General features: G+C 41.9%; 4 protein-coding genes and 1 pseudogene across 24 annotated transcripts in view; 3 read left to right on the top strand and 2 right to left on the bottom strand.

Moving 5' to 3' along the window:
- Nucleotides 1-45,493: 45,493 nt before the first annotated feature.
- On the top strand, nt 45,494-113,392 carry GALNTL5 (polypeptide N-acetylgalactosaminyltransferase like 5; the record flags this gene model as incomplete). Its single annotated transcript, XM_082662401.1, has 8 exons — nt 45,494-45,791; nt 53,009-53,129; nt 60,159-60,325; nt 63,209-63,331; nt 85,561-85,810; nt 91,215-91,332; nt 109,199-109,348; nt 113,100-113,392. The coding sequence occupies 8 exons, from the start codon at nt 45,494-45,496 to the stop codon at nt 113,241-113,243; spliced, it is 1,371 nt and encodes a 456-aa protein (XP_082518527.1). The 3' UTR covers nt 113,244-113,392.
- On the bottom strand, nt 94,639-95,154 carry LOC309827663 (tRNA-splicing endonuclease subunit Sen15-like; annotated as a pseudogene). The gene has a single exon. The product of its transcript is annotated as a tRNA-splicing endonuclease subunit Sen15-like (transcript).
- Nucleotides 113,393-116,867: 3,475 nt separating the features above from the next.
- GALNT11 (polypeptide N-acetylgalactosaminyltransferase 11) lies at nt 116,868-171,620 on the top strand. Of its 5 annotated transcripts, none has more exons than XM_082661967.1 (12): nt 116,868-117,038; nt 138,707-139,039; nt 142,168-142,291; nt 143,979-144,145; nt 146,050-146,175; nt 148,611-148,860; nt 163,517-163,634; nt 164,972-165,124; nt 165,553-165,771; nt 167,177-167,281; nt 170,562-170,699; nt 170,927-171,620. In XM_082661967.1, the coding sequence occupies exons 2-12, from the start codon at nt 138,745-138,747 to the stop codon at nt 171,056-171,058; spliced, it is 1,827 nt and encodes a 608-aa protein (XP_082518093.1). In that variant the 5' UTR covers nt 116,868-117,038; nt 138,707-138,744; the 3' UTR covers nt 171,059-171,620. The 5 variants fall into 5 exon arrangements, 4 of the variants coding, with proteins under 4 accessions (XP_082518093.1, XP_082518095.1, XP_082518096.1 ...); XM_082661968.1 differs by lacking the exon at nt 116,868-117,038 and adding an exon at nt 117,502-117,570; XM_082661969.1 differs by lacking the exon at nt 165,553-165,771.
- A 15,768-nt stretch (nt 171,621-187,388) lies between these two features.
- KMT2C (lysine methyltransferase 2C) overlaps nt 187,389-283,461 on the bottom strand; it is a 294,524-nt gene continuing 198,451 nt past the window's right edge. For 5 of the 16 annotated variants that reach the window (XM_082662534.1, XM_082662548.1, XM_082662541.1 and 2 more), the window contains 45 exons: nt 277,953-278,054; nt 277,301-277,405; nt 272,453-272,634; nt 272,032-272,196; nt 271,139-271,248; nt 268,724-268,789; nt 267,527-267,739; nt 260,820-260,948; nt 259,320-259,439; nt 256,362-256,492; nt 252,542-252,722; nt 248,702-248,806; nt 248,194-248,241; nt 247,057-247,194; nt 246,843-246,875; nt 246,628-246,744; nt 241,228-241,360; nt 240,779-240,993; nt 239,069-239,142; nt 237,740-237,922; nt 235,100-237,028; nt 234,357-234,649; nt 226,564-228,386; nt 225,353-225,464; nt 220,696-220,774; nt 219,073-219,136; nt 217,062-217,294; nt 212,690-214,411; nt 207,913-208,125; nt 207,055-207,219; nt 205,469-205,610; nt 205,186-205,333; nt 203,492-203,670; nt 203,269-203,405; nt 202,156-202,405; nt 200,837-200,976; nt 200,302-200,409; nt 197,832-198,951; nt 196,752-196,888; nt 195,816-195,958; nt 195,411-195,579; nt 191,938-192,054; nt 191,515-191,588; nt 191,007-191,115; nt 187,389-189,347 (listed from right to left, as the gene is read on the bottom strand). In XM_082662534.1, the coding sequence (XP_082518660.1) occupies nt 189,255-189,347; nt 191,007-191,115; nt 191,515-191,588; nt 191,938-192,054; nt 195,411-195,579; nt 195,816-195,958; nt 196,752-196,888; nt 197,832-198,951; nt 200,302-200,409; nt 200,837-200,976; nt 202,156-202,405; nt 203,269-203,405; nt 203,492-203,670; nt 205,186-205,333; nt 205,469-205,610; nt 207,055-207,219; nt 207,913-208,125; nt 212,690-214,411; nt 217,062-217,294; nt 219,073-219,136; nt 220,696-220,774; nt 225,353-225,464; nt 226,564-228,386; nt 234,357-234,649; nt 235,100-237,028; nt 237,740-237,922; nt 239,069-239,142; nt 240,779-240,993; nt 241,228-241,360; nt 246,628-246,744; nt 246,843-246,875; nt 247,057-247,194; nt 248,194-248,241; nt 248,702-248,806; nt 252,542-252,722; nt 256,362-256,492; nt 259,320-259,439; nt 260,820-260,948; nt 267,527-267,739; nt 268,724-268,789; nt 271,139-271,248; nt 272,032-272,196; nt 272,453-272,634; nt 277,301-277,405; nt 277,953-278,054 (12,249 nt within the window). In that variant the 3' untranslated portion in view covers nt 187,389-189,254. Of the gene's footprint in view, nt 189,348-191,006; nt 191,116-191,514; nt 191,589-191,937; nt 192,055-195,410; nt 195,580-195,815; nt 195,959-196,751; nt 196,889-197,831; nt 198,952-200,301; nt 200,410-200,836; nt 200,977-202,155; nt 202,406-203,268; nt 203,406-203,491; nt 203,671-203,762; nt 204,019-205,185; nt 205,334-205,468; nt 205,611-207,054; nt 207,220-207,912; nt 208,126-212,689; nt 214,412-217,061; nt 217,295-219,072; nt 219,137-220,695; nt 220,775-225,352; nt 225,465-226,563; nt 228,387-234,356; nt 234,650-235,099; nt 237,029-237,739; nt 237,923-239,068; nt 239,143-240,778; nt 240,994-241,227; nt 241,361-246,627; nt 246,745-246,842; nt 246,876-247,056; nt 247,195-248,193; nt 248,242-248,701; nt 248,807-252,541; nt 252,723-256,361; nt 256,493-259,319; nt 259,440-260,819; nt 260,949-267,526; nt 267,740-268,723; nt 268,790-271,138; nt 271,249-272,031; nt 272,197-272,452; nt 272,635-277,300; nt 277,406-277,952; nt 278,055-283,461 lie in introns of those variants that run through there. The other 11 variants (XM_082662543.1, XM_082662546.1, XM_082662542.1 and 8 more) reach the window with 11 other exon arrangements.
- On the top strand, nt 244,944-245,195 carry LOC309827522 (small ribosomal subunit protein eS27-like; the record flags this gene model as incomplete). The annotated part of the gene is made up of 1 exon (XM_082662211.1): nt 244,944-245,195. One exon carries the CDS (start codon nt 244,944-244,946, stop codon nt 245,193-245,195), a length of 252 nt encoding a protein of 83 aa, XP_082518337.1.

The following is a 283,461-nucleotide window of genomic DNA, read 5'->3' as shown; positions in this document are numbered from 1 at the left end:
GGGGAAAGCGTGGCCTCGGGACAAACGCAGTGGAGACCCCGAGGTGGGGGGGTCTGGAGCTGTCCATCAGGGGTGCCTCTGGCCCAGGTCCTTTGGAAGGAGAGTTGGGTGTCACCTCCATGGCCACTGCATCCCGCCTTGTACCGCACAAGCTCACCTCTCTGCGCTTGTTTGGGGAGCAGCTGCCCCGTGGTTCCTTGGGCCTCTTGTCTTAGGGAGATGAAGAAGAGGGAGGGTGGGATGACTGTAAGTGCCCCTTGCTACAGCTGGTCTTGGGCCACAGTGGGTTCTTCTTATGGGCTCTGTGACCATAAGCAGGCTGTGTGGGTTGAATTGTGGCCCCAGAGAGACATGTTGGAGCCCTATCGCTCAACCCAGGCCCTCACTTATGGGCTGTGCCACGCCCCTTAGCACTTAATGATAAACCCTTGTTGGATGCACTTGTATATCTTACCTTGCTCCATAAAAATAGTTTAGGCAGGGCTTCCCTGGTGGCGCAGTGGTTGAGAGTCCGCCTGCCGATGCAGGGGACACGGGTTCGTGCCCCGGTCCGGGAAGATCCCACATGCTGCGGAACGGCTGGGCCCGTGAGCCATGGCCGCTGAGCCTGCGCGTCCGGAGCCTGTGCTCCGCGACGGGAGAGGCCACAACAGTGAGAGGCCCACGTACCGCAAAAAAAAAAAAAAGATTTTAGGCAACTGCTGCTTCCTGTTGTTTGCCGAAAGGTTTATCTGTTGTATTTTTTCAAGACTGACTTAATTTTTTTGGAGTCAACCTCCAACTTCAGAGTCGAGCACACAGCAGGCCTCAACACGCGGTCTTTAGGGCCTGCCTGGAACGGCAGCCAGACCTCCGGGGTGCAGGCCTCGTACAAAACCAGCTGTCTGGGACCCAACTGCATCCATCTCCCAACTCTAGACGGACAGCAACTTTGCCGCGTTCTGTCGTGAATGTCGGGAGTCTCTCTGTCTCAAAGGCCTTGACCGTCTGTGATTTGACCAGCCGGACTAAAGCAAAAACTACAAGAAGACAGTCAGTTGGGGATTTGAGCAGAATTTACACCCACCCAAGCCTCAAGCTCCCCCAGTCCTTTAGCAGCTCTCAGCAGAAAAAGAAAATTAGATTCCAGACCTTGCCACGTGAAAGTTAATGCAGGGAAAAGAGACAGGGGGGACCCGTTCCACATGTAAATTTGCATCAGACGTTACCACAGCTGCATTTATACCCATAAGCTTCCACTTTAATGAGGGCTCAATGTGGCTCATCTCCAGTTGAGGCCACAGAACTAGCGGCCCTCGTGCCACACCGTGAAACCTGGCAGGTCGCGGGGAGAGCTGTGCCCTCGTGGCGCCTGATGGCTGCACGGTGCCTCCCCGAGAACTCATCCCGACCTGTGACGTGTGAGCTGAGTGTGTAAGAATAATCCTTGTCACAGGATCCCGGGGCGTCAGAACCCGGGGGACTCGGAGGACCTCTACTCTAATCACCCCTTTCCAGTGAGGAAGATGCTGAGCCTGCGAGCCCTGGCCCCCTCCGCTGCCGGCCGGCTGTTGACACACTGCCTCGACCCCTCCCCGGAGCAAGCTGGGTCCTGGATTTGAGGCCCCCTGTCCACCCCCACCCTGCTGGCACCGTGGGCCGCCCCTGCCTCAGCTTCCTCGCCCGGACAGTGGGCGTGTGCCCCACCTGGCCCGTTATTCTGAGACCTGAAGGAGGAAGTACATGTAACAGCAGTTTGTAGGGCATGAAGCCCTCTACTAATATGAGCATCTTATCATCACTGTTAGGTCCCACGCACAGAGAAGCCCGTGGGAGGAAGGACCCACATTCTTGCACGACGATGTCACGCTTTGCTTCTTTGTGCTGCTGGAATGGACATGTCAGGGGCCCGTGGGCAGCAGCAAAGGCCCACGAGCTGACAGCGTGGGAGCAGGTGGGGGGCTCAGCCCGGGGTCCCTGACCCTCTGATCACAGAATCTGCGGCGGACATGGCATCCCGTTGAATGGTGCCAGGCTGGCCTCTCCCCGTACGTCTTTGCGGCTCCTCACCAGGGACAGCCCTACGCTTCAGGCAGACCTGGAAGCTGGCTGGCAGGGCCCCTGATACCTGCCTGACCTTCACCTCCTTCCTACCCTTCGGCAATAGGGTAGTCAGCACCCCTTTCCCATGAGGCCACTGCTTATTAGCCCAGGAATAGGGGGCCCCCAGCCGTCTCTGTTTCACCATTAGTGGGCTTTGGGGGCAGAGAGTGAAAGCACCCGGGCTCTTGTGCTGTCACCAGCGACCACCTCCCAGCCCAGAGGAAGCTGTGTCTTAAAGGGCTCTGAAAACGTGCCATTTTCTGAAACACAGAGAAAAAAAATCATTTCAGCCAGATGAAGATAACCACCTGCAGAATCGGGAGTGCTGTCTTCAAACAGGCGCACTTGCTCAACCTCAGGAAGCCCAGCGTGAAGACGCGTGGCTCCCCGTGGGGTCTCTGGTCTGTCCCCTGTCAGGTTGTCCAGTCACGTTTCTCATCCTTCTTTTAATGGCCGTGTTATATGTGTGCTTTTGTTGTACGTGAACTGATGTTTTTCTTGTAAGTAGAAGACGTGTGGACCATGCATTTTATTTATAACTTTGCAGAGGTGATCAGAATCCCAGTAGTTAAATGGGGAGGGTCGTAGAGGAGAGAATACAGGCATACCTTGCTTTCATGTGCTCTGGAACCCACCCTGCAGTATCTCCGAGGTCTGCCTGGGCTGGGGAAACAGACTGTACCTGCACCTTGCTTTTACCGTCTTCTTACTTTCAGTGATCTCAGAGCTTATACCGTGACGAATGCTCACGAAGTAGTTAATTTTTCTGCCAAGGGCATTTATTGACCGAGTGATTTCCATGTGGCCGGCACATAACATGTTCTCTGATGGACACGGAGGAGAAAGCACAGGCCCCACCGTCCAAAGAGGAGATCAGCCAGGCTCTTTGGAGAGGCTGCAGCCCGTCCGGAAGTAATTGGCCATTACAGCAGGAGCTGACGTTTATGACGACGATGTGCCTAAGGGGGACCAGGTGCTTGCAATGACCTCTCACCTCTAACACATTCCTCGGCGAAAGGTCCTGTCACTATTTCACAGCAAAGGAATGAAGACTGCGGGACATTAAATAAGACGGCCACACAGCACCACGTGGCAGAGCCAGGACTTCAGTCGGGTCTGCTGGCCCCAGAGCAGGTGCCCAGACCGTGGCGCTGCAGGGAGAGGGTCACCAGGCTGAGTGGTCGCACTTTCAGTTACTGACCACAAGCTTAAGAGGCCCTTAAAGGTGCTGCCTGGGACCACGGGACACTTCCCGGTGCCTTCTCTCTCCTTTCACCCTCCTCGAGCCTCCAACTGTCCCCTCCGCTCTCACTCCCCCTGATAACCTCTCACCTCTTTCTCCGAAAAAGGGACACTCAGAAGGGAACTCCCACCACGCTCCCCCCGGCGATGACACCCACAGAGGCACACCAGGCCCACTCCCCCCCGTGAAAGACACTCTCTTCTTTTCACCAGACGCCCCGTCCTCTACTCAAGCAATGACTCCCTCCCTTTCCCACTCCGTCAACGTTTCTAGTGCGTTGTTTCTTAACCTTGGCTACAGGTTGCAATCACCTGACAAGCTTTTGAAAAAAGAACAAGGGGCCCCCAAGATGCTGACCTCATCGGCCTGGAGTCCTACCCAGGCATCGGGAGACCTGAAGCTCCTGGGAATCTGCAGCCCCGCCAGGAATGTGCTTTCCCGGCCGCTCTCACTACCGCCACCTTCCCACCAGGTCCCCCTCCAGCTGCCCGCTTGTCTAACGCCCTTTCCAACCAAGACCCTCCAAAAAGCTGGCTAGCCTTATTGTCCCCCCTTTTCCCCTGATTTTCCTCTTCAGACCCTCCTGCAATTGGCTTTGGAGCCAACACTGCCCTGAAGCTCTGGGCTGCCATGTTTCTGAATCACCTCGGTCCCCAGCCTCATCTTCTTCAGCTCCCGGCAGCACTGACTGTCTCCCTCTTCCTCAAAGCACTTCCTTCCCCTGCTGACATCACGCTGTGGCTTTCCTTCTACCTCCATGGCTATTTTTCCTGGTCTCCGTGACTGTCCCTCCTGATCTACTCATGCTGGTGGCCCAAGGCTCCATCCTGGGACCTCCTCTCCCTTGTGTGCTCATCCTGTCTTGTGGCTTTAGAAATCATCGGTTCCCTAATGAGTCCCATGACGATGCCTCTGGTCTGGACCTCTTTCTGTGAACTCCAGACGCACAGATCCGAACGCCTGCCTGACGTCTCCTCTGTGGGTCTCATAGATGCAGGTCTCAAACTGAACACCCCCGAGTGTAAGTCCCCCTCCTCCCGCTCGCTAAGCTGTTCTTCCTCACCGTCTTCCCTTCTCACCACAGCCTTGCCAGCCTTCCTGTTACTCAAGCCAGAAACCGAGCTGTCTCTGCCTGTTTTCTCCATACACACTTCCGATCCCATCAGCAAATCCAGGTGGTCCTACCGTCAGAGCACAGCCAGAACACCCCCTTCTCACCACCTCCTTAGTGTCAGTCTGCTCCAAACTGGATCATCTGTCACCTGGTAATTGGTTTCTACTTCCACCCCCAGCCCCTGTGATCTATTCTCAAAACATCAGTTAGAGTGACCCTCTGCCCCAAACCCCCAAAGTCTCCAGTCTCACACACACAAAAGCCCGTGGACCCACAGTGACCTACAAGACCTCCATTCCTGTCTGGCCTCATCTCCCACCACTTACTCCCTCCTGACCTCGGTCCAGCCGGCTGTGCGCCCAGCTGTGCTCAACAGGCCAGACGCCCTTGTGCCTCAGGGCCTTTGCACTGGCTACTGTCTGCCTGCAATGTCATTTTTCTTGAAATCCCAGTGATCTAGTTTCCCCTTTCTTCTGGCTCTCCGCTCTAATGCACTCAGTGAGCGCCTCCTAGGCCACCTTTTTTACACTGAAATCCACTTGCTGGGCATTCCACGTCTCCCTTCTTTGCTCATTTTTCTCCTTGGCGTATGTTCCCTTCCTAATACACTGCGTAGTTTACTTACGTATTGTGTTTATTGTATGCAAACAGACGTTTATTCTGTTCAGTGTCCAGAACCTAGTACAGTGCCTGGCACTTTGTAGATGGTCAATAAGTGTTTGTTGAATGAGTAAATGTGATACAGACCAAGAGCTCTGGGGGAAAAGGAAGGGAGGAAGAAGACCTGGGTTAGGGTCCACAAGTAGTATTACTAACTTTTAGTGCGGGGAGTGCTTCCTGAAAACTGGAGCTGAGCCTTGAAGGAAGGGTAATAATAGTAATAATAATGATAGTCTTATCATTAATGATAATAATAGTATGGTTGGGATAAACGATAAGACTTGTGAAATTGTGGGAACTGTTTTTTCAGAGCTCTACTCTCAGGTAGAGTGAGGACAGACCCTGGAGAAGCCAGGCCTGAGGTAGCATCAGGAAGTTGGGAGGTGAAGTGGGAATATCAGTGACTGGGATTTGAAATTGAGCCACGGGGCAGGGGCACGGGCTCCTGGGGGGTAAATTGTTAGGCCCCTGTCATAAGCCACCTTTGGTAGCAAATTCTCCCCATTTCTTCCCTTGGCCCCAGCAGAGAAGATAGATTTATGCTGGGGGTTCTGACTCTCGTCAGCCTGAAGTGGTTTCTCATGTGTGGACCTGTCTTGAAGGGAAATGTTTCGTAGGGGAAGAAACAAAAGATGTGCAGATCGATGGTCAGTGACTGGGCGGTTATTCCCACTCTCAGTAGCGCCATGGTAATGATGCGTCGCCATGACAACGGCTCTGTGCCAGGCTAAGCCCGGTTTAAGTCCATGAGATGCAGGCCTGCTGTATGCACTTTTCAGCCTCAGCCTGAAATGCTGAAACCACAGGTTTTGGTGTCCTGATCCCAAGTAGAAAGCCACAGCGCCCCCTTCAGGAACGGGAGGGCACGGGGGTGTATTCCCACCCCGTCTCAAAAACCTAAATACAGCTTGGATTGCTTCACGTCATCCCTTGCTTCCACCCTCCTGTCTACTCTCCGTACTCTCGCACGTCCACACCACTTGCTTTTGCCAAACTCGCTTACTCATAATTCTCAAAATGCAACAGGGAGAACAGTGTGTAGGCAAAAAAACAGGAAGGAAACAGCATGGAATGTTCTGGAAACTGCAACAAGTTTGGTTTGGCCTGGAGCACGTGGAGACCTCAGGGTGCAGGTTGTGGACGAAGGACTTCGGGTCCTGCAGACACTGCTGACGTAACTCTCCCTCCCACCGGCTGAGGTTTGGGGCACGTTTCTTAACCATCTAAGCTTGCTTTCCTCATCTGTACGTAGAGGCAATAAATAAATAAATAATAAATAAATAAATCTGTTCTGGGAACCAAGGAAGGTCGAGTGTGTGCACCTGTCTTGCCCAGAAGCAGACAGCGGGTGCTCCAGACACAGCGGAGACGGGGAGGGGGGCTCCCTGGGCTGCACACCGAGGCATTGGGTTTTGTCTGGAGGTGAGGAGTCAGGGAGATCTGAAGCTGGGGAAGAGTTGGTGCTACTATTAATCCCATTTTACAGGTGACAAAACTAAGGCACAGAGAGGTTAAGTAATTTGCCCAAGGCTACACAGTTAGTGGGTGGCAGACCTGGATTTAAACCCAAGCTCTTACCCACTATAGTGGTTATTCTTCCTCTAGCTGAACAGAGAGGAAGAGGAACGGCCTGCAAAGGCGATGTCAGGGACCATGGAGAGGAATTGATTGACATCCAGAGAAAAACTGGACTTGGCTTTGCTTCCACTGTCGTGGTTAAGCTGCTGGCAAGAAAAACTTAAGGGATCAGCACATCATCAGGACGACTTTTGTAACAAGGAGAGCCCATCGCCTTTTCCAAAGCCCGGGCCGCTCCCTGTGCCAAGTGCTTTGTGAAAAGGCCCATCTAAAGCCTGGCCGGGCACCCGGCAGGCTGCGGAGCTTGGAGGAGGGAGGATGGGTTCACAGCTGTTGTTCCGAGCCCTCTGGTGTAGAGAAGCGGGTAGATCTGGAAAGGAGCAGTCCTGGTGTTGGGACTCAAGACTGCCTGCCCGCTCACACCTGGATAACAGAGAAGTGTGCACAGAAGCCAGCCGCAGAGGTCAGGGACCCAGGCTGGAGGCCGAGAGCTCCCAAGAGCCACACAGACCGGGGTGACCAGCTTAGTCAGGGCCCACTACCCGGCTTTCAGCCAGAGGGAATTTTTTTGTTTTAGGAAGAGCCACTTTATTTTTCATTTTATTTGTTTATTTTTGGCCATGCTGCACGGCATGTGAGATCTCAGTTCCCCAACCAGGGGTCGAACCTGCGCCCCCTGCATTGGAAGCACGGAGTCCTAACCACTGGACCTCCAGGGAAGTCCCTTAGCCAGAGAGAATTTAATATAGAGCATCAAAACCAGCACGGTACCCCGCACACCTGCACGGCCGGAACGCCCGCGAAGCCCACCCTGACTCCCTGACTGCTGCCGCCCTTAGGGCTAGCCTCCAATGGAAGGAGAGGTGGTTTGAGGTGATTCTACCAAAATCCCCCAAACCAGGGCCATCTGACTGTCGCTTGACCATCAAAGGAGGGCTGTTCAGTGAGAGTGGAGCCAATAAGGCCATGCAGCTTCTTCCAGGGTCACCCCAGGAGGCAGAGAATGAGGGGGAGAAACACTCTGGCCTCCCTTTGCCTCTGGCCTCTCCTCCTCCTCCAGGGCCTCCGTTGGCCAGGCCAGTGCGGAGTTAGGGCTCAAGGGAACCTGGGAAATGTGGTCACCACAACTAGGCTTGCACAGAGAGGGCAGGGACGGGCGTGAGCGGTGGTTGAGGGGCATGCCATTCATCCCACCTGGAATAGTCCAGGGTCACCTGGAATAATCTAATTTACATACGCTCTCCTATTGATGCCACAAACGGTTGCAATTTCCTGGAAGTTTAAATGTCAGTCCTTCTTATGCACTGATAGGTTTGTCTTTCTGACGCACAGCATTTTGTGTTCCACGTGCTCAATGGGACCTGACACCAAAGTCTGGCTACAGAGTCTTCATCTGAACAAAATCCAGAATAATTCTCGGAATAAAGAAAATCCATAGTAAAACAATAATCAAACGTCGCTTCACTTTTATTATGTTCTTTTCCTTAACATAATAAAACATCCCTAACCAAATCACTGAAACAAGAGAAGTATTCTCATTCAATTCTGAATGAACCAAGCATTATAAATCTTGAAAAGGAGACAGGAATTTGTTTGATAATATAATCAGCAACCGAGAAAACAAATTAAAATCGACTGAAAATGCTTAGAACTAGTAACGGGATCCCATGAAGTGAGTGACTGGAAAATACTCAAAACTTAGTGCTTTTCTTAACATCATAGGAAACCAGCTGGAAAACTAAAGGGAAGGAAGACGTGATTTATAAAAATCAATGTGCAGCTCCTGCATAAAGGAAGTGACAGAACCTCAGTGAGACTTGAAGACATCTCCAGAGCATGGCGGTCACATTGGTGGAAAGGGAGATGCACTGTCATAAAGCCACCGTCACCTCCCGAAGTCCTATATAAAGTGAATAGAATCTAATCATCACCCCTCACAGGATTTTCAGAAATTGGAATGAGTCCTTTTAAAGTTCCTCCAGAAGAATAAATACAGGAGAAAAGCCATTGATGGTCTGGGGGGATAGAATGTGTAATGAGGGGAGACTTTCTTTAGCAGACAGTAGATAATTACACAGTGTAATAATAAAAACAATGTACTCATGGGTCAATAGGAAGCAAGCAGGTCAATGGAACCCCAAATAATCATGTAGGAGATGATGATTGTGACATAGTCAATCCTGGATGATGATTTATATAATTTATACAACAACGTGGTTGGCAAGGTGCTCTTGTTAAATGACTTCCACAGGCTAGCTCTGCTTCTCCAGTTCCTTCCAAAGTGAGTTACGGGATTGGGAAGGGAGGAGAGAACAGGAAACCTCCGGATCCCAGGAAGATGAAATAGACATCCTGGTGGGAACCCATGCACTTCTCTTTCATTAAAATTAATCTGTGGAAGGACTGCTGGAAAGTCATTATCAGCTCTGCGGGAACAGGGTTCCTGCCTCCTAGAGGGGTCTGCATTTTAATGAACCTGAACCTGCAATGTGGAGAGTCAGTGTTAAAGGATACAGCACACTTTGCAGGGAGGGTCTCTGCCCCTGTGCTCCAGGCTATCCTCTTTGCTTTGCAGTAGTATTTTGAAGACTGTCTCCCAGGGGTATTCCCAGGCCAGATACTGCAAATACTACCACAAGTGATATTATAAATATGAAAAAAAAAGCAACATTTTCAGAAAGAATTTTAAATACACATTTCCGGTAAATTGCCTTGAATATTTCAGGTCTGCTCCGGGGAAACCTGCTGTGAAAGCTTTGAGTAATGAAGGGCCGTCATTTAGATGATTGTTGAGTGCTTTGCTACTATGAGCTCACTGGCCTCCACGTTTAGCGCTTTAAAAACTGTGGCACCAGGTCCTTCTTTCTTTCAACAGTCATTGAATATCCAACCTTGGGAATTGGATCAGTTATAAAAGTGGGGCATCTTAACTTTGAAAAGCCTACAGAGATACGTGATATGCAGGCAAATACCTAAGAATCAGGTAAAAAACAATTTTAAGTAGTTGCTGTCTCGAGGAAGTTGGGAGCATTGTTTTTTTTTTAATGTCTGTGTCCAATGACTTTGTAACCGATTTGACCCTTGAAGTTATATTTGCATATAACCATGGTAAAAATAAAAGCTAAGTAAACAGCCCACAGTGCCTCATTTTTCCACTCTGGCCTCCCACCTCCCAGTTTTCGGTTGCCTTATGGGCACTGTCACCAGAGCAGTCCCTGGCTCTTCACTCTTCTGTCCTGAATTGCCTCCTGACAACAGTGTCCCAGGGACTGAAGGCTGAAGAAAGAGCTCCAGGCTGTTCATCCAAGGACGGAAGACTGCTCCCTGTTCGGCTCCTCCCTGTTCCGCCAGTGGGCTCAGTGAAAAAACTATATTGCATCACTAACATGACGAGTAAAAACGGGAACAGGAAGCAGACCTTTAAAGAATTCTAATGCTGGAGTTCGGCATTAGCCCTGTGGGTAGGTGAGGAGGTTTTTTAAAGCTGAGCCTTCTCCAAGCTCCTGCAGGTTCATCACATGGGCAGTGATGGCCCCATTTCCCAACCTGGAGACTGTGGGTAAGGATCGGGCTCCTGGAATCTCCATCCCGTTTAGCTTCCTGTCTCATATTTAGCCAGTAAGAGCCACCTGGTTGTGAGTCCTGACGACAGCAAATCTACGTCAATACCTAACCTCTGGGACTTCCCTGACGGTGCAGTGGTTAAGAATCCGCCTGCCAATGCAGGGGACATGGGTTCGAGCCCTGGTCCGGGAAGATCCCACGTGCCGCGGAGCAACTAAGCCCGTGTGCCAGAACTACTGAGCCTGCGCTCTAGAGCCCGCAAGCCACAACTACTGAGCCCACGTGCCACAACTACTGAAGCCCGCGCGCCTAGAGCCCGTGCTCTGCGACAAGAGAAGCCGTCTCAATGAGAAGCCCGCGCACCGCAAGAAGATGGTAATGAAACGCACAGGCTTTGAAGCCAAACTCCCAGAGCCTGGGCTTGGATCTTAGCTCAACCATTTAACTACTCATATGACCGTGAGCAAGTTTCCTGGTATCTTATTCATAAAGCAGAGATAGTAATAGTGCCTACCTCATAGGGCTGTGGTGAGGAATGAATGAGTTCATTGATGTAAAGCATTTGCAACAGTATCTGGTAAGCACCCAAAAATGTTAGTTATGATTATTAGTACTAGTCTGTAGCAGGATGAAAGGAAGAGGTGTGTGTGTGGGGGGGGAGGGAGGCGGGGAAGGAGGAGGAGGCAGGCTGTACCAGGCATGGCTTCTGTTGCCTAGCAACCCCACCCAGCATCAGTGTGTTCCTGTTCCTGTTTCCACATTTTGGAAAGTCTGGTTGTTGCTTCACCTCCTCTGGGAAGGGCAAGATGGTGAATAGAGAAAATCTAAGACCTACCTTTTACCTGGGCACCTACAGGATGGAGAAGGGAACAGGCTTATTTTGTGGTGTTCCAGGGGTTGAAACAGGCCAGTGGGGGAAATATTTGTTCTCAGCAGGATGATGAACTGTCGTAAGGTTTAAGTTGTTCTTGAGGAATGGTGGGTGGTCCCATTCAGTGCTCCCCCACAGCTGCCCCTACCTGCTGGGAAATCAAGTCCTGGCCTGATCTCGACATTTTCTCCCACTCCTGAGAAACAGAATACGGGAAGCAAGGCAGAGAGAAGCCCATGCTACATATAGCCACCAGACTGTTTTTTGTAAATAACATTTTATAACGTACATTGACAGTGAACTTGTTCCATGTGGTAGGAGGCACTGTGTGTTATCTGATGGTCACATCAGCCAGGTGATGCAGGTGTTGTCTGTTAGGGAGGCTCATCTCCTTCTCAAATATGTTACTCTCGTTGTAGAAAGCGTCGCTGCTGAAAAGCCATATAACTCAGTATTCTTGATAAGTCACTTTGTCTTTTTTATCTAGATACTCCAGGTCTATTCCTTCTTTTTCCTGGAAGTCTGTAATTTTACTAGAATATGCTTTGGTGTTGATCTTTATGGGTCAGTATTCCCAGGTACATTGTGTTCTCTTTCAATACATAATTTTAAATCTTTCTTTAGAAGCATTTTCTTGAATTATAGTTTTTAGTATTTGTTCTGATCCCTTGCTCTGTTTTTCTTCTTCAGGGACTCCTGTTAGTCATGTGCTGGATCTTCGTTGTCTATCTTCAATACTGTCACAATCTCAAATCTTTATCCTTTTTTGATTTTTAAATCTTCCCTCCTTTCCCTTCTGTCTTTATTTTTTTTCATTGTCTGTTGCCTTTATTTATTCTTGTGTTTCTTCAAGTTTAGTCTTCATTTCTAAGATGTTTTTTTCTTCTATTTCTAGTTTTTTTTTATTTCTGTCAACTCATTTCTGAGATTTTCCAGTTTTGATTTATGTTGTTTTTCATCTTGTATCATTTTCTTAGCATCTTTTAGCTTTTTTAGAATTACCTTTAAAGCTAGCCCCCAAGAGCCCAGCCACATGGTGTGCATGTCATGTATAATCCCCTTCCCTTGAGTGTGGCAGGACCTGGGACTAGGAAGTGATATAAATCCCCGTGATTAGGTTGCATTCCATGGCAAAGATGAGAGTGTTTTTCAGATATAATTAAGATTCCTCATCAGGTGGCTTTAAGTTAATCAAGAGAGAGTATACTAGGTGGGCCTGACCTAAATCAGGAGACTATTTAAATGAGAATCTAGAGGTCAGAGAAATTCAAAGCGGCAGAGACACTCTCCTATTGGGCTTGAGAAAGCAAACCTCCATGTTTTGGAGAGAGCTGTGTAGCTGGGAACAGCAGGCGGGACTCTAGAAGCCAGAGATCTTAGCTTTACAACCACAAGGAATTGAATCCTCCCGACAACCAGTGAGCTTGGAGAAGGACCCTGAGCCTCAGATTTCAGACCACAGCCCCAGCCAACACCTTGATTCCAGCCTCAGGAGATGCTGAGCGGAGGACTGGCTGTCCTGTGCTTGGGCTCCTGGCCCATGGAAAATGCAGAGTAACCAATATGTTCTAAGCGGCTCATTGTGTGGTGAGTGGCTCTGCACCAATAGGAAACGAGCACCATGCTTTGCAGCGCTGCCCCGTTCCATGAGCACGTTTTTTCCTGTGCACTGTTTGTATGGATGTTACTCTACTCCTCTTCTTTTTCTAAATAGTATCTTTGTATGAGTAGATTTGACCTTGATATTTTTCTGCTGTTAATTTTTATATGAAGTTAGTTTTCCTGAACTTTTATGAGAAGGCTTAGTGCTAATAGCTTCTTTTTTTTTTTTTAACATAACAGAGATCCTTCTGTTGTTTTCATGGGGCAACCTGCTGAGGACATGTACTGGCTCGGCTCTCAATTATCTGGACGTTCTCTCTTCTTCACTTCTGTTATCACCGTGCTGCTCTATCTTGATTTTACTCCAAGCTGTTTCTCCTCATCGTGGGACCCTATCTGGGAAAGGAGCCCTGGTGGGCCGGTTTCAAGAGTTCACAGAGTTGGACGGATCCAGCCCTTTGAGGTTTTACTGCACGAGCCTCACATTCTCTATTAAAATGGGCTGAACCTCTCCCAGTTTCAGCCACTGTCTGCAGATCGGTCTGCCGGCTTCTACCTGTTGTTGTTACTTCGCTGCATCCTCCCACGCAGATGCTAATACCGTGCAGGCCTTGTGGCGCTCGTGGTTTGTTGCAGCTGCTTGTATTTTGGAGTTTGTGGAGACACCCTGGCACCTAATCAGCTGGTAAATGTCATGCAAAGGGTTTTGTTTTTTATATCCTGTTGTTCTGCCTGTTGTTACTTGGGGATTTGGGAAGATCCAAAACTGTATTGAAAAACATGTCTCTCCCGGGACTTTTCCTGCAATCTCCTTCCTATAGCCCGAGAAAACCTAACTCCCAGAGCGGTTAACCAATTTCCTTAAAGGCCCACAGCTGGTGAGTGGGGAGGCCAGCATGTGAACCTGGTGCTAACTTCAGAGCACTTCTTTCTTTCCACTACATTTTGTTTAAAAACTGCTTTTACTATAGCAGTTCCCAGCTTTAAAACCTAACTTGGTTTCCCAGCACCTAAAGCAACCCGTCTAGAGACCTCCAGCATTTGAGGCTCTGCCCTGCCCGTCCAGCCTCATCACCTCTGCTCCCTGAAGCTCAGCCCCACCTCTGGCCCCCAAAGCCCTCTCCACCCCCTCCCTGACGTGTTACTCTTTTATTCACCTTTTGCCTCTTCAAAGTCCAGATCGAGTGCCCCTCTAATCAGCTGCTCGTGACTCTAGTAGTTTCTGGTCTTTTGTTCATGATTTGGGGGCAGGGGCAGTATTTGGAGGCATTCACCTCTAAACCTGTCTGAATTTGTGTTCTGAGGCTGCCACAAACTGGCTGGCTTATAACAACAGACATTTATTGTCCCATAGCTGTGAAGCCTAGAAGTCCAAGATCAACACGTCAGCAGGGCTGTGCTCCCTCTGCAGCCTGTCAGGGAATCCTTCCTGGCCTCTTCCCCGCTCCTGGGGCTTTGCCAGCACCCTCTGGCATCCCTCGGCTTGTAGGTGCATCACCCCAATCCTCCACCTTCGCGTGGCTTTCTCACTGTGCGTCTGCATCTTTACGCGGCCATCTTCTTATAAGGACACCAGTCACATTGGATCAGGAGCCGGCCCTGTTCCAGGGTGACCAGGGTGACCTCATCTTAGCTAATTACATCTGCAATGACCCTATATCCAAATAAGGCCACATTCTTTTTTTTTTTTTTTTTTTTGTGATACGCGGGCCTCTCACTGCTGTGGCCTCTCCTGTTGCAGAGCACAGGCTCTGGACACGCAGGCTCAGCGGCCATGGCCCACGGGCCCAGCCGCTCCACGGCATGTGGGATCTTCCCGGACTGGGGCACGAACCCGCATCCCCTGCATCGGCAGGCGGACTCTCGACCACTGCGCCACCAGGGAAGCCCCAAATAAGGCCACATTCTGAGCTAGGGGACTGGGACTTGGACACGTCTTTGTGGGGGGACACCATTAACCCACAACATTCTCCTTCCCCCTTTCCTTTCTCCCACTTAGGGAGGTAATCTGTCTTTTTACTTTTTGCTTCAGGGGTTGGAATGGGACAGAGTGGGAAGAGAAAGCTAAAGTCCGTTGGGCTGTGGACATGATGTCGTGGCCAAAAGTAGAGGCACACAGGGCTTCCCTCCAGGTTGGAAAGGGTGTTTCCCTGAGCAGCAGGGCCGGGGAGGCAGCAAGATCCCAGAAAGGGAGGGGCCGTGTGGTGCGTGCCTGTGGTCAGGGCGACTCTGGACCCAAACGTAGCCAGGAAGCCACAGAGAGCCCAGGGTCTGAAGACCATGCCCAGCAGCCGGAGAGCACATCTCAGTCCTTTTTTGTGCCTCTGTGTCCCCAGAACAATGTATGGAGCCTAGTATGTTCATGGGAAAAAGCAAGGAATCTGAAGGGGTCTGGATGCCAGGGTACAGGGCCTGTTTCCATCATGCAAGCCAGGCTTATGGACCTCAGCATCCTCCTCTAAACCATGGAGATCAGAAGCATCAAAATCGCTTGCTGTGAAAACGAAGTGAGGTTCCCAATGTGCCCAGAACCGGGAGGGGTTCGTAAACCGTATTGCCTTTCTCCTCTGCTCCGTCTCTGAGCCTCAGTTTCTGAATCTGTAAAATGGAGATAACAAAATCTTACCGTAAAGTGTTCTTTTAAAATTCAAAAGAAAACAGTGGACGTGAAGATATCTGTAAATTATAAAGTACTATGAATAATAGCTGTTACTGTTCAAAGAATTGCTCAAGTAACTTTCACCACTGGCAGCACCTACTAAAGACCTCATTAAGTAGGACAGGTGCACTGCGTCAGGTAGCTCAGGGATACCTGGCGGGGCACGGAGCATCCTCCCTCCGCACAGATGATGGTCCAACACACATCCCCCAGCAGAGGACGTTTCCTCCTTAGGCCTGTTTCTCTCCTAAACCTTCCATCACCGAGTCCCCTTTTATGACAATAGCAATCCATTTAATGGCTTCTTGTGTATTAGAATGGGGCTTTGTTAACCAACCCTGAAGCGTGGAGCCACGTGCTGCGTCTTGCTAACACGCTCCTCTGGCCTCCCTGGACCGAGGTGAATCTGGATGACTTTGGCCTGTCTCCCAGGGGGACTCCTCGGGCAGCATCGCAGCTGCATCCAATCTGTTGTCCTGCCTGGTTGACATGACCCACTGGGGTGTCCCCATCCTTCTGTGACTCCCTCCATGGCAGGTGCCTGGTCTGAGTACGTGCGCGCCTGAGCCGCAGCCCCCAATCCCTGCTCCCTTTGGCTGTCATTTGTGTTTCTGGTTTGAAGCATTGGCGCTTTGTAGAGGCCGGTGTGGCTCTCACGTATCCAGAACCTGTGCCTGCGCCGGTCACCTGAAGGTACACCCACTCATCAAGCAAACCAGTAAGACTTGTAAAAATCACCCTCTGTGTGCAAGACCCATGCTAGGAGCTGCAGGGAATCAAAAGAAGCACTGAACCCAAGACACAGTGTGTTGCCTGGCAGACCACTGTTTTATTTACCGTCGAGAAAGAAATGCCCCTGGCAGTTAAACTAGGACACGTGTCGACTGTCACATGTATCCTGATTTCACAGTTGTTAAAATGCCAAAAGAGATGTGCCTGAGAATCGATGAAATACTGTATAATGCGCCATGTCTCCTTTTAAAGAGCTATAATCTTTCTGGGGGGGAAACACACACACACTCATAACAGGAGGTGCTGCCTGCTTGACTCTCAGAGGAGTTGCAGGTGCTTGAGAGGCGAGAAGTGGTTGTTATTGGCTGGATCTTGAAGTACAAGTTGGACCAGTACCATCTGGGTGGAGTTAAGGAGGGCCATTGAGAAGAGAGGAGAGAGAGAAACATAGGCAGAGCAGGTGCGTAAAGGCAGAAGGCTGTCCAAGATGGAGAAATAGGATAAAGTAGGAAAGGCAATCTCACTTCCAGATTATGGTCATTTGTAAAGAGTCTGGAGTTTATTCTTTAAGTGATGGGGAGCCATAGAAAGTTTTAGAGCAGGGAAGGAGCACACCAAGCAGTATTTTGGGAATATTCATTTGGTGGTAACGGGCAGGATATATAGAAGCAATAGGTTGCAGGCAGGGAACCCATTACTTCCATATATCCTGTTTCAGAGACCTCAGACGTCCAGGAATGCAGCAAAGAGAAGAGAATAGCCATATGTGGAATGAAAAGGAAGCGACAAAGGGAGACTCCTACAGAAAAATAAACAAGCAGGGCTTGTTCAGGAAGAGGGATGCATCGTGACTATATCCCCAAATTTGGGTGTGGACGGCTGAAGATGCATTGCCAGAGTAAGGGACTCCTGAGGTCCTATTTACTGCCACCAGCCTTCTTGATCAGTACAAAGCCCTGCACTACCTACCTGCTGACGGGGTGCCCACGGCCACTCCTGCCTGAGATCATATTATGGTTGCCACAGTTTCCTCTCCTATAAAGTGGTTTTAGTGATACTGACATCTTTGGTGATACTATAGGGGAGACTAAAAGTACATCCTGTGATTGTAAATATCTAAGACATTTCAGGAACAGCCTCCTTAGGTTTTGCAACCTCCCTGTAAAGCAAGGGCAAGCTTTACTCCAGGTGCATTGAGAAATCAAGTGACCTTTATAAAAAAAAATCACAAAAGTCAGAAGCCAACCTGGGAATAAATCCAGGTTTCTTGATTCAACGTCTGTATCTAAGTGTGTATGTTTGCTGTAGACCTCGCAGCTGTCCATAAAATGGAACAGAGTACTATGTACACATTGAGAACCCTGTAAATTCCAGGTAGTGACCCAGGAGAGAGAGTTTAATTCATGGAGGAGGAGCCCCCTTGTTGAGAGATTCTACACCCGTCCCTGGCGCTGTGGGCGAGGTGTGGGCTGCACGCGCTGGCCACCAGACGTGGCAGTCATGCCCTTGACTGTGTACAGCTCTGGGTTTTATCTTGTTGGTTTTGGAGGCTCTCAGAGGAAGCACTTCTTCTTGAGGTCAAAGTCCAGGGAAAGCACTGTACAAGCAGAGATTTTTTTCCTTCTGTTCTTCAGATGGAACTATGTATTCAGAGATAAGTCTGGTTCCATACTGTCTGTTCATAATGGACTTCATCCATCAGTGAACAAATAAATGTGGAGAACCTTCTATCCAACAGACCCCAGGCCCTGGTCTAGTGGGTGGAGATGCCACAGAAACAAAGCTGAGTCTCTGACCTTAAGAAGCATCATTCCAGCAGAGGGAGAATGGCTGAAGTAAGTAAACAAGTAAAGATCATTTCAGACGTGCCCAGGGTCTATGAAGACGCCATAGCAACGTGGCATCAAGGGGCAGCTTCAGCTGCTGGGGTCAGGCAGCGTGAAGACACCTGAGCAGTGAGGAGGAAGAAGCCAGCAATGCCCTGGGGGAGCAGAACAGGGACAAATCCCCGGGCCCCAAGGGTGGAATGAGCTTAGGCTAGTCAGCAGACAGAGAAAAGACCAGGGGAGGGCAGGAGGTGGCAGCACGGGGCCTGTGGTCCTTCATAAAGGGTTTGCCTTTTACTGCAAGGGTATTGAGAGTGGCCAAATCTGACTTTCTCTGCAGAACGATCACCCCCACAGCTGTATGGGGATGTCCTGTACATGCAGGGTAAGAGCAGAAGCTGGGACACAGGAAGTGGTCCAGGGGAGGGATGACGGTTCACTTGAGTGAAAATGGTTCACCTGAGGGATAATGGTGGCCTGGATTAAGGTTTTTCCATTAAAGATGGTAGAGCTAAAGATACAAGAAAACAGTGAGATAGGGCTGAGAAACTGCATGGGTTTCATTTACGAAATAGGGGGACTCTTGGGGAGCAGATTTAGGGGTATTCAGTAATTCTCTTTTAACCATGTTAAGTTTGAGGTGCCTTTTGACATCCAGGAGGCGACTCAAGCAGATGGTCAGGTAATAGTCCTGTATGGGACTCTGATACCAGGTTTGGACTGGAGTTAGATGTTTCAGAATCAGCCGGGCAGAGATGGTGGATGGAGTCACGGGACTGGCTAGGACTGCTGAATTGGTTTCCTGTGGCTGCCGTAACCAAGTACCACAAGCTGCACGGCTCAAAGCAACAGAAATGTATTCACGTACAGTTCTGGAAGCCAGAAATCTGAAATCAAGGTGTCAGCACAGCCGTGCTCCCTCTGAAAGCTACAAGGGAGGGCCCTTCCTGGCTCTTCGAGCTCCTGGTCAGTTGTTTGCATCATGGGTGTTCCTTGGCTGGCAGCATCACTCCCAACTCCTGCCCTCTCATCACTGGGCATCCTCCCTTGTGTCTGTGTCCAAATCTCCCTCTCCTTATAGGGACACTAGTCATTGGGTTAGGGCCACCCTCCTCCAGCGTGACCTCATCTGAACTTGAGGACATCTCCAAAGACCCTATTTCCAAATAAGGCCACATTCACAGGTTCCGGGAGGATGGGAATTTTTGCGGGGACGCTTTTCAACCCAGGACAGTTAGCCAGGGAAAGGGTGCAGACAGAGGAGAAACCTGATGGGTACAGAACTTTGGGTCCTGACGCCGCGAGGACGGAGAGGAGAAGGGGCTGCCTGGTGAGGAGGGCGGAGTAGAGCACGGCCAGGGCTGTCCCACGAGTCAGGGGAGGCTCTGTTCCAGGAAAGGAGTGGAGTGATCAACCCCGCCGCGCACTGCTCACAGATGGTGGACCGTTTGGCTTTGGAAACATGGAAATAATGGGCAACTTTAAAAGACTCTTTTCAGTGAAATGGTAGGGCAGAAGCACAATTAGATTGGGTTGAAGGCGGCGTGGGGACGGAGCAAGAAGATGGGAATTCCCTGGCAGTCCAGTGGTTAGGACTCAGCGCTTTCACTGCCTTGGGCCCGGGTTCAGTCCCCGGTTGGGGAACTAAGATCCCCATCCCGAAAGCTGCACAGCATGGCCAAACAAAACAAAACAAAACAAACAAAACAAAAAACAGCAAGTAGAGACATCTTTTTTCTGAGACTTGGAAGTGGGGTGCAGAGATGGCGTCAGGGGAGGCTGAAAGGATGTGTGAGGTTGCGTGCAGATGTTTGTGTGAAGATGGGGGGCAGCCGGGTTCACCTGAGGGGGGAGTTGGCAACGCAGGAGGGAAGGGGTGCCGTCAGGAGTGGGGTCCGTGAGCTCATGAGGGCCCAGCATCCCGTACACTTGGGGAGGGGGGCTTCAGAGGAGCAGGACGGGCCGATCATTGTGACAGGAGGGACCTTTGGGATGTTTTTGGTGCAGGTGCAGAGGGACCTCATGGGACTGGTGTTGGGAAGATGACAAGTTCCCATCTGATGGCCTGTATTTCATCTATCGATTTTGGTGAGAGTGGGGAAGTGGGGGGAGGATAGGGCAGATTTTAGGAGGCACAGCTGTGAAGTGTGACTTAAAAGAGAGGGAAGTGGACACACCAGCAGCGTCCAGCAGTGAGGGTCAGGCTGGTCCAGGGCCCACTGGCAATCGACGTGGAAGGAGTGTGCTCAGCAGTCCCTCCGGTGATGACAGGCAGCGGATGTAGGTGAGGGGTGGCTGGGTTTGATCCTAGTTGGGCTTCAGCAGAAGGAGAAATGAGCAAGGGGGTTGGAGGTTCCCAAAGGAGCAGTTATGGTGAAATCTAGGCCCCTCGAAGCAGGGAAGTAGGAGGATGGGGGTGCCAGGAAGCGGAGAGAGGAGGGCTGCGGACTAGAGGACTCATCTGGGGGGACAGTTGTTGACACAGGAGTACAGGCGAGTGGGCTGTGATAGAAGGTGGTGGCCAGGGGACTTCCCTGGCGTTCCAGTGGTTAGGACTCCGTGCGTTCACTGCCGAGGGCCCGGGTTCAATCCCTGGTGGGGGAACTAAAATCCCAGATCACGCAAGCCAAAAAAAAAAGGTGATGCTCGGTGTGTGTCTGAGATTGACGTTTCAGAAGCGGTAGTGTTTGGCCGTGTGATGGGGTGGCCGACCTGGGGAGGAGCTGAGGGCCGAAGGAACCCGGAGGCCAGGGCAGCCGGCGGGAATCCAGTGGAATCGCGTGAGTGCAAGAAAAATAGGGCTTCCTTGATCTTATTTCCCCCTAAATGGTAGGAAATAAAAGGCAAAGGAAAGGAAGCCCATTGCCAGGACCTGAGGGGCAGAGAACCCAGAGAAAGGGGGTCTGTAGGGAAGTGAGCCTGACATTCAATTCCGCCTTCCTGGCTTCAGGGCGTTTGTAAATCCTGACTGCCCGCTAGAGGCCCAGAAACCAAGCAGAGAACAGCTGCACAGGGCCGAGCAGACTTGCAAGCAGCTTCACAGAACTGGGAGAGAAAGCTAGTGTCCTGTGACTGCCCTGCAGGACGGCCAGGAAGCCCCCAGGCTCACTTGGAGGACGGGCCAGCGGAAATAGAACATCTCTCTGAAAGTGTGAAATGCAATTTGAGATGAGAATGAGATTAGCCTTGAAGGAGTCAGACTTTAACAGAAGGGAATGGTTAACAGAAACAAGGGTCCCATAATCCATTAACTGTCCTAATATAACCAGTGAGAATTTGCTCCCAGCTTAAAATTTCGGACTCCCGGCCAGCTCTTAATTTGAAGCTGGGAGCAAATTTTCCCTTGTTTTATCTGATCATGAAGCTTGCAATATGAAAACATGTCACAGGATAAAATCTCCTCAGGTGGACCCAGTTAATGCTGGTAGAGCCTAGCTCTGTGGGAGATCCAGGATACCTCGTTAATCCTCACATCGTTTCATTCAGCCTTCAGAACACCCTGCGGGCTTGTTTTTCTCCTCTCTTCTTAGGAACCAGGCCATAGTCTCAGAGGGTGGGTGTGGTTTGGTCCCATTAGAGCAGCTGGTCGGGGTAGAGCTTGGCAAACCCCAGGTCTTCTGACTCAAAGTCTGATGTGTCATGCAGCCTCCGTCAGGCTGGCGTGTGTTCTGCCCTTCATGGTTTGAAGACCGTGGTCCCTGAAAGGATAGAAGCCAGATAAGACTTCAGCGGCTCTGTGTTTTCATCTGTTACATTTCACCATCTGTCCCAGGCAGGGGGCCTCCCACTCCTTCCTGTTTCTCTGAGCACAACTAAAATCTGTTTTAAAAGTGGACCCAGCATCGGCTGTGAGCCTCAGTGCAGGATGGCCTGAGCTCTCTGGACACTGGTTTAGCCTCCGCCCCTCTCTTCTTAGGTCCTGGGTTACGACCAGCCTGGCAGTCATTGAGAACGTGGGTTTGAAGTTAGGCTGACCTGAGTTTGGAACTTGAATCTTGGCAAGGATACCAGCTGTCACCAGCTGTGAGCACCAGGGACTCCCCTTCTCCGCGCTCCAGTCTCCGCCCACCCCCCGTTTTCCACACCCCGTGTCGCCCTGCCCGTGCCACACCTGGGCTGCTCCTGTGACTTAGTAGCAATGATGCTGTGTGTTCCAGCGCTGGGCCGTAGCAGACCTGGGCCTCCTCTCTTGTGCTCCCAGGACCTCTGGGCCATCATGGGATAAGTCTGCTGCCCATAAGCAAACCCATGTGAAGAAGCCACGTGGAGAGGCCTAGAGAAGAGCCACCCAGAATCCTGGCTCCGCCCGCCCTCCCGAAGGCCCACCGGCCGCTGCCTTGACGGAGGCCGCGTGGAAGTGGACGCCCGGCCGAGTCTAGGCAACCTGCAGGATCACACCAGCTAATTGAACGGCTGTTGTTTCAAGCCTCTGAGAGTTGGATGGTTTGTACACAGCAAAGATCCTTGAACTACTGTTAACTGGGGCAGTGGGAGGGGACTTACATAAGTCTAGTGTTCCGGGAGCTTCTTGCTGGCTCTGAGCCGCCGGGAAGGCGACCCTCTCTTGTTGGACGGGCAGTCCTTCTGCACGGGACCCTGGGAAGGCACACATGGCCTTACCTGTGCTGGGGGGCTGCGGAGGAGGCTCTGCACTGTTCGGCCTGTCCCTGTGCCTCACAGACATGTCTCCCTGCATCGGGACGTTAATTCTCCCACGTCCTGCAGATCTGGGCAAGGGAGGTGGTGACGGGGACGCCTGATCCGGCTCAGCCGGGGCCACTCGAGGAGCAGGGACAGGAGAAGACTGCCCTCGGCTGCTCTGGGCAGATCCACTCTGGGGGGCTTGTAAACGCCAGATGTCTACTTCTTGCAGCTCTGGAGGCTGTGGTGCCCCAGATCGAGGTGCCGGCAGATTTGGTGTCTGGTGAGAGCCCACTTCCTGGCTCACAGACCGCTGTCTTCTCCCGTTGTCCTCACGTGGCAGAGAGGGAGGGGGAGCTCTCTGGGGTCTCTTTACAAGGGCACCGATCCCATGCCTGAGGCTCCACCCTCATGACCTAGTCACCTCCCAAAGCCCCCCCCACCCCGCAATATCATCACAGTGGGGATAAAGTTAGTACCAGGCAGTGTTGGAATCTCCGTCCAAAAAGTGTCTAATTTACTACTGCAAGACTCGGTTTCCGCTTATGAATTTGGGGGGGACACAAATGAAGCAGAGCAGGACCCTAGGGTCCTCCCCTGCTCATGCTGTCCACCTGCTTTTTGTCTGTGGAAAAACTTTAGCCGAGGAACAGGTTTAATCAGAGAAGTGAGAAGATACAGAAGCAAAGGAAAACAAATAGGACAAAACAATAATAGTTTAGTCAGTAAGCAAAGTCAAGGACCTTCAGTTCCTCCTCAAGGGCTACAGATAATATTCTGAGCCCTGTCCTGTGAGCTGTCTTGTAGATACGGAAACCCCCACCAGGTGGAAGAAATTAACGTGATGACCAGCCTGTAGCCATGACATAAGCTGCCACAGTTCCGAGAAAACTGGCCTCAAGGAAATGGGAACAAACCGACCCTGGAACTGAAGATTAACTGTACTTAAAACAACCAAGATGACCCTGATCAGACCACCGCAGGGCCAATTGCAAGATGCCTGTCAGAGCCGCCTGTGCTATTTCTGCACGTAGCCCCCTCCTTCTGCCTATAAAAGCTCTTGCCCCCTGGTTGTCAGTGGGGGCGAGTCGGCCTTTGGACAGGCGTCTGTCCTCCCTGTCCCTGGGTGCCAGTATCCAAAATTCACTTCCCTTACCACCAACCTTGTCTCTTCATTGGCTTTTGAGCGGCGAGCAGCCGGACCCCACTGTCGGTAACACAGTCTACGGCACACCCCAAGGAGGACATTGGGGTGCTGTTCTCCACGGGGGGACATTGGATAAGATTTGATTAGAAGCCTGTGTCCTGCCCCTGAAATTGTCCCCCAACACACAGGACTTGGGGTAAATCATATTGTCGGCATCTTAAATTATTTTATAATTGGTATGCTAAAACTCTTGCCGTGATACTTTGCAGTCGAAAGCCGTTTTCATACGAAAAGGGTCACTTTCTTGACTGATGAATCCACTGAAACTTTGATGCCCATGGTGGAGGGAAGGGCTCCTGAGAAAAGGGCCGCAGGAGTCTTAACGGGTAGATAAAGCTTTGCAGCAAGTGAAGCCCAGTGAGGAGCTGCGTCTCTGAGCAAAACGAGGTTTCCTCTCAGTTTGGATACTTTGACCTGAAGACAAAGCGAACGCAACAGTAAGAAACTTCGAGTTATGGCCAGACCGTTCTTGAACTTACACGAATACTTCACTTCCAGCCTTCGCCGCTTTCCTTCAACAACCTGTGCCCACAATACAACTGTCTTTTTCTTTCTGTGGGCATTAATAACCAGTTTTAGTGATTAGTTCCTGTTCCTGATTCCTACAATATTAAATGAGATACCTCTTGAAGGTACAATTCAATATAGCCTCGTGCTAACTCTATTGTTATATGAGCAACAGTTTTACGGTTTGTAATAACATCCCATTTAAATTCTGCCTGGCAGAATTTGGTTAAATACGAGGTCTGACAATCCTGAACCAGCTCTCAAAGGCTTTCAGTTAATAGTGACATTTTGTGCAATATACTGATACAAGAAAAGCATCCTCCACATTAGTATTAGAGCCAGAAATACTAAAGCAGGTTAAACATTAAACCATACCTAAAGCTGCTTTTTTTTTTTTTTTTTTTTTGCTATTAAACATTAGAGGTCTGGTTTAGCCAAAGAGCATCGTCCCTCACATCAAATTAACGTGGCTTTATATTGTTTTGAGCTTTAGTTTGTAAAGTTGTTTCTCTAATGGAGAAAGTACAGGAGTTCAAACTTCTGTAAACTTAGAGCCCTTTATGTCTGTGTATTCAAAGTGCTGTTATAATGAAGATCATTTGATTCTGTGCTAGAGGTTCTTGGGTGCCTTTGCCCCTTGAATGGAGGCTGTGCACTTCTGAGCTACAGCACCACGAGGGGGTCGGTGTAGGGAAATGCAGACGGTGATGCCCCAGCCCCATGAGCCTGCACCTCTGAACAGCTCTCTCTTCAAGGGCTGAAGGGAGAATGTTTGTGCCACCCGGGCCCATCAGATGCAGGGAGCCGTTTGGACACCGAGATGCCTGGGATTCTTCTGGACGAGGCTTGGATCCAAAGGTCTGGTTGCTGGGCTTGTTGTAATCACCCTCACATCCTGCAGCGTCCTTCCTCAGACTGGTCTGGGAGCTGGGGAAGCGTGTGTCACACGAGAGGACTCAAAGGAGCAAATCCCGCTGAAATTCAAGGCACAAAGCACTGCTTTTGCCTAAAGAACAAATACGGGGATAGACAGGAAGAACTGGACCACCTCTCCTATTTCCAGTTCTCCTGGCTACCAGGTGTATCATGCAAACGTGATGCTCATAACACAATGATCTTTTCTCGGGTTCCTGATCGAAGAATCTAACTCCTTCGGTTCTCATTCATTCATTGGTTCATTCGGCAAGATTCACTGAGCCGCCAGGCTCTCAGCTCCATGGTCCCTGAGGTGAAGGAACACCAGAGCTTTCCCGGGAAGCCGTGGTCCATCGCGGGGTGGGGGGGGGGCGGGGGGGACTGACAGGAAAAGGCAAACAGAAGCCCGGGAAGGTAGCTGCTGGTGCAGCAACTACAAAAAACACGCCAGCAGCAACAGAGGCCAGAAAGCAAACTCTGGAAGTTGGGGAGGCATTACCAAGAAGTATCATTTGACCTAAATCTCCAAGGAGGCGTCAAGACTGGGGGGCGGTCACGGCAGTGGCTGTTCCTGGTTTCTGGTTGCTTATGTCTCGGGTGGAGACCCTGGACCCCCCCAGTATGAAGCCCATACTTCCAAAGGCAGCCAGACAGGTCCCCCTCTCTTTCTGGGCATGTTTTAGAAAACCTCAGTCTGTCTCCTCTGTCCCACCACACTCACAGTGCTTCCGACCCCAGACACGTAGGGGTTTTTCCGCCGAGCAATTCTCTGCCACACCAGCTGGGTGTCCTACAGTTTAGCTCAGTTCTGATACTAGCCACCCGGAGATAGCGTCAGATCCCACAGCTTCAGGGCCCGGTCCCACAGGATCGTCCCTACCTCAGACAACAGTCTAGGTTCTCACCTGTGTTTCTGGCCCATCAGTGATTCCTATGACCCCTCCACTTTGGGTGCAATTAACTTGCTAGAGCAGCTCACAGAACTCAGAGAAACATTCTGCTTACTAGGTTACCGATTTATGGTGAAAGGACACAGCTCGGGAACAGCCATATGGAAGAGACGCAAAGGGCAAGGTTTATGGGAAGGGATGCAGGGCTGCTGAGCCCTCCGCCACGTGTTCACCAACCTGGAGGCTCTTCAGATGCCACACTTTGGAGATTTTTATGGAGGCTTCATCCCAGAGGCATGATGGATCATTAACTGCATTTCCAGCCTGTCTGCCCTCTCAGGAGGGTGCTCTCAGGGGAGCCGGGGCTGAATATTCCCAACTTCTAATCACTGCTATCACCCAGGGAATTCCAAGGGTTTTAGGAGCTTTGTGTCGGGAACCCAGGGCAGAGACCAATATATACGCATATTTTCTCTTACCTCATAGGGCAACAGCCTGACGCGTGGGATAAAAGCCAGCTCTCGGGTCATAGTTATTCCATGATTGTGTAATAAAAACCCTTTCCCAGTGGATTGGGCAGGTGGCCGCCTTTTTCTGAGAATTCTGGAGGACTGTGATTTCTCCCTGTGATAAACTTCCCTTTGAGGACGCTTTGTTCTGCGTCCTAGAAGCTAGGACCTGGCTCAGGGGCGACATCCAAGTCACGGAAGCATGGGTTGCAGAAGCCAGCTTCTGTCTCTTAAGATGAAGATGTGCTAGGTTTTCACTCTTCCTGCAGATGTTCTTTGTTTCTTTTTCTTGTCTCCTCCCTGTTACCCATTCTTCCTCAGGTGTGACCAGTGATTCTGTGCCGCTGGGAACCTTGCCAGGGAAGGTTTGGGCGGCGGGAAGAAAGTTACAATACGCGCTTCGGCACAAAGCCCTTTCTGTCCTTCCCTCTCTACCCTTCGGGCTGCTTGGCGGTTTCTGTGACCCCGCTCACTTGTGACACTTCAACTCGCGAGGTGGTTTCTTGCATCTCTCCCTTGGTTTCTGCTGGTCTCCTCTCCTCTTGGTGTTCAGCTGAACGATGACCCCTGGGGGCTGTGTTTGGGGGAAGCAGGACCCGTGTGCTTCACCCTGAGCCAGACTCAGGTTCCTGAGTTTGGGGGGAGGGGTGGGGTGAGAGCTCCAGACCGTCCCCTCCTCCCTCCGGAAGGACCCCCTGAGGAGGCGATACACCCCAAATCACACTGCTTTGCAGATCCCACCATGGGGCCACGATGACCCACTGATCTAGTTTAGAACCACCCAGAGCCTTTCCACCCTAAACAGAGGGAATTTCACCCTCTCCAATGTCCCTTCTATTGCATTAATTTTCTTTCCTTATTTTTTTTAAGTTGTGGTAAAATATACATAACATGAAATTGACCATTTTAACCATATTTAAGTGTGCAGTTCAGTAGCTTTCGGTATATTCACAAGGTTGTACAACCATCACCATCATCATCTGCAGAACGTTTTCATCTCCCTAAACTGAAATTCTGTCCCCATTAAACACTGACTCCCCATTCCTCCTCCACTTCCCACCCAGGCCTTGACACCCTCCATTCTACTTCCTGTCTCTATGAATTTGATGACTCTAGTATCTCATAGAAGTGGAATGACACAGTATTTGTCTTTTTGTGCCTTGCTTATTTCATGCCCTCAGTTTCATCCATGTTGTAGCAGGTACCAGGAATACCCTCCTTTCGGAGGCTGAAAAATATTCCATTTATGCATAGACCGCATTTTGCTTATCCATCATCTATCGATGGACACTTGGCTATAGATTAATTTAACAAACATGTTTTGAGTGCCAATGATGTAGCAGGCAGACCGTTTGCTGCTGGAGATAAGATTGCTATTGAGGTAACTAGGGAGTCCCTGCCCTCCCAGAGGTGAAGAGGCACTAACTAGTAACGGCTAGAAGTAATGGTTTACCAAGATCCCAGTGAAGAGACTATCAATGTATGTATCCTCCACAATGTTTACTAAAACCCTTGGGCACCTAATTGCAAATGAATAAAGTAAGTAGCAGAAATATGAATGGAAAAAACTGCAAGTCATCATACATAGTTTAAATCTTAAAGGGGGTCCTCATAATGGTAAATTTAAATTACAGCTATAGGACAGCCATGCTTATCACTAGCTGTATTGTTTCTAGCTGCTGTGGTAGAAACAGGTAGATGAGCAGTTCTCCTGTGTTCCCTGGGTAAGCGGCAGGAGTTTCTGGTTTTCTGTGCTGTTCCAGGGGAGCAGACCCCGAGCACCTGGCCACAGGCTCCAGAGGACACTGTGGGCCCCCACGTTTGCCTGCACTGTTATTCCAGTTTCCTCTTGCTGTCGCATGCTCTTCGCTCTGCAAACATCTCGTTAAATTGTGTTTTTTAAAAACGCCGTTCGCTTTAGGACCGCATCCTGCAATGTGTCTTCTTTACCATGAGTGGTTGCTCTGCAGATTTTTCTTTTTTTTTTTTTTTTGCGGTACGCGGGCCTCTCACTGTTGCGGCCTCTCCCGTTGCGGAGCACAGGCTCCGGACGCGCAGGCTCAGCGGCCATGGCTCACGGCCCCAGCCGCTCCGCGGCACGTGGGATCTTCCCGGACCGGGGCACGAACCTGCGCCCCCTGCATCGGCAGGCGGACTCTCAACCACTGCGCCACCAGGGAAGACCTCTGCAGGTTTCTGAATGTGTCTGTCCTGCCTTAGACAGAGGCCAGACAGAGCCTCGACAGACCCTGGTTTCCGCGGGGTTCCGGCCACGCTCCCCAAGATGCCAGTTGTCTTTATATACATTTCTCATCTGGTCCCTGAATCGTTCTAGGTCTCCCTCTTGTGGGCCATCAATGAAATAAAACAGCAATTGTTTTTAATAGATATGACGAAGAATCTTACGGATTATAAGGAATCGATTTCTGTGAATCCTATGACTTGAATAGGACCTTTCACTGGTTTTATTACAAAATATTACAAACTTATAAAAAGTGTATAGAGAATAATATAAAAATACCCATGCACCCACACACTAGCTTTATCAAATCTTACCATTTTGCCCCATATTTACTTTAGATCTTTTAAGAAATAAGGTAGATACAGTTGAGGACCCCTCTGTACATCCCTCTCTACATACACACAGAATAAGGTAACCATTATTCTGAATTTGTATTTATTACTCCTGTACATACTTTTATACTTCTCTGCATTATATGTGTATCAATACAATACAAACAACCAACAAGGACCTACTGTATAGCACAGGGGACTATACTCAATATTTTGTAATAACCTACAAGGGAAAAGAGTCTGAAAAAGAATAGATATATATGTATGTATAACTGAATCACTTTGCCGTATACCTGAAACTAACACAACATTGTAAATCCACAATTACCTCCATAAAAAAATGAAATTAACTTAAAAAAATACAATACAAATTATTATTTTACTTTTTTTTAGCTTTATGAGGACGTTATGATGCTGGTGGTTTTCTTTTGCAATCTGCTTTTCTCCTATTACGCTGTTGAAGTTTATCTTTGTGGCTCCAAGTCAGTCATTCTCTTCTGTAGTCTGTCGCTTGTATGAATACCACCATATGTTTACCAATTCTCTTATTCTGAAGTATTCAGATTGTTTGGCGCTTTCCTCACAGCAAACAGTACTGTACCAGAGAATCTTCTACTTGCCTCCTGTATACGTGTGAACCTCTCTTGGGCGCACTGCTGGCTCGTTGTGTTTGGTTTACTTCAGCTTCTCTGCATGTTGCCAAATCGTTCACAAAAGGATTGTACTACTTTTTCTTTTTACCTTTAAAAAAATTTTTTATTGAAATATAAATATATATATATATTCCTTTCAGATTCTTTTCCATTATAGGCTATTACAAGATATTGAATATAGTTCCCTGTGCTATACAGTAGGTCCTTGTTGGTTATCTATTTTATATATAGCAATGTGTGTATTTTAATCCCAAACTTCTAATTTATGCCTCCCCCTCCTCTTCCCCTTTGGTAACCGTTAAGTTGGTTTTCTATGTCTATGAGTCTGTTTCTGTTTTGTAAATAAGTTCATTTGTATCATTTTTTTAGATTCCACCTGTAAGCGATATCGTATGTTTGTCTTTCTCTGTCTGACTTACTTCACTTAGTATGATGATCTGTAGGTCCAACCATGTTACTGCAAATGGCATTTTTTCATTCTTTCTTCTTTATCCACTCATCTGTCGATGGACACATTTAGGTTGCTTCCATGTCTTAGCTATTGTAAATAGTGCTGCAGTGAACATTGGGGTGCATGTATCTTTTCGAATTAGAGTTTTTGTGTTTTCTGGATATATGCCCAGGAATGGGACTGCTGGATCATATGGTAGCTCTGTTTTTAGTTTTTTAAGGAACCTCTATACTATTCTCCATAATGGTTGTACCAGTTTACATTCCCACCAACAACGTAGGAGGGTTCGTTTTTCCCGTGCTATAGATTTCAATAATGATGTTCAAGATGCCAGGTAGCCCTCTTCCGCGTTTTGATTCCCAACTGGGATTTTTTTTTTAAATTGAAGTATGGTTGATTCATAATGTTTCAGGTGTACAGCAAAGTGATTCAGTTATATATATATACTGAATATATATATTCAGTTATATATATATATAATATATATATTATATATATTCAGTTATATATATATATATATATACATACACACATATATGTATGTGAAAGTCATCATACATACAAAAGAGTCTATTTACATTAAGGGATAAATAGGGAAAAACAATAAAATGAACAGGTAGTAAGAAGGGAGTGAGAAAAACAAAAATGAAAGGCATCTAGATCCCTAAGACTTCACTGTTAGAAGATGGTATTGGAAAACTTTATTTTTAAAATCACGTATTAGTTTTCCTTTCAATTACTAGGAACCAGTGATCATTTTAGGTCATTGCAGAAAGCCATCTCTGTCTCACCCTCCTCCTGGAGCAGCTGACCTGCATGTCAGTGCGAGAAGGTGGTGCCTGTATCTGACTGGAACCAAGAGAATATAAGAGTCGGGTGGAAGAAAAGAGGAAGGAGGAAACGTATTCTACAGCTCTTCTCTGTTCAGCCCCCAAAGGAGCGATGAATTGCTTCTGTGCTCCTGTGGAGCTGTGTGCACCCTGTAGGTTTGACCTAGTCCTTTGGGGCACATGGCTCTGTGTATTTTCTAATAAAACTTCCCCCTTTTATTCTTAAGTGAGAGAGGGAGTAAAGTAATCCAAAAATCACCAGAGCCTGACATATCTCATACGGGACATCTACTTGAATTAAAGGGAAACAAGTGCTATGGTGTTTTCTTGCTTTTGTTTTTACTAAGTCAAAAATATGGATTAGAGTGGTTAATGTTTACTTAAAAAGAAAATGACATCCAAAATAGAGCAGTCAAAGCAAACCCGAAGTGAAAGTTAACAAGTGTTACAGGACGTCGACAGGAAGCAGAAAGTGCGGTGTGGAAATGAAACCACTTTTTAAAAAGCACATAAGGAGCACAGTGGATGAGGGTGATGTTTTCTTAGCAGGAGTCAAAGGATATCAATCACCTTAAGGTACTTTTTCTCCTCAATTTTATTTGTGGTAAAATGCACATAAAAATTTTCCTCTTAGCCGCTTTTAAGTATACAGTTCAGGGGTATAAAATACTATTATCGTGTGGTACCACCATCAGCACGTCCATCTCTATAACTCTTGTCATCTTGTAAAACTCAACAATTCATTTCCCACTCCCCTCCTCCTTCCCCAGCCCCTGGCAAGCATTCTGCTTTCTCTCTCTATGATTTTGACTATGATTTTGACTATGATTTTGACTCTCTCTATGATATTGATTTTGACTATGATTTTGACTCTCTCTATGATTTTGACTCTCTCTATGATATTGACAGAATGTCCTTCCTTTTCAAGGCTGAATAATATTCCATTGGATGGACATGTCACATTTTGCTTATCCCCTTATCCATCGATGGGCACTTGGGTTACTTCCATGTTTTAGCTATTGTGAATAATGCTGTTTAAAAGTTTATTATTTGGCACGTGAACCAAGCTACCAACATCAAAAGGCTTCAAATAGACTGTTTCTATTAAATAATCAATATTTTGAATAATTGACCTAAGGCCCTAGAGTTTATGTAATTCTCATTTTTAGAGCATCTTTGTCAGGCAGATGTTTTGGGCATCCCAGAACCAAAGTTTTATGTTTTTTGAGTAATTGAAGACAAAACTGATCATTTCACCAAGAGGCCAATGATTAACGTCTACCAAAAGCAATTTTGGTATTACTTATCCAGGGGAACTAGCTTCATTTGGCTAGAGTTGATTTACAGGGTTATGTTCATTTCTGCTGTACAGCAGTGTTTTAAATTTATTTTTTCTATTGAAGTAGAGTTGATTTACAGGGTTATGTTAATTCCTGGTGTACAGCAATTTTTAAATTTATTTTTTCCATTGAAGTAGGGTTGATTTACAGGGTTGTGTTAATTTCTGCTCTACAGCGGTTTTTTAATTTATTTTTTCTATTGAAGTGGAGTTGATTCACAGTGTTTTACACCCTGGATTCTTTTTTATTTTTATAAATTTATTTATATTTATTTTTGGCCACGTCGGGTCTGTGTTGCCGCACGCAGGCTTTCTCTAGTTGTGGCGAGCGGGGGCTACTCTTCGTTGCGGTGCACGGGCTGCTCATTGTGGTCGCTTCTCTTCTTGCAGAGCACGGGCTCTAGGCACACGGCCTTCAGTATTTGTGGCACTTGGGCTCAGTAGTTGTGGCTCACGAACTCTAGAGCGCAGGCTCAGTAGTTGTGGCACACAGGCTTAGTTGCTCCGTGACATGCGGGATCTTCCTGGACCAGGGCTCAAACCCATGTCCCCTGCATCGGCAGGTGGATTCTTAACCACCACACCACCAGGGAAGTCCTGCACCTTGGCTTCTTTAGCATCCTTTCCCTGCAGGTGTAGAAGTGGGCGCCCTCCACTTCACATCACACTGCTGTTTCCCAGATTCAGGGCAGGATTCCCAGCTGTGTGCTGGAGTCCAAGATTAATAAGAAATAACCTCTCCACTCCTGGAGCTCACAGGCTGGTAGGAAAGCACCATCGGCAGCTACTACTGGTTTTGCAATAAATGGACAGCAAGCATCCCCGTGATAATAGCTCAACCAAACTTTATGTCAGACCTTTACCCAGTTTCCCTGGAAAGACCGTCCTTCAGTGTTATTACACGGCCCTTCCCTGATTGTTCGCCGGTTCCCCTCTTGTGGATTTTCTTCTAATTACAATGTGCCTAAAAACTCCTCTAGATACTTCACCTACACAGCCACCCTAGGCGGTCAACACTACTCTCCCCGCTTAGAGATCAGACAGCTGAGGCTCAGAGAGGTTATATTGGCATTTTTCAAACTGAACGGAATCTCCCGTTGCAGAGCAACAGGCTCCGGACGCGCAGGCTCAGCGGCCATGGCTCACGGGCCCAGCCACTCCGCGGCATGTGGGATCCTCCCGGACCGGGGCACGAACCCGTGTCCCCTGCATCGGCAGGCGGACTCTCCACCACTGCGCCACCAGGGAAGCCCCGGAATCATGTAATTGTTCACTGGCTCTGCAGATGGCTTCTTAGATGAGGAATTTTTTTTTCCCTCAAATGAAGCCTTAAGTGGAAGCTAATCAGATAAAGGCAGAGATGTTCTGGTTGAAGGAGGAATACTTTCCAGCCTATGACTCACACCCACTCCGAGGATCCAGAAGCACCCAGGAGAAGCCCCGAGGGACCTAGAGGAGGTCAGAATGTAACCGCTAGCTGGGTGGCCATGGGCTAAGCAAAGACTATTATAGCTTAGAAGTTTCATTTTAATTGGATTTGTTAAGTTTGAGATGCTTAGACAGTTGGATAAATATTAGGACTCGGTGGAGAGGTAGGACATGGGGGTATGAATTGGGGTGTCAGTGCACACAAATGGTATTTCCTCTCTAAGGATCACTGAGGTCATCTGGGACAAAGTGCAAATAAATGGTAATAGAGGATCCAGGACTGAACCCCACAGCGCTCCGATTTTAGAGGCTGAGAAAAAGAAGAAACTCCAGCGAAGAAGAACCAAAGGAGAGTATGCTCAGGCAAGCCAAGTTTAGAGACTGTTTCAAAAAGGAGGAAGTGACCAACCCTGCGGTATCTGCTGAGAGGCCAGTAGATGAGGACATAACAGTGACTACTGGATTTGGCCGGTGTTCGTTGGTGACTTGGATGAGAGTGTTCTAACGAAGTGGTAGGGATAGGAGACTGAGCAGGTCGATTTGGAGAGTGTATAGTTAAGAGTATTATTAGATTAGGCAGGGATAACAGAGCACCCTTGAAGTCTCAGGGGCTTAACCCAAATGTTCATATGTTGCTTAAATTAGGCCTCCTGTGCATCCGGTATCTTGTAACTATACCTTGTGGTATCTACACCCTCCATCTTGTAGCTATGCCATCTAGCAGACTTCAAAGGTCGCTCTTCAGGAAAAGAGCTGGTGGGGGGGGACCTCTTACTTACTCTTAAATCCCCTGGACCACAGCCGTCTGGCCAGAACAAGGAGCATGGCCCCTCTAAACTGCTAAGGGCTATAAGTCTTCCTGCTTGCCCAGGAATGAGAGGAGAGCCAGCCTGGAGACCTCATGTAACTTTTACTGCAGGGAGTAATGGATGTGAGGGATGGAGAGAGTGCCCATGGAGACCTCTTCCAAGATTTTCCAAGAGAACAGTGGCTGGAAGGGGACAAAGGGTCAAGGAAGGGTATTTGTAAGTTAAAAAAATAAAATTTATACACTTTTAAAGGTTATTCTTCATTTACAGTTATTACAAAATATTGGCTCTAATACCCATGTTGTACAATACATCCTTGAACCTATCTTATTACACCCAGTAGTTTGTACCTCCCACTCCCCCACCCCTATATTGCCCCTCCCACCCCCCACTGGTTACCACTAGTTTGTTCTCTATATCCGTGAGTCTGCTTCTTTTTGGTTATATTCACTAGTTTGCTGTATTTTTTAGATTCCACATATAAGTGATTTCATATAGTATTTGTCTTTCCCCGTATGACTTGTTTCACTTAGCATAATGCCCTCCAAGTCCATCCATGTTGCTACAAATGGCAATATTGCATTCTTTTTTATGGCTGAGTAGTATTCCATTGTGTGTGTGTGTGTGTGTGTGTGTGTGTGTGTGTGTGTGTGTGTACACACCCATATACCACATCTTCTTTATCCGTTCATCTGTCAATGGACACTTAGGTTGCTTCCAAGTCTTGGCAGTTGTAAATGATGCTGCCGTGAACATTGGGGTGCATGTGTCTTTTTGCATTTCCCACCAACAGCACATAAAGGTCCCCTTTTCTCCGCATCCTCACCAACATTTGTTATTTGTGTTCTTTTTGGTGACAGTCTAAAAGATTCATTGGAGAGGGAGAAACTGGTGATGCAGGAAGATGAGACAAACGTAAGTCTGAGGTTAGCCCTTGAGAAGGCAAGAGGATGGGATTCTGAGCATAACAGTGGGTTTGCCTCCAGGGAGAGCAGGGACATTTTTCCTTTTCTAACAGAGAAAAGGCAGAGAGTATATATACAAATATTGGTGGTTGGTGGAATAGGTGGTAGGGAAAGAAAATGAGGTGTTGAGTTAGCCAAAAAATTCTTTTGGTTTTTCTGTAACATCTTACGGAAAAACCATGAACTTTTTGGCCAACCCAATAGTTCTCATCTGAGTGCTTCTCTGTTCTCTGCCATCACCAGCTGAGAATGAGGGTAGGAGGGAGGGGAGGCTGGAGATTTGAGAAGAAAAGTGAAGGTTGGCTTGCTCATTTCTGCCTACTCCCGGTTTATGTGACACAATTCCTAACAGCCTCCTGTATGGGGCGCCTCTTCTGCCTCATTCCTTATACTCTTGCCCTCACCACTGTGGAGGTGACTGGTTCTGTGATGATGCCCGACTGATTCATGCTGGTGCATGTGGAAGAGCTCATCTTTGGTCCCTTTTGTCCCCCTTGTCCCCTTAGTTCTGTGAATACCCAACTCAGAATCATGGCGGAGCGAACAAACCTTCACCCACTAGAAACAGGAGGTGGTGGAGAAATACGTCCCCTTTTTCTACTCCTATGGACAATCCTGATGTATGGTTTATAGGTGTTTATTTAATATTTTCTCTCATTTTGTGGGTTGCATTTTCACTCTTAATTGTGTCCTTTGGTACATAAGTTTTTAATTTTGAGGTAGTTCGATTTATCTTTCTTTCATTGCCTGTACTTTGGTGTCATATCCAAGAAATTATCACCAAATCCAATGTCATGAAGCTTTTACCCTGTTCTAAGAGTTTCTATAGTTTTATCTCTCTCTCTCTTTTTTTTTTTTTTTTGGCCATACCGTGTGCCATGTGGGATCTTAGTTCCCCGACAGGGATCGAACCCGTGGCCCCCTGCAGTGGAAGCGCAACATCTTGACCACTGGACTGCCAGGGAAGTCCTATAGTTTTATCTCTTAACACTTAGGTCTTTGATCCATTCTGAGTGGAAACAACCCAGATGTTTATCAACTGATGACTGGATAAACAAAATGTGGTATTTTCATACAATGGATTATTATTTGAGCATAAAAAGGAATGGAGTACTGACATGTGCTGCAGTGTGGGCGAACCTTGAAAATACAATGCTCAGTGAAAGAAGCCAGATGCGAGAACCACGTGCTGTGTGATTCTGTTTATATGAAAGGTCCAGGATAAGTAAATTCTCAGAGACAGAAAGTAGATAGGTGGTTGATGGAGGATGGAGAGAAGGGGAAATGGGTGTGACTGCCAGGTGTTATGGGGTTTCTTTGAGCTGAGGAAAATGTTCTGAAATTAAATAGTGGTGATGGTCCCACACCTTTGTGAACATACTAAAAAACCTCTGAACTGTTATATTTTAAAAGGGTGAATTCTGTGTTATGTGAATTATATCTTAATAAAAAAATAAAAATAAAATAAAATTCTAACTATTGTATGTGCACCTTTCTCAGAAGGAAAGATTTGACTTTATTACAACAAACCAACCATGCAATGCTTGCAAAACTCCTGTGATAAATTTGTCCAAAACTGGGGCCAACTCACTTTTTTTTCCTTCAGGCTGTGAGGCTATAACATGCACACAGTGGAGGGCACAATGTTCAGTGAACAGCCCAGTGACTGCATATGTAGGCTCTGTGAGGCTTTCACTCAGATCAAGAAGATACGGCGTGTCCGGCCCTATAAAAGGCTCACCCTGGGCCTCTCTCAGAAGCAGGCATTCCCGCCCCCTCCCAGAGGTAATCACCACTCTGACCACCATCACTCTGGATTAGTTTTGCCTCTTCTAGAGCCTCATAGAATTAGGGTTATAGGCTGTGTCTGGCTTCTATCAGTGTCACGTCTGGGCGTTCATCCTGTTGTGTGGCTGTGTGGCTCAGTCATTTCAGTGCTGCTTTGCGTTCTGTTACCTGTAGAAGCACAATTTATCCATTCTCCTGTTGATGGCATTAGGGTTGTTTCCAGTTGGGGGCTACTATGAATAAAAACTTACCTTTTAATATTATTATAAAAGTACAAAAAAGCACCTTCCCTTAGAGCCTGTCTGAAGGAGATTGGAAGTCATGCTTGGAGGTTTATAACTGGCTGTCGTATCTGCCCCAGGAGAGGTGTCAAAACCGCAGCCCACTCCCTTCCTCTCACATACCAGCAGATGGCTGGTCCCAGGCAAAACACTGAGTCAGCCCCTTTCATGGGGGGAGGGTCGGATCTGCTCAGACACGTTAAGAAAGAAGAAATTTTGCGAGCCTTTGGCTGAATTCAGGTACTAATATCTAAAGTTGAGTAATACAGGGTAAGAAATAAAAAGGCAGCCAGTAACTCTTTGGCTTATCTCTGTCTCTTGAGGTATTCTGAAAACTTCTTTGTTTTCTTAAGTTTATTTCAGAAGAGGCAAAAACAAGGCTTGCCCTAGAGAAGGCTAGGATTTTGACTTGCCCAATGCTAGGTTTTTCCTATTTCCTCAGCTGAGGAGAGAGAATTCTAAGACTTTCTGGAAAGACCCTTTGAACTTTGGAATTCCTGGATCCTGCCCGCTGATTGGAGCTCCCGGGCAGGGGCCTCTGGGGCTGGTGAGGAGCTGTGTGATGTCACAGGGCTTTGTGAGTTAGCCTGGGGCCGCCTGTGTTTTGAGCCCTGCCATGCGGGGCAGGGTACCCAGCACAGTCAAGTTATTTGCTCAGAACGCATTCAGGAAAAAATTCCATCTTCCAGATCATTCAGTGTAGACTCCTGCCTAATTCCGCCTATGACTCAGCTTGGAGAATACAACTAGAGAGCAGCCAGTGGTTTTCTCAGTGGTATGTGGCTGGACTCAGTCTGCTGAAAAGTGGGAACAAAGATGGGGGGGCTGTCCTTCCACCTAGAATCAGTGGGAGCAGCGCATCAAATCACGGAATCTTGAATGGGATGCTGGCTCTGGGGATTAGGATTAAGAAGATCAGATTTTTCGGGCTGGGTTATGCCACCTTAGAGGCTTACTGGGCATCGTAATAACTTTAGTTCTTGAAAATCAGGGCCAATTCTCAGTGTATACCACAAACATACACCCTTTGTACTTCTTAGGATTTATACAAAGAGAACGTATTACTTATTCAAAAAGCGAAATAGAAAAAAAAACTCTTGGTAGTATCAGAAAGTCAGAGATCTTGTATGGAGATCGGTATTAAGATTGTTCTTGGAAAGCAAGGGATTACAAATACTGATTATTTGCAGAAAAATTAGTTGTGACATTATCTAAAGCATGGTCATGTTTTCCTGGCTCTAAAAACGAACACTTTAAAACTCAGTGACTGTAAATCCAGATTTATTTTAGGGCTTTGGTTTCTCGGTGTGCGTGTGCACGTGTTAGTGACTACCGGCAGCGTTCTTTTTTGCTTTACTGGATTCTTTTCATTAACTCTCAGGTTTTTTTTTTTTTTGAATGCATTTAAAATTTTGTTTGCTATACATACAAATCATCACTGAAATATTTTTTAACAACTTAATTCTGTATTTTTCTAGCATATGAGTTTTAGTGAAGGAAATAATTGAACATGGTTTCCTTCTGAGAATACAGAGTCGAAGAGCCAATCACAGAGCTGCGGGATCTATCTCTGGGTAGGAGAGGTTTTCTGCGTTTTGTGGGAGTGTGGGGAGGGTGTTGGGGGCGGGAGGGGGAGAGATGAGGTGCATATTCCAGAGAACTAATAGGAGCTCTGCTTTAAGAAAATGCAAAATAAGACAACTGATATTAGTAAAATAAGAAATTTGGGGGGGAGGGATATTTTTATAAGTGTTCATATCTAAAGAAAATTTTCCCCCAATTTTCTTTTTTTTTTAATTTGTAAGAAAATTTTTATTTTATAATGGAGTAGAGTTGATTTACGGTGTTGTATTAGTTTCAGGTGTGCAGCAAAGTGATTCAGTTAGACATATGCATGTATCTATTCTTTCCCAAATTTTCTTAGTATGGTAGAATCTTTCTAGAGTATGGATTTATTTTATTTTTCAGTAATAATTCTATCATACGAATTCATGTGTATGTTTTGTATAGTAAACTTGGTGGCCTCCCCTCACCTATTTTCTTCTTTCACTAGTTTCTAATTGCTTTTGGGTTTTGGAGAAAATCAAAACAGATGTCTCTCAAAATTTAGACACTAATAGGAAGATGTGGTGGTAATATGTTAAAACAGCTTCATTCTCTTTTCAGTTCTTTTACTCCATCCATTTCCCCTAGTTAGAACTTATCTTCTTCTCTTACACATTCGATACATTTTCTTTGCATAATTAAATATTTCGTTTTTAGAGTGTTATTCATTCAGTCAATGAGCCTTTATTGTGCAACCAGGATCTTTGTCAGGACGTTAGATCCTGTGTCCTAGGGGAACGCTCCCATACTGATAAACTCTCCCGAATCCAGCTTTATGTCCCCTCCCTTTACCGAGCATCCTCAGGACTCAGCCCAGGCACAGGCCCCTGACTCCAGTGGGTGGTGACGCCTGGGCCCTGCAGTTCTGGGAGAACAGAGGGGGCCTCACACATTCCCGGCCAAGCTATGTTATGACTTTGTCCTCGTTACTAACCTGGTGGCCAGGAGCGGACTTGAGAGGTGACCCTGAGGGAGGGCAGGTGTTGCCTTTTGAAACGGAGGCCGCTGTGTTATTTTCAAGGAGAGGAGGAGAGCTAGCCTTTCGTGGAGAGGAGGGGCCATTGCTGTGGGTCCAGAGTGTCCGGTGGGTCTGGGGTTTCCGGCGTGTCTCCACCCATACACTCCCATCCCGAGGCTCGGTCTCCCTCCTTTCCTGGGTTGACACTAGCCAAGGTGAGAATCAACCTTCCCTTCCCTGCAGCTCAGCTGCCCTCATCAAGCCCTGCTTTCTTGCCCTTTGGTTGTAGGGATGAGTCTTTTTATACCCTGCTAAGGAGGCCCTCGGACTCAGATATTTTGCCTTAAATGGGGGACGAATAACCCTCAGCTTTCCATTACTTTTCTCAGTTGCGTCCACAGCCTCAACTACAACCATCCTGATTCCGTGGTACTTGTGGTGACCAGTCCCTGCCCTCATCTCTCAAATGTGCCAACCAGAACACTCCTTTCCACCAGGATTCCACCCCAGGTCACCACAGCAAAGTTTTAGTGAGGAAACTGCTTCATTAAGGGGCTATCAGAATGCTGCCTTTCCACCAGCAGTGGGTCCTCAGGGAAGTCAGCTAAGGGTGACCCAGCCCCTAAACCCCATTTTAGACCGTTTCCCAGGACCACTCCTACTACCAACTCTTGTAGTTCGAGTTCCCCAGAAAACGGACTCTGAGATTTGCATGGAAGCACTTTATTGACGTGGGTTTGGCTTTCCAAAGTGAGGGAAATGGGTCAAGCAGAGGAAGAGGTTGGAGTGTGATGTGGTTGAGGGGCCCCTGCCAGTCCCGTGGGCAACTCTGGGCCGGAGGGGCCTTCAGAGTCATCCCAAAGTGAGACAAGAGGCTTCCACCCATCGACCAGTCTTTAAGCGTGAGTTCCCTCAAGGAGGGGGAACCTTGGGCAAAGCAGCTTACCTCAGCCAGAGGTCATTCTGGGGCATGGACTTGGCTGTGAGCCTTTGGCAGTAGGGGGAACAGGTGCCCACCACTGCCTAAGGCATTGTGCCCAGGTGTGTTCAGGTCTCTTTCTGGTGGTTTGAGGCCGTGGAGCCGTTATGGCCACTGGGTTCTGTTGAGCAGTATGGGTTTCCTACATGAACAAGAGCAGTAAGAACCACAGTGGATGTGCAAGCTTGTTCCTAGGGAAGGGCCAAGGTCAAAACTGTAGAAGCCAGATTCTTCCCTCGAGTCCGAGAAAGGGTAAAAGTGGGAGATGATGCTAAATGTTCCAGTGCCAGGAAGTCACTTGGGAAGAATTGGAGCATGAGAAGGAAAACCCATGCCAGAGGGACCTGGACCCAGGAGGGACCTGGAGAGCATGAGACTCGTTTCACTGATTACTTTTCCCAGGAGTCAGGACATCAGGGGACTTAAAGGGACAGGGATGGGAGCATCTATGTTCACGTGTTTGCCAGTATTGATGCTGTTTGATTTATTTTCACATTTTGTTTTCATTTTCAATCTTTTTTTAAAATCTTTGCTTCAAAAACGTTTATCAAAGTAATACATATGTATAAAAAATAAAATAAAAACAAAATCTTAAAAGAAAGTCAGCAGGCCCTTCCCAATTCCCACACTGACCCCAACCCCAGTTCAACTCCCTAAAAACAAGAGACTCTTTAATCTGTTTCTTATGACGGTTACCTTCACATTTTAAATAATATTCTCAGACTTCTCTTTCTTGGTTTATCTATTTTATACACCGACTTCATTTTTCTTACATGGCTTCTATGTTTTTTAGCTTATTTTCCAATAAATCTATGTGACTTTTTTTTTTTTTTGGTTAATACAGTTATCAGTGGTTACATCTTCATCACTCTATCAATATTGTTCCTTAGTTTTTACCATCATAGAGATCATCTACCTGCACTTCCCCACCCCCAAATAATTCATCAAATCTGATATCCTTTGGACCCATCTCCTTTGTGGGGTAGGGGTGCAGCGCCCGGAGCTCAACACCAGCTTCTGTTCCAATCTCTGCTGGTTGCACCCTAAGCCCACTTCACACCTGCCCTCCGAGACTGCTCTGCGTCTCTCCTGGGTTGAATCCACTACCCTGGGTCCTTGTGCTCTTTGTTTATTCTTTGTCTTGTTGGCACTTACAATCCACACATAGTTTCCCAAAAAGGAAGGCAAGGAGTGTAATTTGTTTTTGAAAACATCTTTATTCTACTCTCAAGCTTTATTAAATTTTGACTAGATATAGAAATCTAGCTGGAATATCATTTAACAGAATTTTGAAGCCATTTCTCTGCAGTTTTTCAGAACCCAACAGTGCTGTTGAGAAATTTGATCTCATTCTGCTTCTCCTTCTCGTATATGTCACCTGTTTCTCCTGCCTCTGGAAGTTTTTAGGATCTTTTTGCATCGACCACATTGGCCATCCTATGGGCCCTTTTAGTTCTGGGGGAAATGTTTGTATTATTTATTTGATGCTTTTCTCCTCTTTTCTCTGATCACCTTTTGGAACCCTTTGCACTAGTTGGATGTTATATCGATACTTCGTAGAATGAAATATCACATCTCTCATTTTTTTCCCCTCTTTCTCATTTATTTGTGCTTCCAGAGTATTCCTTTCATGCTATTTAACAACCTTCTGATGATTTTTAATTTTAGCGATCATGCCTTAAGTTTCAGCAGCCTCTTTTTGTTCTCTAAGTGTTCCTTTTTCAAGCCTGCTTCTCTGGTTTCATAAATGTAATGTCTTCTTAGCTCTCTCTGAACAATCAAAATCAGTGTTTTGATGTTTCGAAAGCTCTCATTTGCTGTTCCCCTTTTCTGGTTCAATTTGTATTTTCTTTCTTTCTGAAGGCTTCCCTCAAGCACCTCAGCCAGTCCTTGGCGTCTGTACTAGTTTACTAGGGCAACCGCAACGAAGTCCCTTAGACTGGGTGGCTTGAACGATAGACGTTTATTTTCTCACAATTCTGGAACCCAGAAGTACGAGGTCAAGGTGTCAGCAGGGTTGGTGTCTTCTGAAGCCTCTCTCCTTGGCTTGCAGACGGCCAGCTTCTCACTGTGTCCTCAAATGACCTTTCCTCTGTGCCTGCACCCTTGGTGTTTCTTCCCCTTCTTATAAGGACACCAGTCCTATTGGATCAGGGCCCACCCTAATGACTTCATTTAAACTTCATTACTAAAGACCCCATCTCCAAATACCGTCACGTTGGGAGTTAGGACTTCAACACATGAATTTAGGGAGACACAATTCAGTCCATAACAGCATTCCATTCCAGCGGAAAAGTGAGACTGTAACACGCTGTCGGGAACCTCTGGGTGTTGGGCTCACCCCCTCCCACAGGTGTCCTGTCTTCACAGTGACACGTGGGGGGTCGGCTGCTTTCTTGAGCACCCCTTACGCTTCACTGTGAGGGGGGCTTTTCTCTGGGGCCTGTCTTCTCATCACAGAATAATTCTCCCCTCTCCTACCTCAGGTTGAGCAGCCTGGCTGCTGGGATCCTGTGCGTGAAGCGGGAAAGAGAGCCAGGTGACTCCCCTGACCTCAGCCTCAAGCTTCCTTCTGTGGAGGCTGAGCCTCTACAGTCCCATTTCTCCAGAGAAGAAATTGCCAGACTCTTGTCTGACTTTTCTGTGCAGGGAGGGGTGTCCAGAGCCGACTGTTCTGCATGGAAGCATGTGACCTTTTCCAAAGCCTCCCCTCCTGCCCCCGGACAAGCCTGGGCCTCCAAACCCTGAGCTGCCCTGGGGTCTGCTAGACGCGAATCTGTCTCAGAGTCCTCGCTCCGCCCACCCGTGACTCCCTCTGTCCTTCCAAGTCATGGTCACACGGCCAATAGTGTGTCTTCCAAACCTGTACTGACATCGCCGTGCATTTTTCTCTCTACCACTCTTTTCCCAGGAGAGCTTTCAGCTTCATTTTTGTTCACAGTTGAGTCAGGAGGGAGAGGACACAGACACACATATTCAATCTATCAACTTTAAAGGAAGCCTCTCAAGACTTTCTTTTTGGATAAATTATGAAATATTTCAAACATAGGAGAAATACAGAGAGGAATGTCAGGAACACTCTGTGTGCACGTCATCAAGCTTTATCAAACCTCCTCATTTTGCCATATTTGCTTCAGAACTTTTAAAAAGTAAGCATTAAGGGGAATTCCCTGGCGGTCCAGTGGTTACTACTCCTCACTTTCACTGCCGAGGGCCCAGGTTCAATCCCTGGTCGGGGAACTAAGATCCCACAACCCACGACCAAAATAAAAAGCATTAAGGACACAGTCCGAGCTCTTTATCCTCCTCCTGACGCCCTCCCACACAGAGGTTATCACTATCCTGTATTTTTCCTATATTTGTGTAGACCGTGCACACGCATGGTATTTTCCCCTAACATTTGCTACCCTCAAGCGTACGCATAAACAATTGCACTGCTTTTCGTGTTTTCCAAATTTATATAGGTAACATCATACCCTACTTGTCTTTTGTGCAACATTATGTTTTTTAGATTTTACGATATTAATCCGTGTCGCTCCAGTAGGTTCATTTCCAATGCTGAATGAACAGCCTCAGTTTATCAGTTCTTCTGTTGAGGGAAACTAGAGTTGTATCTACTTTCTACCACAAACATGACTCCAGTAAATGTTCTTGTACATGTCTCCTGGCGAGAGTCTCTTTGGGGTGTATTTCTAGGGAGGGAACTACTTCCACATTCCCTATGTATAGATTCAACCTGCAGAGATTGCAGAGTGGCTGTACCATTTCACAGTCCCATCAGGGGGGTCCGCACTTCTCACTGCCCACTTTCTTTCCACCATGGGATAGTGCATGTTTTTACATTTCTAACAGTCTGATTAGTGTCAAATCAGCTTTTTAAAACAGAGACCTGTGCCATCACTCCTAGATGCGTCGAGAAGGTGGAAGGGATGAGAAACCCTTCTTTCACGTTGTTTGCTTTAGTTTGATCTCAGGAGTCTGGGTCAATGACTTTAAGTGATAGTGTATGTTTTATAAGCACGTTATACATTTTCATGTTAAGAAATTTGATGAATATCAGTTTTAAGAGTTTTTTTAAAGGATACACTTTCTCGTATCAAAGTATATGATAAGCGCTGATATCAAAATAATCCTGTTTTTAAAGCACTGTAAATTGAATTTAAGCCAAGTCGATGATCTCTAAACCATCAAAATAGCTAATACAGCTTCTCTTAAATCCTTCTGGTTTAGGAAATGTTAAAATGGACCTTCAAAAATGCTAGGTTTACAATGAGGAATGTTATAATTCAATGTTTACTCTATGGATCCTTGACACTTGGGATCTGGACAGCCATCTTTAGTATTTATTTTCACCGTAATCCTGTGAAGAATGAGGAGAAGAAGATCCAGGAGAAAGGAAAGCCATTAATTTGGTCCCTTGGGAAGAAATTGCAAACTACACATGGCTCAGTGCAAATACCAAGACCTTATGTAAGAGTCAAAAGGCCTAATGAAGATGAAACTACAGAACAGAAGTCATTTTTAAAATTAGGTAAGTATTTTGATTTCCTCTGCTATCCATTTTAAGGGGAAAATATACCATAAATTTAATAACTGGGAAGAGTGAGAGAATGTCCTTTTTTAGAGCAATTCAATTTTAAATTATGAAATATTTCTCAGATATATTCATATATATTCATACACACACACACACACACACACAGAGAGAAAATAATAAAACAGGCTTGTATGTATTTACCACCTAAATTTAACAATTTTTATGTAGTTTGCTGTATCTGTTTCAGATAGCTTTCTGTGTTTCAAAGAAATAAATTTTAATAGGTACAGTAAAAACTTCACCCCAATTCTTCCTCCTCCTTAGAGATCTTCCTCATTTCTTTTATGTATTTTCTTTAAGAAAAATACAGTATGTCTTTTTAAACATAAATTTATTTATTTATTTAGGCTGCGTTGGGTCTTTGTTGCTTGTTGCTGTGCACGGGCTTTCTCTAGTTGTGGCGAGTGGGGGCTACTCTTCATTGTGGTGCGCAGGCTTCTCATTGCGGTGGCTTCTCTTGTTGCAGAGCACGAGCTCTAGGCACGCGGGCTTCAGTAGTTGTGCCACGTGGGCTCAGTAGTTGTGCCACGTGGGCTCAGTAGTTGTGCCACATGGGCTGCAGTAGTTGTGGCTCACAGGCTCTAGAGTGCAGGCTCAGTAGTTGTGGCACACGGGCTTAGTTGCTCCGCGGCATGTGGGATCTTCCCGGACCAGGGCTTGAACCCGTGTCCCCTGCATTGGCAGGTGGATTCTTCACCACTGCGCCACCAGGGAAGACCCATAGTATGTATTTTTAATATATTTGTAACTATTCTGGAATGAATTGCAATGCCACTATGGGTATTAACATGTAAGTCTTTGTATAAGCATATTTTGTTTCTCTCAGGTAAATACCTAGGTATGGGATGGATGGGTCATATGGTAGCTGTATGCTTAACTGTAAAGAAAATGACAAACCGGTTTCCAAAGGAAGGGTGCCATTTTATATTTCCTTCAGCAGTGGATGAGAATTGCATTTTCTCCAGGTTTGGCCAACACTTGACATGGTCAGATTTTTAGATTTTAACCATTCTAATGGGTGAGTAATGGTATCATTGTGGCCTTAATGTGCATTTCCCCACAACTAAGGATTTTGAACACCTTTTCATGTGCTTAATGGCCCCACGTACATCTCCTTTTGTTAAGTGTCTCTCCAAGTCTTCTGTCCCTTTTTAAATTGGGATGTCTGTCTTCTGATTTCTAAGACTTTTAAAATATATTCTGGTATCAAATCCTTTGATTTGTGAGTTGCAAATATTTTGCACAAGTCTGTGCCTTGTCTTTTCATTCTCTCTTTTTTTTAATTGAGATATAATTGATAGATATCATTGTATTCATTTTAGGTGTACAACACAATGATTTTTATATATGTATATATTGCAAAATGGTTACCACAATAAATTTAATTAATATACGTTATCACACATAGTTACCATTTTTTTTCTTGTGATGATAACTTTTTTCTTGTTTTTCTTTTTTTACTGTTAATATACAATTTATTCTTATATTCCAAGAGGAGAATGTTTTCTAATTTCTACAGTTGAAAACAAGATTATTTATAATCACATAATTCACCATTATTATTCATTACATTTTCTTTGGAAAGGATAAAAGTTATCTCAGTACTTCAAGAGGTAACTTAAGGTATACTCTCTTAGCAACTTGCAAGTATATAAAACAGTGTGCTGACTAGAGTCACCATGCCGGGCATCTTCATTCTCCTCTGAGTGGTTTCATTCAAGAAGCAAGATTTTAAATTTCTGTGGTCAATTTATCACATTTTCTTGTGTGGTTTATGTTTTTTATGTTTTATCTAAGAAATCTTTGCCTACCTCAAGTTCACAAATATTTCCTTCTATCGTCTTTTTTTTATAGAAATTTTAAAATTTTAGGTTTTACATTAACTCCGTTTTGAATTAATTTCTGTGATGCTGTGAGGTAAGGATCATAGTTCATTTTTCCATATGGATCCAACACCATTTGTTGGAAAACTTTCCTTTTGCCATCTTGGTTCCTTTATCAAAAATAAATTGGCCAGGGCTTCCCTGGTGGCACACTGGTTAAGAATCCGCCTGCCAGTGCAGGGGACATACATTCGAACCCTGGTCCGGGAAGATCCCACATGCTGCGGAGCAATTAAGCCGTGTGCCACGGCTACTGCGCCTGCACTCTAGAGCCCGTGAGCCACAACTACTGCGCCTGCGTGCCACAACTACTGAAGCCCGTGCGCCTAGAGCCCATGCTCCGCAAAGAGAGAAGCCACCGCAATGAGAAGTCCGCGCACCGCAACCAAGAGTAGCCCCCACTCACCCCAACTAGAGAAAGCCCACGCACAGCAAAGAAGACCCAATGCAGCCTAAAATAAATATATTTATTTTTAAAAAATCAATTGGCCATTTTTGTTGGATCTGTTTCTGAACGCTATTCTCATTCTTTTTAGAAATTGTTTTGGTTACTCTAGGTCTTTTGCTTGTCCGTATATATTTTAGAAACAGCTTGTCAATTTCTACAAAAAAGCCTGCTGGTATTTTGAATGGAATTGAATTGAGTCTATAGATCAGTCTGGGGAGAATTAATATCTTAATAATATTGCTTTACCTGCATCCCACATATTTTAATATGTTGAATTTTCATTTTCATTCCATTCTATGTATTTTTATATTCCCTTTGAGACTTTCTTCTTGGATTATTTGGAAATAGACTGTTTAATTTCCAAGTGTTTTGAATAATGTTCTGTCTTTCTATAATTGACATCCAGTTTGATTCCGCCGTAGTCACAAAATATACGCTATGATTCCGATTCTTTTAGGGTTTTTTGGGGGTTTGTTTTATGATCCAGGATATGGCCTATCTTGGTGAATGCTCCATGGATACTTTGAAAAAAAATGTGTATTCCAGTATTGTTAGGGGAAGTGTTTTATGTATATGTAATCTCAGTCATATCCGGTTGATTGGTTGTATTGTTCAATTCTTATGTATCCTTGCTGAGTTTTTGGCTAGTAGTTCTGACAACTGCTAAGAGTGGGTGTTGAAGAGCTCAATTATAATCATGGGTCTGTCTGTTTCTCCTTTCAACCCTATGCGTTTTTGTTTCATGTATTTTGAGACTCTTTTTTGGTATGTTTCTATTTAGGATCATCATATATTACTGGTAGGCTGATCTTTTATCAGTATATACTGTCTCTCTTTGTCTCTAGTAATTTTCTTTGTTCTAAAGTCTATTTTATCTGACATTAATGTAGTTAGTCCTGCTTTTAAAATTATTTGCAAGATGTATCTTTTTCTATCCTTTTACTTTCAATCCACCTACATCACATCGAGGGGAGTTTCTTGTAGACAGCATATTGTTAGAATATATTTTTTTTTTTTTTGCGGTACATGGGCCTCTCACTGTTGTGGCCTCTCTGGTTGCGGAGCACAGGCTCCGGACACGCAGGCTCAGCGGCCATGGCTCACGGGCCCAGCCGCTTCACGGCATGTGGGATCTTCCCAGACCGGGGCACGAACCCGTGTCCCCCGCATTGGCAGGCGGACTCTCAACCACTGCGCCACCAGCGAAGCCCAGAGCATATTTTTTAATGCACTCTGACAGTCTATGTCTTTAACTGATATATTTAGATCATTTGCATTTAATATAATTTTTCATACGTTAAGGTTTAAGTCAGCCATTTTATTATTTTTTTGTTTGCTTCTTCCATTTCTCATTCTTCTGTTCTCTTTTCTTACCTTATTGTGAGTTACCTGAACATGTGTCAGAATCCCGTCTTGATTTACTTCCAGTATTCTTTTAATGTATTGCTTCGTGTAGCTCTGTTCGTGGTTGCTCTAGGTATTAACATGATACGTATGTAACTCACTGAGGTCTCCTTGAATCAATGTTTTGCCACTTCCAGTAAAGCGTAAAAAGCAAAGTCCATTAGCATCCTCCATTTTAAAATACGATTGTCTTCAGCATTTCCTCCGTGTACATGGATCACCACATCAGATGGTGTTGTAGTGTCTGCTCCAATCACTGAATGAGACTTAAGAAACTCACGAGCACAGGCTAGTATATTTTTTACCCTTTTGGATGTTCTTTTTTCTTTTCTGAGGTTGCAACCCTTCATCTGCTATGATTTTCCTTTTTTGGTTTACAGAACTTTCTTTTTCGATTCTTTGAGGGTGGGTTTGCTAGTCACAAATTCTTAGTGTTTCTTCATCTGAACGTATCTTTATTTTTCTCATGATTCCCGAAGGATATTTTTGCTGACCTAGGCTTTGCTGATGATAGTTCTTTCTGTTCAGCACTCGAAAATGTTTTCTCACTTCCTTCTGTCCTCCACGATTCAGACGAGAAATCCACAGACATTCAGATCTCTCCTCTGTGAGTACTGCCTCCTTTCCGTCTGCAGCTTTTGAGGGTTTTCTTTCGTCTGGAGTTTTCAGAAGCTTAATTATGATGTGGCATGGATTTCTTTGGTGTATCCTACTTGGGAGTTTCCTCAGCCTCTTGAAGCTGTAGATGTCCATCTTTCACCAAATTCGTGAACTTTTCTACTATTATTTTTTTTTTTTTATTTTTTTTTTTTTTGTGGTACACGGGCCTCTCACTGTTGTGGCCTCTCCCGTTGCGGAGCACAGGCTCCGGACGCACAGGCTCAGCGGCCATGGCTCACGGGCCCAGCCGCTCCGCTGCATGTGGGATCTTCCCAGACCGGGGCATGAACCCGTGTCCCCTGCATTGGCAGGCGGACTCTCAACCACTGCGCCACCAGGGAAGCCCTCTACTATTATTTTTTAAGAGTACTTTTTCATTCCTCACTCTCCTATCCTTCTGAGACTCCAATAATACGAATATTAGCTCTTTTGTTGTTAGTTCACAGGTCCCTGAGACTCTCTTCATTTTTTTTTTTAGTCTATTTTCTCCATTGCTCAGAGTAGGTGGATTCTGTTACCACTATTCTACTTAATATTAAGCCCATCTAGCGAGTTTTTATTAGGTTATTTTTAGTTCTATAATTTCCATTTGGTTCTTTTTTATAACTTCTATTTCTTTGCTGAGATTTCCCCTTTTTCTGTTTCTGAGCATTTTTATGATGGCTGCTTTAGGATCTGAGATCATTCTGACCTCTGATTCATCTTGGTATTGACATCTGTCAATTGTCTTTTCCTATTCAATTTGAGATCTCCCTGGTTCTTTGTACGAGAGATTTTTGATTGTATCCTGGACATTTTGGAGATTATGAAACTCTGGGTCCTGTTTAAGCTTCTTTGTTAGGCCGACCTCTGTTAAGATGCAGCACAAGGACCAGGGGGGTGGGTGTGTTTGCTTCCTTCTGGGCCTGCCGACTCCACCCTGGCAACCGTGGAGCGTGGGCACTGCCACGCTGTGGATGGTGGAGGGGACGTTCAGCAGCCCCATTGGGGAAATGGGCGCTGATTTGCATGACATTGTTGTCTCTGAGTTCAGCTCCCCAGTGGGCCTCCCTGATGCCAGGGTCAGGAGATGGGGTAAGCAGAGTATCAACTATCCTGCTTTGCACAACCTGCTGCCATTGAGGGTGGAGGTTCAGCTCTCCCCGGGCCCCCATGGATATGAGGGGCAGTGGGTACATGGCGTAGTGACTAGCCTCACCTTGCACCATGTCGTTAAGCCTTGCTGCTGCCAGGTGGGACTGGAGGCTCAGCACGCCACTGACAAGACACTACCTTAGGGAGAATCAGAGCACCACCTGCTTCTACCAGGCAGGCTTCTGGAAGACCAGCTCCCTGCTCAGCCCACCCACACCATCCAGACAGGTAATCAGAACACTGCCTTCTTCTGCCAGGAAGGGGGATGGAAGGCTAGGTTATGCTGAGGGGAGAGGAGCACGGCCCCTTGTTCCCTTGGAGTAGAGGTGGATGCGCTCCTTGCTCTCCCCACTGGAGCCAACAGGGGCCGGTGTGGTTCTCCCGTTGGTGCTTGATTGGACTAGAGTGGGTGCTGCCAGAGGGTTTCTGTGGTTAGTTGTCCTTTTTCCTGGCCCTGTGGCTGGAGGAACAGGCTTATCCTGGCGCTTGTTTTGTCTGTGCCCATTAGTGGTTCCACCTGCAGCCTTTGACAGCCCCCTGTCTGGGATTTACGGGAGGCAACAAAGAAATCAGGAGCCCACCATGTCCTTGCCCCTGTCCTGGGGCTCCCAGGCAACCTGCCTCCTTACACTCGCCTTTCAGAGCCAAGGAGTTTTTAGGTGTAAGAAAGAAGACCGAGGGGAAATGGGGTCACTTTTTGATGGGAATCCTCTTTATATCCAGTATAGAATTTATACCAGTTTTGGAAAACACCCTTCGGGCATTGGAAAAGAAAGTTTATTCTCTCAAAAACAAAGCACAACCTAAAATCTACTAAGGAAACTTAACTAATTACGTTATTCAAGTTTCTAACTTTTTGTCTGATTCAGAGTTGTTCTGAAAAACTTCCATTACCGTTCGTTTGTGGCAACATATATTGATATTTCGAACAATTTTTCTTTAAGTATTTTGTTGCAGCATTATTTGATGTCTACAAGCTCTTTACTATTAAACCTTTACTGTGACTTATTGTGAGTATAAATGACCTGGATTGTCCTTCCCGTGAATTCTGTGCTTTAAAAATGATTTTGACTCCTGTAGTCTTTGACCGTTCTCTCGCTTTTAACCATGTTAGTTCATCTTATTTATCGTTTATGGTTACATTTCGTTTTTTATTACCATCTAAGAGTTTTTTATCTTTTAACAGGAAATCTATGCCAACTTCATTTATTGCTATGACTGATAGGTTTGGGTTATCCTCTGTCATCTTGTATTATTCTCTCAAACGGAGTTTTGGGAGAGGGGCTTCAGCTCCCATTCTCCCACCTTCCCTAGATCCCTCAGTTAATATAATTTCACACGACAGTTGCAAATCATGATGGGACCAAGGAGGCTGAGCACTTCCTTCTCTGGAGAAACTGAATGACTCTAGAGTAGCTTGTTGTTCATACTTTGCTAAGGAATCTGCTTTGATTTCTGTGAATACTTTGATTTTAACCTTGTCATCTGGGAGTAGTTTCGGTTCCAGGGAAACTACTCTGACATGTTATAAAAGGAGTGAATTCAGGATATGGTTGTTATTGTCCTTTATCAACGTGATGGTAGTAAACCTATACTTATGTGACTAATACCTTTTCTTGCAGGTAAGGATTTTAAGTATTTGGACCCAGAACTTATTCATGGATATTCAAAATATGGATTTAATTCCATTATCAGTAAAAACTTGGGCAACTACAGAGATGTGCCAGACACCAGGAATAAAATGTATGTTCCTCCTTATATATTTTTTTACATATCACATAGTTTCAGATATACAACATAATGATTTGATATTTGTATATGTTGCAAAATGATCATTACAGTAAGTCTAGTTAACATCGGTCCCTATACATAGATACAAAAAAGATTTTTTTCTTGTGATGAGAACTTTTAAGATCTTTCTTAGTAACTTTCAAATATGCAATACAGTATTATTAACTACAGTCACCATGCTATACATTACATCCCTGTGACATTTATTTTATAACTGGAAGTTTGTACGTTTTGACCTCCTTCACCCATTTCACCCGCCCCCTGCCTCTGGTGACCACCAATCTGTTCTCTGTATCTTGAGCTTGTTTTTTTTTTGGGGGGGGGGGGGGAGGCGGGTTGTGTTTTGTTTGTTTGAGATTCTACATGTGAGAGCATATGGTATTTGTCTTTCTCTGACTTGTTTCACTAGCATAATGCCCTCAAGATCCATTCATGTTATTGCAAATGGCAAGATTTCCTCCTTTTTTATGGCTGAATTATATATATAGATATAGATGTAGATATATAACATATAGTATACCTATATAGATATATATTACCTTTTCTTTATTCATCCACCCATGGACACTTAGGTTGCTCCCATGTCTTGGCTTGTAAATAATGCTGTAATGTGAACATGGGGGGTGCATGTATCTTTTTGAGTTAGTGCTTTTGTTTTCTTCAGGTAAATACCCAGAATTGGAATTGCTGGGTCATATGGCAGTTCTATTTTTAATTTTTTGAGGAACTTCCATACTGGTTTTCCATAGTGGCTGCACCAATTTACATTCCTACCAAAGGCACACAAGGGTTCCCTTTTCTCCACATCCTCACCAACTCTTGTTACTTCTTGTCTTTTTGATAAGAGCCATTCAAACAGGTGTGAATTGATATCTTATTGTGGGTTTGATTTGCATTTCCCTGATGATTAGTGATGCTGAGCATCTTTTCATGTGCCTGTTGCCCATCTGTATGTCATCTTTGGAAAAGATGTCTATTCAGATCCTCTGCCCATTTTTTAATCAGATTGGTTTGTTTTTTTCAATATTGAGTTGTATGAGTTCTTTACATATGTTAGGTATTAACCCCTTATCAGATATATGATTTGCAAATATTTTCTCCCATTCAGTAGGTTGACTTTTCATTTTGTTGAAGGTTTCCTTTGCTGTGCAGAAGCTTTATAGTTTGATGTAGTCCCACTTATTTATTTTTGCTTTTGTTGCCTTTGCTTTTGGTGTCAGATCCAAATAAATCAAGACTGATGTTAAGGAGCTTACTGCCTATCTTTTCTTCCAGGAGTTTTATGGTTTTAGGTCTTATATTTGTTTAATTCATTTCTAGTTAAGTTGAGGGTATGGTGTAAGATAGAGGTCCAGTTTCATTTTTTTGCATGCAGCTGTTCAGTTTTTCCAACACCATTTATTAAAGAGACTGTTATTTCCCCATCATATATTCTTGGCTCCTGTGTCGTAAATTAATTGACCATATATGTGTGGGTTTATTTCTGGGCTTTCTACTCTGCTCCATTGATCTATGTGTCTTTTTATGCCAGTACCATACTGTTTTTATTACAATAGCTTTGTAATATAGTTTGAAATCAGGGAGTGTGAGTCCTCCAGCTTTGTTCTTCTTTCTCAAGATTGCTTTGACTATTTGGGGTCTTTCGTAATTCCACACAAATTCTAGTATTGTTTGTTCTATTTCTGTGAAAAATGCCGTTGTAATTTTGATAGGGATTGCATTGAACCTATAGATTGCTTTAGGAAATATGGACTTTTTTTTTTTTTTTTTTTGCGGTACACGGGCCTCTCACTGTTGTGGTCTCTCCCGTTGCGGAGCACAGGCTCCGGACGCGCAGGCTCAGCGACCATGGCTCATGGGCCCAGCTGCTCCGCGGCATGTGGGATCCTCCCAGACTGGTGCACGAACCTGTGCTCCCTGCATCAGCAGGCGGACTCTCAACCACTGTGTCACCAGGGAAGCCCTCCATTTCAGCTTTGCCTTACTTTAAAATTCATATTATTATTTTCACTGAACTAGAGAAATACTTGATACAAATCTTTGAAGAATAGATTTTTTGTTGATTGGTTTTCCAATTACATTTATTTCTCAACTTTTAAATTTTGAAATAATTTCAGACTTACAAAATTGTTGCAAAAATATTTCATAGAATTCCTGCCTAGCATTTTCTTAGATTCCCCAAATGTTAACATCGTCCATACCCTCAGAACCAGAACAATAAACAAAACCAGCAAATTAACAATACAATACCATTAGCGAATGTACAGACGGTATTCAAGTTTTTACACTTAACCCACTAGCATCCTCTTTCTGGAAGGATCTAACCCAGGACTACAGACTGTGTGCAGGGTTCCTGTCCCCTGAGTTTCCTTTCATCTGAAACTGTTCCTAAGTCTTTATCTTCCACGACTGTGACAGTTGTAGAGATCTAACCATTTATTTTGTAGAATGCTCCTCAATTTGAGTTTGATGTTTCCTTGTGATCAAATCCGGGTCATGCATTTTTGATAGGAATACCATGGAAGGAATGTCATATCCTTCTCAGCACATTGTATTAAAAGGCACACGATGTCTCTTTGTCCCATTACTGGTGAAGTGACATGTGGTGAAGTTAATTTGATCACTTGATTAAAACGACTGTCAGATTTTCTGCACAGTAAAATTACCATTTATCCTCTTGTAATTAATAAAGGTGCAGATTTCTTTTAAATGTTAATTGTGAAAAACCTGGAAAATATAAAAAAGCATAAAAAGGGAAACTAAAAACACACATGATCCTAGGGATTTTTCTTCTGTCTTAATGCATAAGGTGTCACCTAACTATTTTCCCCCCACTTGACACAGAGAGATCATCACTGTCAGGATATTAGTGTATATCCTTCCAGAATTTATAGACACATACACATATTTATAAGTAGACAGTAAGCATACAATATAATCATATCATTTTAGTGAAAATGGGCTTTACTTTTTATATTTTATAATGTGTTTTTTTTTAACTTAACAACATATCGTGGAGAACTTTTTCAAAGCATTACACATAAAATTTGCCTCATTCATTTTAACACTTGAGAGCAGTTATCCATTGTATAAATATACAGTTTCCCCATTAATAGAAATCCTGGTTGTTTTTAATTTTTCAACTTTTCAAAAATGATGTAATAAACACTCTTGTACACATATTTTCATGCCCTCATGTTAGTATATATGGAGTAAAGATTTCTGGAATGAGATTGCTCAGCTATAGGCTCATTTTTCTTCTCTAGAATTTTATATAAATAAAATTTATGCAGCATAATTATTTTGAAATTTAGCCATGTTGTCGCAAGGAGCTCCTTTTTATTGCTGAGTAGCGCTCTACTGTACGGATGTGCTACAATTTGTTTATCCATTCATCTGTTGATAGGACAGATTGTTTCCGGTTTTTGTCTATTACAAATAAAGTTGGTGTGAATATTCTTAAGACAAGTTTTGCATAACAGATGTTCTTTTTTCTCTTATGTAAATATTTTGCAAGTGGAATGGCTAGATCTTAGGGTGTATGTTTAATTTTTAAAGAAACTGCCGTTTCCCTAAAGTAGTTGTATTATCTTACATTCCCATCAGCAATGAATGAGATTTCCAATTCCTCCACATCTTTGTCAACACTTGGTATGGCCAGTATTTTGAATTTTAGCCATTCTAATAGATGTGTAGTCGGATCTCATTGTGGTTTAATTGGCATTTTCGTGATGTCTAATGATGTTGAGATCTATTTATGTGTTTATTTGCTATCTGTGTATCTTCTTTATTGAAGTTAAATTTTGCCCATTTTAAAATTGGATTGTTTTCTTATTACTGAGTTTTGAGAATTTTTTAGTATATTTTGGTATAAGATCTTTATCATATTGATGATTACATGTATTTTTTCCTAGTCTATGGCTTGTTTTTTCATTCTTTTAACAGTGCCTTTGGAAAAGCAGAAGTTTTTAATTTTGATAGAGTTCAATTGTTTAATTTTATTCTTTTTTTTTTTTTTGCGGTACGTGGGCCTCTCACTGCTGTGGCCTCTCCCGTTGCGGAGCACAGGCTCTGGACGCGCAGGCTCAGTGGCCATGGCTCACGGGCCCAGCCGCTCTGTGGTATGTGGGATCTTCCAGGACCGGGGCCCGAACCCGTGTCCCCTGCATCGGCAGGCGGACTCTCAACCACTGCGCCACCAGGGAAGCCCTATTCTATTTTTAAATTTACTTTTGCCTAGCCCAAGATCACAAAGATTTCTCTGTTGGATTTTCTATGTAGATGGGCATGACCTATGCACTTTTACTTCTTCCTTTCTAGTCTGCGTGCTTTTCTTTTTCTTATTGCACTGGCTAAAACCTCTAATATAACATTGAACAGAAGAGGTGAAATTGGGCAGCCTTGCTGTGCTCTTGCTCTTAACACTCAGCTTTTCATCAGTGAGTATGATGTTATCTTTAGGCTTTTCATAGATGTTCTTTTTCAGGTTTAGGAAGTTCCCTTCTATTCCTAGTTTGCTGAGAATTGTTTCACCAGGCGGCTGTTGAATTGTGTCACATCCTTTTCTGTGTATTGAGATGTGTGTATCTTTAGTTTGTGAAGATGGTAAATTACGTTGATTTTCTAGTGTTAAACAGAGGTTATATTTATGGGCTATTCCCCACTTGGTCATGATGCATTATCCTTTTTATATATTATTGAATTTGATTTGCTGAAATTTTGTTTGGAATTTTATATCAGTGTTCGTGAGGGCTATGAATTTGTATTTGTCCTGACTGTCCTTGTCTGGTTTTGTTTTAGAGTAATGTTGGCCTCGTAGAATGAATTGTGAATTATTCTTTTAGCATTTAATTTTTTTTATTTTTGGCTTCATTGGGTCTTCGTTGCTGCACGTGGGCTTTCTCTAGTTGCGGTGAGCGGGGGCTACTCTTCGTTGCGGTGCGCAGCCTTCTCATTGCTGTGGCTTCTTTTGTTGCGGAGCACGGGCTCTAGGTGTGCGGGCTTCAGTAGTTGTGGCCCGCGGGCTCAGTAGTTGTGGCTCACAGGCTCTAGAGCACAGGCTTGGTAGTTGTGGCGTGCGGGCTTAGTTGCTCTGCGGCATGTGGGATCTTCCCAGACCAGGGCTTGAGCCCATGTCCCCTGCATTGGCAGGCAGATTCTCAACCACTGTGCCACCAGGGAAGCCCCTATCAATTAATTTTAGAGAAACCCATACACATGAGGCTTCTCTTAGGGGTGTAACCACGTCTGACGTGGTTTCAGCCTCCTTCAATATCATTGTCCTGTTCCTCCGAAGGGACTCAGTTTATAGCTTTCTGAAAATGATATACCCAGGACTGAATGTAATCCTAGAGATTGATCTGAGTAGCCTGAGTTCACCCTGGACCACCGTCTCTCTCTAGTTGGAGGCATCCTCTCTGTCTCTGTGTCTCATCTACTTGCTCTTTGGTCACACAGTGATCCTCCTGGAATGCAAGCCTTTTAATCCTATCTGTTTCTGTGAGGCGACATTTTCCCACCTGACGTTTTAGGTCACGGGCAGCCCACAGCACTCGCCCCCTTTTCCCATCCTCTCAGGTCTTTTCTTGGTTCTGTCATCTCATATTCTCATTCCTTGAAGCACGAGTCCATTTCCACCCGGTAAGCATGCCTTCTATATCTTCATCTACTCTTGGATAAAAAGTTAACCAGCACAAGGTCTTCTTCTTCCAAGGTGACATCAATCCATAAATATCCTGAAAGTCTGTCCAGGATCCCTGTGGGACTGCCTGCCCAGCACGTCCTTCCCTGGGGTTTCCTACCCACTGCGCCCTTTGCACACGGCGGCAGTGCGTGGAGTGACTTTCTATTTTGACCCCACTATCTGGCCATGATGGGCACCTAAGCCAAACTGAGCCAGTGAATCCTGTCCTGTGAATTTTGGGGAAGGGGGAAGTCTTAGCAGTTTCTCCTTGGATGCTGGACTGTAGGACACACTGGCGTCAGCCGCATTTCCCACTCTGTGGAGTAAAGGAGGGAAAACAAGCCAGGTTGCAGAGAGAGAATAAGAGTCATGTAATGAGCCTTGTAGAATACTGACTGCAAGGCACTGACCTGAGCATTTTACATATATTAATTCATTGAAACTTCACAACCTATGAGGTAGGTTGATGTAGTTATTGTTATCATTGTAATTATTCCCAGATGTAAAGACAAGAACAGAAATGGAGCATGTCCAGGTGGCTTTCAAGCCTCTGGTTAGAATTGCTCTTGGAGGCTCCAGGTTCCTGCCTGTTGGCTAGGTCCTGTGGGACATTTGGGTCCTTTTACAGTGAATCTCTTTCTTACGCTTAAGCTAGTTCCAGTGGGTTTGTCATTTACAACCAAAATATTTCAAAACACAACCAAATAATATAGCAATCCAAACAATACTTAACAGCTAAAAACGAATATTACTAGAATTCAGGGTCTATTCTCTCAAGTGCACAAAAAAATAGTAAAACATTTTTTGTCAAAGCCTTGGAAGAAATCTAATTACACCATATCCGTTACATTTCTTTGTTGTAATAGACTACACAAATGTAAGAACAGCACATAGGTTTTCTTTGAAGATAGAACAGTAAAGTTAATTTGAAACTTTCAGTGCGTATAAGCTTATTAATTCGTTTTTATGATAGAAACCAAAATATAGGAATAATTTGTGTTTATACTATGTTCAAAACAGAACTAATATTATCAAAGCAGAGTCTCAGGAAAAAGCAATTATTACTGGCATTAAGAAGGGAGGAATGATTTAGAAAATATTAGAACAACATAAAAAGTTTAAAGAAATTTTTGTATCTTAATTTTTGTATTTTAAATGTACTGTCACCTTACTATCATAATCATTGATTAAAGGAATAAAGAGGAAAAAATATGAATAAAGAAAGGTGTTTGAATGAGTCCTCAAAACATCTAAGGCTTTTAGATGAATCGTTTTCTTCCTCTTGCTTATGCCTGCAGGTGTCATAAAAAACGGTACCCATCCAACCTACCTACTGCCAGCATTGTCATTTGTTTCCACAATGAAGAATTTAATGCCTTGTTTCGGACAGTGTCCAGTATCATGACTCTCACTCCACAGCATATCCTTGAAGAAATTATTTTGGTAGATGACATGAGTGAATTTGGTAAGACAGGACGCTAATCATCTATCTAACCTACTTTGAAGGCAGCGCTATCTCTGTGGCACTTGAGTTATTTTATACAAAGAACATTTTCCGGTGGGTTCTGAGGCAGGCATTTTGGTGCACTCATGGCGATGTGAGAGCCGGTCCCGGTCCTTATGGAGTTGGGCTAATGGAATGGTTAGTGCTTCCATGAGACAAATGTAGGGGCAAGCTGGTCTTTAAAGGTCACGCATGATGTTCAAGAAGTGATATCTAGCAAACTTTTACATATAGGACAGATAAACAACAAGGTCCTACCGTATAGCACAGAAAACTATGTTCAATATCCTGTGATAAATCCTAATGGAAAAGAATATGTATACGTATAACTGAATCACTTTGCTGTACAGTAGAAATTAACACAACATTGTAAATCAACTATACTTCAATAAAGTAATTTTTTTTAAAAAAGTGCTCTCTGAACTGAGGTCTGAAGGCTGAGTTGGGCTTATATCGATGGAGAGGAAGGAAAAAGTATTTTAGGCAGAGGAAATGGCATTATAAAGGCCCAGAGGCAAGAGAAAACATAGTGAGTTTGGAATAGTTGTGTATTTGATGTAGATTATGTGTGAGTATAGTGTTAGGAGGGAGGGGGTAGGCCTGAAACCAGAAACGTAAAAAGGCAGCCCCTCTTGAAGGCATTGTTTGAATTTTATTTGGAGAAAATGGGGAACGATTCCAAGGCTTAATGCAGGGAAATGACACAATCTAGGTACTTTACATGAAAGAATTCTAATCACGCCAACTACACTTAATGGCTTATTCCTCCATGTTCACTGGTTTTAAGGAACTGTGACACTAGAAGAAAATCTGATTAACTCCATTTAGCATCTGAGATTAGCTGTCTAGTTTACAACTTAGTTACAAACCTCAGGCAAGCCAGGAGGGCCCAGATTAAGGATAAGCTCTTTGAAGTCTGCAGGTTCCCTGTGAGGTGCATTTCTCATGGAAGCAATGTATCTGTATTGGATAAGTTTTCTACCTAACAGTTTACCTAATCCACCATGAATCTGACCCACTATGGGCCGGGACAGAAAAAGAGGAGGAGAAACAGGAGGAAGAGGAACAGGCAGAGGAAGGAAAGAAGGTGTCCCGGGAGGTTCACCTCGGAGAAATAACTAGATGCGTCAACTCAAAAGTGAAAGGGAACTCAAGCTAATGTCAGCTACATTTAGGAGTTCCACTCATTGGCCAGGCACTATCACGTATGACATTATTTGTGTGAGAGCCACACAGATCAGAGGGGTCCAGTACTGTTTATTTCTGGTCTTGTGCCTAGGAGGGGATGTGGAGGGACAGCCAGCTTCCTTATCTGACCGGTACCCTGAGCAACACATCTGGCCATGTGTGGGGCAGGAAGGCCCCAGTAAAGCCATGAGCAGGGAGCTGGGTGGGATCTTTGCTGGACTGTGGAGTTCTAACTTCTCACCCAGAAGGACAAGGATCCTGCCATGGAGATGCAATTCCAGGATGACCAAGGAACCTCCCACAGCCTTTCAGATCTATGTCAGGAGTTCAGAGACATACCTGGTTCCTCAGATGTTCTTTAGGCATCAGAGGACTCACTGCTCATGGCTGAGGGATGGTTGGACTGCTGGACCGGACACTCTGCTTCTCCTCCTGGATCCACGGTCACCTGGTTGGTGGTCATTTCACCCACCCCACCAAGGAGCTTAGTCTTGGACCCACACAGAACCTCAAACAGGAAATGGGGTGTTCTGTGTCCTGATGAAGCTCAGGATTGATGTACCCCTGCTTTACTCCACAACGATTTCATGTGGGCCTTAGGAGAACTTTCTTCAACTGTAGCTAGTCTTTTCTAGCTCATAGCAGTTGGTACTGCTGATGGAGTTCCTCAGCTTGGGATAGCAGGGGTCAGGGGCCCAGACACCTGCCCCCATTGAGTTACACGAGAGGCATGTCCAGAGCTGACCTGCTACTGTCCACCTTTCTCATAGTCCTGGTACCTCTCGACTACAAGCCAACGACATGACCATCTTCTGAAGGACCCAAACCCTCCACTTCATGTCAGCAATGACCACTGCCAGCACGGCCTTATTTACTCCTAGGTCTGCCGCACAGAGTTCCTCTGGGTCCCGGATGTTGGGAGGGGTTTGCAGACATCTGAGCTGAGACACTGCCCCTACCCTGCAAGCAGAGCTGTGCTGCCTGCAGTCTGCCTCTGAGCAGGGCCCTGGCACTCTTCTTAAAGACAAGGAAAGAGATCCCTCCTTCTGACGAGACTGCAGTGAACCTGCTTCTGTTGCGCCCCAGCCTCCTGATCCAGATTCCTAGGACTTAGGAGTTTAAACCTCTGAGGCATCTGTATCCATCTCACCAGAGACTTCATATTAACCTCCAAGTATTGAGTGACCGTTAGGTACCAGGCTCTGTGCTGGGTCGTGGATTTCTTCCTCTCACTGCAGACCTGCAAGGAATATGGTACGTCTGCCTTCTCACAGATGAGGAAACTGAGACTCGAGTGGTGTGATAACCTCCCTGGGAATTATTACAGAGTTAAGAGCACGATTATTAATAATAAAGTCAAATTGCCCCAAAGAGTCATAACTCATGCTTTTTCTATTAAAATTTTAATAGTGATTTATTAAAATAGAGGTATTTCACTAGAAACACAGAAGGATGTCTGCAGTTGATTTCGATGCTGAATCCCTTTTTGTTCACGTTTTGTTCACATTTTATGCATGTTCGTCTGATAAAATTTTCTTTTAAGGTTAGAACATTTATGGAATAGCATAGTTTTTAGGAATCAATGAAAATTGTGGGAAATTGGTTTAATTTCTGTACTTATAGTTTACAATTGTCAAGTGTTGACTTTTTTTCCAGATGATTTGAAAGAGAAACTGGACTATCACCTGGAAATTTTTCGGGGAAAGATTAAATTAATAAGAAACAAAAAGAGAGAGGGACTGATTCGAGCAAGGCTGATTGGAGCATCACGTGCTTCAGGTATGAACATGTCGTTGGGAACATGACCCTGTGTCTGCATCACAGAGATCTTCCTGTCTGTATGGAAATCATCCTCGTGGAGACCCTCCACGTCTCCATATATTTCAGCCATATGAGTCTTTAATCTTCTTTTGACTCTGAAAAGATTCTGCTTCAAAACGTTAATTCGTTATTTCAAATAGAGGATATTCTTTTGCAGGGGTCATAATGTCAGCCTCCTGTCGCAGGATGAGTTCCCCCAGGTACAAACTCTGGGATGGAGTTTTAAATACATGCAGGGAACCCACTGGGGCGCTCTTGGGAACCACATAAGGGGAGCGGAAAGCAAGACTTTATGGGGAGAGTGGGGCTGTGATGCAGCTGCCGACCTATGGGGAACTCTGAAGCTAGGAGGGTGTCAGTTCAGGGCCTCTGGCAGGCAGAGGCCAAGACGAAATGGGAGGCGTGTTTACGGAGAAATGTCTGTGAAGGATAAAGGGGAGAGGGAAAAGCGTGGACCAGAAGCTTCTGGCCTGACACCTGTGGAAAGAGGCAGGGAAAGAAAGGAAGGTTGCAAGCCCTTCAGTCTGCTGCGTGGCTCCCAGAAAGGCTCCCAGGGGCTGGTGGGGAGCCCCAGGGCAAAGACCGCCCATTGGAGGAGTCCTGCATGGGTGCCCCAGTGGCCCAGCTCTTGTTCATCCCCCGCCTGCCCCCCCCCCGCAGTGTGCTTAGTGATTGGCTGGGAGCCCTGGGAGGGCATGGCCTTGGTGTGTATACTGCAGAAGATCCCAAAGCCTTGGAAGCTGTCAGCCCCACTCCCCCTGGCAGGTTCTCTTGAAGGGAGGTCTGAGCAGCACACTCAGGAGCGGTGCAGAGAGGTCCCACCTGGCCCAGGTAAGGGGACCAGACAGGGACGAGGACACCCTCTGCCCCCCAGGGAGGGGGCGTCGCTTTGGACCAGGCAGCCACATCCTCGCCAAGGGCAGTTCCTGGGGAGTGGACTGAGTCCCGAGGGGAATCCGAGCATTCTGACTTTCAAGCTTCCTGGAAACCCGAATGATCAGAGGGTTGTTTGCAGAATATTACACTAGGACAAAAGACGATGGGTAATGTTTAAGCGTCTTTCCTCAGGCCATGTGGCAATCTGAGGAAATGTCTCTGTTCTTTAGCAAGGCTATTTCCTTATTGAGTAGAAGGCCAAATAAAAGCAAGATCTGATTCTTTTTTTCTATGTTGGCCTGATTGAGACCTTCTCTCATTTAACTACACAGATAATACGTATTAATTGTCCAAAACGCAACATAAACCACTAAAACTGCATGGCATGTATCTTTTCAGAACTTTGGTTTTATGCATTAATATACATATGTGTGTATGTATGTACACACGTGCACACATACACACATGCACACATAGATGTGAGGATTTTTAAATATATGGAATCGTCCTATCTCTCTTGTTCTGAGACTTACTCTTTTAATTTCAATTTAATGTTTTGGAACTTTTCCCATGACGATACTTGAGACTTACCTCAATTTTTCTTTTACTGCATTGTATGGTATTCTATATGGATTCCATAACGGATTGCCATAATTTGTTTAGCCATTTGTCATTTGGTGATCTTTACTTTTTACTATTGCTCAAAAGAAAAGTTGTACGGGCAATTCTTGTACATATACCTTTGTGGGAATGAATGCTTATGCCTCTGGGATAAATTGCTAAAAGTGGAACTGCTGGGCAAAAGGGAATTCTTACTTTTTTTTTTTTTTTATTTTTTTTATTTTTTGCGATACGCGGGCCTCTCACCGCTGCGGCCTCTCCCCTTGCGGAGCACAGGCTCCGGACACGCAGGCTCAGCGGCCATGGCTCACGGGCCCAGCCGCTCCGCGGCATGTGGGATCTTTCCGGACCGGGGCACGAACCCGTGTCCCCTGCATCGGCAGGCGGACTCGCAACCACTGCGCCACCAGGGAAGCCCGGAATTCTTACTTTAAATTCTGATGGATGCTGCCAAATTGTCCTTCAAAAGACGGTACCAGTTCACAGTTCCATCCCAGGGTGTAAGAGGGCCCTCTCCCTGAGCCTAGCCGACACTGGATTATTTGTTACCAATCATTCTAGTGTTTGCCAAATTTGGTCAAAAAACGGTATCCTTTATTTTCTTGGCATTTCCTCGATTACTAGCAGCGTGGAGTGTTTTTTCATATTTTTGTAGATTTTTTTATAGATTTTTCTGTGAATTGGGTCTCTTCCTATCCTTTGTCAATTGTTCGATTGGGTTGTCCGTTTGTTACTGATTCGGAGGTGCCTTTATGATAACGAATCCTGTATTATATACACCGAGAATATCACTCCCCAGTCTGTGGCTGACCTTCCCATCTTTGTGGATAGTGTCTTATGTTGAACGGAAGTTCACCAAAAAACCCACTTCCTCTTGGTGGACACAGAGCTACCCTGGGCTTTCCTGACTTCCTTTCAGTAGGAATGGCCTTGTGACTATATTTCAACCACATTTCCCGACCAAGGCTTGTAGGAAGTTGGTTTATCTGCCTCCACACTTTATTCCCCCTTCTGGCTGACTAGGGTGCAGCTGACTGCAGTGACTTTGAAGGGCATGGGTTGAAGATGGAAGAGATCCCATCAGCTTGTGTTCCTGAGTGACCCCGTGGAGGAGAGCTTCCCCTCAATCAGGAGCCTGCCTTGGACTACTAAATGAGTAGAAATAAACTTTGACTGCATTTGAGCCATTACAAATTTTGGAGTTTTATTATACTAGCAACTAGCTTTAACTTAATAAAACCATCAGGACTTCGCTGGTGGCACAGTGGTTAAGAATCCGCCTGCCAATGCAGCGAACACAGGTTCGAGCCCTGGTCCAGGAAGATACCACATTCCACGGAGCAACTAAGCCCATGCGCCACAACTACTGAAGCCCACGTGCCTAGAGCCCGTGCTCCACAACAAGAGAAGGCACTGCAGTGAGGCCCGGACACCTCAATGAAGAGTAGCCCCCGCTCGCCGCAACTAGAGAAAGCCCTCGTGCAGCAACGAAGACACAATGCAGGCAAAAAAAAAAATCAGATTTATCAATATTTTTCTTTATGATTTTTGTGTCTTGTTTAAGAGATTCTTCCTTATTCCATGATCATGACGATATTCTACATTTTTTTAAATTTTGCTTTTTTACGTTATATTATTAATCTACCTAGAATTGATTGTTCTGGGAACGGTGTAAGGTAAGAATCTAACGTCATTTATCCTTTATGGCTAACCAGTTATCTCCATGCCATTCACTAAATAGTGCAGTCTTTCTTCATAGATTACAGTGCTACTTCTATCACTTACATCTGTATATTCCTGCATTAATTCTGGCTTCTCTCTTCTCTCTATTATTGTATTTGTGTATTTCTAAGGCTAATCACACCCTCTCTTGATTAGGATAGCTTGATAAGACGTTTTTATAACTTGTAGGTCAAATATTTCCATGTCATGCTGCAAAATCGTCTTAACTGAGGATCATCCCATTAAGTTCCACAAAAAATCTATTGAGATTTTCACTGGAATTGCGTGGAGTTTATAGATTAAAATGGGAGAGAATTTATATCTTTTTGATGATGTCTTCCCATTCATGGACATTTATTCAGATCTACTTTTACATTCTTTCAATAATGTTTTGTCATTTTCTCCATAGATACCATGTGCAAAGATTTATTCCTGTTTATCTTGGTTTCTTGTGTTTTTTAAATTGTGATTTGGGATCTTCCTGTTGCATTTTCTAATTACTGGTATATAGGAATGAGATACTTAAAAAAAATTTTTTTTTTTAATATTTGGCTGCAATGGGTCTTCGTTGCTGCACGCAGGCTTTCTCTAGCTGCAGCGAGCGGGGGCTATTCTTCATTGCGGTGCGCAGGCTTCTCATCGCGGTGGCTTCTCTTGTTCCTGAGCACGGCCTCTAGGTGTGTGGGCTTCAGTAGTTGTGGCACGCAGGCTCAGTAGTTGTGGCACACGGGCTTAGTTGCTCCTCGGCATGTGGGATCTTCCTGGACCAGGGCTCAAACCCGTGTCCCCTGCATTGGCAGGTGGATTCTTAACCACTGCACCACCAGGGAAGTCCCTCTCTTGAATTTTCTGTCAACTGAAAATAGACAATTTTCCCTCTTCCTCTCTAACATTGAATTGAAGTGGAGATAGTAGGTCATCCTTTCCTTATTCCTAACTTTAATGGGAACAATTCTAAATTTTCACTTAAATATTGTATTTACCGATATTAGTTTCCTGGGGCTGCCATAACAAAGTACCACAAACCAGCTGGTTTAAAATAAGAGAAATTTACTGCCTTGCAATTCTTGAGGCCAGAAGTCCAAAATCAAGGTGTCAGCAGGGCCGTGGTCTCTCTGAAAGCTGTAGGGGAGGGTCCTTCCTTGTTTCTCCCAGCTTTCGGTGGTGGCTGTCAGTCGCTGGCTTGCAGCAGCATCCCTCCAGTCCCTGTCCCCTTGGCCACATGGCCCTTCTCCCTGTGTGACTAAGGACACCAGTCATACTGGATTAAGCACCCACCCTACTCTAGTAGTACCTCATCTTAACTAATTACATCTGCAACCCCCTATTTCTAAATAAAATCACATTCTGAGACACTAGGGGTTCAGACTTGAATATGTCTTTTGGGGAGGACATAATTCAACCCGTAACACTGCCATAGAGTTGTGTTTTTTTAAGGAGAAGAAGTCTTATTAATTTTTTAGTTTAGAAATTTTCAAACCCACAGAGCACTTCTATACCCTCATCTAGATTCATTAGATGTTAATATCTTACAACACCCACTCCTTTTATACATAATCTCACTTCCTCTCCATCCCTTCCCCCCCCCCCCACACACAGCATCTATGTTCAAAATTAAGAGAGGCTTAGAATTTTCTTTTTTTTTTTTGGTACTGTTTTCTTACATTGATACTTTGCTTTATTAGACTCATAGAATGAACTGTATGGTTTTTCCTCTTTTTCCTTTTTCTGAATATCTACATAAGACAGATTATGTAGATATTTGGAAAATTACATAAAATTGGCCTAATAAACTATCCAGGCACTGGTATCATTTTTGGTTTCCTCTGTAATCCAGGTTTTTTTTTAAGTGAATTTTAAAGTTTCCAAACGTAAGGGATTTTTAAAAAAACATTTATTTTATTTATTTGTTTATTTGGCTGCATCGGGTCTTAGTTGCAGCACGCAGGATCTTCGTTGTGCATGTGGGGTTTTTAGTTGCGGCATGTGGGATCTCTTTTAGTTGCAGCATGTGGGATCTAGTTCCCTGACCAGGGGTCAAACCCGGGCCCCCTGCATTGGGAGCGCAGAGTCTTAGCCACTGGACTACGAGGAAGTCCCCAAACATAAGGGATTTTTCTAAATTGTCTTTTAATTGCTGATTACTAGCTTAAGTGTATCATGGTTAGAATTTCTGGTCTGTTGTTTTGTTGCGATCTCCTTTGTGTCTTAAAGCTGGGTCAGAGTTTCAAAACATCTATGTGTATTTGAAAAGAATAAATTTTCTCTTTTTGGCTGTAGGTTTTATATATATCTAATTTTGTTGGTCAGATACACTGTATTCTTATTCATCTAATTTGACTTGACATAAATAGTAATTTTGTCAGTGCTTGCTATATCTATCAGTCTATATTTGCTGCCCCCCACCCCCTGCCCTGTGATGTAGGCTGCCTAGGCTAGGCTTTGCGCCCGGATTAGAAACTGTGCGATCCTGGGATGTGGGCAGGTCAGGCAAGAGCTGGTGACCCCTCATTAATTATTCATGTATGCACTCCTCCAATCAAGGATTTATCTAGCGCCTCCTATGTGCTGTCCATGAACATTTATTCCTTTTTAAAATTTTTTATCAACTCTATTGAGATACAATTTACATAAAATAAAGTGTACCCATTGAACATGGGTAATCGGTTTTCATACGATGCTAACGTGTACTTGCAGGTTTAGAGTTGTGTTAGCCTCCCGAGGAGCTGATAGTCGCATTCTCATGACGTCACTCTATCGCTTGTAGAGGCTTCAGATTCGTTCCCCGCTATTGCTCTGACCTCATCACTTATTCACCTCCCCTTCGCTCTACCCCAGCGGCACTGACCTTCTTGCTGCTCCTCAAACATACCGACTATACTTCTATCTCAGCGGCTTTGCATGTGATTCTCCCCCGCTGGAATGTTGTTCTTCCGGACACCTGCTTGACCTGTTACTTCACTTCGTTCAGTTCTCTGTAAACACATGTCGCCTTATCAGAGAGGCCTTGAGAAATCACCCTGTACAAAACAGCAAGCCCCGGGCTTCCCTGGTGGCGCAGTGGTTGAGAGTGCGCCTGCCGACGCAGGGGACGCGGGTTCGTGCCCCGGTCCGCGAAGATCCCACGTGCCGCGGAGCGGCTGGGCCCGTGAGCCATGGCTGCTGAGCCTGCGTGTCCGGAGCCTGTGCTCCGCAACGGGAGAGGCCACGGCAGTGAGAGGCCCGCGTACCGCAAAAAAAAAAAAAAAAATACAGCAAGCCCCTATTCCTCTCTGTCATCCTTCCTCTGATGGATTTTTTTTTGTAATATTCATGGCTACGTGTCTACTCAACTGTGTGGGTGCTGCTGCCCACGTGATGACTGAAGTTGCCCTTAAATTGCAGTAGCTGAGACTTCCCTGGCGGTCCAGTGGTTAAGACTCCACGCTTCCACTGCAAGGGGCACGGGTTTGATCCCTGGTCGGGGAACTAAGATCCCACAAGCCATGGGGCAGCATAAACAAATAAGTAAATAAATAAATTGCAGTAGCTGAGACAGCTGTGATGAGCCGTGTGCTGTGCCCTCGGGCAGGAAGGAAAATGACAGCAACTGGGGGCATAATTCCATCAGGGAGAATTAGAAGGTGAGGGTTTTGCAAAGTGGAGACAAGGTGAGAAAGAGAATCTATAATCAGATGGCCTGAATCTAAAGGAAAGGGGACTTTGTTTTTTTGCGTGGGAGCAGAAATGTTATGGTTCAGAGGCAGCCATAAGTAGCTGGGAAATGCCGATGTTGCCGTGGACCCAAGGATTCATGCAGTCAGGGAGGAAAAGGAGGAACTTTCTACCAGGAATGTTGCTGGGGAAATAGCATCTTCTAGGGAGAGTCCGGGCTTACATAAGGCAGGAAGATCTGTAGGAGAATTTTGTGGAAAAAAAACTTAGTGTAGGGAAATTCACTTTAAATAAGAGAACTGTGGAAAGGGTAAAAGGGTAGTCCACAGTGGAAGAAGAAGTTTGGGGGAATAAATACAGGGCAATCTGGGGGTGAGAATGGAGTATCTTCTACTGAATTGGCCTGGATGGTCAGCAAGCCGCCAAGATGGCAGAGATGGGGTGTAGATTTCACCTGCGGTCCTAAAAGCAAAAGGTTAACAAAATCTAACACGCCGTTGAGAGCTCGCATTGTTGCTTGACATTCACACAGAATGAGATGATTTTGTTGCCTAAATACGGTAGACGGAATAATGCCCTTCCCCAAAGAAGGCGTCCTAATCCCCCAAACCTGTTAATATGTTACCTTATGTGATTAAAGTTAAGGGTCTTGGGATGGGGAATGAGCCTGGATTATCCAGGTGGGCTCACTCTAATCACATGAGCCCTTAAGACTGGAAGACCCTCCAGGCTGTGGGCAGAGGGTCAGAGAGATGTGCGTGATGACTCCATCCACTGTAGTTGGCTTTGAAGATGGATGAAAGGGAACAAGGAATGTGCGTAGTTTCTAGAAGCTGGAAAAGGCTTCTCCCCTAGAGCCTCCGGAAAGGAGGCCAACCCCTTGATTTTTTAGCCCAGGGAGACCTATGTTGGATACCTGACCTACAGAACTGTAAGAGAATATATTTTTGTTGTTTTATGCCACTAAGTTTATGTAAAGAACACTAATATATCTAGAAAGAGACCCCTCTGCAGGTGCTTGACCTTGAGTTGGAGGGTGGTAGTTATCTGACTTCCTGACAGTTCAGCTGCTTCTGGAATTGCAGCTGTTCAGGCTGACCGGGAAGCTTTGCAGGTGGGAGCAGAGGGGCCACATGGTTTTGGGTAGAGGGGCCCTTGAGCAGCTTCTCCAAAGGCAGCCGTGCAGAGGGCAGTGTCTGACTCTCCGCCACAAACATCCAAGGGAGGTGACACAGAGCAATACAAAGAGCACTGGTTTTCGAACCAGAGCCATGGTTTCAAGTTTGGTAGGTGCCACTTACCAGCTACGGGATCTTGGGCAAGCCACTTCTCCGAGCCTCAGCTTCCCAATCCATGATATGGGAACAAAGATATCTAACTAATGTAATTGTTGGAATGATTGAATGAGGTAATTATGAACACTTTTTTTTTTAAGCATTAAGTATTAAACAAATGCTTATTAGAAAGTGATCAGTATAAATAATTAAAACATAAATATTTAATTTACATGCTTCAAAATGGTAAAATACATAATATAAAACTAGGAGAAATACAGAGCAAAAGTAATGAAAATATAGATCATTCCCAGTGGAAAGTCTCTTGGAGATTTTAGAACTCACCAGCCTTATTTCCCAGTTAGAGAAGCTAATCTCCCTAACAGATCAGAGACTTGTCCCAGGTTACATAATTCAGGACTCAAACCCACAAATTCTGGTTTCCATTGCAGTAAACAGTATCATCACACTACCGGGTCATGGAAACATAGCAAGCACGCAAAAAAAAAAAAAAGAGAGAAATTCAAATAGCATAGTCACTTAATTGCTTTTTACAAAATCCAAATGGCTATGTTTAACAGATTTATAGTGTGAATGAAATGGAAATGTTTGGATATTGTACAAAAACTGATCAAACACTTAAGCACAAAGAGATTCTCTGCAAATTCCCCCAAACTAGATTTTGCACACCACATTCTTAAACATCAATACAAAAAAAAAAAAAGAGAGAGAGCAGTAACATAATATGTAGGTTAATAAAAGTGAAAATATGTAAGACCTTAAAAATGATTGCTTTAGAGACCAAACTGAGAATATTTAAAATAAATATAATGAGTTATGTTTAAATGTAAAAATGTAGAAACTAAAGAAAAGCAGAAAATAAAATGAAATAAGAGGAGAAAAAGACCGAAAATATTGAGTGAGATTGATACAGCATTTGTTGTTTTTTAAAAATAGGGTAACAAACCTTGCAAAACCACAATCCCTAGAGAAATTGTGCAAATAGATTGCTACAGGAAAGCAGAAAGGAAGCTTCCACTCAGGGAAAGATGAAGAATATATCTCCCAACTTTTAACTTCAGTGAGTAATTCAGTTTTGAACATTCCACAAATATTTTTTTGGAAGGAAGTATGGGAAAGTTCCTTTATCAGCCAGATTGAACCTCATGCCCTTCAGTTATTTCAGATCCTAAGGAGAGAAGTTGGTTTAATCTGGGAAGACGGGGTTTTAGATAAGATACAGATGATTGTATGTAGGTTCTCTCTATAAACAATAAATAGAGCAATCCTTTCTATAACTCCGGAGGCCAACAGAAGTCAAACAACTGCTCCACTTCCTGGCAATAAACTTAAATAAATATTTTGACATTCCCACAAAATATTCTTGTAAGTGTGGGAAGCAGCCAGGAGGGACCCCAGTACCCCTTTGCTCTCATTAAAGCGTGTAAGTTTCCCCCAGAAAATGCCTTAGGATGAGTGAAAAATAATCAAGTTTCATTGAAATGTAGGGGCTAGGTAGCTTGTTCCCACATGCTTTGTAATTTAATTAGTACTCAGAAAAACTCAATATTACTTTACATGTAGTATAATTTTTAATTATTTTGCAATTTATAATACTATATTTGTGGTCTTCCTGGGTCATTCAAATTGTCAAAGTTGAAAATATTTAAATCTTTAAATGCCAAGTGTATGTACGCTATATATGATAAAGAGGACACCGCAAGTTAGTATGGGAGAAAGGCATTTTTGGGGGTTTTGTTGTGGTTCTTTTTTAATGGCCCTCAAACAATTAGTTATTTGAGAAAAATTTTCATCTTCATTTTATACGAGACACCAAATGAATTCTAGCTGGATTAATAATTTTATTTTTAAAAGTCAAACCATTAAGTTGTTATAAGAGAAATTTTTAAACAGAAAAAGAAAACAGATTAATACTTACCCGTTCTACAAAGAAGAAATTTCAAAGCTTAAAACGAATGGACTTGGGGCTTCCCTGGTGGCGCAGTGGTTGAGAGTCCATCTGCCAATGCAGGGGATGCGGGTTCATGCCCCGGTCCGGGAAGATCCCACATGCCGCGGAGCAGCTAGGCCCGTGAGCCATGGCTGCTGAGCCTGCGTGTCCAGAGCCTGTGCTCCGCAACGGGAGTGGCCACAACAGTGAGAGGCCCGCGTAAAGCAAACAAACAAACAAACAAAACCCAATGGACTTACAAGTTCTCATCACAAGAAAAAAAAATTTTTTGTAACTATATATAGTGACAGATTTTAACTAGACTTACTGTGGTGATCATTTTGAAATATATATACAAGTATCAAATCATTACATTGTACAACTGAAATTAATATGTCAATTATACCTTTAAAAAAAAAGGTAAAAACAGCTTACTACACAAAATGAAAAACTGTAAAAAATGATAAATAACAATAGGCTGGGGAAATAGTATAACTAAGACAGATAAAAAGTTAATATTCTTACAATGTAAAATGTACATACCAAACCATTAAAAAAAAAACAAACCATGACTCCCATACCTAAATGGTCAAAAGATATAAACATTTCATTTGCAAATGGCTAATCACCTGAAAAAAAGTTCAACCTCACCAGTAAATTTTTAAAAATTAACCAGATATTATTTGTTTATTGAGGTGAGATATATACTTAACATAAGATTGAAATGAACGATTCAGGGATGTTTAGCATAGTCACAATGTTGTCCAACCAGCACCCCATGCAGTTCTGTAATATTTTCATCACCCCAGAAGGAAACCCCACACCCATTAAGCAGTTTCTTCCCATTTCCCCATATCCCAGCCCCTGGCAACCCACAATCTGCATCCTGCCTCTGGGTTTACTTTTCTGGATATTTCATATTAACGGAATCGTACCTTTTATGTCTGGCTCTTTCACTAGCATAATGTTTTTGAGATCCATCTACATGCGTCAGCACTTCATTTTTTTATGTCTGGATAATATGCCATTGTATGCATATATACAGTTTGTTTCTCCGTTCATCTGTTGGTAGACATTTGGGCTGTTTCCTTCTTTGGGCTATTGTAAGGAGTACTGCTGTGGACATGCGTATACATGTATACATTTCAATTCTTTCTATTTTTATTTTATTTATTTAGTTTTTGGCTGCGTTGGGTCTTTGTTGCTGCGCATGGGCTTTCTCTAGTTGCGGCGAGTGGGGGCAACTTTTTTTTTTTAACGTTTTTATTGGAGTATAATTGCTTTACAATTGTGTGTTAGTTTCTGCTTTATAAGAAAGTGAATCAGTTATACATATACATATGTCCCCATATCTCTTCCCTCTTGCGACTACCTCCCTCCCACTGTCCCTATCCCACCCTTCTAGCTGGTCACAAAGCACAGAGCTGATCTCCCTGTGCTATGTGACTGCTTCCCACTAGCTATCTATTTTACATTTGGTAGTGTTTGTATGTCCATATATACACTACCACTCTCTCACTTTGAGCCAGCTTACCCTTCCCCCTCCCCACGTCCTCAGGTCTATTCTCTGGTAGGTCTGCATTGTTATTCCCGTCTTGCCCCTAGGTTCTTCATGATCATTTTTTTTTTTTTTTTAGATTCCATATATATGTGTTAGCATACGGTATTTGTTTTTCTCTTTTTGACTTACTTCACTCTGTATGACAGACTCTAGGTCCACCCACCTCACTACAAATAACCCAATTGCGTTTCTTTTTATGGCTGAGTAATATTCCATATCTTCTTTATCCATTCATCTGTCGATGGACACTTAGGATGCTTCCATCTCCTGGCTATTGTAAATAGAGCTGCAGTGAACATTGTGGTACATGACTCTTTTTTTTTTTTTTTTTTTTGTGGTACGCGGGCCTCTCACTGCTGTGGCCTCTCCTGTCGTGGAGCAACAGGCTCCAGACGCACAGGCTCAGTGGCCATGGCCCACGGGCGCAGCCACTCCACAGCATGTGGGATCTTCCCAGACCGGGGCACAAACCCGTGCCCCCTGCATCGGCAGGCGGACTCCCAACCCCTGCGCACCAGGGAAACCCTGCGCCACCAGGGAAGCCCTCTTTTTGAATTATGGTTTTCTCAGGGTATATGCCAGTAGTGGGATTGCTGGGTCATATGGTAGTTCTATTTTTAGTTTTTTAAGGAACTTCCATACTGTTCTCCATAGTGGCTGTATCAATTTACATTCCCACCAACAGTGCAAGAGGGTTCCCTTTTCTCCACATCCTCTACAGCATTTATTGTTTGTAGATTTTTTTTTTTTTTTTTTTTGCAGTATGCGGGCCTCTCACTGTTGTGGCCTCTCCCGTTGCGGAGCACAGGCTCCGGACGCGCAGGCTCAGCGGCCATGGCTCACGGGCCCAGCCACTCCGCGGAATGTGGGATCTTCCCAGACCGGGTAAAAAACCCGTGTCCCCTGCGTCAGCAGGCGGACTCTCAACCACTGCGCCACCAGGGAAACCCATGTTTGTAGATTTTTTGATGATGGCCATTCTGACTGGTGTGAGATGATACCGCACTGTAGTTTTGATTTGCATTTCTCTAATGATTAATGATGTTGAGCAGCTTTTCATGTGCTTCTTGGCCATCTGTATGTCTTCTTTGGAGAAATGTCTATTTAGGTCTTCTGCCCATTTTTGGGTTGGGTTGTTTGTTTTTTTGATATTGTGCTCCATGAGCTACTAGTAAATTTTGGAGATTCATCCTTTGTCAGTTGCTTCATTTGCAAATATTTTCTCCCATTCTGAGGGTTGTCTTTTCATCTTGTTTATGGTTTCCTTTTCTGTGCAAAAGCTTTGAAGTTTCATTAGGTCCCATTTGTTTATTTTCGTTTTTATTTCCATTTCTCTAGGAGGTGGGTCAAAAAGGATCTTGCTGTGATTTCTGGCATAGAGTGTTCTGCATATGTTTTGATAGTGTCTGGCCTTACGTTTAGGTCTTTAATCCATTTTGAGTTTATTTTTGTGTATGGTGTTAGGAAGTGTTCTAATTTCATTCTTTTACATGTAGCTATCCAGTTTTCCCAGCACCACTTATTGAAGAGGCTGTCTTTTCTCCATTGTATATTCTTGTCTCCTTTATCAAAGATAAGGTGACCATAGGTGTTTGGGGTTATCTCTGGACTTTCTATCCTGATCCATTGATCTATATTTCTGTTTTTGTGCCAGTACCATACTGTCTTGATTACTGTAGCTTTGTAGTATAGTCTGAAATCTGAGAGCCTGATTCCTCCAGCTCCATTTTTCGTTCTCAAGATTGCTTTGGCTATTCGGGGTCTTTTGTGTTTCCATACAAATTGTGAAATTTTTCGTTCTAGTTCTGTGAAAAATGCCATTGGTAGTTTGATAGGGATTGCATTGAATCTGTAGGTTGCTTTGGGTAGTATAGTCATTTTCACAATGTTGATTCTTCCAATCCAAGAACATGGTGTATCTCTCCATCTATTTGTATCATCTTTAATTTCTTTCATCAGTGTTCTATAGTTTTCTGCATACAGGTCTTTTGTCTCCCTAGGTAGGTTTATTCCTAGATATTTTATTCTTTTTGTTGCAATGGTAAATGGGAGTGTTTTCTTAATTTCACTTTCAGATTTTTCATCATTAGTGTATAGGAATGCAAGAGATTTCTGTGCATTAATTTTGTATCCTGCTACTTTACCAAATTAATTGATTAGCTCTAGTAGTTTTCTGGTAGCATCTTTAAGTTTCTCTATGTATAGTATCATGTCATCCACAAACAATGACAGTTTTACTTCTTCTTTTCCAATTTGGATTCCTTTTATTTCCTTTTCTTCTCTGATGGCTGTGGCTAAAACTTCCAAAACTGTGTTGAATAATAGTAGTGAGAGTGGGCAACCTTGTCTTGCTCCTGATCTTAGTGGAAATGCTTTCAGTTTTTCACCATTGAGAATAATGTTGGCTGTGGGTTTGTCATATATGGCCTTTATTATGTTGAGGTAAGTTCCCTCTATGCCTACTTTCTGGAGGGTTTTTATCATAAATCGGTGTTGAACTTTGTCGAAAGCTTTCTCTGCATCTATTGAGATGATCATATGGTTTTTCTCCTTCAATTTGTTAATATGGTGTATCACATTGATTGACTTGCGTATATTGAAGAATCCTTGCATTCCTGGGATAAACCCCACTTAACCATGGTGTGTGATCCTTTTAATGTGCTGCTGGATTCTGTTTGCTAGTCTTTTGTTGAGGATTTTTGCATCTATGTTCATCAGTGATATTGGTCTGTAGTTTTCTTTTTTTCTGATATCTTTGTCTGGTTTTGGTATCAGGGTGATGGTGGCCTCGTAGAATGAGTTTGGGAGTGTTCCTCCCTCTGCTATATTTTGGAAGAGTTTGAGAAGGATAGGTGTTAGCTCTTCTCTAAATGTTTGATAGAATTCGCCTGTGAAGCCATCTGGTCCTGGGCTTTTGTTTGTTGGAAGATTTTTAATCAGAGTTTCAATTTCAGTGCTTGTGATTGGTCTGTTCATATTTTCTATTTCTTCCTGGTTCCGTCTTGGAAGGTTATGCATTTCTAAGAATTTTTCCATTTCTTCCAGGGTGTTCATTTTATTGGCATATAGTTGCTTGTAGTAATCTCTCATGATCCTTTGTATTTCTGCAGTGTCAGTTGTTACTTCCCCTTTTTCATTTCTAATTCTATTGATTTGAGTCTTCTCCCTTTTTTTCTTGATGAGTCTGGCTAATGGTTTATCAATTTTGTTTATCTTCTCAAAGAACCAGCTTTTAGTTTTATTGATCTTTACTATCATTTCCTTCATTTCTTTTTCATTTATTTCTGATCTGATCTTTATGATTTCTTTCCTTCTGCTAACTTTGGGTTGTTTTTGTTCTTCTTTCTCTATTTGCTTTAGGTGTAGGGTTAGGTTGTTTCTTTGAGATGTTTCTTCTTTCTTAAGGTAGGATTGTATTGCTATAAACTTCCCTCTTAGAACTGCTTTTGCTGCATCCTATAGGTTTTGGGTCGTCGTGTTATCATTGTCATTTGTTTCTAGGTATTTTTTGATTTCCTCTTTGATTTCTTCAGTGATCTCTTGGTTATTAAGTAGTGTATTGTTTAGCTTCCATGTGTTTGTATTTTTCACAGATTTTTTTCCTGCAATTGATATCTAGTCTCATAGCCTTGTGGTCAGAAAAGATACTTGATACGATTTCAATTTTCTTAAATTTACCAAGGCTTGACTTGTGACCCAAGATATGATCTATCCTGGAGAATGTTCCATGAGCACTTGAGAAGAAAATGTATTCTGTTGTTTTTGGATGGAATGTCCTATAAATATCAATTAAGTCCATCTTGTTTAATGTATCATTTAAAGCTTGCGTTTCCTTATTTATTTTCATTTTGGATGATCTGTCCGTTGGTTAAAGTGGGGTGTTAAAGTCCCCCACTATGACTGTGTTACTGTCGATTTCCCCTTTTATGGCTGTTAGCATTTGCCTTATGTATTGAGATGCTCCTATGTTGGGTTCGTAAATATTTACAATTGTTATGTCTTCTTCCTGGATTGATCCCTTGATCATTCTGTAGTGTCCTTCTTTGTCTCTTATAATAGTCTTTATTTTAAAGTCTATTTTATCTGATATGAGAATTGCTACTCCAGCTTTCTTTTGAGTTCTATTTGCATGGAATATCTTTTTCCATCTCTTCACTTTCAGTCTGTATGTGTCCCTAGGTCTGAAGTGGGTCTCTTGTAGACAGCATATATACAGGTCTTGTTTATGTATCCATCCAGCCAGTCTATGTCTTTTGGTTGGAGCACTTAATCCATTTACATTTAAGGGAATTATCAATATGTATGTTCCTATTACCATTTTCTTAATTGTTTTCGGTTTGTTATTGTAGGTCTTTTCCTTCTCTTGTGTTTCCTGCCTAGAGAAGTTCCTTTAGCATTTGTTGTAAAACTGGTTTGGTGGTGCTGAATTCTCTTAGCTTTTGATTGTCTGTAAAGCTTTTAATTTCTCTGTCAAATCTGAATGAGATCCTTGCTGGGTAGAGTAATCTTGGTTGTAGGTTTTTCTCTTTCATCACTTTAAATATGTCCTGCCACTCCCTTCTGGCTTGCAGAGTTTCTGCTGAAAGATCAGCTGTTAACCTTATGGGGATTCCCTTTTATGTTACTTGTTGTTTTTCCCTTGCTGCTTTTAATATTTTTTCTGTGTATTTAATTTTTGATAGTTTCATTAATATGTGTCTTGGCGTATTTCTCCTTGGTTTTATCCTGTATGGGACTCTCTGTGCTTCCGGGACTTGATTAACTATTTCCTTACTCATATTAGGGAAGTTTTCAACTATAATCTCTTCAAATATTTTCTCAGTCCCTCTGTTTTTCTCCTCTTCTTCTGGGACCCCTATAATTTGAATGGTGGTTCAGCATTTAATATTGTCCCAGAGGTCTCTAAGACTGTCCTCAATTCTTTTCATTCTTTTTTCTTTATTCTGCTCTGCAGTAGTCATTTCTACTATTTTATCTTCCAGGTCACTTATCCATTCTTCTGCCTCAGTTATTCTGCTATTGATTCCTTCTAGAGAATTTTTAATTTCATTTATTGTGTTGTTCATCATTGTTTGTTTGCTCTTTAGTTCTTCTAGGTCCTTGTTAAATGTTTCTTGCATTTTCTCTATTCTATTTCCAAGATTTTGGATCACCTTTACTATCATTATTCTGAATTGTTTTTCCAGTAGACTGCCTATTTCCTCTTCATTTGTTAGGTCTGGTGGTTTTTACCTTGTTCCTTCATCTGCTGTGTGTTTCTTTGTCTTCTCATTTTGCTTAACTTACTGTGTTTGGGGTCTCTTTTTCACAGCCTGCAGGTTCGTATTTCCCGTTGTTTTTGGTGTCTGCCCCCAGTGGCTAAGGTTGGTTCAGTGGCTTGTGTAGGCTTCCTGGTGGAGGGGACTAGTGCCTGTGTTCTGGTGGATGAGGCTGGAAATTGTCTTTCTGGTGGGCAGGTCCACGTCTGGTGGTGTGTTTTGGGGTGTCTGTGAACTTATTATGATTTTAGGCAGCCTCTCTGCTAATGGGTGGGGTTGTGTTCCTGTCTTGCTAGTTGTTTGGCATAGGGTGTCCAGCACTATAGCTTGCTGGTCGTTGAGTGGAGCTGGGTCTTGGCATTGAGATGGAGATCTCTGGGAGATTTTTGCCGTTTGATATTACGTGGAGCTGGGAGGTCTCTGGTGAACCAATGTCCTGAACTTGGCTCTCCCACCTCAGAGGCACAGCTCTGACGCCTGGTTGGAGCACCAAGAGCCTTTCATCCACACGGCTCAGAATAAAAGGGAGAACAAAAGAAAGAAAGAAAAAGATTTAAAAAAAAAAAAAAGTTATTAAAATAAAAAACAATAATTAGTAAAAAAATTTTTTCAAGTAATTAAAAAGAAAGAAAGAAAAACCAAACCAAAAAACAAATCCACCAATGATAACAAGCGCTGAAAACTATACTAAAAAAAGAAAACGGACAGACAGAACCCTAGGACAAATGGTAAAAGCAAAGCTATACAGACAAAATCTCACACAGAAGCATACACATACACACTCACAAAAAGAGGAAAAGGGGAAAAAATAATATTTCTTGCTCCCAAAGTCCACCCCCTCAATTTGGGATGATTCGTTGTCTATTCATGTATTCCACAGATGCAGGTACATCAAGTTGATTGTGGAGCTTTAATCCGCTGCCCCTGAGGCTGCTGGGAGAGATTTCCCTTTCTCTTCTTTGTTCTCACGGCTCCCGGGGCTCAGCTTTGGATTTGGCCCCGCCTCTGCATGTAGGTCGCTGGAGGGCGTCTGTTCTTCGCTCAGACAGGACGGGGTTAAAGGAGCCGCTGATTCGGGGGCTCTGGCTCACTCAGGCCGCGGGGAGGGAAGGGCACGGCGTGCGGGGCGGGCCTGCGGCTGCAGAGGCCGGCGTGACGTTGCACCAGCCTGAGGCCCGCCGTGCGTTCTCCCGGGGAAGTTGTCCCTGGATCCCGGGACCCTGGCAGCGGCGGCCTGCACAGGCTCCCCGGAAGAGGGGTGTGGAGAGTGACCTGTGCTCGCACACAGGCTTCTTGGTGGCGGCAGCAGCCTTAGCGTCTCATGCCCGCCTCTGGGGTCCGCGCTTTTAGCCGCGGCTCGCGCCCATCTCTGGAGCTCCTTTAAGCAGCGCTCTTAATACCCTCTCCTCGCACACCAGGAAACAAAGAAGGAAGATAAAGTCTCTTGCCTCTTCGGCAGGTCCAGACCTTTCCCCGGACTCCCTCCGGGCTAGCCGTGGTGCACCAACCCTCCGCAGGCCGCATTCACGCCGCCAACCCCAGCCCTTTCCCTGGGATCCGACAGAAGCCGGCACCTGAGCAGACAAGCCTCTCGGGCTGGTGAGTGCTGGTCGGCACCGATCCTCTGTGCGGGAATCTCTCCGCTTTGCCCTCTGCACCCCTGTCGCTACACTCTCCTCTGTGGCTCCGAACCTTACGCGGGGGCTACTCTTCATTGTGGTGCGTGGGCTTCTCATCGTGGTGGCTTCTTTTGTTGCGGAGCGCAGGCTCTAGGCACGCGGGCTGCAGGCTCAGTAGTTGTGGCGCATGGGCTTAGTTGCTCTGTGGCATGTGTGATCTTCCTGGACCAGGGCTCAAACCCGTGTCCCCTGCATTGTCAGGCGGATTCTTAACCACTGTTCCACCAGGGAAGTCCCTGAATTCTTTTTAATATGTTCCTATTAGTGGAATTTCTGTGTCACATGGTACTTCTTCTTAACTTTTTGAGGAGCTGCCAAACTGTTTTCCGCAGCAGCTGAACCATTTACATTCCCACCAGCAACGTATGAGAGTTCCAATTTTTCCACATCCTCACCAACACTTGTTATTTTCTGTCTTTTTTGTCTTGTTTTAATTCTAGCCATCCTGGTAGATATGAAGTGGTACCTCACTGTGTTTTTAATTTGCATTTCCTTAATGACCAATGATGTTGAGCATCTTTTCTTGTGCTTGTTGGCCATTTATATATCTTCTTTGGAGAAACAGATGGTATTTTTCACCTATCAAATTAGCCGACATGATTTTAAAATGTTTGTGTTATGTAATATTATAGAAGCTATTTTAAGTGAAAAATGCAAAGTGTTAATTGAACAGTGTGTGTGCTGCCAACAGTAAAAAAAAAAAAAAAACTATATATGTTTAAAAATGGGGCTCTTTTTAGCTCAGTTTTGATTGAGGCATGAAGACAACAGATGTTATATTCCAAAGTGAGTTGTCGGACACAGTACCATAAAGAAATTTCAAAATAGATATCTGAGAAGCAAACTCAGCTACACTGAATCAGATCGTTAGAGTTAGAGATGATTTTTAGAGAAAGCTGCTTGCTAAATCCTGGTTAGAGGAACTTGATGTGAATTTCCTGTGTTGGGGGCTCAGCACATCCTCAGACATCAGTACAACAAAACCAGAAACCTGTTGGGGGTGAAGAGAAATGAATGGTTGTTGGCTTCTCACCTGAGAATCAAAAGGGCAGAAGAAGGGCTGTGGCTAGCTACGGAACGAAGGACATTTGCTTCAGTGTTAGTATCTGTTCTGATGGCAGAGTTTGCTCAGGCAATGGATGTTTGGGTAAGAGAGCAATAAAGATCATCTTAGATCATGTCCAATGGGGCTATCTAGAAGGATGGACAGATCTCAGCAGAGGAGAAGCTAGAGGTCGAACACAGGACCCTAAGTTGCTGAGGTGGGAGTCTAGACCACCCGGATAGAATGCATTTGCCCAGTTTATGGGAACTGCAGATAAGAGACTACCAGGGATGGGAAGGGGGGTGGTCCTCAAAATCACCATGCAGCCACACCGTAATAGAAGGAGTCAGCTCAGAGCACCCTGCTCTCTCACCAAGAAAGAACTTCCCTGCCCCATTCACTTGTCTCTTACTCTCCTTTGGCTTTAGTGAGGTCTGAAACCACAGAGGGTAAGCTGGGGAAGGAGACCAGTAAGGAAGAGCTAAGAAGATTTAATGCAAAGGCAAGTGACCCTCCCACAGGGCCACCTGGTTGGGGGGTGGGTTCTGCATGCAGGCAGGGAAGCTTGGATTGTAACAGGGGCCTGAAAATTCTAATTGCTGAATTGAGACTGTTTTCAACTTCCGCTGTCTAATAAGACTTCCAGTTAACCTAAGAGAGCAGAGAAGTCTTGGGGCCTGCTCTGTTTTTTTTTTTTTTTTTTTTTTTAAACTTTTTTTTTTTTTTGCGGTACGCGGGCCTCTCACTGCTGTGGCCTCCCGTTGCGGAGCACAGGCTCCGGACGCGCAGGCTCAGTGGCCATGGCTCACGGGCCTAGCCGCTCCGCGGCATGTGGGGTCTTCCCAGACCGGGGCACGAACCCGTGTCTCCTGCATCGGCAGGCGGACTCTCAACAACTGCGCCACGAGGGAAACCCGGGGCCTGCTCTGTTTTGTAACCAATGGCAGGGAATGGACCAGTCCTCCCTATAGATTTATTTATTTACTTATTTATTTTTGGCTGAGTTGGGTCTTCGTTGCTGTGTGTGGGCTTTTTTCTAGTTGTGGTGAGAGGGGGCTACTCTTCGTTGCAGTACGCAGGCTTCTCATTGCAGTGGCTTCTCTTGTTGCAGAGCGCAGGCTCTAGGCATGCGGGCTTCAGTAGTTGTGGCTCGTGGGCTCTAGAGCTCAGGCTCAGTAGTTGTGGTGCACTGGCTTAGGTGCTCCACGGCATGTGGGATCTTCCCGGACCGGGGCACAAACCCATGTCCGCTGCATCGGCAGGTGGACTTTCAACCACTGCGCCACCAGGGAAGCCCTTCATGGTATCTATTTAACCACAAAAGTTTTTAGTTTTGATGAAGTCCAGTTTACCTGTTTGTTTGTTTTTTCTTCTGTTGCTTGTATTTTTGGTGTCATACCTAAGAAACCATTACCTAACTCAAGGGTCGTAAAATGTATGCCTGTTTTCTTCTAAGAGTTTTATAGTTTTAGCTCTTACCTTTTGAGGTCTGTTATCCATTTGACTTAATATTTGTGTTTGGTATGAGTTAGGGGGTCCAACTTCATTCTTTTCATGCAGATATCCAGTTGTCTCAGGATATTTATTGAAAAAAATGATTCTTTCCCAACTGAGTTGTCTTGGTACCCTTTTCAGAAATCAATTGACAATAGATGCTTCGTTTATTTGGGCACCATTAATTCTATACCTTTGGTCTATAAGTGTCTTATGCCAATATTATATTGTTTTGATTATTGTAGCCTTTTAGTAAGTTTTGACAGCAGGAAATCCTTCAACTTTGTCCTTCTTTATCAAGATTGTTTTAGCTAATTTGGATCCCTTGCCTTTCCATATGAATTTTAGGATCAATTTCTGTAAAAAGAACCAGTGGGATTTTGATAAGGATTGAATTGCATCTGTAGATTGATTTGGGAGATTATAAAACATTTTAATAATACTAAGTCTTCTGATCTAAACATAGGATGTTTTCATACGTTCCTATGATTTTATGTTGGCTACAAGAAAAAGTCTAACCTCTGCACCTGAGTTTTGAGGTCCCTTCTAATTTGAGACCACCTAATATATTTTAACACACATATTCTTTATTTTGGCCATACCAGGTTTTCCCATGTTCTCAAAGCAGAATAGACCCTCACTAAAGCTTGAATTCAAGAGGAAAAATAATTATGCATCTTTGCATCTCAAGCACCAAACTAAGTACCAAGGAAGGTTTCCTTGCAGTAAACATTTGCGACATTGGGTTGATCAATCAAGGCTGAGATAAAATGACATTTTAAAATTGAAGGTCAGCTCAGTTCCATCCGCTTCTTTAGAATTTTCCCCAGACTCCTCTCTACCCACAGTTCACCAGCTTCTTCTGTGTATCTGTGGCACATGATGTCCTGCATTTTTGGTACAATATAAAATATGTGTTTCTTGTCTCCTGCCAGTGAAGCTGAAAGCACCTTAATAGCCAAACACATAGTAAATGCTGGACAAATGCTTGTCGCCTTGATTCGGGTGTTTCCTACACATGCACTAACACTCGCCTGTTCTTGCCTCCCCAGGGGATGTTCTGGTGTTCCTGGATAGCCACTGCGAAGTGAATAAAGTATGGCTGGAGCCCTTGCTGAATGCCATTGCCAAGGACCCCCGAATGGTGGTGTGTCCACTGATAGATGTCATTGATTATGTGACCCTGGAATACCAGCCCTCTCCTGTTGTCAGGGGAGCTTTCAACTGGTATCTGCAATTTAAATGGGATCATGTTTTCTCTTATGAGATGGATGGACCAGAAGGGCCTACTAGACCTATCCGGTGAGATTTCTTCTGGTAATGGAAAAATAGCACGTAGGTGTTGGGAGCAGGGGGAAGCTTTCAGAGATTATGACTTTGATTTCATGAGCTTAATGAAGAGAAATATTTTATTATTTATCTTGTTTCTAAAAGTCTGTAATAATAGAATGTGGTAGGTTTTGTTTCTTTAAGTTTCGCTCACTGGGAATGAGCATCTCACCCCAGTTCGGAATACCACCATGGTTAGTATGCCTTTGATTTCAGAGGTCCAGCTTTAAAATGTGGACTTGGTTCTCAGGAACAAGTTGAATGTTTATCAATGATCAAAATACTAGCACTGGGCTTCCCTGGTGGCGCAGTGGTTGAGAGTCCGCCTGCCGATGCAGGGGACACGGGTTCGTGCCCCGGTCGGGGAGGATCCCACATGCCACGGAGCGGCTGGGCCCGTGAGGCTATGGCCCCTGAGCCTGCGCGTCCGGAGCCTGTGCTCCGCAACGGGAGAGGCCACAACAGTGAGAGGCCTGCGTACCGCAAAAAAAAAAACAAAAAAAAACTAGCACTGTGGATAGCCCAGAAAAAGTCGATGTCTTTGCCAAATTCATGTATAAAATATTTATCCAAGTGCTTCCATCTGTAATTTTATAGGTTGAGATGAATGTGATTTTCCTGGAATATCAGTCTTGGAAAATATATTTCTAAATGTGAGAATAATTTGAATGTTATGACTTCTAACTGCACTTATGAGGTTATTTCTCAAGAGACTTCCTCCAGATCACTCCCCACATTTACTGATAACTTTTGACACCAGGCTCACTTCTCCTTTAATGTTAACCTCTTTGTTTTACAAACCACATGAGTCAATTTTCTAACACCATAGCCTAGCAAGTCCTTGATCTTTGCCTCTATTTTAATTTAGCTAGAGCTGTGTGATCTTGAATGAGTTGCTTAACCTCTCTGCACCTTATTTCTTTATCTGTAAGTCTGGAGAATAACAGTATTTCACAGGGCTCTTATGAGAATTAAATGACATATATCAAAGCTTAGAACAGTATCTGTCCATAATAAGTACTGTATAAATGTTAGATATTTAATATTATTCCTACAGCCATACCCTGGATCTTCACCTTCTAAATTACCACTTATCCCTCTCCTTGGCCACAACCCAGGACCCTCCTGGCTTTTTCCTCCTCTGTTCCCCCCACGCCCACCCTTGGACATCATCAAGATGTCCAGTTCTTTGATTTCTCTTTTTACCCCTCACAGTTTTCTTTCTGCTTCTGTGGTCTAGACTTTCTGATCTATAAATTCTCTCCTCTTCTGCCACATCCCCCTGCACTTCTGCCACGATAGCCCTGCAAAGCTCCAACCCTGGTTCAGTTCCACCATCTATTTCCGTTGTTCCTTTACGAGATGTGAATTGATTCTTTTGCATATTGATGGTCTCCAGCCCCATGCTGCCTTGCAATCCTTTTATCCACTCATTCCCAGGAGTGGGTATTCCCATTCCACTTTAGTATTTCCCTTAATCCCAATAGCTGCCCCTGCCCTGAACCCCTACTCTTAGTAAGCAAACTGACCTCTTAAATCAAGGATGAAATAAAGACTATCTAAGAATTGGGAGGAATGATTGGGAAATCATATAGTATCAATACTTTATGCCAGAACTGTAATGGATTATGCAGCCATTAAGCATGACCACATATGAACTCCGTATAGCCATCTTCCAGATCTCCCATTGCCTTCTCTAATCCAGTGATTAACCAGCTCCAGGAGACCCGTCCTTTGTGATGATTCTCATATCACATCTGTCCATCTCTCTGACAGTCCTCATGGCCCAAGCCATCACTGCTCCAGGCTTAGACTCTACACCCTAAGGGACAGTCTGGCCTACAGCTCCTCCTCTTCATTCCCATCTCTCTGTTGCTACGTTAATTTTCTTGAAACCCCACTTTGCACATGTCACCCGTCTTGCTTATTGTCTTTCCACTGCCTTTAGGATAACGTGCAGATTCCTTCGTATAACTTCGAATGACTCTTCGTATGACTCATAACTTTGTATGACTCTGATATTCCTCTGCCCCAGCCATCACTTGTTAGATGTTTAGGGCTGCCATGTACAGCTGCACAGGCTGTGCACTGCATATTTCCAGAAGGCACTGTTCACAAAGACTATAGGTAATTAGCATAGCTGGAGTTGTGAATTAAGGCAGCCGTTAGGGGACTTCCCTGGTGATCCAGCGGTTAAGATGCTGCGCTTCCACGGCAGGGGGCACAGGTTTGATTCCTGGTCGGGGAACTAAGATCCCAGATGCCACAAGGTGCGACCAAAAAAAAAAAGGCAGCCCTTAGCTGGACCAGTTACCTCTCTCAGCTTCAGTATCTTCATCTGTAAAATGATGATGATAATAATAATACCTACCTCTCTGGATTACTGAGGGCCTTAAATGAGCCAATACTTGTAAAGCACATAACTAAAGGCCTGACACAGAGGAAGGGATCAGTATAAATGGTAGCTATTGTTAATGTTACAGACTTCAGGATGAAAAAGAACAAAGTTATACTTCATTTAAATAAAACTTAATATGTAAAAATCATGATTTACTAAAAACTTAAAAAATAAAACATCAATCTTTTGAGTTCATCTCAAAGTAATCTAAAATGAAGTTACTTTTAGTAAGAAGTAGCTGAAATATTCCATTTACCAAAAAATTGACTTATAATTTTTGTAATATTTCTGTATCTCACATTTTAAGTATTTTCTAGGCTGTAAAAATTCAATTTGGAAATTGGATTTCTAAGAGTCAGTTGCTGAAAAGTAACATTTTGGAGCTCTAATACACTGTTAGTATATATACATTTGTAAATGCTTTTTGAAAATTTGGCAATATAAATTAAAAATTTTATAAATATTCTTATTCTTTAATGCAATAATTCTACTTCTTACAATTTATCTTCAAGGAGTTGAGAGATAGGTCCAGAAATATATATTGTATCAATATTTATTTTAGTAAGAAAATCAAAACAACATAAATGTTCAATATTGAAATGGTTAAAAAAGTATATTCATATTTTATAGAATATTATAGAGTTAAAATTTTTGAAGGCTAGTTAACTAAAAAGGAAACTTCTCACAATATGTTAAATTTAAAAAAATCAGGCCATAAAAAACTTACGTCAGTATAATGTGGAATCTAAAATATGATACAAATGAACTTATTTACAAAACAGAAACAGACTCACAGACTCACAGACATAGAAAACAAACTTATGGTTACCAAAGGGGAAAAGTGGGAGAGGAATAAATCAGGAGTTTGGGATTAACATATATACACTACCTTATATAAAACAAATAATCAACAAGGACCTACTGTATAGCACAGGGAACTATATTCAGTATCTTGTAATAACCTATAATGGAAAAGAATTTGAAAACTAATATATATATATGTCTATTTGAATCACTTTGCTGTACACCAGAAACTAACACAAAATTGTAAATCAACTATACTTCAATTAAAAACAATCAGTATAATACCAATTGTGTGATTATATATGTATATATTACATATGGAATATATATTATACATATGATATGTTATAATACAATTATAATGTATAATAATATATGTAAGAAAAAAATAGGTTGTTTTAAAGAGTTAAAGGAAAAAAATTAATTTTAGGTATTAGCCATGAATTAGCATTCATATCTGAAGATATATTTTTTCCCCTACTTACAATAGTTCTAATGACAAAAATAAAAGGTGGGTGAAACTTAGAACAAGCAAGGAAAATCATGGCCTTAAGCTTCCACCAACGGCACTCGTGGCCCCCAGGGAGAGGGACATGCAGGGACCAGCTTCGTCCAGTTACCAGATAGGATGACTCCTAGCAGACTACAGGCATGCTGTTCTCTCTCACAATTAAAAAAATAAAATGATTTTATCAGCCATTTCCCCTTTCCTTTTCTCTCCTTTGTATTAAACCACCTAGAAAGAGTCGTCGGTATCACTCTCTCCAGTTCTGTTAAACAGTTCACTCGACTTTAAGCTCACTGCAGTCAGGCTTTGCCCTCCCCACTAGCTTCACACTGTCGTGTCCAGTCCTCAGTCCTAGTCTTACGTGGCCTGTCAGCCGTGTCCATGCTGCTGGCCTCTCCCTCCTCTTTGACGGGCACTCTTCCCATGGCCTCCAGACCACCAGAGCCCCCAGCTCTCGCTCCTACTTCACCGCTGGTTTATTCCATGCCCTTTGCTGATTCCTCCTCTTCTCCCCGACCTCTCACTGCTGAGGTGCCCAGGGCTCTGTCCTCTTCACCTCCCCTCGCTCACCCATTGCTTCTCATCCACCTTATACTGGTGACTCTCAGGCTCCGACCTCTCTCAGAACACCAGACTCCCCTATCCAGCTGCCTACTGGCATCTCCACTTTCATGCTGAACAGACACCTCAGATATGTCCAAAACTGAATCTTCCCACCAAAAACTTCGTTCCACCGTAGCATTCCCCGTCTCAGTGCATGGTAACTCTAGGGGCTTCCCTGGCGGTCCAGCGGTTAGGACTCCACGCTTCCACTGTAGGGGGCACGGGTTCCATCCCTGGTTGGGGAACTAAGATCCCACATGCTGCAATGTGGTCAAAACAGACAAACAAACAAACAAATCAGTGCATGGTAACGCTATCTTCCAGGTTATCCAGGCCAAACTTCCTCCAACCCTGCACATCCCACCCATAGCAAGTCTGCTGGCTCCATCTTCAAAACCTATACAGAATTCAGCCACATCTCATCTCCTTCATTGCTATACCCTTATCCAAGAGGCCATCATCTTCCCCTGGGACCATCACAACAACCTCTAACTAGTCTCCCTACTTCCACCTTTGCTTGTTGATTAACTAATTTATCCCTAACACATCATAGTGGCTTTACATAGACTTTTTGGAACAATGAATGAATGGATCTGTAATTATTTTCAAACTACATAGTTTGGTATTATTGGGCTCTGCTGTTGGCCCACCAAAAAAGATGCTATGTAACATTATGGTTTTCCCAGAAGTAAATATGGCAATTCACTTAATGCCTTTAGAAAGGGAGATCTCTAAATTCCCACTACCCAATTCAATCATCATCGCTGTGGGAAGCTCACATACTAAAGAAAATTTTCCCTGTCACCGAGACAACGTTTTAGAATAGATTGCTTACAGAATTTGACGAGAGCTAAGTTAAAGCTATTGTTGCCTGTTTTGTGGTAGTTGTGACTTTACCTTAGTAATTTTACATACTTCAGTGTATATTAAGATAATTTTGGTGTTAGTTAGTATGGGTGTTTTCTAGTTTTTAACTGTTATCACTAATATTTAATATGGCTTTGGCCAAAATCCATAATGACTGAATTTATGGAATAAATTTAATATTTGTGTGTCCTTTTTAGGTCACCTGCAATGGCTGGAGGAATTTTTGCTATAAATAGGCATTATTTTAATGAAATCGGACAGTACGACAAGGGCATGAATCTCTGGGGAGGAGAAAATTTGGAACTTTCACTAAGGGTAATTAAGACTTTTTGTTTTAAATAGTTACCTTTGTACATAGAAAGTAAAATCTGACTTCAAGTCCTGTAACATGCTGTGGCCACGACACCCTGTTTCCCTGCACAAGCATCTGGCGCCATTCAGGTGTCGCGTGAAGTAAATGATTTACGGGATTCCTCACAGAAATGGAAAACCTTTAACAAGATACCAGATTTTCTTACCTATGCTTTCTCTAATATATGGTATGTCAGATTAATGTGATATTTTTATCTGTTTGTGGAATCTCTTTTTTATTATTCTGATTGTCTTGGTATTAGTAGTGTGTTGAAAAAACACAGGATTAGGAGGTAGGGGACTTGGGTGTCACTGAATTTATGGGGTATGTTAAGTCTCAGTTTCTCCATCTGTAAAGTGAGAGGATTTGGTAGAAGATGTCTAATAAGTTTTCTCCTAACTCTTAAATCCTGAGATACCTGCTACAACAGGGATGAAACTTGAAAACACGGTAAGTAAAAGAAGCCAGACATAAAAGGCCATATATTTATGAGTCCATTTGTGTGAAATGTCCAGACGAAGCAAATCCATAGAAATAGAAAATAAATTAGTGGTTGCCAGGGGCTGGGGGAGGAGAGTGACTGCTAACAGGTACCAGTTTTCTTTGTGGGGCAGTAAAGTATTCCAGAGCTAGATGGTGGTGATGATTGTACAACCTTGTGAAAATACTGAAAATCACCGAGTTGTAGCCTTTGAAACGTGGATTTCTGGTGGTGTATAAATTATGTCTCAATAAAAATAATAGATTTAATTTTTTAAAAAATCCTATGATATTGAAACACTAGACCTTAGGGTGAGGCTCAGCCCTACCACTCACTTGCTATATGATCCTTGGCAGGTCATTCATTTTTCTAGTTCTCGGTTTCCTCATCTGTTAAACAGGAATAAGTAAAAATGCCATTCTCAGAATTTTATAAAGATTTAATGTGGGAATTCCCTGGTGATCCAGTGGTTAGGACTCCCTGCTTTCACAGCTGAGGGCCCGGGTTCAGTCCCTGCTAGGGGAACTAAGATCCCGCAAGCCGCATGGTGTGGCCAAAAAAAAAAGAAATTTAATGAAGTAATGGGGGTGGAGAATAAGGTACAAAGTAGATATTCCTGGAGAGTCTGAAGAAAATACTAAGCTATTCAAACGTTTATCATATGTTAATCATAGGTAATTTTTTGTATTTGACTGAATTCTAATAGATTTTTACAATGATCATTTTGAACTGTGCATAAAAGTCTGGGCTGTGAGCTCGCCATCATTGCCCTTCGCATCTTTTTCTCCCTTTTCTCTGCTTTGTCTCTTTTCCCAACAGAGACAACTGGGTGTAGAGAAAACAGCTTCATTTACGGCTAAATTCCTATTCTCTCTGAGCTTTGGTTTCCTTACAAGTAAAATGAAGAAAAAAATTCTCTCTATTACAGGGTTGTTGTAAAGATAAGAGTTTATCGGCGCTGCTAAGTGGCAGCCATTATTGTTCCGCTTTAATTTTGCTAACTGCTCTTTATACTCTCTGAAATCATCTGCAGCGATTATACTTTGAACTGCGTTTCTCTTAGCATGTATTAAGATGTTCACCAGATTTGCTTTTTGTGTTTTTCCAATTTTTTTCTGCTTTGGATTTTATCTCCCTCTTCCTTCTTTTGGCTGGCTACTTTCTACATTTTTTTAAAGTTAGTCTAAGCACAGTCTTCTCTCATAATGCTTCAGATACCTTACTTTGAATATAGGAATATCTAGAGCAATATATTTTTCCTTCAAGTCCCTATTTGGCAGTATCCTGTAAGTTTGTTATTTTCATTGCTTTTTTTTCCCTACTCATTTGTTCCCTTCTGATCCAGGCATTATTTTTATTTATTTATTTATTTATTTTAAAACATTTTTTTATTTTAAAATTTATTTATTTTAAAACATTTTTATTATAAAAACATTTTATTATAAAAATAAAACATTTTTATTATAAAATTTATTTTTATTATAAAAACATTTTTATTATAATACAAATAGAGAAAAACTAAAATATTGAAGAAAGACAAAGTCATGCATTTCCTGCCCTGCCATCCTGTTATAACCAGTTAGTAATTTATTTTGTCATCTTTTTATTATATACTTGGTGTGTTATTTATAGCCATAATCGTATGCATTCATACACTTTTGTATCTTGCTTTTTGTTACTAAATATTTTCTCATGTTTTTCAGTATATTCATTATTAATTTTTAATGGATACATAACATACCATTCATTAGCTATATATGTTTATTGACTATTTCCCCAGACCAGGGATTGGCAAACTATGGCCCTGCATTTGCAAATAAGTTTTATTGGAATACAGCCATATCCATTCACTTAGATACTGTCTATGGTTATTTTTGTCCTACAAACAGCAGAGCTGAGAAGTTGTGAGAAAGCCTATATGACCTGAAAAGCCTAAAATATTTCCTTTCTGGCCCTTTCCAGAAAAATTTTGCTCAGCCTTGCCTTAAATTTTTAAGTCATTTATAATTTGGACTATTATATTCCCCAAAATGTCACTTGAAATATCTTTTCCATATAATTGTTTATACTTTAGGCAACTTAATTGGGAGGTATTAACAAAGGTGGAAAACCTGGGTCTACTTAAGAAAGATGTTTTTAAGGTTAACACTGTCCCCTACTATCTCCCTTATAATATTCTAGCTATGATACAGTACAGGTGGTGGTAATAAGAATGGAAAAAAAGACCCAGTACTCATGTAGGTAGCAATTCTCTGGTCCCTATTAATCTAGACATTGAATTTTACACTCTGGAGAAGGATATTTTTAGTTTTGATTTAAAGTCAACCAAAGAGGGAAGTAACAGTAATTGCAACATGAAAAAAAGCAGTTGAAAGAATACTTTCTATTGGGGATGAAAAAGCAGACAAAGGAAACTCTCCGGGTGTCAAAGTGTGCATGAAATGCCACTCCAGGCTAGCTGTAGCGACCAAATGGCACTGAGAGGGTTGAGTAATGGAAAGAGGTAGCAGCCTCAGCAATGTTCTACCCTTCTGAGCACACCCTAGGCATAAACTTGTATACAACTATAATTAAACTGTCTCCAGATGAGAAAGTTCTAGAGCAACTAGCCTATATTTTTCAATAAAATTAATTCCTCTATCTGGGAAAGTTTTATTCTTGAAAAGAAAACTTATGGAATGGGCCCAGCTAAGTCAACCCTGACTAGGTCTGAGATAAAAGATGAATCAGGCTGAGGGGTCTCAATCCAATCTTGTGTGAATAAAGCAAGCATCAGGAAGTATAGGTGTCATCTTCTAAGGGAAATATTCTGAGGATCTGGCAGCATAAATCCATCAGTAGGTTTGTAACAGACTATTGTGGAGTCAGACTCCACTATGGTGGAAGTAAAAGACATCGGCAAATCTGGATCACCTTGCAATTTTCGAGATGCCTTCAAGATCTCCCTTATCCTGTTATGGCTGAGGGAAGCACTGACGGGTGTAGGCACCACTGTCTGTAACCCTTGTCCTTCTCAGTACCAAGAAGGCAGGTGAGCTGGAGATCTGATAATCCCACACAGTTTACTTCATGTGCGAACTTTTACTCTCCATGAGGTCCAGGTAAACCAATATGCTATATAAACTTGGGTGGCATCTCCTATATCTAATTCCATCATTTCTAAATACTTAGAGTGTGTGCCCATCCAGGCGTCCTTGGGGGCCCATGAGGGGGCGCCGCATGAGGGGGCGCCGCAGCTGTGATCATCGCCCGGGCGCACATTGCTGCAGCCCGCGGTCAGCTGGGACTCACCGCACTCCTCCATACCCTGCCGTCCCAGGCATTATTTTTGTAACAGCCATGCCTCTGGTGCTTTTTATTGATCGGTTGATTATTTCTCATTTTATTGCATTGCTCTCTGAGAATGAAGCATATGAAATAGTCCCCCTTTCAGGACCTCGTAATTTAATAAGCACATTCTTGTGTCTGAGAATAGAATCGATTTTGTGAATGATACATATTTAAAAAGTGAGTGTAGAAACGTACACAAGCCTCTTAGATAGCCTCATCCACCAGAGGGCAGACAGCAGAAGCAAGAAGAACTACAATCCTGCAGCCTGTGGAACAAAAACCACATTCACAGAAAGACAGACAAGATGAAAAGGCAGAGGGCTATGTACCAGATGAAGGAACAAGATAAAACCCCAGAAAAACAACTAAATGAAGTGGAGATAGGCAACCTTCCAGAAAAAGAATTCAGAATAATTATAGTGAAGATGATCCGGGACCTTGGAAAAACAATGGAGGCAAAGATCAAGAAGATGCAAGAAATGTTTAACAAAGACCTAGAAGAATTAAAGAACAAACAAACGGAGATGAACAATACAATAACTGAAATGAAAACTACACTAGAAGAAATCAATAGCAGAATAACTGAGGCAGAAGAACAGATACGTGACCTGAAAGACAGAATGGTGGAATTCACTGCTGCAGAACAGAATAAAGAAAAAAGAATGAAAAGAAATGAAGACAGCCTATGAGACCTCTGGGACAACATTAAACGCAATAACATTCACATTATAGGGGTCCCAGAAGGAGAAGAGAGAGAGAAAGGACCAGAGAAAATATTTGAAGAGATTATAGTCGAAAACTTCCCTAAAATGGGAGAGGAAATAGCCACCCAAGTCCAGGAGGCGCAGCGAGTCCCATACAGGATAAACCCAAGGAGAAACACACCGAGACACATAGTAATCAAATTGGTAAAAATTAAAGACAAAGAAAAATTATTGAAAGCAGCAAGGGAAAAACAACAAATAACATACAAGGGAACTCCCATAAGGTTAACAGCTGATTTCTCAGCAGAAACTCTACAAGCCAGAAGGGAGGGGCGTGATATACTTAAAGTGATGAAAGGGAAGAACCTACAACCAAGATTACTCTATCTGGCAAGGGTCTCATTCAGATTTGATGGAGAAATCAAAAGCTTTACAGACAAGCAAAAGCTAAGAGAATTCAGCACCACCAAACCAGCTCTACAACAAATGCTAAAGGAACTTCTCTAAGTGGGAAACACAAGAGAAAGAAAGGACCTACAAAAACAAACCCAAAACAATTAAGAAAATGGTCAAAGGAGCATACATATCTATAATTACCTTAAACGTGAATGGATTAAATGCTCCAACCAAAAGACACGGGCTTGCTGAATGGATACAAAAACAAGACCCATACATATGCTGTCTACAAGAGACCCGCTTCAGATCTAGGGACACATACAGACTGAAAGTGAGGGGATGGAAAAAGATATTCCATGCAAATGGGAATCAAAAGAAAGCTGGAGAGCAATACTCATATCAGATAAAATAGACTTTAATATAAAGAATGTTAAAAGAGACAAGGAAGGACACCACATAATGATCAAGGGATCAATCCAAGAAGAAGATACAACAAGTATAAATATATATGCACCCAACATAGGAGCACCTCAATACATAAGGCAACTGCTAACAGCTATAAAAGAGGAAATCGACAGTAACACAATAATAGTGGGGGACTTTAACACCTCACTTACACCAATGGACAGATCATCCAAAATGAAAATAAATAAGGAGACAGAAGCTTTAAATGACACAATAGAAAAGATAGATTTAATTGATATTTATAGGACATTCCATCCAAAAACAGCAGATTACACTCTCTTCTCAAGTGTGCATGGAACATTCTCCAGGATAGATCACATCTTGGGTCACAAATCAAGCCTCAGTAAATTTAAGAAAATTGAAATCATATCAAGCATCTTTTCTGACCACAGTACTATGAGAGTAGAAATCAATGACAGGGAAAAAAATGTAAAAAACGCAAACACATGGAGGCTAAACAATACGTTACTAAATAACCAAGAGATCACTGAAGAAATCAAAGAGGAAATCAAAAAATACCTAGAGACAAATGACAAAGAAAACACGACAATCCAAAACCTATGGGATGCAGCAAAAGCAGTTCTAAGAGGGAAGTTTATAACTATACAAGCCTACCTCAAGAAACAAGAAAAATCTCAAATAAACAATCTAACCTTACACCTAAAGGAACTAGAGAAAGAAGAACAAACAAAACCCAAAGTTAGCAGAAGGAAAGAAATCATAAAGATCAGAGCAGAAATAAATGAAATAGAAACAAAGAAAACGATAGCAAAGATCAATAAAACTAAAAGCTGGTTCTTTGAGAAGATAAACAAAATTGATAAACCATTAGCCAGACTCATCAAGAAAAAGAGGGAGAGGATTCAAATCAATAAAATTAGAAATGAAAAAGGAGAAGTTACAACAGACACTGCAGAAATACAAAGCATCCTAAGAGACTACTACAAGCAACTCTATGCCAATAAAATGGACAACCTGGAAGAAATGGACAAATTATTAGAAAGTTATAACCTTCCAAGACTGAACCAGGAAGAAACAGAAAATATGAACAGACCAATCACAAGTAATGAAATTGAAACCGTGATTAAAAATCTTCCAACAAACAAAAGTCCAGGACTGGATGGCTTCACAGGTGAATTCCATCAAACATTTACAGAAGAGCTAACACCCATCCTTCTCAAACTCTTCCAAAAAATTGCAGAGGAAGGAACACTCCCAAACTCATTCTATGGAGGCCACCATCACCCTGATACCAAAACCAGACAAAGATACTACAAAAAAAGAAAATTACAGACCAATATCACTGATGAATATAGATTCAAAAATCCTCAACAAGGGCTTCCCTGGTGGTGCAGTGATTGAGAGTCCACCTGCTGATGCAGGGGACACGGGTTCGTGCCACAGTCCGGGAAGATCCCACATGCCACGGAGCGGCTGGGCCTGTGAGCCATGGCCGCTGAGCCTGTGCGTCCGGAGCCTGTGCCCACAACGGGAGAGGCCACAACAGTGAGAGGCCCACATACCGCAAAAAAAAAAAAAATCCTCAACAAAATACTAGCAAACACAATTCAACAATACATTAAAAGGATCATACACCATGATCAAGTGGGATTTATTCCAGGGATGCAAGGATTCTTCAATATACACAAATCAATCAATGTGATACACCATATTAACAAATTGAAGAATATGATCATCTCAATAGATGTAGAAAAAGCTTTTGACAAAATTCAACACCCATTTATGATAAAAACTCTCCAGAAAGTGGGCATAGAGGGAACCTACCTCAACATAATAAAGGCCATATATGACAAACCCACAGCAAACATCATTCTCAATGGTGAAAAACTGAAAGCATTCCCTCTAAGATCAGGAACAAGACAAGGATGTCCACGCTTACCACTGTTATTCAACATAGTTTTGCAAGTCCCAGCGACGGCAATCAGAGAAGAAAAAGAAATAAAAGGAATACAAGTTGGAAAAGAAGAAGTAAAACTGTCACTGTTTGCAGATGACATGATACTATACATAGAGAATCCTAAAAATGCCACCAGAAAACTACAAGAGCTAATCAATGAATTTGCTAAAGTTGCGGGATACAAAATTAATGCACAGAAATCTCTTGCATTCCTATACACTAATGATGAAAAATCTGAAAGAGAAATTAAGGAAACACTCCCATTCACCATTGCAACAAAAATAAATACCTAGGAATAAACCTATCTAGGAAGACCAAAGACCTGTATGCAAAAAACTATAAGACACTGATGAAAGAAATTAAAGATGATACAAATAGATGGAGAGATATACCATGTTCTTGGATTGGAAGAATCAATATTGTGAAAATGACTATACTACCCAAAGCAATCTATAGATTCAATGCAATCCCTATCAAATTACCAATGGCATTTTTTACGGAACTAGAACAAAAAATCTTAAAATTTGTATGGAGACACAAAAGACCCCAAATAGCCAAAGCAGTCTTGAGGGAAAAAAACGGAGCTGTAGGAATCAGACTCCCTAACTTCAGACTATACTACAAGGCTACAGTAATCAAGAAAATATGGTACTGGCACAAAAACAGAAACATAGATCAATGGAACAAGATAGAAAGCCCAGAGATAAACCCACGCACCTATGGTCAACTAATCTATGACAAAGGAGGCAAGGATATACAATGGAGAAAAGACAGCCTCTTCAATAAGTGGTGCTGGGAAAACTGGACAGCTACATGTAAAAGAATTAAATTAGAACACTCCGTAACACCATACACAAAAATAAACTCAAAATGATTCGAGACCTAAATGTAAGACCAGACACTATAAAACTCTTAGAGGAAAACATAGGAAGAATACTCTTTGACATAAATCACAGCAAGATCTTTTTTGATCCACCTCCTAGAGTAATGGAAATAAAAACAAAAATAAACAAATGAGACCTAATGAAACTTAAAAGCTTTTGCACAGCAAAGGAAACTACAAACAAGACCAAAAGGCAACCCTCACAATGGGAGAAAATATTTGCAAATAAATCAACGGACAAAGGATTAATATCCAGAATATATAAACAGCTCATGCAGGTCAATATTAAAGAAACAAACAACCCAATCCAAAAATATGCAGAAGACCTAATAGACATTTCTCCAAAGAAGACATACAGATGGCCAAGAGGCACATGAAAAGCTGCTCAACATCACTAATTATTAGAGAAATGCAAATCAAAACTACAATGAGGTATCACCTCACACCAGTTAGAATGGGCATCATCAGAAAATCTACAAACAACAAATGCTGGAGAGGGTGTGGAGAAAAGGGAACCCTCATGCACTGTTGGTGGGAATGTAAATTGATACAGTCACTCTGGAAAACAGTATGGAGGTTCCTTAAAAAACAAAAATTACCATATGATCCAGTAATCTCACTACTGGGCATATACCCAGAGAAAACCACAATTCAAAAAGACACATGCACCCCAATGTTCATTGCAGCACTATTTACAATAGCCAGGTCATGAAAGCAACCTAAATGCCCATCAACAGACGAGTGGATAAAGAAGATGTGGTACATATATACAATGGAATATTACTCAGCCATAAAAAGGAACGAAATTGGGTCATTTGTTGAGACGTGGATGGATCTAGAGACTGTCATAGAGAGTGAAATAAGTCAGAAAGAGAAAAAGAAATATCGTATATTAACGCATGTATGTGGAACCTAGAAAAATGGTACAGATGAACTGGTTTGCAGGGCAGAAGTTGAGACACAGGTGTAGAGAACAAACATATGGACACCAAGGGGGGAAAGCCGCGGGGGGTGGGGGTGGGGGTGGGATGAATTGGGGGATTGGGATTGACATGTATACACGGATGTGTATGAAATGGATGACTAATAGGTACCTGCTGTATAAAAAAATAAATAAAATTAAATTTAAAAATTTAAAAATTAAATAAAATTTAAAAAAAGAAAATACTAGGTGAATAAACAAAACCAGAAATGCTGAAGTGACAATATTAACATAAAATTGGCGTTTAAGATTAAAAGCAATAAACAGAAAATAGATATTATATAATGGTAAAAGGCTAAATACTAAAAGCTTTTAAACAAGTAAAATATTTGCTTTAAGTTTGCTTTTTAACTTTTATAATTCTCAAATCCAATCATTTTTTATATAATTTTTTTCTGATAGTTTTATGACATCATTATTTATATTTAATTCTCTACTACATTTAGACTTTGGTGCATGATAGGAGTTAAAGTTCTGCATTTTTTTCAAGTTGTTAATCAAGTGACAATTATGAAGAGAAAGAAACGGGCATGACACATTTAACAAATTAAATAATCATATATACTTAGGTCTTTCTGTGTTCAACTGATCCATTTGCTAGTTATTGAGCCAATCACGTGCACTGATATTTTCTGTAGCTTTACGATAAAGTCTATTAATTGGTAGAGTGAGTCCCTTGTTACTCTTCATTTTCAGAATTTTCTAAGTGTAATTTGTTCTTCTCAATCACTTCAGCAATTTCAAAATCAATCCCTAAGGTTTTGAATGGTGTTGCATTATATACATAAATGAATTTTAAGACTTTTAAAGGAAATACTAATGAACAATAAATATTTCAGAAAAATACTGACTTCTAATCAAAGAAACAAAATCTTGGGGTTTCAAAATTCCACCATTAAAAAAAATTTTTTTTTTAATTGAAGTATAGTTGATTGACAATATTGTATTAGTTTGGGGGGTAGAGCATAGTGATTCAGTTTTTCTTTTTCAGATTATATTCCGTTATAGGTTACTACAAGGTATTTAATATAATTCCTTGTGCTATACAGTAAATCCTTGTTGCTTATCTATTTTATATATAGTATAATAGTTCGCATATGTTAGTCGCACACTCCTAATCTGTCCCTCCCCCACTCCTTCTCTCCTTTGGTAACCATAGGTTTGTTTTCTGTCTGTGAATCTGTTTCTGTTTTGCATATACATTCATTTGTATTATTGTTTAGATTCCACATTACAAGTGATATCATACAGTAAAAAAAAAAAAAAAAAGTGAGTGTGTTCCTTATCTTGGCTTTACCTTCCCTCCAGACAGCAAATAACAGCAAACTTATTACTCAAGTGCACTCATTATCTTTGCTTCAATATTTTCAGTTACTTGATTCCAAATGGCCCCTTCATACGTTTTAAGTATGCTTGGCTCTCTCTTTTCATAAACAAACATGTAAATTAATAAATAGCTAGGCACTCTCTTGACACCAGCAGCCCTCTCTACCCAAGTAACCTGGTTTTTCCTAAGGGAAGATCAGCTACACCTGCATCTACTTCATTTCTCACTCTTCGTTCCAGTAAATCGGATCCTGGAGGCCCTCAGCATCCTTCCTCTGACATCATTTACGGCACTGTCATCAGTTTCATATTCGTGTCCCTAATGGATGGCTTTTGGTCTTCCGTGTGCTTGAGGTTACTGTAGCATTTGACATGGTACACCAGTCTTTTCCAGAAGTTTTCTTGGGTTTTAGGGCAAAATCCAAGGAAAAAACAAAAAAAAAAACAAAAACAAAACAAAACAACAACAAAAAAAAAACCTTGTATCGCTCAGCTGTTCTCAATCTCCTTTACAGGAATTTCTCCTGTGTGTCTCTTAAACATGGGTGCTCCCAAGACTGCTTCCCTTGTCAACCCTCTCTTCTTACCCCACGTGCTCTTCAGGGCTCAGGGCTGAATGTAGCCGCTCTGCACCTGTGAAGCCATGCTTGTTGTTAACTTAGTGCACTCTTTCCTTATCTGATGGGAAAGAACCTCTACTCTGAGCCAGCCAAATACCTCCCACCTGCCGCCCATCACGCCTCCCTTCTCCGCATCTCAGCCTTCCCATGGCCCAGAAACAAAAGTGGTAGCACCCGGCAGGGCAGGGCCACCAGGACCTGTGGCGGCTCCTCTGTTCTCTTCGGCCAGCGTCTGTGCTGTCCCCTTGTTAATACTTTTCATAATATACCTACATCAACTCCCATGGCTGTGACTAACACCTGTGTGGTGGTCAGACCCAAATCTCGTTTCAGTTTAGGGCTCTCTTGAGTGTTCTAGTTAAGTTCAGTGTTCAACACAGCCATCGTTTAAGGAGCACCTCCTGCATCAGGCTGTGCCACATGCTGGACATTCAGAAGACACAATCCTCATTCATTCATTCATTCACTCCTTCAGCAGTATTTATTGAGAACCTGTCACATGCCAAGCACCGTGTTGGGTGCTAAAACACAGTAGCACTCAAAGCAAAAGTGGTTTCGAATGACATAAAGCTTCCATTCTATCAATATCTGGGGTAGAGTGAGATGAGTAGTTATTTAGTTTTATTTCTGATAAATGCAATGAAGGGGAAATACAGAGTACTGTGAGATCATATAAAAGGTGAACCTAGCCTTGTCTTAGGGGAGGTGTGTGTCTGCCTCGGCAGAAATGGCATTTAAGTTGAGATGTAAAGGATAAAAATGTATTTCATTTTCAAGTTCTTATTATGTGTGACATGCACTGCTCTGAAATATTACAGATGTTAACTCATTTAATCCTCATAATAAACCTGTGAGGTAGGTACCAGCATCATCTCCTGTTTATAACGGGGAAACCGAGGCACAGAGAGGTAGTGTGACTTGCCCAAACTCACAGCAATCATAAGTAGTGTGCTCCAAACCTATGGCTTCCTGCCTTGTATGATCTACTCAACTTCAGATCTTAAGCCCCCCCCCGCCCCCCAGCTCGGGTTTACCCTGTTTCTAAGTCACTTCTCTCTAAGGCTGGCCATATATTGGAAGCCTCCAATGCCCTGAATTTGTTTTAGTTGACCTGAGCTCAGTGTTGCCATTGCTCGTGGAACATGATGACTCGCTGGGTGCCCACGGAGCTGCAGCTTCACTCCCAACCTCGGAATAGGCCTCGTAACCAGGCTCCAGATTAGCATTTCTGTTTCCCTGAGAGAGCAGACAACCTGCGCTGTGTCTGGCCACACTGCCCCAGGGTTCCATCCTGGTGTCCCCCAAGGGGCAAGATACACTCCTGCAGGAACCGGGGCCCTGCCCTACCTCACCCTCCAGACTGAGCCTCTTAGACACGGGTGCCAGCTCGGATTCGGCCCAAGGTTGCTGCATCCCTTGGATGCTGGGATTTGAGAGCAAACCACACGCCTGCAGTAGAGAAAGGCTGAAGGCAATTGTCCTGTGTTGACACAGTAGAGGATTCGGCAAGTTGCTCAGCACCCAGCCCCCTGCTCGGACCGTGGCTCCCCACTGCCTCCCTGGGTTACTTTTCTTGGCCCATCTGCACGGAATTTCCACCCCTAAGGGGTTTCCCCAAGCCCCTCTTTCTCTGTTCTCTCCACCTTCTCCATAACCTCATCCACATCACATTCCCATGATTAACGGATGCTGATGACACTAATTCTCGCTCCTTCCCAGTTCCTTCTCCTGAGTCATAAGCTCGTGTGGCCTATCGCCTACAAGTTACCATGGCAGGGGTGTCCCACAGGTATGCTAAACCCACATTCCTCCTCCCATATTCCCTCTACGAGTGGATGACATGCTACCTCTCCCCCACCCCACCAGTTATCTGCACACACGTCCCCCATGGAGAGCCTCCCTGGACTCCACACTCCCTCTCCTGCCCCACGTTGACCTCACCTTATCTGGGCAGTTCTACCTCTAAATCATCACCTGCCTCTGTTCACTTTCCTCTTTCCCCACCGCCGTAATCCATAGCTACAGCTTTGATGTAATTTCTTCGGGAAGACTTTCTTGACCTTATCTTCCTTACCTGCCCCCCGCACATAGACACACACACCCAAGTCTGGGATCCATTCCCCTCCTATGCATGCTTCCCCCATGACAGCACTTATTGTGCTGTGTCACAGTTGTCTCCTGTCTGTGTGTGCAGGGCAGGCTGTGTAGACAGGCAGCCTGGGTGGTGGCACATGGTACCATGTTTAGAAGAACCCCACACTTGGCTTAAGGCTCTGCTGTTGCCATCTTGAAACTTCGAATACTTTTTGATCCTGAGACCCCATTTTTATTCTGTGCTGGGCCCTGCCAGTTGTGTGTTCCCACCAGCTGTAAGCTCCACGAGGGCAGGGAAAGATCTGACTTGTTCAACATGCGTTCTCAGCACCTGGTACTTTGACTATGTAAAAAGTGGTTGAGAAATATTTGCTGAGTAGTTGAACCACTCAGGAGTCTAAAAGGCCCCACGTGTAAACGATCAGAATAATAGACACCTTGCAGTGGTACCGTGTACATTCACCGCAGCGATGGGCATAAGGCATCTAACACAGCTTCTGCCACCTAAAGTGCTCCCAGTCAATGTTCGTTCCTCTCCTTTTATGCTACAGCTCTCCCAGAGTTCTAATTTAAAATGGTATCTGGGCAGCAACCTCTCCTAACTTTCTACTAAGATATGTATTGAGACTGGAAAAGATGAGATCCCACTAGAAATTAAAATGAATAGTCAGCCTGAATCTGGGAGGCACCCCCATAACTGTGAGGCCAGCAAGACTGACTGAGAAACTCGTACCCTGGCTTTGTCGCATGATGCACCCCTGCTTCCCCTCACAAATGCAGATTACAGACAAAGAGTAAGAAGAGACTCAGTAGTGCCCCAGTTTCTGCCCACTGACTTGGAAAGCGGACAGCCTTCCAACCCATATGTGTCAGTGGAGAAGGCCAGTGAGGCTGGACCAGAATGAGTGAGGAGAGAACAGCAAGATGAAGCGGGAGAGGGAGGCAGGGGCAGGACTCTGCAGGACCCTGTAAGGATTTAGATGTGTCTTACGTGCAATGAAATGCCACTGGTATGTTTTAAGCAGGGCAGTGACAGTGGCTGTGGAGGCTTTCATAGTGGAGGATAAGCAGGCAGACCAGGAGGTTCTTACAATAACCTGGACAAAGGGTGACAATGGATGGAACCAGAGCAGTAGCAACGGCAACAGAAAGAACTGGACAGATTCCGGGCATATTTACAAGTAGAATGGACAGAACCCAGAGACTGACCAGCTACGTGGTTATCGAGAGAAAGGGGTGTCATGGACAACCCAATGATCAGTCAGCTAATGCCACGATGATGCTTGCTACAAACGAGCTCAAAACTGGTTGGCTTAGAGCAAGAAGCCTCTGCTTTTTTCTTTCCTGTGTCTCTGTGTTGGCCAGCATGGCTCTGCCTCGGAATTTACACTGGCAGGGCTGGGCTCTGGGCTCTGAGTTTGGTCAGCTCTGCTCATCATTCTAGTAGCAACTCTGGGCATATTCTTCCCATGTTGATAAGCAAGAATGCAAAAGTCAAGCCAAACCACACAGCGTATTTAAAGCCTCCACAGGCATCGTGTCTGCTCACATTCCACGGGTCAAAGCATGTCAAATGGACAAGCCCAAAGTCAGTGTGTCAGAGAAATATACTCCACCCCTTAGTGAGGGGTGGAGAGTGAGATAATATTGCCGAACAGTATTTCCATCTATCACACCAAGTTTCTGGAATGAGCAACTCAGTGGATGGAGGTCCTATTTACTTAATGAGTAAAACTGGTTAAGAGAAATATGTTCCCTCATGTATCAGTCAGCTTATGCTGTATAACAAACTGTCCTAAAATACAGTGGCTTAAAACAACAATCAGTTGTAAGTCCTCAAAATTCATTGTATTGCTAAAGTGGTTATTTTGGTCCTAGCCAGGATGGCTGGTTTCTACTGGTATTGCTTACACATCTCTGCTCATCGGGAGGCTCAGCTAGTGCTGGCTCATAGGGGATGGCCTCCTTTACATATGTGGACATTGGCCCAAGAATAGGTGGAACAGTGGCAATGACCAGGTCATATGTCTCTCATTGTCAGGCAGGCTAGAGAGGCTCATTCGCAGTGAAGTGGTCACAAGGTTCCCAAGAGCAGCAAGAGAAGGCAAGTCCCAAAGCGCTACAAACACTTTTCAGGCATTTGTTCGCATCACGTTTGTTAATGTCCTGTTGACCAATGCAAATCATGCGGCCAAGACCAGATTCAAGAGATGGAGAAATAAACCTCACGTCCTGATGGAATGAAGTACAGTTACATTGCAGTTAAGTATGCATGTAAGAATGAAAAGCATTTGTGACCACACTTGCAGTCTACCACACTTCACTACAACAGAGATACACTCTCATTTACAAAACACGAACTCTAAGCACTCTACAAGTATCAGATTTTCTAATGCTCATAACAATCCCATGACGCAGGTACTGTTATTATTCTCATTTTATAGGTGAGGAAACTGAGACACAAATAGGTTGAGTAACTTCAGTAACTTGCCCCAGATCACACAGCTCTTAGGGGATTTGAACCACACTGAGTGGCCCTAGAGTTTGTGCTGTGTACCACTACACTATATTAACTCTTAATGGGATACTCTGCCTTCTTGTCATCCTCTTCCTCCTCCAATAATAATAATAATAATAGAAACTGGGAGCTGGACAGACTACTTCCAGCAGTATATCTGAGAAAGAAAGCTGACCATCACCTAAAGAACAGAGCAAAAGGCACGTCCAGATGGATCATGTTTCCCTTTGAGAATGAATCAAGAAGAAAAGAACAACTTTGTGGGTCCTATGAACACTGGGCTACATTGCAATAGCTTCCCTCAATTTGATTTTTGAGAAAGTTTTTAAATACATTTTTTACTTATATTCCTCCTTTATCACTTTGGTTACTTGACTTTTGTTTTCTATTCTATACTCATAGCCAGATTTCTTTTTTTAATACAGAAACATTTCAAACATGTAAGAATGTACCAATAATAATAGATACTTCTGTATCCATTCTAATTATTAAACAGATATTAATGATTTTCCAAATTTCTTTAAGTTCTCACTTTAAAAAAAGAAAATAAGACATTATAGGTGGCTAGTATCAGTTAGCTTTTGCTGCATAACAAAGCACCCCCAAGTGGTAGCTTAAATGAGCAACTATTTAGTTCTCAATTCCAGATGAAAATGAGAGTCAGAGAGGATACGTCTGATCATAAGCATGTGGCAGAGATGATAAAAGAACCTAATTCTTTGGACTTTTGGTCTCAGGGTTTTTCTACTGAGCCATCCATTTTAGAGAAGGAATTCAATGGATATTTTTCTAGACATTCTGTGGGGATGTTTCTGGGTATTTCTAAAGAACTCTAGAGGTTGGCTGCACCAGTCAGTAGGTCTCATGTTATGTCAGAAGTTCTGCTTTTCCATTTTCTTTAACATAATCCTTTCTGACTATCTGAGTGATATATTTCACCATAATACTTCTGAGTATTGTTTTCAATGAGTCTTATTCTCCTACTGCTGTTCCCTAAATGATTAGGTGAATCCACCTAAGAAAATATCTATAAAACTGGGATATATTACCTTGATCAATTAGAACAGTGGTTCTCAAACTTTAGTGTGCATCAGAATCACCTAAAGAGCTGGTTAAAATACAGGTTACTGTGCCCCCAGACCCAGACTTCCTAGTTCTGTAGCTCTGGGTGGGCCCAAGGATTTGCATTTCTAAGTTCCTTAGTGATGCTGATGCTGCTGGTCTGGAGACCATGCAAGAATCACTGAATTAAAGTAAAGAGAAGAGTCATGCAAGTGTACTATACATAAGATTTGTGTTACAAGCACATTTTTTGTGGTATTATCTATAATAATAAAAATCAAAGACTACCAAAATGTCCAACAATACAAGACTTTTTTTTTTCAATACAAGACTTTTAAAGTAACTTCACATAATATCAAATGAAGAAAAGCAGGTTATCTTAATGTTGTGTATCTATGTATGTACACATACATACTTGGATTAATATTGACTGACAAAGTGTTAAAACAAAAAGTTATTTTTACCTTTTTCTGTGTGCTTTTCTACATTTCTTAGTTTTTCAATGGTCATATTTTGCTTTTGTGTAATAAAAAGTTATTAAAAATAAGCGTTTTAAAGTGTTTTAAGTACAAAAAAGATGAATAACTGAATTCAGCCATGATTGCTATTTCTCTTATTACTTGCTTATATCCAGCAATACTTAATCACCTCAGAAAATGTTACTCTCAGAATATTGTTTGAGAATATCCTAAGATAAAATATCTTGTCAGTCTTCATACATAATCAGTATCAGAACTGGTCATGTATAAGCGAGGCAGGATCACTTGGTATTCAGCGCACTGACTCTAGGGCCAGATTTCCTGAGTTTGAACCTTGTGCTCTGCCACTATATCACTGGGCAAGCTTCTTAACCAATGTATGTGTTAGTTTCTTCATCTGTAAAATAGGGATGATCACAGTACCTACACGACAGGGTTGTTGCGAGGATCAAATGAAATAAGAAACTTAATAAATGTTAGCTATTGTTATTTTTGTTTTAGTCCAGCAGTTGCCTATTACTAGCAAACACTCATTAATCATTAATATGTTTTCTATTTTTCTTATGTCTAGATCTGGATGTGTGGAGGCCAACTCTTTATACTCCCCTGCTCTCGAGTAGGACATATTGATAAGCAACACGTTGCAAACCACACTGGAATTGCAAAAGCCTTGGTGTATAATAATCTCAGACTGGTGCACGTTTGGCTAGATGAATACAAGGTGAAGGATGTGTCCCTGGTTTGGAAAGATGAGTGAGAGTACAGAGAGGGACTGGCTCTAAAGAAGCCTTCTGCTGCTTTCTAGATACCAATTTTTGTACTTTTCCTTAAATTAGGGCAACCCTTCAGCTGTTCACCCACCCATTTTCAGATGCTATTCTTAATTTGTTCATTTTAAGCTGCTGCACTTGCACCTTACTCTTTTTTTTTGTTTTTAAAATCTCTAAGGAAACTCAAGTTTCTCAGAAGTAAATCAACCAACACGAGAAGGCTTTTTTTACTCCCTAGATCTGTTTTCCTCCCCCAAAGATTGCCCATCTGCGGCAAATACCTCTCTCTGCCCCCATTCCCATGGGCGAATTTTGGATTCTCTTCCTCCACTACCAAGCTCCCAAGTGATGCGGCTGCAGCTGGTCTGGGGACCACACAAGAACCTCTGCTCCTTTTTTCTCTAACAGTCAAAGATTTTTTTTTTTGCAGTACGCGGGCCTCTCAATGCTGTGGCCTCTCCCGTTGCAGAGCACAGGCTCCGGCCTCCCGGACTGGGGCACGAACCCATGTCCCCTGCATCGGCAGGTGGACTCTCAACCACTGCGCCACCAGGGAAGCCCAACAGTCAAAGATTTTTACATCAAAGCCAGGCCCCTTCATTTGTGCATCTCCCCATGGTTTAAGCCCCTTGCCGGGACCTTTAGAATGCACATACAGAGAACATATAGATGCAGCTTCATTTTAATTTGAAAGTTCAAACAAATTTGGACAGTAACAACAAGACCTCCTTTCAGATACATGGGTAGAAATATGTAAGAATCTCTCTGTGATATTATATGTCCTGGTCTTGATCTAATATTTCTTTATTATTTTAAATTATAAAAGTAATAATACTCAATTTCTTGAGTAATCAGGGCAATATGAATTAAAACCTCAATGAGATATTTCTACATATTTCTACATACATGGCAAAACATTTTTAAAGTCTGATAGGACCATGTGTTGGCAAGCACAGGAAGTCTCAGACACTGGGTGGGAGTGTTAATTGTTACAAACTCACTTTGGAAAACAGTTTGGCAATATCAAGTAATAAAAGACATGAATATCCCATGATCCAGCAATTCCATCCTGTATATACACTACAGAAAGCATGCTTTTGTGCACCAGAACACATGAACAAGAATGTTTATAAACAGCATTGTTTGTGTTAGCCAAAACTGAATACAACCCAAATATTCATCAGGGGTGGAATGAATAAATATGATATGTTTAATGATATAATTCTATATAGCAATGAAAATTAATCAACTTTAAATATACATACAACAGTATAGGTAAATCCTAAAGATATAATGGTGGACAAAAGCAGCCAAACACAATAGAATATATACTGTATTTTTCCATTTCTATAAAGTTAAAAACAGGTAAAAATCAAACCGTGTAATCTATGTGTGGATAATTAGATATCGATACTAGAAAGAAAAGCAAAGAAATGAATACATAATCAGGATAGCACTTCAAACTAAGAGAAAGGGGCTTCCCTGGTGGCGCTAGTGGTTGAGAGTCCGCCTGCCGATGCAGTGGACATGGGTTTGTGCCCCGGTCCAGGAAGATCCCACATGCCGCAGAGCGGCTGGGCCCGTGAGCCATGGCCGCTGAGCCTGCGCGTCCGGAGCCTGTGCTCCATCAACGGGAGAGGCCACAACAGTGAGAGGCCCGCGTACCGCAAAAAAAAAAAAACAAAAGAAAAAAAACTAAGAGAAAGGATTATGATCAGGAAAGGAAAGGCAAGGGCCTCTGAGATGCTGATTATGTTCTATTTCTTGACTTAGGGTTTCTGGGGTTGATTTTTCAACAATTCACTAAGGTGCACATTTATATTCTATGTGCTTTTTTCGGTATGTTTATTATATTTCCTGATTTTTAAAAAAAAGTTTTTAAAAAGGTAACGCATACACATTTTTGTCTTACAGTATTGAAAAGCATGAAGTGAAAAGTAAACTTTCTAAGCCCGTAGTTTCACCCCTCAGAAGCCACCACTAAATTACTGTCTGTAGTTTCCTGTTAACATGCACATACACACGAGTATATATCCTTTTCTTTTACCTAACTCGATTTGAGCAGCAATATTTTGTTGTAATTTTTCCATTTATTAGTATAATTTAAAAACATACTTTCAAAGTCTTTTAAAATCAGAGCAGATAAACATGTCGTCCTTTTAAATATTTCCTTTGAATGGATCTCTTAAAATTGATTCCATTCAGAAATAGCCCCCAGAGATAAACATTCTGATCATCTTGGCTTTTTGTTACTCCTTAACAGTGCCAAAATGAACATCCTTTACATGTATCTCTTTGCACATTTGTGCAGCTATATCTTGAATAAATCTGAAGACATGAACTTGTGGACCATGAGTTAGTGCATCTTAAATCTTGATGAATAATGTCCAAATGGTCCTCAACTATTCCACCCCTAGTTTTAATTAAACTTTGTATTTCTTCTAATCTGATAGGTTAAAAATGATATCTCATTGTTTAATATTGCATTTCTTTAGTTATGAGAGATTTTAAGCTTTTTTTTTTTTTTTTCTGTGACCAGAGGTCACATTTAAATGGTTGACTTGAACACAGTTAGGACTGAGTAGTTTACTGAATTTCATGGGGGATATAGTTACCAAAAGTTCCATCTGATATAAAAAGCATGTAATGTTTGGCATAAAATCAATGGATTGTATGACACAGCATGTTGGGAAGTTGAGTGAATGTCATTGGGCAAAACAGGCTTTGGACAGGGAGATGTTGGCTAAGGTCTTCTCTGCCTTCACTCCAAAACGAGGACACCCTCCCTCAGGCCCATTCTCTGCACCAATCCCCCCTGGGGAACTAGGAGTGGCAAGACATGATGGCAAAGACCTAAAGATCCCTGGGGAGAATCCAACATGGCATGCCCATACTATGCTAATTTGGGTAAGCAAGCTCTCTCATTCAACAATATTACTATGCTATATACCAGGCACTGGGAATACACAGATGAAAATACAAAGGTTCTGCTTTCAAGGAGGCTTTGGTCTACTTAGAATACCTCTTTTAACATGGCAGAGCTTGAGTCCATTAGACACTCATACTTGGTGCTTCCTTAAATCAAGAACGCAGAAAAGACTAACCAGGTGTGGTGATAATAATGGCCGACACTGACATGACACCTACTCTGTGCCAGCCTTAGTCTCCTAAGAGCTTTGCACGTATGAAAGTGTTCAGTCCTCACCACAGTCTCATGAGGGTGGCAGCCAAGGTCACATAGCTAATAAATAGCAGAGCCAGAAATTGAAGCCAGGTTGTCTTCCTCCAGAGTCAATTTGCCCTTAGCCGTCACCAACCCCCATTTCTGAAACCATGGAGGTGTTGATAGGGATTGGGGAGTGAGGGCTTTTGTCCTTGAGTATCATTGAGAGAGTAGGAGAAAGGGGAAACACTACAATAGGTGGCTATGATTCTAGAACTCTTGAGAAGCAGGACTTAGACTTGCTGAGTCCCTCTACGCTACTTTCATCGTGGTCTGTCACAGCACATCCGGTGAATATATGTGGGGTGAGTGAGTCCCAGCTCCTATGTGTGTCTCTGCCCTCCCCATTACAGAGGGAAGGCTTTCTGTTGTTGTTTTGTTTTGTTTTAGTTCAGATGAAAATACATACTGCTATGTTAGATATCATGATTTGATTACCAAAAATTTGTCTGGTTTAATGACTCTCTCTTTCCATTTAGGAGCAGGTATTTTTACGAAGACCTAATCTGAAATATCTTGCCTATGGAGATATTAGTGAGCGTGTTGAATTAAGGAAACGATTGGGTTGCAAGTCATTTCAGTGGTATTTGGATACTGTCTTCCCGGAACTGGAGACCTCTTAAGAGAGCCTCATGAAAGGAAAACCAATCATTTTCATGAATAAAGCGTTAAAAATTCCCCTAGTCCTTCAACATGGAGAAGAGAACATGTTTGGAACATCATGAAATTATGTGAACTACAGTAAGAAGTACAACCAGAATGGTCTACAACAGAAGTGCCTTTTCTGCCACTAAATTTCTGGGGTGGCAAGACCTTAAGCATTAGAAATGCATGCTGTCACACCCTTAAGGCTGTCATAAAATCGATTGAGATAAAGTGTGTTATCTCCAGTTATTTGCCAAGCTCACTTCGTCCTGGTAGACCGTAAGGACTGCTCAACTCTTGGTCAACTCAATTCCTACTCCAGATAGGTGACCTGGGCTGGTGACCTCCCCAGAAAGACATTCTCAGAGAGCCTTGGTTGGTCCATTCAACTGTATTGAGCTCCTTTCTTGCTGCCAGTGTAGATTCTGGCCTTGACACATTGCTTGGTTGGGTTCCTGAGTTTCTGATGTCCAGTCACTTGCCTGGGTGTCCTGGTCCAGCTCTCCAGGCCAGCCTCCCTGTTTGTTTCTGTTGGCCCTTCAGTTAACTGGAGACATTCCCTCTTCCCTACTTCTGGTTTTGCCTTTTTCACGTGTGTTCCCTCCTATGGCTCTGGCCTTCAGCTCTCCTGACACTTCTTGGCTTGTGTGCCTTGTTGATAATCTGTGTTCGACATGACTCAAGAAAACTGTTTAGCTGGGATTGGGGAAGAGGTAACTAGGTTCAATATCCATCCTGTGTGGACACACTCCCAGGTGTCTAAAGTACTTCTATCAGGTTAGAGGGATGGCTGTTGCATTCACCCTGGTGAAGGCAGCTAGAAAAGTGAAAAATATATTTAATTCACAAAACGAAGAGAATGAGAAAATGAGGGAAGGAATACATTGAAAGGAGTAAAAAGGAGGAGGCTTAGGATAGAATCACTAAATCATAGCTTCTGCTGGAGAAAATATAAACTAGTTTTTTACAGCAGAAAACGACTTGACTCATCTATTATGCTCATTTAATCAACAACTGAATGGTCATCTCAGGCCAGGTGTCCTTCTAGGTGCTGGGATGCAGCTGACAATGGGGCAGGTAAACATCCCTCCCTTCATGGAGCTTGTGTTCTTTGAAATAATATATACAATGTAAAGAAAAAAGAACCAGTTTATAATGTCATTATACCCATGTATTTGGCAAAGTACTCTATAAAATCTGTTGCTGGAAAGATATGGGAAAAACCTGTGCCCAAATATTACAGATGGCCAGGGTAACTTGATTGAGCTTTTAAAAGGTCAATCTGGCAGCACAAAGTAATTGCCACGTGATTAGTATATTCTGGGCCCATGTTTATACCTTAGCTGCTCTAGAAAGTAATAAAAAATTGATTGTAATAAACCTATGAATCCATTAAAATTAGAGTAAAATACAAAATAAAATTTCTGCAGCCGAAGGAGAAAAGAGAATTGTAGTATAAATTCAGAGAATCTTCTTGTTTGGTAAGCATAAAGAAGGATGTAAATATCAGCTTTGCCAAAAGAAAAATGTTCTTTTTCTTAGAGCCATGGGCCTAATATTCAGTCTTAGTTTTTTAATGTAATTTAGTTCAGGTCCTAAATAGCATGAATAAGTCTTAGAAGCGATGTAGAATGTTGCTTAAACAATCTCCTCTAGAATATTGTTTCAGCTGACTCTGGAATAGAAAACAAATCAGAATCAACATCCAAGTACTTGGTGTGATTGAAAGGAAACCCTTACTTGCCCGTAGGTGGCAATTACGGTTTTGTATAGAAATTTTAAAATCTGATTTGTATCCTGGAGCTATTTGAGAAAGTATCTGCTCACCTGCTCAAGGCTTTTCACACAACAGTTTTGGGTATGACCAAACACTTGGACAAGCCTTACATTAGCCAGAGAATTCTGTAAGGAAAGCATACTTTCAGGAATTTATCCTAAGACACACCGAGATGAAATAAAAATAAGAGCTAACAATTACTGAGCTCTCACTATGTTTCATACCCCCTGGTAGGTACTCTGCATAGATTATCTCATGTCATCCACACAACTTTACAAGATAGTTCCTATTGTTATTACCATATCATAAAACAGAAAACTAAGTTTAAAACTTGTCCAGGGTTAGCGTTGCCAGATTTAGCAAATAAAAGTACAGCATGCCCTGGTAAACTTGAATTTTGGATAAACAATAATATCTTAGTAAAGTATATTCCACATATTCTATGGGACATGCTAGTGAATTTTTTTTTATCTGAAATTCAAATTTTAAGCCTCCTATATTTCCTCTGGCAACTGTATCTAGGGATAGATGAACACAGCCCATAGACTAGCCTATGCCCAGCCTCAAAGACCCCGGGTTTAGATGCTACACTGCAAAAAGCATATTCATGTCATTCTTTCTAATGGTAAAAAATTGGAGCTAACCCAAAGCTTCAATTTCTGGAATGGTACGACTGTACATTAATTTGGTGGGACAGTATGAACCCATTTAAAATAACAGCTAGAAACAGATCTCCACACCCATCAGAATGGCAAATAAAATGTCTGACACAGACAAGGGTCGGGTGAAGGTGGAGCAATGGCCGGTCTCCTGCACTGACTGCACCTTAGGACACTGATTTCAGACTTTGATGTGTACATAAATCACCTGGCCACGGCGGTAAAACGCATATTTTGATTACTTAAGTACGTCTGGCATGGGGCCTGCCGACTGAAAAAAAATGCATAACCTAAACGTTGAGAATTCTGTTTTATTTGGCAGACAAAACCGAGGATTCAAGCCTGGGACACAGCCTCTCAGGTAGCTCTGCGGGACTGCTCTGAAGAGGTGAGGTGGGGGAGACAGGATAGATAGGAGTTTTCGCAACGAAGATCGGATAGTCTGAACATCAAAGGTTACTGTTAAAGAAAATCAATCAAACGCAAGTTAAGGAATTTAGTGCTTTCCTATACATGGGAATTGCAAGAGCCAGGGCGTACTGAGATCATTTCTTTGCTATGCACCCTAACCAACCAGAGCCAGGATCCTGTTCTTCCCCATCCTGAGTGCACCATTTGGGGGTGGCCACAGTGGCTGGGGGCTTGGCAGCGGACAGCCCGTTTCCACCCTGAGTTACCTCCGGGCGGGCGGGCGGGGGCTGTAATGGTCATGGCCTGATGGCTGCAACATCCTTTGCTTACTGATAGGTGGCTGAAGAGTCAGGATTTCTAGCAAGCCCCCCGTGACCCCATGTGCCTTCCTGCGGCTGCTCTGCGGGCGCGCTGTACTTTCCCACCCTTACCACCAACCCGTGAGGTTTTATCACAGTTTCTGCCAAGCCTTGACATTTTAACCTACAGTTCTTTTATCATAAGCGGGGTCGCACATCTTTCAATATGTTTAAGGAATTTGTCTTCAATGAGCCCATTTATGTAAGAGTTAAAAACGCGAAGGCCGCCCGCGACCGACCCCCGAGCCCACCCGCAGGCGCTGGGCCTCGGGAACGTGTGGAGCCCGGGGGCCGCGACGCGCCCGCAGCGGGCGGTGACGTCACGCGCGGGGCCGGGGCCGCCCGTCACGTGGCCCCGGCGGGCGCGCGCTCGGGCCGAGGCCGCGGCGCGGGCACTGGGCAAGCGTTGGGAGCGCTGGTGTGCCCGCTGCTGCGCCCGCTGCTGCGTTTGCTTGCCGGCAGCTCCGCCCGCTGCGGCGAATGCGGCTCGGACCCGGGCCGTGGCGGGAGCGAAGATGCCACAGCCCGAGTCCCGAAAGGCCGGGGTCCTGCGCTGCCGGCGTCGGGGTGAGTAGCGGATGGCCCGGCGGCGGCGTGTGAGCCTGCGCGGCCTCCGTCCGTCCCCTCAGCGCCTCAGGCGAGCGGCCGCGGCCCGAGCGCCCGGAGAGTCGGAGGCTTCGCCCCGGCCCGCCGCCCTCAGCGGGGTCTCTGGCCGCTGGCCCGGCGTCCGGGAGTGTGTGGGGCGTTGGCAGAGCCGACGCGGCCCTGGAGGCCGGGGGTGGGCCGTGGAGGCGCCTGGCTCGCGGGGGACGGCCGCGGGCGGCGTGAGAAAGACCCGCTCCCCCGCCCCACGGCGCTTTTTGCTAAAATGCCCCAGAAAATGGTTGCAGAAATTTTCGAAACGTATAGAAACTAGAGCGAAAACTTCGCTGGTATCCTGCCCTCAGTTTCCACGGTATTCGGGCAGTGTTCACATTTCCTTAAAGGAATTTTTTTTTAATTGTTCTTTTAGTGGTTGGTTTGTGCCGCTCAGGATTTGAGCGGGTCCTTGCGTGGCGTTCGGTGGACGAGCATCTTCAGTTTCCCTTTTCTTTGCAAGGTATTTGTTGAAGAAATTGGGTTATTTGTCTTGCACAATTTCCCAGCCTCTTAAAGTACGTGCCGTTTGGATAAATATAAAAATATCAAGTCTCCACCCTCCATTACTGGTAGATTTCACCGTTTGAGTGATATTAATATGCCCATGATGGAAGAGCTGTGTGTGTTTTTATCATCGAAGAAGATTTGGTCCAGCATTCCTTTTTACTTCGTGCTAGGAAAGCTGTTGGTTGGTTGGTTTTCCAAATGTAAGATGAAATTATAACTTTGAAATGCTTCTCATACTGCTGTGCGCCAATAAAATATTGTGATGCTACTCTCGTCCCCCAAATAAGAGTTTTAGGCCAGACTTTTTTTTTTTAACGACACTCAATTCTTAGCTGTTACCTAGATATCCTAGATATATACCGTATGTTAAGGTCTACTCTGCCTTGAGAAAGATCTAAACCAGAAAACCTCTCTCTACCCTTAATGTTATCAGTAGAGCTTTTCAAATTAAACGTCATGAAACAGTAGTCCACACCGCTCCTGCCTCCTCTTGACAATTTCTGTGCTGTTCTTTGCAATTTGAGTTCTATCTTCACTTTTCTTTTTTTTTTTACTCTTTTATTATGGTGGTAAAATACACATACCGTGAAGTTGATTGTTCTAAGCATTTTTAAGTGTACAGCTCAGAGGTACTAAGTACATTCACAGTATTGTGTCACCATCACCGCTATTTCCAAAAGTTTCTCCCTTACCCTAAACACAAACTCTGAAACCATTAAGCATTAACTCCCCATTTCCCCTCCTCCCAGCCCTTTCTGTCTCCGAATTTGCTTATTCTAGAGGCCTCACAGAATTGGAATCGTACAGTATTTGCCCTTTTGTGTTTGGCTTATTTCATCTAATGTGTTCAAGGTTCATCCATGCCGTAGTGTCTCTCAGACTTCATTCTTGGGTATGGCTGGCTACTACTCTGCCGAGTGGCTGTAGCACAGTTTGTTTATCCATTCATCCGTTGATGGACACTAGGTTGTTGCTGTGTTTTGGCTGCTGTGAATAACACTGCTGTGGACATGTGTTTACATGTGTCTGGGTGAGTCTAACTGGCCTCCCTGGCTCTAGATTTTTTTTTTTTTCCTCTGTCCCAAACCATTTTACACACTGTTCCTAGAATTTTCTTCCTAAGGTGTATTTGCTTAAAGACGTGAGTTAGCTTCCTTTTGCATGCAGAACAAGTTAATTCTCATCCTCAGGGTCATAGCCCCAGCCTGTCCTCATAGAATTAATCACCTTCCACTAGCCTTAACCAGCTGTGTGTATTCATTATAGCCAACCTTCCTACTTGGTATTCTGTTTGGAAAACTAAAAACAAATGTTGCAGTTTCTCAGGACTTCAGCTCTCCGCTTGAGATATTTCAGTTTTTGGCCATTGAAGTCTTAAAGTCAAACTTAAATCTTAACTTCTATAAGGCATTTCCTTCAAGTTTTTCATATGAAATTAATTTGGCCTTTGTACTTATTTGTATATACTGTGGTTTATTTATATCTTTATTATGGAATTTTTTAGAGTTTGCTTTAGGATATACCCAGTTTTTCACTTGATTTATTATTTCTTTAGGATTTTTATTCTTAGAGAAAGTGGGATTACTGACCAAAGTGTATAAAGGTTTTTAAGGCTCCTATGCCATTGTTAAACTGCTTTTTAAAAAGGCCCTGCAATTTATGACTTTCATCACGGATAACTGTATCATTTAACTACATGTACTTCAGTGAGTACTGAAAATGTTGCTAATTTGAGTTAGAAAATAGTACCTTATTTTTATTTGCATATCTTTACTAATTATTGAGACTGAAGACTTTTTCCTGTGTATTTCCAAGTTCATCCAGGTTGTTTCATTGATCCATACAGCTGACCTCGAACAACACAGATTTGAACTGCACAGGTCCATTTATACGCAGATTTTTTGGTCAACAGTAAATACTATGGTACAACAAGATCTGCGATTGGTCAGATCCTCTGATATGGAAGGCCTACTGTATAAGCAGATTTCAACTGCGTGGAGGGTTGTTGTTCCTCCCTGCCGTATCGTTCAAGGGTCAGCTGTAGTTGGAAAAATGCTATATGTAGAGTCCCAGCCCCAGCATTACAGAACAGAACAGTTTCTCAAACTTGGCATTGTTGACATTTTGAGCCGGATAATTCTTCATTGCTGGGGACTGTCCTCTGCATTGTAGGAGGTTTAGCAGCATCCCTGGCCTCTACCCACCACATGTTAGTAGGATCCCCCAATCTGTGACAACCCAAAATATTTCTGGACATTCCCAAAAGACCCCGGTGGTGTCCCGGTTTTCCCAGACATTGCCAAATATCTCAGGCTCTGGCTGAGAGCCACTGGAGTATAGAGAGTGGACTTAGAGCTAGGAGACTAACTTCACTGGTACAATTCACCCTTCTGATACTCTGCATCTATACACAGCCTACAACGTGCATTTCCATGTGAACATTCTGTTATCTACAGACTAAATTTTTAAGTTGATCTCCTATGAATCTTCTGTTAAAATAATAAGGAGGAAGCAGAAGTGAGGAGAAAATACTTAATATATACAAATACACACAAAACTCATAAGGACAGACTACTAGAATCTGTGTCCATGGACCAAAATTAGTGGAGAATTTAGTCGTGTAAGCACATTATAACCCCTAGAAACCAACATACATACAGAACCCAAAACGGTAGTGTAAAGGTCAAAGGAGCGTTTGTTGGGTTATAGCTACACACACACACACACACACACATATATATACACACACACCCATTTATATATAAACACATTTATATATATACACTTATATATATTTAAAAGGTTTACTATGGAAAATTTCAGACATGAAGAAAATTAATAGATTTTAAATAACCTATTAATGCTCAATCTTTTTCCATCTGTAATCCCTATCACTATGAACTCATGGATATTTATCTTATACTTTGGGTTATAATGCAATACCACTTTATTTTTTGCTCAAATTGTTTTAGCTATGGCCATTGTAAGCTCCTTCAGTTGGTTCCACCTGTTCCTCTGACATACCCCCATCATTGTGGGTTTCTTCTTGTTTTTTTTGTGGTACTTCCTTACTTTCTGGCACTACAAGGTACTTCAGGCTCATCTGGTATATTTCCTTTCCCCGTCCTAGCGTCAGTTATTTCTTCAAGGAGCTTTGGTTCTTTTTATTGGAGAATGCTGTTAGAAACCAAGATTTGGGGGACATCACTGGTGGTGCAGTGATTAAGAATCCGCCTGCCAATTCAGGGGACATGGGTTCGAGCCCTGGTCCGGGAAGATCCCACATGCTGTGGAGCAACTAAGCCCATGTGGCACAACTACTGATCCTACGCTCTAGGGCCGGTGAGCCACAACTACTGAGCCCACATGCCACAACTACCAAAGCCTGTGCACCTAGAGCCCATGCTCTGCAACAAGAGAAGCCACTGTGATGAGAAGCCCGTGCACCACAAAGAAGAGTAAACCCTGCTTGCTGCAACTAGAGAAAGCCCACACCCAGCAACGAAGACCCAACACAGCCAAAAATAAATAAATAAATAAAATTTATTAAAAAATACCCCCCCCAAAAAAAATACCCCAAGATTTGGGCACTAGGTATGCTTGTTGTCACTTGGGGTGTCATTCTTCTAGGCCCTCTCATCTGACAAGCAAGGAAATATATATATATACATATATGGAAATACATGTGTAACCATCTGTATCTAAAGCTAACATGTTAAGCTAAAAATGGGTTCATACTCATGTCTTGAACTCGAATCCATTTTAATGCTATAAATTTCCTTCTAATCACTACTTTTGCTGCATCCCACAAATTTTAATAAGCTGTATTTTCATTTTCATTTAGTTCAAAATATTTTAAAATTTCTCTTGAGACTTTAATTTCCAGATATCTGGGGTTTTTTTTTTTTTTTAACCTTTCTGTTACTGATTTCTAGTTTAATTCCACTGTGTCTAAGAACATACTTTGTATGGTTTCTGTTCCTTTAAACCTGTTAAAGTGTGTTTTATGGCCCAGAATATGGTCTACATTGGTGAATGTGGGCTAGAGAAGAATATGTTTTCAGCTGTTGTTGGATGGAGTTTTCTTTAAATGTCAGATCAAGTTGATTGATGTGCTGCTCAGGTCATCTATTTCCTTATTGATTTTCTGTCTGCTCGATCTGTCAGTTACTGACAGTGTTGTTGAAGTCTTTTAACTATAATAGTGGATTTATCTCTTCTTTTCATTTTTCTCAGGTTTTGCTTCATGTGTTTTGATACCCTCTCATTCGTTAGGTGTAAACAAGTACAAGATTGTTATGTCTTCTTGGAGAATTGACCTCTTTATTATCACATAATGACCCTCTTTATCCCTAATTACCCAACAAAGTCTGCTTTGTCTGAAGTTAATATAGTTACTTCAGCTTTCTTTTGGTTAGTGTTAGCATGGTATAGCTTTCCATCCTTTACTTTTAACATATATAAATTTTTATATTTAAAGTTTGTTGCTTGTAGACAACTTATAGTTGGATCTTGTTTTGTCCACTGTGACTCTCTCTCTTTTGATATTGTATTTTTTAGACCATTCACATTTGAAGTGATTATTGATATAGTTGAGTAACTATCTTCCATGTTTGTAACTATTTTGTATTCATTGCTTTTTTCTGTTTCCTTTTAATTGGGCATTCTATATGATTCAACTCTATCTTCTCTCTTAGAATGTATTAGTTTTCTGTTGCTGCTGTAACAAAAGAACACAAACTCAGTGGTGTAAAACAACACAATTTCTTTTACAGTTCTGTAGGTCAGAGGTTTGAAATGGGTCTCAGTGGGCTAAGCTCAAGGTGTGGGCAAGGCTATGTTACTTTCTGGAGGCTCTAAGGGAGAATCAATTTCCTTGCCCTTTTAAATTTCTAGAAGCCACCCACAGTCCTTGACTCGAGGCCTTCTTCCTCTATCTTTGAAGCCAGCGGTAGTGGGCCCAGTAGATTGCATCATTCTTATCTCCTCTTTTGTCTCCCTCTTCCATACTTAAGGACTCTGTGATTACATCCGGCCCACCCGCATAATCCCGAATAATCTCTGTATTTTAAGGTCAGGTGATTAGCAACCTTATTCTGTCTGCTGCCTTAATCTGAGGATTAGAACGTGGATATTCCTGGGGGGCTACTATTCTGCCTACCACATAGCATATCAATTATATGTATTTAAAAATTTTTTTGGTGATTGCCCTCGAGTTTACAGTATGCATTTTAAATTAACCTGAATCTGCCTTAAAGTTACACCATATTGCTTGATGTGTCATATAGATACCTTGTTAATAGCATAATCCCAATTTGTGCTTCCCACCGCTGTGACCTTGCTGTCACTCATTCACTTACCAGTGTGCTATGATCATCTAATACATTGTTACTATTATTACTTTAAACAAATGGTTGTTTTTTAGGTCAGTTAAGAATAAAAAAATAAAGGATTTTATCTTCATTTTATTTATTCCTTCTCTGATGCTCTTCTTTATGTAGATCCAGGTTTCTGACCTGTATCATTTTCCTTCTGCTTGAAGAATTTTTTTTTTTTTTTAACATTTCTTGCAGGACAGGTCTACTGGCGATGAATCCCTCAGTTTTTTTGGTCTGAAAAAGCCTTCATTTCTCCTTCACTTTTGAATTATAATATCGAGGGATATGGAATTCTAAAGTGGTGGTGGGACTTCTTCCTTATTTTAAATATTTCACTCTGCTCTCTTCTTGCTTGCATGATTTCTGATGAGAAGTCCACTGTAATTCTTACTCTTTCCTCTGTAGTTAAGGTGTTTTTCACTCTCTGTAACTTCTTTGAAGATTTTTTGTCTTTTGATTTTCTGAATATGGTATACCTACATGAGGGTTTTTGAGGGTATTTAATCTGTTTGGTGTTCTCTCAGCTTCCTGGGGTCTGTCATTAATTTTGGAAAGTTCTTGGCCATTATTATTTAAAATATTTCTTCTATTTACTTTTCTTTTTCTTCTCCTTCTGATATTCTAATAATGGGTATATGTTATACTTTCTGAAATTGTCCCACAGTTTTTGGATGTCCTGCTTTTTCCATTCTTTTTCCTCTTTGCATTTCAGTTTGCAGAGTGTCTGTTGACCTATATTCAAGCTCACTGCTTCTTTCTTTGGCTGTATGGAGTTTCTGATGAGGCTGTGGAAAGGGCTTTTACAATGCTCTTGGTTTTTAGCATTTCCTTTTGATTGTTTCTTACAGTTTCCATCTGTTTACATTATCCTTCTGAAAGCGTGCATCTCAGATTGGGACTGGAACCCACATGCTGGGACCTGAATCCAGACTGGGACTTGAACCCACGTGGCCGGGACTTGAACCCAGCCAAAACCCACAGTCTTCCAACTGAGATCACACACCTGGTTTCAGGACTTAATGAAGCTCAGGTTATTGATGTCTCATCGCAGAAAGAATTCAGTGAGAGACAAAGTGATAAGTAAGAAGTGGGTTTATTTAGAGAGAAACACACTCCATAGAGTGTGGGCCATCTCAGAAGGTGAGAAAGGCACCAGGGTATGGGAGTGGGTAATTTCATAGGCTAATGAGGGGGAGGAGCATTCCAGCTATTTTAGGAAGAGGTGGGGATTTTCAGGAACTGGGCCACTGCCCACTTTTTGATCCTTATGGTCAGTCTTGGAACTGTCATGGCGCCTGTGGGTGTGTCATTTAGCTTGCTGATGTGAGCATATACTGAGGCTCAAGGTCTAGTGGAAAAAGTCGACTTGTTTGCCATCTTGGACCCATTTGGTTCTAATCAGTTTATGTCATGTCCTTAGGTTATGTCATTCTTTCAGAGGTTGTGCCCTGCCTCCTTCCTGCCTGTTTCACTTCTGTTCTTTGCATGTTGTCTTTTTCCATTAGAGCCCTTAATATATTAATTACAGATATTTCAAAATCTGTCTGATAATCCCCAAATCTGTGTCATCTGAGTCTGGTTCTAATGATTGCTTTGTCTTGTCAGACTGTTTTTTATTATGCCTTGCATTTTTTAGTTGTTTTTGCTTTTGAAAGACTGACATGTATCAGGTAATAGGAACTAATAGGGGTTTGGCAGTGTTCAATGTTTGCTGTAGCTACAGGTGCCAGAGGCTTCAAATTCTTCTAGTGCCCTTGTTTATATCTGCCCTCTTGACTTTGGGGTTTTCTAAGCACTGTTCCCCAGAGAGAGTCTGTGTCTTGCATCTCTTTCAGCTGTAACCCACCGGTATTTGGAGCCCTGCTGGTGTGATGGTAAAAAGTGTCAGGGAGGGTAAGAGTTCTGCAATCTTCCAATTAAATCTCAGCCTATGTCTGTGACCTTCACAAGTGTTCTCCATTGTTGTAGCTTTTTTCCTCCCTGTAACGTACTCCCTTCCGTAGCTGCAGAGTTCCCAGTCTATTTTCTGGAAGCCTTCACCATTGTTGACTACGTTTCCCCCCTTAGGTTTGGCTGGAAGGCTTGGAGGGGCTGGAGTGGGAGGAATGCTCTTTCCTTCTTTCTTTTTTTTTTTATAACCAGGTTCTTTATTTTGAATTTCAAAGGTTTAATATTCCATTTATACCCCATTTCTCTTTAATTTCCTTAACTTGCCACACGCCCTTTCCCGTTTTGACATTCTAAATAATTCAAGCTATTTTGTAGAATATGGATAGCACATCTCAAATGCCTTTGATTGGAAGACGTTCAGTTCAGCCAACACTTACTCATCACCTGGGTGCCAAGCCCTGTGTGAGGCACCTGGTCTGCGTAGTTCTTCCCTTTATTTTCAGTTGTCAAAGGAGTCACTTCATCTGTGGTGCTTCGATAGGCTAAAGTCAGCATTTGAGGGAAACAGGCAAAGATCAGAGTTTCAAGTCCTTTGAATGAAGTTGTGAGCAGCTGCCATGTAGCAAGTGCTGGCTAGATGCAGAATCTTCCCTCCAGGAACTTCATTCAACTGCCACTTAAAGCACCTTTAACTTTTCAGAGTAAAATGCTGAGGAATGCCTTTTCTTAATCTGGAGAACGCTCTGGCAGTCTTTTCCCCTGGAGCATATGATTTTGTTAGGAAGGAAACTCTGGGCTTGTTTCATGTTTTGCAGTGATTACTCTTCCCCTCCCTGCTGTGGTCACGAGGTCTTCACCTTCACAGTGCAGACATGGTGGGATTCCTGGAGGTAAAGCCCACAAAAGTGTGGACCCCCCCCCCACCAAAAAAAAAACCCAAAACCAATCTGCATCCCTGCAGTTTTTCACTTTCACGCCAGTTCGCTCCTAGTCTCCAGCACCAGTTTACAGCTCCTGCAGCTTCTGCTCCAGGTAAGCAGATCTCAGCTGTGTCTCCAGGTTTTGGTTGGTAGTTTGTCCCCTAACCTTAGTTCTCTGATGGGTTCAAAAGTGTCATTGATTTTCAGTTTGTTCTTGTAAGGATGGAAGTGATGCCTTCTAAGCCCTTTTCATGCTGGAGCTGAACGCGTGCTTTTTAACTTAGACTTTATGACTTGTTATCATCTTGAGTGAACTACATACATACATAGGTTCAGGACAGCTGGTGTTGTATCTAGAGTTGATTATGTAGGCTAAATCTGATACTTCGTAGTTATCAGCTGATTAACAATGATTTCAAGCTACATTTCCTGATAGCTTTTGATTTCCTTAGAAAAGCTTATCACTTTGAAATGTTCTTTTTTTGCAAGTATAAAAATATCTTGCAACTCTTCAGAGAAGCTTTTTGTATGCATTATTTTGTACTTTATAGTCAACAAAAGCTATAGAAGCTCAGTCTTTATTAAATTTTCTATTTGGAAATAAAAAATTAGTACATGTAAGAATTTGTCAAATTGTCCCTTATCTGCAGAAACCTGATTTTGTTAGTTTGAGTTCCTCCTGAAGCAAATCCTGAGATATAAATTCAAATCCAAATTGTTTGTGAGTAATCCCAGGACACACCAGTATGGGAATGAGGAAGCAAGAGGGAGGAAAGTCAGCCAGTAAAGGGCATGTTTTTAAACCAGTTTCCGCTGTGGGCAGTTAAAGCTTAATCATGCTGGGGGAACACTGGGAGCTCATGTAGAATTGCAGGTGGAGAGTTATCTGATGGGGAGAGTGGGAAGGAGCTGGCCTGTTTTACCAGTCCGCTGTTGAGGGCTGCCCTTTGGGAGGGACACATTGCCCCATGTTTGTGGGCCCACCCTGCAGGTGGGCAGATGGGCTCCAGAGGCTGGAGCTGCAGGTGCTGGTAGTTGGAAGTCAGACCTACCTGTGCAGGTTGGTAAGGCTCGAGAGGATGGGCAAATGACTTTGTCTGCTGTACTGATTTCCTACAGCGTGATTCAACAGGATGAGCTAGGGTGGAAATTGGTTGTTTGCCAGTTAGAGTTGTTAGCCTTCTAAACCTCTTGAGGTGGTAGATTGCATTCAGAAATGAGTTTTCTGAAAAAGGCCGAAGATTCTGTCACATTATGATTTGCTGACGGTGTCTTTTTGGTAGTACCTAGCCTGTTCACTTTGAAATACAAAAGCAGGGAATTCCCTGGGAGGTCCATTGGTTAGGACTCCATGCTTTCACTGCTGAGGGCCCGGGTTCAGTTGCTGGTTGGGGACCTAAGATCCCATAAGCTGCGTGGTGTGGCCAAAAGAAAATAATTGAAAAAAAATTGAAAAAAAACCCCAAAAGCAACAGTTTAGAACATAACCCTTGTGCTTGTGCTTCTGGTAATGGCAGACTGGGTAACTTCATTCAAGCTAGTTGATGCTCCTGAAAAGTCTGAGAATTTACAAAATAGTAAAGAATTACTGGGCCAAGATTTTAGGAGATGATAGAAATCCAGAGAGGTGAACTTCTTGCTTGGGAGGAGAATTACTGATATCTTGAATCTTGTGGGAAACATAAATTTATGTTAAAAAAATCACTGGATGATGTATTTTTTAAAGAGTGGCAAATAGGAAATCACTGGTCTGTTCCTTGCCAGGTGGTATTACAGAGTGATTAAGGACACAGGGCAGACATCAGATCACCGGGATTCAAATCCAGTTTCTCCCCTTAACTAGCTCTGTATGCTTAAAGCACGTTACTTAATTTCTCTAAAATCAAGAGGGAGAAAGATAAGCATTGTTCTTTCCCTATCTGTTATATTTTACACCGTGGACTAGTATTTTGCTCTATTTTTGTTAGTCTTAATTTGCATATTTGACTAATGTACATAAACCACTTTGTTGGCACTGTATACCCCAAGAGGCTCGTGACGTGCTAGCAGAATAAAACACTCAATAGCCATGGTTTAAGGATAGTCAGCTCCGCTAGTATGTCTTTGGACCCTAGGACAAAGCTGGCTGTAGGAGGCCATGTTGACCATGGATGTATGTATGCTGTCTGTATTGTGTGTGTTTGGATATTTCAGAACACTTATTTCTAGCAACCATTTTTTTTCTTGTTCATTTATTTCATCTTTATCTGATGTACTTTTGGTTTAATCCCCCTTTTTATGGGCAGAAAGGGAACAAGAAATAACAGTTTTATAGTTTGGGGGGTTGTGTTTATGTACTCTTCATTTTATGCCCCTCTGTCAGAAGTTGCAGTCTGGAGGCTGGTCAACAGCTTTTGCGGTTTTTGAGTTTGAATTGCTTCAGGTGGGGGACATGCCTCGCCACTTGCCACCACGCTTATGTTTTTTCTCTCTTGCTTCTTTTATCTACTTGGCTTCTGACTACAGATGTACATGTTTTTGCGGAGGCCCTTATGAGGCTGTGGTCACTTTCTCCTTATTTTCTGCCACAGGTCTTAACCAGGGAGAGCTGCTACTTTCTACTTATAGTCAGCCTCTACCAGCCCACATTCACTGACCAAACAGGTGTCCTGAGTTTGGATATTTTAAGTACTTTGTCATATTGTCTATCCTTTTAGTTTTCTTTTCTTTAGTGTTTAATTAAATTTGCTTCTACCTCCAGTCAGTATTACCATGTGGTTTTCATCTGCATTTGAGGTATAATATATAGACAGTTACATGTATTTATGCTTCTTGATTTTCTTATAGAGAGGAGATTCATAAATATCAGAGGTCAAAGGATTGTTCTCAGGGAGCATATGATGTCTGGAATTTGCTCTGAACCTTTCCTAATTCAGTAATCGCCTTATTTATAATTATGAACTATATTTCCTTCTAGTCTTCAGAGTAGATAAGGAATGAGAAAGAATCATGTGTACTTTTGTGTTGTCATCACCTGGTAATTTCACAGGGTATGTAGGAAGGGCAGTGTTGTAAATCAGTATTTGTCCTTACATGACTACAGCTGAGTTAAAATATGAACGTGTCTCTCTGAAGGAAAAAGCTAACAAATGTTTGCTGTTTGACCCTTTGGAATATAGAGTATACTGATCAGAAAGTAGCTAGAAACTACTGAAAGGTAAATACTTCACATTTAAAGAGAGACATTTTAAACTTCATTAAATGTTATGAAAATTGTTTTGTACGGCAGGAAAATGGGGGCTGTCCCATTCAGTTAAACTGAATTGTCTCATTAGCCTTGTAGTAAAAAATAAAAAAGATGGATATTCAAAGAGGCATGCTAATTTCAGACTAGATAATGTTTTATAGAGAAAAACCAGTTTTTCAAATCATGCTGTTAGAATATTTGTTTAGTGTCCAAATTTTATTCTCAAATTTTTGACAAATTAATGGAATTAAAATATTTCTTTCTTTAAGTATGCTAAAATCCCTTTGCTTCTGAGGTTAAAAGAAAAGGCCATATGTTTTGTTTGAAGCCTTCTACTATTTAATCCTCTCCAAATTTGTTCTTATACTTTTAAGTTAGGAAAGGCAATTTTTTCCTAAGAAAATTTTTACCCTGATTATTAAAAAAATACATATTCTTTGTATTTCTTTTTAAATGAAGAAAAATAGAACATTATCCATAATGCTGCTAATCATAATCTATTAAATTTATTTTTCAGTAACTGCAAATAGCAGTATAACATTTTATGGCTAGTGTAGAAAGATTAAAAACAGCTAGCAGAATTTACAGCAAAACAATAGTGGTGAGATTTCAGGGGTTTTTTAATTTTTAACTTTTGGCTCATCTGCACTGTGATGAGAAAAACAACTTTTGAGGAAAACAACTTGTTTTTCTGAGTTGCTGCGTAGGCATTTTACACTATGATAACTCTACTCACACCCGGAGTTTAGACATTCAGATCAGGGCTTGAGTTTAGGGTGCCTGTCCTACGTTCCCACTTAGCCTTTCCCCAGGGCATCTTTTTATTTTTTTTTTGGCTGCGTTGGGTCTTTGTTGCTGTGCACTGGCTTCTCCTTATGCTGGCTTCTCTTGTTGTGGAGCACGGGCTCTAGGCGTGCGGGCTTCAGTAGTTGTGGCTCACGGGCTTAGTTGCTCCGCGGCATGTGGGATCTTCCCGGACCAGGGCTCGAACCCCTTCATTGGCAGGCGGATTGTTAACCACTGCGCCACCAGGGAGGTCCCCTCACTCAGCATTTTAAATTCAATACACCAGCTCCGGCTTCTCAACACATGTATTTTCTGATTTTTTAGCATAATAGCAGAACTTGAAGTGTCAATCCCCGGCACCTTACATGGTGTCTGGCATGTAAAGCTCCTACTGTGTTCCCAGTGTTAACCTTTTCTTTAGGATTATTTAATGATTTTCAGAAGAAAAATGTTGGATCATTTAGTACATTTAATAGGCTATGATTGGAAAATTAATGGAATGATTTTAAGTATCTGTAGAGTGACACTGTAAAATAGGCATTGTCTTAGTGAACTGTGCATAATCTAACTACTTTGTGGAGCGTAACTGAGTAGCAGTGGGTATGCACTGTGTTCTTTGTTACTAGAAGATGACTGTGAAAAGCATCTCAAAATGGGTCTTCTTAGCTTCAACTATTGTGCTATTGAGAAATACCCTTCACTCTGATCTGATAATGATGCAGGAATTTAACTTCAGTGAGATCTCATGAGATTTTAGACCTTTGTGACCTAATGGTTTGCCACAGAGCATTTTTGGTGTAACAGTAGATGCTGATGGTAGCAAAAAAGCCTTGGTTTTTGAACAGCCACTATGGAAAACAGTGTGGAGGTTCCTCAAAAAATTAAAAATAGAGCCACCATACGATCCAGCAGATCCACTCCTGGGTATTTTTCTGAAGAAAACATAAAACACTAATTTGAAAAGATGTATGCACCCCTGTGTTCATTGCAACATTATTTATAATAGCCAAGAAATGGAAGCAACCTATGTATCCACTGATAGATAAATCGATAAAGAAGATGTGAGACACACACACACGCACACACACACACACACACAATGGAATATTATTCAGCTATTAAAAAACAATGGAACCTTGCTGTTTGTGACAACATGGATGGACCTAGAGGGTATTATGCTAAGTGAAATAAGTCAAAGAAAGATTTCACTTATATGTGGAATCTAAAAAAGAAAACAGGGCTTCCCTGGTGGCGCAGTGGTTGAGAGTCCACCTGCCGATGCAGGGGACGTGGGTTCGGGCTCCGGTCCGGGAAGATCCCACATGCCGCGGAGCGGCTGGGCCCGTGAGCCATGGCCGCTGAGCCTGCGCATCCGGAGCCTGTGCTCCGCAATGGGAGAGGCCACAACAGTGAGAGGCCCGCGTACGGCAAAAAAAAAAAAAAAAGAAAACAAACAGACATAAAACAGAAACAGACTCATAGATACAGAAAAACTGGTAATTGCCAGAGAGGATGGGGGGTGGGGGGATGCATGAAATAGGTAAGGAAATTAAGAGGCACAGACTTCCAGTTATAAAGTAAATAAGTCACAGGGATGCAATGTACATCATAAGAAATATAGTCAATAGTGTTGTAATAACTTTGTGGTGACAGATGATACTTATCGTGGTGATCATTTTGTAAGGTATAAAAATACCGAATCACTCTGTTGTATACCTGAGACTAATATAATAAGTCAGTTATAGTTCAGTAAAAAAAATGACAGTGAAACTGTCTGTAAACTGCTTAGCTGTCTTCCTCCTCTCCTCCTCTTCCTTCAGAGTAAACATTGATTTCCCAGGATGTGCTCTGCTTACATATTATACTCTTGTCTAAGATTTCTTGTTGCACAGAATCTAAACAGTGTCCTGTAACTTCTTTTGGAACAGAAATACACCTTAAAAATTATATAGTTATTTGTTAATTGTTAACACTAGATACTGTGCTAAACATAATGGGTTTGGAAAGATGGGAATGATCCTGTCCTTAAGGGGGTTTGCTTATAGTAAGTATAACAATGCTTGTACTATAGGCAAATTGTTCATTGGTATATCTCCAGTCCGCGTATCTGGAAAGGATTCTTCTGTCGTTAACTGTACCTCTCCAGAATCTGAGAGGTCTCATTTTGGCGTCTCATTTTCCAACCACAACATTCAGTCTTTCCAGGTCACTCTCTTTGGTAACATAACTCCAGCAATCATTCAGCCACACCGGAATCTCTGATCATTGGCCCATCCACATTTTTTCATCCTGCTTCATTCTTCCTTATCCTCTCATTTCTCCTTGTCTGGCTTAAATCTGTGGTTTGTCATTCTAATCAGCACATTGCATATACCTTTCCGCATTCTTCTTCTCCTGGACCTCCCTGGCAAAACCCTGACTCTTAGCTTACAAGGCACCTGTTCCTGAGCAGCTCCCAGACCATGGCTAGAGAAAACATGAAACCATACCATCTTGTCTCACTGCAAATTCCTGTAAACAGGTGGTTAGTCTTTTATTCATTTGAGTTTTAAAAAATATATTACATTGATATCTAACTGCTGAAGTTTTCGCTTTATTAACTATTTAAGTTTATGATTGAAAGTGTTTGGTTACTAGTTGTTTTGTATTAACTAACCTTAAATATTTGCTTTGACCCTCCTTTTAAAGGTTTTCATGTCTTGGATGTTGAAGCCATGGGTATATAGAAAGAATGGCAAACAGTACGAAGCAAAAAGACTTTATTGTGTAGATGCTGGATTCATTATTTGTTAGCATAGATTAGATTAAATTTTCAGCCTTTTGATTTTTGTTTGGATGTTTTAATTTCTTAAGCAGTTAGGGACCTGTTACTTTATTATATAACAGGCATCTGATTGGTTTCCACTTTTTTTATATTTGGTTGTTAATTTCTTGACCTGTGTCTAAAGGACTTCTGAAGTCTTTTGCTTCTGAAGATTTATGATTAATTATATTTAAAAAATGACCTGATTTTGTAAATTCCTCTCATTTTTATAGGTTCCTTAATTTAGTATAATGATTCACTACATAAAACAATTTCTCTAAAAAAATTACCATAATATGGCTTGAAAAAAATAATAATTTTTACCTGATAGAATTGTTGAAAGTTAATACATTTTACAGTTCAGGACAAGGACTCTTGATGTTGAGCTGTTGTGGAGAGGATGAGCTGGGGGTGTTCTGTGAAGAATCTGGACAGAGTTGGCCAAATCTTATGGGTGAGGTCTTCAGGATAAAACTTTTTCATTTTGCCCATAAGTGCTGGCAGCCAAGAGGTAGCCTAACATCATGCAGTGAACAAAATAGAAAGTAGCCTCCTGTTTTATCACAAAGAGCTTTATTTAATTTGTGAAATTGGACAGTGAGAGCCTGTTGTTTTTTGTACCTTTTCTAATAATAATTATGGCTATTGTCCTGCCCAGTTGTCATACTGTTGTTGACATAAAGTAGTCATGATCTCCACGTGTAGCATTAAGGTATTGCTTGGCTCAAACAGGATAGTAAACATTTGTTTTGAAATCCCGTATTTTACAAGCATATTGATAACCATATTACAGTAATCTTTTCTTTAATTTCAATAAATATTTATTAAATGTTTACTATGTGCCAGATTTTGTTATAAGTTCAGGGGATACTGTAGGAAATAAAACAGACAAAAAACTTGCTCTGATGAAGCCTACATTCTAGCGGGGGGAGATAGATAATAAATAATAAATGTAATGAACAAGGAGTTAATGTAGTATGTAAGAAGGTGGTAAGCTGCATGGAGTAGGGAAGATGGGAAGTGCTGGTGTTTGGCAGTTGAGTTGCAGTTTTAAATATGGTAGTCTAGATGGAACTTTGTTGAGAAGGTAATATTTGAGTAAAGATTCAATAGAGGTGAACTTAGCTGGGGTGAAAAGTATTCTAGGCAGAGGGAAGAACCAACGCATAATCCCTAATACATTTAGCGACGTATAAGGAGACCAGTTTCTAGGATGAAATAAATGAGGAGGGAAGTAGTCGGAGATATAGTCAGACTATTAGGGACTTGTAGGTCATTGTAAGGAACAGATGGTCACAAATACGTTTAATATTATATTTTAAATTTAGACCTAATGAGGAGGAAAAAGTTAACATGTGTTGAATTTGTCCTATATTCTTTCATTCTGTAGATATTTTCCAGCATCTTCTATGTGCCATTTATTGTGGCACTATGCTAAGTGAAGGGAGTACAGTGAGCAAAGAAGCAGCCACAAAAGGTAGCCACAGTTTTTATGGAGATTATCTTGGTCCCGTGCAAATCAGTGTTTGTGTGCTAACCATTGTGCCTGATGCTTTACAAATATTATCTTACATAATTCTAAGTATTTCATTTAATTCTAAGTATCTAGTAAGATAGACAGTATTGTTAACTTGGAATACAGTTGATGAAAATGAGGCTAAGAAAATTTGGTAATTTTTCCAAAGTTGCATAGCCAGTATGTGACAGAATGGGATTAGAACTTAATCTTGTCTTTTCATTATCTGTTGTTTGGTTCCCAATCTGTCTCTGCGTCACAGGTAACCTATTAACTGTGGAAGCTTGTTAAAGCTGTAGACCGCTTAGTGCTACCTCCGCAAATTCTTGTTTAGTGCATCTGGCACAGAGCCCCGGGAATCTGCATTTGTAATAAACACTCTAGGGACTCCTGTATTTTGGAACTGTTGCCTTCAATATTATATTTATGGTGGGCATCCTAATCTTGTCCCTGTTTTTAAAGAAAATGACTTCATCATTTCACCGTTGAGTATCATTTTTGCTGTAAGATATTTAGAGATGCTCTTGGTCAGATTAAGGATTTCCCTATTCCTAGTTGCTAAGAATTAAGTGTTGAATTTTAATAAGCTCTTTATAACCTCCACTGACCAAATCATATGCATTTTTTCCTTTAATTTTTTTTAAGGTAGATAATAATAGGTTTTCAAATATTGAACCAGCCTGGTATTCCTGAAGTAAATATAACTTGTTCATATGTATTCATTTTTTAAAACATTATTTGTTTCAGTTTTAGTGTTCTCTTTAAGATTTTCATAATCTGTCAGAGATTGTCTTTAATATTCCTTCCTCATACTGTCCCTGTTTTGTTACCAGGATGATAATAGCCTCAGAAAGTGAGACAAGAGCACATTTCCTCTTTTTCTGTTCTTTGGAGGCAGTCGTATGAGACTATTCATCTGTTCCTCAAATGTCTGATAGAACTCACTTGTAAAACTGTCTAGAAATTTTTTATCTAGAAATGGTTTAATATTCAAAAGGACTAGTACAGCCATCCCAGTTTCCTGATTTTCCAGTCTTAGTTATGCATTTACATTTTTCTAGGAATTTATCCATTCCACTTAAATTTATGAACAATGCTTTTATTTTTAATCCACATCTATATTTATGCTCTCTTTTTCATTTTTGGTATTATTTATTCCTGCTTTCTCTTTATCTTTTTTTTCCTCTCTTTTTTTCTTGATTAGTATTGCCAGTGCTTTGTTAATTTTATTGATCTTTTAAAGAACCAACTTTTGGCTTTGTTATTACCTTGTCTCATTTTCATTTCCTGTTAATTCCTGATGTAACTGTTTTTGTTTCCTTCTTTTACTTTTGTTGGGCTTATTCCGTTTTTCTGAATTCATTGTTTGTGGTCTGTATTTTCTAACATTAGCATCCCAGGCTATAAATTTAGCTTTTGCTGTATCTCACAGGTTTCAAAAAGTAGCATTTTCAACTATTTAGTTCTAAATAGCTTCTAATTTCCATTTAGACGTTTTTTGAGTTTTCTGGTTATCTTTTGTCATTGATTGGTTTTCAGCTTAGGTGTCTTGTGATCACGGCATGTGGTCTATAGGATGCAAACTGACCCCAGTTCTTGAGGGCATTTGCTTTTGCTCTGCAGCTCTTCCCCAGGTATTTGCAGTACTCACTACTTTATTTCCTTCAGGCCTTGTCTAAATATCACCTTCTCGGTAAGGCCTTCCCTAACCATCTACCTAAAATTTCACATACCCTTTTCTACTTCATATCACTCTTCCCTGCTTTATTTTTTCTCCTTAGCACTTACCACTTTCTAATATTATCCAACATCGTGTTCAAAACTGGGTAGGGAAGGAAGTAAAGTCCTTAAGGGATATGTGGCTGGGGACAGAAACAAAGTATAAGCTTTGAGAGAAGGGAAAGGTTGAGTGCCTGCAGTGATATTGAAGAGTAACTAATAATAGTAGTGCAGGTGACCCTTGAACAACAGGGGTTTAAAGTGCTTGGGTCCACTTATACGTGGAGTTTTTTCAATAAATAATACAGTTTGCCCTCCGTATTTCACAGGTTTTGAATCTGTGGATTCAACCAACCGCGGACAGAAATTGCCATCTGTGGTTGGTTGAATCCCTGGGTGTGAAACCCGTGGATAAAGAGGGCCAGTAAGGGACTTGAGCGTCTGTGGGTTTTGGTATACACGGGGGCTCTGGAAGCCAACCAGGCAGATACCAGGGGACAGATGCTAGTGTGGGTAAGAACAACACAGCTGGGGAGTCAGGACTGTGCTCAGAGAGTGAGGTTTTCATTTAATATTTAAGAGGTTCGTCGATCAGTTGTGGATGATGATAAAATCAAGAGTAGGGGCAGGGTCCCTTAAGTAGAATGTGGGTGAAGGTTGTAGGAGGGACATGAATCAAGACATTTGGAAACTAGGGTTTTGAAGGATTCTGGACATCACCCAACATGGTGGTGGGATTTGGGATAAAGAAGAAGGATGTGAACGAAATGTCAGTGTCCACCTGTCTTCCAGAGCCGCTTGATGGAATAGCCCTTGAATAGCATCGTCTGGCTTCTTGTGATTGGAGAAGGGATTGGCTGACTTTCTCTCTTGGTCCATTCTGCGTTCAGGGTCAAGGAGGCCAGGTTGAAGTGGGAAGGCCTGGAGTGATTTGAGGAAAACAATCTAAATATAAATCTTCTTAGATAGTTGAAGAAGCGATTGGCTCCTCAGATGCACAGTTCTTTATGGCATCAGTGCAGCCTGTGCAGTTAGTCTTGAACTAAAGAATTTCATGGCCTTTTGAGGAATTAGTGCTTTTGTTTTCGATGTTGGTTGTTTGCTTTTTTCCTACCCCCAAGCAAATATTTTAGGAAGTTATAATGCCTGTTTTAGTTGAAATCTAATGTTTCACCTAAATGTTTCTAGTCTGTATTTCTGCAACATTTCTATTGCAAAGTTGCAACTTTTGATTTTTCATTTGTTTTGAATCCTCCATTCAACATTTTCTTCTACTTCCAAATAAAGTTCTTTTTCTGTGCCTGTCTTTAATTTTAAAAGTGCTAACAGCTGACATGACAGTACTTTCATTGTTACCTGACTTTCCTTTTGTACTGTAGTCATTTCCCTTTGGTATTACTGTAGTGGGAGTTTTTGTTTGTTTGGATGGTGGTGGTGGTGTTTTCTTTCTTTTTTGAGCTTTTGAATTGACAGGTAGTGAAATATATAATAGTTCTTGGTTGGCAGATCGTTAAGAAATTGAGCTATTTACTGCCTTCTGGGCTTACAGCATAACTGTACAAACAAAACAGCTTAATTTTTTTTTAACTTTTATTTTGTTGTTATTAATTTTGTTTGTTTATTTTGGCTGCGTTGGGTCTTTGTTGCTGCACGCAGGCTTTCTCTAGTTGCGGCGAGCGGGGGCTACTCTTCATTGTGGTACCTGGGCTTCTCATTGCGGTGGCTTCTCTTTGTTGCAGAACACGGGTTTTAGGCACACGGGCTTTAGTAGTTGTGGCTCACGGGCTCTAGAGCACAGGCTCAGTAGTTGTGGCGCACGGGCTTAGTTGCTCCGCAGCATGTGGGATTTTCCCGGACCAGGGCTCAAACCCATGTCCCCTGCATTGGCAGGCAGATTCTTAACCACTGTGCCACCAGGGAAGCCCAAAACAGCTTAATTTTTGAATTGGAGCTTACTGATGTTGATTTGCTTTGTCCTGATTTGGGAGGCATGATAATATTATTTTTTAAATTATTTCATACTATAGAAATAAGAAGTAATGGATAAGTAGTATTGCTTTGTAGATTTTTTCTGTATATACATTACTTAAATAGGGTTTCTCTGCCCTCGTGTTCAGTGAAACTATTTTATATGTGCATTGGGCTCTTTACAAAGAATTCCTCAGGAGGTCGTGTGAGGCCTTCATGAAGACCAGATATTATCAGAAAGCTTAGGAAAAAACTGCTGTTCGATGCCATATTGTTTATAAGACATCATAAGGAGAGGGAAAATATAATTATTTGAACTCTTTCAGTTATAAATTTGAAATGTAACTGTTGAATCTAGAGTGGACGTTAGGGCAGGTTTAGTCTTTGGAAAGTGAATCTATTTTTTCAAGTTGCTTATTTTTAATAACAGATTTTAATATCCTTGGATTAAAAGATTTAGTCTTATAATTTTACAATTAGAAGGGACCTTAGATATACTATCATGATGCATGTAGTACTTGTATTTTCCTTATGAAAAGTTAGAACCTGAAAAAAAATTAGCATACTGAAAGCAATTCAGAACAAAGGTGAAGAAGTATCCATTAACATGGGCAAATGAGTAAGTCAGCTATCTTGCTGCCGTTAGTTTTCTGAGTACTAACACGTTGGCTTGTGGTTTTAATTGTTGAATCCCTTTATTTTTTTATTCAGTGCTATCCATATATATATCTTCTTATATTTGGCTGTTGGTTAATGGTATGCATAGGGGTCCTAAGTAAATTGTTTAGAAGTGCTATTTGGTAGGTTGGAAAACTGAACATAAACTTGGTAGTTGATTTAGAAGTGTCTTGTTGTGTCTAACATATTTATCTTTCTCTTTTAGGAAACTGAAAATGGGCCTTCAGCTATGCTAGGTCTATAATGGGAAGTGTCACAGTTCGATATTTCTGTTATGGATGCCTTTTTACATCTGCAGCCTGGACAGTTTTGCTTTTTGTTTATTTCAACTTCAGTGAAGTGACTCAGCCACTTAAGAATGTGCCCATCAAGGGGTCTGGGCCCCATGGACCATTCCCCAAAAAATTTTATCCCCGTTTCACTCGAGGTCCAAGTCAAGTGTTAGAATCACAGTTCAAAGCAAACAAAATTGATGATCTGATAGAGAATCATATTGAAGATCCAGAAAGAGGCAACATGAAATTCTCTTCTGAACTGGGTAAGTGTATTTGATTTTTGCTAGCAGTATGTCAAAGTATTTTCTCATTGGAAGTTTAACTGTTCTTTAAATCATGTATTGTTCAGAGAATTAGAAATGTGACATTTTTTCTGCACTGATTTATTTCATTCATGAACTAGCTGAGGTCGTATGATTTTTGCAGACTCAGTAGGGAGTTATATTCTGTTTTGTCCAGTTCTGACGTCAATATTTTATGAGGACTTGGGAGAAGCTAATGAGGTCCAGAATAGGAAAAAAAGAAAAGAAAAGAAAGAATGAAAAATTAAGTGGCTAGAGAGAAAATGGAACCTATGGGGAAGGATTATAATTGCTAGCATTATTTAATAAGGGAAAGTAATGGTTCAAAAGTGACTGTATTTAACATATTTTGAAAGGCAGAGTTAATTAAAACAGAACATAAACCTTTGAGTTTGGAAATAAGTTGAGATTACTTATATCTAATAAGATTTCTACTTATAAGAATTATTCAGGTGCCGGAATATATTTATTAAATACAGGAGTTTATAAAATAGAAACTTTTTTATTCTTCAGAAATTATATTCTGTTGAATTTGGAAGCAAGACTGAATACTGTAATTTTAGAGTCCTGGTTTCAGCAAATTTTATTTTAAGGGGTAAATGAGCCCTTTAAAACTTTGTCTTTAAAACTTAAAAAAGAACTTTGATCTTCATTGACACATCAAATAATAAGTAATTTAAGAGTAAAAGCATATAGTAAGAGATTCTGAGAGATTGAAAGATCCACAGAATATAAAGGAAATGTTAAAACAGATTTTTTTTCACTTCATAGTTTCAAAGAATAAAATCAGTTCCTAGGATTTAATCACTTCCTAATACAGGAGGTTGAACATATTTAAAATTATATGAGGAAATGGAGGCTAATACTTACTTTAGTTTTCATAAAATATACCTTCTAATCTTTTTCAAACAGCCATTTGGACATTTTAAAAGCATTAATGGGAAAATTTCTAGTTTTTTTGTTTATAGTAATTTTTGTAAAACTTTTATAAAGAAGTAACATTGGGTTTACCTTTTTTTTTTTTTTTTTGTGGTACGCGGGCCTCTCACTGTTGTGGCCTCTCCCGTTGCGGAGCACAGGCCCCGGACGCACAGGCTCAGCGGCCATGGCTCACGGGCCCAGCCACTCCGCGGCATGTGGGATCTTCCCGGACCAGGGCACGAACCCGTGTCCCCTGCATTGGCAGGCGGACTCTCAACCACTGCGCCACCAGGGAAGCCCTGGGTTTACCATTTTGAATGGACTTTGTTTGCCTGTGAAAGAAGTAGTGAGAGAATTGTAGATATTTGAAGTGACAAACCCAAATTACCTACCTGAAAAACTAAATTCTTTATTAAAGATCACAAAAAATATAGCGAATAAATGAATTCAGCAAAGTTACAGGGTACAAGATCAACACACCAAAACCAGTTGTATTTCTGGACACTAGCAATAAACAGTCCAAAAGTAAAATTAAGGGAACAATCCCATCTACAATGGAATCAGAAAGAATAAAGTACTTAAGAATAATATAGCCAAGGAGGTCTAAGATTTGTACACTGAAAACTACACAGCACTATTGAAAGAAATAAAAATAGACCTAAATAAATGGAAAGAGGTTCATGGATGGAATGCTAAATACTGTTAAGATGTCAGTACCACCCAAAGCAACCCACAGATTGAATGTAAATCTTATCAAAATCCCAATGGCCTTTGTTGAAAAGATGGAAAATCTGATTCTACAATTGATAAGGACTTGCAAGGGGCTCTGAATAGCCGGAACAGTCTTGAGCAAGAACAAAGCTGGAGAACACACACTTCTCTATTTCAAAACGTCCTGACAGTGTGATACTGCATAAGAATAGATATGCATCAGTAGATCAAAGGATAGACTAAGAGTCTGAAAATACACTCTGTGACATCTGTGGTCAAGTAGCATCTATGGTCAGTAATACCTGAGAACAAGTAACGTCTGTGGTCAGTTGATTTTCAGAAAGGGTGCCAAGAGCAGTTAATGTGGGAAGAATGGTCTTTTCAACCAGTGGTGCGGGGACAGATAGATACCCCCATGCAAAGGAATGAAGTTGAACCCTTACCTCATGTCATATTAAATTAACTCAGAATGGATCAAAGACTGTAAAACCCTAAGAAGAAATCATAGGGATAAATAAGATAATTGGGGAAGCACTGCATTCTGTATTTCATCCCCTCACATCTGGGAATCCATAAAACAATATTCTTTAAAAAAAAAAAAAGAAACCTGCTCAACTCGAACCTGGGCCCCCGGCAGTGAAAGTGCTGAGCCCTAACCACTGGACCACCAGGGAATTCCCTTACTTGACTTTTAAAATCCAATCTTTTCCTGAATTATTTGACTGTGAAATCTTTTTTTTCTTTTTAACGTCTATTAATGTCCAGTGGAATTAGTTTTCCATGACCAGATTTTCAGAAATGCTGTTACAAGGGAGTCATTCTGTGAGGAGAGGCTAAAGGTTTTATGTGGGAAAGAGAAAGCAAGAGGAGGCTTTATTGTTCTTGGTGAAGGTGAGATTTCTGGCAATATTAGAGCAAAGATGTTAAATTATAATGATCTTGATTAGATCTGTGGAGGACTTTCCTGACCAGAGACTTTATAGAAAGGTTTATCAGTAGTATAATTTTTTTAGGGGAGGAGTTCATATAAAAACTTGCTGTTTAAAAAAAAAAAAAATTTTTTTTTTTAGACAAAAATTAACAAAACCAAAAACAACCTTGCATTAATTGGGGCCTGTTGAGGTCCATATGGGTTTCTATAATCTATTGCTTTTATGGAAAAATCATCATTAAGTCTCTTTTTTTCTTGGTCATAGGTAAGTTTTTCTCTTGAAAATATTCTTAAGATTATGGCTAGTGAGCAGGTGTCATTTATGGTTAAGGTACACTTGCTTTTTGAGCTAAACTGATAAAAATTTGACCTTAAACCTCAATTTACTTTTTTGAAAATGGAGACAAACTAGATTTGAGAAACATGGCTATTACCTGGTTATAAGAAGTTAAGATCATAATATAACAGTAACTGTAGCATTCCTTTCCAGATTTAATGTACTGACTGTGACGTCACTCTTTTGCAGGTATGATTTTTAATGAACGTGATCAGGAGTTGAGAGACTTGGGGTATCAGAAACATGCCTTCAATATGCTTATTAGTAACCGCTTGGGCTACCATAGAGATGTGCCAGATACAAGGAATGCAGCGTATGTTCCTTATTGGTTTCTGCTAATCACTCTAATAACACAGTGTTTTTAGTGCCAGCATAATAAGCCATGGGGGTGGTGTTAATATTTTGCAATTAGGCCTATTATTCAGGATACTAGAAAACCTAAGACAGATTTCCACTCATACTATGCTTGAAGCCACATGGTCTGAGATTGTACTGACAAAGTTCTAGAGCTTGCTGTGTTTCTTTTGAAATTTAAAATCGTGGGAAAAAGGAGGGAGGTGCTACCTGCATATAATTAAATAACCTTCCAAGCATAAGTTTATTTTAAATGTTTGTTTATTGGATTCATGGCGAAAAGGAATTAATATCAGTGAAGAATTCTACTCATCATCTCACTTTTCTGTTTTCATTATTTTTGTTTCTTCAAAGGCTTTTCATTCATATGGTCAGTCAGTCATTCATTCCACAGATCTGTTTCAGCACATTTTGTGTTTGCTGGACTCTCTATTAGGCCCTGGAAATAAACAAAATAAGACATAGTCTCTTGGTTCACAGGGCTTAGAGTCTAGCAGGGGAGGTAGATAAAGAAGTGAGTAATTGCAGTTACACAAGAATGAGGGCTGTGATAGGAGTTGGTGAAATGGGGTCCTCCAAACCAGAATGACCAGGGAAGGCTTCATAGAGGGTGATGACTGAGCAGTGATGTAAGGGAAGGTTTTCCCCTATATAGGGAACAGATCGAGGCATAAAATTATACTATTTGTCAAAGGGACTGAAACAGTTCACTTTGCCTGTAGTGGAGGAATGGCAAGAAACTGGAGGTGGGCAGGGCCCAGACGTTGGAAGGCTTTGTATGCCATGCGAAAGAGCATGGAATACCAGATTTTATTGTTTAAGTTAGTGGGGTTTTTTCTTGTGGCTGCTTAAAGCCACTTAATCCTTTTTATCAAATAGTTGCTTACATGGAAGCTCTTCCATTATCCTGATATATATCATAGTTTACTCAAATCTTTTTCTATTATTGGGCAAAAAATAAAATTTTCAAATACAGAATTTCACATTTCCATTATTTCCTTTTGAAACCTCTTTGAGGAGAAGAAACTGAACATCAGCTCATGAGTACTGCATTAAAAACTCGCAGTGATTTTAGTAAAAACATTTTTATGTACCAAAAAAGAAAAAAAAATTCAAGTTTTTAAAACGACCTAAAAATAAGCGGAGTTGCAGGTACTGGAGGGAGAAATCATTAACAAATGTAAAACTCTTGAATAAGAAAACACATTGTGATGGGGAGGGGGAAGGGTAAGCTGTGACAAAGCGAGAGAGTGGCATGGACATATATACACTACCAAACGTAAAATAGATAGCTAGTGGGAAGCAGCCGCATAGCACAGGGAGATCAGCTCGGTGCTTTGTGACCGGGTGGGATAGGGAGGGTGGGAGGGAAGGAGACGCAAGAGGGAGGAGATATGGGAACATATGTATATGTATAACTGATTCACTTTGTTATAAAGCAGAAACTAGCACACCATTGTAAAGCAATTATACTCCAATAAAGATATTAAAAAAAAAAGAAAACACGTTATCTTAAATGCTTTTTAAAAACTTGTTAATAATGTAAGGAAGAGGCCGAACAAGGGGACAGTTAATGTTTAGTGAATAATAACCTAAAACATTTGAGCTTTTAAAATGTCAGAATTTTCCCATATTTGTCTTCACAGATGTAAAGACAGGTCTTACCCGACGGATCTACCAGTCGCTAGTGTTGTTATTTGTTTCTACAACGAAGCCTTTTCTGCCTTGCTCCGGACCGTGCACAGCGTCCTAGACCGCACGCCAGCCCGGCTTCTTCACGAAATTATCCTCGTGGATGATGACAGTGACTTCGGTAAGGACTATTGTAATTGGCAATGTGGGATCTATGCAGTTGTTCACTGTCGTGCTGACCACATCAGCAGAGCTGACCGTTCAGTATTTAGTGGATAGGAGGACCCTCATGCACGCAATTGCAACAGAGCCAACCACAATTAAATGCCTGATTATAGGGTAATTTCAAAGAAACTGCACTGTCTTTGTAATCTGTTTTCAAACTGTGCTACCGAAATTTGGCCCTTGAAATTTTTCCCTTGGCTTACCTTTTTAAAAGAGTATTTTTATTTTGAAATAACTATAGATAGACAGTAAGTTACGAAGAGGTCCTGTGTACCCCTTCACCCAGTTTCCTCCATTGGTTACATCTTACATCATTATAGTACAGTATCAAAACCCAGAATTTAACATTGGTATAATATGTGTGTACAGTTATTTGTCATTTTATCCCATGAGTAGATTTCTGTAACCACCACTGCTGTCAAGGTACAGACTGCACTGCTCCATCACCCCTTCAAGGTTGTTATATAAACAGAATCATACAGTATGTGACGTTTTGAGATTGGCTTTTTTAACTAGACATAATGCTTTGGCTTACGTTTATCTCGTCAGTCTGTTATATCAGCTGTCTCTAGATAAGGTGGATTGCATTCTGATAGCTCTTAGATGATCTCTGAAGGCCAGTATTGTATGATTCAGTACATACTTCAGACCCTTATTTAATTCAACATAGACTCTTCCTAAAAGTGATTTCATGTACACACAGCAGGATGGAGGGCTGTCCTCAACCTTGTGAGAGAGGTTGTATCCCCATTTTACAGAGGAGGAAATATTAAGTAATTTGCTCAAGATCCTGTAGCTGTTAAGGGGTAGAGTTGAAATTAGACCCCTGGTCTACATAACTCCAAGCCTTCTGCTATTTTCATTACAGTAACCTGCAGAGATACACTGATAAATTGTATGTCAATTACATATTTTTTCACAACTCAAGGGTTTATTAAGCATCTCTTATATATCAACAACAGAATTGGTATGCAAGTATACTTAAGTATACAAAATGAGGAAATGTACACTGAGACCAGTGGGTGCAAATTCTCAAACCCTGGTAACTATTGAAATCTCATAGGAGAAATAGAAAAAAATTGAATTTCAAAAATGAATGATTAAAAAAACCAAGAATTTGAGTCTGGACCAAGTAGAAGATTGGCTAAGTAGTATAATTCTAGAATTTATGGTGTTGAATTTTTTTTTTAAGTAAACCTGTATTTTTCATTTTGTTGGTATATTTTCTAAAAGGGAAAATTCATGATCATTTACAATGGTTTATATACTAACTATAGAAAGAATTATTTATTTAATTATCTTATATGATCTTTGAAGTTATTATGAAATCTAAAGGTAAATGAGCTAGAATTTAAAAAATATTTAGTGCCCATGGAAGGTGCTAAATTAATAAAAGAATGTATTTACTGCTGCTGTTATATAATTCTTGGTAGGGAAATAGAAGTTGTTTCTCAACTATTCTGAAATGGAGTAGGACTTAATAAATCACTTTGAAACAAAAGATATTTACATATCATTTTGTTTTAAATATGATTTATATGCAGTCAGCCAAACATTCATTCACTCAAGATACTCATTTCAAACATTCTTTATGCAAAGCGTTGTGTTAGTTGCTATGGAAATACAGATAAGTCTATAACTTAAGTAACTATTCCTTTAGGCTAGTGTTCCAACTCTTAACCCTCATTTTTTTCCTTCCAAGATAAGCTATGATCTTCTTTTAAAATAAAGCAGAAGAAGATTCTATATTTGCCTAAAAATTTGTTGTCGCAAGTGCCAGCCACGACTCTAGAGAATCTGCAAAATGTCTGTGCATATGTCTCATGTGGTTTGAACAGTTGTGCGACTCTTCATTTTCAGACGATGTGAAAGGAGAACTAGATGAATACATCCAAAAATACCTCCCTGGAAAGATTAAAGTAATAAGAAATACAAAACGTGAGGGATTGATTCGAGGAAGAATGATTGGAGCAGCCCACGCAACAGGTAGAACTTCCCGCTGGCCTTTCTTGGTGGGTGTTGAGTGATGAGGGCTCTGAGTCTCCTGCCCTCCTGATCCTGCGTCAGTCTCTGAAAAATGGTGTCTTTAGGGGGCACTGCCAGCAGGAAAGGTGAGGCTTGTTCAGTTTGGGAAAGGCCTTTCCATAACTCCAACCCGGTTGTCCCAAAGCACAGGCTCCAAGGAGGTGAACTCTGGAGTCCTCAGTGGTCTGCCTTTCTGGTTTTTCTTCAGTTACATTATATTGATTCAAATGTATTTCTTTTTACGGTTACCTCTATGGAAGGTTGGTGATCCTAATTTTCATTTATGATCTTGATAAAAATTTTTCCTTTTAAAATACATTTATTTCAGTTAAAACAAATGAATTTGTTTAAAAATATTAGGTATCTAATACTGCAGGTGATGCCTGGATATGGCAAAAATAATCAAGATAATTTTAAAATTCCAGAACTTTGGGGGGGCGTTCCCCAGTAGTGAAAAAAATCTCCTACCTTCCCATATACTGCTCTCCTCAAGATAACCAGTCACTGGGGTTTAAGTGGTTGGCACTGCTTCCTGCCACCACCCCTCCTTGTACACCCACTGTCCCATTCGCTGGGTTTAGCTGTGACTTCATTTTTAGAATCTTTCTTCTTCCCTCCTTTCTCTTAAACCTGCAGTGAACAGGAGCAATTAACAAAAAATGAGAAGTAGCTCCCCTCCATCCAGTCTGCAGTCATATGCAGATTGAGTTCAAGGCGAGATTTCTTCTTTAGAGTCTATTTTGACGTATTGAAGGCACGAGATAGAAAATTGTGGGGTATTTGTAGGGAATGGCAAGATTATGTCACAGAACATCGTACTGTTATAGTATATTATTACTGAGAGTTTATTGTTTTTCAGGTAACAATAGTCATTTAGTTTTTGTTTTTGGTTTTGGTTTTATTTTGCGGTACGCGGGCCTCCCACTGCCACGGCCCCTCCCGTTGCGCAGCACAGGCTCCGGACACGCAGGCCCAGCGGCCATGGCCCACGGGCCTAGCCGCTCCGCAGCATGCGGGATCTTCCTGGACTGGGGCGCGAACCCGCGTCCCCCGCATCGGCAGGCGGACTCCCAACCACTGCGCCACCAGGGAAGCCCAGTCATGTAGTTTTTTTCTTTATGATCTGTTGGTCCTTGTTCAAATATAGTTTAGGATCTGTCAAAAAATAAGCCAGTTTTTGGGAAATCAATCTCAGGTTCGATGTGACTGTTATTATCTTACTTCATTTAGTTAAATTGTCTTTAATTGAAAAAGTAACATTTTTCGAATTAAAAAAAGCTATTATACATTTTCTCCTCAGAGGAAACTTGATTGAATTGACCTCACTTCACTTGAATAGTGTACAGGTTGAACATTCTGCCTTTCTGTATTGAATGACATCTGGTGAGCTGTATGCTCTTTACATCCTCATAAAGTCCTTCACAGGAGGCCTTGAAGGACATGACTAAGTCACTGTCATCCTGGAGGACTTTCTTGCTGGAGGTATTTCTGCTACTGTTAATTGGAATAGGATGCATCCGGTGCTTTATGAAATTCACATAAAATCTGTATCAATACATTTCATGGATAAATGTTTGGAAAAATAATAATGCTGTCTGATGATGAGATTCTAAGTTTCTCAGCTGTTCAGAATAACCATTAAGTTATCAAAGAAGTTTGGGATTATCAAAGAAACCCTCACTCCTCACATGTATCAAGAGGAGTTAAAAATGCATGATAAAACCTTTACGATTTTAATTTTATTGACTAGAAGAAAAGAGCATCCCGTGGCTGATGAGACTGGGGGGATTAGAAAGGAAGGGTGGGAAATGGAAGAAAAAGAAATGAGTGCGTGGCAGTCAAGTGGTGAATCCAAGGAGAAGGGAGCTGTGTTGCTGACGTGATGAGAGGGCTGCACGCTTCTCTCACTCCTGAGAATCGCTGTGTTGTAGCCATAATCGATAACTGGGGTCATGTGTCCGTGTCACCAGCGAGAATGAGTTACGTTCTCTAATCTCTGTTTACTAAGGCAGGGAAATACATACTAAACATAAATATTTCCATTACAATAATTGTACTAAAAGTACGCACAGCTGACCACTGTCATTGCACCACACTCCATACCTGGCTGTCCAGAGAACTGAATTGTTCCTGTGAGATTTTGAATCTTTTTACTGAGGAGAATATGTAAATTTTTTCACAGGTTGTGCATATTGTTTGCATATGTTCTTCAATCATAGCAGTGCACTTCAGACAGAATTCCTGGCTAACAGACTTCTGAGTACCGGTTTAATAGTTTGGGCTGGAAGGGTGGCAGTTACCTTTCACACCTGTAAATGCATCCGCACTTGAACTGGTGGCCATACCTAACTTGAGTGTGGTGCAGCTCTCAGGGCCCCTATTGTTTGCCTCCCCAGGAGAAGTCCTGGTGTTCCTGGACAGCCACTGTGAGGTGAATGTGATGTGGCTGCAGCCCCTGCTGGCTGCCATCCGGGAGGACCGGCAAATGGTGGTGTGCCCGGTGATCGACATCATCAGCGCTGACACGCTGGCCTACAGCTCGTCCCCTGTGGTGCGGGGAGGATTCAACTGGGGGCTGCACTTCAAATGGGACCTCGTTCCCCTTTCTGAGCTCGGAGGAACAGACGGAGCTACTGCACCAATAAAGTAAGATTTCTCCTGTATGTGTGAAAAATTCCCGAAAGAGGAAACATACTCAAAGATAATTCCTTTTTCTTTGCAGGAGGCAAAAGTGTTGGCTTAACTTGTTTGTCCGTTAAAAATTTTTGAGTGCTTACCGCATTTTACGTACTCTGCCAAGTCCCAAGGAAAGATTTATGAATAAGAAATTGTCCAGGCCCTCAAGGATTTATATCTTAGTGAGAAAAGCAGAAGAAGTCAACAATATCCCGGGATAATTGTTGCATAGGATAGCCTGGGAGGACCCCCTGTGCTGTGTTGTTTATATCACATACCATGGTTATTGCATTGGTCGTTAACACATCTTCAGTTCTTTGCTAGTGTGAGTGGTACTGTGAAGAACATTTAATACATAAGCCTTTTCTATAATTAGGATTTTAGGATGGATTCCCACTCGTACAATTACTGAGTCATTGTATGTGAATTATTTTCAATTTTCATCCGTATTCTCTCATATTATAAATCTCTTATATGTTATTTCTCCTTATTTTTGTTTTCTTTTAAATTTCTCATAGATTTCAGAGACGTTTGTCTGTATTTGTACTTTTTAAAGTTCTTAGACCTACTCTTTCTTTTAAACTTTTTTTTTTAATACAGCTTTTAAAAAATATTTATTTGGCTGCATTGGGTCTTAGTTGCGGCACGCGGGGTCTTTTCGTTGTGGCGTGCGGGCTCCAGAGCATGTGGGCTCAGTAGTTGCAGCACGCAGGCTCTCTAGTTGTGGCACACAGGCTCTAGAGCACATGGGCTCAGTAGTTGAGGCATGCAGGCTCTCTAGTTGTGGTGCACCGGCTCTAGAGCATGCAGGCTCAGTAGTTGTGGTGTGCGGGCTTAGTTGTCCCATGGCATGTGGGATCTTAGTTCCCCAATCAGGGATCAAACCCACATCCCCTGCACTGGAAGGTGGATTCTTAACCACTGGACTACCAGGGAAGTCCCTTTTTAAAACTTTTTTACTGTAAAAAATAGCATATGTAAAAAGTATATATGTATACATGCATACGATTTAATAAATGATTATAGTGTGAACACTGAAAGTACCACCAAGTCAAGAAATAGCACCCACATGCCCCCTGTATACCCCTCCCTGGTCACAGCCCCTGCCCTTGTCCTTAGAGGTGTCATTACCCTGACCCACTCATCATTTCCCTGCTCTCCTGGAGAGTTGTACCCCCCATGTATGATTTCTAAATGATGTAATGTAGTCCAGTTCCCTGTTCTTGGACTTCATGTAAAGGAAGCCATGGGACTCATCACTGTCTTCTTTTAGTCAGTATTGCTTTAAAAGCCTCTGTGCTGCATTGTATAGTTGATTCATTTTTATTGCTGTATAATATTCTGTTATACTCATGTATCATAACATTTATCCGGTTTACTGTGGGCAGGGCATTTGGGTTGTTTTCAGTCGTTTTTCCACCTTACAAGTAGTGCTGTTGTCAGCATTCTTACTCATGGCTTCTAGCTTACAGGAGTGAAACTGCCCAGTCATAGGCATGCCTGTCTTCACCTTTAGTTGATAACGTTTTCCCCACACCTCAGGCGACTAGAACGCCATTGGCTCCTCAGCTAGCCTTTGGGTACTTGCCAGCTTCCTTTCATCCAAACCAGACTTGGAGGGGAGGCTGATAGAGAGCTGGGCCAGCTCAGGTGGCTGAGGTGCTCTCCTGGCAGGGTGGGGTTGTCTCCTGTTCTCAGGCTTTGTGAGAGAACCTGTTGCAGTTCTTTGTGAAGTCCGTGAAAAAAGCACACCCAGCTCTCAGTTTTCTTCTAGTCTTCACGTGCTTGTAACCCTTCTTCCTACCAGGGCTTTCAGTGCGGGTCTCTACCCTCTGCTCCCCAGCCTTGCAGGTGGGAGTTAGATGCTGGAGCACATCTCTCAGGAGAGCAGGGCTGCACCTGGGGACCGTCGCTCTATGTTTCTGGGCTCCACGACTTCACGTACTGTGATTGGAGGCAGACAGGAGCACTGACCCCATTTTCAGCTTCCCTTTGCCAGTGCAAGAGAAAGTTCCTTGGACTGTTGCTACATGTGTTCTCATTCGTAGTTACAGGGCAGTGGCCAGTTTTTGCCTATTTCATCATCTTCATGGGTATTTGTTTTTCATTGTTTAATTTTTAATATTTTTAATCAAAAACATATATTCACAGTAATAAGTCAAACAGTATAGAACAACTTAGGATGAGAAGTGGCTGGCTCTAACCCTCCCTCCCCATTCTCAGTCCTTCTCCCCAGAGGCAAATTCTTTTAACCACTTTTAGTTTTGGTCTTCCGTTTCTTACTTCCTGAACTCTAAATGATATGCATAGTCCTCTTTCCAACATAAAACCAACTATAGGCCTCTCTGTTGGAAAAATGAAGATTTAGCTCATTTACATCACTCCCATGTTCCCTTTATTGTTGTAGGATGAGTTTTTAGTTACTGTATTGGTTACTTTTGATACTTAAAAAAAAAAATCTGTTTCTTGTTCTGACTTTTTTTTTTTTTGTCTGCGTTGGGTCTTTGTTGCTGCACGTGGGCTCTCTCTAGCTGCAACGAGCGGGGGCCACTCCTCGCTGCGGTGCACGGGCTTCTCATTGCGGTGGCTTCTCTTGTTGCAGAGCACGGCCTCTAGGTGCACGGGCTTCAGTAGTTGTGGCATGCAGGCTCAGTAGTTGTGGCACACAGGCTCAGCAGTTGTGGCTTGCAGGCTCCAGAGTAGCAGGCTCAGTAGTTGTGGCGCACGGGCTTAGTTGCTCCGCGTCATGTGGGATCTTCCCGGACCAGGGCTCGAACCCATGTCCCCTGCATTGGCAGGCGGATTCCCAACCACTGCGCCACCAGGGAAGCCCCGTTCTGTTGACTTTCGACGGCATCATTTGACATTCTTCCTTGAACAATGAGGCTATGAGCACCGCTTTCTCCTTTTTTCCACTTTTTCTCCCCTTTCGGCTGTAAGCTGTTTCACTTTTATTATATCAAGGTTGCTAACTTCTTGAGTTGGATATTTAGATTTTTAAAATTTTTAGCCTTTTTTCTTTTCTAATACATGTATTTAAGATGATAAATTTTCTTCTGATCATGGCTTTAGCTGCATCCCACAAACTGTGATATATCATTTTTTATTGTCATTTTTTTTAACATCTTTATTGGGGTATAATTGCTTTACAGTGGTGTATTAGCTTCTGCTTTATAACAAAGTGAATCAGTTATACATACACATATGTTCCCATATCTCTTCCCTCCGGCGTCTCCCTCCCTCCCACCCTCCCTATCCCACCCCTCCAGGCGGTCACAAAGCACCGAGCTGATATCCCTGTGCTATGCGGCTGCTTCCCACTAGCCATCTACCTTACGTTTGGTAGTGTATATATGTCCCTGCCTCTCTCTCGCTTTGTCACAGCTCGCCCTTCCCCCTCCCCATATCCTCAAGTGCGTTCTCCGGTAGGTCTGTGTCGTTATTCCTGTCTTACCCCTAGGTTCTTCATGACATTTTTTTTTTCTTAAATTCCATATATATGTGTTAGCATACGGTATTTGTCTTTCTCTTTCTGACTTACTTCACTCTGTATGACAGACTCTAGGTCTATCCACCTCAATACAGATAGCTCAATTTCGTTTCTTTTTATGGCTGAGTAATATTCCATTGTATATATGTGCCACATCTTCTTTATCCATTCATCCAATGGTGGGCACTTAGGTTGTTTCTATCTCCGGGCTATTGTAAATAGAGCTGCAATAAACATTTTGGTACATGACTCTTTTTGAATTATGGTTTTCTCAGGGTATATGCCCAGTAGTGGGATTGCTGGGTCATATGGTAGTTCTATTTGTAGTTTTCTAAGGAACCTTCATACTGTTCTCCATAGTGGCTGTACCAGTTCACAGTCCCACCAGCAGTGCAAGAGTGTTCCCTTTTCTCCACACCCTCTCCAGCATTTATTGTTTCTAGATTTTTTGATGATGGCCATTCTGACTGGTGTGAGATGAGATCTCATTGTAGTTTTGATTTGCATTTCTCTAATGATTAATGATGTTGAGCATCCTTTCATGTGTTTGTTGGCAGTCTGTATATCTTTGGAGAAATGTCTATTTAGGTCTTCTGCCGATTTTTGGATTGGGTTGTTTGTTTTTTTGTTATTGAGCTGCCTGAGCTGCTTATAAATTTTGGAAATTAATCCTTTGTCAGTTGCTTCATTTGCAAATATTTTCTCCCATTCTGAGGGTTGTCTTTTGGTCTTGTTTATGGTTTCCTTTGCTGTGCAAAAGCTTTGAAGTTTCATTAGGTCCCATTTGTTTATTTTTGTTTTTATTTCCATTTCTCTAGGAGGAGGGTCAAAAAGGATCTTGCTGTGATTTATGTCATAGAGTGTTCTGCCTATGTTTTCCTCTAAGAGTTTGATAGTTTCTGGCCTTACATTTAGGTCTTTAATCCATTTTGAGCTTTTTTTTGTGTATGGTGTTAGGGAGTGATCTAATCCCATACTTTTACATGTACCTGTCCAGTTTTCCCAGCACCACTTATTGAAGAGGCTGTCCTTTCTCCACTGGACATTCCTCCCACCTTTATCAAAGATAAGGTGACCATATGTGTGTGGGTTTATCTCTGGGCTTTCTATCCTGTTCCATTGATCTTTCTGTTTTTGTGCCAGTACCATACTGTCTTGATTACTGTAGCTTTGTAGTATAGTCTGAAGTCAGGGAGCCTGATTCCTCCAGCTCCGTTTTTCGTTCTCAAGATTGCTTTGGCTATTCGGGGTCTTTTGTGTTTCCATACAAATTGTGAAATTTTTTGTTCTAGTTCTGTGAAAAATGCCATTGGTAGTTTGATAGGGATTGCATTGAATCTGTAGATTGCTTTGGGTAGTAGAGTCATTTTCACAATGTTGATTCTTCCAATCCAAGAACATGGTATATCTCACCATCTATTTGTATCACCTTTAATATCTTTCATCAATGTCTTATAATTTTCTGCCTACAGGTCTTTTGTCTCCTTTGGTAGGTTTATTCCTAGATATTTTATTCTTTTTGTTGCAGTGGTAAATGGGAGTGTTTTCTTGATTTCACTTTCAGATTTTTCATCATTAGTGTATAGGAATGCCAGAGATTTCTGTGCATTAATTTTGTATCCTGCTACTTTGCCAAATTCATTGATTAGCTCTAGTAGTTTTCTGGAAGCATCTTTAGGATCCTCTGTGTATAGTACCATGTCATCTGCAAACAGTGACAGCTTTACTTCTTCTTTTCCAATTTGGATTCCTTTTATTTCCTTTTCTTCTCTGATTACTGTGGCTAAAACTTCCAAAACTATGTTGAATAAGAGTGGTGGGAGTGGGCAACCTTGTCTTGTTCCTGATCTTAGTGGAAATGCTTTCAGTTTTTCACCATTGAGGACGATGTTGGCTGTGGGTTTGTCATATATGGCCTTTATTATGTTGAGGAAAGTTCCCTCTATGCCTACTTTCTGGAGAGTTTTTATCATAAATGGGTGTTGAATTTTGTCAGAAGCTTTCTCTGCATCTATTGAGATGATCATATGGTTTTTATCCTCCAATATGTTAATATGGTGTATCACATTGATTGATTTGCATATATTGAAGAATCCTTGCATTCCTGGAATAAACCCCACTTGATCATGGTGTATGATCCTTTTAATGTGCTGTTGGATTCTGTTTGCTAGTCTTCTGTTGAGGATTTTTGCTTCTATGTTCATCAGTGATATTGGCCTGAGTTTTCTTTCTTTGTGACATCCTTGTCTGGTTTTGGTATCAAGGTGATGGTGGCCTCGTAGAATGAATTTGGGAGTGTTCCTCCCTCTGCTATATTTTGGAAGAGTTTGAGAAGGATAGGTGTTAGCTCTTCTCTAAATGTTTGATAGAATTCGCCTGTGAAGCCATCTGGTCCTGGGCTTTTGTTTATTGGAAGATTTTTAATCAGAGTTTCAATTTCAGTGCTTGTGATTGGTCTGTTCATATTTTCTATTTCTTCCTGATTCAGTCTTGGCACGTTGTGCATTTCTAAGAATTTGTCCATTTCTTCCAGGTTGTCCATTTTATTGGCATAGAGTTGCTTGTAGTAATCTCTCATGATCCTTTGTATTTCTGCAGTGTCAGTTGTTACTTCTCCTTTTTCATTTCTAATTCTGTTGATTTGAGTCTTCTCCCTTTTTTTCTTGATGAGTCTGGCTAATGGTTTATCAATTTTGTTTATCTTCTCAAAGAACCAGCTTTTAGTTTTATTGATCTTTGCTATTGTTTCCTTCATTTCTTTTTCATTTTTTTCTGATCTGATTTTTATGATTTCTTTCCTTCTGCTAACTTTGGGGTTTTTTTGTTCTTCTTTCTCTAATTGCTTTAGGTGCAAGGTTAGGTTGTTTATTTGAGGTGTTTCCTGTTTCTTAAGGTGGGCTTGTATTGCTATAAACTTCCCTCTTAGAGCTGCTTTTGCTGCATACCATAGGTTTTGGGTCGTCGTGTCTCCATTGTCATTTGTTTCTAGGTATTTTTTAATTTCCTCTTTGATTTCTTCAGTGATCACTTCATTATTAAGTAGTGTATTGTTTAGCCTCCATGTGTATTTTTTACAGATCTTTTCCTGTAATTAATATCTAGTCTCATGGTGTTATGGTCGGAAAAGATACTTGATACAATTTCAGTTTTCCTAAATTTACCAAGGCTTGATTTGTGACCCAAGATATGATCTATCCTGGAGAATGTTCCATGAACACTTTAGAAAAATGTGTATTCTGTTGTTTTTGGATGGAGTGTCCTATAAATATCAATTAAGTCCATCTTGTTTAATGTATCATTTAAAGCTTGTGTTTCCTTATTTATTTTCATTTTGGATGATCTGTCCATTGGTGAAAGTGGGGTGTTAAAGTCCCCTACTATGAATGTGTTACTGTCGATTTCCCCTTTTATGGCTGTTAGTATTTGCCTTATGTATTGAGGTGCTCCTATGTTGGGTGCATAAATATTTACAATTGTTATATCTTCTTCTTGGATTGATCCCTTGATCATTATGTAGTGTCCTTCTTTGTCTCTTCTAATAGTCTTTATTTTAAAGTCTATTTTATCTGATATGAGAATTGCTACTCCAGCTTTCTTTTGGCTTCCATTTGCATGGAATATCTTTTTCCATCCCCTTACTTTCAATCTGTATGTGTCTCTAGGTCTGAAGTGGGTCTCTTGTAGACAGCAAATATATGGGTCTTGTTTTTGTATCCATTCAGCCAATCTGTGTCTTTTGGTGGGAGCATTTAGTCCATTTACATTTAAGGTAATTATCGATATGTATGTTCCTATTCCCATTTTCTAAATTGTTTTGTGTTCATTATTGTAGGTCTTTTCCTTCTTTTGTGTTTCTTGCCTAGAGAAGATCCTTGAGCATTTGTTGTAAAGCTGGTTTGGTGGTGCTGAACTCTCTCAGCTTTTGATTGTCTGTAAAGGTTTTAATTTCTCCATCAAATCTGAATGAGATCCCTTGCTGGGTAGAGTAATCTTGGTTGCAGGTTTTTCTCCTTCATCACTTTCAGTATGTCCTGCCACTCCCTTCTGGCTTGCAGAGTTTCTGCTGAGAGATCAGCTGTTAACCTTATGGGGATTCCCTTGTGTGTTATTTGTTGTTTTTCCCTTGCTGCTTTTAATATGCTTTCTTTCTATTTAATTTTTGACAGTTTGATTAATATGTGTCTTGGTGTATTTCTCCTTGGATTTATCCTGTATGGGACTCTCTGTGCTTCCTGGACTTGATTAACTATTTCCTTTCCCATATTAGGGAAGTTTTCAACTATAATCTCTTCAAATATTTTCTCAGTCCCTTTCTTTTTCTCTTCTTCCTCTGGAACCCCTATAATTCGAATGTTGGTGTGTTTAATGTTGTCCCAGAGGTCCCTGAGACTATCCTCAGTTCTTTTCATTCTTTTTTCTTTATTCTGCTCTGCAGTAGTTATTTCCACTATTTTATTTTCCAGGTCAGTTATCGGTTCTTCTGCCTCAGTTATTCTTCTATTGATCCCTTCTAGAGTATTTTTCATTTCATTTATTGTGTTGTTTATCATTGTTTGTTTCATCTTTAGTTCTTCTAGGTCCTTGTTAAATGTTTCTTGCATTTTGTCTATTGTATTTCCAAGATTTTGGATCATCTTTACTATCATTATTCTGAATTCTTTTTCAGGTAGACTGCCTATTTCCTCTTCATTTGTTAGGTCTGGTGCATTTTTATCTTGCTCCTTCATCTGCTGTGTGTTTTTCTGTCTTCTCATTTTGCTTATCTTACTGTGTTTGGGGTCTCCTTTTTGCAGGCTGCCGGTTCGTAGTTCCGGTTGTTTTTGATGTCTGTCCCTAGTGGCTAAGGTTGGTTCAGTGGCTTGTGTAGGCTTCCTGTTGGAGGGGACTAGTGCCTGTGTTCTGGTGGATGAGGCTGGATCTTGTCTTTCTGGTGGGCAGGTCCACGTCTGGTGGTGTGTTTTGGGGTGTCTGTGGCCTTATTATGATTTTAGGCAGCCTCTCTGCTAATGGGTGGGGTTGTGTTCCTGTTTTGCTAGTTGTTTGGCATAAGGTGTCCAGCACTGTAGCTTGCTGGTCGTTGAGTGAAGCTGGGTGCTGGTGTTGAGATGGAGATCTCTGGGAGATTTTCACCGTTTGATATTATGTGGAGCTGGGAGGTCTCTTGTTGACCAGTGTCCTGAAGTTGGCTCTCCCACCTCAGAGGCACAGCACTGACTCCTGGCTGCAGTACCAAGAGCCTTTCATCCACACGGCTCAGAATAAAAGGGAGAAAAAGTAGAGAGAAAGAATTAGTAGAAGTAAGAAAGAAAAAAGAAAGAAAGAAAGGAAGGAAGGAAGGAAGGAAAGGAGGGAAGGAAGAAAGAAAGAAAGAAGAAAAGGAAACAAGGAAAGAAAGGAGGGAGGGAGGAGGGAAGGAAGGAAAAAAGAAAGAAAGAAAGAAGATAAAGTAAAATAAAAAAGTAAAATAAAATAAAGTTATTAAATTAAAAAATAATTATAAAAAAAAAACGGACGGATAGAACCTTAGGACAAATGGTGGAAGCAAAGCTATACAGACAAAATCTCACACAGAAGCATACACATACACACTCACACAAAGAGGAAAAGGGGAAAAAATCATAAATCTTGCTCTCAAAGCCCACCTCCTCAATTTGGGATAATTTGTTGTCTAAAGGAGGGAGGGAAGGAAGGAAGGAAGGAAAGAGAAAGAAAGGAAAGAAAGGAAGAAAGAAAGAAAGGGAAAGAAAGAAAGGGGATAAAGTAAAATAAAGTTATTAAAATCAATTATTAAGAAAAAAATTTTTTAAAAAAACGAAAACTGACGGATAGAATCCTAGGACAAATGGTGGAAGCAAAACTATACAGACAAAATCTCACACAGAAGCATACACATACACACTCACACAAAGAGGAAAAGGGGAAAAAAATCACAAATCTTGCTCTCAAAGCCCACCTCCTTAATTTGGGATGGTTCGTGGTCGATTCAGGTATTCCACAGATGCAGGTACATCAAGTTGATTGTGGAGATTTAATCCGCTGCTCCTGAGGCTGCTGGGAGGGATTTCCCTTTCTCTTCTTTGTTCGCACAGCTCCCGGGGCTCAGCTTTGGATTTGGCCCCGCCTCTGAGTGTAGGTCGCTGGAGGGCGCCTGTTTTTTGCTCAGACAGGACGGGGTTAAAGGAGCCGCTGATTCGGGGGCTCTGGCTCACTTAGGCCGGTGGGAGGGAGGGGCACGGAGTGCAGGGCGAGCCTGCGGTAGCAGAGGCCAGCATGACATTTGTTGCACCAGCCTGAGGCCCGCCGTGCGTTCTCTCGGGGAAGTTGTCCCTGGATCCCGGGACCCTGGCAGTGGCGGGCTGCACAGGCTCCCCGGAAGAGGGGTGTGGAGAGTGACCTGTGCTCGCACACAGGCCCCTTGGTGGCGGCGGCAGCAGCCTTAGCGTCTCCCGCCCGTCTCTGGGCTCCGCGCTTTTAGCCACGGCTCATGCCCGTCTCTGGAGCTCCTTTAAGCAGCGCTCTTACTCCCCTCTCCTCGCGCACCAGGAAACAAAGAGGGAAGAAAAAGTCTCCTGCCTTTTCGGCAGCTCCAGACCTTTTCCTGGACTCCCTCCCGGCCAGCCGTGGCGCACTAACCCTCTGCAGGCTGTGTTCACGCCGCCAACACCCAGTCCTCTCCCTGTGCTCCGACCGAAGCCCGAGCCTCGGCTCCCAGCCCTGCCCGGCCCGGCGGGTGAGCAGACAAGCCTCTCGGGCTGGTGAGTGCTGGTCCACACCAATCCTCTGTGCGGGGATCTCCCCGCTTTGCCCCCCGCGCCCCTGTTGCTGTGCTCTCCTTCGCGGCCCGAAGCTCCCTCCTCCACCACCCGCAGTCTCCGCCCGCGAAGGGGCTTCCTAGTGTGTGGGAACCTTTCCTCCTTCACAGCTCCCTCCCACTGGTGCAGGTCCCGTCCCTATTATTTTGTCTCTGTTTTTTCTTGTTTTTTCTTTCTTTTGCCCTACCCAGGTATGTGGGGAGTTTCTTGCCTTTTGGGAGGTCTGAGGTCCTCTGCCAGCGTTCAGTAGGTGTTCTGTAGGAGTTGCTCCACGTGTAGATGTATTTCTGGTGTATTGTATAGCACAGAGGACTCTGCTCAGTACTCTGTAATAACCTCCAAACTCGGAACTCCACACTGCAGAGGCCCTCCTTTCAACGTGCTGCCTCTCCCCTTCTCCGCAGGTCACAAACAGAGGCCCAGGTCACAAGCAGAGGCCTACTGTCATTTATTTCAAAATATTTTCATTGTTATGTCTTCTCTGACCTGTAGGTTATTTAGCAGTGCATTTATTATTTTACAGGCATACGGAAACGTTATAGTCGTTATTTAATCCTAGCTTATACTGTGGTCAGAATTTGTATTTTCTGCAGTTGTTAAGGATGAGATGCTGTATTTGTTGGGTCGTTTATTGTGTTGTTCAAATATTCTATATTTTTATTAATTTTTAATTCACGTGTTGTCAGTTATTGAAAATGGTATATTAATTTCCCACTACAATTGTGTGTCTGTTTCTCCTTGTAGTTCTTTATATATTTTCTTCATATATTTTGAGGCTCTGTTAATAGATGCATGACAGTTTAGAATTATTAAATCTTCTGGTGATGAAACCATTTATCATTATGAATTGTATTTAATTCTGTACTTCTAGAATAGTGTCCCTTTTGCTGTCAGTCTTCCTGTGGTCACATATTTATACGTGTCCCTGTAAGCAGCATGTAGTTGCTTTTGTTTTGTTTTGAAGCCTGTGTGGAAAACTTTGTCTTTTAATTAGGGCTTAGTTGATTACTTACATGTTTGTGTCTATGGTTACAGTGGTACTGTTTGCTTTCTGTCTGTTCTAAGTTCTGTTTTCTCTGCTTTTACGTGCTTTTGGCCTGAATTCCAATTATTCTGTTCCCAGCTGCCACCCATTATTAGACATTATAGTTTCTTACCTACTGTTCTGTTAGTGGTTACCTTAGAAAGTACAGCCTTCATACTTGACCTATCAAAGTGTAATATAGATTGGTATTTTCTCCAAACAATCCAAGGATATCAGAATGTTCATATTCCAGTTATCCCCCTTCAAGTTATATTGCTGAAATGTACACGTGTTTGGGGGTGGTGGTGTGGTGTGTGTTTTTGTACTTTTGGGCCATGCCGCACGGCTTGCAGGATCTTAGTTCCCTACCCAGGGATCCATCCCGGGCCCCCTGCAGTGGAAGCTTGGAGTCCTAACCATTGGACTGCCAGGGAAGTCCCACGTGTGTATTTTTTTTAACCCTACAAGACTTTTTTATGTAACCATTATTCATTTACGTTTACCCACATATTTCCCCTTTTATGTTACTTTTTATCCTTTCTGCATCTGCAAGCTTCCATCTAGGATTTATTTTCATTTTGACTAAAGAACACATTTTAGTATTTCTTTTGGTTGGACCTTCAGGTGATTATTCCTCTCTTTCTGAAAATGTCTTTGTTTCACGCTTTGTGTGTGTGTGTGTGCGTGCGTGCGTGCAGAAGGATTCACATTTATTGGTTCAACTACAGTACCTAACGTTTGCTAAACATGTATTTCACACTAATTGGTCACATTTCCACAGGTTGTCAGTTCACAGAAAAGGGCCCATCCCTTGCCAGATGGCAGGGTAGGAGGTACAGAGGGCCTGGGTAGCAGAGCCCGCCAGCTATCACTTGGTCATGCAGGATTGATGGAGCCAGGCTGGCGGGCAGCCCTTGGCCGGCCCTTTGGGGACAGGGGCTCAGAGATATCCTGTTTACTCAACTCCTATACAGGACTGTGGGTAGAGGTGGGCCCCAGGTAGGTAGCCCAGGGGTAGGCTCATGGATGCATGCGCCACCACAGCTCCTGAAGGTGGGGTCATGGGAGGTGGTGTTCTCTGTGCCTTGGATCATCGGAAGGAAATGGAGGCCTCTTCAAGGGGTTGTAGCCCCTGGCTGGACAGGTGGGAAGGACTCCCCAGACATGATACAGACATTACAGCGCAGACGCAAGCCCCTACCGCAGGCTGGGATGGCAACACAGACAGAAACACCAACACCCCAGGGCAGGTGGCGTTTCTTTCCCAACAGAAACGTGGAGACAGAGCAGAAGCAACAGTATTCTTTTCCCACAAGATTCCTCAGAGAGGAACAGACCAGGACGTCACTCAAGAGGTAGTTTTTTTTTTTCCTTTTCATGGAAATTTGAGTCAGCGACATTATCACCTATTGTAAGATATTTCAGAGAAAGAAAACAGTGGTCACCAAAGGGCAAAAATGACCCCTGGCTGGCAGGGCTGGCTCCAGGATTTGGAAGGCCAGCCTCCACCAGTAAGACAGCTTTTTTCTTGGGCTTGAAGCAAGCTCTGGCCTGATTCACAGGCTGCCACTGATTCCTGAGCAGGCTGTGGCTCAGGGGGGGACTGGATTAGGCAGAGGGACCAGGCACCTTGTGAGCTGGTAGAGCCGGGGTCGCTGTGGCTCATGTTGCAGGACAGCCAGAAGTCTTCACGTCTCAAGGGAGCCCAGCTGTGGCCAAAGAGGAAGCCCCAGCGTGTTCTCTGGGGCCCCTGCCTCTGAGGTAACAGTCCAGGTCTGGCTCCCAAGACCAGAAAAGAAGCCGTTGCTTGTGGTAGCCAGGAGAGGGGTTTCTGGGGACCCTGTAATTAAATACACATCCCTGAGTTGTGGCCCTAGAAACCCTTGCCTCAAGGCTAATCAGTTTCCAGCACCTGGTGGAATGATTGCCGTTTCTTATCCTGAGACACTGAGATAAAACATCATTTCACAGACACTGGACATAGATGCTTCAAGCTGAGGGAAAAGGGAGGAACGATCAACTGCAAAGGCAGAGAGGGGAGGGCAGGGGGACTCTCATGGATCAAGTTGGGGAAAGAGTGGTGGGTTTGTTTACTTTTTTGTTTGATTCACCATTATTTTGAAGACTAATTTTACTTGATGTTCAGTTCTAGACTGGCAGGTATATTCTTTCAGGACTTTGAAGGTATCATTCAAGAACCTTCTGGCTTCCACTGTTTCTGGTGAGAAGCCAACAACTAATTTTTTTTCTTTTGAAGGTAATCTCTCATTGGCTGCTGACTTTTTTTCTGTCTTTGTCAGTAATGTCTTTCAGATGCATAAATTTGGTTTATTTATTGATAGCATCTAATTATCTGCCAAATTCTCAGTCTTGTCTTTTATGCTTGAACATACTGAACAGTTAAAGTCTCTGCCTGATAACTCTGTTATCTGAAACCCCTGCACATCTGTTTCTGTTGTAGATTGTTTCTCTTATTTTTTTCTTTCATGTGATTTATCTTCCTGATTGCCTGGTTATTTGTTAGTTTGCTTGTTTATTTTTGTTTAATGCTGGACATTGTATATGAAAAATTATGGAGGTACGTTCATCCTGGGGCGGTGTTTTCTCCTGCAGAGACTGGCTTCTCTTCTGGGAGGCCGCTCAGAACACTAGACGCCACGCCCCCGGTGCGGTTCGGCCAGTGAGGTCATTGGAAGCCACCTCAGGCTCTGGGGAGCCCGTCCACGTCAGTTCTCAGGAACACAGGGGTTCTCGACTGTGGCAGGACTGACCTTTAGGGCCAGAGAGCTCTCCGTTGCGGGTGCTGCCCTGTGCGTTGCAGGGTGTTCAGCATATCTGGCCTCTACCCTTCAGATGCCAGTGGCACCCCTCCTCCACAGCTGTGACAGCTAAAAATGTCTCGGGGAACCACTGGTCTAACACATGTTTGAGTCCAATTCAAAGTGAGACGTTTGTCTGCTCTCTCCTTGGCAGGCCCTGGAGCCCAGTTTTTAATCCCCGTGGCTCTATGAGACTGTCGAAGGAATTAAATAATTCAGGTGGATTTCTGTCAACAGTAGTTATAATCAATTTTTAGAAGTACTTGTGATACTTAGAAAAGTAGCCTTCATTTGCCTGGGACTGCGATCTAGAAAATTAAGTTATGGGGCCCAGCTCATTCCCTCATAAATCAGACAAAATGTTTCATAATAGTTAATCTAGTTTCTATTAGTAATGTTCTAAAGCTGCTCTCAGTTTTTTAAAACAAGAACGTAGATAATTGACTACAGAATTGATACGATAATTGTTTTCCTTTTCTAGGTCACCTACAATGGCTGGAGGATTGTTTGCCATGAACAGAAACTATTTCAGTGAACTTGGACAGTATGACAGTGGCATGGATATCTGGGGAGGAGAAAATTTAGAAATATCATTTCGGGTAAATTTTTTTTTGCATGCTTGATTATTAACTGTGTGCAAGGAATATAATTTTCATTCATGATCCCATATTTTCTGTAAATTCTCTTTGCCTGTCTTTATTAACAAATTGTCCTTAATGAATACTACTTTACCACAATCTATAATGTGGATAATACCCATTCAAAATATCAAAAGCCTATAAGAAGCCTTGCATTTATTTTGTAAGAATTTAAAAGTGATAGTTGTAATGAATAGTTGGGTATGTATTAAGAAGTCTTCATGTGCATTTAATCTAGAGTTTTGTTCTTTCTTTGTCCATTTGTTAATCTTATTTGATAACCCTAGATATATATAGTTGGGGTCATCAGATTTTCCTGACTGCGCGAGACCATCCTGGTTCATACCTGATCTCCTGGAGAGATTATTAATAGCTCCTCATTTCACTTTCAGGAGTAGCCCAGCTGATAAGATAAATGATATCAACACCTGCGTATAGGTTACTGAACCCTTTATATATACCGTTCCCTCCAGGGGCTAAGGTTGGGCAGATGACAGCTGTGGGTGGGGTCTGTGGCTCAGCTGTGGTGGTAAGACGGTCTTTGGAAAAGGCAGAAAGAGGGCAAGGGAACAATTCAGATTTCTCTCTCTCAGCAGAGGGCCCCACTCCCCGCCTCCCATCTCCCGGTCTGCCTAACAGATCCCCCCCCCCCGTTCAGATACCCTAATACCTTGTGCATATGCCATTTCGTATTTTTGCAAATGTATTTTCCTACTTAATCTTTAGAATTTGAAAGTTGCAAGGTATAATAGATATTATTAGTTCAATCTTTGTAGATAAGGTAATTGAGTCTCATAAAAATTGAAATAACGATATAAAGTAGCTCAGTCAAGGGCAAAATTTAGACCAGAACTAAGATCTGAATCTTAATCTAGAGTTATTCTGTATATTTTATAAAAAATTTTTTTTTTCTAAAAAATGGTGTGTGTATGTTTGTATGTGTTTCATGAGAAAGTACCTGTAGAACTGAGATTAGAGGATTGATGAGTAAGCATTCTTTGTCCCTAAGTCCTGAAGGTCAACTTCCTTGATGTGTTAAAACGACACGTATGGTAAGTACAATTTTAGACACAGGGTAGTAAAAGAATATTGCAATGTTTTAAAGTTTTGTTTCTTTTTAATCGTAAAGACGGATAATTTTTTTAAAATACACACTTTGACTTTATTGTATTTGAATAGTTATATCTAATAAGATAAAACCTCTTGCAAGGTTTCACAAACACCTGTTTCATGAAAATTCGTGCATCGATTTCACAGCACTGTGAGGAACCATTAACACATATTCTGCTTCTGACCAGATTTGGATGTGTGGAGGTAAGCTCTTCATCATCCCTTGCTCTAGAGTTGGACACGTTTTCCGGAAAAGGAGACCATATGGCTCTCCAGAGGGCCAGGACACCATGACACACAACTCCCTGCGGCTGGCACATGTCTGGTTGGATGAGTATAAGGTGAGATTAAATCTCTCACCGAGAAGGATGGATGATAAGGCTAGTAACTCCGTTGGCTTTGGTTGCTTTTCTCTCTTCTCTTCACCCAGTCTTTCACTCATTTTTGTTGTGACTGCTTTTTAAATTTCCCAAGCATCTAGTCTGTGAGAGGTAATATAGTCGCCAGCACCAGAAGAAACTGTGCTTCTCCTCAGTTTCTTTGTCCTCCTGTCCCCTCCTGTGACTCCCACAGAGCCTGGCTCCTCTGCTCACTGGGCTTTGCTCTGACCCAGTCCCCCTGCTTCCCCTGTCAAGACCCTGCGCACATTGTATTCCTTCCCACCTCCTCTTCTGCCATATGCAGCTCTCAGTATTTTCTTTGTAATGGCTTTTTTGAGGTGTGATTCATTTAAACAAAAAAATCTATTATTTTTCATTTTTAAATTCAGGAGCAGTATTTTTCCTTAAGACCTGATCTGAGAACCAGAAGCTATGGAAATATCAGTGAGCGCGTTGAGTTGAGGAAGAAGTTGAATTGTAAATCATTTAAATGGTATTTGGATAATATTTACCCAGAGATGCAGATATCTGGGTCCAATGCCAAACCCCAGCAACCCATTTTTATCAATAGAGGGCCAAAACGCCCCAAAGTCCTCCAACGTGGAAGGGTAAGAAAGTGATCCTAGCAAAATGTTTCATTAAATGTTGTGTGATATAATAAATGACATTGTAGACGTAAAATATTTAAGGATAGCCCCTGGCTTGCCTTCCATTATATTCCTTTTAGGAGAATTTCCTCTACTCAGGTGTAAGACCTTAGAAATTTTGATATCTTTCCTGTTTATATTAAGATCCTTTACCTGCCAGTGTTAAAGAGAACATGGCTTCTCTAAGTTATGTGCTGGCTTCCAAGAGGATAGCTATAAATGTGAATATACAAATAAAGGCAATGTGAGTGAGTGTAAAAGTCACTTGTTAGAGACCAGTCCAAAAAGGAAAACAAAGGAGAAATGGGGCAGCTGTATACTGCTGGCCTCAGCTCTGGAACTGAGTGCAGACAGGAAGGGAAAAAGGGTGGTCAGGGTCTAAGTGGTGGTACCAAGTCAGGTTTTACATCCGACGTCCTGAGCAGTCATCCGAGCTTAGCAGAAACCCATTGATCAACCGCAATTCTTTAGATATTCCCTTTTTGGTTCTTATAAAATTTCTTCAGTTTTATAATATCACTTCAATTTTAGATGTCTAGCCATAAAATCATACCTTTTTCTTGAATCATTTCTTAGAATTTGCTTCCTGAAAGTGTAGATATTGTAATTGTTGCCCGAATTTCCCTTTTGTTATAAAGAAGGCATCCCTCTCCTGGTTCTTTCACAATGCCAGCAATTCTTAAGTGGCTAGAATTAAGCCTAGAGCCTTCTCCTATCTTGTTGTTCTATCTTATAAAAGTCATCAAGGTGTTTCTTATTATTAGGTGTTTTCTCTTTAAGTAAAAATAGGTACCAGTGTATGTCCATACAGTTGAAATCCCTTACCATTATTATTTTTGCCTTGCATATCTAATCACATTTAATATTTAAACTAATCGTTTTACTTAGACTAGATGCTCTTTGCTTCTTTTATGTATCTCACCTTTGGCATTCCTATGGCATTTTTAATGTTTGTCTCCAGTTAGGTATGTATATTTAATTACGTACTGTCTGTTTGTGCCTTTTGTTCTTATTTCCTGAGTTTCATTTTAAGGTATTTTAGTGGAGCGATGGTATTTAATTTCCTTCCTCCCCTATAGTAGATTAGTAAACTTGTATCTTTAGGTAGAATTTCTACTTGACACTGCCTGCATATATTGTTAAAATTGCCTATAACCTTGAAGTCTCTATTGTGATACTCCTATGTGCTAAAGCTAGAATTCAGTAATAAAAAATGCTTATCTTTTTATGACCTTTAGAATCCATACCTCTGGAATAATATTTTCATATTTCCTCTAAAACCTCCTTTTCTAGCATTCTAAGGCATCTTCTGACATTGGTCTTTCTATACCTACCAGCTTGTCAAGAGCAATCTCTTCTTTTACAGCTCTATCACCTCCAGACCCACAAGTGTCTGGCAGCCCAGGGCCGCCCAAGTCAGAAAGGAGGCCTAGTAGTGCTTAAGGCATGTGACTACAGTGACCCAAATCAGGTGAGTCAGGCCTCTGGGCTCTCAGCCAGTCCATGGACAGTGTCCTTCAATGAAGGAAAGGGAAGCTGCTGGCAGTCAGCCTTGAGGAGGGAGGGGCAGACATCAAGATTTTAATCTGACTTTTTAAAAATTATATTGTTTTGGGGTTTTTTGTTTGCTTTTTAAAATTTATTTTAATGAGGCATAGTTGATTTACAATGTTGTGTTAATTTCTACTGTACAGCAAAGTGATTCAGTTATACATATACTTTTCCATTATGGTTTATCACAGGGTATTGAATATAGTTCCCTGTGCTATACAGTATGACCTTGTTGTTTATCCATTCTCTATATAATAGTTTGCATCTGCTAATCCCAAACTCCCAATCTATCCCTCTCCCAACTCCCCTCCCCCTTGGCAGCCGCAAGTCTGTTCTGTGTCTGTTTTGTAGGTACGTTCATTTGTATCATTTTTTTTTAGATACCACAAATAAGTGATACCATATGATATTTGTCTTTCTCTTTCTGACTTCACTTAGTATGATAATCTCTAGGTCCATCCATGTTGCTACAAATGGCATTATTTCATTCTTTTTTATGACTGAGTAGTATCCCATTATGTATATGTGCCACATCTTCTTTATCCATTCATTTGTTGATGGACATTTAGGTTGTTTCCATGTCTTGGCTATTGTGAATAGTGCTACTATGAACACTGGGGTGCAACGTATCTTTTCAAATTATGGTTTTCTCCAGATATATGCCCAGGAGTAGGATTGCTGGATCATATGGCAGCTCTATTTTAGTTTTTTGAGGAACCTCCCTCCTGTTTTCCATAGTGGTTGCACCAGTTTACATTCCCACCAGCAATGTAGGAGGGTTCCCCTTTTCTCCACACCCTCTCCAGCATTTGTTATTTGTAGACTTTTTAATGATGGCAGTTCTGACCACTGTGAGGTGGTACCTCATTGTAGTTTTGATGTGCATTTCTCTTATAAGTAGCAACGTTGAGCATCTTTTCATGTGCTTGTTGGCCATCTGTATGTCTTCTTTGGAGAAATGTCTGTTTAGGCCTTGTGCCCATTTTTCGATTGGGTTGTTTCTTTTTGTTGTTGTTGAGTTGTATAAGCTGTTTGTATATTTTGGAAATTAAGCCCTTGTCAGTCACATCATTTGCAAATATTTTCTCCCAGTCTGTAGGCTGTCTTTTCGTTGCTTACAGTTTCCTTTGCTATACAGAAAGCTTGTAAGTTTGATTAGGTCCCATTTGTTTATTTTTGCTTTTTTTTTTTTTACCTTGGGAGACTGACCTAAGAAAACATTGGTACAATTAATGTCAGAGAATGTTTTGCCTTTGCCTGTGTTCTCTTTTAGGAGTTTTATGGTATCGTGTCTTGTATTTAAGTCTTGTGTATGGTGTGAAGGAGTGTTCTAACTTCACTGATTTACGTGCGACTGTCCAGCTTTCCCAGCACCACTTGCTGAAGTTAAGTTGTTTACGCTGGGAATGATTTTAGAGATTTTAGAGATCATCTATCTAATACTGTTGTGGTCTCCTTTGTACATTTTCCCTACCTCTGGTCATTGTTTGTCATAGTAATGTTTTGTTTGTTTAGAGCATTATTTGTACTTTACAGTTACACAGAATGAATTTGAGTTATATAGAATTAATTGAAAGCTATATGAATTTGTTAGAAATGGCAAAGGACATGCATCTTCTTTCTGGCCCAGAACATTAAATCTGCATTGGCTGAATCAGAATATCTTTTGTAGAGTTTTCTGTGAAATTGAGTTTTCCTAACTGATTTTTAGTAGTTCATCAGAGGAAACAGCACAATTTCAATTCATGTCATTCAGATAATTTATTCTCAACTTATGTGTCCTTTCAGCGATATTAAGTGAACCTAAAAATAAGCAGAAAACTTATTGCAAACTGCTTTGTATCTGATAAAATAGCATAACCTAACATTGGTCTAATCTCCTAGTTGTAGTGCCTCAAGACTGTAATGCTCAGAACATGTCGTAAGTAAGCAAGCTTCATTTACTTACGTTTCCACCTGAGTGGTGGACGGGGTCATTCAAGAATGAAAAGAACACTTGGGCCCTTTTTGGATAGAGTGTGTCCTTTGAAATTTCATAGATCACATCTTATTTCTAGGAGAGTTCATGCACGCTATCTAAGGTGTTAACATACTGGAAAACATGGTTTAAAGAGGGTTTTGTGCCACATCTGGGTGCGAGAGGTGTCAGTGTTGTAGACATGGAAGTGTTAAATTGTAGTGAGGTTTTGGTGGTTTAGGTTGTGGTAGGATGAGATTGGTGAAATTTGTTCCAGAAACTGCAAGAGGTTTGAGGAGATGGAGTTACACTCTCCTGTCCGTACTATGTTGTGACTGCACAGAATTGCACTTACACCCTAGCCACATGTGGCTGTTGGATTGGTAATTTTATTTCATTTCCTCAGTCACACGTGGCGCACTCCCAGCGCTCGGAGCCACGTGTGGAGATTATAAAGCACCAGCGTCTGTGTTTACTGGGGCTGTCATGGCGCCGATGGGGAGCCTTCTCTTTGTACCAAGAGGCAGCACACATACGTCTTGGGCCTGTAGGTAGAAGCAGTAATGAATAAAATAATTCAGAGGATAGGAGAAAATGTTTTCCTTTTCAATTTAGTGATGGTGCATGTTGGAGAATAAAGTTATTCATTGCACTTGGCCATTTCAGCCAGTTTCAGGCCTTTGTTCTTGAAAATAATCTGAGACACCATAAAGACAACTATCCTCAAAGATCATTTGCACGTCTAAGGAGAATCCTGCTTTGGGGCCATCAATGAAATTGCAATCTCAGTGCAAATGTTATTATGAGCCAGGAATAGAGTATACTGTTCCACAGGATGATGGGATATGACAGCTTACGCACAGTCATCACTGCCCAACAGATGAGGGAAATATGAAAATCATAGCCTCATGTGTTTTCCTTGTACAGAAGGCAAACCAGCCGCTTCACTGGGCTCCTTCAGTTCTACACAGTGTGAGAATTAAAAGCATTGTGTAATTGCGAAATCCTGGAATTGGGGAAGATCTACAATCTTGTGCTCAAATACAGTCAATTAAGTTAACTCAACCACTGCTCACATTTCTTCCTGGAATTGCACCTCACTTTCTCTAAGCTGGTCTGTTCCTGCTGCAAGAGACCATACAAAATAAATCCCTTCTTCCACAAATGTGTGAAGTGTCGTGCCGTCTGCTTTTCAGAATCTGAAGCAAAACTTGAGGTTTTGATCTTTCATTTTCTTCCTTAGATTTGGATTTATAATGAAGAGCACGAATTGGTTTTAAACAATCTCCTTTGCCTGGATATGTCAGAGACTCGCTCATCAGACCCCCCACGACTCATGAAATGCCACGGGTCAGGAGGATCCCAGCAGTGGACCTTTGGGGTGAGGAGACAGACAAGGCTGAGGGAGGGAGCTCGGCAGAGGGGCTCATGTCCTGCTTACCTTGTAGAAGGTTGTTCTGAGTTTGTAGCATCCCGCAAATAAGTAAGTAATGTGAAACGTTCCACGTCTCTTCTAGATTACTGTCTCTACCATATTCTGGCAATAAGTTTTTTAACTTAAAGCAAGTAACTGGTGGTATTTTTTTCTTGCCACCACTTTATTTTCAGAGGAATAATCGGCTGTACCAGGTGTCGGTTGGACAGTGCCTGAGAGCGGTCGATCCACTGAGTCGCAGAGGCTTTGTCGCCATGGCCATCTGTGATGGCTCCTCGTCACAGCAGTGGCATTTGGAAGGTTAGGGTGGACGCTGTGGCTGGAACGGCGATTTGTCACGCTTGTCCTCAACACGGAGACGCCTGGGACCCTAGCAGAGGTGAGACAGCAGCCACAGTAGAGGTCACAGCCCCGAGGGACCATCGGGAGGTGAAGAAGTATGGTTCACCAAGAGGTTCAGGTCATTTCTCAACTGCTGTTAAGGAATTTCTTACTTACGGTAGGAAACCAGAATGCAGTATTAACTCTCTAAAGAGTCAGGTTTGTATAGAAGGATAAAGCCCAGGAAATTGACATGTCTATTCAAATTTATTTATGCTTCCTTTTAATCCCCTTAAATAATGGAGTGGCGTTTATCTGATCAGGAACTTGTCATGATTTCCTTTCTTAGAAGATTTTGTAGATGACAGTTAATTTTTTTTAAATTTCTAATACCATGTTCTAAATAGTTTTAAATAAACTGATTGAATCCACGTTACGTTTAACTTCAGAAGTCATCATTTATAAGATTATATTTAAGAGAGTTAACTATTATAAATTATTTTGATGAATTATGGTACTATATACATTTACAATAAAGGATCCTTTTAATTATCTAGGATTTCTTGTCTTCTCTTTCGTTTTGTATTGGGGTCTCTGGTCTGAGTTATCCTACGTACGTGATACGTGGTAAGAAATGCACAGGGATTCGGCTGATGAACCAGTAACAGGTAGGTAGCAGCCCAAACCTTAGGGATGTTTCAGTTTCTTAGCTTGAACTGTGTGAGTCTGAACGTATGTGAATTTGAATACTTTAAAGTTACCTGTGAAACACCCAGGTAGAGTTGTTAAATAGGTGTTAAAGTTATTTGGATATAGAGGTCAGGATTTCAGAAGATGTATTTCAGTTAGAGAGATAAATTTAGGAATCATCTGTATATACTGTAAACGTCCTAATATAAAGTGAGTTTCTTCCCACATCTCAGAGGAGACATAGTCTCATAGGGTATTTTTTCAGTTATTTTATCTGGACACACAAAGCAGTTTTAAGTACCAATTTGAAACATGCTGGAGAATAATATATTGTTCGTATTTATACTAAACATTTTGTCTGTCATTTAACTTTAAAGACCAGATGGTGGTACATATAGGATACAAAAAGCAAGATGATTAAATACAACAAAATCACATTAAATGTAATTTGATTAAATGTAAATGGGTCCAGTTGACCCTGACTTGTGTCCGCACGGCCTCACCAAGTGTTGTCAGACGACCTGCGTGAGGGCCCTCAACTCTTGGAAACGAAGTCCAGCCCCCGTGGCACCTTGGAAGCTCCTAAGTTAGGTGGAGATTGGCCAGGATGGCAAAGTAGAAAGACCCTGAACTCACCTGCTCTAATGGGCACACCAAAATTACAACTATTTGCAGAACAACCATTGATGATAAAGACCAGAACCTACCAACCAGAAAAGAGCTACTACAACCAAACAACGAGACAGGTAGGAGGGATGGAGTCGCCATTGCAGTCAAGTCCCATACCCTGGGTGCGTGACCCACAAACGGGAGAATAACTAACTACAATTGTAAAGGTCCTATGAAAGGAGTGTGAAGGGTCCAAACCCCACGTTGAGCTCCCCAGCCCGGGGGTCTCACACTGGGAAGACAAGCTCCAAGAGAGTAGTTGGCTTAAAGGCCAGGGGGCTTGCTTTCAGGAGTCACAGAGGGCTGAGGGAGGTACAGCCTTCACCCTTAAAGGATGCATGCAAAATCTCACATGCTCCGGGAACCCAGGGCAGAAGCATAATTTGGAAAGAGCCTGGGTCAGACCTACCTGCTGATCTTGCAGAGTCTCTGGGAGAGGCAGGAGGCAACTGGAGCTCCCCCTGGGGACACAGATGCTGGTGGCAGCCATTTCTGGCAGCTAGTTCTATCGTGGGGACACTGGTGCTGGTAAGCACCATTTTGGAATCCTCCCTCTAGCCTATTAGCCTCAGGACAGCCTGTAGGCACTAGTGCTGGCACACTTCAGGCCAGGCAGCTAAGTCTGGGCACAGGCACAGCCCCACTCACCAACAGACAGGCTGCCTTAAGACCCCCTGAGCTGGCTGCCCCTGGACATGGCCCTGCCCACCAGAGGGCCCAGGACTTGGCCCCAACACCAGTGTGCAGGCACAAGACCCAGGAACCTCCAGTCAAAGACCCTGGGCCCCTGTGCCTCCCATCAACAGGCCTGCTCTAGCCTCAGAACCAGCCTCATCCACCAGCCAAAAGAAAACCAAAGCCCTGCAGCCTGCGGCCCCAGTCCACCTACTAGCAGGTTAGATCCTGACCTGGGACTAGCTGGGCCCTGGCCCTGCCCACTAGCAGGCCAACGTAAGTTTCAGGACATCCTGGACCCTGCAGCCAACTGTCAGGAACTGGCCCTACCCATCAGCAATCTGATACCAGCTGTGGGACTCCTGGGCCCTGGAACCAGACTGCAGGACCTTGCTCTGTCCACCCGTAGGCTGGCACTAACCCCAGGGCCTGGCTTCACCCACCTGTGGGCAGGGAGCAGCCCCAGGGAGTCTGCAGCCAGACACCTCGCGACTCAGCCCTGTCAACCAGCAGCCTCTGCACAAGGCAGGGTCAAGCCTACTAGACTGCCCACAGTAGTCAGCCCGCCACAACAGAAGGACCCACACAGCCCTCATAGGGGGAAACCCCAAGGCATACAGCTCTGGTGAGGAGAGGGGAGTGTGCTGCTCGCATAGGCATCTCCTACAAAAGGCTCCTTCACCAAGATTGGGAGGTGTAACCAACCTACAAGATACATACAAATAGGACATTAGGCAAAAGGAGGTGACAGAGGAACATGTTCCCAACAGAGGACCAAGAAGAACTAAGTGACGTGGAGACAGGCGACCTACCCAAAAAGAGCTGAGGGTAGTGGTCGTAAAGAGGATGAAGGAGCTTGGAGAAGAATGGGTGCACAGAGCAAGCAGCCAGAAGCTTTTCACACAGAGGAAATACAAAGAACCACCTAACGTGAGGAATTCAATAACTGAAATGCCAAGTACACTAGAAGGAATTAATAGACTAAACGGGGCTTCCCTGGTGGCGCAGGGGTTGAGAGTCCGCCTGCCGATGCAGGGGACGCGGGTTCGTGCCCCGGTCCGGGAGGATCCCATATGCTGCGGAGCGGCTGGGCCCGTGAGCCATGGCCGCTGAGCCTGCGCGTCCGGAGCCTGTGCTCCGCAGCGGGAGGGGCCACAACGGTGAGAGGCCCGCGTACCGCAAAAACAAAAACAAAAAACAACAGTAGACTAAATGATACAGAGGAACAATGAGCTGGAAGACAGTAGTGGAAATCACTGGTGCTGAACAGAAAAAAAGAATGAAAAGAAATGAGGACAGTTTGAGAGACCTCTTGGGCATCAACAAATGCACTAATATTCACATTATAGGGGTTCCAGAAGGAGAAAAAAGAGAGAGGCGCTGAGAACATATTTGAAGACACAATAGCCAAAAACTTCCCTAACTTGGGAAAGGAAACAGATATCTCGGTCCAGGAAGCACAGAGAACCCCATACAGGGTTAACCCAAGGAGGAATTCACCAAGACACATTGTAATTGAGATGGCAGAAATTAAAGAGAAAATATTTAAAGCAGCAAGGGAAAAGCAACAAGTTACTTACAAGGGAGCTCCCATAATACCAGCTGAATTTTCAGCAGAAACACTGCAGGCCAGAAGGGAGAGGCATGGTATATTTAAAGTCATAAAAGGGGAGAACCTACAACCAAGAATACTCTACCCAACAAGACTCTCATTCAGATTTGATGGAGAAATCAGAAAGTTTTACAGAGAAGCAGAAGCTGAAAGAGTTCAGCACCACCAAACCAGCTTTACAAGAAATGTTAAAGGAACTTTTCTAGGCAGAAAAGGAAAAGCCACAGCTAGAAACATGAAAATTATGAAACGAAACAGCTCATCAGTGAAGGCAAAGATAAAGGTAGGAAATCACCCATGTACAAAGTTAGGGTTAAAAGACAAAGTTGTAAAATCATTTATATCCATAATAAGCAGTTAAGGAATACACAAAATAATTAGGTGCAGAATATGACGTCAGAAACAGTAATCATGAGGGGAGGGGAGTACAAATGCAGGACTGTTAAAATGCATTTGAAATCGAGAGATCAGTAACTGAAAACATACATATATACATGCATACTCATATATACACACATCTCATGGTAGCAACAAACCAAAAATCTATAACAGATACACAAAAAGGGAAAAGGAATCCAAGCATAACACTAAAGATAGCCATCAAATCACAAGAGAGAAAAACAAAAGAAGGAACAAAAAAGACCTACAAAAACAGTATGACAATAAGAACGTACATATTCATGATTACTTTAAATGTAAATGAACTAAATGTTTCAATCAAAAGACACAGAGTGGTTGAATGGATACAAAAACAAGACCTCTACATATGCTGCCTACCAGAGACTAAGTTCAGATCTAAGGACACTCACAGACTGAAAGTGAGGGAATGGAAAAACGTATTCCATGCAAACGGAAGTCAAAGACAGAGTAGCACTACTTACATCAGACAAAATAGACTTTAAAACAAAGACTGTTACAAGAGACAAAGAAGGACATTACATAATGATCAAGGGCTCAGTTCAAGAAGATGATTTAACAATTGTAAACATATATGCACCCAACATAGGAGCACCTAAATACATAATAGCAAATATTAACAGATGTAAAGGGGAAAATCAACAGTAACACAACAATAGTAGGGGACTTTTAACACCCCACTTATATCAATATACAGATAATCCAAACAAAATCAATAAGGAAACACTGGCCTTAAATGACAGATCAGATGGACTTAACAGATTTATATAGAACATTCCATCCAGAAGCAACAGAATACACATTCTTTCTTTCAAGTGCATGGGGGAACTTCCTCCGGGATAGATCACATGCTAGGCCACAAACCAAGCCTTGGCAAATTTAAGAATGAAATCATGTCAGGCATCTTTTCTAACCACAACAGTATGAGACTAGAAATCAACTACAAGAAAAGAACCCTGCAAAAACCACAAACACGTGGAGGCTAAATAATAAACTACTAAATAACCACTGGATCTATGAAAAAAACAAAGAGGAAATAAAAAAAAAAATACCCAGAGGCAAATGAAAACCCAGTGATCCAAAATCTATGGGATGCAGCAAAAGCAGTTCTAAGAAGGACGTTTACAGCAATAGGCGCTTACCTCAGGAAACAAGAAAAATCTCAAACAACCTAACCTTACACTTAAAGGAACTAGAAAAAGAATAACAAAACTCAACATTAGTAGAAGGAAAGAAAGATCAGAGCAGAAATAAATGAAGTAGAGACTAAAAAAAAAAAACATAGAAAAGATCAATGAAACTAAGGTTGGTTCTTTGAAAAGATAACAAAACTGATAAACCTTTAGCCAGACTCATCAAGAAAAACACATGGACTTCCCTGGTGGCGCAGTGGTTAAGAATCTGCCTGCCAATCCAGGGGACATGGGTTCAAGCCTGGGTCCGGGAAGATCCCACATGCCACGGAGCAACTAAGCCCGTGCGCCACAACTACTGAGCCTGCGCTCTAGAGCCCGTGAGCCACAACTACTGAAGCCCTTGCGCCTAGAGCCCATGCTCTGCAACAAGAGAAGCCACCGCAATGAGAAGCTCATGCACCGCAACGAAGAGTAGCCCCCGCTCGCCGCAACTAGAGAAAGCCCGCGTGCAGCAACGAAGACCAATGTAGCCATAAATTAATTAATTAATTTAAAAAATAACAGTATACTAAGAGGATCAAACACCATGATGAAGTGGGATATATCTCAAGGATGCAAGGACTTTTCGGTATTTACAAATCAAAGCAAAAACTTCATCTGCCGCTCCCCATCGCCTGCATTACCGCCTGGACCATCCCCCCACCTGCCATCCATGGAAAAATTATCTTCCATGAAACCAGTCCCTGGTGCCAAAAAGGTTGGGGACCACTGCTGTTGGTTAGGACACAAATTGGTGCAGCCACTATGGTAAACAGTATGGATCTTTCCCAAAAAACTAAACACAGAGTTGCCATATGATCCAGCAGTCCCACTCCTGGGCATGTATCTGAAGAAGAAAAGACACTAATTCGAAAAAATACATGCACCCCAATGTTCATAGCAGCATTATATACCATAGTCAAGATATGCACACAACCTAAGTGTCCACCAGCAGGTGAATGGATAAAGATGTGTGGTCACACACCCACAATGGAATACTATTCAGCCACAAAAAAGAATGAAATTTTGCCATTGGTAACAATATGGATGTACTTGGAGGGTATTATGCTAAATGAAATAAGTCGGAGAAAGACAAATACTCTGATATCACTTATATGTGGAATCTAAAAAATAAAACAAACTAGTGAATATAACAAAAAAGAAACCGACTCACAGATACAGAGAACAAACTAGTGGTTACCAGTGGGGAGAGGGAAGGTGGTGGGGGGGGGCAAGACAGGGTTAGGGGGTTAAGAGGTACAAACTACTATGTATAAAGTAAGCTACAAGGATATATTGTACAGCACATGGAATATAGCCAATATTTTATAATTGTAAATGGAGCATAACCTTTAAAAACTGTGAATCACTATGTTGTACACCTGAACCTTATATAACACTGTACATCAACTATACCTCAATAAAAAATAATTTTTTTTTTTGTAACTGGGTCTAAGTGCCCCCAGTTAGATTGGATAAAAATGCAAGACCCAACTATATGCTGCCTATCAGACACTCACTCTGAAGATGACGACACAAGTGAATTAAAAAGGAAAGGATGGGAAGATATGTATATGCCTGTTGAACACCAATTGGAAGACACCTAGAGTGGCTATATTAATATTAGACAAAGGAGACTTCAGAGCAAAGAATATTCCTAGGGATAAAGAGCGTTTCATAATGATAAAGGTGTCAATTCATTAAGAGGAAATAATGTCTAGCATTTATATACGTAATAACACAACTTCAAAATATCAACATACATCATCAAACAACTGGATGAAACAGTAGGATATGGAAAACCTGAACAGTACTATTAACCAACTTGACATAGAATACTCATTCTTTTCGAGTACACATGAAATATTTACCAACAGAGATATTCCAGGATACTAAAGAAATGTCCATAAACTTTTTATACAGACTTATACAAATTCACCTCATGCAAATTATATTAGCAATCAATAACAAGAATAACAGTAATAGAAATCAATAATAAAAAGATACCTGGGGGAATTCTCTGGTGGTCCAGTGGTTAGGACTCTGCGCTTTCACTGCTGAGGGCCTGGGTTGAATCCCTGGTTGGGGAACTGAGATCCCGCAAGCCGTGCGGTGCGGCAATCAATCAATCAGCCAATAAGAAATACCTGGAAAATCTTCAAATATTTGAAAATCAACCGAGAACATACTTCCCAATACTCTGTAGGTCAAAGGAGAAATCAAAGGGCTATTTTCAGCTGCCTGAAGATGAAAACACAACATACCAAAGACTGTAGGATGTAGCTAACTCAGTACTTGGAAACTTTACAAACTAGGCTGTGTTAGAAAAGAATAAAAGTTTAAAATCAATGACAAGCTTCCACTTTAAAGTAGGAAAAGAAGAGCAAGTTAGAAGAGCAGAGAAGCAGAGGAAATATTAAATATTAGGATGGAAATGAATGAAAGAGAAAAAACATTAATGAAACCAAAAGCTGGATCAAGAATATTAATCAAACTGTTAAAACCCTAGTCCAAAAAAAAGAGAAATTACCAGCATCAGTCGTGAGAGTGGCAGCTTCACTAGAGAGTCTACAGATGTTAAAAAAGATAAGCAACAGGAGCTCTCATTCACCGCTTGTGGGAACACAAAAGGGGGCAGCCTCTCTGGAAGATAGGTCGGCAGTCCTGCAAAACCAAATATACTCTTATCATACGATCAAAACCCTGCACACAGATGTCTACAGCAGCTTTATCTGTCACCGCCAAAACTTGGAAGCAACTCAGACGTCCTTCAGTAGGTGAACGGATAAATAAACTGTGGTACACCTAGACAATGGAATATTTAGTGCTGAAAAGAAATGAGCTATCCAGCCACAGAAAAAAACATGGACAAATCTTAAATGTGTTATTACACAGAAAGAAGCCGCCTGAAAAACCTACGTACTGTATTTTTCCAACCCTGTGACATTCTGGAAAAAGGAAAACCAAGGAGACAGTAAAGTATCACTCGCTGCCAGTGGTGGGGCGGGGGGGGGAAGATGAACAGGCAGAGCACAGAGGATTCCTCAGGCAGTGAATCTCCTGCATATGCTACCGTAATGGTAGTTAAAACCCACAGAAGGCACCAAACCAAGAGTGAACTGTAACGTCAGCTATGGGCTTCGGGTGACAGTGATGTGTCAGGGCAGGTTAACGAGCTCTAACGAAGACCCCGCTCTGGCGCAGGGGTGTTGGGGAAGCTGTGTGCTCTACAGTTCCTTCCCGATTCTGCCGTGAACCTAAAATTGCTGTAAAAAATAAACTGTATTTTATAAATGAGTAAGGGCTTATTAGGAACCACATTTCTGCCAATAAATTTGATATCTTAAATGAAATGAATTCCTTGAAAGAAACAATTTCTTTAAAGAAGAAATAGATACCCTGACTGTCCCTACACCTGTTAAATAAATTGAATTTGTAGTTTAAAAACCTTTCCTCAAAGAAAACTGCAGGCACAGATGGTTTCACTGATGAATTTTATCAAACACTGGAGGAAAAAACTGTGTAATACACAACCTTTTCTGGAAAACTTTATGAAATTTTGACGTTATGAGCAAGCCTTAACTATTCATCTTAAAAGCAGTACACCAAGAAATCATAGGCCAGTGTCCTCCATGAATATAGAATTAAAATTCCCTTACAAAATATTGGCAAATCACATCCAGTATACGTAAGAAGGATGGTACATTATGAACAAGTGGGTTTTATCCCAGGAATGCAAAGCTGCTTTAAGATTAGAGAATTAGTGTTAATTATGATTTAATAATACAAGAGAAAAGGCTTAGGATCTTGCAGGAAAATCAGAATTCAATACCCATTAACAGTAAAAAACTCAGCAAACTAGAACGGAAGGAAAATTCCTCAACCTGATAAAGGGCATCTATGGAGAACTATAGGTAGAGTATCATTAAAAACAAACAAATAAAAAACTGGTTTAGTAACAAGGTAAGGATGCCTGTACTTACTACTTACATTCAACATTTGTAGTGAAAGCCTTAGCCACTGCTGTAGGCAAGAAAAAGCAATAAAAGGCATGTACATTGGAAAGGAAGACATAAAACTGTCGATCTGCAGACTATGACCAAGTGTGTAGAAAATCACAGGGGTTTTTCAAAAATACTACTAGATAGAGTAAAGGACTTTATCAGGATCACAAGATAAAAGGTCAACATAAAAATGAATTGTGGGAATGCCCTGGTGGTCCAGTGGTTGGGACTCTCTCACTGCCAAGGGCCTGGGTTCGATTCCTGATCGGGGAACTAAGATTCTCACAAGCCATGCGGCCAAAAAAATAAAAATAAAAAGACCCCACAAACTTATTAAAAAAAATAATAAAAACGAACTATACCTCTATATAGTACCAACGAACAGTTCAAAATTAAAAATAGTGGGATTGTAACTAATTTACAAGAGCATCAAAAATATGAAAACTTAATTTTAAGATTTGTGCGATAAGAAATACAAAACATTGCTGAGAGAAATGAAAGAAAACCTAAAGAGATGGAGAACTATGCTACATTCATGCATTAGAAAACAATATTGTTAGGATGTTAATTCTCTACAATTTGACCTACAGATTTAATACTATACTCCATCAAAATCCCAGCAGACTTTCTGTAGAAGGTGACAATCTAATTTTCAAATTTAGATTTATATGCAAGCGCACAGGACTAAGAGTGGCCAAAGCAATTTTGTAAAGAACAAAGTTGGAGCACGTGCACCAATTCAAGACGGACCGTAATAATGACTCACAGATAAAGAACTGATTGGTGGAACAAAAATAGACCCACACATACATGGGCAATTGATTTTCAGCAAAGGAACCAAAACCCAGTGGGGAAAAACAATCTTTACAACAAATGGTGCTGGAAGAATTTTATATCCCTATGGACAGAAATGAACCTTGACCCCTACCTTATACCACACACAAAAATTACTTCAAGGTGGTCATAGATCTAAATAGAAAAAAGAAAACTATACAGCTTTTAGAGGAAAACGAAGAATACCTTCATAACTTTAGGGGAGGCAAAGATTACTCACTGGAAGAAGTAGTCGTCAAAGATGAATGAATTGGACTTCATCAAAATTAAAAGCTTCTGCTCAAGACACCACTGAGAAAACAAAAAGGTAAACCACAGACTAGTACCCAGAGTGTATAAAGTGCTTAAAATTCAATTAATTTAAACCAATTTAAAAAATGGACAAAATACTTGAATAGACGCTTCACCAAAGATGTAGAAAATGGCTCAGCCTGTGAAAAGGTGTTAAATGTCACAGTTATCAGGGAAATGCAAAGTAAAGCCACGGTCAGATACCACTTCACACCCATTAAAATGGCTAAAAGACTGATGTGGGTTCTGAGATGGCAGAGAAGCCGTTGCAGCACAGCTTTCAGATGTTCCCCCAGTCGACACCCACGTACAGTCAGAGCAGCTACACGGCCAAACCAAAGACCCGAGGATAACGTTTTCAAACTAACGAGGTGACAAGGTAGCCTCACCGTCTCTAAAATAAAGTGGGTAGGGAAACAAACTAACAGCTGTAAGCCCTGTGTTATTGCCACGCACATGACAGACAGAAAGCAAAAGGAAGCAGCAGCAACAGAGCACTGGTGGATCCCAGCACGAAAGAGACCGAAATCGGGAACAGGTATCAGCTGGAAACACGGTGGTGAGTCTGAGCGCAGCAGCGAAGCCGGGAGCAGCGCAGGCGGCCCACGCGCCCCAGTGCCTCTGAACTCTGGAAACTTCCCGCCACGGCTTCTTTCCAGGTCAGGGCCCCAGACTGGGGAGAAACCGCTGGGAGTAGAATAAAAATTGTGTGGGAGCGGTCCAACGGAGAAGAAGGACAGCTCAAACGTGGCTGCGGAGGCGGCGGCCAGGCACTCCCGGCAGCCGCTACCACGCTGTTCACGCACGCAACGGAAGACACCTTTGTCGTTCTCATCATCCACGTTATTCCAAGGCTTTCAGGAGATGTCTGCCAGAAATGGGGACAGAGACCAAAAATGCATTGATTACAAATCGCAGTAGCGCCGTTTACCCCCCGGTCTTCGAGCGTGGATCCCCAGTAGCCAAACCACCACAGAAGCCGAAAGGCATGGCACGTTACTGGACCACTCAGTCCTTAGCAACCATCCAGTCCGTCGTCATATCGTATGAGAATCTCCCAGGGTGAGGCCACCCGGGTTTGCAGGCTTCTATTCAGTCCAGTCAGGTTCCAAAAGCACGAGTGGTCCCAGCCATATATGGCTTCCCCCTTTGAGGCATCTGGTACCATCTCTCAAGGTGCTAATGAAATATTAGATTCCCATCACATAACCCTTTATTCACTCCTTTACCCTCGGCTACTGTTTTCCCTTGTTTTCATTTATACCCAAACTTTTCCCACCTTTAGAAGGGACGGACATTCAGTTCGGTCACTGTGCTGGTCTACACTGCAGGAAGCAATACTAGTCTGGGAAGTCCTTGCCCCTCAGTCCACTCCCATTCAGAGAGGGTCCGGTTACCCAGTGTGCAGAACGAGCGGGCTGGCTTCAGCACCAGGCAATAAAGCTGGATTCACTGTTAGTCCCCGTCTTGCCACATGGGGGTGAGGGCACATCCTGTCCCTTCAGGCCCTTAGGAATTCTGACATAAAGGATACAACAGAAACAAAGACAAAAAGCATAGTTAGAAAACATGCCTGTCGACAGTCTTTGTACTTGCAGCCCCGGTCCTACGACCACTGCATCAAGTAGGGGAAAAAGCTGAGGTGACGTGGGGAAGAAAGAATGAAAGCACACCAGGAAGACAGGCTCCCAGAATCCATCAAAACTGTAACACTCGTTCAAAACGAACTAGAAGACGTAAGTTGTGTGAAATGACAACATAAAGCAGAATTTGAAAACCCACAGATGACAGAACTCAAGCAAAATTCTGAAATTAAAAGAAATTTCAGAAATGAATAAAAGGAACACAGCAGGGGTAAAGAAATATGGTAAATAATGCCTTTAAAGAAAACAGAATTTGATGAGAAGGAAAAAATTTGATCAGAAAGAAATGAGAAAATTACTACATCTGTGGGGTCTGGGCTTGTCCTCCTGGGGTAAACAACTAGAAAAGTAGGAAAAGATACAGAATACGACTCTTTTCAAACACGGGATCACAGGACTGCAGGACAGTGTCCAGGGAACAAGGTGAGCCTCGCCTCACCCCAGCTTTCCACCCTGAACTGAGACGGAGAACAGCTCGGGGAGGCCAACGGGGCCAGAATTTGCAGCACAGAATGTAGGGCCGGAGGGAGCACACAGAGAAAGGGTCTCTGCTTGAGTCCGGCCACATCACTGTTCACAGGTCATCGTGACCCCACGAGGCTGAGCTGAGAACACGTTCCAAGGAGAGAACGAGTCCTGGGAAGCTATGAACTGAACCACTTCCAGAGATCACCGCAGCCAAGACACGGCGCTGAGTAACAGGGGCATCCGTATGTTCCCCCAAAGGGCCAGGCCTCAGCAGTGAGGCCTAGTTAAGGCTCATCCTAAGGACGCTTGGAGAGCAGCTTCAAAAGGAGGGACCAACGCTGAAGCAGCTTAGCTGCTGCCAGAATGAGAACACAACACCATGCAGCCTTCAGCGTGGAAGCGCAGACTCTGGAATCCAGCAAAAATCACTAGACGTGGAAAAGGCAAGAAAACGCGACCTGTGTCAGCAGGAGAAAAAAGAACAATCAGTTAACTAGAGACCCAGAAATGAAAGAGATGATAGAATTAGCATTCAACGGTTATTAAAAATAGCTCTTATAAAAACGTGCTGAAAGTTTTAAAGGAAAACGTGAACATGATGAGGAATGAAACAGTCAAATCAGAACTGTCAAGGTCATGAAAAGCAAGGCCAACCTGAGACACTGTCACCAGAGGGGACCAAAGAGACACGGTGACCGAATGCAGTGTGGTGGCCTGGATGGGGTCCTGGAACAGAAAAAGGACGTGACTGAAAACACTGGTGAAATCTGAACAATGTATGTAGTTTACTTAATAGGAACGCACCAAGGTTAATCTCTTCATTTCGACCAAAAGAATGTTCTATAAAATATTAACATTAGGGGAGACGGGACAAGGGGTATTTGGGAACCCTCCGTATTATCTTTGCAACTTTTCTGTAAATCTAAAATTATCCCCAAATAAAACATTTATTTAAAAGTCCAGTAAATTGCTATAATGCAGTTTACTTGAGGTACATACCTGTAGATGTCCATCACAGCATTATTCATGAGGAAAAATTGTCAACGACCTAAACATCTTCTAGTTTTGTTGTTTTGGTTGTTGTACCCCTCCCTCCTTTTGTTTTTAAGGATAAACATGGACATTTTATACATGTGTGTGTGTCTGTGGGTGAATGTGCTTGAATACACATAAAATATTTCTGGACGGATCTGCAGGAAAACAGTAGCAGTGGTTTCCAGTGGGTGGGGAAACTGGCTGAGAGACACGGCATAGAGGAGACCTAGCTTTTACTATGTGCTTTCTGGTACATTTTGAATTTTCACCACGTGCAAATACTACTTAGAATAAAGGTCTAAATAATTTTGTAAACGTTCTGTTGCTTAAAAATATTGAAAACCACTGAGCTACAGGATCTCTAGGTCTGACATCTAGTGATTCCGTTATCCCAACACAAACATTTTTTAATAAAAATAAGGGTATTTTAATTACAAAACGTCAAATATTTTTACACAGGTATTAATCTACACCGTCAAGAATAATGTATCACTTTGTTTCAGAAACTGACCATCTCTGTTCCTCTGTCAGCTGGGTTCCAGGAGCTGGAAGCCCCTCTCTGGGATGGAGGGGCTGCTGGGGGCAGGGGGTCAGCGAGCACGCTGCGCCTGTGCCGGGGGGAGGAGGGGGTCAGCTGGGCCCCAGTGGAAGCCGGGGGTGGGGAGGGAGAGGTGAGGAACCCACACACCTGCTCTTCTTTCTCCTCCTTCGGGCTGAAAGTGCCAGTCCCTGCCCTCAAAGACTGATCTCAGCTGGTGAGACTGTCAAGTAAAGACTAAAGCTCTGCGCGTATGCGGCGCTCACGGGGGCGGGGAGGGCTTTCTGGGGGAGCGGTCTAGGCAGACCGCACAGGGGCCTGAACACACGTGTCCGGGGCAGGAGGTGGCAGGTCGCTTTGTCCTGCAGGTGAGGCCCCAGAGGACAGCTAGATGGTTGGTGCCTATCGCAGTGCGCCACCTCCAGGGTTAGGAAATCTTGGTGGACCAGCTCTGGGGAAGAAGAAGCTAAACACCGAGTCTTGGAAGTGTAGCTTTTCTGGTCACAGGAAAAGCTGCTGTAATAGCGACAGGGCTGCCGACCGTCCCTGGCTTTGGAGCGAAGGAGGCAGATGCTTGGGAAGTTGTCACCGCGTGGAGGAGGGGGAGGTTTCGATGGGGCTGCAGAGGGCAAGCCGGCTGATGACAGAGGCCTGGGAGCGCCGCGCGGCCAGCGGCGGTGGGATGGGGGTGGGGGAGCAGAGGGCCAGCGGGTGCCGCGCCTGCTGGGACTTTCATGGAGCAAAGCAGGTGACGGTCGTAGCCAAAGAAACACAGGGGAGACACTTCCCACCTCAGTGGCTGCGATAAGAACCGGGTTAAAAGAACTTCTGGGGCCATAAGGAAGTCTTCAAATACGCGAACCCTGACCTGCAGTGAGAGAACGTCAGAAGCCCAGTCAGGAGCCTGCCCGGGGCGGGGGGGTCTGGACCGCAGCGAAGAGCCATGAACCTGACCCCGGAGGCCTCGGCTGCATCGGCGCGGCAAATGCCACACCCTCCTGGGAGAGAGAGATGCAGCCCAGCGAGACCCCCGCCGCCTCCGGCAGCCCGGGTGCACACGCCAGGGGGACAGGGATCCCAGAGAACCGGGAGTGGGGGACACGACGACAGCGAGAAGGGGCTCTTCCCCCTTCCTACCAAGGAGACCGTGGGCTCAGTCCAGAAGATCACTTAAGTTTCGAGAACCCTGAGGAACCACGGGTGAGGCGTGTGCCGGTCCAGCCACTGTGGCAGGAACAGGACGGGTCCCGCCAGCCCTGAGTCCTCGCTGCTCAGGGCGGCCTCTCCTGGCCCCCACCCACCTCCCTCCTCCATCGCCAGCTCAAGAACCACCTGTCTTTGTCTGTGTCCCCATCGGGTTACAAGCTCAGTGACGCAGGGACCCGTGTCACGTTCTGGTCCTTCCAGGCACTGAGTAGGTGAGTTGAGTGTGTGGTCAAAGAACAAGGGAACGGCGGCAGCTGACAGCTGGGGCCGCGGGGCCGCTCCTGCCCCAGTGTCACCGCAGGGCCCACTGCAAGGGGCGCCTGGGGTCTGAGGCACCGGCTGGCCCTACGGAGACAGCCGCCTGTCACCGGGCTTTGGTGCGACAGACGCTTTGCGCGATGCCGCTTCCTCCTGCAGACTCGCGAGCTCCGCTTCTCCTCGGCCCCAGGCCCGCGCCCCTCTCCCTGGGAGGCCGGATCCATCCAGGTCAGCAGAGCTGACGGCCGGAAGCACCCGCTTGCCTCTTTGAGCCTTGGCGCGGCGACGCCTTGAAGCTTCCTTCCTCGTGTGTCGGACGGTGAGAAATCGAGCGTGAGGTCCAAGGAAAGGCCGCCCCGAGCAAGAGCTTTACGGCCCGGCACAGACGTGACCGTGTCCAGCCGCGTCCAGATGGACAACTTCACAGACGGGAGGCGTTTCAGACGGGCATTTAAAAGCAGTGGTCAGATGATGGGGGCTTGGAGACCTTCTGTAAAGTCACGCAGTGCTGAAGCTGTTTTAGGCTCTTCATGAAGCACAAGCTGTTGTAGGAAACTGTGTGGGATTCTGAGCAGTTTCAATTCTTAGCAGCCCCCTTAGAACTTACGTCTAAACTCTTCATCTGAAAAGGGAGAGAACCAAGTTGATCACGTCCACACACCAGTCACTCTGAAAGGTTGGGCCAGGCTGTCGGTGAAGTTCAAGTGCTCGTCAGCTTCCAAGCTGTGATCAGAGCGCCAACAGAGAGACTCAGGCAGCATTTTGTAGATGTAAAATATTTTATTTGTAAATGGTGATCTTCTAAATCTGTGTCCACAAATTCCAAAACCCATAACACTCTGTATACTTCAAAAAATTCAATTTTTGCCAACATTAGATACTATTATACAGAACAGAAAACAAAACGAAAACCCGGTAGGACAAATACTGGTAGGATGTCAGAATATTGTACAAGAGAAGAAAAATATTCAAGAAACAAATTTCATACAGCTATTTATCAAGAGAAAAATATATACAATTGATTTATTCTGTAAGATAAAAATACACCATGCCATATACATTACAAGTTCAGAACTGCGTCACTGAATATACCAACAGCTTACAGTCCACTGGAGTTGTGCACACAAAAACTTCATTTTATACTTAGCCTGTGAAGTGTCAGTACCAGAATTTTAAGTACAAAATAAAAAGCTAACCTGGTTCAAAATGCTGATTAAGTTTCTACAAGCAAACACAAAACAGTGTGTTTTTTTATTAAAGAAATGTAAACAAACTGTTCATACAAACACAGTTGAAAATTACATCTTCCAAAACCCTACTGCCGGGGTCCTGCAGCTGCAAGCATGGTCACATCTCTCCTTTTTTTTTTTTTTTTCCTTTTTCAAATTTTTGTGTTAAATAGAAGACTAGAGAGTTAGATTAGAGTTCCTGCTACATGATCCTAGTATGTTTACATGATTCTTTGTGGCTTGAAACAAAGTTCTAATCAAAACTACTTCTGCTGAAGAAAAATTCAGCCTCCATTGGGGGTATTTTTAAGCAGTTATTCACAGTTATCACAAATTGTAAGCACAAAAAAACCTGACTGAAGAAGTAGGGATGCAACAATATAATATGAAAAAATCAGTTTAAATTACCAAAACGGCTATAAAAGTTGTAGTCATAGCATACACTCTGTTCTATGAGAAGTAAGGTGTATAAAACAATTAAGTACTAACAGACCGTAGTTTCCAAAAAACCCCAAACACTCTAGGTTGAAATTTTGGTTATTACATAATTATAATGGCATATTTAATAACAAAATTATATTGTAACATCCCTATGAACATTTTATAAGCACCCGAGCTGCTGCAGAGCCTGGTAGCATTTGGTCAATAACTATTTTTATACTGTATTTTTTCTCAAAATATTTACACATTTGTACAAAGTAACAGGGTTTGTTAGTTTTGCAGGTAACAGCAGCAGCTTGGCTTTCTTCTAACTTTTATTTAAAAATAGCTTCATTCACTTATTCAATAATAAATACAAAAAGTTTCTCTTATTTTACAGAAATCAAAAACTACAATAAACTGACTCATGGAATCAAGTATTTAAATGTATTTTAGTGCAAGTTATTATCCCTTAGCTCTATCCCTAAGGAAGTCATTCAGTACATTCCTTGTTCAGTGGTGTCTACTTTATTTAAAAACTTTTAAATTAGAGGGCCTGCCCCTTTTTCAGATAAGGCGGTGGCCAGCACTTTGGACGTCTCCCTTTCGCTGGTGATTTCAGTCTTACATTCACAGGAAGGCCCTCTGCCCTGGGGCGGGGCAGGGCGGCCATCGGCTCTTGCCCCAGTAAAAGTTTCTCCTTAGTGAGACTAAAGAAGCATAACGAAACAAAACCCACCCTCAAAAAGAAAAAAGAAAGAAAAGAAAAAGAAAAAAAAGTGCTGGACCATTCTGTAATTCTTTAACCTCAGCAACTTCGGGAAAGTTGCTTCGGCCGGCTTTCTCCGGTGCTCCTCTAACCTAAAAGCACGGAGGAAATCAGGACTCCCAGAAGCCAGTTTCCACAAAGCCACGAAACAGAAAACAAAAACCTCTTTCCGTCTGCGAAATTCAAATGCTGTGTTGAATCGCTCCTTCCTAGGGACGAGCCGCCCTCTGAGACAGCGGGGAACGCATCAGTTCATCCACTTTCGGCAGTTCACAGCGCCACAGTGACAGGGGATCTTGTGCTGGTCGTCCTCAAAGTCAAACTTATAGTCATAGCAAAGCTGCCCACAGCAAAGACACAGTGTGAGAAAGGCCTCCCTCTGCCTGCTGCGCACAGCCAGCCCACAGACGGACGGAATTAAAGGAAGCCCTGACGCGTCGAGGGGCCGTGGGACTCAGGTGGGGAGGTGGGGGAACCTCAAGAGGAAGTCGCGGAACTCTCTGGCTGTGCTCTTCCGGGGGATCCCGCGGGGCCCGAGGCAAGCGGGAGGCACTATTCTGGGGCCAAGCCGGAGACGGCGAGGGCAGCCGGTGTGTCTCCAACACTGCGCGCCGCGGTGCCGGGCCCGCTGCCCTGGGTGGGACAAGCCGCCCATCCCCCGCCCCTTTCTTGCCGGACGGGCAACGAGATGGGCAGAGATGAATCGCTCTTGCCTGAGAACATCCTTCTCCTCCATCTTTCCTCACGTACAAGAATATTTAAAAGACGTTGCTCTATTTAGGCGCAACTGCATTATCGTTAATATCTCAGATCAACCCTGCCGTCAGGGTGGACAGGGGTCTGCGTGATTCCCACGGTGTAAGCCTCACCCCGGGACCCCGACCCCTGAGAAACCTGACATGGCCAAGGTCCCTCTGAATCAAACACCCTAGGACACTATTTGCAAAGACTTCCCTTCTACACCAGAAGGGAACACACCGGTATTTACTGAGTTCTTACAGGAACTCCATGAGGAATTGTTTCTCCTCGCGCGTAAGGCGAAGTACAGGCTGGAGGGCTTACGCGGCCCACCCGGAGGGGCGCGAGCAGGGCGTGGGACTGCCGAGCCTCCATCTGTCCCCACGCCGTGACACCACCCTGGGGTCCTCACATCCTTTCTCTAATTCACTCAAGTTGGTGAGATGTGCAAAATAGGCCTCGGGTCAATTCTTGATTTAAAAAAAGCACATTCCAAAAAGAGGACCAAAAAATACAAGTATAATCTCACAGCTCTGTTCACGTAGGGCTGGGGGCTCAAACCCAGACAAGAGCCTCAGGCGCCTCCCTCCCTGAACAGGGGAGGTTCCCCACGGAACCCACACCGCGTGGCAGCCGCTTCCCAGGACACCCCGATTCCAGGCACGGAGCGTACGGCGAAACGCGTGCTCGTCACAATTGTGACAGAGTCAGGAAACGTAAACAAGGCGATCAAGACTAATAACAATCCTAACAGGCGACGTGCTGGGCCAAAGTGATGCGTGGGGCAAGGGGAAGAACACCTAACGAGACCGCCAAACTGTCTAAGAAGCTGTTGGTAGGAAAGCCTGTAAGCCTGTACTGGCCCTGAGTGTGAGAGCCGCCGCGGGGACCCCCAGATTTGCCGCCTACAGCCTCAGGGTGACCTCACGTGAGCCACGATGACCCCGGGGACCACGAGGCACCAATCCCGTGATATTCTCGGCCATGAGCTTGACGACGGGCATCATTTTAAAGAGAGGGTCACCGAGCCGAACGGACAGCACGGGGGTCGAGGGGAGCCCGTTCGCACGAGCGACGTGGGGACGCGGAATCTGCAGGGCAAAGACTGTCGGACCGTGACGTGCAGGGTGGCCGAGGCTGACCTTCCAGGAGGAGGGCCTTGCTAGCAGCGAAGGACTGCAAACCACTGAGCGGATCACGTGCACAGAGGAGTCGAGTGCCGCCCGCGGGGAGGGGCCGCACGGTGCGGCCCTGCGCTTACCTCTTCTCCCTTCTGGATCCTCCGGCTGGAGCTGATGATGATCTTGTGTCCTCGCTCGAAAGTCACCACCTCGGCCACACAGTTCGGCGCGCACGAGTGGTTGATGTACCTGCAAGCCGCCGTTTCAGAAACGACTTACTGTAAGACTTTGCAAGAAGCTTTTAAAAAGAAACCTTTCAGCTCACAGGGAAAACTTTTTCTAATTACATTTCTATCTGTCCATTAATAGAATATACACATTTTGTTGTTGTTGTTGGCTGCACGGCTTATGGGATCTTAGTTCCCCGACCAGGGTCTGAACCTGGGGCCCTGGCAGTGACAGCGGAGAGTCTTAACCACTGGACCGCCGGGCAAGTCCCACACATACAATTTTAAATAAAACTTCTCTCCATGACTGAAAGGCCCCAGTGAGCGCACTGACCCATCGCACCTCCCGCTCAGACCCCGCCCCATCGCGCCTCCCGCTCAGACCCCGCCCCATCGCGCCTCCCGCTCAGACCCCCCTCACCTTGCAGGCCCTCCCGTGAGCGTGGCATCGATCACGTGGTCGTTGTCCATGCGGAACATGTACACGCCTCGGTTCTGAAAGAGAAAGAGGTCAGAACCCCCTCTGCGTTCCCGTCCATGTGAGGGGGCGAAGCCGGACTTTTGCCGACACGCACCCCGGTCACACTTGCGGGGACAACACGCCAGCCCGTCAGGTGACGTCTACAAGCTGTGAACGGAACCAACACGTTGGCAGGTGGCCTGTGAAGCCAGGCGCATCAATCCAGCCACATCCTCGCTGACAGTAAGACCGACGGAAAAAAACAGGAAGAAAATACAAAAATCCAGACGTGGCTCTGTTCGACACTGCACTCCCACCAGCGTGACGGTCCGATCCGGGCCTGCGCCGCAGCTGTCGGACGGCACAGGAGGGGTGCGCGCTCACCTGGGACTCGTAAAGCTTCTCCTTTCTGTTGGCGACTTCGTTCCGGATGATGGTCCCGATGTACTCGATGACCATGGTGTGCTTCTCGATGTCCCGAGCGGCGTACAGGCCCAGCCCCTGAGGAAACGCACGTGTACACACCTCAGAACCACTTGGCTTCCAGGGGCAACTGGCCTGCAGCCTCTCTCGCACAAAGCCAAGCCACACTGAAGACCCCACCTGAACTCACCTGACCTTCTCACTGACCACACTCTCACCTGAACCCTGAACACTGGACAATCTTCTCACCTACTTGTCTTTGTAACTTTTCGACACTAAACTCTTAGGGCATTTTTACAGAGTGGTGCTGCTGACTGGCTGGGCACTGCTCCTAACTGGCTCTCCTATCTTGTGTGCAGTATCACTCCCAGATCCCACCAACTCAACAGGCTAATGGCTTCTGCTGTTTTTTTAATCCCACCATTTCTAAAAGGACCTGACATAACAATACGCTTACAGAACAGAAACAGGGCTAACTATAAGGGATTATTATAATTTGAGTTTCTGCATTCTCAAGCTAAAACTGACCAGATCCCCACCAGACTTGGTCCTCACCAAGCACCACCTGGGAGCACACAGTACAGGGTGTGCTGTTGTTAGAAATTTTGGTATGTGAATTGAATTAACTTCTGAAAAAAACCACTTATGCAATTTATCTCTTCAATTCCAGATGAGACTCAGAGCTGAACAAACTAGAACACACAGAAAGAATCTGTATGGAGATGAATACAGTTTGGTATAAGAGACAAGAAGATCAGTGGAAATGAACAGAGAATCCAAATAGACCCAGGCACACGTGAAAACTTAACGTACGGTAGTTTGGTGGCACTAAAACTCAGTTTAAGATGGACGGGTTACATACATTATTAGGTTGGCCAACAAGTGCATTTGGGTTTTTCCACAACTCTTACAGAAAAACCCAACGGACTTTTTGGCCAACCCAATACTAAATGGTGCTTCCACAACTGGTTATTCAATGGAAAAAAAATAAATTTGTCTTAAACATAAAGAATAAAATTCCTGAAAGAAAAAAAATCTAAGAAAGTACATATGCAACCTACAGTCTTAACCAAGAACAGAAGCTACAGAAAATTATACGTTTGACTATATAAAAATTAAAACTCTTATAGGAACAAACACACCATACTTTCTGGTAGGTATCTTCCCCTACAAAACATCCTTTGCCTAATAGCACAAGTTCTTATCAACTGCACAACGGACAAAGGTAGTTCACAGAACAGCAGACCCAAGTGGCAAACACGAAGAGTTGCAACCGAGGTGACACTGTCGGTCTACGCGGAACAGGCTGCAAAAATACAGAATGGTGGTAACACTACCAACGGGAAAACAAGAAAAACAGGCTCATACACTGCAGGAAGAAGTGGGCAATTACAGCCTTTTTAGAAAACAGGCAATGTCTGCTAAAATGAAAGTACATGTACTTCTAACACAGAAATCTCACTTTGGGGCCTACACACCACTGAAGTGAAGTTACCAATACATGGGGATATTCGTACAAGATATTGATGGCAACACTGTTGTGGGAAAGGACTGTAAACAAAATACAGGCTCATCAGCAGTGGGATGGTTTCATTAATTACAGTCCATCAACATCACGGAGCATCACAGAGACACTCAAGAGGAAGAATGGCGGCTACCTCAGTTGTTCCCGAGGGGTGTAAAGATTAGTGAGAAAAGGAAGACGCAGAAAAGCGTAGATAAGACAATCCCACTCTTCCATACGCACACAGATGTGTAGGTAGTGTTAAGAGAAGAGCAGGGAAGAGACACAGGACACTTACTGGGTCGTTAACATGATTACCCGGGAGGTGGATGGAAGGGAGGTGGACAGGATGGAGGAAGAAAAAAGGTGACCAAACATCAAAAACTCTCAAAAACGCTTCGGGTTAAAGATGACAGACTGAACGCAGGTAGTTAAGAAACCCTTAACGTGACGTAAGGGAGCAAAACCAAGACTGAAGACCAGGGATGGTCAGAGTGAACGAGCTGTTTGGGAACATTTTAAACGGGGAAGGAACTGAGCGGAGGAGGAAGACACCACTGCCTCGAGTGGAATCTTTTGAGGCTCCATTTCTGAGGCAACAACAAAAAGACCAGGAAGATCCTGCATTCGTAATATGAAAGCAAAGGTATCAGATAAAAAGATCAAGAGCAGACAGCAGATAAGGCAGAAGCAGCTCAAGACGAGGACAAGGAACCAGAAACAAGGCCACAGCAGGAGGGCAGACCCGAGACAGAAGCCTTCCCCGGCGGCACCAGAACCGCTGCGGGCCCCACCTCAGGGGCCAGGTTCAGTAAGGCTGGGGACCCCAAACCCGCAAACCCCCAGCTGATGCCGGTGCTGACGGTCTGGGGTCCACCCTGTGAGATCCCGGGTCTCAGGGATCTAATGTTTGTGTACAGAGAGAAACAGAGGTAGGAATCTGCAAAAGAATTAACACAAAAACATTTCTCAGACTGATGGCCACACTGCTTCAGGCTGAAAGGGCTCACCAGTGGGGAAAGCAATAAATAAAAATGACCCTAACCCAGGCCCATTTTGGTAAAAATTCGAAATATCAAGAATCAAGAGTAGATCCTAAAAGTTTCTACAGAAAGAAGAACGTCAATGAATACAGACAACGTGTAAGTCAGGTTTCTATGTGAAGGGACCGCCCTGGCTTCTGAGGGGACTGCACGGGAGGGGACAGGCAGGCCTGCAGCAGTGCCTGCAGGTGAGACGGGCGGTTAGAACAGGCAGCAGAGCGGGGAGTGGATTTGGGGAAACTCTTCCGGGAGGAAAAAAGGCAGCAGAAACTGATGATGCTTTGGGGTCTGGGGCAGTGAGGCCAGCGCACTCAGTTAGGAGATGGTGACACTGCTCAGCGATATGAAGAGCCTGGAGGGTGACCAGCCTTTGAGACGGAGGACGCTGGCAGTGTGAGAGCTCGTAACTCCATCCTGGGCCTCCAAGGGGAGATGCCACATAGACATTTGTTTCTTCAGGAAGTGTGCTTAGCCTAGAGATGGCTTTACCTGTAAGGTGTTCCACCATCTATCCATCAGAAACTACACGATGATTTCATGAAGAGAAGCTTCTGAAACTGGGCACCTTTTGAAACTATTTTCGTTTGTATTTTTCAGAAGTGCCTTGAAAGAGCCCTGGTGAGCGCACCGCGGGTCCCACGTGTGGAAGATGCAGCGCTCCCCGCGCCCCGTGAGCCCTCATCAAGCGGTACAGAGAGGACGTCCAGAAGCCGCCCTTCCACGCGGGGGAGTAAAGCATCCGCCCTCCAAGACCACGGACGGAGCGGCCGGCGCCCCGGGCTGGCGGGGTTTCTCTCCCTGCGGCCCGTGGACTCCTGTCTCATTTGCCGGATGCCAGCACCCTCCGAGCCCACCTCCCCTCCTCCCAAAAGCCAAGCCCCACTCACCTGAATCCGAGACCGGGCCAGGTACACGTTGGACTTCCACTCGGTTTTCATCTTGCGGTACTGCGACGACTTGGAGTGGACGAACTGCTTGCTGTAAGGTGCGCTCAGCTCCCCGGTGACTGTGCTCTGGAACGACTTGGAGGCACTGGTGCTGTTCAGGGTGTGAGGCCTGTGGGGCGACGGCGTGCCGACGGGGACACAAAGGGAGAGCGGAGACACCTCTGAGGGGCCCGGCTGGTTCACGTTCTCACTGACAGCACACACAGGGAAAGCCGCCTAGCTGGCGCGGCCGCACAGACACAGCCAGAGGCAGCGGGTTTGTAAGCAGCAGACAGACCAGGCACAGAAAACCCCTGAGAGGCCTGGAACCCCCGGGCTGTACTATGTGAAGTCAAAACAAAATACCTTAACACAAACCTCTTGACGTGGGCACTCATTTTAGGTTCAGAACGGGCACAACCTGTGGGGTTGACGGCCAGGGGCAGCTCCATGAGAGGGTTCCGGCCGTATCGGAAGGTGTAGTTTTCACACGCCTCAACCCCAGGGAGCTGGAAAGAAGCAAAATAAACGAAAAATTAACTCACCTGATCAAGAGCACAGGCAATCTTGAGCCGGCCAAAGGATGGCCCAACTTGAATTCCATGAAAATAACTTGTCAACATTTTCAAAATGTTGGTAACAAGGGGCTCTTTCAAGCCACGTTGACAGCAGCAGCCTGTGCTCAGATCCTGATTGTGTGCGATGCGCTTACCACCCTCGGGGGCCTGGGAGCACAGCTGTAACTTCAGGTTAACTCCTAAAACCATTCGTGCTGAAGGTCTTTTCTAGAATACGCTTCTTGTGGACACTGTCCTCTGGAGACATGACAGATGCATGTCGTTTAGGCAGGGCTCCACCAAAGAAAGCAACTGGGTACAGTACTCAGTGGCTTTCGGGGTGTCCACTGCTTCTCTGAAGAAAACCCACCAGTGGCTTTTTTCTTGAGAACAATACCTTATAATCATGCAGTTTTCCAAAAGCGCTGTGTGTAGACTCACTGGCACACGTGCTTGTAACAAGCAGGCATCAGACAGTAAGGGCTCGTGAAATCCAACTGCGCTCTGGTGACCAGCCCTGGGCCCCGGGCAGGAAAGTGGCCATTAACACTGGGTGGTAAGCTGCCTCACCAAGTGAGCACGGAGACGCCTACGACTCACCGATGCCTCGTTTTCTTTCAGAGCGACAGCAGTTCACCCCCGACAAAACCACTACCTTGAAGTGTTGTGAGAGTGACAGCCCCGTGTTAAGTAAGGTGCGTCGTGTGACAGGGGGTGGCTCTCCGGCCTCGGCCCCGGCACTCACTGATTCCGCGATCCGCGCCACCGCAGAGACGGTCAAGCCGAAGAGATCCTCCCCTTTTAAGTAGGCTGGGAAGAGCTGCAGCATTTCCGACTCTTTTCTCACACATGCCACAGGCTCCAAAATCTTTTCCCAAACACCTATGTATGGACAAAAAGATATTTTTTTTAATGAGAAACTTGCTCTTAGCTAAACAGAGAGGAAAACAGGATACAGTATAAAAACAAGAACGAAACGACCAACCGCTCACGGAGACTCACCAGATCCAAGTTAAAGCCCGTGGGCAGTGATCTAACAAGCCTGGTATATTACCTGCTTATTGGATGGCAGTAGTTTTAAAGACTTTATGAAGTTTGGGGGAAAAGAATATGTTACATTAAGGAAATTAAACAGGAGAAGTGGAAAAGAAAGTTAAATATAACTGAAATTCATACAAGTAGTTAACTCACTTTCATGCTGGCCAAGCAGCATATTAGATTTTCAAATGATTAATCCAATTAAGTAGTATCTGTAGATACATCCTTTTCTCCCAGAGTTAAAATATGAAATCGGTATTTTCATTGCAATTATCTTTAGAGCATTTTCATACTTTTCTAAAAAAAAACTGCTAAACTTGAAAAAAAAGCAGTTCTGCAGCACTAAAAATGACAATCTAGGCTTAACCCTAGAGGCCGAAATTAAGTCTCATTTCTGGCTCTAAATCTGTTTAATATCTGATGCTCCTGAGATAAGACAATATGGCTTTAAATACGGTTCCCACCTTCTAGGTGACATTAACAAGAGGGTCCCCAATGTAAGTGACAGGCAACCTTTATCTGCAAATCATTCTCCTATTTATTTTATAAACTCTGTTGGAATAATATATATTCTGATTTAGAGTAATTCTAGCAAGTGTTTAGAAAAAGACAGCAAGGTTTGACAATACAAAGAAGTTAAGACTTGCATTTGTAAATGAAGAATCCACACCTGCTGTGATAAAATATGAAAGAGACGTGAGGAAAACCATGGAAATACTGACATAAAACATTCATTAGCCTAACCCTGGAGTGACGGGCTTGGTGGAGCCTACAGACGGGGCCTCACCTTTGGGTGAGGTGTCACTTAAGACGAGATCTTCGTGGCCTTGCTCCACGATTCTGATGACGAACAGGGGGCGCCCGTCCTTCTCCTCGATGGAGCACAGGTAGCGACAGCGGCGGTTGGCGTAGCGCGTGCTCCAGTACAGCCGGCTGGCTTCGTAGCCCACGGGGAAGAGTGCTTTGGGAGAGTGGAACGCTTGCATCTGCTGTGGAAGCAGCTGGCCGATCGTGTGGAAGATGAGGCTGCCCACACGGAAGGTGTGGTCTCGCTCTCCCCGCTGCACGATGCTGGCGATCTGTCGTACCTCATCACGCTGCACGTAGACCCTCCTGAAGACGGCAAAGTAACTTAATTCCTGCTCGTGAATGCCCTTTGGTTTGTGCATGGGACAAAGCATAGTTTTATCTTTAAAAAACATGCATTGTGCTTTAATGGCGCAAGTAAAGTGATAAATGTTGGTGCATCGAAATCTGTGACACCCGCTGGTGGCCCCCATCTTATGGCAGAAGACACATTTCATCTGCAGGCCTCTCCTCAGGGCTAGCTCCACGTTTATTAAGGCACCAGCCTGGGTCTCGTACACCTCCGTGGACCACAGGGCACAATTCAAATGGACCCACAGGTCCAAGTCAAGGTTGAGCAGCCTCGCCGGTCCGTCTGTCAACCCATCGCCTTCTTCGTGACAGAAGCAACACTTCCGATAGTCTTTGGGCACGGGATCGGGTTTCAGGGAAGTGCCCAGGTTCTTCAGGAATTCGTCAATTTCATCTTCACAGGGGGGTCTGAAGGTCCCCTTGGGGATCACGATGTGGACGCTCCACTTCTTCCACTTCATCCCCCTCCACTTTTTAGTGGTCGGCCGACAGTCTTCAAACCCACCGTGGACAGCTCTTAGCCGAGGCTTTAGCTTGACCGTCACCTTCAGCTCATCTGGCTTTGCCTCCACTTTGGCTGCTTCAAAAGCAGGAGGGAAAGTGATGGGCGGTGACGCTGGGGGTGAAGCTTTTTCCTGGAGCTGCGGCAGACAGTGCACATCTAAAGTGGAGATGTTGTTACTGTACTGATGAAATGCTCTGGAAGGCGTCTCTTTTATAGGCGAGTGTGGCAATGAAGGAACGGATTCCTGCACAAAAAAAAGAAACACGAGAAAGAGTTAATTCCAAAGCCTCCAAGGCAATTCTTGCTACAACAAGAAGCCAAGCAGCAGGGTTCCATCAGCAGGGTGTTTGGCTCTGGGTCTGTAAGTAAGAGGACTGGCGCACGGCGGAGGTCAGTGCTGCGTGCCCGTGGTGCTCGCGTCTCGACAGAGAGAGAGTGTGTTCTCTGCAAAGCCCTAACTCTGGAGGGTATTCTGCTCTTAAAACTTTTCATGTCATGGAGCTAATTTAATTTACAAGACGGAACAGCTTCTTGTTAAACCAAATAAGAACTCCGGATCATAATTTTCTATGAGCTCGTCCCACCCACTGAAATTCCTGTTTGTTCATCTTAGGCTTAACTAATTGGCGTAAGTGTGAAAGATGGGGAAGAAGTCCCCTGTCAACAAACAAATCATATTTAACTTTTCTCAGAGGTTGCCCGGTTCCCATCCAACTGCTGAAAGGGCTGAGCTGAGACAGAAGTTCCATTAGTTTCTTTTAAGATACAAAGTGTCATCATAAGCAAATCAACAGCGAACCCACCTTCTCATGCACCCCACCCTACACAGCTCTGAAAAAAGACGCGCCTCACAGGAAATCCAGAAGCAGGCAGACACTGCACACGGACTCACGAGATTATGTGGTGGGAAAAAAAATTCCTTCTCTCATCTAGGCTGATATATTTCAAAGTATAAATTTATTTGGCAAGTAGCTTGAATTTTATTACACTGGGCGCTACTGCCTTTTTTAAAAAATGAGAATCTCCAGAACATTCTTCTGAGAAAGACGCAAGAGCAATGATGTGGAGGGAGGAGAGACTATCACAGCATGGGAAAAACTTCCTTCAGCGCAAACGGTTAAAAACGTATCGTCCACATCAGCTACACACCCAAAGATACACTTAAATCACACAAAAAACAAACAGACCTTTTCCAACCTGGTACAAGACAGATACTTTCGCCCCAAAATACATGAACAGACCTGAATTGTGGTTGTGAACAGGTTTTCCCATTGGGACAAGATCACTAAAGCAATACTTTATAGTTGTGATTAAATTAAGGTATTTGTAATTAAATAAGTAAAATTACAGATTTTAATAGTAGTGTTTTATTCACTTCTGACCTGTTAAGACATAGTTCAAATCTGCCCACTCTTGCTGAATAAGGTCAAGTTACTTAGTTTGCAGTAACGGCCTGGACCAAGCACTCCTCCCCAACCCGGGGAGCATCTGCTCGGACTCCCCGGGGGGAGTTCTGGGTGGGGGAAGCGGACACACCCCCAAAACACAGGCGCCACTCAACGCAGACTGCTGACTGAAACTGTCCCCATCTTACCTTGCTTTCTGAGGTTTTTGCTTGTGCAGCTGATGAATAGAGAATAAAGCAGTTGTTACTACAGAAGACAATGTCCTTCTCCGCTCTGCTGGAGCTGTCTCGGGAGCCCTGAAAAGCAAAGAGAAAGGTGTGGGGAGCTCGACAAGTCGGGATCTAATAAGAACAAGATCTGCACGGGGCTGGGTCTGTTCTGTTCAAAGTGAAAGCAGCAATCCTAAAAGCAGTAAAAAGGTAACTACGAGCCAGTATTTAGCATATAATAATTCAGCCACAGAGAAACTACATTTGCAGAAATAAACTTTACTTTCCATATTTCACCGTTTAAAAATAACGCGGCTCTCATCGGACCCCCGAACAGGCTGCTGTAGCTACTTGGTTTTAAGCTCAAGCACATGAAACATATGCCGATGGCGACCGCTGGGGGAGGCGTCTGTGGAGCCCCAGAAGCGACTCCTCCTGATGCGGGAGCAGGCGCTGCCCAGGCACGGCGGGGGCGGGCGGGGACCCGGGGGTCAGGGGAGGGACGTGCGAGTACCTTGCTCACAAAGGCCGGGTCTCTGGCCGGCTTCCTCACGCCGTGGCCCAGAACGACGACATGACAGTGGCAGCACCACTGTGGCCTGAGAGCCGCACTTTCTGTGACACCGTGACTAGTGCCCGCGCACCCAGAAAGGCCTAGAGACAAAAGGCGTTCATTAGCGACAAAGCCGACCACTAACAACAGGGGTCCGGGGTGCAAAGCTGTATGCACCGACTGACTGCAATACGGCTCATTTAATTTACCACACGTTAGTCTTTAGTAATTGATAAAAATCTTATTTTCTAAGCAGTGGTTACGGGGCATCTATGACGTGCATGACACTGGGGTACAAAGAAAGGAAGCTATCTTCACACGGCTGGGACAACACATTGGGCTGTGAGAAGTGCAGAGGGAAACCGGGACGCATGGAGGCTCGTCTCCAGTCTCAGTGCAGAGTGAGTAGGGGGAGAGAGAATACTTTTGCTCCAGGGTGAAGAGGGTACGAAATCTCTTATGAAAGATGAAGAGGTATGTGAACGAGAGTCTTCAATGAGCGTGATTTGGAAAGTTGAAGAGGGATGAAGAAGTTCCGGGGCCAAAATAAAAATGCGAGCAAGGACGCAGACTGGAAAGCGTGTGGCGATCTCAGAGCACATCGCTCGCGTGGCCATGAAGGCAGAAGGGAGAAGCAGGGAGAAAGCAAGGGTGACAGAGCAGCCAGAGGCTGAGTGTTCAAACCCAACATGAGCAACTGTCAGCGTGGCTCAAGGGCGAGACGTGGGGAGAGGCTGGGCTCTAAGAGCAGGTGAGGACGGAAACAAGACGGCCAAGAAACTGGGGAGCGAAGAGGCGGGGAGAGCGGGGTGAGGGGGAGGCCAGACGGGAAGATGGGGAGGGAAGGGATGCCACACAGGTGCGAGGAACGGGCCCACCTTTCAGTGACGGGGAAGGTGTGAGCGCACCTACAGAAGAGAGGGGCCCCGGAGATGCCGCAGAAGGAAAGGGACCAGGAACACGGGCAGAGATGGCGGCCTCGTCTGCACAGTGTGACACAGCGCTAAGTGGGAGGGGAGGCTCAGGCCGCAGGAGAGCAAACGCGGCTCAAGGGTAAGCAGAGCGCTGACAAGAGGGTGTGACGTAGGCCCCAGGCACTAAAGGTCCAGTCACGCCTCAGAAGACAGCACCCGGGTGGGGGGGGTGGCTAAGTCACCAAGGACTGCGTGCCAACACGTGACCTGTTACTCCCCTAAAATCAAAGCGAGATCTTAAAGAGGAGCGGCGTAACTTTTGAATCAAGAACGAATCTGGGGTCAACAAACTGTAAACCAGCTCACCATTGCTTGCTGGAGGGAAGGGCACAGTAGGCTGCTTCAGGTGGTAAGAGCTGGCTAGTCTGGGAGGGTTTGCAGATCCTGGTGGAGGCCCACGAAGAAATAAACGCTGTCGATACTCCAAACCTGGGTTTACTCTGTGGCTACTGACCAAACCCACGGATGGAACATCTGGAGCATTACTAACCTCGTAGCTGTTAGGGATCCGAACGTGGAGGAGGTCGGAGAACGCAGCCACAACACTGCTAATGTTCTAAAACAAAACGGCAAATGCTGCATTACCCGCCCAGAGGCCACAGAGAACCACTGAAGAACAACTCACGTCAGGATAAGTGCTATCCGCACGGTGCACACGCCTCAAGCAAATCCAACCATTTTTATTTAGACTTAAGATCCTCGGGGGCTAAGAAGGGTTTTGATGGGCCCATAGCCAAACAAAGCTTCCACATACAGAAATCCTCATACAGGGATTCCAATTAATGTTCAATATTTGAGAGAACGTTAAACTATCTTAGACATTTTAATTCAAGGAATGAGTTAAACCTTGTCATGGTTTTTACAGCTGGTCAGAAGCTTCCTTTAAGTGGACCCCCCCCCCCCAGCTCTGGGCAGAAGTCTGACACAGTCCACGAGAACACACCACTGCTATGTTCTGCTGATGACCAAAACGCCCTGTCAACAGGCTATGAGTCTGGTTGCCAACGAAACATCATCAAGAATTAAGAGTTTGAGAAAACCCTCAGCCGTGTACTAGTGTTTGATATGAGCAGCTGCTTCCTGAACATAGTGCTTCTGGAAAACTTTCTCTGTTGACAAAGCTCTTCACTGCTTAATTTTCTACGTGTAAATAGTTATCAACTCTCTGAAGAGTTCTTACCATTATACATTCTTTAGTAAAACAATGAGATCTGACTTCAATTTGCCCTTTCTGTCTTGACTGAGGCCAATTTCCAGTACTCACAGCAGCGCAGACGTCTGAAGGGACTGCTAAGTCAAGCCCTAATAGCCCTAACCTTTATCCGCGATGACCCAGCTGTACGTGTCACTGTGAGCCACCTGACACTCCTTTAGGAACGGGTAATATTCTAGAACGTCCAACAGCCAGTCCATCTTTACCTCAGCAGCTGTAGGATGCAGAGTGATTGCCACAGATATGAGACCCGATCGGGGACCATTTGGGGATGCACCAAAAGGTGACGTGAAAAACAAAGTGCCCGGCTCAGTTTTGATGTCATTCCTTCTAGATTCCAGCCCTTAAAAAAGGAAGGATGAGTTGAGTGTTAACAGCTTTTCTAAACATTCCTATCAGCCAGCCCCCCCACTGCACTGCGCCCCCTACCTTTCCCGGTGCCGCTCGGGAGGATCGGAATGATGGGGGATGGCACGGGCTCCGGAGGCTCCTCTTTGACCAGGGACAGGTCTGGGTATCTGCTCACTTCCATGCCGACCACACTCTCAGGAGAGGACGAGGGCACAACACTGTCAGGCGTGTCCCGGTCACCCCCATGGTCCTGTGTCCTGGGAGCAGAATAAATACACATCAGCAGGCGCAAGGCCGCCGCTGGGGGCTTCCCGCACCAGCCCAGCCCTGTCTACGTGTGTGACCTTTGGACAGTGACAATAACCTGAGAAGCCAAAGATTCAGTTCAGGGCCAAACAGGAAATCTCTTGGGAAAAAAAATAAGAAATATGTTTAACTATAAAGTAATTTAAATGGTATGTTTCCTTCTGACTAAAGCTTTAGCATCCAAGTTTAAAGACCTGCCAAAGGAGGAAGACGTTCAGATTATAACACAGCATAGAAAGAATGGATACTCACACCTTTGCAAAGCTCCAGATCACTGAGACTAGGGAACACTCCTGTGGCTGAAAAAGGAAAGAGCAGTCCACCACACACCCAGGCACGCGTGCACAGACTCTCCTGTGGCTGCTGTTTACTTACAGCGGCAAGACGGAAAAAAACTGGCCATTATGGCTTCATAGGCCTTCATTTTTATTAACTGACAAAGTGAAGTGAAAAAAGGAAGAGACTGGTCTAGTCCAAGAAGCTAAAGGTTACAAAGGCAAATGGGGCTGTAGGGCGAGTGTGGTCTTGAGCTAAACGTTGCACGGCAGCTCGAGAACCTGGGGTCTCACACCCCCCCACCCCAGAGGAGACGCCGTCAGGCTGAAGGAAGGCTGTGAGAAGCAGCATTAACAGGAGACCCGAGAGAGGCTTCCAAGGGGTCCCTGTGAGACCCCGGAGCGGGCGGCCCCGACACGCACACCCGGGAGGCCGCCTCCCGCAGCTGCCCCCGAGTGACAACTCCGGCACGAATCTAGCGGTAAGGTCCAGGAGAAACAAAGAGCTGGGTTCTAACTTTGGACAAGTCACTTCCCCGTGGTCCGGAGTCTTCTCATTTATACAGTAAAGGGTCTTAGTCCAATGGCGTCTTATCAAAGAGAGGGTGGTTAGCAGATTTTCCAAGAAGAGAGAATAATTTGATGAGCTATATATATAAGAACCTCCCCTGGATCTAACTGGCTGGGTTGTGACTATCTACTAGGAGAAGCTGATTTTCCCTCATCAGAATCCTGGGGCTAAAGAACTGACACAAAGGAGTTACAAACTGTGGACAGGACAGCCCTTAAATTCTCTTCCACAAAAGCATGCTCTGCTCTGTGACTACTGCTCTTTTATCCTGACATCTGCAAACATCAATAAACCCAGTAAATCACATTAACAGCTTATAAAGGGCAATGATCTTTGAAATATTTTGCATGGAGAGTCCCAATGCCTTAATGTCTATTCGATTATTATTACTTGTTGAACCTCCTATATCATATGAGATTTCTAAAGTGCACAAATGAATTCTTTTTAATAGTAAGAATGTTTTATAAACTTTAAATTCTGAAGAAAATTATTCACCAAATTTCACCTTTTAAGTGTTTTTACATGCTTTTCCTACAGACATTATGCTATATACAAACACATAAGACGTTTTTAAATAAATGAAATAACTAAAGAAATACTTGAGAAAAAGGAACTTCTACCTTAATTCCTCCTGGTTATTATGAGGCGGTGTTGGGAGTGAAGCAGGAACGTCCACTGTCTTTGGGCCTTGAGCAATCGCTCTGGCCAACAAGTCATCGTGTGGTCTGAACGGCAGGTGAAATGGTTTAGGTCCTAGGCTTTTGGTAACTGGAAGAGCAAAAACACAAAACCATAAATCAGTCAAAACTGGTAACGGGTAAACTTTACAATCCGACTGCCACTTCACCACGCACAGCCAGCAAACTCCTCAAAGGTACAAGACTTGGAAGCTTGGCATCCTACCTTCATGGCTCACTAATACTCCAGCTTTTCCAGCAAGTTCTTCAGTTGTTGCAAAACCATTTGCCATCTTCGGACAAGCCATAGGAGGTGGTGTAGGAGGAAGAGAGGCAGGGGGTGTTGGAGGATTACTTAAATTATTCTGCTGCAGGAGACCAAAAAATTTTAAATTATATGCTACTGAGCAAATATGCCACGACCTTGCTAAAACTTAGTTCTGTGAATTTTCAGCACAGGGAGGCAAGGTACAGAAATGTAATCAGAGGCACCTTCATTCCTAAAATGCACACCAAGAAGAAAAAGAAACGTACAGGCCAGGAGGCATTTCAGTGGAACAAATACCCATCATCCTCTGCACATACCACCCACTGGCTCACTTTCCCCAGCTTGAGTACTTAGCTTTGAAATTAAGAAGCAAATTTATACTGTGCCTGATTTGATTCTATACAACTCTTTTCAAGTTTCACTGTTAAAGCCAGTGAAGGACAGCTTTAAAATTCGACCAATAAATTGTAGAGAGTTCTCAAAAAACTCCTTTATTAAATTAAGATATGCCCCAGTTCTATCAAAAACTTGAGAATTTAAGATCCTAATGCATAACTGCAGCTTGTATCTTAGATATTAGAATCTGGATTGTCTAACATCTCAAAAAGAAGCAAAAGGAGTAGCAATAACGACTAAATGGACTGAACCTTAACAAATGTAGTTTCCCCCCAAACATTTCTCCCTGCTTAACATCTGTCACCAATTTGTCATTGAGTCATTGACTAGTCTCTCAGGGACTGTTGGAATCTACCAATAATTCCATGCAAATCAAGTGCAAGGTAAAATTACAAATCTTGCAAAGATCTAGGATTTCTGAAGATGATGAAGTTGCGTGGAGAACAGCTTGCATCAGAAGAGAAGGCATTTACAAGACTTGGGAGAGGTTCTAACTGAAGAGAAAAGCCAACAACGATAATAAATGGAGTGTCACAAGAGAATGATTTTAATACTAAAGAAGAAAAGCCCTCAGAAAAAATGATGATCCTCTCAAATATTTTTGCAAAAAAGATCACTTAACACAAGTCAGATGTGAAGTAAAGAGTATCTAATGAGCCTATCATAAAACTTTGTTAAAAAAATATTACCAAAAGATAAACTTGGTTCAGTTTGATATTATTTTTGTAGCCTAAGAACTAATGCACAGGTGCAATTAGTACCTAAATTATTAGACAAAATAAGTTTTTAGGTTTTTTCATTGTATTTTTCAGGGTAAATTCCTAACTACATTTTTTACTCTATTTACTCTGAATTTGGAGTCATCTTAAGAGTTAATAAAGATTATAGGAAAATACGTATTTACCTACCGCAGAAATATACAATGGATGTTTTTCACAATTTGTATTCTGACCTATACAAACATTTCAAATGTTCATATTGGAAACACTTTACCTGGTAAAATTTTAACCTTTTAGTTGAACTAGAGTGTAAATGGAACTTGGAAGATTAGATAGATGTAAACTAGATGGAAAAACAAGACAAGCTCTACCAATTCTGATATGGCATCCAAAGAGGAAGCAAGGTAACACCTTGGCAAAGAAACATACCTTGTAGATCAACTGAGAATAGTAATCCGAAACCCCTTCAAGGGTAGCACTGCCAAAAGTTCCTAGAAGTCGATTCCCACTATTAAACTGGCCACTGCCGTAAGGAAGAAAGTGGGCAAAGTTCACTCCAATGACTGGTTCCATTAGAGGGAGCAGAGAGAGCTGCTATTGAAAAACACATTTAAGAGTAATGTACACGATAAACAAAACAAGTGTCTCTCAATTTTTCTAAGACCCAAGGCAACTTAGTCAAATAAGGCTTGAGAAAAATAAGACTTAAAAAATTCAAGTATCAAAATGCTGGAACAAGTGAGAGAGACTACGGAATCTTTGAGATATACTTAAAAATGAGCCTTATTCTCAACTGTCTTAAAGGGATGCTGCCAGGCTTCTAACAAGAAAAACACCTTCCTTATCTTCGCTCAGCAAGAATCAGGGCTGAACTGAGGCTAGGTGCCCCCAACGGCACTCTTCAGCAGCTGTCTCCCACCTTCTGTAACAGCCACAAAGGTGTAAGAATGCACTCTACTAGGGGGAGAGACCAATGCCTGTGTTTCTTTGCATCCGGAGTCACAAGTAACGTGGACGGAATTTTTCTTGGTGCTGAGGCTGCTCCCTTTGAATATAAGTAAATCTTCACCAGCGCCAACCAATCCATCTATTTTACTAAAATTTTGGGGTGCCAGTAGGATAAGGTGCAAGTTTGCTCGCACACAGGAAACCTATTAGGTTGCTTGTTGAGATGTCTTTTACCCCTTAACTCTCTACTTTTGGGAAAATTTCACTTTAACAGGGTTGAAAAAGCTTCCGATGTCTCACTTCCTTGAATTTTTAAAGGGGCTGCTCCGAAAGACTCACCTGCTTCAGGTGGGTAAAGGTGTCGGTGGTAGAGAACATCGCTTGTTTCTCCTCTTCTTCCTTTTTCCTTTTCTTCGACCGAGGTGCTGCCTTCTCTCCGGTCCTCTGAGTCCTTTTGCTTCGCTGTTTCTTGGTTTCACTTCCTCCATCTGTTTTTGGCAACTGGCTGTTGCCACATCCAAAACCACCTTGCACTTGAGCCCCCGAAGTTTGCTAATGTAATTGGAAAGGTTAAGAATTAAGTGAACTATCCACACGCTTGAATTCCAGCTCCTGCTCGTCCAGTCCCATCCTAAGACACAATGTTCCTAGCGTGGGCGCCTGAAGTGACGGAGGGAAAATGGGTGGCACCAGATGGCCTGTTTTCTGAAAACAGCATCTCAAGTATGGAAATCAGTAAGCTGCAAAGCTTGAGGAGAGAGCAGAACTCTTAAGTGTGGCTCTTCTCCCTTTCAGAGGAAGCATTACTCCTCAGGCCTGCCCATACTTGTGCCAGTGACAGCCCGGAGCTCCTTATTCCTGCCCACTGGCAACTGTGGAGGAAGGGGTGCTCTTAGCTAGATGGCTGTGGTGGTCTCTGCATGGTGGTCTTGGGGCCTTATTTGGGCTCCCCTTAGGAATGGGTGAAATACAAGGTATGCGGGCACCATTGCTAAGCTCCAGAAAAGTTTCACAGCCTTTGCATCTCAGTTGAGAGGAACAGCTAGCCTCAGAGATCACTAAAAACAAACAACATTGTTCATTCAAATTAGTTCATGGTCATACATCTGACTGAATAATAACTGCTACATACTTAAAGTCAATGAAAGAAGACCTACATGATAGCAAATAAGCCTATTCTTTGCTTTTGTCTCTATGGCTAAGAACAAACCAGTCCTTAAAGAGGTTTTTAAGGGTAGTACTATCAATACTTAAAAATATGAGACTATTTTTAGGGGCCATTATTTCTAAACTTGACAGCTATACTTTGCTATAGGCAACTATAGTTGCTAAGCTTATTTTAATGTGCTCTGCATTGACTCTTTGAGGGTTTGCAGATCATAGTTTCCATTTATATATATCTAAATGACTTAGAGCATGGATGGCAAAACTGTAAAAGGCCAAAGAGTAAATACAGCTACCCAACTCTCTGCCCTGGTACAGCAAAATCAACCACAGACAATTCATAAACTAATGAGCTAGGCTATGGTCTAATAAGATGTTTTAAATTCATGGACACTGAACCTTGAATTTCATATAATTTTCACATGTTGTGAAACACTACTCTGTTTCAGATTTTCTTCAACCATTAAAAAGTGTAAAAACCATTCCTGGCTCATACAAAAAAGAGGGGATATGGAAGCAGGAACACAGTGCCCATCCCAGGGCTAGATCGATGGTTCTCAAAGGGTGGTCCCCAGAGCGGCAGAATGAGCACCACCTAGGATGGTTAGAAATGCACATTCTCAGGGTGGGAGGGAGGGAGACGCAACAGGGAAGACATATGGGAACATATGTTTATGTATGACTGATTCACTTTGTTATAAAGCAGAAACTAACACACCATTGTAAAGCAATTATACCCCAATAAAGATGTTAAAAAAAAATAAAAAAATTAAAAAAAAAAAAAAAAAGAAATGCACATTCTCTGGTCCCACCCCAGACCTACTGAATCCAAACCTTTAACAAGCCCTCCAGGTGATTCTGACACATTAAAGTTCAGAGAACCCTGGCCTAGAGCTGTGCCTCTCATGTCCATATGAATGCGAATCACCTGCGATCTTGTTAAAAAGCACCTTCTGACTGGTACACCTGTGCTGGGGGCACAATATCCTGCTTCCTGAAAAGCTCCCAGGTAAGGCCGATGCCGCCAGTCCTCAAGGACTGCAGTGTGAGTAGCACAGAGCAAGGCCCAAGCACTTCTTACCGGCTTATAAGAGAAGAACAATGCAACCGCTTATTAGGTGTGCAGCAGGGTCAGGCACTGTAAGTGCTGAACAGACTTCTCCAATCCTCACAACTTCCCTAAAAAGCAGCTATTACTACAGTTCAAAGAATACTTTTAATTACAGAAGAACACAAAAGATTAAAAATCATCCAAAAGTTTGCCCGAGACAGGAATAGTTCACATTTTAATGTATTTGTTTTCGATCTTTTATCTATGCCTACATGTATTTTGCTAAACACACAATGAATCACACTCAGTATTCTTTTATTCTGGTGGTTGCCTTTTAAACTTGACGTGGTTTGTTCCCCGTCACATTAAACTTTCATACGTAACAAATTTTAATGGCTGCAAAAAATCTGTATATTCAGATATATACAGAAACAATAATCCAATCAATAACTACACTACTGGATTTAGGTTGTTTTCTCTCATTTTTATCTATTAGTAAAGATAAAGTCATTCATTAGCTATTCATGTGGTCACACCTTTGCACATATTAGAATTTTACGTTCCTCTTGCCAGATTCCTAGATATGTCATTGGTAGTCATGGGTATGCACCACCTTTTATTAATATCACAAGCACAAGGTGTACCCTAATTCCTTTAATCCCTGTGGCAACCCAGTAACAGGGAGCATTATTAATCCTGTTTTACAGATGAGGAAACTGAGGCTCAGAAAGCCTGACCTGCCCAGGCTGCAGGCTGGAAAGAGACGGAACGTGGATTTGACGCAAGCTGAGTGATGCGAGCTCTCAAAGCCTCCCAAGGCTTTACCCCTACACTACAACTAATGCCAGCTTATGTGTGAGAAAACACATGCCCTCAGCACGGAGGACAAACTGGGCCTGTCCAGCTACTGCCACAACAATTCTGCCTTAAGTGTGACTAGAAAGTAAAGGAATTTCATCATTTGTAAAACGGGAATAATAATTGTGCCTGCCGTACCTCAGGGCAAGCGCTGAGCACAGTTGTAACCCCTAGAATGTGGTTAAGAAGGCATCACCCCTAGTAATCCAGGGCCTCCGCCCCTTGCTGCCCTCCCAGATGGTATGAGAACATGTGACATAGTCCAAACATTTATACATATACTGATTGATCTCACCCCTTTTTCTATCATAACACCCAATATAAATATTTTTTTATATATAATCACTAGTATTAGGACCTAACTTCACTCCACCGAGTACCAACTATGTGGTATTGAGACAGAAAGGCATAGAGACAGAAAGGTGCTCAGGACGCCGTCTACACCCTTCAAGGAGCCGTCTATGCTCAGTGGTACTAGAGAAACTGCTATGTAAGCACATGGGCATCCACTTATTTGAGACTGGCTGAGCTGAGTAAGGTATCTGGGGAAGATGATTCCAGAACTGAGTCTTAAAAGATACAGATATTGGCCAGATGTAAAAAAAAACAAAGAAGGGCAGAAATAGCAGCATATGGCCATATATGGAAGGGTAAAATCAGAAGGACACTCAGGGACTGCAAGCAGCCTGGCATTCCTAGGGGCAGAGGATGCAATGGACAAAGTAGCTAGAGATCAGGCCTATTTGCTGATGACAAATGTGACTGAAAAAGTTACCACCACCACAATTTACAAAAATTACATGACTCTATGGGGTTACCACTCAACCTCTACCGAATCAGACAAATAAGAGAAAACAAAGAGTAAACCAATACTTGCTAAACAAATGGCTTCACTAACAATCTTAAAACTGCAAATTTGGACAACTAAATATAGCACTCCACCTCATTCAATTAAAAAAATGAAAAATTTAAAATCTAATTTGAGAAGCACTATAGGGAAAGCTTTATGAACACAATAGCCAAGGTAGTGTAGCATTTGAAAGATAAAACAAGTTAACCAATTCCTACAACCTAGAAAACTTCAGTTTGGGAAATATGTCAAGGAATTTCACTGAAATGCAGGGGATCGAATCTTGTAAAGGTACATTTACAACAAAGTTCTTCATCAAATGAAAAAACAAAAGCAAATCCAATGTTCTATAACTTAAAAAGGGGACTTCCCTGGTGGCACAGTGGTTGAGAATCCGCCTGCCAATGCAGGGGACACGGGTTCGATCCCTGGTCCTAGAAGATCCCACGTGCTGCAGAGCAACTAAGCCCGCGCGCCACAACTACTGAGCCCGCATGCCACAACTACTGAAGCCTGTGCGCCTAGAGCCCGTGCTCCGCAACAGGAGAGGCCCGCGCACTGCAACGAAGAGTGGCCCCCGCTCGCTGCAACTAGAGAAAGCCCGCGTGCAGCGGCGAAGACCCAACGCAGCCAAAAAAAAAAAAAGAAGTCTAACACTTAAAAACTTAAAAAGGGCAAAATATCGACACATGGAAAACCACAAAGATAAAATAGCATCTACCTGTAAAACTGTGTTTCTATAAAGTATTAATACTTTGCAACAGAATAGATTCCCAATATGGGTTATTCCTGAGAGTCCCCAAGGGTATTAACAGGGTGCGTGAGCTATTTTCTATATTTCAAAGAGGTTAATGGAAACTGCACTCTATTTGCAGTTAGGACATGTAGATGTTTACTTCTTTGTTTTAGTTAGATCAACTCAATGTGGTGATAATCAGCTGACAGGAATATGTTACGTATGAAACGCATGACCCTACAGCTCTCTGATTTTTGAAAGATACAGTAAACAAATTATTACCTGATATAGTTTATAGGTATAAACCAAAACATGAGGTCTGCGGTTTTTTACTCCAGAGTAAAAAGGTTATAAAAGATAGCATTGAAATCAATACAGCAGTTGGCACTAATCTGTTGTAAGCATAATTTAAAATAAAAGGGGAAAAAAGCAAGTTGTTCTCCTGAGCCACACTTACCACGTCGGCTGGGTTCTGCCTCTCAACCAGTTTGTTATCCTTCGTACCGTCGTCTTCTGAACAAAAGCTCCCTTCCGGTTTTTGATGTAAAAGGGAAGATGCCTTTTTATTTTTCAGCAGGTGCTTCAGAAGCTCATTGCCTGAATCTCCCTTGGCAGCAGGAGCGCCGGCAGGTCGGGGAGGACTCTGCCCCGGGCAGGCAGCGCCGGCCACAGCCCTTTCTTTGGCCCGATCCCCAGGGCGCTCCTCCAGTTCAGGCCCATCTGGGCCCGGGCGCTGCTCCGGCTCAGCTGACTCCAGTTTCATCTCCCCAGAGGGGGCAGGCGCGTCGATGGGGCGCTTATCCACCTCTGAACTCGCACAGGTCTGTTGACCTGGGGTCCCTCGTGCGAAGTCACCGCTGGGCAGTTCGTTCTCTGGCTCTGTGCGCAGCGGGCCCGCTGCCGGGTCAGGAGGTGATAGGCCGCCCGGTTCCGCCGCCTCGGGTTCTCCTTGCTGAGGGAGCTCGCCGGGTGTGTTCACTGCGGGAGCAGAGGCAGCTTCCGAGACACCCGGGGTTGGTGGAGCAGTTACATCCGAATGGGGAGTAGAAGGTGCCTTGGTAGATTCCGCATCGTCGTCTTTCTTCTTCTTTCTTGTTCTCTTCTTTTTCCCTTTCTCTTCCGGGATTATGTCAGAATACAGCTGAATGAGAGATGGGGCTGATCCTGGGTAACTCTGTCCACGGCTTACAGCCGGGTCTTGGCCACAGGGGAGACTGCTATTAGCCACTGGAGGTGCCGCAGGTAAAGCGGGTGTAAAAGGAGGCCTCACCGGGGACTGCTGGAAGCTGGCCCCAGGAACACCTCCATGTACCGGCTTCACAGAATGGAAATTTGGGCTTCCACCAGGAATTGACGGTGAGTCAGGAACAAACGAGGGAGGTCCCATGTGCCTTCGCTCACTGGTTTGCATGAAATTCGGGGTGGGCGGTGAATTAATAGACCCTTGCTGTAGGTTCTGCTGCTGTAAAACCGGCCCCGCCTGCTGCTGCGGCTGTGGAGGCTGCTGAAGGGGTCTTGGGGGTTGCGTAAAATCACAAGGCAGGTCAGAAGCGTAGAATGGAATCTGGGACACAGGTGTCCTGCTGCTTAGCTCTGAGCCCATCATGCCATGCTGCTCCATTTCCATCCTCTGCTGCAAAGCTCTCTGTCTATCTACTTCTTGCATGAGCTGGATTCGTTGTCTCTCCTGCTGTTCTCGTAAACGTTCCTTACGTTCCCGTTCTTGAAAACTTTCACTAAAGGGGTTATTGTCATCGAATTCCACCCGTGGTGGCGGTCCACTCTGTGGATTTGCATTTGACACTGCCCCTGGGGCTGGGGGGCAAGTTTTTATTGGTAACTGGGCCACTGGAGGCTGAATCCTAGGAGGGTTGAGGGTGGGGCGGGAAGGAGCACCGGGAGGCTGCCACCCAGGGAAACTGGGCAAACTGGGCGTTCCCGCAGGGCTCGTGTGGCCGGGAATGACCGCGGTGTGCTGCTGGTGCTGTAGCTGCAGTGGCGCCAGGGGGAAGCTGGGCTGGCTCATGGGGGGCGGGGCGGCACCTGGCACCAGGGGCAGTGGGGGCTGGACACCTGGCATCACGGTGGGCGGGGCCATGGCGCACTGCTGCTGCTGCTGCTGCTGCTTGATCCGGTAATCTTCAATCAGCTCGGCATGCTCTTTCTGTTGTTTACGAATCTGGAAGAGCAAAATTAAATCTTACTCGTTTATATGTGCTACAGGTATCAAATAAAAACACTGGCTGACGATTATGGTGGAGGTTATAGAGAACGCAGTTAGATCAGGCAGAGGCAAAAATATCTTGCTTAGGCAATGGCAGAAATCACCAAGGGGAAAAAAAAAGAAAGGAAGGACTGATCAACTAAAACTGCCAAGCTTTTCAATAATAGCATGTTTCTGAATATGAAATACCAAAAACAAATTTGAAAAACATTTTTCTGAAATAAATATTTAAGAAAATCTTTCTCTGAGTCATAAACTAAGCTACATATAAAAATAAAACCATAAACAAAGGCTACACAGGAATCAGCTAATTGTTAACTTCTTTAGAAGTTACATTAATATATAAGGTTAGACTAACCGTGAGATTTAACTCAAACTTTAACCATTTAAACGTGTTAAGATTTCATTTCTTAAGTATACAAAAGTGTACAACATGTTAAGACAAGATGAATTACCTGTACATATACCACACCCTCCCCTCCAGGTTAAAAAGACTAGATTGGTAATAAAACTCCTTGAATTTAATGGGTAACGTATTCAAATTATAATTTCTGAAATATGTAAAAGCTCTGAGGTAATGTTTTGAACAGTTCCTAAGAGGCTCCTAATATAATGACTGACTTATGTCAGTTAATTAATCCCCGAAAGTCTTTGTACCCCCATGGGCAGACACTACAGACCAACCTCAATGAAGACACAACCTGTGTCCTAAGGACACACCAGCTCACTTAGGGAGCTGGGAGAAAGGGGTGCAAGATGATGTACATACCCTCCAAAAGCACTCAATTTTTGTGTACTGTACTAGTACACTGAGCCAGTTCTGACAGGTTTTCAACTTATTTTCAACAGTTTCCCAGGCAGACTAGCATATTCTCTGCACATAATGGTTCTGGTCTCTTTTCCTGTAGCTGTGGCAACTCCTACTTCTTTTCTTCTTTTTCCTGACTGGCTTACTACCTAGAACTGAGGAATTACCATGGGACTGGCGAATGAGTATGAACACACATAAGGCACCAGAACACTAACTGGAATACAGAATGTGGTGATCCACGCCTTTGCCGTGACATTTTAAAATTCCCTTAAAAACGTTGTCATGAATTGCTTGTCTTAATAAGATTACACTGGACTGCTGGCAACTATGTTGTAGCAGATGATGTGTCCTATTTTCCAAGTATAGTATTACCTTCTAAATAGGATTTGATCCATGGATATGCAAAAAAGCTAGGCCCTCGTCATAAAAAATTTATATAAAAATACCAGAAGGCAATAAAAAGGCTAAAAATAAGTTATAAAGAAACCCTTAAAAGCATTTTTACTTGAAATAAACACGGCCCCAGAAAGTAAATTTAAAGAGAAAGGACACATCTCATTCCTGGTTTTAAACAATGGAAATCATACTGTAATCAGCTTATTGCTGGGACATTATTGTGATAGCTATAGCTTGGAGATAAAACGCCACAGTTGAAATCCCTACTCCAATGATCAGTTATGTCACCTACCTCCACAATGACTCAGCAGATTCCTCATGTGTAACATGGTGATAATACTACCTTGTTCATAAGGTTATAGAGAACGTCAGGTAAGACGGGGCATGTAACTGTGTTCACTACACAGAAAGCACTTCTGTGATTTTTACTGATTCAATCTGCTCTGAATTCCTCCCTTTCCACTATTAACATTGGGAGTAAGATTTAAATTGACAATCAAAAGCAAGATTGACCTTTTTTGGTGTACAATTCTATGAACTTTAACATGGGTAGAGATTAGTGTGGCCATCACCACAGTCAAGATACTGAAGGACAGTCCAGGGGTTCCCAGTTTTTGGTGAGTGTGTTAGAGATGCAGTCAATATTTGTGTACAGGTTTGTGTGTGAACCTAAGTTTTTAATTCATTGAGTAACTAGGAGTGGCCACTTAACACATTTTGAATACTAAATAAAAATTTTAAATTTTACTTCTTCTTGAGTATAACTGATATTTCAGTATGTGCATTTTCAAAAACATCAGGCTCATAATGGAAGGTAACAGCAAAATGATCTCATTTTTCAGGAATGAGTCCTTTACATAAGATACACCAATGTACTTTAAGACCAAAATGATATTGAGAAGGAATACTAATAAAAACATACTATGGGGAAAAAAAACAAGAAAAACCCCACCAGAATGATTCAAATGCTCTATCTGAAATTCCATTACAAACTAAGGAACCAAAGGACATGGCAAAGCAAAGGTCAACTCCAAGTAGAAAGCCTAGGATCTCCCCATGAGCTGTCCTCAGGAAAGCTAAGACTCTGCACAGTGATTTCTCAGAACAGGGAACGTAACTGAATTTCCCCAGCTGTATTAGCTATACCAGCATGAAAACAGTTTATGAGAACTTATCTCATCAGTGGCGCTTACTCAAAGTACGTGCTGTGTGACCACGACTCTGGGGCAAGGACAGGGGTTATTTCTTCAGTTAGTAAGAGGTCTCAGAGCTGTCACTTTGACAGTGCACTTCTGTGTGCCATTTAACACCAATCGAAATCCTTTACAATTAATCAATGACAGACCAAAACATTCTATGCATTAACAACTGCTTCTATTTTGCAAACCTATTTGTTACCTGTTCTAGCTGCTTCTGAACCATGCTTTGCTGTTCAGTGACGTGCTTGAGCTGCTCTGCATCCTCTTCTGGAAACTCACGCCCAGCTTTCTTGGCGGTACGTTGTTTAGCTGAAAGGGCCTTTTTGGATTTCCTGTGTGCACCGATTTGTTCTTCAAGATATTTCTGCTGCATCTGAAGAAGCTGTTGGGTCTCCTGAAGCCATTCTTCATACTGTTTACGTTGTGAATCATCTGAGGAAAAAAATTAAAATTCACCTGTGTTAATTTTCTAAAGAGTCCAATATAAGTTACACAAATCCATTTTGTAAGGAAACATTTTCATCATGACCTTGTAATAGATATTTTGAAAACATAATAGTAAATAACTATATAAAGTATAAGATTTTAGAAAAATATATAAGAAAACCAAAGAATGCATGTTCTCAGGACACAGGCTAACTTCATACTTATAAATATTATAAACCCAATCTTTGAAAAGCAAAAGACTTATCTAATGGAACACTATTTATCTACTAAACTATCAAATTCTCTAACCCATAAGCCAAACTATATATTGAACTATATTTGTATTTGATTAATTCAACTTTACAGATTTTGAAGAGACAAAGTAAGACATAACCTATTAAGGTCCAGAGCATGGATTAGGTATCATTTCCCATGCTAATTTCCCTAAGTTTATGGGTTTCCCCTATTTCTAAATGGTGAAAGTATGTCCTAAACTACGAGGGAGGGAACCTAGAAAGCTTTAGAAAGGACCAAAATGAAGTCTGTTTTATAGAGGAAATCCGTAAGTTAAAAACATTGGTAATTTTTATGAATTTCGTCATTTATACGTCTATAAATAAGCCATTAATCAAGTAAAATCTTCTCTACTTGTATGACTGTCATTAATATCTCCCCAAATAGTTGTATCTCTTCATCTTGTAGCAATATTCCTTCTTAATTCTTTAAGGGCACTTTACTTCACTGATGCCAAGTTCAAAAAAAAAAAAAAAAAGTCACCTTATGGTTGTGAAATTCAGAATATACCTTTTTGACTCACTTTAAGACAAAGAAATAAATAAATACAATTCCAAGAAGGACATTAGCTGAAAAATTACATCAATGATAACAGAATATTGTCATACAATAAGAATCCAACCAAAGCCAATGGGCACAATAAAGCCAGAAAAAGCCAGTTGGTTACAGTTGTTTACTTGTTTTTAATGCGAATATGTATGCAAATTATAATAATTAGTGCAGGGGTAATTTCAAAAGGTCAGACTTTGGGTTTGTTCTTAAACCCAGAAGTTCCAGTACATGTATGAACTTGAAATCTAGTCTACCAAATTTGAAGGGCATTTTTCAGAACAGGCTTTTTCACAAGATTTCAGAAGTTCTGCTTCTGGTAGAATGAGACCTACCGCAAGGAAAGCCTTTCTGGTTTCTGGAACCAGGAGAGCAGAGGTGAGCAAAATGAAAAATAATGGTGAAAAAAAAGTTAGCTAAACAGTCTGAAGATTTCAGAAAGGTTCAGTTTGGGGAGAACTTTAAACGCTATCCTGAACCACCTTGGGACCCCTGAAAGTAACTAGAAAGGGTCAATGGCATCCTGCAGCCCTGACTTCACACCATGCTGCTAACCCAGCTTATCTCCCTTTGTTGTTCCCATTTAGTGTCCTTGTCACTTAGGCAGACAGTCATTAGAAAAGAAGTGGTTTAATTCTACAGATTGTAAAGTGCCCAATCTATATACAAAAAATAGCAGCAACACTGAAGAGAACGGGGAAGATGATCTTTCTGTATTAAAATATTTATCTCTAACCATAATTATTCATGCACAGAAAAAAAGGAATGAAATACATGCCTTGAGGAAAAGATGCCAAATAGGGCAGTGATGTTTAATAGAAGACAGGGCACTTCGGCTTAAAATAACATACCTAAACTAACTCCAAGATTTTAAAAGAACACAAATACAGTGCAAACAAGCAATCCCCAGAGAACAGGTAACTAATTAGATTTATACTTACTGACAAAGCCTGGACCAAAATTTGGAGGATTAGGCCTAGAAATCTGATGTGTTATACTGCCATCCTAAAATAAGTAAAATTTACAAATAGGTTTATTCCACATTTCAGTTCAAGGGGAAAAAAAAGGTTTAAAAAATGAAATAGAAAAAAAGAAATGGAGAGGGAAAAGAACTTTAACTTCTTATGACATCTTTAAAACTTTCATTTTTATAAAAAGTAGAATGAATTTTGTGGTGACAACTTAATTTCTGAACATTTTAAACTATCTCTGAACTACTATATTTGCTAGATTTCAGTTGAAAAACAAATATGTCTGAAGGAGTTATTCATCAGAGATATAATAGCAGGGCAAATCAAATAGTGTTAGTATTATACTTAGCTAAAGATCCGTGTAGAACCCCACTTTTTGATGAAATCTACCTGGTTTCTTCTGCAACTAAGACTGAAACATGGGCTCCAGATTTACTGAATTCCACTCCACAACACAAAGTTATTTATGAACAAAAACCAATATCTCTAACAGACACAAATAATAAAACAAATATATACTAATTAAAAATGTTACTCTTATTTTCTCATTAAATGTCTTATATCTTCCAGGGAGACCAAATAGTTATCATCTCACAATTCCCTGGCAACAGCCTGATAAACAGAATTAACTTTGAAAAAGGCTTTACTGAGTTGTCACAAATTCTGTTAGGTATGAGCTGTATATAAGGTAATGTCTAAAAATGATACCAGCACCCAGAATACACTACATGTAAACCATATAATACTGCAAAGCAGGTGGTGTAACATTTAACAGATCAGGAAACAGAAGTTAAAAAATATGCCCAAAGTTGCACAATAAACTCATAGTGGAACTCAGATTATTTTAAAACTCAGCTATGAAGCCTATGCTTTTCCATTGTGTCAGATGGTCTCTCTTTTTTAATCAAAAGAATACAATTATCAGCATAATAAACCTGAAGCGTTAACCGGCAGGGTAAAGAAGAAAGTGCCAGAAAGACATAAAGAAAATAGGCAGCTTCTCTCTTTCCTCCCCCCACCCTGGCAGATACTTGAAAAAAAAAAGAAGAAAACACAATATGAAATGAGCAGTTCTACTTTCCTGGATATTGCTTGACACTAAATATTTACACTTTTTAAAGCTGATTATTGTGAACAGTAAATATTTCAAAAACTAAATTATTCCAAGGAATAAACTGTAGAACATGACTATCTGTATCTAAATAAAATGATTATAATCATTATTTTCTACATTTTATAGCAGTTTTACATTTAAATGTAATGAATGAATTCTAAAATGCAGGACATGAAAATATCTCTGTGGGGTTGAAAGTAAATAAAAGCAAACCCCCAAACCCTAAGCATTTGGCTTCCCTCCAAGTGACCTTCTACCCTTAAAAATGTAGATCCTTTTCAGAAATTGTCAATTTTTAAACTTTGCCTTTCCCTTAAAAAATAATAAAATGTCTTTATTTCTGCTGAGCTGATAATACTGGTACATCCTGGCTGTGTTCTAGGACTTCTACTATTTTTTGGAAGAGGCCTCACCATAAAGAATAGCGAGAGACACAGGAAAACGTGCATTCTTAAGTGACTAGTTACAAGCAGCGGTACCTGAGTAACTGCCTGTGGAAGGAGAGTCTGGCCATCACCAGTCTGTGTTCCAGTCACGGACTGGCCCATAAAGGGGAACCTGTGAAAAAGAAGTACTAAGTATCAAATGAGAAGCATTTGGAACTAACATTATTTTTAAGTGCTTAACAATTTTCTCTTCCAGGGAAGAAGAGTAATGGCAGTGTCTTCCTCATCAAAAACATTTACTAAAGCCCTGTTTTTTGTGTCCCAACCTCACTACACAATTCTGTGAAGTGTGGATTCTTACTACCCTCATTTTAGTTTTGATGAAAAGGAAGATTCAGAGAGATTAAGTAACTTTCCCCACAGTGATGAGTGGGGCAGCGATGTCAATGAGGCTGTTCCAGAGGTTCCACACTGTTATATGTCTCATTATACCTTAAAATTAACTCAAGCCTTTTAGATGAAAAATATAATGAAGACAATTTTCTTAGAATTTATGTACTAAAACTATTTATTCCAATCTTTATTTAAAAATAGTTGGGGCTTCCCTGGTGGCGCAGTGGTTGAGAGTCTGCCTGCCGATGCAGGGGACACGGGTTCGTGCCCTGGTCCGGGAAGATCCCACATGCCGCGGAGCGGCTGGGACCGTGAGCCATGGCCGCTGAGCCTGCGCTCCGCAACGGGAGAGGCCACAACAGTGAGAGGCCCGCAAAAAAAAAAAAAAAAAAAAAAAGTTGGTAGCTTACAAAAACTTTTTGCGTACTAAAACAAAAGATGTATCTTAATTAAGAAGTTTCATACATTTTTTTAAACATCTTTATTGGAGTATAATTGCTTTACAATGGTGTGTTAGTTTCTGCTTTATAACAAAGTGAATCAGTTATACATATACATATGTTCCCGTATCTCTTCCCTCTTGCATCTCCCTCCCTCTCACCCTCCCTATCCCACCCCTCTAGGTGGTCACAAAGCACCGAGCTGATCTCCCTGTGCTATGAGGCTGCTTCCCCCTAGCTATCTATTTTACGTTTGGTAGTGTATATATGTCCATGCCACTCTCTCGCTTTGTCACAGCTTACCCTTCCCCCTCGCCATATCCTCAAGTCCATTCTCTAGTAGATCTGTGTCTTTATTCCCGTCTTACCCCTAGGTTCTTCATGACCTTTTATTTTTTTTCTTAGATTCCATATATATGTGTTAGCATACGGTATTTGTTTTTCTCTTTCTGACTGAATTCACTCTGTATGACAGACTCTAGGTCCATCCACCTCACTACAAATAACTCAATTTCATTTCTTTTTATGGCTGAATACTATTCCATTGTATATATGTGCCGCATCTTCTTTATCCATTCATCTGTTGATGGACACTTAGGTTGCTTCCATGTCCTGGCTACTGTAAATAGAGCTGAAATGAACATTTTGGTACATGACTCTTTTTGAATTATGGTTTTCTCAGGGTATGTGCCTGAGTAGTGGGATTGCTGGGTCGTATGGTAGTTCTATTTATAGTTTTTTAAGGAACCTCCATACTGTTCTCCATAGTGGCTGTATCAATTTACATTCCCACCAACAGTGCAAGAGGGTTCCCTTTTCTCCACACCCTCTCCAGCATTTATTGATTCTAGATTTTTTGATGATGGCCATTCTGACTTCATACATTTTTTTAAATGGATGGCTAGTGGGAAGCTGCTGCACAGCACAGGGAGATCAGCTCGGTGATTTGTGACCACCTAGAGGGGTGGGATAGGGAGGGTGGGAGGGAGGCTCAAGAGGGAGAAGACATGGGGATATATGTATGCATATGGCTGATTCACTTTGTTGTACAGCAGAAACTAATACAACATTGTAAATAAAGCATTTATACTCCAATAAAGATGTGAAAAAAATAAATAAAAAGAAAAAAAAGTTTCATACATTTTTATATCTAAATGTTAAAGCAAAGCAACACCTGGTCACTGACCAAGAGAAAGTCTATATGGTTCAAAATATCTGGCAAAACGTTACTTACTCTAATTAAATACTTCACAGAAACGTTACTGCTTTGATGAAAACACTGCCCCTAGAATTACCAAATGCATCAACATAACAAGATTATATTTTGCAAATTATTTATCAAACACTGTACCTTAATATCTGAGTACTACCATCATTTGGAACATATGCTTTTTAATTTTTTTACTCAGCTTTTGATTCATCTGTTACCCCCTGGCTCCACTACAGCCCTGGTGTGGAATAATCTCATAATCCCAAAAGCACTCACTGGCTATCACCCTCAGTCAACTTATGATACCGCCTGAAGGAAGGACCATCACCTCTACTTCTTCAAAGTGCTCAGCAGAAGGGCTAACAACACACCTGATGACTAACAGATCAGTGTACCTGAGTGATATACACATGATGCTGAAGGAGCAGGGGTTCCGATTCTCAGGTGCATATTTTAAAGTACGTACAGAATTAAATTTAGCATTCCCTTCTATTTTGACTATGCTCAGCAAACTACAATATTATCAGCACTACTGTGACTTTGCACCAATAGAACTCGCATTATTTTCATAGCAAAAGTTGTTGCACATACCTAATAGGTCATTTAAGTTCATCACTATTTTGAAATTATGGTAGTTATTAGACTTACTGCCAAATTTATTAATGCATTAGAGAAGCACCATATGCTGTAACTTTTATATTTAAGTTAACTATATTTCAAATATAATTGATTTCCTCTGTAAAACCAATGTTTTTGGTTTTGCATTAAAATATTCTGAGGAGTTCAGGCTTCACTGGGATGTCAAAAAAGTTCAAGACATAAAAAAGTTAAGAAGCCCCGTGACACAGAAATAGTGTTAATAGACATTGTGCAATAATGAAAATCAGGACTTCCCTGGTGGTGCAGTGGTTGAGAATCCACCTGCCAGTGCACGGGACACAGGTTCAAGCCCTGGTCCAGGAAGATCTCACATGCCGCGGAGCAACTAAGCCTGTGTGCCACAACTACTGAGTCTGCGCTCTAGAGCCCACAAGCCAAAACTACTGAAGCCCGCACGCCTAGAGCCTGTGCTCTGCAACAAGAGAAGCCACCGCAATGAGAAGCCCGTGCACTGCAACCAAGAGTAGCCCCCGCTCACCACAACTAGAGAAAGCCCGTGTGCAGCAACGAAGACCCAATGCAGCCAAAACTAAATAATAAATAATTTTTTTAAAAAAACTGAGGAGCCTTCTAGAATAAGCTCTCACTGCCAAGAATGGTCAATTTGAACATCGCTAAGGTTAACAGCTGCAACAGACTAAGAAACACATCAAATGTATTTAAAAAAAAATAATAAAATAATGAAAATCACTAGAAACTACAATCTCTTCTTTGATCTCAACAATGCTTCTTGGAATTCCCTGGTGATGCAGTGGTTAAGAATCCTCCTGCCAATGCAGGGGACACGGGTTCCATCCCTGGTCCGGGAAGATCCCACATGTTGCAGAGCAGCTAAGCCCGTGCACCACAACTACTGAGCCTGCGCTCTAGGGCCCGCGAGCCACAACTATTGAGCCCGCGTGCCTAGAGCCCGTGCTCCGCAACAAGAGAAGCCACCGCAATGAGAAGCCTGCGCACCGCAACGAAGAGTAGCCCCTGCTCATCGCAACTAGAGAAAGCCCGTGCGCAGCAACAAAGACCTGACGCAGACATAAATAAATAAATTAATTTAAAAAACAAACAAACAAAATGCTTCTTAACCATTTCCAAAGTATCTCAACAAAGCACCTTTAAGGATTCCCAATTTATTTGAAAGATCATGTTTATCATAAATTCATGTAGATTTCATATTCAATTCCATAATCATCCACATTCAACAAGATAATTAAGCTAAATTGAGGCTCTATGCCTACTCTATTGAAAGAGGTTCTCAAACAGCAATGTGCGTAAGAATTGCCCATGGCGCTCACTAAAACTACAGACATACAAGCACCATTTCCAGATATTCTGATTCAGTAGGTTTGTGGTTGAGTAAATGAACCTGCATTTTTTAAAAAAAACTACCACATAATTCTGATGATGGTCCATGAGCAAAACTTAAGAAACACTACCTGTGGTTATTTAATACCCCTTAGGGGGTGTAAATACCTAATTTCAGAAATCCAGATACTCAAATAACTCATAATCTTCTCTAATGTATAATTTTCCATTTTTTCTGCTAATAGTGGAAAGGCTTACAAAGTTTCCAAATGCTAACTTTCAAATGTCCTCTGATGGAATAAAAAATAGTCCCAGGCTGAAATAAACTACCTTTTGTTCTCAGCACAGAACAGTTTACTTTCTGTTTTCCTGCCTATCCTTCCATCCTCACCTATTCAGGATGAAGCAACTCTGTCCCATGCAGCTTCTGGGTAGCATTAACTATTCTAAAGGTATGCAAAAGGCATACACTTCAGTACTTTGGACTTCCTGCTTAATCAAGTCAATCTTTCAAACCATTCTATGATGTTTTATTATGTTTACCCTGAAACGAATGGAAACTTAACCTTTACATTTGTACAGCATTTTGCATTTGATCATATTCAGCTGACATCACAACCAACTGAAATATTTATTGTTCATATTCCTAGAATACAAGTTTTGAGTTACTATACGCTCCTTCTAGTAACCAGTAATAATTGCATGCACTTCTTGATGCACAGTAAGAATGAGAAACATCTTCACCTACCTGTTCATAACCATTGGTGGCATGCCCATATTGTTTTGTGCCATTACTTTATTTATGCCTTTAAGGGCCACCATTTTGGCTTTCATTATAGGATCTGTAATTGCATCAAAATCTAAAGGAGAAATATATTTTAAAGTTACTTATTTCATAGTATTTGGTTCAAGTGACACTAAAAGGTAACATAACTATCACAAACATTATGTAACTTACAGACTCTTATTCCTTATTATTTAATAATCACTCTTATAGGTCCTATACCAGGTAAGGAAGGAATTATGAGATGGCAAGAACCTCATCCTGAATTTAATCCCACCTAAGTGATCCACACTTTTAATACGTTAGTACTGCAAGAATCAAAACAAGGTGCTTGTCAAATGTAAGAGAGATTATACCAGTAATCTAAAGCAATGCAATTCCTTTCACCCAAACTTTCACAATTCTAAGCAGAATTGCTTCTTTAGTAATGTTCCATCATGAATGAGAATTTGCAGTTATTACCAATACTAAGGAATTCCACTAAATTGGTTATTGCTCTTTATGAGAAAAATGTATCAATTTCTTACAAGAAACATAGGCTACTGACAAAAGACCTCTTTGCATATAAATAAAAAAGAAATGGACCAATATGATGGAATTGGTAATGTACGAAGGACAGAAGGTCAGTTTTACTGTTTAGAAGAAAGCATTCCTTGGACATGTGTCCTTTGATTGCTAATTCTTTCTCTTAGAGGCACGCAGGTATTTTTTACTGCATTGCTGTTCTATTGGGGGGGGGGCGTTCCCCAAATTAGTAAGCTATTGGAAGTTAAAGAGCTTCATATAACAAAAAAAAAAATGCCAAGCATTCATTGTGCATAATAGGACAGTAAGAAGTTTACTCCTAGCAGAGTTGCTTTAAATTCACCTTTCAGTGACTCTGAAAATACATGGTAATAATGGTTAGAAGTCAGGAACTAAAAAAGATTTATTTCTATTAAACAATCCCATAAAAGACAGACTTGAGAAAGTCTGAAACTCAGAGTTTTGAATCTCTTGATGCACCTGGGAGGAATCTAAAACTCTTAATCACGTTCATTTCAAAGCTGAAGGAGGAACAGAAATACAACCCTCAGTGCTCTAGTCCACATGTAATTTAATACACAAATCTTGTAAGCACTGCATCCCACCCCATGCCCACAGTAATTATTTCTGAAACTCCGAGGAATTCCTACCGATATTAGGGAAGAACGGTTCAGACCGCTGACGGATCATGGCTTGCATCTGTCTTTGCTGTTGCTGTTCTTGTCTCTCTTGATCCAAAAGGTCCTGCAGAAGTAGAGGCTGCTCCTCCAGAAGGAGGGGCCTCTCTCTATTCTGCTGGGCGGCCGTCTGAGGGACCATCAGCTGCTGGGGCCCAGACATGCCACTGGCAGCAGACTGACTTGTCAGAGGTACAGTCTGATTCACAGGCTTTCCTGTTCCAAAACTGCGATGCACTGTTGGCTGACCCTGAATGAATCCTGGACTCACCTGCACACCCTGAGGGAAAGTATGGTTTAATCTAGGGACTACTGTCACATTAGAATTCAAGGTATTATCCAAAGCATGACCAGGCGGTGTCATTAGAGGGGGAGGCAAGCTTGACACATGACTGGACGGTGAGGCCGGCAAAGTTGGTGGTGGAGACCCCAATGGCCTAACGTCTGAATTATCAGATTTTTCATTAGCAAGTAGACTTGAGAGAACTGGAGTTGATCCAGGTATGCTGCAAGAGTTTATCACACCTTCAGCAGGCAGCTGAGTGGACCCACGAACACTTGTGCTGGAGCCAGCCGTTTCTCGATTAGTTCTTTTCTCAAGTAGATCTGCATCACAGGACTGCAAAGAAGCTTGTTCCCCATCATTCGCGTCTGTCTGAGCAGGGGCCTGTGGGCAGGGAGCGTCAACAGCATCTTTACCCTCGTCACCTTTCTCACTTTCACATTTGGTTTCCCCTTTAGAATCTGGAGACAGTACTTCTGTTTTAATCTCACTGCTGACAGTGGATTTTTTCCAAGGAGAATGTTTATCAGAAGGAACCATACTTTTGTCATCCTGCTCCTTTTTTGGGGGTTCAACAGATACACACTGATTATCTAACTTATCATCAATTGGAACATTAAGATCCAGTTCCTCGTTAAACATGCTTTTCTTATCTCCCAGGTCAAGTTCTGGATCTGTATATGCAATGATATCAAATTCTCCTGACCTTAAGAGGTCATCCAGGTTGGGATCATTAGTTTCCAAATTACCTAAAGTATCCAATTCATCTCCCTTGCCATCCTCTGTATCGAGATTTAAATTTTCAAGATCTTCATCATCTAAGTCTTTGACTTCAACCCCCTCGAGGTCTTTAACATCTAGTTCTTTGACAGATGGGTCATCAGAATCAAGCTTTTCTTCGAGACCACCAGAAGACTGGGTGGTTATCTGCAAATTATCAGATGTTGTTTCAGCTGGTGTAGATGTTGACAAAGGGGCCTCTGAAAACTCACCACCTAAGGGGTGGCTCAGAGACCTCATGACCACAGAAGATGAATGGACAGGGTGGCTCTGCTCTTGCTGAGATGGCGGCACTTGTTCCAAATCTGGATGCACAGGCAGCTGATGAGGGAGACCTTGGGAAGGTCGTCTCATGGGGTCTGTGTGCCTAGGGCCTGGAAAGTCTGGCCGGGGAATGAAGTTTCCATGTCTTGGATGAGAAGGTGCCTCTATAACATTGCCAGGAGAAGCAGGGAAGGGCATCCGAGGCCTTCCATCAGGGGTCCTGTGCCTCAATTCAATAAATGCTTGGCCCAGTATGTTGTGCTGCTGAACTGACAGGCTCTGTGGCGAAAAATGTGGAGGAAGTCCGCCTGGATTATTCGTTTGTGAGTTATTTAAAGGCCTGGGCATATCTACAGACATAGATCTTCTCAGCTGTGGAGGAACTCCAGATCCTTGTATTTGCTGAGGAGGTACAAGGAAGCGTTCCTGACTTGACAAGGTACCGTGACTACCTCCTGGAAACCCAAATCTAAAAGAAGACATTAAAAAAGCATATCGTCAATATAAAGTATTATTCTGAATTGAGTTAGGTTGATAAAAAGGAAAAGTTTTAGATTAAACGCAGATACAAAATTAATGTTGCCAAATACAATGACGTAGCAAAAAGAAAATAATCACCATTAGCAGCTACTTATAAAGTATCTATATGCACGTAAATGTTTGCCAAGTACCCTATAATAAATACCATATCCGAGCTCTAAAGGCATATGATCTAACAGATAACACAGACAAAGACAAAGCAAAGCCACCAAGCAGATGGAATCAGGTGCTTAGAAATCAGCAGATACGACTGGAGTTGCAAAGGAGTCCATTTCTTTCTTCTATATCTAGGGAGGCTATGATACGGAGGAAGCTGATTTGGGGGGATGCTTGAATGAAGGCAGGACGTCTAATGAAGTGTACTAGAGAGACTTTATAGGCCTCTGCAGATGAGAAGACAAAGGCATGATGCCTGGACAGGTTAACCTATTATTTGCTAGAAAGGAATGAGGACTGGGGGTAGTAAGACAAAGAATGATAGGCATTATCTGCAAAGATTCAGTAAATGAATAAATTATACAAATACTTTTATTTATATTGTACCTCATTCTAGAAAAAACTAAAGGCAATTTACAAATAAATACAAAACAGAGCAACAGAGAAAAACCTGCAAGCAAGATTACTCTACCCAGCAAGGATCTCATTCAGATTTGATGGAGAAATTAGAACCTTTACAGACAAGCAAAAGCTAAAAGAGTTCAGCACCACCAAACCAGCTTTACAACAAATGCTCAAGGAACGTCTCTAGGCAAGAAACACAAGAGAAGGAAAAGATCTAAAATAATAAACCCAAAACAATTAAGAAAATGGGAATAGGAACATACATATCGATAATTACCTTAAATGTTAATGGACTAAATGCTCCCACCAAAAGACACAGATTGGCTGAATGGATACAAAAACAAGACCCATATATATGCTGTCTACAAGAGACCCACTTCAGACCTAGAGACACATACAGACTGAAAGTAAGGGGATGGAAAAAGATATTCCACGCAAATGGAAGCCAAAAGAAAGCTGGAGTAGCAATTCTCATATCAGACAAAATAGACTTTAAAATAAAGACTATTAGAAGAGACAAAGAAGGACACTACATAATGATCAAGGGATCAACCCAAGAAGAAGATATAACAATTGTAAATATTTATGCACCCAACATAGGAGCACCTCAATACATAAGGCAAATACTAACAGCCATAAAAGGGGAAATCGACAGTAACACATTCATAGTAGAGGACTTTAACACCCTATACTTTCACCAATGGACAGATCATCCAAAATGAAAATAAATAAGGAAACACAAGCTTTAAATGATACATTAAACAAGATGGACTTAATTGATATTTATAGGACATTCCATCCAAAAACAACAGAATGCACATTTTTCTCAAGTGCTCATGGAACATTCTCCAGGATAGATCATATGTTAGGTCACAAATCAAGTCTTGGTAAATTTAAGAAAATTGAATCAAGTACCTTTTCTGACCACAACGCTATGAGACTAGATATCAATTACAGGAAAAGATCTGTAAAAAATACAAACACATGGAGGCTAAACAATACACTACTTAACAATGAAGTGATCACTGAAGAAATTAAAAAATACCTAGAAACAAATGACAATGGAGACACGACGACCCAAAACCTATGGGATGCAGCAAAAACAGTTCTAAGAGGGAAGTTTATAGCAATACAAGCCCACCTTAAGAAACAGGAAACATCGCGAATAAACAACCTAATCTTGCACCTAAAGCAATTAGAGAAGGAAGAACAAAAAAACCCCAAAGTTAGCAGAAGGAAAGAAATCATAAAGATCAGATCAGAAATAAATGAAAAAGAAATGAAGTAAACGATAGCAAAGATCAATAAAACTAAAAGCTGATTCTTTGAGAAGATAAACAAAATTGATAAACCATTAGCCAGACTCATCAAGAAAAAAAGGGAGAAGACTCAAATCAATAGAATTAGAAATGAAAAAGGAGAAGTAACAACTGACACTGCAGAAATACAAAAGATCATGAGAGATTACTACAAGCAACTCTATGCCAATAAAATGGACAACCTGGAAGAAATGGACAAATTCTTAGAAATGCACAACCTGCCAAGACTGAATCAGGAAGAAATAGAAACTATGAACAGACCAATCACAAGCACTGAAATTGAAACTCTGATTAAAAATCTTCCAACAAACAAAAGCCCAGGACCAGATGGCTTCACAGGGGAATTCTATCAAACATTTAGAGAAGAGCTAACACCTGTCCTTCTCAAACTCTTCCAAAATATAGCAGAGGGAGGAACACTCCCAAATTCATTCTATGAGGCCACCATCACCTTGATACCAAAACCAGACAAGGATGTCACAAAGAAAGAAAACTCAGGCCAATATCACTGATGAACATAGAAGCAAAAATCCTCAACAGAAGACTAGCAAACAGAATCCAACAGCACATTAAAAGGATCATACACCATGATCAAGTGGGGTTTATCCCAGGAATGCAAGGATTCTTCAATATACACAAATCAACGTGATACACCATATTAACAAATTGAAGAAGAAAAACCATACGATCATCTCAATAGATGCAGAGAAAGCTTTCGACAAAATTCAACACCCATTTATGATAAAAACCCTCCAGAAAGCAGGCATAGAGGGAACTTTCCTCAACATAATAAAGGCCATATATGACAAACCCACAGCCAACATCGTCCTCAATGGTGAAAAACTGAAAGCATTTCCACTAAGATCAGGAACAAGACAAGGTTGCCCACTCCCACCACTCTTATTCAACATAGTTTTGGAAGTTTTAGCCATAGTAATCAGACAAGAAAAGGAAATAAAAGGAATCCAAATCAGAAAAGAAGAAATAAAGCTGTCACTGTTTGTAGATGACATGATACTATACACAGAGGATCCTAAAGATGCTACCAGAAAACTACTAGAGCTAATCAATGAATTTGGTAAAGTATCAGGATACAAAATTAATGCACAGAAATCTCTGGCATTCCTATACACTAATGATGAAAAACCTGAAAGTGAAATCAAGAAAACACTCCCATTTACCACTGCAACAAAAAGCATAAAGTATCTAGGAATAAACCTACCTAAGGAGACAAAAGACCTGTAGGCAGAAAATTATAAGACATTGATGAAAGAAATTAAAGATGATACAAATAGATGGTGAGATATACCATGTTCTTGGATTGGAAGAATCAACATTGTGAAAATGACTCTACTACCCAAAGCAATCTACAGATTCAATGCAATCCCTATCAAACTACCACTGGCATTTTTCACAGAACTAGAACAAAAAATTTCACAATTTGTATGGAAACACAAAAGACCCCGAATAGCCAAAGCAATCTTGAGAACGAAAAACGGAGCTGGAGGAATCAGGCTCCCTGACTTCAGACTGTACTACAAAGCTACAGTAATCAAGACAGTATGGTACTGGCACAAAAACAGAAAGATAGATCAATGGAACAGGATAGAAAGCACAGGGATGAACCCACGCACATATGGTCACCTTATCTTTGATAAAGGAGGCAGAAATGTCCAGTGGCGAAAGGACAGCCTCTTCAATAAGTGGTGCTGGGAAAACTGGACAGGTACATGTAAAAGTATGAGATTAGATCACTCCCCAACACCATACACAAAAATAAGCTCAAAATGGATTACAGACCTAAATGTAAGGCCAGAAACTATCAAACTCTTAGAGGAAAACATAGGCAGAACACTCTATGACATAAATCACAGCAAGATCCTTTTTGACCCACCTCCTAGAGAAATGGAAATAAAAACAAAAATAAACAAATGGGACCTAATGAAACTTCAAAGCTTTTGCACAGCAAAGGAAACCATAAACAAGACCAAAAGACAACCCTCAGAATGGGAGAAAATATTTGCAAATGAAGCAACGGACAAAGGATTAATCTCCAAAATTTATAAGCAGCTCATGCAGCTCAATAACAAAAATACAAACAACCCAATCCATAAATGGGCAGAAGACCTAAACAGACATTTCTCCAAAGAAGATATACAGACTGCCAACAAACACATGAAAGGATGCTCAACATCATTAATCATTAGAGAAATGCAAATCAAAACTACAATGAGATATCATCTCACACCAGTCAGAATGGCCATCATCAAAAAATCTACAAACAATAAATGCTGGAGAGGGTGTGGAGAAAAGGGTACACTCTTGCACTGCTGGTGGGAATGTGAATTGATACAGCCACTATGGAGAACAGTATGGAGGTTCCTTAAAAAACTAAAAATAGAACTACCATATGACCCAGTAATCCCACTACTGGGCATATACCCTGAGAAAACCATAATTCAAAAAGAGTCATGTACCAAAATGTTCATTGCAGCTCTATTTACAGTAGCCAGGACATGGAAGCAAGCTAAGTGTCCAACATCGGATGAATGGATAAAGAAAGTGTGGCACATATATACAATGGAATATTACTCAGCCATAAAAAAATGAAATTGATCTATCTGTAATGAGGTGGATAGACCTATAATCTGTCATACAGAGTGAAGTAAGGCAGAAAGAGAAAGACAAATACCATATGCTAACACATATATATGGAATTTAAGAAAAAAAAAATGTCATGAAGAACCCAGGGGTAAGACAGGAATAAAGACACAGACCTACTAGAGAATGGACTTGAGTATATGGGGAGGGGGAAGGGTAAGCTGTGACAAAGCGAGAGAGTGGCATGGACATATATGCACTACCAAAGGTAAGGTAGATAGCTAGTGGGAAGCAGCCGCATAGCACAGGGATATCAGCTAGGTGCTTTGTGACTGCCTGGAGAGGTGGGATAGGGAGGGTGGGAGGGAGGGAGATGCAAGAGGAAAGAGATATGGGAACATATGTATATGTATAACTGATTCACTTTGTTATAAAGCAGAAACAAAGAAACAAAAAAAAAGATAGCAGACTGCGTATGTCTGACAATCTTTAAAAATCCTACCAGGATTACCACAAAAAATCTGAAGATTGACTCCAAAATTCCAACCTTTTTGTTTCTAAAAGTATTTCCTTTGGAATTTAATTTGCTTACAATAATAAAATTGTAATGTAATTTTTTCCAAAAAAAAAAAACCAAAAAAAAAATAGCAACAGGCAAAAGGAGAAAGAGAAAAGGAAAACAAGGGTAAACCTTTAACATGGAGGTAGGTATTAGACTAAAAACTATACCTGATAAAATGAAAAGCATATGTTAAAGAAATATTATTATGTTATAATATAATCCTTATTATAACTCAGGCCTACATTTGGCTTTGATTGTTCTACTAGCCACTTCAAAGATGGAAACCACTCATCACAAAAAATTCCTACAGGAAAACATCCTTTCAATTTTGAAATTTCCACAAATATTTACCATGTAAATTAAAATTAAAAATCTAAGGAGAGAATAATTCTCACTCATCACATCACAGTAGGCTTTGAAGGAATAGGGCAGTTACATTTTAAAGGTTTGACTGGTAGGATAAACTCCATCGCTGTGGCTGTGACGTAAGGCTAGTACAGTCAGTATTTAATAACAAAGGGAGTGCTTTTACACTGTGTTGGGTACTGAGGGGTTTAAAGAAAAACCCACGACCTCTCATTAGTGAAAAATAATGTTGATCATATCTCAAAGGGATCAAAAAGTAAAAAACAGCATAAACTTCTTGATTAAGAGTAATTTCAAAGAATATATATACATATGTATATATATACACACATATATATATATGACACTGAATCCCTTTGCTGTACACGTGAAACTAACACAACATTGTTAATTAACTATACAATTAAAAAATGGTCCCAAACAAAATAATTTCAGTCGTGCATATTCCCTTCTATTAGCTATTTAAATGTCAAGAAACTAAACGCATTACCTAAATCCATGAGGTCTCATCCCCATACCAGTAACATCAGGAGTACAGGGTCCACGCGGGTCTTTTGGGAAAGCAGCATATCTAGGTCCTAGAGGAGGGCCAATGGAGGACCCGATGCTCCCAGGATAGGGCGGGGGAGGCCTAGTAAAAGCCTGGCTGGCACTCTCCGGCTGCCAGTGCTGCAGGGGCCCCGGATGAGGCACTGCTCCTGGGGCCTGTGACCCTTTCTCCTGTCGACCTGCCAGCTTCTTCTGCTGTTGCTGCTGGAGGATGATTTCACGTAACTTCTGTCGCTGAACGGAAAGAAACAAAAAATGACCGGGACTTTTTAAAAAGTAATAGCTTTTTAAGTCTCAATGCTTCGGATTCTTGACTATGGTAATGTTTAAAATACCATAATATTTCAAAGTATGATAAAACACTAGCTACACTTAAATATTCAATCGGTTATAAAAAATAAAGTGATGATTTGGGTCCTTTTCCTTGCCATACAACTATCACAAAACTGAACCTTTCATATTTAAGAATTCCCCTACCAACTCATGAAAACTGAAATTAGATAAAAGAATAAGCCCAATTCATCAGTGTTGATTTTACCAATTTCATTTTTCTTCTTCGCAGTATGACCAATTCTACAGAACAGATTGACTTTAACAGCTGTACATAAATTACTCAATTTGATAAGATGAACAGCATTCTCAAATAACACACTTAAAACATCTGAGAACATTCAACCTGTTTACCTGTCTCAGTTTCTCTGTATCTGCTTGAGACATGTTTGCAGTGCTCTGTGTATCGGTGACTCCTGAGGTCGGTACAGGTCCGGGAAGCTGGGACACACCGGAGAACTGCTGGCCTTGAGAATTCATGGGTGAGCTGGAAGGTGCACTGAAGCTCCCCTCTGATCTAGGCCGTGGCTGATCAGCGACATCGTGGGCAACCTGACTTGTTCCGAAAGAGTCAGACTGAGATCTCGGAGTCATGGGAGTCTGATCATAGGGGTCACGAGGGGCAGATGGGGAGACACGGCTAAAAGTGTCTGAAAGACCAGGTCCAGGTGGCCTGGGTGTTTGGGAACACGCATCAGGTGGCCTTACCAAAGGGCCAGGTAAGGCTGCTCCTCGATTTTGTGCTGCATGCAGGAAAGGATCCTGATTTGGCATGAGGACTGGTCTTGTCATTGAGGACCTAGTAAAACCCTCTGAAATCCTTGGCCTCGGTATTGCTGGTGGTTGAGAGTAAGGAACAGAAATTCCAGGTCTCGGTGTTCCAGGAGGGTGAGCACGTGGGTCAGAACGTCTCTGATTAGCTGCAGATGTAACAAATAAGTCTGCTTGTGCAGACGGCCTTGGGGCTGGTGGCTGCTGACTATACGGGCCGATGGTGGTGGGCCGGGGAGTTCCAGGAGGTTGAGAATAGGGGTCTGGATTGGAGCGAGATGTTCCTGGGGGCTGGGAATAGGAATCTACAATAGGACGTGGAGTTCCTGGAGGTTGGGAATATGGGTCCTGAGATGTTGGCCTTGATATGGTTCCAGGCTGGGGAAAAGCCCTTGAAGGATGAGCAAAGGATTCATTCATTGCTGGATGTGGGGTGACGGGAGGCTGGCTATATGGATCACTTGACTGGTTATGAGAAAAGTTATCTACAGGTCGTGGTGTCAAAGCAGGCCTTTCATAAGGGTCAACAGACAATCGCCTCGGTGCCTGTGACACTGACCCATAAGGGTCCTGGGAGGATGCGGGCGGCTGCATTGGAGCTTTAAAAGGTCCGGGACCACTATCAAGAGGTGCAGGTGTCAACAAGGGTCGAGCATATGGATCAGGTATCCGTTGTCTTTGAAACGCATCTGCCCTAGGCGACGGTTTAGTAAAGTGGTCATTGGTTCCAGACGCTAGAGGACCTTTTGCAGTTTGTTCCGAAACTACAGGAGACCGGGGCAGGCCTAAGGGTTTGGGAAATGGATCTGTCATCACAGGCCTAGGTGTGTCTGGAGGCTTTGCATAGGGGTCACTACTTGCTGTGGAGGAAGAACATAGATCTCTGACTGGGGATGGCCTACTTGCTGTTGTCTCGCTCATCTGAGTGGGCCTAGATACGGACGGTAAAGGTGCACAGTTTTCCACCAGTGCAGAATTTCTTCTGGAAAAACCATGGCCCCCAGCAGGTGGTCTTGGGGTACCAACCATTTTCGCATAAGGATCCGCTGGAGATGGCGGCCGGGAGTTAGAAGATCCAGGGGAAAACATCTGTGGGGAAGGCGGCTGAGAAGCCTGAGCCTGTGACAGACTCTCTGGGATGGAGATCCGGGACGGCGCCGGAGGAGGGGGTGGAGCTTGCGGTTTTACAAACACGTCATCTGATGGCGCGGAAGTGGGGGTGCCGGGCAGCTGCTTTGCAAACAGGTCTTTATGGAAGGGCTGTGCAGGAGACGTATTTCCATTGCCAGGCTGCGGGGTCAGGGGGCTCTGGATGCCGCCACTCGGCGTGTCCGAGCCAGACTGCCCCAGAAGAGGCTGAGGGCCCAGCTGCTGCTGCTGCTGCTGCTGCTGCTGCTGCTGCTGCTGCTGCTGCTGCTGCTGCTGCTGCTGCTGTTGCTGCTCGTTCTTCACCTGCTCCAGCTTCTGGGTGGCTTCAATCTTAGCCTGCTGCTTACTTTTCTGCCGCATTTGCTGTTGGAATAGGAAAGAAAAAAACAATCATACGGCTAAGGAAGAATATAGCTGTCACGGGGCAGGGGGGAACAGCAACAGAAAATTTATTCATTTGATGTCGTCAGTTTCCAGATTGCTCCCCTATTGTAAATTCCTCAAGAGGAGAGACTATTATTCATCACAGTATACCGAATGTCTACGGCAGCATATCGTTTATAATATTTATTAAAACTTCCCAAAATCAACTTAAATATATTTTACTGAGAAAGGAAAGTCTATTTTAAATCAAATTTTTATATTGTAGTAAGAACTATAGCTGAAACTGTATCATAAACAGCTCTTTTCTCAAAAAGCAAATTCTTCTAAATTAATTAATTTATTTATCTTTTTATTTTTGGCCGCGTTGGGTCTTCGTTGCTGGGTGGGCTTTCTCTGGTTGCGGCGAGCGGGGGGCTACTCTTCATTGCGGTGCGCGGGCTTCTCATCGTGGTGGCTTCTCTTGTTGTGGAGCACGGGCTCTAGGCAGGTGGGCTCAGTAGTTGTGGCTCGTGGGCTCTAGAGCGCAGTCTCAGTAGTTGTGGCGCATGGGCTTAGTTGCTCCATGGTATGTGGAATCTTCCTGGACCAGGGCTCGAACCCATGTCCCCTGCATTGGCAGGCGGATTCTTAACCACTGCACCACTAGGGAAGTCCTAAAAAGCCAATTCTTAAAGAAACGGAAACACACACCTGTCTGAATTTCCATTCCTGTTCATGTTCCGATTCTCTTTGCTTTAGTGGATCTTTAAAAAGATCTGAATCAATACGAGAGCTGGGATCGATGCTATCTTGCTGCTGCTGCCTTTTCATGGAATCATTTGACATCTGTACTTTATTAATGCGTAAAGCAGCTCTGTTATCTCTGGCTTTTTGCTTTGAAAAAAGGAGAAGAAAATTATCTCCCAGTATATGTTAAAATTAAATAAAACTATGGCAAATTTTATCATACAAAAGCAAGAAAAAGTTGGGTTAAATAGTTGTAAACAGTTGAAATATTAATCTTGAGAACTTACAGCCTCTTGTGTGAAAAGATCTGGACACTACCCCACTTTTCCCTTTTATAAGGCATGTTTCAACTGAAGACATATTTCCATCTCTCTATTTGAACCAGGCTAGAGAACCCAGGTGTAATCTAATATTTTCAATCCTAATTTTTGTAACAGACTCTTCAAAAATGGAACAATTAATATCTCTCTCAATTTAGAGAAAAGGAAAATACCAAATCAATCCTCCAAATCTAAAATCTGGAACCTGAAGCTTAACGTTAAAAAAAGAAAAATCATTGAGAAATATTAAAAATATCCTGCCATTACCTCTGCCAGTCAAGGTAAAACAAAGCAAAGCATCATCAACACATCCCCCCACCAAAATTTTCTGCTTGATCCAAGCAGTCATTATCACTGACAGTATGTCTGCTGAAGATCAAAGTAGAAAATAAGTACATGTATTTTTCAAAACGGTAATGCAGATATCATATGCTTTCAAATGAAAGCAAGGATTTGGATCCAGTTGACAATCTTAATTTGGCTCTTTGGGAGAAAATAAGTCACCATCTGAACTGTGAATCTTATAAAATACCCTAATAATTCCTGGCCAAGTCCATGTTTCAAAAGCTCCTTAAAGGTGTCCAGGTATACCTCTTTCAAAATCCTCTACTAAACCTAATACAAAAAGAGCTTATTGTGGAAGAAACTGAGGCACATTAATGTGGCTGCAAAATGTAGTACTCTTTCGAAGAGATAAAACAATTTAAAAGTGAAATGAGTTAAACACGCTCCTAGGATAAGTGATTTCAATCTTCAACATACTGGTTCTATTAACCAGCTTATGAAAATGTCACCCTCTATATTAAGACATCATGAGTTAGGAAAACACTATAAAACAAAGCTGTTTATTAGTTGTACAAGTATTTAACATATGTTTTTTGGAATGGGAAATCTTTTTATGAACCTAAGACGATAATAATAAGATTCACGTATTGTGTCTGAAGGCATGATACATGTGAGTTTTTTTAAATACCACGTATGGTGCTCTTTCCTGAGAGCTTGCTTTTCTCCACAGCTTGGCAATTTGCTTCACTCTAGTAGTCCAGTCTGCAACAAAAGAACACAGTAGACACATTCACAGAACCACGGTAATGATGCGTCTTAATCAAAAGGTTGATAAACTGCTAACAGTTAAACTTATTCTGCCCATATTTTCATAAATGATAGTCCTGTATTTAGTTCTTTGTATGGTATAAAGTTCCTGGCACACAGCAGACCAAACATATTTCTGAATGGAGTGCTGCCTCATTAACAATCTCACCGGTGGAGCTGGGAAGTTTTTAAATCAAAGTTCTAAGCAGCCAAGATAAAGTTAAGCCAAACATAATAACTTCCCTCAACCATGTAAGATGCTACCAGGACCAAAGCTAAACGTTTTGGAAAACATCTGTACTCAAGAGAATTCTATCAAGTTGACCAAAAGGAAGTAATCATTATTAAAAATAAGCATCTCATCAGCACTTGTGCACAACAAAGATACGGAAAAGCAATGATTTCAAGCCCCTTCTATGAACTCAGTGTCAGGACAGTACACAAAATGAAATGTGGGTGAGATCAACAGTTAGCAATAAATGTAGAAATGCTTTTGTCCATATTTATAAACAGAAAGCTTTGAAATAGCCAGTGAAAATGGAAATCAGCTGCAGACCAACAGCCTTAACATGGTATTTCATGAGGTTCTAGAATCACACAGTACATCTATTAAAGAAAATTACATTAAAAAAAAGGAAACCTACAGCTCCAATCTAAGGACAATGTTTACACTGACACTAAGTGACTTAATAGAACCAGATATACTCATCTCTAAGCAGCAAATAAAACTGTGGTTAAAAAAACACACACACACACAAAAAACCCTTGAAGAATGTGTATACTGCTTTAACAGACAGCCCTGCATTAAACCACTGACTTTTCTTGTTAGATAAGGTAGCATTTATTTCTATGAATAATATATAAAGTACTACAAGGTGGCCAAACCAAAAAAGACAGGGGTCATCCATAAAAAAATCCACTTTTAAGTACTCCTCTAGTAATTTAAAAGAGCTATATGACAGCTGGGAAACTATTGCAAGACAAAGCTTAAGTGACCTTTTCAAATCCTAGTTTGTCTTGCAACATGAACTCAAGATACTAAATGAGCATTTGCTTACAAATATTCTGTAAGTGACATTATTCCAAATGTTTCATCCTCTTGCTAATGAGAATTTTCAAAAATGGTACCACTGTACCATCTGCTTTTTTCAAATGGGCTAGACAGTTGGGAAGAAGGGGAAATAATTCCGAGTTAGTTTCAATGTGAACAATACTTAGAATGGAGTCTGATTTAGCCTAACTTAATACTTCTGATTAAATGATAAGCTTTTTATTCTAGGAATTTTCTTGTACAATTACACATATAACACAACACTGACTTCCATGTATTTAAAAAGACTGCTAGGAGCTGGAATCACTTCATTAATTGAAATTAACTTCTGGAAAATATGCAAATCGGTACCGGGCTTAGGACTAAGAAAATGCAAGATGTTTCTAGATATCTAGGGAATCTTCACATTGTGCAGAGTCACACTAGATAAAAATTAATGGTGATACACAGGCTCTCTGTTATAGTGAGACAAGAACAAAAAAAGCCTGTGCCGTGTGGGAAAGCTGGTCACATGTAAGCAGTGATATATCCGTGACTTACCTGGGAATTCTTCCTTTAGGTTGGGGAAATTAATATTTGTGTAGAGAACTGGTGCTACTGTTGCCATTTCACCCAGGGCCTCCTCTTTCTCCCACTTGAGTGTGCTTCTCTGGGCATTTGACATTGTATCATTTTCTCCTTCCATAGTGGGAGCTGATGATGTCCAAGAGCCATTAGGGTCACTTGCCATTGGATTAAATGCTGGATTTTTATCCCTGGCAAATAATAAACAACTTTACTTCATAAACATAAAATAACTTTCTAAGTACTATGGTCAAGTACAGTTTCATTAAACCTATTATTACAAAATAGCTAAAATGTTTGATGATTTTTCGCAAAGATCACAATGAGTGCAACACACTAACACTGTGCACGATCACTCAGACCAATAACCATTCATATAACAAAAAAGATTTACGTTTCCGTAGAACGTGGAGGCTTTTAAATACCTGGCATCAGTGTAGGGGGGCTGCGCTACAGCAGGGAAGGTTCCCAGTCCACTTCCAGGAGGCAAAGAATTATGTGCGAGATGAGGACTAGGTCCGATAAGGCCATTCACGAGTGGCATCCGTGAAAAAACATCTTAAAAGAAGAAAGCAGCAATTTTTGCATATTATTAAAAAATAATTAAAAAGTGGCGGAAATATTTTTAAATAAAAATTCGTAACACTACTTAAAAGTAGGATTTTCCCCCCAATATTATACTGTAAAATATCGCTTAAAGAGTGACTAGGTTATAAAATTTTGAAATATGGACTCTATAATTCTGTTTACTTCATTATGGTATAATGGAAGTAGCATGTGTTTTGGAGTCTGACGGCCCTGAGCTTGAATCTTAATTCTGCTACTTGTTATAAGCAGAATCAATCACTGTTTCTATAAAATGAAGGTATTCTATAATGTATCTGGCATACTGTATGTGCAGTTTTCAGCACAGTGCCTGCTATGCAGTAAGTATGCAGTACATATGAGCTCTAAAAAAGGAATCAGGGCTTCTCTGGTGGCACAGTGTTTGGGAGTCCGCCTGCCGATGCAGGGGACATGGGTTCGTGCCCCGATCCGGGAAGATCCCACATGCCGCGGAGCGGCTGGGCCCATAAGCCATGGTTGCTGAGCCTGCGTGTCCGGAGCCTGTGCTCCGCGACGGGAGAGGCCACAGCAGTGAGAGGCCCGCGTACCACAAAAAAATAAAAATAAATAAAAAAAGAATCAATCTCAACAAATGCTAGTGAGTTGTATCAAACATTCTTTTTCACTCAAAATTTACAAACAGATGTCCCTTATATGAAAAAAACACCTATTACTCCCAAATTGACGCTTTCTCTAAAGTACTTTGGAACAACAAGCAACATCTCATCTGCCATTATAAACTGCATGACTGCTGTAAAAATAAATAATTTCTGGTTTTGACCTAATTTTCATTACTTGCAGTTTCAGCCCCCAAATGTATTTTAATTCTCATTCCAGTACCTTCACATCTTCTTTCTAAATAGACATTAGGCAAACCATAATAAGACCACCTTGTGTTTCTCCAAACTCTCCACAAGCATATAACTCCAACCCCTATTGCAATCATCTATTTTCCTAAACGATTTGGAAATAAGCCAACTGTCCTTAACCAAGCAGTTTTCCAGCAAAAAAACAAACAAACAAAAAACCCACCTTTTTTTGGTGTACCTTCAAAAACCCCTTCCATAAACATACAGTGGTAATCATTTCACGACGTATGTCAAATCACTATGCTGTACACCCTAAACTATGCAGTGCTGTATGTCAACTATATCTCAATAAAACTGGAAGGTGGGGAGAAAACCCTTCCAATTTAAAGACATAATAAATACACGGCCTCTACTTACGTCGTAACACTCAGAACAACACTAGGAGATCCACATCACCAGTTAATTATACAAATGAAAATCAGTTACAAAGTTGGTTAATACTGGGCACACCTGGTATAGTGACACAGAACACCTAACCCAACCACTTGCCAAGCTATTAGAAAAAATAACGAAGTGTCCTGCCCACATAATGTTCTACACTACATAATGTCCTTTCAGCCAAACCAGACCCTCCGTTACGACCCTCAAGCTCGTCTGAGGACACTGGGGCTGACTGCCCGCAGCTTTTCAGGCTTTGTCTCAAGGACGGTGGTCCTGGAATCATCTGACTTCCAGGTTAGGGCTTCTCCTGCAGAACGGCAGAGCTGGGCCCACTGGATCTGGACTCCACAACAAGTGTCTCAGGACACTTAAGTTCACTCCAAGGATCGGATTAAGAAGCAAGATTTCTGCACTTATTCCAAGTAGAATGCTACTTCTATTTTTTAACTTTAGAGAAAAGTAGGTTCCACTAAGGAATATGATATTTTATTGAAAAATATTAAATGCCTTTCATGTAGTTAGGATAAAGAAAAGCTCCCTTCCTGGTAGTGAGAATGTGATCTATCCTGGAGCTATCAGCACTGACTACTGTACCTGCAATACGACTAGACTGAAACCTTACATAACAATAGCTATTACTCATTAGCAATTTAGTATATGCCTGGCACTGTTCCAAAACCTTTACATGTGTTAATTAACTCTTTGGTCCTCACAACCAGGCCATGAAATGGGTTATTACGTGTAGCTCCATTTATGCAAAAAGACCCAGAGAAATTAAATAACTTAAGTACACATAAATAGATGCAAAGCATTTTCCCTTTGTTATTATTTTAACTAGGAGGTGGTCTTTTTCCCATTCTCTCAAGTCTACCATACCTGGTCACACTAGTATCTTTTTCAAGGCATAAACCATGGTAAGAATTGCAAAGTCACTTCATGGAACTTTCACCTAAAGTGATTTCAAGTTACTGTCTCGATCTTCTTGAAATTTCCCTTCTCCGCTTTCTGACCTTCTGTAAAAGTGTCAACACATCACACTCTGCCCTTCTCCTCATCGCTCCTACTAAGCTGTTCCACTGAAGATCACAGCAATCTCACCATCCAGTGAAACAGTGCCTTTCACCCCACCCGACCCTACAGCCTGATGACGGCCACTGCGAAGATCCTATACGTCTCACTCAGCGTCTCCATCTCTCAGCTTTTTTCACTTCCACCTAATGCTTCAAAAGGGGAAAGGAGTGTATAATAGAAATCAGTTGACTTAAGCATGTAACTCATTATTTAATTAAAAAGAGTTCTTCAAGATTCTGTACTCTACTGGCAGTATATTCTTAAGAAACCTCACCCTTCCAACCACTAAACAGACAATTCCTAAATTTTCATCTATAGCCTTGAACAACTGCAACTGCCTGTAAGTCAGAACAATGTGTATGTCCCATTTCTAACTAAAAATGGCCTAAAACTAAATTCATTACATCTCCACTACCCTCCCCCTACAACACACACACACACACACACACACACACGCGCGCTTCTTTGTTCCCCCACAACACACACACACACACACGCGTGCTTCTTTGTTCCCCTACAACACACACACACGCACACAAGCACATACGCGTGCGTGCACGCTTCTTTGTTCCATGTTTCCAGTTTACAGCATGACTGGTTGTCCTCTAGGCAAGCCTGGCTTATATATAGTCTAGTTCAATTTATTTCCTTTTTTCTCACATCTTACATCCATTTGGTAGCACTATCCTACTTATTCTAACATCACTGTCTCTCAAATCCATTTCCTCCTTTCAATTAGCACTGCAGATATATTTAAATGGAGCCCAAATTCTAACTCAGTCCCAACTGCAATAAACTCATTAGTACAACTCTTCTTGTGTCAAATCCATTTCCAATACTGACATCAGAGCTACTCTGCCGAAATGTGTAACTCATCAGGTCATTTCACTGGTGTGAGGTCTCCAGTGCCTCTCAGAAACCTGGAGAAAAAAAGGCCAACTGCCAATGCCTAGCTGTGTAGACACAATTCAGTCCCACGCGTACTTTTTGTTCTGCCTTCTTAAACACTGACCACTTACCTCTCTTCCTTTGCCCTGGAAAATGTTAGAGTTGCCATTCTTGAATATCTGTGTGGTCTCCCTGCATGTGACCTGATCATGCTTTATCCTTAAATTATTATTCTTTCAAACATGAATGCTGAAATCTTAGCGACTCCTACGCAAAAAAAAAGATCAACCCCACCTTTCCGACGGTGATGACCTCCCCACGAGAACATGCCTCTCGCAAAGGATCTCCTTCATCCCTCTCCAGAAGAGAAGAGGAAACACAAGAAGAAGCGCCTGGTGCAGAGCCCCAGTTCCTATTTCATGGATGTGAAATGCCCAGGATGCTATATAATCACCACCGTCTCTAGCCATGCACACACAGTAGTTTTGTGTGTTGGCTGCTCTACTGTCCTCTGCCAGCCTACAGGAGGAAAAGCAAGGCTTACAGAAGGATGCTCCTCCAGACGGAAGCAGCACTAAAAGCTGCCGGAATCAAGATGAATGGGAAACCATCCCAATAAGCACATTTTGGGTAGAAAAAAATAAATCAACTGCCCCCAACCTTCAAAACCTTATTAAAAATGAGACAGCACAGTGAAATGATTTAAACAATGATCATAAAACCTTTTATAAAGGAATACATGTTTAAATGATTTGATTTCTGAAATACATACTTTTAGTTTCAGAAAACATGGAGATAGTTTTTTTTATATGTTGAGAAGAGAAATATTGAAGAGTTCTTAATCATTAAGACAGCATATGGGAACAATTAAGGCAAGAAGCACTTATGATGTCTGTTTTATCCAAATGTAAATCACGTGTTTAGTCTAGCAAAAATCAAGGTAAATTTATGTTTAGAGGCTAAACTGGTAGAAACTAAAATATTTCAATTATGTGCGTTATAGAATTTTTTCATGTATACACAAAATTGGTAGTAAAGATAACATTAAATTATTTGTACATTTCAGCACTTACACAAAAACAGTGTATGAGCTTATAAAAGTATCATTACAAATTATTCAATTCAGTATATAATCATGAAGCAGTGACAACAGGATATAGAGAAATGACCCATTATTCAAATCATCAAGAATACACACCACCATCTCCCTTCTATAGGAGATTCCCAGACTGGCAGCACTACCACCTTACCTACCTACTCCCACAAATTTTACTTCTAGCCTATCAGATTTTAGCTGTCCAGGCAGAGGGAGAAAGGAAAGCCTTAAACTTGTTCTGCAAGTAGTTACAAATAGGCAGAAGAAAGTGGATTAAACAAAATAGGCAAATTTCCACAGAATTAGGAATTTCATAGTCGACAGTGGTAGAAAGGCCACTGATTTACTCTGAAAGTATGTACTAAGGACATACTCTGTGGCAAGGTATACAGTGGTGAAGACAGATGTGACCCAAGCCTTCAAGGAGCTCACAATCTAAAGGGAAAACCATAATTACCCAAACAGTCATTTACATCTGCACCACATGCTCCCAATGAAAAGCATGGGGGAGGTGTGGAGGTGGTGATTTGCTAACCACTGAGGAAATGACAGTGAAACTGAGACCAGATGGATGAGTCTAAGGCAGTCAGGTGAGGGGGGAGCAGTTCTCCAAACATCTTTGCAGGAAGGACTGAGTAAAAGTGAGCTGGGACTGGGACTGGGGGACGGGAAGAAGGCAGGCACTGTTAATAGTGGCACCGCAGATCAAGTGAGCAGAAGAATTCTGGCCATGAAGAGAATCGCCGATTTCCAGAGGATGTCAGGGAGGTAGGTGTGTAACTGAGGGAAACTCAGAGATTGGTACTCTTCCATCGGCACAAAAGAGGGCTTTCTGCCATCAGTTTGTGTGCGTGGTTCCTGAGGGACACACACCGCAGAGCCATGCTTACAACACTTTTCGAGAGGCGACATACCCTGAGCGTGCGCGGGCAGCAGCGGAGGCGCCGGAGGCTGTGGTACGGAAGCTGGCTGCGTGGCTGCAGGACTGAGCACAGCGGTAAACAAGTCCTCCACATCCTTTCCTCCAAGCTCTAGGAGACACAGTTCCAATGACAGTACGATTAAAGGGCTACAGAGCCAAAGCACAGGGAATTCCATTCTTATAAACTAAAAATCAAAACACAAATACCTGGTATTTTATATAACTTCCCAAGAATTGCTCCTAGAATAAAATAAAGAGGTGGAAATATTAACAACCATCATTTCAATATACTGATACAAAACAGCATTTGACATAAAATTATCAGAAGAGAAGTTAAATTGTAAATAAGCATGCAGAAATCTTTGAAAATCATATTTACTCATGTCTTTTAGAAAGCCTAGATGTAGGGCAAATATTTTACCATCTGTGACCATTTTGTCTAGTTCAGGGCTGAGGATGCCATCGAGCTGCTCTTCACTTAACGGTCGTGAACTCTGATTGACACTTGGCTGAGGCAAAGAGGAAGGATCATCAACGCCGGCACCAAGGTCTATTCCAGCTGAGGAGCAAGGTATGCGTATTAAAAAGTGAACTCTGAACACTCACACAGAATGCACTACACTATTTCCCTGCATTAAAACACAACCATATGATTAACACAGAGCGATGAGAAGCCTGTAATTCTGAATTAATCTGGATTCCTAAATCAATCTGGAGAGTCAATCAGTAAAAATTAGGCACAATGTATCTATAAACTTGGGTGCTGCTTAAAGGTACGGTTTAATCAATGCAAACACATTCCCTGAGAAACCAAAGAACACATCTGGTTCTAAAGTGCTAACTTCCACAAAAAAATAAGCAGCATATTACTAAGACAGGACTCTCTAAGAAGAATCAATATACAATGTTTAATATACAATTAACTGCTTAAACTTAGAAGACAGTGTTTCAAATGTATGGTTCAACTTATCATATGCAGTTTGTGAAACAAGTTTCACACAAATTAATGACAAGCTCTAAAATTTTTAATGCCTTGTAAAAATTATCCTTTTGTGAATAATTTCAACTACAGATCATATTTTTGAAATATTCTGTAGTCAAAAACAATATACAGATTATGTTTATTACATGCTTTATCTCATATAAATTGGTTTTTAAGCAATAGTCACATTTAAAACTGGTTTATCTACTTTATCATGCTTCCTCCTCAATATTACTGCTATCAAAAAGTAAAATTTCATCTGCTCTTATCTGGAACTTATCTGCTCTTATAGGAACTAACTCTATAATATTTGGGTAATATTATAAATTACATACTAACATGAATAAAACCATTCATTTAAAAAAAAAAAGAACACTACAGAGAAAGTCATCCAAAACACAGTACAGTTGTACCATGCTTTAGCTGCACGCACAAAGGGAAAAGCAAAGTTGGATTAGTGACAAATTAGCACTATAACAAATACACATGCACCTACAGGTTGTTTCAGCTGAAATCACTATTTAAAAAAAAAAAGACTACTTCTAGTCAGCCGTCATCCATTGCTCAGTTTCTTACCAAATGGACAAGATGAGCTCTCAACCTGGAAAGTGCATAAATCAAGACCTACAAGACCCAAACCAAATAAAATGGATGATTACCACGGGAGCTGGGGGACGGTGCAAACAAAAGAAGAAACAGGTACAGCAGGACTCTAAGGCAACAGGCCTTAAATCTGATGCAATTAGACAGGCAACAGAAATTAACTAACTTGCTATTTCCCCTCTTAAAGCAGGAAAGCCAAGGCAGATCAAATAAAATGATGAGTTCTTTGACAAAGGAAGGGGAGGGGAGGGGAGGGGAGGGGAGGGGAGGGGAGGGGAGGGGAGGGAGGGAGGGAGGGAGGGAGGGAGGGAGGGAGGGAGGGAGGAAGGAAGGAAGGAAGGAAGGAAGGAAGGAAGGAAGGAAGAAAAAGAAAGAAAAAAATTTTTTTTTCAGTTTCAGAGAAAAGACTAAGCTTGTTTCACACACATACCTCTCACTCACATCATAAAATAGACACTGGGCAAACAGTACTCATATATACCTGAATGATCAACTGATTTTGCAAGGTCGTCTGAAATTATTCCAAGAATGTCATCATCTGTGTTTAAGACTTCGGAAATATCGGCTAAGGGATCATCAGCAGTGCCTAAGCGCAGTAAGTATGTTTGTAAAGTGTCAGTATTTTCCTAGACATTAAATTCTAAAACTCACTCATTCAACCATTTACTAAATATCTAGAATACAGCAGATACTGAGGTAAGTACTAGAGTCATAAAAAGTTTATTACTTCTAAAGTAAGGAATTTTTCATAGAAAAGGCACTCCAACATTTTCAGTAACAAAACATTAAAAATTAAGACTTTTGTTTTTGTGACTACTGTATATTAACAATAAAATAAAATTTAAAATAAAACCCACAGGCAATAAAAGTGAAACAAAGCAAAAAATTAAGAAAGTGGCATCACTAAAAATGACATCTGGAAAACACTCCAGAAGATAAATAAAATATTAAAGGCAAACCTACTGTTTAGAAGTTCCTTGTAAAGTATAAACCAGATACCATCTAGTTAAATGCCTACTTCCAGCTTTACCCTTAACACTGATTAATTCACTTATTTATTCAAGAAAGTGTTTGAGCACCCACAGAATTATGGCTATGGATTATGTTAACAGGCACTGGTCCAGCCACTGGGAATACAGAAGTGACTAAAACAAAGTGCATGGCCTCCAGAGCTTACTTTCGCAGAGGGAGTCTGACAGTAAATAAATGACAGCAGTGTAAGTGCTATAAAGATAAGCAATAAGGAAAGAAGGATCCAGAATAAGATGTGGAAATACTGTTAGATATTAGATAAAGTGGTCAGGGAAGGCCTTTTAAAGGTGGTTACCAAGCACAAATCTAATAAACAAGCTACGGGAGCATATGCCCTAAAATGGAGAGAGTACCTCAGGCAAAGGGAAAAGCAGATGCAAAGACCAGAGCAGGAAGAGTTTTGTCAAGACAAGGGGCCAGTGCTTGCGGTAAGAAAGGGAAAGAGTGGTAAGAGATTGAAAAGGCAGTTAAGCAAGATTATGGATGGTTTTACAAGTCAAGGCGAAGACTGAGCTTTATTCTGAAGTATAAAGTACAGCTGACCCTTGAACAACATGGGGGTGAGGGGCACCGACCCTCCACACAGTCAAAAATCCGAATATGACTTGTGGTCGGCCCTCCCTATATCCTCATTTCCACCTCTGCAGATTCAGGCAGCCAGGGATGGTAGGACTCCTGTACGTATCAGTGGAAAAAATCCTCATATAAGTGGACCCTCGCAGTTCAAACCCCTGTTGTTCAGGGGTCAACTGTATAATGGGAAGTTGCTGGACGACTGCCAGAGGAGGGTGTGACTGACATCTTACAAGGAAACGCTGGTTGCCAGGCGCAGAACCGACGGGGGTGGAGGAGGGGGTAAGGCATGTTGGCAAGAGGGGAGATGGATCAGTCAGCAGGCCTTGGACGGGTCTAAGTGAGAGGTGGTACCAGCCCACAAGACTGTGGTGGGAGGGTGAGGTTAGGAGTGGTCGGCTTTGGGATATCATTTGAAGGCAGAGGCAAACTTGCGGAGATATCAGATGTGGAATATGAGATAATGAAGAGTCAAGGAGAACTACCAGGGTTTCTGGCCTAATCAAGCAGGAAAATATTTAGGCTACCTTTAGAAACTTTATTAGTCATTTAAGTTAAGGGATATCTGAATATTTTTATCCATTTGGACTATACTTTTACTTAAGGAAAAAAAGGATTCATATTTAGAATGGATAAACAACAAGGTCCTACTGTATAGCACAGAGAACTATATTCAATATCCTATGATAAACCATAATGGAAAAGAATATTTTAAAAATATATATGTGCATAGCTGAGTCACTCTGCTGTAAGGCAGACATTGGCACGGCATTGTCAATCAACTATACTTCAATTAAAAATTTATTAAAAAAAAAGGAGAGGAGGGGAGGACATAAAATACTCCAGATTCTAGATCAAATATTTCTATGAAAATAGTCTTGTCCCATTAAACGTATACTTCTCAAATAGAATTCAGACATACATAAAAATATAATTTTTTAAATTGAGCTAAAGTAAATTCTGTATGCCCAAATATTTGTAAAGTTTTTAAGAAATCAAATTATTTCAATAATGTATTCTCTAGAAAACAGTACACTTGAAAGAAAAAAAATTGGGGGATAATTGTTCCAGGGTTAAGGTTTGCGGGCTTGTTTGTTTTAAACCAATGGAATTCTACTAAACAAATTACAACCAGCGTTTTTTAAAGGACCATGTTTTAAAAGTTCTCCTCTACCTGAAGAAATTTTGTATCTTATCAACAAATTATTAAAACTGATGTAATGGACTACATTGAATAAAGTATTTTTAAAAAGGAAGCCATTACTTTTGAATTTCCATCATAGTGGCAAGAGAGTGGTTCGACTGCACAGGACATTATATTTAACCTAGGTTTTGAAATGTGTATTACTCTAGTCCTCTACATTTTGGCTTTATCATTAAAGTATTCTCTCTTCAGGAGTTCTGTGGAAAAAACAACTTCAAATAAAGGAAACAGGAATAAAAATAGTGTACAGCAATGTCTTTCCAGTCACAATATGTCTCCTTCCAACCTCAGTTCTTTTCCTTATGAAAACTCAAGGGCAATTTCCTTCTATGTAAGTCTTTAAATGGCTAGTCAAGACTTTTATAAGATAATCCTTCAGAGTAAGACATCCTTTGAAGGGCCGACAAGTCTTTCACTATGCATTATTTTAACAACATATTAACATGGGATCAGAGCAGGTAAGTACTCAAAACAACAACTAAAGTAAAATGATCTGCTAACATTAAACAAAGAGCATGGCCTTTACTCCCATGCTGGGTGCATTCAAATAACAAGGGGATAAGATTGCTTCTAATTATTTCAAGAAGTTAAAATAAAAAATAAAAGCCTGTATTTCCATCCAGGATAGTGGTAAGTTAATGAAGCTGTAACTACTTAATATATCAAAAGTCATCTTTCAGTGGAAGGCTGCTGCCTTAAGATTGTTTTCCAAACTGAGTTTATAAGATTAAAGGAGTAATAAATGTAATTCAATGGCAAAAGGAAGCCTGTCAGAAGAACATTAAATTTCTAATTGAAAGCGAGATAAAAAATACAGAAGTGGAGGAAAAACTTTGTGATACCTAACTAGTTAAACCTCTGAGAGCCTTGCTGACGTTAATATTAATAAACATTAAGCTCTCATACCGTTCTCTGATTCTAGGTAGTCCCCATATTCACTATAGCTAGGGCAGTGGGTCTCAATAGGGGACAGTTTTGCAGAGACATTTGGCAATATCTGGAGACATTTTTGATCATTATGACATCATAAGGACAGAGATGCTGCTAAATATCAGGACAGCCTCCCTCCTCCAACAAAGGTTTATCTGGCCCAAACCCTCAGTAGTGAGAAACTGATCTGAAATATATTTCACTTTGTTATCACAGTGGAACAGCCAGTTCCCAGCTACAGCACTCTTTTCCTCTTCTGAATTTCTTGGGGCTATGTAATTAACAAAAATCTACCTAAGTTGAAGACTATTATATTTATAACTCACCAACTATGGCCTAATTACACTCCCTTACATTACCCTCAGCAAACTGTAAACCAAACATTTTCCTTCGCCACTCACAGGAGTTGATTTAGTGGTTGTTACACAGATAAACTTATTTGATAAATCTTATAGACCTGGTACTTCAATAAAGTTAATTTTTAAAATGCGTATGAGGCCAAACTAAAGCATTTCAAAGGTTTGATTAAAAGGAAGATGAATGTAATGCGATAAAGAAAAGTTTGTCACTGATTCCACATACCGTGAGTTCCAGGTTTTGCTGGAGTTGAGGATGAACTAAGTAGTGGATCTAAGGAAGGATCCAAGAAATTTGTGTTCATGTTTGTTTTGTAAGAAAGCTGAGCTGTATCTTCTGATAGATTATCTAAACTTAGTCTGTTTTGTCTAGTTGTATCTAGAAGATCTTTTCCAAAGAAAGCTTCCTAGATAAAGATAAGCACATATGAGAACAATTGACTTAGTTATAAAATTCTAAACTGAGAACAGATAATTCTGTCATCATTTTGATAAGAAGGCAGAAATAACAGAAAAGCTTAGTATTTAACAATATAAAAATTGAATATAGAAATATATAAATAATTATAGAGATAGCCTGTCAATTCTTTTATATAAAGAATTGACCGGAATTTTAAAAATAAGGCTTTTTGGGTTTTTTTTTTACAAGAATCAAATAAAATTATGCAAATAAAACCACACAATTCTGTCACATATGTTTCTACCAACTGCAGTATAATAATTCGATACTCCCAGATTAGATTACAATTAAATTTAAAAATGGATAAATTTGTAACAGTGTGGCACCTTAATTCATATTATAAGAAAAACTAAAATTTCATGAATATTATTAATATTTATAGATTCTCTACAGAGGATAGCACAAGGGTTTGATCTACAGCTTTAATATTTATATACTTCAGATAGATTTAGTATTCTCATACTAATGCACACAACCATATTAAAGACTTCACATGCTATAAATCTGAAAGAGGGTTTTTATAGTCATTTTAAACAAACTATGTGTACAAAATGTATGGCTATTAAAGGCTATGGCTTTTTATCCGTTTACTCATATTAACTTTTCTCCATTTCAATATACTTGCTCTACTGTAGAGACCACTCTTTCAAGCTGGGCTCCTTACAGCTCTAGATCTCCCCCAAACTTCTCAAGCATCAATAAAGAGAACAAAAGGAAGCACTGGGGACCCCCTTCACTTACTTCAACCCCAAAACTCTATTGTCTACAATGTGGTCTGCCTGGAAAGGGGATTCTTGGTGGAGGGCAATTTTGCAGTAACTACCAACATTTAATACACTCTTGCCAAAGACACATACACAAAAAAGGTTCACTGCAGCATTTTTTAGTAATACCAAAAAGAGAAAACAGACTCAATGTCTGTCAAAAAGCATATGACTAAATAAATTATAGATATCCATACTATAAAATACATCAATTTTTAAAAAGGATGTAGAATTATGCAGTCAAAAAAAAAGAAGCTCTAAGATACAGTATTAAAAGAAAGCAAGTTGAGTGATATGTCCAGCAAAACATAAAATACAAACCAAGACTATACAAAAATAAATTATTTTAAAAGTTCTGAAAGGATAAACACCAAGCTGTTAACTTTTGAAAAGGGACAGGGGAGGAGGTATGTGAAGTCTGGTAGAGGCGATGAATATTTGATTTGAAATTTTCACTTTTTTTAAATGAAGAAGTTATTTCACTATGAAAAAGAAATTTGAAAACCCACAAATATAGAGCACTGGGCAGGAGATGATTTGTTTCTTATACTGGCAATGCTTTTATCATTAGGAAAGCATCTTAGAACTTTATAGATCATTTACTTAATGCCTTCAGTATAAATCTGAGAAATCTGAGACCACCATTAGCAAGAATTTTTTCCTAATATGACCCATGATGAATTTAGTGGTATTTATCAAAAACTGTTACGTTCTTACTACTTTGGCGGCTTTTTGTTTCGTGCAGTTAACGTAAGGGAGTGGCTCCACCTGGTTTGTGACTTAATAGTGTTCGGTGATGACCAGAACCTGGGGACTTCAGATCTACTACAGGGGTTCCTATGGCCATGTGGTACCACCAGCTCTTAATAGGCCAGGTAACTATTTCTACTGGGTGGATTATACAATTATTTATAGTTTATCTTGACACTGTTGTGATTAATAAAGAAAAGCTAGAAAAACACTGTTACTGAATTCCTGGCGGGTTTTCATCACTATATATTATGTATGCCCCACCCCACCCCTGAACAATGGCGAAAAAAAATACAATTGCTATCACAAGATGTCCAAGAAATAGTACTATCACAAAAGGTTCCTGCACATCAAAAAAGCTATATATTACTGATGGACAACAGGGGAATTACACCTGTACACCAAAAGAAACAATCCCGATCAACAGATTTAGATCACAGCAGTAATCAGGAAATCAGATCCACTATTTTTAAAGGCTCTTTTGCAAAAGTATGAAATGGTCAGTTTTCATATCAATACTTCCATTAAAAAGCTAAAGAAAGCTTCCTAAATGTACATTACACTTTACAGAAGGGTCAACAGGAGGAGGGGGGCATGCCATCTACTCAATACTCCCAGGAAGGACTATTAAGATGGGAGGTGAAGGGCACAGGAGACAACACAAAGGGTGCAATTAAATATAATCTAAACAATAAATGGTTCTATTTCCTGAACAATAAAATTACTGTTACATATTTTTTAAAGGTACAAAGCTAGAATGAATAGGTATGTGAAGGGAATAAGGGGAAAATAAAACATTTATTAAAGATAGATAAAATGTAAGGTGCAGAGTTAAGCACTTTACATCCACAATTCTTATTTCATCTCTCAACATTTCTGTACAGTAGGTATTACCACAATTTTATAGATGAGAAAACTGGGGCACAGAGTTGTTAAATAAAACAAAATCACATAGCTAACTGGTAGCAATAGTGGCATTCAAACCCAGGGCTCTGACTTTAAAGACTGCACTCTTTAAAATGGACACTGCCCTTATGATGTTAGTTGTCTAACAAAAATTCACTCATAAATATTATTATATACTTAAGGTACTTATGCTTTAAAGTCTTATTTGATAAATATAGAAGACATTTTAGTCAAATGAATATTTGAATTTTACACTTCTAATTACTAAAAAAATTGAGGAAGCTGTATGTTAATTGAAAGGAAATGCCTTTAAAACCAATTAAATTAGTAATAGCTAATTGGAAAATTAAGGTTAAAAAAAAACATTACAACTCAAGCAATGAAGAGCTATCTATGTTCGCCATAGCTGCGTGGGAGGGACAGATCAGATGGACACTCAATGACAGTCTGATCCAATTCAATTTCTACACATGAAGGAAGAGAGGCCAAGGAAGGATGAATTACATGCTCAAGAATCTAGAATGAGCTATGGCTGAGCCAGCCTTTACAGCTCAGTCCTATTTCTGATGTAGGGTTCTTTCCAATGTACCACATGGCCTTGAACTCTTCTGAGACTTAATGTTTACAAGATGAACTAGAAGGATTTCTATTTACATCTATCAAACAATTTCTTCATATTGAGGGATATTTTCCTGATGTATATTTTAGAAAACAAAAACAGTTCAGCCTAAACCTTTGGTTCACTAGGCCTCTAAAAGTGGTAAATATTATGAAAGCTGCAATTCTGGCAGCTAAAAACCCATCATCATTCAGTGAACATAATTACTGTAACCCGTACTAGCAAAGGAAGCTGTCCACCAGACTTGCGTTTGCAGAGCACACAGGTATAACTGGTTTGGAAGAATGAGCTTTTCCCAGCCAAAGAGTTCTTGTGTTTCTTATGAAATTTATAAATGAAAAACTGGGATTAAAAAAAGAACTTTGTAAAAAGTATCAAAGCACAAAGAAGATAAATGTAATGTTTAAGAGGCTCTGGAAGATAAAAAATGGCATTTATGATGACTGATTAAAACATGTACAAAAACAACAAAACTCTTTTTCAAAACTCGATACATCACTTTACGTTTCTTTCATTAACAAATAAATAATATAAAGCAAAATATTACTTGTAAATAGGCAGGGAAAATTTCTTCAAGCTTATTTTTCCTTTTTCGGTATCTCTTCTTTATTTTTTCAGTGTTTTCAGTAACAGAAACAGATTCATCAACTAGAGTATCTGGTAACTGCTCACTCCAGCCTGAAACAATAGTCACATTTATAAATATGTGGTATTTAAAATTTTCAGATAAGCCCATCAAAAGTAATTTTATAACTTACCAACATACAGTTCCACATAAACAAGCTTTTTCCTTTTTCTTTCAGTTTTATTGAGATATAACTGACATACAACTAAGTTTAAGGTACACAGCATAATGACCTGACAAATTACCTTTTTCATAAAAAGGCCTCAAAGTAAGTTTATTAATTTTTAAGTATCATAAAAAATTCATTTCATGTCTACTTATTATCAGCATGCTTCCCATTGTTTCTTAATGAGTATTTTCTTCTTCACAAAGTAGAAACTTGATTTTTTTAATGTTGACATTTTGTTAAAGATTAAAAGAAGGAAAATACATACTCAATGCTAATGAGTATGGATAAATGGCTACTCGAACACTACTAAAGGGAATTTAGTGGGTACAACCTTTTGCTAGAGTTTATTGGGACTATCTAACAAAAGTCTTTTAAAAAATGTGTGTCCTTCAATCCAGCAATTCAAGTTCAGGGATTTACTGCAAATTAGGTGTCTGGAGTACATACATATTGTGATAATATATGACTATCTATGAATATGATAATAAATATGCTATGAATGCTCAAATTTAAAATCAAAGAATGAGAAAATCCAAAATGTTGGACTATGAACTTAGCAATAAAACAAGTACACCAGTTAAAGCAGGTAAGCAAGCAATCAAATGATACCCTCACATACTTTAGGCAAAAGGCACATGCCTTCTGAAAATCAGTGTGGGCACTTTTGTTGCCAGACTACATAGGTGGACTGAAAACAACTAAACATAGTGGATAAACATTTTCTGAACATTTTTTAAAAAATACAGCAGTAGTGCTTCCCTGGTGGCGCAGTGGTTGAGAGTCCGCCTGCCGATGCAGGGGACACGGGTTCATGCCCCGGTCCGGGAAGATCCCACATGCCGCGGAGCAGCTGGGCCCGTGAGCCATGGCCGCTGAGCCTGCGCTCCGCAACGGGAGAGGCCACAGCAGTGAGGGGCCCGCGTACCGCAAAAAAAAAAAAAAAAATACAGCAGTAATCGAAACAGAAAATAAAGAATTCTCCAAGACCAAAAATTAAGGTAAAATAGGAATCACAGAAATAAGCAAAGAACTAAATAAAGCTCTCTGAAATTTTGCTAAAATCTAGTGACCTTGAACTCCAGTTTTCAGAGCCTTATGAGGAATGGGGAATAGAAGACAAAGCCTATAGCTTCTTCCCAAGGTGTAGAGATTAACCAGAAGCTGTCTGTATAAAGGGGGGACCCTGAAGGACTCCACACCAGGGCTGGTTTAACAAGAAACACACCCTCCCGTTCCCCTGGTCCTCCACACATCACTCACCACCACCACCACCCCCCCCCCCGCCAACCTGACAGCAAAGAAAACTGCTTGTCATCTCGTCACTGAATAAGGTGCTGGGTAGAAAGGCAAAAAAATGAAAATCTTCCCGGAGAGTTCATAAACTCAGTACAGCCCTGATATGTAAGAAATCTGAATTTATATAACATAGGTGGACCAAAAAACTTCAAGCTAAGAATTTAGCTTAAAGGAGTCCTAGGGGAATAGCACCTCATGTTCCTGGCAACAAATATTCTCTGAAGTAACCAACCTTCACTTCAGTCTTCAAGAAGTTCAGAGAATGTTCTAAAGAATATGAGCTCACAGTTTAAAAAAAATTTTGTTGCTGTTTAATGTATATGTATCTATCTCACACCATAAACACAACGAAATGAGGCACTAGGAGACAGGGCCAGGAGATACAGAGCAGAATCAGATATGCAAAGGTTTTAGAAATGTTATATTCTAAATCAACTAAAACTGGGAGGAATAAGCTGTAAAAAGAAGCTACAAAGTGTTAAAATATCAAAAAAAGTAGTTTAGAAAAGGAAAAATGCATAATAAATTAAAAACTCAGTGGATGACATTGGATGACACAAACGAAAAATACTGAACTAAATGATAAAAATAAAATTATATAGAAGACAAAATAGAGACGAAGATGAAAACAAAAAAATTGTTTCATTGAACATATCACATTTCTTAACTGGGGCTTATTACAGCCATGTTAAGTCATATTAGAAACTTCTTTAAAACTATTATGGTGCTTCCTTTTAAAAATGTGCAGCAATTTTTCTGAAATTCATTCACAGGCCAAAACCCTATCACATAGTAATAAAAGAACTCTATTCAAAGAATATGACAAAAACATCTTTTTTCTTCAGATTCTATATAAAATATTTAAAATACAGAAAGTGTACAGATCATGACCATACTGATTGCAAAGTCTTCATTAGGACCAATTCTTCAGCTATGACTTAAGCAATGATTTAGCTTTCTTTGAAACTCTAAGTAACAATGACAGACTAATAATTGGAAGATATATTTCTAAAACACCATACACCTTTGTTATAAATTATTGGGATACGCTGTCACTTTCAACTATATAGTCTAAAAAGTTTCCAATTTTATGCCAAGTAGCTAATACAGGCAAAGAAAGGCCTTTTGTGAGATGGCCAGAAAGTACCAGACATAACTATGTGAGTCAATCCCTATTCAGTCCCGCATATTCTCAGTCCCTTCTTAAAGTAATCTCAAAGCAATATAATTGATTGGATTTAAATAATTTTCTTATCAAACCTAATTTCTATATTGCAGATATGAACTTTACAGGCACTCAAATCCTTTCATCACTAATAAGCAATAAGGTTGTCGTTGTAACATTATTTAGGATAGTTCTTTTCAATGGGGATATCAAGGTAAGAGGGTTAAATCAAACAAAATCAGTACCATACCATCATCTCTGCTAGGTAACTGCTCAGAAATGGAGCCTGAGGAATCTTTTCTGATCACAGATCTTTTGGTTTTTCCTTGCCCAGTTCGACTTCTTTGTCGTACCATAAATCCACCAATACCTATCCAAAACAGAAATTAGGTAATCTTGTAAATAACTACTAATTTCTCCCTGTAATTCCACAGTAAGTAGGGTGCAATTGCTTAGTCTTAAACAGTGAGGCTTTTCCCAAATTCAATATGGGTTAACTTAAATCAATAATCTCATTTTAATGCAAAATACAAGAGTTTGGAAATAAGCAAATAAAGGAGATCAAAGTTATTGTTACCTCATTAATAACCAAATAGGAATACAAATTCATTAAAGTACAGAAGACTGCATGTATTTCTTCTCCTAAACGATGTCAGGGTAAACATTATAGTAAATTATGCTTGTTTCCTTAATGTTAGTAGCTCATAGATCATCATTCAAATTATTTGTATGTTAGCTGAGGGGAGAACAGATACAAGATACAAACTAAACTAGATGATCCAAGCAAAAATCAACATGACTTCTGGGGTAATGTGTCTAGTTATTCCTAAAGTTCTTAGACGAGTCAAACTGTGTAATTCTGGTTACTACTAGACTTTGGGCAGGTTATTTAACTTTTCATTGCTTCAGTTACCTCACTGGTAAAAAAAGGGATAATGTATAGTATCTCCTATACACATACGATAAACACTAAATAAATAGATGTAAGTGCTGAGAACAGTGCCTGACACATAGTAACACTAACAGCTTCTGTCATATGATAGTTGTCTAGCAATATACTTTGTGATCTAATGGGCCCCTCAAATGGGTCCCTTACATGGATAACTTCCATGTAAGGCAGAAAAAGAAAAAACAAAAAAACCCTAACATTTAACTATAAGTTCCTGGAAGGAATTTGGCAGTGTCTAAAAAAGTAGGTGCACTTATAAGCCTCATAATTACGAAGAAATGAAATCATTTTCATACAGTGATTTGGACGAAGCTAATCTAGGCCCTTGTTATAAATGTGGCTCATCTGTAAGGAAGGTTACCTTTTAAGGTCTAGCAGAAAACAAACACAGAGCTTTTCCTTACACATCAGAAGGTATTTCGATCACTCTTACCAATAAAATATAAGCAATCAGAAGAATAAAGATTGAACTGATTCAATAAACTACCTCATTCACTGGTAAACAGACATTAATAACTGCCTAAAAAAGCCTACAAGTTCTGGGGACTTCCCGAGCAGTCCAGTGGTTAAGACCCTGCGCTCCCAATGCAGCAGGGCCCAGGTTTGATCCCTGGTTGGGGAACTGAGATCCGCAGGCCGCACGGCGCAGCCTAAAAAACTCTCTAAGTTTCAGCTTAGAGAGTTCTTAAGAAGTTATATTTCATCCTGTTTATTTCATTATATTTGAAGCCCTCAATATCATATTTTTCTTAAATTAACTAAGTTTTGATTATATTAAGATGTCTAGCTCAGGCACTATACCTGGTCTGTATGGTTTCCTTTTTCTCTTTTTGACACCCTCTGTTCCTTCTACTCCCTTAGTTTCATCATCCACAGCTTCCCGTTCAGGACTAGATTCCGATTTTCCATCACAATCCATAAGTTCTCCTTCTGGAAAAAAGTAAACGTACAGATAAAACTGAAAAAGTTATCAAATACACAATTCCTATGTAACAGGAAATACAAAGCAAAGTGGCTGCGGAGCCATTCTAATCATGCATCCCGGTTGACAGGGAAAGTATAGAGACAGAAAAGGCCCCCTAAGGGATACAGAACTCATGCTAATTAGTGCAATGTTCTCAGGAAATGAAACATAAGAATAAGAGAAGGGGAAACACACAGAGAATGCTCCCAAAGACAATTATAAATCAATCTGCACTTAACCTATCATTCCCTTGCTTTTAATTATGTCTTCAGGTCCAGGACCCCAAGGCTGTCTCTCTAGCCTACAACTCTCTTGAGCTCCAACTAATCTGTAATTAGATATTACCCAGTTACTGAAAACTTTATATACAAAATTGAACTACTAATTTAAGATGAACCTTCTCCCTTTCCCAGGGTTTACCATCATCATTAAAAGACATGGAAACGTACCATGCAGGAGGCAGATTCCTAGGAGACAGCCTTGACAATTCCTAATTTCTTTTCTCGTTCAATCAGGACTCCTCAGTATCTCCCAAGGACATTCTATTTCCCTCAACTACCACCTGAGTCCAATCTTGACTTACTGCATTCCCTCCCCGCCTGTTCTGCCTTGCCTCCATGCTTACCCTCCTCTCCAATCAGTTCTTTAAATTGCAGCCTAAATGATGTTTCTATAAATATCAATTTATCAATGGAAAAGTATCAATTTTCTGCTTGAAAATCCTTTAATGTCTTCCTAGTGGCCTCAAAATGAAATCCAAATTGTAAGGCCCATTATAACAGTGTCCTGTGAACTCTCCAGCTTCATCTCACTCCCACTATGCAAGCTACGCTCAGCTCCCTGAGCACATCAAGCTCCCTTTCCACCTCTGCCACCTTCCACCTACCCATCTTTCAGGATTTTTTTTTTTTTGGGGGGGGGGGCTTCGTTGGGTCTTTGTTGCTGCACGCGGGCTTTCTCTAGCTGTGGCGAGTAGGGGCTACTCTTTGTTGTGGTGCGCGGGCTTCTCATTGCAGTGGCTTCTCTTGTTGTGGAGCACGGGCTCTAGGCGTGCAGGCTTCAGTAGTTGTGGTGCAAGGGCTCACTAGTTGTGGCTCACGGGCTTAGGTGCTCCGTGGCATGTGGGATCTTCCCAGACCAGGGCTTGAACCCGTGTCCCCTGCACTGGCAGGTGGATTCTTAACCACTGTGCCACCAGGGAACCCTCAGGATTTTATAACCATCACTTTCTTAGAGAATTCCCACAGTTATACATGCTCCTGTACGTTAACATTATGCTTTATTTGAATTGGTTCTTTTAATGTCTGTTTCCTTGCTAGACTATATTCTCCTTATCTAAGACTCTTATTAACAGCTGCATCCTTAGCACGGTACGTAATAGGTGTTCAACAAATTTTTCACCAAATGTAAGTAAACAATGAAACTAAGTAATGCATACAAAAGCTCAGTTCCTAGAGAGGAATGCTGTTTTAAAATCATGGTAATCAAAACTTTTCAAGCTGTATATGCTTTACGCTGTGCTTTAGGGGAAAAAAAAGTTATCAAATACATTTAACAATAAATTGTTAACACTTTTCTTCAATATTCTAAGTAGTATGCATATTTCTGTAATACCATGAGTAGTGTATTTGTTTTCAATAATATTAGGTCAGTGTTTAAGGTCAATTCTATAACAATCTGATAACTGCTTTCTACAGCTAAGATTAAACCATGAAAATTTTATCTATTTATTTATTTACTGAAACTTAGCAAACACCAAAGGTAACAAGCTAGGAATTATTTACCTTAAAATAAACCCACTGAAATATATGAGAGGGAATTTACGTTTAAGATGGTAGACTAAATTCATGTATCTAATTTCACTCTCCCAAAACCCTATGTACAGTAAAGCAATCTATTTTTAAAAGATAAACCAACAAAGACAGAAAAAACAGGAAAGAAGAAAAGCCACAAATTTGGAAAGAGAAAGAGAGATGAAAACTGACTCAGGAAATACAAATTCTCAGTTGAAAGTGGAAGGAACCAAGAAAAAAATCCAACTTTATCACAATCCTCAAAAGGTTGAAGAACTGGCAGAGCCAGGTACCTTTGCAAATGGGTGGGAGGCAGCTAAAGCAAAGAGAGTTTTATATCATATTAACTACAGAAGCCATAATCCCTATGACCTTCCCAACTTCACACACTGTGAGGCTGCCATTCACACTCACAGTGCCATTCACACTCACTCAAGACACTCAAACTCAACACTGGGGTCATGGACTGAAAACAGGATTAAGTGACTACAGGCATGTTAAATACTGACCCTCTCTCCCCTGGGGCCTTTCCCCACTAAACTCCCAGAAAGCCAGCAGCTAAACCTCTACTGTCCAAGCAGGAGACAGGAAGATTCTTCTGGGAAACCTGACCAGTCCAAGAGAAATGTCTAAAGGTACTGACACTAGGGGATTTTCCAAATAGTGAGCACAGATCACAAAAGCTTAGCCAACAAATATCACCCACAAACTTGAAGATTTTCATCATTTTTAATCACTCATTCCTTATTTTTTTAAAAAATTATTAATTTATTTTTCCAATCACCACTTTTAGTCCTCACTTTTAATCACACACGGACAACCAAGGATTATCTATCACATGAGAAAGCTAGAGACCTGAGACCACAAAATGCAACTGGGAATTGAAAGACTAGGCAGGAAAAAGAAAACATTAGAAAAAAATTTTCAATCCTCCAACAGGTAAGATAAAACATTCATGAGGCAAGAATAGGATGCTATGAAAAGGAACATGCAAAGGAAGGAAAGAAAGCTCTTGGAAATTAATCCATGATATTTGAAAACAAAACAAAAATGAAAATCAGTAGAGGGATAGAAAAATAAAATAAAAAATTTACTTTAGAGTAAAATGCAAAGACCTGAGCTGGAAAGGAGGAGAGAAAAGACAGGGAGAATGGGCTGAGTGGGTCTCACATCTGAATAGCAGGGTCAAGAAAAAGAAGACGGGGCACCGAGGGGGAGAATCAATGGTTTCAAGAACGCTTCCTACCGCTGAGGGGTGTGAGATGGCAGACGAAAGGGACCACTCAGTGCCTGACAAAAGAAAGGAAAAACGTCCCCAACAGAGGGAAACAGACATATCTTCACCAAATTTCAGAACACTGCGGACAAAGAATTTCCTAAAATCCCAAGAGCTTCCAGAGAGAACACGGACCATATAAAAAGTATCAAGTTCCCTATATACCAGGAACTAAAAGACACTGGATCGATGACTTCAAAACGCTGAAGGGAAAATTGAATTCCAACCTGGAAAAGATCAGTCAGGTGGGAGGGTACACTTTCAGAAGTACATAACCTCTCAAATTTACCTTCCATGCATTCTCTCTCAAGAAACAAAAGAAGGTATGCCCACCAAAAATGAGGGAGAGAAACAAGGAGGAATACATGAAATCTCAGGAAACACACAATAAAAGACTGAAAAACCAAACAAACAAAACCCCTAAAGGTCTTATCAGTTTGGGAACTGAGTTACTTACATCCATACAAAGGAGTATGAAAAATGAGGCCATGAAAAATGAAGAATAACATAAAAGCAAGAACAGTAAGACAAAAGGAACACAAAATATATATCCATGTGCTTGTACATGAACAAAACACCTCTGGAAGGACACAAAGAATGGCTGCGTCTGGAGAAGTGAACTGGCAGGACAGGGAAGAGAAACACCCTTATTCTTGTGCAGTTTAAAACATGTGAATATATTACTTGCCCCAAAACAAAATTTAAAGCATTGAGAAAATGACCGATAACAAATTGCAGGAGGTGATAACCGACCCACCCGGCTGCTCCCTCTCCTCTCAATCGGTCCCACACCATGCCTGCCACAGCCTGGGCGCGGTCTCACTCCCCACCTCCCGATGTCCCCACCGTGCTGTGAGGGTCCACGGGGGGCAGCAACTGAGAGGGAAGCACTGTGCTCCCACTCATCTTTTTTTTTTTTTTTAATAAATTTATGTATTTATTTTTGTGGGCATTGGGTCTTCGTTGCTGCGCGCGGGCTTTCTCTAGTTGCAGCGAGTGGGGGCTACTCTTGGTTGCAGTGCACGGGCTTCTCATTGCGATGGCTTCTCTTGTTGTGGAGCACGGGCTTCTCATTGCGATGGCTTCTCTTGTTGCGGAGCACGGGCTCTAGGTGCGCGGGCTTCAGTAGTTTCGGCACGCAGGCTCAGCAGCTGTGGCTCACAGGCTCTAGAGCGCAGGCTCAGTAGGTGTGTTGCACGGGCCTACTTGCTCCGCGGCATGTGGGATATTCCCGGAGGAGGGATAGAACCCGTGTCCCCTGAACTGGCAGGTGGATTCTGAACCACTGCACCACCTGGGAAGTCCCCGTGTTCCCACTTTTTTCCCCCCACCCCCTGCGCTCCCACTCTTGAGACACAGATAGCAGTTTTATTTTCTTTAGATTTGGTTTTTTTTTGCACTAACAGGCTATCCAGACCCCAGGAGCCTGCTTTTATTGCACAAGTTTGTTTCTGATATGCTAAGGTGATAGTTTATGACTTATTTTCCTTAAGAAACGTTTATCAGAAGAGTTTAAAAATGAACAAAAACAACCCCCAAAAAGGTGAGTATTGCTGTAATATTTCAGGAGCATCACAAGTTCATGTGGACTTCGTCGACTCCTGTGGAATCTAAAATTACGTTATGTATTATGTGTATAATATGATGGACAGTATTACTTCTATGGGGATCTCCCTGCTGGCAGCCTCAATTTGGAAACTGTACAGCTGCAGAAATATCTACCATTTCTCACAGTGTCGTTTTACAGAACGGTAGTCATAGGGAAAACCTTCTCGGGTCTTTCTATTGATGTTTTGTTTGTAAACAAACATCAACAAACATTTCTTCCCTCTATAATTTCATACTTTGGGAATTAGTGTGTACTACCAAGAAACCTTTCAAATTTTGTGAAATGCAGCATTTCTCAGGTTTAAGGGAAAACCATTCTTCAGGCATTTTCTGACACCCTCAGAAACTGCAATTCTTCACTGGACTTTGGCTGACGGTAAAATCAGGTCAATTCCTCCCAGATACACAGCCTACTTCTTCACAAGCCTCAAATCACTGAAAACTTCAAAATGAACTTCTGTTCAACAGTACTTGAAAATGAGTTATACGTAAGCATCAGAAAGCTTTTCTCCAACCACACAGACCCAAAAACACACTACTGCAAAAGAAATGTGAGGATTAGTTGATAAAGTAACAGGAGCACGCACAGACCCATGCTAAGCCACCATCAACTCTCACCTGGACGGCTGCAAGAGCCTCCTGCCTGAACTGCTTGCTAAAACTCTTGGGCTTAAAAGTCTGTTTACATCACAGCAGTGTTCCTTTTAAACTGTAAGTAAGACTTTGCCACTGTTCTCATCAGATACCTCCAAACAACCTCCCATTCCACTTACAGTAAATGCCTTAAGCATCACCTTTACGGTCCTACAGGACCTACTGAGTCACCCCACCTCTCCTCACAACTCTGATCTCATCACAGGCCTTTATCCCTTTGCTCACTGTGCTGGACACACTGTTCTCCACAACGTTCAGCAAATGTTATAGGCACATCCCACTCAGGGTCTTTCCCGTTGTCTCTTCCCTCAGATAATCGAGGGGCTCACTCAACTCTTTAAAGTCGGTGCTTAAATATGGCTTCCAGTTCATCTGGGCCCTCAGCCCACTGTCTGTGCTCCCAAGTCCTCTCAACAGCACTTGCCAAACACATCTTTATTAACTTATTACGTTATGTCTTTTTAATGATCTTTTCTCCTAACATTAAAATGTTAGTTCCATGAGCAGAGACTTTTATCTGCTTTGCTCACTGACATGACTTCCAACATCTGGCACACAGCAGGCATTCAATAAATACTGGTAAATGATAAGATGTGATGGAACAAAAACAACTATTACTTTATTTTTGAATCAATTGAAAAGAAATAACCACCCTAAAAACAAACAAGCCTATGGCAATCTTCTTCAGAGAAAAGCAAAAATAAAACTCATGTTGAATTTAATGCCACTAAAATTATTTTTTCATCTCAAGAAAATTCAGCCAGGAAAACCTGATCAAGAAACTGTTTATAAACAGATGGTTTATGATGAGTATCTGTGCATATAAGCTTATATTTGAACATTAATGATGGTCTTTCATTTCTAGATTGCATGGAGTTCTACTTTAACTTAACCATGGAATCCAAGTTCACAGCATCTGAAGAGGTTTATGCAGCTATCTGGCAAACCCCGAAAAGATCTGAAAAGATCTGTGACCTTCAAAGATATGGTGCTCCTGGAAATTTCTGTAATATAGGTCTGTTCTAGGATACATGAAACGAAGAGAACCTGAAAAGGCAAGGTCTCGGAAGACCACTGACGCAGGACAGTGTCACACCAAGGGTTACCTTCTAAGTCAGCAGGATCTACCCTTAGATAAATCAAATAATTTTAAAAGCTCTTTTATATTCTTTATTTTGGCAAACATATTCCATGGAAAATATGTAAGTATTACCTCGACTATCATCCATTTCACCATCCCTCGAATGCTCTGATTGGATGTCTGGAGGGGTCTGAAGGACGGCCACGCTATTCTGATTTATGATCTTCAACTTCAACTTTGGTTTTGACCGTTTTCTTCTTGGAACAGTAACTGTGAGGCTCTGTAACTGAGTCATCCCTGATTCAGTCAAACATACACCATCCTGGGTGTAGGTCTTGGGTGGATCTAAAATTACAATATCCCAAGGATACAAATTAAAACTTTCATTTTAATTTTGATTGATAAGTTGATCATTGTTCCATAAGGACCGTGTCAAGGGAATGTGACTTCTATAAACCAATTACCTATGAAATGCACAAATAATTAACAGTACTCAGTTAAAAGTAAGCATAGCTGGTCAAACCTCCTTGAATTATAGAGAGAAAGGTTGTAAGTTTTTTTTTAAATGGTCTTCCTGGCATTTCTATTTTCATGTATCAATACAGGGATTTAAAAAGAAAGCACGGAAGCTAAAAGCAATGCTTCAGTCACTCGACTATGAGCCTTTTCCTAGAGTGTCCTTTCAGACTAAAAGGTGAGGATCAATTTACAGAAGAGGAAGAAAAATACTCCATAAGCCCATTTGGAAATCAAAGCATCAGTATAATCACTTACAAGGAGAGGTAGTAAATAAGCAGAAATTCTGCAAAAATTTAAGTGTACAAAATTGCTCTTCATTAGAAAAATTTCTGTACGATCCAAATGTTTTTGTATCAGATGATATCAAATAGAAGTAGGCAAAAGAATGAGAGTTTAATAAGAATATCATGTTAGTCACTATTCTAGGCTGATCTATTCCAGAAAAAAATAGTAAGAGAATGAATTCTGAAGAAATTTCTTTGCTAACTAGGCCTTATTGTCTAGTCTAACTGACAACTAAACACAATAATGTATCAATGAAACCAAAACAAGTATGTAGTTAACGGTTATTTCAAAAGTGGTTATTTTCACTGCCAATTTGGTGAGATCTGTAGGAATACTGTCCCACTAAAGCTGGGAAAGACAGACATTTTGTATGTAATTACAGAAATGATTACCAACATTAGGAAATTTACACTGAACACCCACATGAGTAAGGCAGGATTCATGTAACGTGTCACAATTCAGTTATATAAAAGCATTTCTTTGCTTTTTGTAAAGAACAGTCAAGGAAAGCATTTCAGATTTTACCTAGCTCTTTCACTTTTGTGACAATTTGTGCTACAAGTGAAGATTCACAGCAGTCTGAGGAAGGCACTGAAATGGAAAAAAAACAAAAACAAAAACAAAAACTCGTGATTTTTTCACAAAGGTAAGGTGTATTTAAAGAGTTACATATGATTAAAGTTTCTACTACTGTACCCATTTTACTAAAATAAATGCTTGAAAACTAAACAGAATTAAATTAAATAGAATTAAAAGCTGCCTTTAAAACAACAAAGAGAAATGGTGGAGGAAATACACAACATCATGGAAGAAAAACTGGTAAAGATAAAGAACCAATGTACTGGATTCCTATGTATTGCTAATAACTACAAGATTATGAGTCTTTTTTAAAATAAATTTATTTTATTTATTTTTCAATAAGTGGTGCTAGGAAAACTGGACAGCTACATGTAAAAGAATGAAATTAGAACACTCCCTAACACCATACACAAACATAAACTCAAAATGGATTAAAGACCTAAATGTAAGGCCAGACACTATAAAATTCTTAGAGGAAAACACAGGAGAACACTCTATGACATAAATCACAGCAAGATCCTTTTTGACCCACCTCCTAGAGAAATGGAAATAAAAACAAAAGTAAACAAATGGGACCTAGTGAAACTTAAAAGCTTTTGCACAGCAAAGGAAACCATAAACAAGATGAAAAGATAACCCTCAGAATGGGAAAAAATATTTGCAAACGAAGCAACTGACAAAGGATTAATCTCCAAAATATACAAGCAGCTCACGTAGCTCAATATCAAAAAAACCAAACAACCAAATCCAAAAATGGGCAGAAAAACTAAATAGACATTTCTCCAAAGAAGACATACAGATGGCCAACAAACACATGAAAAGGTGTTCAACATTACTAATCATTAGAGAAATGCAAATCAAAACTACACTGAGGTATCTCCTCACACCAGTCAGAATGGCCACCATCAAAAAATCTACAAACAATAAATGCTGGAGAGGGTGTGGAGAAAAGGGAACCCTGTTGCACTGTAGGTGGGAATGTAAATTGATACAGCCACTCTGGAGAACAGTACGGAGGTTCCTTAAAAAACTAAAAATAGAACTACCATATGACCCCAGCAATCCCGCTACTGGGCATATACCCTGAGAAAACCATAATTCATAAAGAGTCATGTACCACAATGTTCATTGCAGCACTATTTACAATAGCCAGGACACGGAAGCAACCTAAGTGTCCATCGAAAGATGAATGGATAAAGAAGATGTGGCACATATATACAATGGAATATTACTCAGCCAAAACAGAAACGAAATTGAGTTACTTGTAGTGAGGTGGATAGACCTAGAGTCTGTCATACAGAGTGAAGTAAGTCAAAAAGAGAAAGACAAATACCATGTTAACACATATATGGAATCTAAAAAAAAAAAGTTCTGAATAACCTAGGGGCAGGATGGAATAAAGATACAGACGTAGAGAATGGACTTGATATGGGGAGGGGGAAGGGTAAGCTGGGACGAAGTGAGAGAGTAGCTCTGACATACATACACTACCAAATGTAAAATAGATAGCAGCCACATAGCACAGGGAGATCAGATCGGTGGTTTGTGACCACCTAGAGGGGTGGGATAAGGAGGGTGGGAGGGAGACGCAAGAGGGAGGGGATATATGTATACGTATACCTGATTCACTTTGTTATACAGCAGAAACTAAAACAACAGTGTAAAGCAATTATACTGCAATAAAGATGTTAAAAATTTTTTTTTAAAAGGGACACCTAAAAAAAATTAAAATAAATTTATTTATTTATTTATTTTTGGCTGCATTGGGTCTTCGTTGCTGTGCGCAGCAATTCTCTAGTTGCGGCGAGCGGGGGCTACTCTTCGTTGCAGTGCATGGGCTTCTCATTGTGGTGCCTTCTCTTGTTGAGGAACACGGGCTCTAAGCTCGCGGGCTTCAGTAGTTGTGGCATGCAGGCTCAGTAGTTGTGGCTCACGGGCTCTAGAGCGCAGGCTCAGTAGTTGTGGCGCTCAGGCTTAGTTGTTCCGAGGCATGTGGGATCTTTCTAGACCAGGGATTGAACCTATGTCCCCTGCACTGGCAGGCAGATTCTTAACGACTGCACCACCAGTGAAGTCCCCAACATTATGATTCTTGAAAGCAAAAATTACACCTTATAGCTAAAATATATTCTTAATTTACTTCCTTTATGTAAGTAGATTGTTTTAACATATTATTGGGATAATGAGAGTTAATTAAAAATGAAAAGTAACTTATTTTTCATAAAATACTTGTCCAAATAATAGTTTCACAAAAAGAGAAAAAGAAGTACAGTTAAGCCCACTCACTGATTAAGGACAGCAGGCACAAGTGAGTTGTATCAATCCAAGAGCACAGACTCACCATTTAAATCATTTGCTTACCATTTGATGTAGGCATATAGGGTCTGCACATGCTACAATCAAAACCAATGTCTGCTACATTTTCCACTTCCTCTTCAGTATTTAAGTTTTGACAAACTGCATGCATCCATCTAGAAAGACCATATTCATACATTAAAAAAAAAAGAAGAAATATACTGAGGATGGCTTCCTTTTAAAAACTGCAACAGGAGCTGACAGCCTCCAACCTTAAAGCCCCCAAGTCTCACGTGCTCCTCCCACCTAGCCCATGTCACCCCTCTCTAACCATTCCTATCGACCCCAAAAAACTGTCAGAACTGAGAAGAAGAAAAAAGCAATGAGAACAAGTACTATGAACGAAGCAAAAGCACATTATATGAGGATGGGATAATTGCTTTATGACAAAATACTGAGTATTTCAGAGACAGCACGGAAGCTAGTTAGGGTGAGTAGAAAGGAATTCACATAACGGAGTGGTGCAGCACATACGTGCCCCAGGTGATGCACCTACTGTGGAGTAGACAGAGCTTGTGTAAGTGATAATGAACGGTCACTGGGAAATAAAAGTTACCCTGCCTTAGAACAAAGAATTGGTAGGCAGAATCCTGAGAATCCCGTACTACTGATGAAATAATATGATCACTAATATTACATGTATGGTGCTAACAGAGCACAATAATATACCACTGAAATCAAAGATCTCAACCCTCAGAAAGCCCCAAGTGAAAACTGTTTAGCCTAGAACTGAGAATATGAAACAGAAAACTTCTGTTAAGCTTCTAGCTGACTAAAAATCTGGAAAGGAAAACTCTTACTTCTTACCGTTAAGATAGAAGAAAGTTATTTTTCAATTTCCTTTTGCTATATTTAAGAGAGAAAAGCTTACAAAAGATGAAGAAAAAACAGCACAATACCTATCACATTGTCTACACTGCAGAATAAGGTCTTCTTCTCTATAGTTTCGGTAGCAGACGGGGCAGGAGGACAGGCTTGCACATGGAGCACACTGTGTGTAGTTGTTCTGCCATTCACATCTCAGACCTGCAGATGTCGCTCCACAGTGTCTGCACCACACACACCTGAAACCCAACACCGCACAAGTCTCAATTTTATTTACTCAGTTATTTAGTTACTGAAATTCAAGAAGCTACACAAGAACAGAACAGGGGGAAAGTATTTAATGCACATTTGAAAAATTTTCTGGTTAGTGGTATCGATCATTGTAAACATGTACCACGCAATTAAGCAGTTGTTGCTAATTTGTGAAAACTAAAGTATTGTGGGAAAGTTCTGAACTTAAAAAGTCTAACAAGGGAAACATAAGTCCTAGGGTACCATTTGCACTTCCAGCCTCCTTTGGGAACTGTCTGCAGTGGCGGGTCCAAGCAGTAGGTGTGATAACTTATGTCACAATCGTCGCACAGCAGGAGTCTTCCTGGGTCTGTCGCCTTCCCACAGGCCTCACACACAGTGCATTCCAGACACCTCCAACCCTTGCTCAGAACCACTTTCGTGATCTGCAAAAGAAACAACCAAGCCATGTGATTCATACGTTAACCTACCCCTCATGCAAACATGATCAAATACGCCATACCTGATCAAGCGCCAAATGAACTCGGTGCTTACATACCTAGGAGCAGAAAAGAGGCAAAAGCAACTAACATTTACTGAGCACCAACAGTGGCCCAATTCCGGGGTGACCACGTTCATGTACTTTTCGGAGTCTCCTACTGGACAGAATAATATAAAGGGATCCATATTTTAATGCCCTTTTCAGTTTATGTAACTACCTTGTGCTCTGGATTTTATGTCCACTTGATAGGTGTGGTAACTGGTTTTTAAAGAAAACAAGTAAATGACCCCATTATTGTTAACACAGGACTTGAAAATGTATTGATAAAGTTTCAATCTATGACATTTCATGAATTCATGATCCTGAAACTTGTGTACATCACATAAGGACTTGTATATTAAAATCAATATTAAAAATGCAAAGAAAATTAAGGTACAGCATGAGTTCCCAAGGCCATTTTATGGTCTTGGAGGATTTTAGGCTAAGAAGCTAGGACTTCTTAAGTTCATATTCAGCCCTCTGCTTATTCTCCTTTGCCTCAAGGGTCTAACTTAAGTGGAAAAATTTGAGAATCTCTATGCTTCTAATAAATTCCAGAAAACAGCCACATCATGGAGTATTAAAAATTTGGAACAAACTAAGAGATCTCAAAAGACTAGAGTCTACAGGTAAAAAGGACCGCAAAGAACCTGTGTTATAACAAAATAGCAAACAATCAAGATACAGAATAAAAATTAAGATCATGAAGAATAAGGTCTTAAAACTACTTGAGGGCTTCCCTGGTGGCGCAGTGGTTGAGAGTCCGCCTGCCGATGCAGGGGACACGGGTTCATGCCCCGGTCCGGGAGGATCCCACATGCCGCGGAGCAGCTGCGCCCGTGAGCCATGGCCACTGAGCCTGCGCGTCCGGAGCCTGTGCTCCATAACGGGATAGGCCACAACAGTGAGAGGCCCGCATACTGAAAAAAAAAAAAAACTACACAAGAGTTAAATAAATGAACAACTATCAAAGTAGCATCAAACTTTCCAACTCTGGATACTAAAAGAGTGTAACAGTTTCCAATTCTACAGGTAAATACTTCTCAAGGTACAATCCTTAATCTAACTAAACAAGCAATTAAGTGTTAAAGTGGAATGCCTTTCAGACAAAGACTCAAAATTCAGCTTCCAAGTACCCTTTCTAATGAAGTTACTTAAGAGATATGAGGAACAAAGTGAGGGTGTATACCAAGAAAAAGGAAGACATGGGATCTAGAAAGCAATGAACCCAAAAGAGGATGTCATCCCAGAGATGTTTGAGGATGAGAACTGAGTAACAGACCTAGAAGTTACCAGCCCAGCTCAGAACAGGGAAAAAGCAGAGTGTGGAAGGGGGTAAGCCTTTCCCAGAAAAACAGTTACTTGCTGAAATAATCTGATATGATCATGCTTCTACAGTAGGTAAAAACAAATAAAAACTAATGGAGAATCATGAATCATTATTTTCTTCTTGCTATTGAAAACTCCATGAAAAACAAAATAAAGTCATAGTACACTATTTAGATCTCCAGTGAACATTTATGGAGTCATAGCCAACATTGTTTATTAACTAAATATAGTAAAACAACTATACTGGGACGATGCTGGGAGAAGGCAGGAGGTGTATTTTAAGAGCTCAATCAGCATTTATTTATTTATTTATAGAGGCAAGTCAACAAAATCTAACACACATAAAGGAGTAACACGAGTATATTATTTAGCGCTGTACAGTTAACTACAAAAAGAAGGACCTGAACGAACCCAAAGGGGTTGCGTTGTGGGGAAGAGGACTCAGATGTGAAGGTAGAGGAAGACGGGTCCGTCGGTTACCATAAGGCTCGTAAAGACATTTGCTTCTTAAGCGTGTATATTTATTACTTTGATTAGCCTACTGATATGTTTAACTTAGTCTTAGATTATCAGGTTATATTATTTACGCAAATGGAAGAAACAGCCTAGGGTAGGAAGAGCAGGGGAGCATAGAGCAGTAGCCAGCAAACTTTTTCTGTAAAGGACAGGGTAATAAATATTCTAGACTTCGCTGGCCAGGCAGTATGTTAAACTACATAATTGTGCCACTGTAGTGTGAAGCTCACTACAGACATATGTAAACAAAAGAGCATGGCTGTGTTCCAATAAAACTTCACTTACAAAAATAGGCAGTGGGCAAGATTTGGCCTGTGTGGCAGTTTACCAATCCCTGGCTTAGAAGAAAGGTAAGATGAAGATAACGTAGTAGAGTTTTTTTTAATGATGTATCTTCATTCCCACTAAGTTTTCCTGTTTCACAGTCTGTGGTCCTTTACAGCCGAATTCTCAAGTCCCTCAGTTTAAAGTGACTCTTCAACACACTACAGTCTGGTCGCTCTGCCCACCACCAGTGAAACTGCTCAAGTCAGTCAGTCAAGACCTTACTGCCAAATCTAGATGACGTACTAGTGTTTATCATTTGAACTCTCTGCGGTATTTCAACATTTGAACAATACCCCCCCCCCTTTGAAACTCCCTCTTAGTGCAGATTTCAGGGCTCTACTATCCACTCTTTTTTGTCTCATATTGAACTGGTTTTATCTTCATTTTTAAGAGCTCTTTGAACCAAGATATTATCCAGGGTCCCCATCCATGTATCATGTCTAAGGTATGAGAGATGTGTTTTATAGTCTAACGGATATTTGCTTCAACTACGTTGGAGTAACTGAAACGAAAACCTGTCTCCCATCAGAAAACACTAGGAAACTGGGCAAAATTTATGAAACACTTGTTTTCAGATACCGGACAAAAGGCAGTGTAAGACTTTTTCTGAGAGGAGGGAAACAAGCAAGGAGAGTCCTATGATATTCTTCCGCCTATAGCCATTTTTCCAGAATGATCCCCAGGGAAGGACGAGCCCAGGCAAGTACAACGGGCTCACTGAGTTTAGGACACACTGCTGGAGTTCATGGGGCTGAGGCAGTTGGAATGTGCAGGACAGAGCACTGGAAAGAAGGGAGCAGTAAGAAAGAACTCCAAAAAAAAAAAAAAAGAAAGAACTCCAGGAATCGACACAGTATTTCCCTTTAGTCTTCGACTGAACACCAAGCTGCACATCCAGGAGGTCACACAAGGACCCAAAACCAGGGTAAAGAAGAGCTGCTGGGAATCTGTAATAAATATCAGAGTGCACACAGTGCTGGAAGACATCTGAATCTCAACCAAGTCAGACTGAAAAGACACTGGTGAATAGGGGCCTGTAGGGATCAGAAAGGGGAAGGTTTAGGGAGAATTCAACAGAGACCTCATAAAGGCCATGCCTCAAGTATTAAACTGGTGCTAGAACAGCAGTTAGGAAAGTGTGATCTAAACTATTCACTTTAATTCACTCTGTGATGTTTTGTAGACGCTACATGATGTATAAAACATCATTACATTGGCATTATACAAGGTGTGTCTGCATATTTTTGTGTTTTAAAATATTCTCAGTTGTAATTTTTAAAACAGTAAATATTCAATCATTATTATCTTCATAGACAAAATCTCCTTGGGGTCCTCAATACTTTTTTAAGAGTGCTAAGGGTTCTAAGACCAAAAAGTTTGAGAATAGCCACCTCAGAGTGAAGGCTCTGTGGACTCACCTCAAAGCTTGACACAAAGAAGTGTCAAAAGGTTCAAACTTATCCACAAATAACTGCCTGCCACAACAAAATCTCACTGCGTTTTAAAGGAACAAAATCTAGACTCTCCACAATACACCATCACAATGCACAATGTCCACATTCAATCAAAACTTACTAGATGTTAAAAAGAAAGCTGTAAAACATTTACAAAATGAAAAATTAGTTAATACAAAATGAAAAATGTCAGGGATGATAGAAGTAGCAGACAATTATAAACTTTTCAAGGACTTGAAACAAAAAGCATAATGAAGAAAAAATTTAAAACCACAAGATAAGTATAAGCTATAGAATGGAACTGAGATTAAAAAACAGAATTATCTGGGTAAAAAAATCCATTGGATGAGGGCTTCCCTGATGGCACAGTGGTTGAGAGTCCACCTGCCAATGCAGGGGACACGGGTTCGTGCCCCGGTCCGGGAAGATCCCACATGCCGCGGAGCAGCTAGGCCCGTGAGCCGTGGCCGCTGAGCCTGCGCGTCCGGAGCCTGTGCTCCGCAAGGAGAGAGGCCACAACAGTGAGAGGCCCGTGTACAGCCAAAAAAAAAACCCCACTGGATGGCCTTAAAAATAGGCTGGATACTGCATAATAATAGTGCATTCTGGGAACGTAATAGAACTATACAAACTAAAGCACAGAAAGAAAAACAATTGGGGGAAAAAACCCAACAAGGTGTTAGTGATCTGAGGACAATATCACACAATTTTGCACACAACTGAGATTCCAAAAAGGCAGTGAAGGAGCAGGGGGATGGGGGGGTGAAGTGGAGGGTGTACTTTAATATTTCAAGTACTTAAATATTGTCACATATGTATAATAATCCTAACAAGCAATAATTGATTAATTATAAGAACTGGAAGCAGCATGATACTAATCAAATCAATACATTTTTGTTAACCTGAAGCATATTTGCATTAATAATTAAATCTAAGTGTACTCACCTTAATACTGACGCAGTATGGATGGTAACACTGACCACACTGAGAACAGGCAAGTAATCTTCCCTCTGCTCCTTGGCCAAAACTGCCACAAACTACACACATATCCTGAAATTAAGAACACATTAACGTATTTTAAATTCCACACCAAACTAAGACTATACCAATATACTAATTTTATAATTTTTATAAAGCACCTTCTTAGTTGGTATAGCTCTAGAGCTAAATATTAAATGACTGCAGTACATACGGGATAAAGTAGAAATGGGCAAGGAGGAGTTCAAAAGTGGAAGACAGGGCTTCCCTGGTGGCACAGTGGTTAAGAATCCTCCTGCAAATGCAGGGGACAAAGGTTCGAGCCCTGGTCTGGGAAGATCCCACATGCCGCGGAGCAACTAAGACTGTGTGCCACAACTACTCAGCCTGCGATCTAGAGCCCACGAGCCACAACTACTGAAGCCCGCATGCCTAGAGCCTGTGCTCCACAACAAGAGAAGCCACCGCAATGAGAAGCCCGCGTACCACATGGACGACTAGCCCTCGTTCGCTGCAACTAGAGAAAGCCCACACCCAGCAACAAAGACCCAACTCAGCCATTAATTAATAAAGTAATTAATTTTTTTAAAAAGTGCAAGACAAATAATTTAGTTCAAACCTGATGCAAAGTGAACTTGTCACTGCTAGAAAACAACACAACTGTATTGTGCATAGAGTTTTCTTCTTCATCCTTATTTGATGAAATATCTGCAGCAGACACCTATGAAAAGCAAAACACACAAAATGTGAAGTTATATTTTTCACCTGTATTATACCTGACTGAAAAGCTTAAGAACATTCATGTTTAAAGTACAACTTTTTTGCCAGAGACTATACTAACAATTCCCAATTAGATTATTATTACCAAGATACTACTATAAAGTATAAATTATGGCATTTTTTAAATTCACTTGTCTCTTCAGAGTTACAAGCCCCATAGATCAGGAAGTGAGAAAACATAAATATGTCTTTAGTAAGACTGATTAACCAGAAATTCTAATCAAGAAACAAACAAAAACATTGTATGTGTGTATACTTATATATGGATGTACACACACACACACACAGATACACACACATATATCATTCCATTTTAGTGACTCTTAAAACCTGCAATGGGGGTACAGCAAAATGAGATGTATAAAGCTATAAGTATAAAATACACACCAGATATTAAAGACCTAGTATCAAACAAAAAAGAACATAAATATAGGTCAAATAATTCTGTGTATTTTATAAATTACATGTTGAAATGATACTATTTTGGATATACTGGGTCAAACAGTATATATTAAAATTAAATTTCACCTACTCCTCTCTCTTTTTTTAATGTAGCTACTAGGAAGTTTTTTTGTTTGTTTTAATTTGTTTATTTTTTGGCTGTGCCACATGGCCTGCAGGCTGTTAGTTCCCCAACCAGGAATCAAACCCTGGCCCTTGGTAGTGAGAGCACGGAGTCCTAACCACTGGACCATCAGGGAATTCCCTAGGAAGTTTTAAATTGCATATATGGTTCACATATTTCTTTGGGGGCAGCAGTGTTTTAGAATATAATTATTTTGAATAACTTATCATAATTTCAGTCTTAGCCAAAGAATTATCAACCATAGCCGTTCAATTCTGGACTTGTTAAATTTGACCAAATCAACTAAGTACACACTGGCTTATTAATAATTATTTCCAGAGTGCTTATCATGAAAAAAGCTCTGAATGAGATGCTAAAAAAGAGAATGGGGAAGCCAATGCCAGAACTATAAACTCTCTTTGCTTTAAAAGCTTACAACATAGCTTGGAAGAACTGAGCTGAAACACAACAGGTTAGGGTCAAAATGAAAAGTAATAGAAATTACTGTTCTTGAGGAATAACTGAAAGAAGACTAACTATCAATAAATAGAAGGAGTATATTACAGTAATAAAATTTTTCAGTGCAAAAGACTTTAAATGCAGTTTTAATGAACAGTTCTATGGTTTTACGACAGTAATCGATAAAAGCAATTTATAGTCACAAAGGCCTAAAGACAACATGGGAAAAGTGTAAGCAACCTAACTGGTCAGCACTAGGGAATGACTAAAACTAGGAACAATCCAAACTATGAAAAATTATGCAGCATTTAAAAAACAGCAAGGCAGAAATCTGTACGGATTTCCATGAAGAAAATCACATGCTACACTGTTGAGGTGAAAAACAAGCTGCAGAGTAATACATGAGCCAGGGCACTACGGTATAAAAACACACAAAACAATTACGTGTCTGCCTTATGGCCATGTATCATAGGCTGAAGCATAAGAAATTGCTGTTCAAAGGTCAAAGGGGGTTGAATGTTGGCAATTTCATATGGATCAACCTAAAATGTAAATGCCCAAAACTGGTGAAAGGAAGAAAATCAGGACTCAACTATTAGACAAAACTTCCATCTATCTAAAAAATATTAATTTTTTAAACTGAGGAAATGTATCCATATGTTATATGCATATCCCAAAATTACCTTTTAGTCAAACACGATGATTCATAAAAGTAGAATAATCATTCCATCAGTAATAAATTAAGTGCCTACCAGAGTGGATGGAGTAATCTCAGTAATTCAAACACAGGACTAATGATACATTGAGAACATCATTAAAATACGTAACTGAAACAGCTAGAATATAGGTAACAAAAGTATTCAATATATTGAAATAAGTATCCATTTCTACCTCCCCATCTCCAACATGGGAACACAAAACAGGTCTTACAACTGGGTAACACGTAGTAAGTAGCTCACAAATTGTAGAAGTGTTATTCTTATTTTCAAAGGAAAATTTACCCAGAGAATGCTTTTGTTAAACTGAAAAACAAGGATGGAACACAGTATTCCCCGTATCAACCAGAAACAAAGTCTGCAGTAGAAAGCTGCAGTATCCCCTAAATCAAGCAGGGGGACAAGAATGTGCTAAAAAAAAAAAAAAAAAAAATCACGATTTTTTTAAAATAGCAGTTCATACATGTAAGAAAGAAAACTCTATCATCTAGCTTAGTGACACATCGTTTTCATTTCATACTTTATTTCATGATCTTGAAACTGTCAGAAAAATAAAATCTACCTCAAAGGCAATCTCTGACAAAGTATGCACTATTGTTCCCTGCACAGATAACAGTCTGATCTGTTCTGAAGGTTACAAAAGTTTTATTTTCCTGAACCACAGATATAAGCCGAAGAAAAGAGAAAGCTCTAGCCTAAACCTCAAAAGTTGGGCATTTCCAAGCAGGGACACAAAAAAGAAAACCAAAAAACAGAAGAGCAAATTAAACTCAAAGTGAGAGAAAAGGAAATGATAAAGATCAGAGTGGAAATCAATGGAATAGAAAGTAGGAAAAAATACAGAAAAATGAATGAAAGCAAAGGCTGGCTCAAAAAAGGTCAATAAAATTGATAAACCTCGGGCTTCCCTGGTGGCGCAGTGGTTGAGAGTCCGCCTGCCGATGCAGGGGACACGGGTTCGTGCCCCGGTCCGGGAGGATCCCACATGCCGCGGAGCGGCTGGGCCCGTGAGCCATGGCCGCTGAGCCTGCGCGTCCGGAGCCTGTGCTCCGCAACGGGAGAGGCCACAGCAGTGAGAGGCCCGCGTACCGCAAAAAAAAATTGATAAACCTCAAGCAAGACTGATCAGGAAAATGGAGAAAACACACAAATTACCAACAACAGGAACGAGGAACATCACTACCAATTCAAAAGGACAGTAAAGGAACACTATTATCCATTCTAGAAGAACAGATTTGTCAACCTACATGAAACAAATTCCTTAAAAGACAAATTCATGCAAGAAAAAACAGATAACCTAAATAGCCCTATACCTATGAAAGACATTGAATTTGTAGTTGAAAATCTTCCAATAAAGAAAACTCCTGGCCAAAATGGCTCCACTAATGATTCTATCTATAAATAATATAAGAAAGAAATTCCCAACACTACATAACTTTTCTAGAAAACTGAAGAGCAAACTATATTTCCCAATCATTCTATGAAGCCAGAATTATGCCGATATGAAAACCAAAGACATGATAAGAAAATAAGACTATAGACCAATATCCCTCATGAACATAGATATAAAAAGTCTAAAGCTTTTAGCAAACTGAATCCAACATCACGACCAAGTAGAGTTTAACCCAGGAATGCAAGATTGCTTTAGCACACACACATAAAGATGTAACTCACATATCAACAAACAAGCTACATGATCATCTCTACAAATGCAAAAAAAAGCACATTTGACAGAATCTACTTCTGACATCTACTCCTAATTAAAAAAAAAAAATCTCAGCAGACTATTAATAGAAAGGAAATTCCTCACACTGATTTAGGATGTCTATTAAAACAAAACTAAGGCTAACACCATACTTAATTATGAAAAACTATATGCTTTCTCCTCAAGGTCAAAAACAAGGTTATCTGAGCTCTTCACTTCTGTTCGACACTATACTGAAGGCTATAGCAAATGCAAAAAAGAATAGACACGAAAGGACTCCAGATTAAAAAGAAACACGTAAAACTTTATCTGCAGACAACGTGATCGTTTATGTAGAAAACCCAATGGATTCTACAAACAAGCAATTAGAATAACAGATACACAAAAAGGAGTAGTATTTCTGGATACTAGCAACTGACAAACACAATTTGAAATTAAGACAACACTACCATTAACAATAGCATAAAAAATATGGAAGATGGAGATAAATCTGATTAACAGTATCTGTTCAACCTGTCTGTTGAAAACTAAAGAACATCGCTGAAAGAAATTAAGGAAGACCTAAAGAAATGGAGAGATACAGGTGCTGATGGGTTCAAAAACTCAATATGGTTAAAATGTCAATCTTCCCCAAATTAATCTATAGTTTGAATGCAAACACAATCAAGATCCTAGCAGGCTTATCTATAGATATTGACAAGCTAATACAAAAATTCATATAGAAGTACAAAGGATTTAGAATAGTCAAAACAACTTTGAAAAGTAGAAAATCAGAACACTACCAGTGTTCGATTTCAAGAGCAGCTGTAAAGTAGAAGTAATCAAAATAGTGGAGTATTGGCCTAAAGAAATGGAGCAATCGTACAGCATGAGATTCCAAAAATAGATCCACATATATGATAACTAATTTTCAAGAATGATGAAAGGCAATTCAGAGAAACAGTGCTAAAACAACCAGCTACTCAGTATGTAAAAAAATGAACTTCCATCTTTATTCATACCATACATTTAAAAAACTCAAATCCCATTATAGATCTAAATGAAATACCTTTCTAGAAGAAAACACAGAATATCTTTGTGACCTTGGGTGACACAAGTATTTCTCAGCACCAAAAAGCACAATCCACAGAAGAAGAAAAAAATTAATAAACTGGACTCCATCAAAATTAAATCAACTGCTCTGTGAAAGACACAGTTAACAAAATGCAAAGACAAACCCCAAAATGCAAGAAAATATTTGCAAATCATATATATGATGAAGAGCTTGTGTCCAGAATACATAAAGAAATCTCAAAACTCAGTTAATTAAAAAACTACTCAATTTTGGGCTTCCCTGGTGGTGCAGTGTTTAAGAATCCACCTGCCAATGCAAGGGACAGGGGTTTGAGCCCTGGTTCAGGAAGATCCCACATGCTGCAGAGCAACTAAGCCCGTGAGCCACAACTACTGAGCCTGCGCTCTAGAGCCCACGAGCCACAACTACTGAAGCCCGCATGCCTGGAGCCCGTGCTACGCAACAAGAGAAGCCACTGCAATGAGAAGCCTCTGTACCGCAAGGAAGAGTAGCCCCGCTCGCCACAACTAGAGAAAGCCCATGCGCAGCAACAAAGACCCAACGCAGCCAAAAATAAAAACAAATAAATTTAAAAAAAAATACTCGATTTTGGAAAATGTATTAAAGATCTGAAGAGTGACTTTATCAAAGAAGATATACAGATAGCAAATAAGCACCTAAAAAAGCTGATCAATATCACAAGTTATTAGAGAAATGCAAGTCAGATACTCTTAACATACCTGTTACAATGGCTAAAATTAAGAAGACTGGCCATACCAAATGTGGGTGAGTATGTGGAGGAAATGGAACCTTACATATTCTTGCAAATATAAAATGTCACACCCAACT

This window comes from Grampus griseus (genome assembly GCF_964374135.1).
Source record: "Grampus griseus genome assembly, chromosome: 9".
Taxonomy (NCBI): Eukaryota; Metazoa; Chordata; class Mammalia; order Artiodactyla; family Delphinidae; genus Grampus; species Grampus griseus.
The sequence above is the reverse complement of the archived record's forward strand: the minus strand, read 5'-3'. Positions and strand labels throughout refer to the sequence as shown.

Bases quoted from the DNA above. Each gene is read 5' to 3' on its own strand.
- GALNT11 (XM_082661967.1), top strand. From the start codon at position 138,745: ATGGGAAGTGTCACAGTTCGATATTTCTGTTATGGATGCCTTTTTACA. The intron at 163,635-164,971 runs GTAAATTTTTTT...GCTTCTGACCAG, and splicing joins ATTTAGAAATATCATTTCGG to ATTTGGATGTGTGGAGGTAA. The intron at 165,772-167,176 runs GTAAGAAAGTGA...CTTCTTTTACAG, and splicing joins AAGTCCTCCAACGTGGAAGG to CTCTATCACCTCCAGACCCA.